Source organism: Polyodon spathula, chromosome 4 (genome assembly GCF_017654505.1).
Source record: "Polyodon spathula isolate WHYD16114869_AA chromosome 4, ASM1765450v1, whole genome shotgun sequence".
Lineage (NCBI taxonomy): Eukaryota > Metazoa > Chordata > Actinopteri > Acipenseriformes > Polyodontidae > Polyodon > Polyodon spathula.
Window position 1 is genome coordinate 47295622 of NC_054537.1, and position 235530 is coordinate 47531151.

The following is a 235530-nucleotide window of genomic DNA, read 5'->3' on the forward strand; positions in this document are numbered from 1 at the left end:
TCTCGAGGAGAATTAAGCAACAGAGAGCAGCCCTATCCCCAGCAGAGTCTCCTCCAACCAGGGGAGAATGAGATCAATGGTCCAAGAACCTCCGCAGAGGTCATCCAGGACTCCCCTGCTATAGTGACCAGGGAGCTCTCACACTCATCTGGGTCACCCTCTCCTACAAGCAGGCAGAAACAGGACCAGCGGCAGGGGACCACCGCAGGCCAGGCGTAACCGGTTCTCCGGCTGGAGACCGAGGCCAGGGCCTAAGAAAGACCCTCCCCCTCACAACCGTACTGACCAATGGCAATGACCCATGGCAAGGCTGCATCCAGGACTCCTGGGTGCTATCGACAATGAGACACGGATACGCTTTACAATTCCGCATAGGTCCGCCACCCTTCAAGGGTGTGTTCCCCACCATCATCAAACCAGCGAGGGCGATACTCCTTCAATAGGAGATTGCCAATCTTCAAAGGAAAACACTGTACTCTTGTTAAGCCCAAGCTATGCCCTCTGCAGCTTTTACTCCAGGTACTTCCTGGTGTCCTGAAGGGACAGCAATTTCAGACCAATTATGGACCTCAGGGTCCTCAACTTGTTTCTCAAACAGAGGAAGTTCAACATGTTGACCGCACAGCGTATCCTTCAGTCCATCCAACCGGGCGACTGGTTCACATCGATCAACCTGCAAGTTACCCACAATATCTGCGCTTCACCTTTCAAGGTGACGCGTACGAATTCTGCGTGCTGCCTTTTGTCGTCTTGCTGGCGACCCGCACTTTTTCAAAGTGCATGGATGCAGCACTGGCTCCACTCAGGCTGCGGGGTATTTGGATCCTGAACTATCTGGACGATTGGCTAGTTTGCACGCATTCAAAAGCACACACAGAGGTGCACACAAAACAGGTCATAGATCATGTGACAAAGTTAAGGCTCTGAATACATCAACACAAGAGCAACTTCGTACCGTCTCAGTCCACAGTGTTCCTGGGGATCAAACTGAACTCTGTGAGCATGCTTGCCTCACTGTCGGAAGACAGGATTCGGTCGTTGGAAGCCACACTTCAAGCCTGGGTAAATACACTCAAGGTGCACCTGGTCCAAGATCGGTACCGGCTGGTGCGAGTGTCCAGACAATGCCGGAAGACACTGGAGTGGTGGCTCTGTCCCGGCAATCTACACCTTGGGTCTCCCCTCGGATCCCCTCACAGAAGGGAAGTGATCACTACAGACGCCTCGAGCCTGGGCTTGGGAGTGGTCTGGAATGGAAAAGGAATAAGAGGTCAATGGAAGTGACATTGGCAGCAAGCGGACATAAATGCGCAAGAGCTGCAAGCAGCGAACCTGGCGTTATCTCATTTTCACCAGCAGTTAGTGCACAAACATGTGCTGGTCCTGACGGACAATACCACAGTGGTAGCCTACATAAACCACCAAGGCAGCCAGCGCTCGCCAGGTCTTCACCATGCAGCGCACAGACTCCTGTCCTGGATGCACAGAAACTTGCATTCCATCAGGGCAGTTCACCTCCCCAGTGTGGACAACAAGGCAGCAGACCTCGTGTCCAAAAGAGCTCCAGACAGCTCGAAGTGGAGGCTGCATTCTCAAATGGTGAAGCAGATTTGGGAGAGGTTTCGACCGGCACGAGTCGACCTCTTTGCCACAGCCAAGTCCACTCATTGCCCCCTATGGTTCTCCATGGAGAGAGACGGGGGCCCCCTGGGAGTAGACGCGCTAGCTCATGCGTTCCCTCCGCTACCATTATTACCCCTGACACTAGAGAGGATCAGGGTGGAGACAGCACAGGTTTTGCTGGTTGCACCCAGATGGCCGAGATGCTCCTGGTTTGCTCTCCTCTCCGGACATGTTGTCGGATCAGCTGTGGCAGCTCCTGCTGCGCAAGGACCTCCTGAGCCAAGCGGAGGGGCTATTATGGCACCCGAACCCAGCCCAGCTCCAACTCTGGGTCTGGCCGTTGAGCGGTGCCATCTATTTAGACGAGGTTTGCCAGATGCAGTAGTAGAGACACTACAGTCTGCTAGGGTGCTAAGCTGTAGAGCCCAGTACTCATATAAATGAAAAGTTTTCTAAGACTGGTGCCTTGCCGAAAGTCACAGTCCTGTTACTTTCCCTATTGAAATGATATTAACCTTCTTACGACATTTGTTTGACGCAGGAAAATCAGCGTCCACTTTGAAGGTATACCTGGCAGCAATATCAGTGTGCCATGAGAAAATTGACTCTGTGTCCCTTGGGGCACATTTCCTGGCAGTGCAATTTCTTAAAGGGGCTTGGAGGCTTCGTCCTCCCATGAAAAGTATGGTCCCCAAGTGGGATCTAGAACTGGTACTGCGGGCCCTTATGGGTCCCCCATTTGAGCCCATGGCATCAGCAGAACTGTGCCGTTTCATTAAAAGTGGTATTTTAAATAGCCTTTACGTCTGCCAGACGAGTAAGTGAGCTTCATGCGGTGTCCATCGATGACACATGTATGGCTTTCACTGGAAAAGATTCGCTCTTAACATTAAGAACAAATCCAGCCTTTTTGCCAAAGGTTGTATCTCCATTCCATATTAACCAACCAGTGGTTTTGGAAACTTTCAGACCTCCCCCTCACAAGTCAGAGGAGGACCGTAGACAGCACACTGTATGCCTAGTTTGAACTCTGCGCTGTTACCTGGATAGGACGGCGTACTGGAGACAGTCCAACCAGTTCTTTGTCTGCTATGGGTCCCGCTCTAGAGGTCAGGCCCTATCGAAGCAACTTCTAGCACACTGGGTGGCAGATGCGATACGCCTGGCGTATGAACAGATGGACTTCCCATTGTCGGGGGACATTACAGCCCATTCTAACAGGGGCCAGACAACTTCATGGGCTTTCCTTCATGGTGCCTCCTTAGATGAGTGTCACAAAGACGGCCGGAGTGGGAGGCGTCAGACCAGAAACAGGACAATAAACAAAGACAGAGGAGTGGAGTTTGGTAGAGCTGAGCGAATGGTCTCGCTCAACATTTAATGAATGAACAGACACAGAAAATAAATGGCTGTAACAATACAAAAACAGGACACGGCACATTCACCAAAATAAATAGACAAACAAAACAGACTAAACAAAATAAACAATGGACTAACAAACAAACACGGTGAGCTTCTATTTAACGGTTACTTTTGTTCTTATTATTTCTACCTCCGTCTTCTATCCCGTTCTCCACTCACCGAAAACCCAACCCCGAGTGGGTTATGCAGCTGTACCAAGACTCGATTGCTAATCAATCATTCAATTGGAGTCTCAGTACAACTGCACATGAATTAATAAAGTGCAATTCCCTGTGCTCACATATTATTACTTTTTACTTGCACGTGAAGTGCTGTGCAATCCTCATGCCTAAATACAAATATACATTTTAAACACTTGTGTTACACAGACCCGTTTATATCCCGTGTACCAATGACTATACACCAACATTTAACACACCACACGCAACATATAACAGATAATATACACAGGGGCGGGCACTTTGTCACAATGAGTTATGCAATGCTGCTACATGGAAAGGTAGTCAGACATTTGCGTGTTTTTAGGTGTCGTGGGTTCTGTTGCTATCGCCATGGGGCTGTACTGTCAGTAATCTGGAGCCACAACAGCTTTGGTGCAGCTTCCCATTCAGTAGTGGTTGTCATTCCATTGAAAGGGAACGTTAGGTTATTACCATAACCCTGGTTCCCTGAAAAGAGAATGACAACCATTACCCTTTGAGGTCGTGTCCCCAGCTGACCTCTGTTTTCAAAAGAAAATGGCAATGTGCTACTGTGAGGACGTCCCTCAATATCTTTTCCGGGAACCAGGGTTATGATAATAACCTAACGTTCTGAATAAAAGTACACAGACAGAAAGTCGACGGCTTAACCTTGCTTTTAAGCTCTAAGATTCGCGCAGGCGTAGAAAGGCTCAAAAAGACTAAATGCTAATTTATTTCACGGCTAACTTATTCCCCATGACGGAATCACCAGAACCCTTCACTGTTGGAACCAAACACTCAGGGCTGTAGAGTTCTTTAGGTTGGCGCGACACGTGCACTCGTCCATTTGTCGAGAACATGGTGAACGATGATTCATCTGACCATATCACATTTCTCCATTGCTCGGTAGTCCACTGCCTGTGCTCTTTGCACCACTGGACTCGCAAACGTGCATTGCCAGGTGTGATGAGCGGTTTGTGCACTGCCATCCAACTATGGTATCCCGCTGTGTGGAGTTCTCGGCGGACCATTTTTGTTGAAACTGGCTGCTCACTCCCCGGGTTGAAATTTGCAGTCAATTGATCTGCAGTTGCTCATCTGTTTTGCCTTGCACTTCAAATTAATGCACGGATATCACAATCTTGGAGTACATGCTTCCGCCCACTGTTGCCCTTTGCTGATGATGTCTTTCCCTCGGAGTTCCATGCTGACATCACCTTAGACACCGTTGCTCGTGAAACATCAGCAAGTTGAGGTGTCTTGGTCACTGAAGCCCCTGCCAAGTGCACCCCAACAATCACCCCTCATTCAAAGTCACTGAGGTCTCCTCTTGCAGCCATGCTAGCCATAATTATAGGCAACCAGGCCTGTCCAGCATTTTTTTACATGATCCTAAGCATGCTGGGATGTTATTTGCTTAATTAACGCATGAGCCACAACTGTGTGGAAGCCCTTGCTTTCAATATACTTGGTGTCCCTTATAGGGTCGCAAAATAAAGTGCAGAGATGTCAGAGACAATTAATCGCCACCGATTGTTGCATCAAAGGTTTATTGCAGTGGTCATCAAACAACAGAGCGCTCCGGAGAATAACGGTCACTTTATCAGTAACCAGTGTATTCTGCCGGGGTAAAGCACGTACATGGGTTATATATGTTTCACACAAAATTCCTTGCTCCTATCAGGATTTGGCACGCAGCACACAATTCCTTTGTCCTGGATAGCAACTGTAGGGCTTGATTGCCCTCTCCATTGCGTTTGTTATGTTCATCTCAGACTAGCTTTTATGATCTAGCAAGCATTTCATGGTTGAGCACACATTCCAATTCTCCTTCGACCCTCTTTATGGCCCCAGACATCTGACCCAACCTAATGGTATACTGGAACATTCTGTCCTTCCCCTCTCCTTTCAAAAATTCCTCACTAAACATTGCAAAACCGCACGCAATGATTGTTGGTTGATCCTGTTATCCTGTTTGGTTCCTTCACCCTCATTTACCCAGGTGTTTAATTTTTTTTTGTCCACTCCCTGTAAGTGTGCTTCGTTATAAAGCAGCAGTAAAAACAATTTTTAATGCAGATATCTTTATGTTACAAGTATTTGTGCCAATATCCTCACATGATATAGAAATGCTTAGGACACATTAAAGCTCATTTGGGCATACATCTACATACTTTCCATTGACATGCAGTAACGTTGTGGGGTTAGCATTTGCCCAAGTTTGGAGGAACTGTGTTTAGCATCAACTGAATTACATGGGATTGCCAAAATAACTCAAGCAGTCTGACTAAATTTTGGCAAATGCTTGTCCATGCTGTTCCAAAAACTGCAGAGAGACATTTCATTGTTACTGGGGCGTTTATTTACAGTGTTGAAGTAAACTGCCCACTCACCCTCTTGTACAGAACTCAGAAGCGGGATACTCCGTTCAGTCGCTGAAGTACTGGGAGAGTACAGGAACTTGCTTGGGATCCAAGACTCGCACATCGTGGAAAAATCTGCAGTTTCTCTGTGCAATTGTGGAAAACTTGACGTTTGAGACTGTCTGGTGCATTCCGTTCTTTGTACTGAAGTTTTACCAATAGATTAGAAGCAATGTTGTACATTTCTGTTGGTAATGTCAACCGTGACTTAAACTTAAGTAATGTCTGAAGAAGTTGCTTCTGCTTGGATAAAATTTAAATCTGCCTCAAGTGATTCTCTCTGCAGTAAAACATTTAACTGCTCTAAGATGGCAGTCACATCCTCCACTTCGATTTCCTCAGCGTCTTTGAACCAAGTATTCCATCTTGTTACAACGGTTTCCGGCAGTAATGTTGGGCTTTCAATGTCGTGGTTGATAAGGTAGTCTCTGAAATGATTACGTCTGAGTGAGGCTTTGCAGAACAGCTTTTTTTATTAGAGCACACAGACGGTCCATGTTTATATACAATCGGCGCCAGCACTCGCCTAGTAAAGCCGTAATGTGTGCCCAGCAGTTCATGTGAATGCAGTTAGTTGAAATGCCACTTAAACTGTCTTTGAATGACTTTCACATGTACTTTGCATTATCCGTCACATAAGCCACTATATTTGAAAAGTCAATTTCATGTTGTACAAGAATATCACAGCTTGTGAAACCGTAGAGTAATTAACACACTCTAACTCCACTGTTTCTGCGAGCTTGGTAGCAGCTGGGCAATCATCTGAAACCTGCATCAGCTGTAATAGAATATTCGCCACATACTGGTTCAGTCTGTCTGTATTCATCCACAATTACAGCTACGTGCTACGGACTGATGATGCATCTCAAGAAATACTTGTAAATAGAGATGACTCTGCATTGACATCATCAATAGAGGTAAATAAATATTCATTTTTTCATAAATATATTGTGAGATTTGTTTACAAAAATTATCTACTTTTTTATTATTTTTATACATTTAGGAATTGCAACCTCATTTAAATCAATCAAATGGCTGTAATTACATTGTTTGTTTTCTGCAATTTCCATTTCAAATTATATAACAATATTTCTATATTTGTTCACAGGAAATACAAATTCCAGATGGTGACAGCACTCTCTACCCAGGAGCAAAAATAATTAAAGGAGAAAGCGTGATTGCACTGCTAGCATTTATGCTTCGCCACCATGTTACAAAAGTTGCGTTGCAAGATTTATTGTCTTTGCTTCAGATGCTACGAAAGAGATGCCATTTGCCTTCCACAAATGATTTGTTCAACACATTTATTTTCTTCAAATGAAGACTGGGAGATGCAACACAGCTTGTGGTGCCTACATAGATGTAGTCTAGTTTGCTGTTCCATTTGTAGTGCAAAATAAATGTAAAATACCTGTAAAATAAATGCATTTCAATGTTTTATAGGTATTGTTATAAGTCTGTGCTTACTGTAATTGTACCTAAATATTGTGTTTTGTAATACTGTATCCTTTAAGGCACAAAATGTTACCAGAGTATTTTTTTTCTTTCCTCTTTCATTCCTTGTCTGCCGCTTTAATAAGGGTACGGTCTTTTGATGAGGACTTCAAATGTCAAATTATCATAAGGACAAGCTTTGACTGAATAATTTCATATAATTAAGACAATTGAATGAAAACAATCTTATAAAAGTTGTACTAGATATACTCAACACTCAATAACTAACATTCTAGCACTACTGTACTAGTACAGCACAGATAATAGAATTATATTTAAATGTTACAGTATGTACCTCACAATCACAAATCACAAAATAGCAATACTGCTAAAAAAAAGTCAAACTGCAGATGTACTTCATGTATACTACACTTATACTGCAGTACACATAAATAACTGCAGTACTACTGTGTACTCTAGTTAACTGCAGTAGAACTGCATTAGTTCTGAAGCTTATTTTTGTAAGGGGGGGGGGGGGTCGACAAATAAAACTAAACTATCAATATTCTGATTAAATGAATTCTAAACAATTGTATTTACAGGCGTTTGCATTCATTTTACATGTAATAGCTTACTATTCTCACTGTCAGTAATTATGTGTTTCTCATGGAGTGTTTGGAGAAGAGCACGTACATATGTGAAAATGTCTCATAAAACAAACACCATCTGTCTCGAGATAGAGATAGAGATAGTACGTGCTATCCTTCACGGTTAGCAGGAACTAGTCAGTTTCTCCACCAGAGGGCACAGCTTCTATGGCGAATGGTGCTTGTGTCCGTCTTTGCAGCGTGTACTTTACGGGACAGAGACGGGTCTTTTCACGACAGGACGTTACGACACGGCCCACGGTTATGTTTATAAACATTTACACGAAGCTACAGAGGTGGGTCTTAAAAATTTGTGTCGAATATATTGAGCTAAATTTTCTTAAGTTTCTTTTGATTTAATCTCGATGCAACGTGTGAGTAATGTTGTACTGTGTTTATTTATAGGCAGTGTGGGGAAGCATGTTGTGTAAATATCAGTTACTTTTTAAGCTGGAGAAAACGTAAAGTATTTTGTGTTTCTATGTTTGTTTTAAGTCGAAAGTACTGTATGTGATTGGAAACTGTTTGCCAGAATTTGGTTAAACTGTCCCTAGGCATTTATTTTGATATATTCTACATGCTGTGAATAGATGTAATGGTGATACCTGGTTATTATTTCTTAATTGAACTTTTCGTTGTGTTGCTAAAATTTAAAAAAAAAAAAAAAAAAAAAAGATTTTCATTGCTCCCTGTATCGTTGTTTAGTGAAACTTTTCCTTATTAAGAGGTGGTGTTGCTAATGTTTTAAAATACGCTTTCTTACATCTGTTATTTTACTGCTACCCATATAATTGACTGCTACCCTGCCCATCACATCTTAGAATCTACAGTATGTTAAACCTACCCTGGATGCAGCCGAGTGTTTGATGGTGTGGCTTAAACTATAAACAGAGCAATTTTATAAGCACAAGAACCCACGACAGGGTGTAAAGTAAGACGTGTCTTATCGCATGCCTAGGTGGGTTGTGAGGCACAAGACTACAAAGTGACTTGAACTTATTACTGCTGAATTAATTGCTCATTTATTTTTGAAGATATGCAAATATATTTAGTTTATTTTTATTCCGCTTGAATATGTTGTTTTTTTCTGTAAAGTAAAACAATTGTAGAATAAAGCTGCATGCTTACCTGCATGTTTTTATACACACTGGTATGTAAATGCGATGTTTACAATAATGACGCTCTACACCTTGGCTTTACATTTTAAACACCAAGTCTTAAGACACAAACAAAACTGTTTACTGCGTTTTAATACACACTGATGTCTGCCATCACTGTACTTTTGTTTACTTTATTATTTCTTGCACCGACTTTACCCAATTTTTTTGTTTAGGTTTTTGTTTGAAAGCAACCACGCTCTGCCCGGCTATAGAAACTGCTGATACTCTGTATTTCACATGGGCATGCACAGCCCAGGGTCGCGACCAGGTCATTTGACACTTAGATTTCACACTGGTTTTTGAAGAAGCAAGGTCGACCTGAGTGACAAGCAAGTACACAACGCGCGTATGTAATGCCCCGGAAGCAACGTTCACTTGACCAGCCTTTAATCTGTTTTAATCCTGGATTGAATCGTCAGAAAAATTGTATTGTATAAAATTGTGAAACTTAAATTCAACTTTTTATAAACTACACTATTTAAAAAGTCACATTAAGCTATTTATTAGTTCAATGAAGTTGTGCACAAGCTTACTAAACAGAAGTTATATTAAAATACTCACATCTCGGGGGAGGGGAAGCGAAGATTTCAGTAGGCGACATGGAGTACAATTATTGATATTTTTTTCGAATGATTATATTTTGTATTTGGAGGCTTAATTGACAGTCCTGGTATGGGCACATGTATGTCTTAGTGGACCAGATGGAAAACCGCCACCTCTCAAACACTCAACAAAAACGACAGTAAAAATAAAGTAAGTTTTAAGACCACTACCACCATGTACTATAGGCCTAGTATGTAGGTTGTACAGTTTTCTCTCCAGGTCTACTGAATAATTGCTTTATAATTCATACAATGGGGAAATTTTACATTTTACCCCACTTTCTGTTTTTTAACTTATTAATCCTATTGAAAAATGTTTACACATTTAGAGTTCCAAGGAGATATTAATGGTTTAAATTATAACTAAAGTGGCACTATTATGCCTCAGTTACGTTAATGTTCTCTTTATCTGCTTACAGAATAGGCTTAAATAAATAGGGTTACTCAATATATAGGTTATACATTCATGTTTCATAAGGTTGCATTGGTCTGAAATTGGGTACTAGTACCTGTCATAACATCACACATAACTTAGGCCTACACCCACCGCTCATCGATACTGTAAAACATACAGATCAACACAACCAGATTTTTTGCAAGTCATGAATGGCAGGAGCAGCACCCATACTGTTTGCCTTTCTAATTTGTGTACCATCTCATTGTATAGTGATTTCCATGCTCCACATATCACCACAAAGCTGTATGTTTGAATAGTAGAAGTACCGTTTACTCATTAGTCACTGCCCCTGTTTGACAGTCACTTGTCTTTGTTCACTAGTGGTATACAAAAATAAATACATAAAATCAAAACATGTGGTGCATGGTACAGTATTTTTCCCCTTCTGCCTTTCCTTCTCATTATGTAAAACTTGGAAACCAGTACAATTCCTATTGTAAGCTTGCCAACACAGAGCTGCAAGAGCCCAGTGTAATCACTGGCTCATCCCCTGTGAATTCCACTTTCGTTTCAGATCTCTGCCCCATGTTCCTCCCATGTCACCTCATGCTCACAGATTAGGGGGCGGAGAAGGAAAAGGTTTATAAAAATAATTGCTTAGTGTAAACTAGGCACCTGCTACAGTAAGTATGTGATCTTAAGAAATTTGCTGTATTTCTCTTTCCAGAACTGCAAAATAATTTCTGATGATTCTTCTTCAATTTACCTCAAGGAGGCTGGTATCGCATGTGTGCAGATTAACAAGCTCTGCATCCAGACAAAGAAGTTTAGTTGAGATGGCTCGCCCTAGCTCAGGTAAATATCAATTAAAGATTTGTAATAAACATTATGTAGAGGTTGCTAAAAAATACAACATTTGTTGCCTGAAGACTAAAAAAATGATGGTACATTTAGTAAAACAAAAACAGAATTAAACTGATTCAACTGTTGAACGTCTAGGTAAGTTGATATGTAGCCAAAACATCAGGTTGCAAAGTTCTTTGAACTTAGTTAAAATAGCTCTTACAGTAACTCAATATAAAGATTGGGTGCCCCTTTACAAAGAATACAATTTAATTTAATAACCTAGAGTATGTTGTCAAGGCAAGACCACAAATAATTATCACAGGCTTCAAATCAATGTAATTTGACTAGCAGTGTATAATATCGCTGTGTGTTAATCGTGCTACCAAGGCTTAATTTAAAGTAATTTTTCTGTTGGTACCAGGCCGTATATTTAAAACCAGAAGTAATAGTTAATACAAAATTTACCCAACAGTTGTTTTTACAAAGCAGTGTTACAGGGGTTATGTAATGCATAACAGGATACAACAGGAAAAATATGCCTCAATACTCAAAAACAAATGGTGGGGGCGAGGTCAGTCAGCATGACTTTGCTTTAAAGTTACATTTGTCTCGCTGTAATTGTTTGCTTTTAGATAAAGCACCTCACATTGTATTGTTTTAGCTGCACATAGCCTATCAGTAAAAGACTGGCAACTCTGGCATACCAGCCTTCAAAATAAAATAGAATAAAAAAAATGAATATATTTGTTTGTATCTGATTATTGAAACTTAATTTGAACAAAGTAATTTGGCGACTAAACATCAATGATGGAGAATTCTTTGCTTGTTAATAAAATTTGTATTTATTAGGGGCACACTGTTCCCCCCTATGGGTAACAGAGGGCGTCATTAACCTAAAAAATATCTACTATTTGAATTACCTGCACAAAAGCAATTTAGATGGGTAATATTAACAGTTTTATATTTGAGGCACCTTAATATGTGCAACATTTTAAATAATGTATTGCTTTTCAATTTACATTTTACTTACAGATATGGCTGAATTCCGACAGATCTTTGCCAAAGCCAAACACATAGCAATCATTACTGGAGCTGGTGTCAGTGCAGAAAGTGGAGTTCCTACCTTCAGAGGAGCAGGAGGCTACTGGAGGAAGTGGCAATCCCAGGTGCATGATTTTAGCACACAGTAGGGAATCATTCTCTGGGTTTGTGCTCCAATTAATCCTCTTGTCTGTGACTCCCATGTAGTAATATTTGTCAAATGTTTTTATAATTTAATATATGACTACAACTTTGTTATAGCTATTTCTTATTAAATATTCTTATGCCAACAAGCCCCACCTACGTAAGCAGAGTTTGTCATTTTTCGATCACATCTAGTGAATTTTATCCAAATGTATTAAGTTAAAGCCGATACATCATTTATTTACACATATGCGTTCTCTGAATTAATATTTTTAGAATCATGTTATACGTATTCACAGGGATGTAAGGGCTAAATAAATGTCAGTCGCCATCTGTAGCGTTCCGTTTATTATGGGTGTTTGCTTTTTACTGCCATCAGTAGCTCCATCCACAGTAATTTTTGAATGTTTTCATTTCAAATGGTGAAGCGTTGAACGTGTTTTTGTGGTACGGCAAATTTGTTTGGCATAATTATTTACATACCACAGTTTTCTCGTCCGTTTCCTCAAAATACTTCCAAACGTGGCTTCACTTTCTTTAGAGATGACGTTTTATAAAAATATATAACAAACTTCAGAAAAAAACACTTGTCATTAACTTTATTACACCGAGGAGTTGATACCATCCTTTTTATAATATCCTTCCTAACTCTGGCTCCACAGCAGTCGGATATGCGACGGACTGACTGTATATGATAATAAATTACTAAAATGAGTACATTAAAAAATATTTGTTTGGTGAAATTTGTCACGTGATCGATTTATACGTTTAGCATGTTGTTCAATGTTTAATCACTTCTTTGGAGTTTTATATGTTTAAACGTTTAAAATTCCCATATCTCTATAACTTACCTAATTACACGACAAGCTCAGAGATATCAAACGACTACGATTTGGACATAGCAGCTGCTATTTTGGAGGTTCTGCTACGGCGCTACGTCGAAGGGGTGTAATACTACAATTTGTATTAAATAAGTGAGGGATACTCCTTGAGCATTTATCAAATATTATTTCAATACATTGTCTGTGTTTTTCTGTTTTAATTTTTTTAAATGAATGAATTGTTCTTAATACTAAATTTCACTGACAGTTTATTGTGGCATTTTAACTGACTGACTTAACCCCTGTCCACACTATGCCTTTCAATCATATTAGTTGCCTTTAAACCAGCTTAGAAGTGCTAAATGCGGTTTGCATTAACACTAATGTACTGTAATGTAGTGTTTAATACCGTACTCGAGAACCGGATTCTAAGTTAGGTACGGTTCTAAATTAGATTACATCAGGTAGTGCAGTTTGTCAGCGTGAGCACTGTAATGCCAAACTACTTTTTATGTGTATCCTCCAATATCCCCAAATGCTTTGTGATATGTTTGGCAAAACACTCAGAACAGGCAACTGAAGGACTTTCTATCAGTGTACACTCCACACTGGGTATTAATCTTTATGCTTAAAAAAAATATGTCCGGACATCTCTGTTAAACTAGTGGGGGAAAATAACAGAAATGATAATATAAAATAAAATTAGGCGACTGCAAAAATGAAATGCAAGTTAAAAGTAGGATTGGGGATGAACAATTCACGTAATTTGTCAGCTCTGTTTAAAATAAAATTAAGGGGACCAGAATTAGGCTCAGACAAGAGATGAAGGTAAAAACAAAGATTGTTGTGTAATTAGTAGCTTTTTTAATTATGAAACAGAATCAGCTCAGTTTGTTTAAAGGGACTTTACCTGATTAAAAATAAAACCCGAAAACTTCAAGCCTTTCTTGTGTGTGTTCGTATTTACTTTTTCCAAAATACTTGGTTTTATTTATTTTTAGCAATATGGATCTGTACTAATATGGAGCGCAACACATTATTTTAAAATAAAATAGTGTGTGGTTGGATACTATTGTATTAATTTCCACTGTTCATTGCACTGCTAGGAACTGCAACTGAACTATTTGATTAAAATGTTTTTGAGTATGGTTCGCGAGATCAGTAATATTGTGGACTAGGGTTGCTGCAGTTATCATTTACTGTATTATTTTTAATATTTTTGTTATTGTATTGCTACGATACTATTTTAAAATACCGTAGAATACTGTAAAAAATCGCACCATTTGATAATCGTGATAATGGGAAATTAGCTAGTTACATTGCCATCGATAGCACCCCTGTTTAATTTAAAGTCTTGTGTGATTTCAATTGAAATGCGGTTAAATGTTATTTAATTCGCCATTGTGTGGTTTTATTGTTATGCAACCAAACAAAAGAGTTTTAGGCAGCAGTCCCCTTTGAAATACTTCCACTGACATAGTTTACACAGGATAAAGCAACTGGTCTTGCACCTATCTTAAAAAGACTTTTCAGCAATATAAAGTATATTTAATTCATATTTATCAAGTTTAGTTGTTGCATGTATACTACTGATACCGTCACTAGTTGTGTTTGTGTGCTATGTAGGCCTACTTAAATTTGTTTTTGAATACCCCATCTTTCATAAATTAATGTTGGACCTTTTGAAAACCAAAAAAAAATCTAATGTGTTAGAATTATTGTTAATTTAATGTTAATGTTACTTTAAATGTTAAATTATGTATATGGTTTTAGGGTATTGATAGTCACTTCATTTTACTGAAAGGTAAAAATAACAGTAACCTAATTACTGAAACGTTTAATTTTAAAGATTTAAAAATAATATAATTAATATGAAATGTTTTCCGTGATGGGGTTATGTAGAAACCTCTACGTATTCTAAATAATTTTAGCACACTGCTTTCGGTAATATTCTTGATTTAGACAGTGGTAATTTTTAGTGTGTATTTTTTATACAACTATTTTAGTATTCTTTAGGCTCTTGATAAAAAACAAAAACAACAAATAAAAAAAATACTTTAGGCCTATATCACTAACTGTTTAGTGGTTTGGTATTACAGTATATACTCCATTTATGAGTGAAAACTTAAATAGGATGAGAAATTGGTACGTTGGCAGGTTATAAATGTGACTGGTACTGTTAAAAAGTTAAGTGTACAATAAAGGTAAATGTTTTTCAATCAGATTTTGTCAGTCATTCACTTGCCCATCAGAACGTTTCTATCTAAATACACAAGATAATTTAAAACACTTTAAAACTAAGGCGAGTTGTACTTATAACTTGATTTTGTAGTAAATCATTTTAAACCAGTTACAAATAGTAAAAGAAAACATACTGCCATTTATAATGCTAAAAAATATGTAAACTAATTTAAATATTGTGTCGTAGATTTCGTAATCGTAGAATAGAAATTGTTCAATAATTGATAACTAATTTTGATATCGTGGCAACCCTAGTGTAAACAAAGAGAACACAGAGTCGGGCTGCATAGTAGCTGGGCTAGGGGTCCTTCAGCAACTGCTGCTTAAATGTCGCCTTGCTATCATTATCAAGCGCACGTTTACTTGGTTGCTTATCAGTTGTTAAATTGGGAATCACAAATCAAACAAAACATGTCATACTCCTCCAACTAAAAGATCGAGGTTGGCTTGTCAGAAATATCGAGAGGAATTTACCACAAAATGGTCATTCATTAAAAATCAGTTTACTGTTTTACACGTTTACTGCGAATACTGCCGGACAGACTTCTGTGTGAAACATGGTGGGTGTCATGACTGTATCACTCACATAAGTACAAAGAAACACCAGTAATACAGAAAATCTGACACTCCCCATTACTGTGTGTTTGTGCAAATGGGTTTTGAGATTTAACTCAATTTAAATAATTAATTAATGGATACTACACAACATTTTGATAGTTGCAGAGTAGTTCACATTTAAATAATAAAAATTAAAAAAAAAACATTGTTAAATCTTTTTTCAGGTGTTGTTATTTTGATTGTTGTTTTTTATAAAGTTAAGGTTGAATATTTCAGTACTCTTCATTACTAATATTTAAATCCAGAATAAATATAATTCCAATAAAAACAATCAGTGTTGAAGCATTGTTGTTGTTTTTTTTTTTTTTTTATTTTAATTTCTAAATACCGTCTGTTTACAATTACCAAAGTTCTCGCTTGGCAGATGCTGTTATTTTCTCCTTTCATACATTGGCATATCTGCACGCTGATAATATCTCTTGACTTCAGCCAAAGAAACAGTTACAGTAATTTAGAGTTTCCCATAATGATAAACAGTAAATGTAAAATGGGTTTTGTAGGGAGTTTATTTCACAAACTGACAATTTTAAGAATGGCGACAGCAGAACGCATAGAAATACTTGGGACAGTAATTAGGAAGTTTACTCTTTAAAAAAAAAAAAAAAAAAAAAAAAAAATATATATATATATATATATATATATATATATATATATATTATATATATATATATATATATATAAAATGTATTTTAATTAAAGGAATTAAAAATGAAATGTACTGCAGCTTGCTTGATTGCGGTAGAAAAACTGCCATTGAATAAACTTAGCTTTCAGATTGTGGTAATGAATAAGAATAGTTTGGAAATATATTAAATATATTGTGTTTACTTTGATGTATTTAATATTGTAAATAACAGAACAAACTCACTAAAACTTAAACTAGCTTTTTACTGAAACAATACATGGTTCAGAGGTCGGCACCACCAGGTTGCGCGACGGACACTTAACAAAATTACCGGACTCGGTGACGGACATGGGGGGTGTATAGCAAACAGCAGAGCACAGTCCGATTTAAAGCACATTCTCCCATATATATAGAGGAGCTAAGCACATGAATATCAGTGAAGAGCAGAACAACTGTATATACCGACAGCAGTTATCTAGGCATCATAGTAATAATAATAATTTCAACTCACTTAGTGTTTTTGAATGTACTTTGCCGCCGCAGCTACATCGAAGTCATTTGTGCTTGTTGTTGCAGTTGCAATACGTAGACATGCATCAACACGACAGTTCTCAAGGCGATTCCTGTTTTAACTGAGTTCATGTGGCTGAAGCCTTGTTCGCAGCAACAGGTGTCAGGGCTCAGTGTCAGTAAAACAAGTGACAGCCTTGCTAGTTCACTGTATTCATCCTCATTACTTGACTTAAACAAAATATACCATAATTTGGTAACGTCACTGCCACAGCAGTCTGAGTTGAAAAGTGTCTTTTGAATTTCTGAGACTGGTGGCTTTTGGTTGCAGGGGTCCAAATAAAGCATGCATTTCACCAGCTGTTTCTCAGGAAACCTGGAATTGAATGCCTGTTCAAGTTTTTTTTGCTTATTCAATGAACATTGCTTTTACCTTAGCAATCTCTGTTTCTGGCAAGTAGTGCTGCTCCTCACACTCCCTCAATATCTCTGTGACCTTGGAACTAGGGATAGACAGGAGTTATGAAAGATTCCCTTGTAGGATCCTCATTTGAAGGCTGTTTAAACAGCTTCAAAATTACCTTGTAGTATTTCTCCAGAGAACAGTATGCGTTGTATAGATTTGAGTTCTCTTTCTGCAGTGCTAGATTCATCGATGCGAGAAGTGGCAAAACCCAATTCAAGAAACTTAAATATAAAATGAATTTAAGAGATTGTAGCATGTCATGGATATTCTGACAACTTGTTCTATAACTCAGTGACCCATTCCCAAATGCCTCTCTCTCAAAGTATTGCACTAGAGAATCCCGCAGTAACTCAAACCTCTCGGCGCAGGCAGCCAGACTTAACCAGCAAATTTTTTGTAGTTAACCAGGTTTGAGTATTCCTCTTCATTCAGCTCACAGATCTGTCTAAATTCCTTTTATCTTGCGGCCCCACTGAAATGTCTCAGTGTCACTTTGATCGTGACTTTAACTTTACCTGGCTTCCTCTGTTGGCTTTGGCCTCCTTGCCTTGATGAATCTGTCTTTCTCTACACTAGATTTGTTGAAGTGTCAGATATTTTTTGAACCATTTTTCAGCATGGTCGCAAGCTACTGTTGACTTGAGTTATTTCATTACTTGGCCACATGTTGCGCACTCCATAAAATAATCTGTGGGTCTTTCAAAAATGAAATATTCTCTTTCCCAAACTGGGTTGAACGATCTTTTTTTTAATTTCGACGCCATGTTTTTTTCAATGTTAAAAAAAAAAAACAGTGCACAACGTGAACGTAACTAACGCTTAATTTAATTGTTTAACAAGGCTTCAGTAGGCGGTTCAGTGTCATCGTCATCGTCAGTTTACGGGGAGAAGCAGAGGCTAAATCTAGCCTGTTCGCATCACAATTGCAATATGTACATAGATAAATCACGTCTTTTTTCAACAGAGATTGTAAATGGTACTTTTTTTAAATAAATTACCACAGACCTCAAACTTTTTACGGACACCTTGCCGATCCATGACATGGTTACATGTACAGCAAAACAGTACATGCGAGCTGCAGCATGCTATTCCCCATATAACTATACACAGTTAGAGGTGCCATCACCATATCCATACACAACACTTGCAAAATATCAGAAATATAAAACGCTGAGTTTATTGAAGTCATCAGCTGCATTGTTTACCTATTCAACAGAATAAGGCAACAAACAAGTTAGTACTAACATAAGTTAATGTTTTAGTATCATTTCAGTGTCTTAAGCTGTTGTATTTTAAATAGCTGAATATGGTAGCAACCAACTTGCTCCTAAAGTGGCACCCAACAATTAGATTTGGCCACTACTTTTTTTTCAGCCCAGGAGCCATGGGTGCCTAAGTCAAAAATGTAGTCTGGAGCCCTGTCCAGGCTGCTGGTTGACAAAAACTTTCTTAGTTATATAAGGTAGCTTTTCATTTGACTTTAAGGAGTGGGCAGAGGTCACATGCAGTGACATTTTTATAGAGCATATATGGGTTACTATGTCTGTTCTTCAGTAACCATGACACTGTCTGCATTCTCTAGGGAGTTATTATTCAGTTTTACATTTGACCTTTAGGAGAGGTCAGAGTTCATGGACAATTACATTTTTATACAGAGCGTACATGGGTTATTATATGTGTACCATAGTAACCATGGTGAGGGGCATTATTACAAAAATACACAATTTTCATAAAATTACAAATTAAATACAATGTTCAGGACACTTCTCTCCCATCTGTAGTTTTACCTGCAACAACGCAGACTGCTTTATGCTGTACTTGCATGTGTACTTGCATGTGTTTCTCATATACCCTAGACAGGTAGTTGCATTAAGCAGAGCAGGGCTCTTCAACTAGTTTTTTTTTTTAATTTTTTAATTTAAGGGGGCCAGATTTACCTTATGACTGGTACTTTAATAATAGAACAGTGTGAGAATTTAACAGAGTATCATTACAAACATTTTAAAATGTATGTTGCATATTAATAGTATAACTGTTAGAAGAGATCAGCGCTTCTACTGTTGAGCTTCTAACTACTGTGCCCTCTGGATATGTATTTCCAAAAGCTCCTTATTTGTTTCAAAATGCCTTTTCATATTGTATTCCTTAACTACTGACACACGTTCTTTGCACAATAAACACATTGGTTTTGCTTTTGGTACAGTTGGAAAAATAAGTATTTATTGGTCCAATCTGTTGACTACAGTTTTCACCATGTTCTGTTCTTACTACAGTAGAGAGCCATGTTATAGCAACACGAGTAAAAAAAATAAAAAAATCAGTCTAAATACGTAGTATTATTAAGGCGTTAATGATAAATTAGAAATAATAAGTTCTAAAACTAAAGGGTTCACCTCAACCACTGTGCCGTTTCCTTGCGTTGAGCGGGTGACGGAGTAACAGATTTGCGATAACTAAATAAATGAATACATAAATTCAGTGAATTCTTTTTTCTATCTGGGTGGGATTGATGATTTTTTTTTAAGGTACTTTTCATGTTTTATTTGGGTTTTTTTTCATGTAGCGACTTGCTTTTAACAGACTTAATAGACAACCTTGCCAAGGCTATGTGTGCAAAGTTTTGCTTCAATCAGCATAAATGTTTCAGAGAAGAAGACATTTGAATATTTTTGACAAATACAATATGGCCGCCAGACCATGTGACCAATCAACTTCTCTTGAACAACTGTAGATCTAGGCCATGAGGGTAGTCTGTTGCACCAATTTTCACATCTCTGCGATAAGCATGTCACCTATGAGCTTCATTTTCGCTCTGACACAACTTGCCTTAGGTGCCCACCACCCTACCAAGTTTTGTGAGTTTTCGTGCAACAGTGTTGATTTTTCAGACATACGAAAATTTAGCTTGGAAAATCCAATATGGCTGCCAAGTCATGTGACCATTCAACGTTATTTCGGTTACATTAATTTCCCATAGTCCTCTAATACTGTATGAAGTTTCATCGCTCTCCCACATTGTACCATAGAGACAATTGTACAAAATGCTCTAAAAATCCAATATGCTTCCCTTAGGTGCCTACCACCCTACCAAGTTTTGTGAGTTTCCGTGCATTGATGTTCATTTTAGAGATATTTTGAAAAAAGAGTGGAATAAAAATAACTAGAAGTTGCAGGCAACTTTAAGGCTTCCAGGCATTTACAGCACAACATGGTATGATTTAAGACTTGGAAATCATACAAACATTGTTAATTGGAAAGCATCATTTTAAATTACGTAAGAAAATAATAATTATAGCTAGGGGTCTACTTAAATTGCAGTAAATTTACATATTTTTCACGAATAGATTGCGAAATAAAATTAAAATTTTGCGGACCTGTTTAAACATTAGATAAACCTAAGTAGATAGTATTTCAGAACACTATAAAGCCTAAAAATAGTGGTACTGGCTTCCTTACTAAAAACAGAGTGCTGTCATTTGTTAAAGGCAAGCATGCAGCATCCCCCTGCAGTTGACTGCAGTTCTGTTCAGCAGCCTCTGTAGTAGCCGTTTAATGTGTTATTCTGACAATAATAGCAATCGATCATATTTTCTCCAAAGACACATTGATATGCAAAACAATTACCTCAGTCTGCATGTACAGTTTATTTGGGAAATATCTTGAAACAATCATCAGCCAAAATATACTTTGCTTTTTTTTGTCGTCCATTTTTATTATTTTACCTCCAATGCTGAAAACTACATTTTTTAGCAATCTAAATCAAAACAATGCAGCACCAACTTTTGTCCCACCCCCTACTGCACATTACAGGTCACAGAAAAGCAGTAAAGACGCACTGATAGGCTGAATAAAAGTTCGTTGTCATTTGAATAGTAAACAACAACGTTTACCACTTTGGAGAATTTTTTTATGCAAATGTTATTTGTGGATGTTTTTTGTTTGTTTGTTTTTTGCTTAAGTGCAATGCACACAGGACGACGAAGGAATAAAAAAGGGCTTCTACAGAAGGAACATGCATAGTTTGCGTTGCTTGCGTTGTGCAGTAGTTCATTTAAACAAGGTTTCTTTTTTTCCCCTCTCCGTACTGGTTTGTATGCATTGGCTCCTAAAAGAGGTGAATTTCACAGTGACCCCTCAATTTCATGATTTCCGCAAAATCGTGATTTAGGTCGACCCCTAGTTAGAGCTATCTCTGTAGTTATGAAACAAAAAAATAATAGACGCGATATCAGTACTATTCTTGTCAGTACAGTATACACGTTCACTTCAGTTCCGTATGTAGATAGCACAGTGTTAAATCAGACCTGATTTCTTAACTTTAGCCTTTCACAATAAAATTAATTTTGTGCTTACTAAGCCGTTATAAAACTTTTGCCTCAAAAGTTAGAATTTTCCCATTGACTTGTATCAACACATTTTCACAGTAGGTTTATACTAGAAACACTTTAATACATACAAATAACCAAACGAACATCATATTAAACATATCTGTCAGCCTAAATATAAAGACATGGTGTCTGGGCTTCAGCTCACAATACAAACTCTTATATATAAGTATTGTTCTATGCACTTCTGTTTTTTTTTTTCTTTTAAAAAGCTGAGTTGCAGTTTTTATGTACTATACTATTACTATAAAGCATAACACTGTCAATCGACCAGAGTAGATTGAACTAGTGCGTGCTCTTCATAAAGCCCCCCCCCCCCCAAAAAAAAAAAAAAAAAAAAAAAAAAAACTGATGTTACTTTAAAGTAGGCTAGTTGTCTTCGTATACTTTGTGTTATTGTAAAATAATATCACCGTTTCCTTGATTGGAAGCCTAATAGTAATACTTTCTGACTTCAAAGTTTTTGTAATACTTCATGTTCTAAATGTTCCTGCATTTGCATTTATGCAATTCAAATATAAGTAGATACCATTTATACATGTTTTTTTCTGGGTTAGACCAAGTACATTTCTGCTTAAGATATATAAAATGATTAGTTGGTAGTAAGAGGTCCATGTATAAGATGATTAGTTGGTAGTAAGAGACCTGTGTGTAAGATAATTAGGTGGTAGTAAGAGGCCCATGTATAAGATGATTAGGTGGTAGTAAGAGGCCTGTGTATAGGATGATTAGGTGGTAGTAAGAGGCCTGTGTATAAGATGATTAGGTGGTAGTAAGAGGCCCATGTATAAGAATAGTTGGTAAGAGGTCTGTGTATACGATTAGTTGATAGTAAGAGGTCTGTGTATAAGATTAGTTGGTGGTAATAAGAGGCCTGTGTATAAGATGATTAGTTGGTAGTAAGAGGCCTGTGTATAAGATGATTAGTTGGTTGTAAGAGGCCTGTGTATAAGATGATTAGGTGGTAGTAAGATGCCTGTGTGTATGATTAGGTGGTAATAAGAGGCCTGTGCATAATAAGGTTGTTGATAAAACTGATAACCTCAATTTAAAACAAATTCTACCACCAGTATGTCAAAATAAATCACGGTTAATACAAAATAAAACAATAGCCTGCATATCAGTATTAGCCTCAGTTTTTATCAGTGGAAGAGCAAAATAAAGCAATAAACTCCATAAATTACACCAGCCGCATGCCCTCCGTTGGATGTTAGGGAGCCCTCAGAAAGGACTGGCTCTTCAGTGAAAAGGAAATCATCCAACTCCAACCTCCAAGAAAAATATTGTTTACAATACTTGTTTTTACAATTTAGTTCTGTTTTCCAATGTTATTCTCACTTCCTTAGTTGTTAAAAGTAATTTCTGTCTTATGTTGCAGTGTAATATAACAAGTAATATACACCAAAATCGTACACATAAGGCTCTAATTGTGTCTCGTGTTTCTGGAGCAAGGCCTCTCGTGATTTATGTCACCAGAAACCCTTGATAGAATTACAGCCTTATGCACAATTGGGTGAACATTTAGTGTTTTTAATATATGGGTAGATGGACATACCAAATAGAGACAAATAAATACTGTAAGTAATTCACTCTGTGACAGATACACTGGTTGATATAAAGACAATGGTATACAAAGTTTAAACATTAAACATTGCTTTGTACTCTTTTGGAAGGATTTAGCCACACCAGAAGCATTTTCAAGGAACCCTTCCAGAGTATGGGAATTCTACCACTACCGCCGGGAGGTGATGCTGACCAAGAACCCAAATCCTGCTCACTTGGCCATTGCAGAATGTGAGGCGAGACTCAGCAAGCAGGGCAGGACAGTCATAGTCATCACACAGAATATAGATGAGCTACACAAGAGAGCTGGCTCCAAACACATGTGGGAGATTCATGGTAAGAATGGCCATTTTTTAAAAAGGGGTGTGTTCTAATAAATAACATTCATTTCAATGATTTTTTTTTTTTTTTTTTTTTTAAGTCCCTGAGATACTGTAGTTTTCAGGAAAAGTATTTCTTAAAGCAGCCCACTATTAACAATGTACTATAGGTCAGTCAGCAAATAACAGCTGAAAAAAACAACTTATTGCTGGCATTACAGTATACAGACTGGTCAAAAACAAGGGGCATTATTACAAAAATAAACAATTTTCATAAAATTACAAATAACTACAATTTTCAGGACACTTATCTCTCCCATCTATATTTTAATCTGCAACAGCGCAGACTGGTTTATGCTGTACTTGCTGTAGAACTGCTTGCATGTGTTTCTCATATAACCTGGACAGATAGAGTTGCCTTAGTTAGAGCAGGGCTCTTCAACTAGTTTTATAAATTTAAGGGGGTCAGATTGGAGAAAAAGTTAGGAGTAGGCAGGCCAGTGTATTTTACTCTGCACATTTTTAAGCAATAATAAATATTATTTACCTTAATGTTCATATATTGAACAAGACTTACACATTTTACCATAGGAATAGTACTTTAATAATAGAACAGTGTGAGAATTTAACGGAGTATCAATACAAACATTTTAAAATGTATGTGCCATATTAATAGTATAACTGTTAGAAGAGATCAGCGCTTCTACTGTTGAGCTTCTAACTACTGTGCCCTTTGGATATGTATTTCCAAAAACTCCTTATTTGTTTCAAAATGCCTTTTCATATTGTATTCCTTAACTACGACACACATTCTTTGCACAATAAACACATTGGCTTTGCTTTTGGTACAGTTGGTAAAATAAGTATTTATTGGTCCACTCGTTGTTGACTCTACAATTTTCACCATGTTCTGTTCTTACTACAGTAGCTGGAGTAGAGAGCCATGTTATAGCAACACGAGTAAAAAAAACAAAAAAATCAGTCTGAGTACGTAGTATTATTAAGGAGTTAATAATAAATTAGAAATAATAAGTTATAAAACTAAAGGGTTCACCTCAACCACTGTGCTGTTTCCTTGTGTTGAGCGGGTGACGGAGTAATGGATTTGCGATAATAACTAAATAAACGAATACATAAAGGGGGGATTGACGATCGTTATTTTCAGGTACATTTCCCTTTTCTGTATATACAACTCCAAAATTATTCCACAGAATAGAACTCTCACAAAACAGCAAGTTGCTTTTTTAAAGGAAAAAGAGCAACTCTCAGTTTACACAGCACACTAGCAGTCAATCAGCGTAACACCCACAAAACCACCTGTTTTCTCGTTATCCAATGATCCAAATAAACATATAAAAATATTTTATGTAAGCATCATCGCTGGGCTTCTGGGTAGTGTAGTTTTCACAGCAATCCATTAATTTTTATAGGAGAATAACAGTGGTAAAAGACTGCACTTTTTAAATTATTATTATTATTTTTTTTTTTTAAAGGTGCAGTTGCAAAGCAGAATTCCATTCCCAATGCCTAATTCCGCGATTCCGTCCGTGATTCCGCGGCCGTGGAAAATCAGTAGCCCTAATATGCTATACATTTTATTTGTGAAATGTCTATTTACCATAAATTGAAAGTTTATGTTGTCCACCAGTTTTGACAACAGTACAGAACTGGCTATGATGTTTACAGCAACAACAAACACTCACTAGGATTTTCAATTAAAATGTTCAGATTTCTCAAGTTAAGTAACTTTTAAAGCATTAAGTGTATATAAAAAAGAAACTGCCATTACACTGCTTATCCCAATGCTTTCCCACTGTTAACAGGAAGTTTATTCAAAACCAGATGCCTCACCTGTGGAAATGTTACAGAGAATCACAATAGTCCAATATGTCCTGCATTAGAGGGAAAGGGGTAAGAAAACCTTTAGTATACTACATTAAAATGCCCCAGAACACACCCTGATTATTTACTTGTCAGTTTTTCTGCTTTTCTTTAGTGCTCCAGATCCAGATACAGATGATGCCAGGATACCAGTTGAAAACCTGCCAAGGTGAGTCTACTGTAATTGCAGTAAGTAATACTGCTCATGGATGACTTGTGATGGAATAGCGCAGTGCATTTAATCATTAGAATCAACCATGAGCTAATCTAGGAAATAATTAAGGAAAAACAGTGGCTGTGCTTTTTGTAGATTAAGTCATGTTCTCCAGTTAAATATTGTCTATATATCTTAAGGGTGAAACCCGGTGGTCTGGCGAGTCTAGTTTTGCCAGAGCCAATCTAGTTTCACCAAGGGCTTCTGGGCGAATCCTGAAGTTACCACCTTTTTCTGGCAACGGCCCACGTCCAATCGGGCAAATCTAGATTGTCCCAGAACTTGAAATAGATGACTGGACAAAACCCGTTTTTTCAACAGTTTTCACTGAATTTTGGGACTAGCCCAGACAAGTCTATTTTTGTCCAACACTTCAAAATCAATGCTAGGCTAATCTTGTTCACCCATGCCATTAATTTGGGCGAGTCTAGTTTCGTCCAAAGCTTCAACATCGATGCTGGGCCAATCTAGTTTTGCCTATGCCAATTATTTGGGTGGGTCTAGTTTTGCATTTCTACACTCCCCTGCCAGCATCCAAGTGTGTGCCGGGGTACCAGTCTCGCCTCCACTTCTGGCAACAATGTAGCGGCGGTGCTGAAAAACTTGATCAAAACAATCAGTATTGTTTATAGGGTGTGCAGTATTTGTGGATTTAAAATAATACTGTACAGGCCCACCACTTAATGATGCAGATTAAGTTAAAAGTATTTGACTTACCCATCTCTAGAAATCCTCACTGTAATGCAGAGTGAAACGCATGTACTTGCAGGTGTCAGGAAAATGGCTGCAATGGCCTGCTACGCCCCCATGTTGTGTGGTTTGGGGAGACATTGGATTCAAATGTTATGACTCAGGTGGAAGAGCAACTTGAAATGTGCGACCTCTGCCTTATTGTAAGTATTTTAAAATGTATTTGTAGAGCGTACAGTATGTACAGTGGGATAGCATGTTTCTGTCGCGATGATGGCAATTGTGAATTTTCTGAAAACTTTGAATCAGCAGCACTTCATTATGTCTGCCACTGAAGATTACAATAACAGCAGAGGCCACTGGGGTCTTCCATTGAACCCTAAGCAGTGGTGCAGCTACAAACAGACAAAGTCTATTTTATATATATATATATATATATATATATATATATATATAATATATATATATATATATATATATATATAATATAAACCAGCAAAAGTTTAATTGTCGTTTTTCATTTTTGTGGTTTCAATAAGTAAAAACACCAAAGACAGGAGGCACGTCACAACATAACATTACAAACTCTCCGTCGCCATGTAATAGTGAATGGAAAGCAATTATATTAATATATTTTATATATAAATCTTATTTACAAATCATGAATGTTAAATTAAGAGGTGACAGAGTATGTCTTTGTTGACTGAGCGCAATGGGATAGATAATACAAAACCTTATTTTTACATCTCTGTAACCTTAAATGAAGCATGGAAGTGTCAATAAAATAAATTACTTGCAAACGTAAAAACATTCTTATCTCATTGTATTAAATTATTTGTGCATACAACCTAACTTTTAGCGAAATGTATAAAAGCTGGGACAGCGGTCAGCTTGCTAGTGATCAACAAACTTTCAAAAACAGATGCACGCATTAGCCAATACAATTCTATATATTTTCCCTTAGCCTACATGTAATTATCAAACGTAGACATACCTAGTGTGGTTTCAGTAAAATGTATTCTTGATCCGTTTGTATATGTTTTGTTCTCGATTTATAGTAAATCTTGTTTAGACTGTCCTTCAAAAGGTTCCACATTTAGTTTTACAGCATATGCATTCTCTAATTTGGTGAATTCCATTTAATTTAAAGAAGTTAATACTAGTTTGAGTCAAGTCACTGACAAAAGAGATTATAAAACAGCAGGCATAAATGATGCTTTCTGATTGGTTAATCACATGTTCCACCCATTCTAGCCTCATCACAAAATATTAAGAATTAAATATTAGGGGTGCACCGATAAAGATTTCCTAGGTCGATACCGATAGCCAGTGATTATCTGCCCATATCGGCCAATACCGATTGGATACCGATAATAATAGATAGTGCAGTTAAGCTATTGTAAACTACTAGAACAAGACATAGGGACTATTTTTAAACTGTTTTATAATTATGAATGTTAAAAAATGAACAGGTATTACTTACTTGTTGCATTTACTTCAGAAAATGAATACAAAGAATAACGTAGTATTATATTGTGTGCTTGACAGAAATTTGTACATTTGTTTTACAACAGTCACACACATAGCACTTTGCATTTGTACTATTAAAAACACTATATATAAAGAAAGAAAAAATATACTATATATAAAGAAAGAATGAATATAGCCACTTTCTGTCAAACATTAGCATATTAGAACTTCTACCTATACGGTACAATAGAAAAGAAAAATGTGGCCTGTGCAATGACAACTACAACAACTTGTTAGAGGACTTGGGCAAAAGAGCTTTTTAAAAAAAAAAAACATCAGATTAATATTCTACTCGCAGTTCATTGTTGGATTTAATGTAGCACCAAGTCTGTTCTGCTCTACGCAACTCGGCTATACTGTTGTTGTCTTCAGATATAAAAAAAAAAAATCCCAAACGCCACTCTTTTGAAACATTTACTGCAGGTTGATTGCATGTTGCACAGCATTGGGAAAGTGACTGACTCCGTGTTCTTGCGTCAGTATAGTAAGCGTGCATGACCAAACATTAAATTCTGTGCTGAAAGAAATTCAGTCATGAATATCAGTGTACATTATCAGCTAAAATAACAAAAATTTGCTGATTGTAGTTTTTTTTCCTTATATCGATGCCATGCCAATAGTCTACCGATTATTGGTGCACCCATATTAAATATGAATCTGCTAACAGGTAAACAAAAACGATATCAGGAAATTGAAGAAAGCAGGGACTCCATTAACCCCTCCTGTTATAATAAAGCATGGTTTCCAGCTGTTTTCAATAAGAACAGAGGAGTCAGGATATGCAACACTAATGGCACTTTCACATCTAGTTCATTTCTCTTTGATTGCGGATTGAAGTGCGGTTCGTTTCGCTTGGAGTGATATCTGAAACCTCTGAGAACCACATAATCGCACCAGGCTATGCATCAAACCCAGACCACTTAAAACGGTCGACTCGGTTCACTTGGCAGAGGACTCACTCATTTGCCACTTTGCTCCGTTTCAACTTTTTGCAATGTAAAACTCAAATTATTCCAGTTCACTTTCCAGTTCCGTTTCAAGCTGGCTTAGGAAGCCTATTGTCATTGTAAAGATTTTTTTTTTATTATTATTATTGTCTTTTTTTCCTCCCAAAATTTCAAACTGCTCCTGTTCGCACACGGTGTAACCAACCATCATGAAACTTGGCAGGTATCATCCTGTGTAGATTACAGTTCAGATGCAAAAAAAAAATAGCGCTTCTGCGTCAACCAGGATGGTGGCCTGATGCATTTTTTGGAAAAACCTTTCAAAATCTTCTTCTTGGGAACGGGTGAACCGATTTGATGCAAACAGTTTAACCACCTTACTCCTAAATTGGTAGGCGTGATCCGTGGACAGTGGAATTCAAATATGGGAAAATGGTGTTCTTTCGTAAAACAATATGGCGGCCAGACAAACGTTTCATTCTTAAATTTAAAATCATTTCAGTTGAACATGGTTTAGTTGATTAACTCCAAAGTTGACAAGCATCATCCCTGTTTCAATGGAATTGACTTTTTCAAAAAAGGTGTTTGTGCGTAAACCAAGATGGCCCCTGACGCATTTCTTTAAAAAGTTTTCAAAATCTTCGGTCAAATGTAAAACTAGCTTATAACTCCTAACAAAGTGCAGATAGGTTAATGGTTACTATGGAACACATATGGGAAACCATGACTGGTGACTTCCATATTCCAAAAGTCCACTCATTATTGACCTGACAGAGTGCAAATATCCCTTTTGTAAAATTGGACAAACAAAAGTTACGGAAATTCTTCAGACAGAGAGTAGCAAATGGTGGAGTAAAATCCTGGCTATGCCACTGTATATACCGTAACTATTCAGTACCTCTCACACACAGCACCACTCACCTGAATATTCTTTTTTTTAAACAGCAGTACAACCCATAAAAATCATTATCAAGAGTGCAAGTGCCTAATTAGTATGTTTGTAGCAATGATAAATACTGTTTTGTAATTGAATTATGATACTGTGGCGTCATGCCTCATAACACCCACAGCCGTTGTGATGTTTCAGCAAATTAACACCCTGTCATACTATAATGCTTAAATATAATGAACATTATACATATAGTCGCAGACAAAAGTTAGTTAGGGCAGTTTAAAAAAAAAAAAAAAAAACACAGAAAGAAAGTGATTTTTATAATTTTTTATTGTTCTATTATTGTTCAATCTCTCTTTCCTACTTTCACCTGAAGAAGAGACCTTTGAGGTCTTGAAAGCTTGTGAATAACTATTATTTAGTTAGTCCAATAAAAGGTATCACTTCTCCTTCTCTTTGTCTATCATCTCTGGACTAATACGGCTACCATTTCATCTATCTGCAATAATTGTTCTATTGAAAGAAATTAAAAATAGAGATTCTGCATTATAATTAAAGAACAAATTATTACATAGCATGCATAAAATGAAAAACATGCAAAAACAAATTATGTACTTTGACAAAAGTATTTGGGCACCCTTGCATTAGTATTTTGTGTGCCCACCCTTTGCTTCCTTTACAGCTTGCAGTCTTTTTTTTTGTATTTTGAAACCAGTTCCTGGCATCTTTTCTGAGCTATTTTTGCCCATTCTTCAGCACATACAGCTTTGAGTTCTGCAGTCGACTTCGGTTTCCTTTTTGCAACCGCAGCCTTCAAGTCAAACCACAACATCTTGATGGGATTCAAGTCGGTGTACTGAGATGACCAGTCCATAACTGTAATCTTCATTTTTTTCAGAAATTCTGTTGGAAACTTTGCAGAATGCTCAGGGTCATTATCCTGCTGGAATACAAACTTCCATCCAATAAGGATTCTAGCACTGGGTAACAAATGAGAGTGCAAAGTGTCTTGATATTTTGCAGCATTGATTGATCCCTCTACAATACAAAAGGTCGCCAGTGCCTGAGGAAGAAAAACAAGCCCATACCATCACTCAACCACCACCATGTTTAACCCTTTGCAGTCCATTTATTCAGCGCCTGTCAGGCACGTCAGGTCATTCACGTCAGTCATTTTTTTTTATTACTATAACAGCTCTAAAAGCTCTGCAAATGTATGTGATATTCTTTGAGCGCTGGATACGGAAGCAGCCACCTAATTTGTTTGTGTGCTTGTCTCTGTATGGCGCAGCTGCTAGGGCTGTTGCTCACACGCCCCCTTTTTTTCGGTTTCATTCGGCTGCTATCGGTCTCACTCGGCCATTGAATTGTTCTCTCAGCTTTTTCCGGAGAAAAAACAACTAGAGACCTGTGCTTTATGTCTTTTCGATGATGTTGGACATGTCAAACCTGGTCGACATAGGACCGCAAAGGTTTAACACTGGGTATGATGAACTTTTCTTTAAATTCTTCTCCACTCTTCCAACAAACATATTGTTGCTTTCTTGGTGAAAAGTTATATTTTGGATTCATCTGATTATAAAATTTGGTTGAAGAAATCATCAGGCTTCTTCAAGTATTAAATGGAACAATCTAATCACTTTCTTTTGTGTATTGTTTTTAACAAAGGCTTGTATCTTAGTTTTCGCCCATGGACGTTCATCTTGTTAAGGTATCGTTGAATTGTTCGCCCATGAATTTCTTCACCATCTTTTCTCAATTCTTGTGTGAAGTCTTTTGCACTAATCCAAGGATTTTGCTGGGCTACTCGAATGATTCTTCCACATTTTGCAGAAATCATTCTGGTCTTCCACACTTAGAGCTAGTTGCAGTAGTTCCTGTTCTCCTGTGTTTGTCAATAATAGCCCACACAGTGCTTTTCGGTAAACAGCCTTTCTGCTATTTTTCTGGTAGTTTTCCTTTTTTTTTTTTTTTTTTTTTTTTTTTTTTTTAGTTGTATCACTGCCATTTTGAGATTGTTGCTGTACTCTTTAGTTTTAACCATTGTTGTTGCTTTTTTGAATCACAAATTTCCAATTTATATTTCAGCTCTTGATGATTATGTATTTAATTATTGTAGAATTATCAGGTGTTGGTTTTCAATCATGATAACTGTCAATAATTAGTAAACAAATGGGGTTCATAGAAACATGTTGATTGCCCAGATACGTTTGTAAAAGTATGAAATTAGATTGTGCATGTTATTTTTAATTTTATTTATGTTATGTAATAAGTTGTTTTATTATAAAGCTGAATATCTACTTTAATTTATGTCTTTCTATAGAATAATTTGAAATTACAAAAATCACTCTTTGTGGTTTTTCTTTTTCTTTTTTAACTGTCCAGATACTTTTGTCTGCGGCTGTAGCTGCAGTCTGCATAACACTGACTTCAATAAAATAGCATGTTGGTATTGGGACTAACTAAATGTATATTCAACTTTAATTTGTTAAAGGGTACATCAGCACTACATGAAAAATAAAAGATAAACTATCCCACCTTGCTGTTCCGAATGTATTTGGTCACTGTCTAGTAATCCGTATGCGCCCAAACATCTGTATAATGCCACACTGCTATAACAAAAATCACTGTTTTCGAGCATCTCTTCTGAGCCAAAAGACATGACTTCCACATTTACCCTCACATGTGCTCTGAAACGTACCAGCGCATGCCCAGTGAAGCGTTGTATAAGCTATATTACCCCCGTGTGGAAACACACTAGTCTGTGTGACAAACATGATCTGTCTAATTTTCCATAAGGAAGGAACTTGTACCTGCTTTAGTTTGTGTAGTAGACATCTTACACACTGTACACGTTCCCTTCGCCTGTTGTACTTTGATGTATTATGATAATTAATGTTGCATTCAATAAAAAAAAAAAAAAAAAGTCTGTGCTGTGTAAGTGGTTGCGGGCAAAAAGAAAACCCAGAACTAATGAAGGGACCTACCCAGAATTATAACAGCACTGTGCTATTTCAATATACGTCCCCAAAGTCTTAGATATAGCTCCAGCTGATTTGGAATGTTTGCAGAATAGACACATATCAAATAAGCTAGCAAGTGTGTTTCCTGACAAAACACAGGAACAATCATCTACACATGGTTGAGTGGGAAAGTCGAATTTGGCCACAAATTCCATCTCTCTATCAGTTTCTGAATAATCTGATGTTGAAATGTTGTCTGCCATTATTTTGGACATTCCCTGTGTACAGTCACACTGTGTTGCTGAGGACAATATGAATTTAAATTGTTAATGACACAACTTCGATATGGCAGTGGAACGGTATGTTTTTCTTTCCAACTGTAGATTTTTGCTTGCCATTGTAACTGTGTCTGTTTGGGTGTTTTTGTTATCAGACACCTTGGGGTATACAGAAATAACAAAAACAGACACAGTTACAATGGCAAGCAAAAATCTACAATCGGAAAGGAAAACATACCGTTCCACTGCCACAAGTTGCAGGGATTTACAGGCTGAATTGTTAACACAAACGTTATTGTAATGAAACCTTAAACCGTATAGTAAATTATGCATCATGTGCGCTTTCGTTGTTAAATATCAAAGTTGTGTCTTTAATAGTTTTACATTCAAATTTTCCTCAGCAACAGTGTGACTGTACACGGGAAACATCCGAAATACAGAAATAAATACAGTATTCTGTGTTTGGAGAGAGTTGGGATGCTTTACATTACTATAGGAAGGCAATCAATAACGAATACAATATTATCGTTTCTTTATAAATATATAGTATGTGCATGCAGGCCTTTTGTTAAGTATATTCCATCTGCCATGTTGGAATATAAAAATGTTGTTTGTTGTTTTTATTGTAAGACTAAGTTTTTGTACATTTGTTCAAAGTAACAATACAGTTAAAATGTAAGGCTATAGTTAATGTATATCCCATAAGTTAACATTAAAGTATGTACAGTATTTTATTAAAACTACTCATGACTTTAAGATGATGTTGCATTTTACTCACATTGTGTCTAAATTGGGAATTAAATTATTCAATAACCCAAAACCTTATCTGGAGCGCTGGTTGTAACTATAAGCTTTATTAAACACTCGTCTCCATTTCTGCCTGAATGCCTTCTTTTTTCATTTGCAAACTTAGCTTATTTTTCTAGCAAAGCTATCACCTAAATATTAAACTGAAACATTTTTTGTTATTCTAACTACTGCATGCTGTTGTCTAAACTTGTAGTCTGTATTTCGTTTTTATAGTGAACCCCCTGCTAGATATAATTCCAGCAACAATATCTTGTTCACCATTGCTGTAATGTAACTTCACTAGTTTTGGTTTAATGTCGTGTTTATTAAATAAGAATATGTAACGATTTGATTTACAACAAATACCGGTCGCTAAAAATGCGGCTGTGTAAAGAATGGTGTTAACCTGCCGTTCTGCACCTGCTATCAAATTAGTATTTTGCTAATCCATTACAATTATATTGAAATGCATTCAATGAAGAAAAGAACATGGAATTGGACGGGAACTGGATACTTAGTGGGCACAAACATTATAATGTGATGGAAAGATTTTGCCTTGCACTTAGGCATTTGCTGACCCTCCAAAAAACTATACAGTAACTGTATAAAAGCACACACCTACAGAGACCTGTCACTTTCTTCAGGGTGGCTGCTGTGGTGCACTTCCTGATGCAGCGACATTTGGCTCTTGTTGAGGAGAGGCAGGAACACGTTTGGAGGAGAAGGCCAAGATGAAGAAGACCCTGCATATTCAATCCCAGGATCACTTTGTTTGAGATGCTGGAGGATGCGGTGCTAAAGCATTATCATCTCACTCTGCAGGTCATCCTAGACTTAGCAGCTGAATTGAGGGATGAGCTAGACCCTCCCATCAGTTGGGACTGCTATTCCCATCACACTTGAAAGTGCTGTGTTCTCTGCACTACTTAGCCTCTGGTTCCTTTCAGACCACGGTTGGAATGTCTGGATGGATAGCCCAGTCCACCTTTTGCAGAGTGCTAGGCACATTTCTGGATGTCATGCTGAAAAGGGCAAGCAAATATCATTTTCTAAGGATACTTGCAGAACTGATGTTGGCTGAGGCTTTTCCAAACAGCTCCGTTTCATGCTGAACGACCTCAGCCATAAGGACTCTTAGCTCCTTCACAGAAAGCTTTTTTTTTTTTTTTTGTGCGCCAAGAGGACTTTGCTGCCCTTCGTCTGATGTATTTTTTTGGTTTGTATTTTATACAGCAACTACTGCTCTCTGTACTCCTAACTCTGCAAGTGCAGCCACTACATAGACCGATGCACTCATTGAGACCCTCGTTATCATATTTGTGGGTCATTATTTGTGCTTGTTTAGTAATTTGCTTTGCTCTTAAGTAGGACCGGCGTAACCATATAGGCAGAACAGATGGACGCCTTGGGCAGCAAATTGAAGGGGGCGGCAAAAACGATTAATTTCTTTCATCGTAAAATGTTCAACATCTTAGATCACTGTTTCTTGTTCTGCAAAACTTTATTGCCGAGGTTACAGAGCCATATCTTGAGTAGGGCTAGGAGTTTGTCACAGAAAATTTGGACATAAATTACGGAGCAGTCACAGTCAATGCATTCAAAATCACGGAGAAAATTATAGAGGGAGAATAAAGTCATGGGGATAAAAAAAAAAAACTAAAATAACTGTCTTAGTAAAAGCATACTGTGGCGCCTGGTTTGCATGGGTTCAGCAAAGAAGGAAGAGACAAGCAAATGAACTTTCAATGTGTTGCTTTTTTACTTGCTCTGCAATGGTGACTATCTACTCTAGCATTTATAAGTGCTGAACTAAGCAGAGAATAAACATGCAAACGGGAAAGGGTAAGCAGACAAGAAGCGCAACACTTTGAGGGCGAGAAATACACACATGAGGATACACAAAGAGGGCGTGGGGCAGGCAAGAGGCATGTACATTAAATTAAGTACTACCGTACACCAATTCATGAGAAATACTTTCCAATAAAATGACGTAAATATTGAACATAATTTACTAGCATCCCCGCAAGTCACGCACATCAGAAAAACACTAACAGACACTTGCAAAAGTCATGGAATCTGTGACACCTGCAACCACCATGACTAAATCCCAGCTCTAATCATGTGCAGTGGTGTAGTCCTAAATCTGGAAGTATGGGAACGCTGGGGGGGTGGGGTGATCACGCCGGTGCGAAATCGCTACATTTGTGTTTACTTGCTTTTCACAACAAATCTTGCCAAATCAGCCCTTAAAGTTACTGGATTTGACGAGAAATGTGCTAAATTGGCAAGGCTGCGTGATCACTAACCTACACATTAGATACCAGTTTTATAGTACTTAAGGAACACAATAAGGTACAATGAAAATATGATGTACTTGAAGTAACCTGTGTATCCTGTATCAATTGTTATTCATAAGTCTAAGGTCATGGGTGGTGGTAGAATCCATTGATCATAAATATTGTTATTGTAGAGCTAACAGTAGATGTTACTACCGTTTGTAACCAGAGTGATGATTGTATGTAGTTGTATATAGTTTTGTGACGATGTAAAAAAAAAAAAAAAAAAAAAAAAAAAAAACATCTGTTGTACAATAATTTGTTTATACATTTATTTATCCCTCGTGTTAGGTTTCGGGTCTGTTTGAGCCGACTTTAGTTTCCAATTAGTTTAAATGCTATTTTTCTTTTCATTTTCCGTATAATATTTTGTGATTTTTCATAAGTTGGGGTCATGAAATTATACACAGAAAACAGAACCCTTGAGATGTTTATTATTTTTAGAACAGGTCATATATACAAATAAGATGTTTTGGGTCACTGTGACCCATTGCATTTATCTATGTAAATTTGTGTGCAGGAGTAAAACAAACTTCTTTAATTTGTTATTTTATTGTTATTATTATTATATTTGTATTATTATCTCTGGAAATGGCTGCACCTGTCGAGATTTTTATAAACAAAAAATAACACTATGTAACACAATTTTTGTTCCTGGGTAGTAAGTGTTATTTCCTAATTGCTTATGCCTCAAAAGTATATAAAATGGCTATTATTCCCCACAAACTTTGCTTTTGTGACCAGGACAGTGATATTTTGAAATGTACTTATTTCCAATGAGAAAATGGTCTTTTCCTTCACATAAAGTCAGAAAAAAACAACATATGAATCCAAATTAACATGTATTTATACTAAAGTAATACAAAAATGACTACAAAAGATTTAGAAGTGAGTAGTTTTTCGGGATTTACGATTATACTGTAAATCACTTTCACGAATCAGCCCTCAAATGTAGTCTCCCATCATGTTCTCGTTATACTGTCCTTGGTAGCGGCATTCAAAGTCCAGTATATCCTGGTGGAAGCACTCGCCTTGCTCTTCTGAGTACACTCCCATGTTCTCTTTGAATTTATCAAGATGAGCATCAAGGATATGGACTTTGAGGGACATCCTACAGCCCATTGTGCCATAGTTCTTCACCAGAGTCTCAACCAGCTCCACATAGTTTTCGGCCTTGTGATTGCCCAGGAAGCCCCGAACTACTGCGACAAAGCTGTTCCAAGCCGCTTTCTCCTTACTAGTGAGCTTCTTGGGGAATTCATTGCACTCCAGGATCTTCTTTATCTGTGGTCCGACGAAGACACCGGCTTTGACCTTTGCCTCAGACAGCTTAGGGAAGAAGTCTTGAAGGTACTTGAAGGCTGCCGACTCCTTTTCTAGAGCTCTGACAAATTGTTTCATAAGGCCCAATTTGATGTGCAGTGGTGGCATCAGCACCTTCCGGGGGTCCACCAGTGGCTCCCACTTGATGTTGTTCCACCCCACAGAGAACTAAGTCCGCTGTGGCCAGTCCCGCCTGTGGTAGTGCGCCTTGGTGTCCCTGCTGTCCCAAAGGCAAAGATAGCAGGGAAATTTGGTAAAACAGCCTTGGAGACCCATCAGGAATGCCACTGTTGCAGCCTCTTGATGCCATCTCAGAAAAATGCAGATATGTATCCACTTAGGCAGCTGGAACTAAACTGAACTGGTGGGCTTAAGGCCCCTGTATTTATACTACTATTTATATTACTGGAAAGTTCTAGAAAGTTCTAGAAGTTACTCCAAGTTTACTCAGCACTGAATCTATCTGGAATGTTCTGGAAAATAGGTAAATTTCAAAATATCACTGTCCTGGTCACAAAAGCAAAGTTTGTGTGGAATTATAGCCATTTTCTATACTTTTGAGGCATAAACAATTATGAAATAACACTTACTACCCTCCTTTATATATGAAATATGATATTATATATATATATATATATATATATATATATATATATATATATATATATACACACACACAAATGTTCCGTCTCGGATTAAAAAGAGACAGTCATAACGTTTGTCGTAGAGTGACCATATCTGTAAGGTTTTACTCCTCGAGAGTCCAACCGTCGGTTTTTGTTAAAAACAGTTTTGAGGACCCTCATTTTCTCGTATGTTCTCATTATCGAAACGTTTATTTTTGTAAATTAGTAGCTTTCCGATAACTTTAATCAAACTTGAACGTAACCCAGTTATTTAAGACATGGATTTAAGTCATGTATTATACATCCAATTTTTTTTTTATCGTTAAATATATATATATATATATATATATATATATATATATATATATATATATATATATATATATATATATATATATATATATATATATATATATATAAACATTTTTTTTTAAAGTGAAAAGGGAGGGTGGCAAAATTTAGTTCCGCCGGTTCTGATCTTACGCTTACATAGGGTGCAGTTTAAAATAATTGCCTGTCTGCAATGCAATTAGAATTTTGCATCTGCAGTTATTTGCACTCTGCCTATACTTACATTGCTCCCATAGTGCCTCCTAGTGTGCAAAACACGTAATGGCTGGTTAAATTAATAGAACATTGCACAAACCAGTTGTGCTGAAAATTCTGCTGGAAGATTTTGCATCACTGTGGTCGGAACATTCGGATCTCTCTGTAATTAATCAATGATGTAACCTCAAGCATGTTGTGAAAGGCTTTACAGTTTACCTATACCCGTTATTCTTAAGCACCTTTGTTCTGATTTTTTTTTTTTTTTTTTTGGTTGTTGTAATAAATGGTTATTTTACATTTATACTGTGTATTACATTAGGGGAGTTTTAGAATTCAGATTTTTTTGGAAGGGGGTAGCTTTATTTCCATAAAGTGTACTGGATTTTCTGTAGATGGTATGTTGGTTATTCTTGAAACTCTGTAAAATGTTGAGGTCTAAACATTTGGCAGATTAATATATAACATGTACTGTATTACTCACTGAAATGAACTTATGGTAGTAATCTAAGGGGCATATTTCTTCATAGTTACTTAGTAGTGTTAAAAGTGATAGAACATGTAATAATCAGGGGTAAAATGAAAGTGAAACATCAAATAGCTGAACATAAATACAACCGTTGTCAAAACAGCAATTACTTTCATATTGGCAAAGATGAGGGAAGATTATAATCCTTCCAATACTCTGGAGGATACCCTGACCTGAGGCACTTTGGTGTCTGTAACAGAGCTTTCGCTTCCTTGTCCTTGTAGGTCGGTACCTCTTCTGTAGTCTATCCTGCTGCCATGTTCGCCCCTCAGGTAGCAGCTAGAGGTGTACCAGTGGCAGAGTTCAACATGGAAACCACACCAGCCACTACAAGGTTCAGGTAAGCGAGTACATAGCATTTAAAATAGAAAATGTACACATCAAACAGGTCACTATACTGGTATGTTTTGTATCTGGTGTGATGGGCCACCAATGGCTGGAGTCTTGTATATGCAGTACAGAACCAATCATTACTTTATTTTCAAAAATCGTACCTTGGTTGTTTGAGTTCATAATACAATAAACAAAGAAAATACTAAATCCCTTTTTGGAGCACTGACTACACAGTGGTACTTTTACTTGACTATCGTGAGGACGGATAAGGTGTTTCCCTGACAATACACAAAATAAAAGGATTGTATTTTACAGTGACACACACAGTATACATGAGTTAGATGTTAGTAGTCACTGAGATACACACCGTATACACGGGACAGATGTTTAACTGGAAGAAGCTGATCTTCCGTTGGTTACAAAGAAACACAGAAATGGCTGCATGAGAGCGAGAGCATCTGTCAAGGCATAGGCTAATCTTAAACTTAAGGTATTATTTACATTTTTATTAAATTAACAAATAAGAGATACTGTTTTCTTAATACATGAACCTTACATTTAAATGTAGCAATTTAGCAAAGTTACAAAAAAAAAAAATCACAGTTGGTAAGGTTAGGTAAGGGTTACAAAAAATCATGTGTAAATTTATAACAGTTCATGGTTAAGCATGTACTTGTCAGGATGTTTACTGTTTTTTAGAACTTTTTGTTCAATTTTAGTGTTGCTAACCTAGTTTGCTATTTACAATATTTACATATTTTTTTAGATTTAAATGCTATATATATATATATATATATATATATATATATATATATATATATATATATATATTATATATATATAAAATTATATATATGTGTACTGTAACTTTATAGTTATATATAGTTAGATTTTTTTAAAAAATGTTTTACTAGATTTGAACAGGAAGCGATATTAGTTATTTATTGGACATGCACAATCCATTATTTTTTGATTGTATTTTTTTTAAATCTCATGGCAATGTGTTTATGTATTAATTAATATATGTATTTCCTTTTCAGTGCAAGTAGTGCAGGGAAATAAGGTTGCCCTCCAAAAGAAATATACACTGCTGTGCAAAAGTCTTAGACATGTTGCATTTTTCTACTCTGATGCATTATAAGCATCAACAATTTACTCAAAACCTCCACGAGGGTTTTCTGCTATTATAACAACCTTGACTTGCATAAAGAAGGAAAAACATTGAGTGAAAAAGACAAGAAGACAAGCATTGAATTGACAACAGAACTGGCAGAAGGCATAGGTGTTGTTGTCCATCAGATCAATAGTACGAAGGTCACTCTTGAAATCATGACTTAAAGGATGTGTTGCAGTAAGAATACATCTCTTAAGAAAGGGGAACAAGACTAAAAGGATAAAATATGCACAAGAACACAGAAATTGGACTATGGAACTATGGTCAGAGGTGCTTTGGACTGTTGATGGATGGACAACGACACCTGTGCCTTCTGTCGGTTCTGTTGTCAATTCAATGCTTGTCTTCTTTCTTTTCCTTAAGGATATTAACTTCAAGTGTTGCTTGTCCTTGTCCGATAGCTTTCTGGGTTTGTCAATTACAGACAATGTTTCTGTGTACTTGTTCATATGCTTCGGATACCACACCTTGAAAATCAAGTGATGGGAGCTTTCACTCAATGTTTTTCCTTCTTTATGCAAGTCAAGGTTGTTATAATAGTAGAAAATACTAGTTGAGGCTTTGAGTAAAATGTTGATGCTCATAATGCATCAGAGTAGAAAAATGCAACATGTCTAGACTTTTGCACAGCATTCTATATATATATATATATATATATATATATATATATAATATATATATATATATATATGATATATATATAGATATAATTATAAAGCCATCAGGGTATGAAACGAGGATCACCCTAGCATCCCCCCCCCCCCCCCCCCCCCCCCCCTCCTTTTTGGTAGGGACGACATTCTGATTAATTGTTGGTGCCACTGTGTGATTTTGCCCTTTTTGCAGTTACGTTTTGGTATGACCTCTCCTTTACTCTAAACAGCAAGACATTGTCTCTCAGATTACGAGTTTAAGATTAGATAGCACCAGATTAAAAGGGGTACGGGGGTGGTGGGGATCCTCTTCATTGTCCTCGTAATATAGGCATCTGATCAACATAATTAATACATGTTATCTAGGTAATGCAGGTCTGTTACATGAGCAACAATAACTAATATGAATTTGGTCTCTGTTGCAGATTTCATTTTCAGGGTCCCTGTGGATTGACTTTGCCACCTGCGCTGGCTCGCCATGATAGCGAAATAATCTTGTGAATGTAGAACTGGCAGAAGGCAAACTCAAAAAGGCACCTAAACCAACAAGTAATCACATAAATATGACATTTGTTTAAAAGTGATCAAATTACTGCTGCACTTTTAAAACAGGTGCTTCTTGTGAAGTTTCGTGTGCAATTTCTTGTAAGGGGTTCAGTGGGGTCCAAAGCCCCACATTAGTTATGATAGGGTCTGTATGCTTCATTGATTAGTCATTGTGATTTAACATGCAATCATTTCACTCTCTTTTCAAATGATATTCAATTATCATAATAAATAATCTATGCCTCTTTATCTTGTGTCGATACAATGTTTATTTTATTTCTGGTTGACTGGTAAATAGAGTGGAACATCTAGATAAAAATAAAAAAAAACAGAAGGAAAACTAAAGACAAAAAAATAGAACTAAAACCCTACTGATCTTGTATTTCCTTGGTAGTTGACTGCATTAGGAAGGTAGAGTCTAAGCCTTGGACTCTGCTGCCCGCTATTCAGTGTTTTATTGTTTTAATTAGAAAACGATTCAGTATCAACAGCCAGTCAGCTTCCAGCTCTAGTGGGCTTCTAATGTACAGTGGATGCCAGCTGGAATGTCACCGCATCAACTGTGAATGAAACTTCAAATCAATCAGTGCAGGTGCCAGCTTTTTCATTTTGACTTGCTGTATTGAAAAAATATATTAGACAGTAAATACTAAACAAATGTTATTATCCACCAAAACCATCCAATCCTGTACCTGCAACTGCTGAGTCAGCCAATCACAGCTTGTCAGCTCGTCTGGAGCTCAGACAGCATCTTTCAGTAATCTGTGTGATCTATTATGAAAATTGAAGTCTATTTTCCTAAAATTACTCCGTGGAGCGATACCTGGCGAATCATTACAAATTCTTAAATTTTTCTCTCGATAAAGGATTTGACTTTTATTAGCGCCTTCAGCTCGGGACACATAACTTGAGTAGCGGTCAACTACCACATGTTAGAGCCTTCATGGACGGGCACTATTGCTTAATTAGTGCATTAGTATTTTAGTGAAAAATGTAAATACAAACTTACAACTTGCTAGACTTACAATATTCATTCTTAAATAACATAGACAAACTTCTGCACTAAGCAACTTTGTAGCATGCAAGAGCTTCAAACCCAATGTCAATCTGCATCCTGCACACAAGTGACTAGAGATTTAAAGGGTACATAAGAACTGTTTTGTTGTGGTACATGTTACCATGTGTTCCCACAACAGTTTATGTAAGGTGTGTATTGTTGTTTATTTATTTATTTATTTATGTTTACATTTTGACCACTTTTTTAAACTTAAATTGCATTCCCTGGCTCAAGATGGCTTCACGTACCTGCAGGGGTCTCTCAGAACTACATTTCCCATCATCCTCCTGCTCACATATGTTTCTGAAGTGGATTTACCAGTGAGGAGGATGCGAAATGTAGTTCTGAGAGGTCCATGCAGGCACCTTAATAAGAAAACAATTGATTAGCAGTGTGTTTGTTTATTTCCCCCCCCAACATGTTTAGATTTGGATTACTCATATCTGTCTGTCTGTCTGTGTGTGTGTATGCGTGCGCACATGCCGATAACCAAATATCACTTCATAAAGCCAAGTTTAAATATCTTTGACCTTTTTCTTAAGGTTGCAGGGATGTCCACACCCAGAGACAGACAACTAACCAACATTAAGACCTGCTTAAATAGGCATGTGTCCCTGAGACTTAGACCCAGGTGTTTCTCATTCTTACTAATTGCAGCCAGCAATAGTATCATTGGGAACATGGCAGGTTACAGTCCTGATATAAACAAAAGATACACTCCTAAATCACAGTCCTGTGCACAAAAGATACACTCCTAAATCACAGTCCTGTGCACAAAAGATACACTCCTAAACCACAGTCCTGTGCACAAAAGTGTGCTCTTTTCCACCGGGGATAGTGGCGAGTGTCTGGTGCTGGGCTGTGCTCTGAGGGACGTCCTCCAGGTTTGGTGCTGGCTCCGTGGCTGCAGCTCCGCGCTTTTACTCCTCTACAAGACACAACGTAAAACAATAACAAAGAAAACAAGCTCCGGCTGTATTGTGCTTTCAGCGCAAGGGGGAGTACTGACGTAGCTGCTTCCCCTTTGTACCCAAAAAACTCCTCCCTACAATCAACCCGTTGCCATGGTTTCTCCAATAGAGGGCCGTCCCGCAACTGATTGCAATGGTCCTTCCGGGTACTCCCCCTAATATGGTCATCTTCTGGTTTCCGCCTACCGCCAGGGTGGCCCATCTAGGAGGAAGCATACCTCACACAGCACCCTTTCTGATCGGGAGCTAGATTTACAGTTTGAATTCTTCCTCTCTCTGTCACAACTTTTACACTTTTGTTATTTTCATCATTGGACATTGGATAGCTGATTGCTTTAGCCTAGATTGCTCTGCCCCCCTTAGTAAGAAGATGCAATTCATTGTACACTAGCTTAAGTACCATCTATCATGGGTACCTAAAAAGTCATGTTTCTCCAAACTATGTTAGCGTCACTGTATTATTCCTGCTACACTAGGCTTGCGCAAGTTCATTGAGCAAGATTTGTTTTGAAGTACAAAAACATGAAAAAGCTAAAAAAAAAATCTTGGTTCTACGAATTTGTTAAAGACAAATACAATTCTTAAAAGCAGCCTGCTGCAAGACTAATATACTACATAATGAAGTTCCAGAAGTCCTGGTGGACAGCACTGAGAAATATACTGGTTCATCAATAGCAACAGGAATATAACCACATTCTACTGGCAAGAGCCTTGCACTGTCAGGATTCGGATTCAGGTATTTATTATTATTATTATTATTATTATAACAACGATAACATGTAGTGGGAAACAGTGAGTAGGGTAACCTGATTTACTACCAATATTTTAAAAAATGTACTGTACTAAACATTATAACTGAATCATTTTTTTTTATCATTAACCTAAATTGCTGATATTTTAACTCTGTTAGACTATATGGATCAGATTCGCTGAAGCTACAGTTTTTTAAGAAAACTTGTACATGTATATATGTACGGGTGCATGTATACTTCAGATGGGACGTGTGACTCTGCAGGACCAGTTACATAGCTCACACCTAGTCTCTGTCACTTTGGATAAAAGTGTCTGTTCATCATACATCATCATAATATAATAATAATAATAATAATAATAATCAATAATAATAACATGTATAATAGGTTTATAATAAATATATATGCAGTCAAAAATGTTTAGCAAGTAATACATTCTATAATAAAGCGCTGTGTGGAAGAAACAATATGATCACTGAAAACGTAATGAGAACCAATGAATTTAAATAAAATAGTATGTGTAATATATTATCCAATTAAAAGGTGCCTTACATCTGCCATGTGAAAGACCGGGACCTTCCGAGACAAGCATCAACCGGCAGTTTCACAGCCTTAGAAATCACTTTACTTCAGTGGTATCCCACTGTAGCTAAAAAGTAATTTTAAACAAGTGTTAACAGAGCTGACATTGAATCTAGTATTAGCTATGATAACTCAATAGTTTAGTTTAAAACTGAAATAAATATTATTAGTAAAAAAAAAAAAAACTGATTGTGAGCATTATTAATACAAACTGAACCGTGTCACAGTCAACACTGTCAAGCCAGCAGCACTCAGCAAATCAATATTTGTACTGTAGAAAAAAATCTCTTGCCACCATGATTTGAAATTTTCCTTATTCTTGATTTTTTAAAGTATGTGTGTATGTATGCACAGTGCCTATAGAAAGTCTACACCCCCTTGAACTTTTTTCACACTTTGTTGTGCCAGTGCCTCAGAATTTCATGCATTTCCACTTATCTACACACCATACTCCACATTGTTAAGGGGAAAAAAGTTTTTAATGAAGCAAAAATTGTATATTAAAAATACAAAACTGAAATGTCATAATTGGATAAGTCTCCACCCCCTGAGTTAATACTTGGTGGAAGCACCTTTGGCAGCAATTATAGCTATGAGTCTGTTGGGATAGGTCTCTACCAACTTTGCGCACCTAGGTTTAACAATATTTGACCATTCTTCTTTACAAAACTGTTCAAGCTCTGTCAAGTTCCTTGGGGAGCGTTGATGGATAGCAATCTTCAAGTCATGCCACAAATTTTCGATTGGATTTAGGTCGGGGCTCTGACTGGGCCACTCAAGGACATTTACCTTTTTGTTCCTTAGCCACTCCAGTGTAGCTTTGGCTGTGTGCTTTTGGTCATTGTAATGCTGAAAGGTGAACTTCCGTCCCAGTTTCAGCTTTCTGCAGAGGGCAGCAGGTTTTTCTCAAGGGCTTCTCTGTACTTTGCTCCATTCATTTTCCCTATCCTGTCAAGTGCCCCAGTCCCTGCCGATGAGAAATATCCCCATCCCTACTGTGAACCATGTTGGTGTTCTTTGGGTGATGCGCTATGTTGGATTTGCGCCAAACATAACGCTTTGCATTTAGGCCAAAAAGTTCCATTTTAATTTTGTCAGACCACAACTTTTTGCCACATGGCTGCAGAATCTCCTTAGTGTTTTTTGCATACTTCAAATGGGATTCAAGGTAGGCTTTCTTGTAGTGGTTTCCTTCTTGCCACCCTACCATACAGGCCAGATTTGTGGAGTGCTTGTGATATTATTGTCACATGCACACTTTGACCAGTCTTGGCCATAAAACCAGTGCTCCAAGGGATATTCAAGACTTTTGATATTTTTTTGTACCCATCCCCTGATCTGTGCCTTTCAACAACTTTGTCCTGGAGTTTTTTTGAAAGCGCCTTGGTGCTCATGGTTGAGTCTTTGCTTTGAAATGCACTACCCAGCAGAGGGATCATACAGGAACTGCTGAATTTATCCTGAAATCATGTGAATCACTACAATTTAACACAGGTGGAGGCCACTTGGTGTGTGATTTTGAAGGCACTGGGTACACCTGAGCTAATTTAGGAGTACTATTACAAGGGGAGTAGACACTTATCCAACCAAGCTATTTCAGTTTTTATTTTTCATTTTCTACAAATTAATTTTTTTCACATGCAAGTTGTGGGGTAGGATGTGTAAATAAATAAAAAAAAAAATGTAATGCATTTTAATTCCAGGCTATAAGGCAAAAAAAGGTGAACATTTTGAAAGGGGGGGTGTAGACTTTCTGTAGGCACTATATATAAAACGTGGATTGTCAGACTGTGGGTGAGGAAGGAAAAAAGGGGTCAGAGAATGTAAATTCTGTAAATAGTTATTGTTAGAATAGGAGCGTGCTTGTGTATGTGAGAATATGTTTTCTATCTTTCTCTTTACTCTTCCCCCTACCGATAACCATCTTGTCAGTGAGTGAGTGATGACGTGTGTGCTGTCTGTGTACTTTATGGGATTGGTTACGAAAATGTGCAAATGAGGGGTGCATGAGTGTCCAATGAGAGTCTGAGGTAGCAGTATTTAAGAGGGGGAGTGCCACTGGCTCGAGTTGAGTTTGTTTTAAGTGTGGTTCGGTTCTTGAGATTTCCTTGACTGTCATCAACACTGTGTCACCTTCCGCTAGAACCCACAGCACATTCAACGTTACACTGTTGTCAGAGTAAACATGCACCCGTGGGGGAGAGATGGTAGCAGAGTGCAGTTACCAGCAGATGCTGCGTTAAAATCAGGAGCTTGCTTCCCCTACCAACCTACAGTGAACCACCAAGGGGAACTACGGCACAATGTACAAGAGACACAGCTGGGGGGACAAGCAACATCTGCTGCCGAAGCTGAACCTAACAGCTACCACTGCTGCAGAACAGCAACAACAGTATGAGGTGAGTGAATAAGACAGTCAGGCAGTGAGGGAATTGAGAGAAAGTAATGAGAGTGCGAGAAGACCGTAATAAACTAAACGTAAGTGATAGACAACCGTTCAGTGAGTGAGATGAAAATGAATGCAAGTCTGCCATTAGATGAGGGGAGAAAGGGCCAGCTAGAAACTGTGCAGACATACCAGAGTCAACTGCCCAGCGTGGTGAGGGCATGGGAGACGTGCCCAATGAGTGAGATGTCTGCAGCCCCCAGAGCTTCACCAATTATGCTTCAGTAAACCTGCTACCTTGAAGAAGGCACTTGTGCTCAACCTATTGATGCGGTGATGCTGGATGAAAAGCCCACACCGTGCAGCACCGACCCCAGGTCTTTGAGAGACTGTGTGTGTTGGCAGTGTGGGCAATCTGCCCATATAATAGCAGCCCCAACCCCCAAGAGCATGTGGGCCATCGGGAAACACTTCTCTGCTGTGCAGCCAATCAAGCGTAGTGGGGAGAACCGGAGAGGGAGACTTCCTGCACGTTCCAGTGTATATAGAAGGGGTTTCATGCACAGCACTAATTGGCGCTGGCTCAACCCATCACAGTAGTTCGCCCTAATGTTCTGTTGTAAGCCGAGGGAGATTGGAGAGAGAGAGCGTACAACTGGAAACCGTGACCGGAGAGTAGGCCCCGATGGAAGGGCAAGGCTGATTGAACCCACTGTCGCAAGACCCTGCGTCATGAACTGTGGCTTGCCAGGGTGTAAGACTACTGTAAACTCGGCCTCGATTTCCTCAGGAGAGTGGGCACCTCCCTCATCTTGCAACGTGGGTAAATATTTTCAGCTGCCGAGCCCCATTCAACTCTATGGGGTTGTCACAAAGACGGCTGTAGTGGGTGACGTCAGACCAGAAACAACCAACACAGAACAGACAGAGATGTGGAGTTTGGTGAAGCTGAGCACTTGGTTGCGCACAGCATTTAATAATTAAACAGAACAGAAAATAAAAGGTTTGAAGACAAACAAAACACAGGACACGGCACTGGTAGCCAAAACAAACAGACAAACACTAAACGAGACACTGACACACAGGAACGAATACTAAACTTACTATTTTACTATTTTATTTCTCCTTCTCCACACCCATTCCTTCGCCGTGAACACACAACCCCAAACGAGTGAAACATGCTGCTTTTATGCAGCTGTACCGAGACTCGATTACTAATCAATCTTTCAATTGGAATCTCGGTACAACTGCACATGAATTAAATTAGTGCTCTCCCATGTCCACACACTATATACTTTTTAATCTGCACGTGGAGTGATGTGCAATCCTTGTGCCTAAATACAAATAAACATTTTAAATCCCTTGTGTTACACAAACCCGTTTAGATCCTGTGTACCAATGACTATACACCAACATTAACACACCACACGCAACATATAACACACAAATACGCATAGGGGTGGGGAACATTGCCACATATCCCCCCCCCCCCCCCCCCCCCCCCCCCCCCCCCCCCCCCCCCCCCCCCCCCCCCCCCCCCCACCTCCCACCCCCCCCCCCCCCCCCCCCCCCCCCCCCCCCCCCTTGTGTGCAGCACACATGGCCTCGATGGCTACTTCCCCCCTCAGTCCCAAAGTCCCGGTCACAGTTCCGGCCCAGGAACAGAGGGTTAGGGTGGGAGGTCCTTCACCCACCCCTTTTTCGTGGCTGGCAGCTCCCTGTTCCGGGGCTCCCACCACACTTATCCAGCAGCAAAATTGCTGTGTGGGAAAGTGGTCTCCTGACCTCTCCCCCTTCTTCATAGCTAGCAGCTCCCTCTGGTGGGGCTCCGGCCACACTGACTCCAGCAGCGAAGTTGCTGCAGGGGAAGGTGGTCTGACCTCTCCCCACTTCACAGCCGGCAGCTCCCTCTGGTGGGGCTCCGGCCACACTGACCCCTGCGGTCAAGCAGAGCTGAGGGCGACCACAGGCGTAGGCAGCAGCGGTCCCTTGGGAGGCGAACTCGGGAGGGGAGTCCCTGGCCACTTCTCCCTCATACCCTGTAACCGGTAGCTCCACTGGCAATGCGGAGCAGCAGGCAACCCCAGGCGACGCGATGCGAAGCGAGGCAGGCATCCCAGAGCGATGACGGAGTCAGGACCAGTCGTGGTGCGGTGGTTGGCCACTGTGGCAGTGGCTGCAGTGGTGCTAGCCCTCTTCGTGGCCACTGAGGCCGGGCTGTTTTCCGCCATGCTCCCCTCAGCAGACTATGCAGTGGCTGCTGAGGAATGCCAGCATCACGGCCTGGTCCTTCTTCTGGTGAAAGGAGCGGCAGCTCCAGCTCCTCTCATGATGGTGGGGAAAGTGGACCCAGCAGGCATTCTGCCTCTGCTGGTGGAAAGGGACCCAGCAGGCATTCCCCCTCTGCTGGTGGAAGTGGGACCAACTGCAGAAACTGTTGGTGCTGTTCTTGTCTAGGTTCACCACCAAGCCTGAAGAGAATAGCCGTATGCATGTCATTCAGCACACCTTTGACACCAGCCATGCAGCTCTTATTTATCAACATCCCCACCATCTGTCCCTCACCAAAAAAAACCCTTTAATGCAGAAATTCACAATACATTGAAATGTGCAATTTATTTTTAAGTAAAACTTAAAACTAAATATTGACTACAAATGAAATGTTTTTCCTTTGGGACTATGGACACATAATAAAAGTGCATTTTTTTATTTAAAAATTATTTTAATTATTTTTTCGTCCCCCAAATAACAATTCATTTTGAAATAGCCATTTTATAAATGGCATGAACCACCTCAGTGGAGGCTCAGAGAAGGAAAGGGATGCAGTGCCTCCTCAAAATTTCAAAGAGAAAACCTCGATCAATTCCAACACACTCAAGGTTCCTCGTCCCAGGAAAAAAAATTGAAAGAAAAAATACTTCATATGATGTTTATACCACTGAAGAATGAAGACGGCAACTCTCGCTTAATAAAAAACTTACATCCCAAAGTGTCTCTCAATTATTCATATTTAATTAGAACAAGGTAAAAATGAAAACTATATATATTGTTGTGTAACATTATAATTAGGGCTCGAACTTTTCAGTTTTTATTTTCCAAAGCACTCATCCATTACCCAGATATACATCAGTCATGTTTTACCATCCATATGTTAAGAATACTTTCTTATATACAATATATATATATATATATATATTATATATATATATATATATATATATATATATATATATATATAATTATATATATATACATGCGTGTAATGCACTTACCCGTCGCATGCAATTTCCGTCTCCCACCAGTTTTCTGATACAAAGCACATCTCTTCAATGTTACAAGCCCGCTTTTTTTTCATTCACATTACATTGAGCTTCCTCCAATTTCCCATGATGAAAATGCTGCAAAAACGAAGTGAACGAGACAAACTACGGTAATGTAACAAAGTGAATCATTAAATAGTTTTATATAGTGTGATACATTTTCTGCGATCTTTTGTTGTTTTTGTGCATTTTCATTTGCAAGTGAACTGTGACATTAGGGCCTTATATTCTGCAATTTTGAATACTGATTTTGGATACTGTTTTAATTCTGGAAACTGCTGGTTTTTTTTTTTTTTTTTTTTTTTATCTTTTGCTAAATTGCATTGCATTTTATGTTTAACGCAGTTCTGTGCATGGGTAACATTTAGATTTCATTTTGCTGTTGGGCCGTTGTGACAGAGAAGGAATGAATCTTGGTTATAAATCTCCCTCCTGATCTGTGAGGGCGCTGTGTAAAGGGAACAGTGTTTCCAGGGAAAGGTGGAAGTCGGCCGTCTAGAAAGGAGCGGAGCACCGGTATACCAAGTCATCGCCCCAGAAGGGAAGCAATGTGGAAACCGCGGATTGGAGGAGAAACAGTTGCACTCGCTAACCAAGGGGGCGTAACTGATGGTACAAAAGGGTACTTGGCTAAGCGATCTGTTGCTTTGTTATGGTTGTGAACGAACCGCTAAAGGAGAACTGTAGTTGTATCGTGAGCAGCGTTCCCTGTAAAGGCTAAAATGCGCACATTTTTCGCAGTAACTGGCAACAACCTTCGCACTCAGTTTATTAACTGTCACAAGTTATTATCATAAATATCAACCTCAATCGAGACTCCAGCATCTCTAGGTAAATGTATTATTTTGAGACCATTCTTACAAAGCATATTTGTGGCTGTCTTGCAGATGATTCTCTGATTTCGCTCTGTAAAAATGCACGTCACATTGATGCAGACAGCTTGCTCGGGCACATGCGAATCTAATACAGGGTGGGCAAAGCAGGCATCTGGCGATTCTGCCTCTATAGAAAGTCCTGCTCATGAACTTTGCAGTTTTTAACTCATTGTAAAATTGAATACTAAAATCAGTGACACACAATCTTCCTGCATTATTTAGAAGTATAAATACTCTGGTAAACATAAATACAAATCACAATACTCACACCTTGATGGTGTTTGTTTTATTTCCCTTTTAAAAAACGACCATTTCAGAACTCCTCTCAAGCTCTTTGATACCGGTAAAACTGTAATTGGCACATTAGTCGAAAATACACACTTAAGACATATCGTGTCCTTTTTTTTTTGCGAGTTTATTCATCATGTGACTTCATTCCATGTCTCTGCTGAAACTCAACATGGGGGCTGCACCAACGAAGAAAAAAAAGCAATGTTTCGGTAAGATAGAGTTAAAAGAAATCTGATTATCTAGTATATGAGGATGGTGCAATAGTATTCTTAAAGTTTTGCTGTAATTTGCGTGCTCATGTACAAGTCAATACCATTAAATATCATAATGCCAATCGATAGAAACACAGAGAATAAGAAAGCAAATATGACGTCAACAATGACAAAGCACTGCATTCTATGCTGAAAAACTAAGACCTAACGTACTCAAGACGGAGCTTTCCTGAAGTAAGTAAGCTAACTTAATTGCGTATTTCATTATTGTTTAGTTAATTTTTTTCCACTATACCTGCCTTTCATGAAACTTTAATTAGCATTTTTAAACCATAGCCGTTTCTTATTTGAATTATATTTTCTAACAACAAAGAAATGAGCGAAAAACTATTTTTCTAGCTACACAATCCTTAAAGGAAATTGATCACTTTACTGTGTAAAGGATGTATCCACTACACTACACACCGTTGGTTTCATAAAGACATTCTGTCTAGAGACACGCCTCTTTTTAAAACTTGCAAATAAAACTGCAGAATTAAGAAAAACTATTGAGAGGATTAATTATGTGTTTACATTCAAAATTACTATCAGGCAATACATAGCAGTGAACCTGTTTTAGAGCAACAAGTCAGTCAACACTTTTATCCTGGTTATTATAATGCCAGTAAAATGCTAAACTTAATTTGTGTTGTACTGTACATAGGATTACGCTCACATGACATTGCTGGACTGTTACTAAACTGTTTAATTTTTTTTATTGTTATTGTAAATGCCAGCAAAAAGCTAAACAGGTATTTTCAAAACACCTTTATTTGTAGACTGAAGTACTGTGCTAGTGGAAAACTGTAAATATGATTCTCACAATTGTGCTGGACATTTGGTCGTCTGAACTGTTGTTATATAATTCTTAGGTTTTCCTGCTTATTTTAATGCCAGCAGTGAGTGAAGTAATGTGTATAAACATTATGACAGGTTTGAAGTGTCTTTGGGTACTTTACTTACTATTTCAGCAACAAGAGTCTGATTGAAAAAACAAAATGAATTGTGGTAATATTTATTACATCTGCTTATTTTAACTAACAACATTATATTTATGTTCAAATGCCATATTTAATTATTAATATGTTGATAAAAAGTAGGAACAAATGGAATTGGCCATTTTTGAAAAACGGAATTTGGTATTTCCAAGGATAGAACAATTAGTAGCCCTAAAGATGGTTACAATTGAATGCATTGCAGACGACAGTGTTTTATACAGTAGTATAAAGCAATTTTATGCAGGCCAACAGTTAAGCATGCAGGGCTGCGTAGGATCAGAGGATGATTCAAAATCAGAGGCAGCGCCACAATAAATGTCTTATTTAAATTTAAAGTAAATTGTAAAACTGTTAAGATACTTTTGTTGGAATATTGTCAAAATTGTATAATGCAACAAAAGCATATTAAAAGGGTTAATGTGTGGCTGAAGGTTTCTCACTGGTAATTTACCTTCTCAGTCAAAATGGCAAGTTTCTCTGTCTCTAAAAAGCTCTTAAAGAGTCAATCACACAACTGGAAAAGATTAGTTTTTATACTCGCCCTACCTACCTGTCCGTGAAAGGCAAAAGAGACTTAAGTCTCCGTACAGTGACTAGTATCTTGGGAAGCGAGACCAAGGACGTCACTCCACGGAGGGGACTATTGGCAGCTTTGATATAAAATGCTCATTGAATACCTAACAAGCAGGCATATCCCAAAAGTATTGTTCTGACAGTCATCTTCGAATTCAAAGGGAACCGCCTTGCTGGTCCTGTTTACTTTTCAGTAAATGTGGTAGTTCACTCGTATAGACAAAAGGTGGATTTAATGAGTTTAAAAATCTGGATACAAATCTATAAAACATCACAGCATATCTAGTTCAGCAGGAACTAGCACTCTGTGGTCACGGTGACATGTTACATTAACTTAACAGAGGAAATTACATGGAAATAATTGCTCACTATGACAAATTACTTGCTAGTCATATTGCACAAGCAATCGTATTTACCATTTTAAACAGAATGTCTTGATTGTGGAAAAACGTTAAGATTCTACTGCAGCTGGAGGCTTAAGTGGCCCACCATATACATGTGTGGAACATGCAGGTGTTTGTGTCTTTGACATATTTACTTTCCAATTAAGTATTGACACAACACAAAAACAATATTGTTGGTGAATAAACTATGAAGCAGACTACAGTAAAAAGAAAATTTTGCACAACAGCCCTCATTTCATAAACTCTTCATGTGGAATTATTAACAGTGGCAATATAACACCAGGCCTGCAGAGGGCAGTGTGACTTCCCCGTATGGGTGTACAGTAGTCGCTTGGGTGTTAGTTCAGAGGAGCTGGTAGTATGAACTGGAAAGATGGTGACGAAACGGTGTGTGGGACATGGTGCAAGAAGGAAAAGGAATATGGAAGTGAAGACAATTGTGGACTTGGGAGCTGATTCCAGCGACAGTGATATTCCCGAAGAAGTTAGTTTTGAAAAAGCTTAAGCGGATGCTGTATGGAGCATGAGGAACGCCCTGGAGACGGTTAAGAGGTACTGAATCAGTCAAATCTGAGTAAAATGCTCTCTGATACAAATAATTATACAGTACTTTATTAATGTAAATGTTGTGTTAATTTATCAGTATCACACTAAAGTAGACTGGGAAATAATTGAATGTCAAATCAAAGTTGTTTTTTTTTGTTTTTTTTTACATTGTTATGAGAGGAAAAGGAAAATAAATAAAGTAATAATTTTAACTACTTAAAATATTTGGACTTAACAATTTACACAGAAATAATATATTCCAACTACACTTTAGTGTTATAAATATTCGTTTATGGTGTATTGTTTTTATTCATCGCGGGAGGATATCCCAGTTAATATACTTTACCTATTTTATAAAATAAATAACAGTAAAATGTGTAACTTTTTTATATTAAATACATAAATTCAGAGATTATTTTACTGGCTGACCTTTTGCTTTTATTTTCAGCAGACTATGTATGTTTCAACACAGATTAATTTCGAACCCTGTTTGCAGCATCTCTCTTTCCTACCCGGTGTACATGAAGGGGTTACGTGTGTCTTATCCGAACAGCATGTATGCAGGTCGGTAACTGCATACGCTTCAACATTTGAGAGATGAAAATAGATACACATGTGTTGTGTGGCATTAATGGAGCACGTGGCTCATAGTGGGGTCTGGCGACGTGCACCTTTCGAATTTATTTTAATGTTAACTTTAAAATATGCAATTTCCTGCAACCTAGAATGCACATTTTTACATTTCGGTACAACAAAAATATGTGTGTTTCATTGTGCATCACAAAATCACACTAACAAATCATGCTGAAGAGCCTTCCCTGTCTTCCTAACTCTGCTCAGTTGCCCTGTCCTGGCCCACACTTGATTTGTTTTTAAAGGAGGTGGTAAACTAACTTGCGCCAAAGGTATCCTTTATTAATTAAAAACTTCTGTTACCCAAGTGCACAAACACTACAGAAGGAATATACATTGCTGTGCCTGCATGATATCCTGTATACACTTCTATATTCATATAAATAGAGAGAAGAGATAGGGTTGCCATCTGGCCCCATAATTCCGGAACACTTTGGGACGAGACATGGTTTTTAAGTTGCCCTTAAACTGAAAGCAGTAAACATGTGAATTGAGCACTAAGCTTAAGTTATACTGCTTCTTAATTATCCGAATCATTGTGATAATACAAATCTCACAAAATAAAAAAAGCATCTTGAATAAACGTGTGTAGGTTTATTCAAGATATTTATTTTTATTTTGTACAAAGTAATATTTCAGTTCTCAATATTTAAAATATGCTATTTATATCCTATTAATTAGTAATATATAGTATTAGTAATATATAGCCCTAATTTACATTGACATCTCCCAATTAAATAACACTGATCCAGTGTTCACGCTGTCTGGTGTCAGGAATAGTGAAAAGCTGCTGAGTATTAATGATTTCAGTGGGAGAAGGTGATATACTATTAGAAACTATAAAGAAACTTTAAAATATATATTTTTAAAACTATTAATAAAATAAATAAATATTGATGATGTACTTATTTCATTTGTTAAATGCTGTTATTGTATTGTCATGCTGCCTCAAGATAATTAATCACCAGATAATTAATCACCATCAATTTAGCAAAGGTTTAGGGCTCAATTCACATGTTGATTTCCTTCAGTTTAAAGGCAACTTCAAAATCCTCTTCTGTCTCATTGTTCTGGAATTATGGGGCCAGTTGACAACCCTAAGAAGAAATGACAGTTTGTTTTAATGTTGGTTCATTGCATTCATCTTTATTACCAATAGTGATTTGCCAGCTGCCATTACATTTTCCAAACATATTTGTTGTTGTATAACACTAATAGACTGCCATTTGGCTATAGTTAAATAACTGAACTTCATTTTAGTATGTAAATGTATGTATTGGTATACAGACATTTTTTTAAATGTCATTAAGCATTGCATGAATTGAAAATCTGTGAGCTTAAAAATCATTAATTAATGGGGATTTTTCCTGGCTGTCCAGTCATAGGGTGCACAAATTAAATGTCATTACTTTAAAACTAACTTTAGGATAATTATGGATCTAAATGAGTGAGGATGACAATGACTGGCTGAACTGCCTTAATATAAATACAGGTACAAATAAATTAGTATTGTTACAATTATGTCTTCCCTTAGGGGTAAGGGATAAACGAGATGGGTTAAGATTAAGAAATCTAGAAGTTTCAATCCCTGGTGCCAGCAAGAGTTTCAGCCTCACTGTTCAGTTTTTAATCTCCAGCACCCAAACCTGTGTGTAATAATGTTAAAAAATTCTTAGCTTGCATATTCTTCAGAGCAGTAATGGAACAAGGTATGAACGTGCTTCTGAGTCAGAAATGAACCAAACACATTATAACAGACTGTCTTTTAATGGACTCTACCAATATCTTTGCTGTCTAGTAACTATCTGTCTAGCAGGCAGCACGTGGGGATGTGATGCTAGCCCTGCATGCCTCTACTGGCCTGCTGAGGCTGTGCAGGAAAAAAGCGCTTCAGGTTAAGCTCATTCTCAAGGAAATCGTGGTCCCAAATCAAAACAAAAATCATGTATTTCAGACATTTGATCGGTATGAAAGCAAAGATGCATTCAAAAGCTTGTTGTTATCCTACGAATGTTATTCTACTTGTTATCCCACTTAAGTGGAATAACAAAAACACATTTGATGTAGAAACCCATTTTAACAGAATATTAATACAAATCAACAGTAATATTGAACATATTAAAATCTTCTCATGCTTTGTCTGCATAGTTTTCTCATATGCAACTGTTGAGTAATTTTAATATGTTTTTATGAACGAAGAATTATGATTCATGTGATTTACCAAATAAACATTTTATTAGGTTTTCATTATTTGTCTTTTACATTTGGGGTACAGAGACAAGGAGCTGTTGAAGAAAAAGAGAAGAAAAAGACAGGAGCTATTTCAACAGCAAAAGGTACAGTAAGGGTTTTGGTCTCTGACCAGAACATCCAAATGTTTTCTCTTGATGATTTACGGCTAGTTTTACTGCATTTGGTTATCCAACTGTAGTAGGAAAATGTTGTTAAATAATCATTTATATTTATAAGTGGGGTTCCTTTTCATTTATTTAGTTAATCCCAAGACTTATAGAACTCATTAACAATTGGTGAGATGCATAGTCAAAAACCGATACATTAACAAAATAAAGGTTGACCGCACTTTACAAATCCCAGAAACGTTTAATCATTTCAGCTTTTACCACAATAAAATGTGCTGCAACCGGATACTGAATGTCTTTGTGTTTATTGTGCTTTTATGCTCGCTAATTCTCTGTTTTAGCTGTCATAATGTTTTTCTTAAGCAAGTCTACATGGGCATTTGATCATGTAGATTAAGTTGAATGTTGTACAAGTAATAAAACCTTTTACTTTAAACTTTGTTCCTGTGGAAGGATGAGTAAAGACTTTAGTTCCTTGTATTGCACTGCATTGAGCACATGAATAACAATTGCTATTTATGTTAGGTAAGGGTCTTGGAACATGTGAATGTCTTCGATTTGAAAATGTGAGTGAACTAGCATCTCTTAAAACGAGGCTGTTTAGAGAAGGGTGAATAATGCTCTGGTCACTGGCACTCCTGACTTGTGTCCTGGGAAGACCTGGGTTGCAGAGACCCACCTCAGGATGTGACCCAGATTGAGCGAGACAAAATGCAGGACGACCATTTGTAAGCCGACAAAATAACGGCCACGTCTGCATGAAGGTTTTGTTCCATTTAGCCATATTTCTGTTGATTTGAGACACACCATGCGCCAGATTGCAGCAGGGATGAAGAAACATTTGGTCTAATCAACATCTGGGCCGACGGTTCAATCCAGAGACACTTGGATGGAAGCGTCAGTAACAAGCTGCTCCCAGGGCATTGTTTACTTGCGTCTGTCACCCAGGTCAACCCTGCTTTATTAAAAAATGTGTGAAATCGCGTAGCCTGATCCTCATGACACAGGGCCCCGACCCAGGTAGGGCATGCCAGTGTGAAAGGGGTTTAAGTAACACATAGTAATTGTTTGTAAAAGGTCAACCTTTCTTAACCCTTTAAGGACTGGGATCGTGTTAACACGGTCATACTGAAGTGGGCTTCTAGGACCGCGATCGTATAAACACGATAAAAAAAAAAGCACTTCGTTTTGATGACTTACGGGGCCACGGTACTTTACAGTACAGGCTTGAAAGATCAGTGGATAGGGGAGGGACTGACGTTCACTTCCTTACAGTTTTTGTGACGTCACTGAGAGGTGTCTAAAGGGCGGAGACGGTTTACAATGGCCATCGGACAAAAGCAGAAACAAAACACAGTAACTTGTTTAGAGCTAATATAAAAAAAGGGAAACGCAGTAAATATGATGTATTGGACTTAATTATATTAGAACATGTATTTTATCGTGTTTTTATGTTAAATAAATAAATGTTTGCTTCAGGACCTACAGACTGAAAGTCAATGTGGCCCCCTCTCAATTTTAGGGGGATGTTTTCTTCAGTGAGGGGGGAAATATGTTTGATTCAGAACCAACCACCATTTCTTATTTTTGTTTGTTTTTTTTAAATATGCCAACAGAGTTTACTGACTTTGTTTCTGAAAAACAAAAAATAAAGCTGTAGATACAACCAAGGTGTCTCTACAATATTCACTTTTGGGGAAAATATTGGGAAATGTCACATTCTCTACTCAGTGATACAAATGTTGGTGTATCACTGAGTAGAGAATATTCATTGTACCAAATCACTTTAGAACAGGGGTTTTCAGCCTTTTTAAGCTGCATACCCATTTCCAAAAAATGGAGTCCAACGCGTACCCCCAACTGAGAGAGTCATAATAAAATGAAAACAGAAAAAAAGGTCTGTACACTAACATGATACAACAAAACGCACACGCCTTGGAGTGTGTGATGGATACAATTATAAAAGTGACAGTATTATAACGGAAACATATTTACTTTTGGATAAAACTAGTCCCTCAAACAGGTCTCTAGTTGGAAACATCAAAATCATTTTATAGTAATTACAAATTAAAATCAGCGAAGCCTCTGTGCTAGCCTCAATCACTCAGAAATGACCTAGGACTATTCCGTGACGGCAAATGGCAGTCATGTATTTTTACTAATAATAGAATTACAGAAATTGCTGCAAAGAAAAGTTCACTAGCCACACATCTCTACAGACCTCATTACAAACACATGTTATTGGCATTTTTAAATTTTTGGTGACTAAAATGTACAATACTGATGCTAATTAAAAAATAATAAAAAAACACTTACCTAGTATCAGTGTGATTGATGTACCCTGCTTGTTGCCACACAAATTGCTGATGATGGCAGGGAAACTGGAGAGAGCTTCAGTCGCAAGACATTATTGGCATTTTTAATCTCTGATGGTATTTCTTTGTGATCGTACTTTGCTAGTCATGTACTAGCATTGAGCCAACAGTCCATATTTTTTCACTGGATTGAAAGCTAAACACTCGTTCCCTTTCAATTTGAATGACAACCATTACCAAATGGGAAGAGCCTCTCTGAATGTCAATCTCTGAGCAAATATACAAAAGCTGCCCTATCAGGGCCCTGCTGTGAGGGGGAAGTCCTGCACACCTCCTGCTGAAGAGGGATGTTCTCACAGTAGCACATTGACATTATCTCTCTCATCTCTCTGAGATAGGTCATACGAGAGAGCTGGTGCTGTAAGGAGACCCTGCGGGCTTGTGGCGTCGTCCTCTACGCCGATTTAATCAGCCACAGCGGCCAAAAAAAAAACCAGATTGGGCGTAGTGCCCCTCAATCCTGGAATCGGCTGCATACCCCAGCATCGACCACGTTTTTTTAACAACAGTACATATAATTTCGCTGTTTCACCACTTTTTTCCGTGTAACAAATTCTTGCAAAACCGAACAGTTTGCTTAAATATGTGAACTTTACTTACTTTGAAATTTACTGTGTGCTAAGACTAATTTGTGATTTTAAAATTCTAACACAAATAAAATATTTTGTAATTACTTTTTATAGACACACAAGTAACATTTACTTTTAAATCTCTTTAAATCTGGATGCCTAAAATCATAAAGAATGAACAGTTACACACTTTGAATTGTGTCCCTGTTAAGGCACATATTTAGGCCCCGAATATGCATTTTAGACCCCTGCAAACCCTGAAATGAATTTTGGGGGGGGGGGGGGGGGGGGGGGATTGCCTCCTGCAACTGCCCCCTGCCTTCTACTTGTAATAAATTAAAAGACTGATACTGTATTTAAACTGCTGAGGCACTTTTATTAAATGTTAAGTGGCCGAGGGCAGTGTAAATGATCAGGTTGGAGTATTGATTTACAGTTTAAAACTGGTGTTGGTTTTATTTTACTTAGTGCGGTGGGGGAAACAACCACTAGTAAAACAAACAAAATAAACCTAGTTTTCAGTTGGCACTAACTAAACAATACTTTGTGTGGTCCGTGTGCATGCACATGTGAACACATGACATCTACTGGTCACCCCATTACACTGTGGAGCACAATCATTCTCAGACTACCTTACTAATTCTAAAGCATTTCACCACAGTAATCCTATCGGTCCGTTTTTAAGAATCAACCGTTTATAAGAATCAAATTATCTCTGTGTGTGTGTGTGTGTATATATATGTGAGTCTCATGCTATGGCCATAGTGTCAGTTTTTCATGTCCATGGGGGTAGCAAAGCATGAACTTGCATCACTAGAATGGTGAAAAGTACAATATTTATTGTGCCACTCAAATTACATTTTGCATTGGATTGGTCGACATTCATAATTTTGTGTCAATTGTGTAAATCTGTTTACAGAAAAGAAAGTTACTCTCTGAAGATAATCTGGAAGAGATTGAATCAGCATATATCAAGTAAGTGATTTAACATTTGCAATATGTATAATATAAACACAGCTTGGAAAAATAACCACCTCTGATTGGTTAAACAGCATCACATGACCATGCGTATATTAGCGTATAGTATGACTTGCATACTAATGAGCTGCTTCACACTGAAAAAATCACTACTCACTACTACATTATAAATTCCAGGACAAACTGCCATTTTATTTGTTGTTCGTTACAAAATCACATCCAAAAATGAGTGCCATTTAACCTATTTCCTTTTAATGTATTTGGGGATGAAACTGGACATAACTGGAACAACTCCAACTTTGAGTGAGGACAGCAGTCCATCTGGAAAAAAAAGAAAGTGCACCAGGAAGAATAGACAGATAACAGTAGATGAGGAGCAGCTAAATGAAATAGAAGAAAAAAGATTTTAAAAAAACACACACAAAACTATTGGCTGGTTAAATGTACTTAAAGAAAAAAATATGGACATCCATTTTATGAAAATAAGTACAAAAAATCTCAACGACATAACCAGAATTTTATGCACATGCAAGAAATTCAGCTGGGACCAGTATTCAGTCTCCAGTTTTAACACTGAGCTGGACTAAATACATATTTTAACAGTAGAAGTTTTAACATCACTGCTGACAACGAGTTTAAAACCTGCAATAACTCCTGTCAGTCAGGAAAACTCTTAGAAAAGCAGGTAAAGACGAGGCCAAACGCAACCTCCCGAATTACCTGCCTGGGTTTGATGTGTCTGCGGGAAACTGAGGCACTGTCCCCTGACAGTGCGGTCGGATTGGTGGGTAAAATCTGGCACGACTTGGACGCAAGGGTGTCCGACAAACAAAAAAAAGAAAAATACTAAATTGAGATCCAAAAGGATGAAAACTAGAATATTTGTGCCTCGCATATAACTAGTTAACAAATTCACTTCACTTCAAGATCTGGCTTCAGCCTCCATTGCAGCTGCTCTTCAATGCAGAAATTCACAATAAACAAACATGTGCAATTTATTTTTAATAAGCGAACAACCAATTAAATTAAATTTGGTACTATATTACACTGAAGATGTATACGCAATAAGTTTCTGGTTTTGCCATTTAATTGTGTTTTAATTATTTTTCTTTCCACAAAGCAGTATAAACCACTTTGGGCCGTGCAGTTCCGATTGATAGATATACCACGTCTGGGGTGTTTAAAGGCCCTCGGCTGACGGCTTTGGCCTTATCAACACCGCAGGCGTGGTATATATCATGGGAACCGCACGACCCAGTGCGTATTATAAAAAAGGCACAGCAAAGATAACAAATAAAACAGTCGGCTGGAAACATATTGCCAGCAAGAAGCGATGAGCTCCTTATAGAATATATATTACTACCTGGACATAAGTGGCAAATAGCACAAGAAGTTGAAGCAGTGCCAGAACTTGTGTGGCACTGAAGCAAGGAAGATCCTGAAACATGTGAACACATGGTGTGTGCTTAAGAATAACTTGATATATGAAAAATGTTTGAATTGAATTATTATAAGCACTATTAATAATGCATTTTTAAAGCTAGTTGTACAACGACGGTGATGTCATAAGACAAAAAAGGCTAGATATTTGTTCTGCATTTCATCAGGTCCCAGCACGGTAGTTCATAAAGCCAAGTCTAGTGAGATGCCAACCAAGACTAAAAAGCTACTAGGCAAGCCATCCTTCACAGTGGCAGAAACTAGGAATAGTATGTGTAACTGTTTTGTGCATTTTAATTGGCTTTATTGTGTATTTATGCATATGTAAATTAGGAAAACAGGTTATGAATTAATTTAATTGGAAAATACATTTTGTGATGGTAGTTTATTAACTGGAAAATTGATTTAATTGGCATTAATGAGTAGATTTATTATTTAGAAATTATTTTCAGAAATTAAGGGTACAAATATTAATTTAAAAAATCCATGAAGTACAAATACTAAAATTAATATGATATAGCTACCATTTTCCTTAAATTAAGCAACAGTAACTAACTAAATAGTGTATTAAGTGCATTAAATTATTGAAATTTAGGCACAGTTGTGACCAAGGATGAAGTTGGGGGCTGGTAAGTTGTCTTCTGCAACTAATAAAGGTATCTTTGATCTGTTCTGATGAAAAGCATACCCCTTATTGCAAGACACTGCAATGTATAATACTATAGCCTATTATAATGGAATGTGTTTATGGAGTACAGTTATCAGCACTAAAAAATATTTATATTTTATTAATAATATATATATATATATATATATATATATATATATATATGCTATATATATACGCTATACCTTTTATGTTGATATATATGCGCGTACTACCTTTTTTTGTGGAATTACTATTTAAGTTGTGATAACTTCTTTTTTTAAATACACACAGTGTAGTCTATATATTTATTTGTATTAGTAGATACAAGTACTGTATTAGTAGAAAACCCACTAGTGAAGGTGACCTGTATTTCTCCAAGCCACCTTACCATGTTTTGAGGGTTTGCATGCACTTCTACAGGGAGAAGAGACATTCATTCCTGTTCTAAAGTGAGAACTGGATTCCTTGCATTTGGTTAGTCTCTGCAAGTTTATCAAGCTATCAGTAATCACTAGTGTGAGGCCCACATTTATTGCAGATGTAAGGGACAGACAAAAAAAACAGGACAGAGAACATTTAGTGATTGGTGTCAAAACAAGGGGATATTTGGAGGAATGCAGGGAGGGTGGGAAGCTCACAAAAGGTGAGAAGAATGTCTTTTTTTATTATTTTTAATATATATTTTTTTTATTCTGCCAGGGAATATTATGCAAGTTCCTGCATTGCCAGCAAATTGCTAGTGCATGATGAGGTCTTAAAACATGCGTTAAGTGGCTGACATCAGTCAGACGGCAAGTGCTTTTGTCAGGTTTGACTTGGTATCAGGTGACAGGCTGGATCATTTGGAAAATGAGTTTGCGGCATACCAAGTAGAGAACATTCCAGAAGATATACTTTGGTCAGACGGGGCATATAATGTATGCTACAAGATAGGGAGGATCTCATATCTAGCAACAGGCCAACCAGAGTTGCATCATGGCCGTGGTGATGGTAACCATGCTGATAATACCCCACAGTAATGCAGAGCGAATATTCAGCAGTGTACGTGAAGTTCACACAGAGTTCCGTCCAGATCTGTCTAGGAAAACCCTAGAAGTCTTTTGTGTACAGAAGCTGAGACAGGAAAATAAATGCCGTGTACAGTGTCTGTACTGATGAAGTGCAAGAGTGCCACTTACACCAAGTTACGTATGTGAATAAGCCATTGCATTGATCTGGTATCACTGAATGTGTACTTTACTTTATCTTGTTCTAAACATTTTTGTATCCTACCTGTTTGCATAATAAGCTTTAATGGTAGAAAGCTATTGTAATGTTTCTTGGCTCAAATTGAATACTTTTTTTGCATTTCAAGATTGAGAATGGACAGGACTTCAACTTACAGGCCTATATTTTAGTTCAACTTTAAGTTATAGTATCAGAGGTATGGTTGTGTATATATAGTAATAAGACGTGTATTTATGGGTACAGTGATGCTAATTGCATATACTTGCATGTATAAACAATAAATAATCTGTACATAATAAAAATGTTATGCTGAATCTTGTTCAAATATTTTTGTTTTTAATTTGAAAGTCATTTGAGCCACAGGATCAACACAGCAGCTCTAGAGCCTATTTAAAAGTTTTAAACAACAAAAAGTAAACAAACCAGATTATGCGCGTGCAAACATAGTGCTCTCTATGGAAAGCTATTTGGGTCAAAATCGTGCTGCTTTAGCGCAAATGAGAATCTCATGACAGAAAAAAGGCAAGCAAGTCATTCTGAAATGTCTCGCTTACAGTGCCCAACTTTAAATGTTGCTGTGATTTTTATATCGATTGTATATATTATATTTTTTGTTGCGACTATGTGGAATGTAAAAAGAGAACTAAAATGGTGAGTCGTTTTCCCTTTCATTTTACAATGCCATTTCCATGTTAGTTTTATTTGAAGTGTTTTAAAGTTACATTTCAGTTTGTTTGGTTTCTTTCAGCTACATTAAGGCACAAGTAAACCTCATGTTATTACTTTATGAAAACGTGTCTATGGCCACTGTATACTGTGAAGAAAAGGCAATGGCAAGGAATGAAATAATAAATAATAAAAAAAAAAAAAATTCGGGCAGAGGTCGCACTAGCCTTTGAAATGTGCATTTGTAAAATGCTTACCATCTCAAAATCTGCATTTTCAACCATAACATCTACATATTGCATCAACATAGTGATATTTATTTTCCAATGTAACTATTTCAGATTAATGAAGTTAACCTGCAAAACAGTACACAGTATATACAATGGTAGTAGAAATAGACAAACAAGCTTACCATGAAACGTTCTCTTAAATCCCGTTCACGATGTAAAAGGCAGTGTTGTAGAACATATACCAATGTCTCTGTGGGTAGCTGTCAGCGTCAGAACTATATAGTTTTACTTTTTTAAAAGTTCTTTAAATTTTCCTTTTAGCACCCAAGTCAAAGTCTTAATTCTCAGGAGCTTCCATTGAAATTGTCATGTTTTTTGTAATATATTTAACAGCAAGAATTCCACCATGCTGTAATAGACGTAAGATCCTGTGCATATTATCGTATCGAGGCTTCCTAAATGAGGTATCAGTGGGTGCTTTTGTCTTGTTTTTGTGTTAAGACGCATCACTGTAAAATCACTATGTTTCCGTTATTATGGCCTTTTTAAGCAGTTCAGTGGTTGATAGTTCCAATAATATCACTCTGTCATGAGAAGATCATATAATCTTTAATCCTTCACAGTCGACAATGAAAGCTTGTATCTTAATGTTCTCAGTGGCTAGTTATAAACAGGTGATGCTTCCACTTGTGCTGAATTCACATGGAATGACCCACTTGGAACCAGAATGCTCATTTAGTAGCCCCACTTTGGCATAATGTTGGATGCAAAATCCTTTGAAGGAGGCGGCATGAGTGTCGCGTCCGGTTTGAACGTCCCGTAACGCATACCTTTTGTTAACAAATGTGTGGTTGTGTTAAATAACTAGTTAAGATAGTTTAATTCTTGCTGCCAGCACAAGTTACAGTATATCCTTTTTTTTTTTTTTTTTTTTTTTTTTTAAATCACTGTGCTGCCACCGCACTCTGCATCCCCACCCTTCAAATTTCCGGAAGTTTTAGTCTGTGCCCTGAAGATTTTGGACGTTCTGCTACTCTGTCTGGAACCATCTGGACACCTAGATATAGACAAACTTGCATGGTGTGGATGACCAGTTTGGTAACTGCTATTATGTAGTTTTAGTAGCCTTGGTTATTACTGAACTGTACCACTGTTTTCTTATTTGCAATGCTAACTTTTTGTTTTTGCCCTTAGAAAAGGCAAACCTTTAGATTCAGAAGAGCAACGTATGAATAGTGTTCAAGATTTTGTATTGCGTTGGATGCCAGCTACCTTTGTGGGAGGGTGATGGTTCATGAGCAGCTTTTCTACACACAATCCATAGTGAACAAAGTTCTAATCATTTAACAAGATGGTGTGAAATATTAATAGGACAGTGTGTTAAAAGAACCTTAGCAGCAGTTTCACATGACAGATTTGCCTCTGTGGAAAGAAATTGTCTTGTTCTGCAGATCTGTCAAAGAATTTTAGACATTACTCAAATTCTACAATTAATGAGAAATAAAAGAATAAACCAGAGATTTCCAAAGTCATTCTTGAAAGAAATTGCTTTTAATGTTTGGGACAGCAGTGCGGTTGAGGTAACTTCTTGTGGTGTGTCACATACAGAAAAAGAAGAATGTGAAGAGGAGGTGCTTAATGCCAGGTAATGAAGTAAGTGTGTGTGTGAGAGAGAGATACCAGGTTAGGGATGAAATTCACTGGGTATGATATTTCTTCTTTTAGCACAATGCTTGTTTGTTTTTTTGTTAATGAGACTTCCGAGACCTTCAACATGATCATATTTATACACATGCACACGTTTTAATCTCTGTATCGTCCTTATATTGCAGACTAAAGGAAAGCTTTAAGGCTGTTAGACTCAAGGACCAAACTGATGCAAGTACCAGACAAGAAAGCGCAAGTGATTTTATAAGATCTCGTCTCTATGGACCAGGAACCAACAGAACCACAAGTAAATAAATAAATAATGATAATGAAGTTGAAGTTTCATTTTGAAAACTGATTTTAAATTACCCTTTTTTTTTTCTTTCAGCAAACAAAATGCTTTCACTTAAAAACAAAACCGGGAACAACAAAACAGCAGCTGTACAGTTTGTCAACAAGAATTGGGGTAAGCTTTGTATTTAAGATAATTTTAATGTATTAAGTTCATTTTAACTTGCATTTAAGGCCAGATCTTATCTCAGAAGTCAAGCAAGGTTGGGTCTGGTACATACCTGATGGGTGATTTGCTTAGAAAATCAAAAGAAAGTGATGGCATTTTAAAATAGTTTTTATATATAATTTAGTAATGTTGTCATCTTAATTTCTGTAAACTTATCAGCACAACTAAATCTTATACGCTTACAGCTGAAATGACCTTGTTCAGTGTAAACAATCTGGACATAAAATCAGACAATGCATCTTAAAATATAATTTGCATACTCAATCAAAAGTATCTTCCAATACTGTACTGTTCCATACTCAATTTATATTACATCATTTGTTTCCTCAGCATTGTTCACACAAAATGCCAACCAATCAAAGTGTTTTTTACTTTATGAAAACGTGTCTATGGCCACTGTTTACTGTGAAGAAACAGCAACGGCAAGGAATGAAAAAAGTAGTTAAATCACTGGGGTAAAGTAAGGGTAAAGTAAGGCCTACACAATGTATTCTTTAGTCCTGGAATATTCTTTTACTTTAACATGTTACATACTGTGTAACATTTTGTTGTAAAATAAAGGCGCCACACACACAGGGGCCATGCCCCCCTTTCCCCTATGCTGCCTGCCTGCACTCTAAGCAATATAATAGCTGATTACTTTTTGAAAATGAACAGATATTTAATTTGAGTGAATATCTGATTTTTAAATCCAGTTTTCATCCAAGCACTTTAAAAACTTTAGGCCCCAACCCATTATAACAAAATGCAGAGTAAGGGACAAGTGACTTGCATGTCATGAAGCAGTTTTAATTGGGATTTGAAATTTTTACAAAAGCAATAAATACACGAGAAAATTGTAAATATATAGGCCTAAAAACTACTGTTCAAGGTCGCAAAACTAAAACAAATGAGCATAGTTGCAATAGTCGTACAGGTGCCATTATGGGACATTTACACAAATATTCGATTTAGGGTCTCTTGTGTTCATAAACAAGACCATGTTGATGGGAGCCGGCTCTTTTGTACAACGGTATCGGCGCTGTGCTTTAGTGTGAGAGGTCCCAGGTTCACACCCGCTCTCCGCCTGTGTGTGGATTGCCTCGCCCTGTGTGGCATGCCTGCCTGTATTAACCGAGATTGCTATAACATATATTCAATCACGAGACATTAATTATATTTGAACATTTATTCTATGTGAAATGCATCAGATTTACAGTGTTTCCCCCTTTTTATTAGCTCTAAACAAGTTTCTGTGATGTTTTTACTCTTGCTGGCTGCTGTCTCTGGCCTTTAGACACCAAATGCCCCTCTCGGTGACGTCATACGAAAAAAACAACTATCAGGAAGTGAACGTCAGTCCCGCCCCTATGTTTCAAGCCTGTACTACAAAGTATGGTGGCCCTGTAAATCTAAAAAACGAAGTGCTTTTTTGTTGTGTTTACATGATCACAGTTCCTAGAAGCCCATTTCAGTGTGATCATGTTAACATGATCCCGGTCCTTACAGGGTTAAGCAAAATGAAAAAAGAAAGAAGCAGGCTTATTAAACATTTATAATACTCATAAATCAAACTACCCCTTTTTAGAAAACAGCTTTTGCAGACCCGATCCGCACCAGACAGTGGCGCGCCTGTGCAATAGACATAAAAAAATAAATAAATAAACCTTAAATGTTTAACATACAAATCACTGGATTTGTTTTTGCAAGGCTTGCTGCTGTGGCATTTCGAATTGCACTGAACTCCCTTACGCACACAGAAGCACTTCTTTGCTTGAGAAAAATTGAGCCTTGCATAGCCCCAGAAGCAGCTGCTGCTGCGTGCGAAGAGAGGTTTTTTCTTTGAGTACTTTGTCCAAATTAGTAATTAACTATCAAATAATTATAATTCATCATATCCTCCAGCAGACTGAATAAGCAATCTCTTTTGTGTTTCGCTTATTTGACATCTTCCATTTCACAATTTGATAAAAATAATCAAAATATGCAGGTTTTAAATTACCCAGTGCTACCCAGGTGTCTCTCTTACTATCGGGTTTCAGTTTTTTTATTTGAATTAAGAATTTAGAAAATATGACAATACAGTTGTAAGCGCAGGTGTCTGGCCAGCGTAATAAAGAATGTTAAAACAAGCTTTTGCATTAAGCCTTTTTTTAACTGACAGGATATCAGTGTTTTATAGAAAACAATAACACAGCGAGCGGCAAGTACACCTGAATACTAATAACTGTGGCGACTATTCTTAGGAACTAAATCGGAAACATAACAGGCTCTACAGTGTGACTAATTTGGTTGCATATGTTTCTTAATGTGCTTGTGAGAACGTACATTTTAATTTAGACACACGTGTGCCACTAGAAATTCCTAAAGGTTGACTATAAATAATAAACGTTAATAGCTCCAGTATAAAACATAAAAAACCCCAACAATAAACAGATCTAAATTCTCAGCTCAATTGTATGTAGTTTGTAGTTTATTGGAGTCCACTGTTTAATCACACATTAAAAACTACAAATCCCATATCCCGCCAATTTACTGATTTACCAGACAGTTAGAAAACTTGTCAAACCACGATGAGGAAAATAAATGATTTTCATGTGATTTGGAGAAGTTTAAATAAAAAAAAAAAAAAAAAAAAAAACAAACACCACAACATTGTGAACAAAATTCAGATATGTCGGCGTCTTTACTAGAAATGAGCAATGAAGATATTTTTATTATTATTATTTCGATGTTTCCAGTACTTGAAAAGGCTACAAAAGTCTACAGCTGTGAAGGGACTAAATGTATGTGTACTATATAGTATGTAAATATGTATTGTGCACTTAAAACATTAATTTTTTTTTTTTTTTTTAAAACCCTTTAAGTAATGAGTTCTAAAATGCACTGCCGGTCCTATGGGAGTGTGTGTGTGTTGTTTTTTTTTTCCTGTCTACTGCATGAACATAAGAACATAAGAAAGTTTACAAACGAGAGGAGGCCATTCGGCCCATCTTGCTCGTTTGGTTGTTAGTAGCTTATTGATCCCAAAATCTCATCAAGCAGCTTCTTGAAGGATCCCAGGGTGTCAGCTTCAACAACATTACTGGGGAGTTGATTCCAGACCCTCACAATTCTCTGTGTAAAAAAGTGTCTCCTATTTTCTGTTCTGAATGCCCCTTTTTCTGCGCTTGATTATTATTAGTACAGCATACAAACAAGCTGAAAGCTATATGTTTGTATTTATGTAATGAATACTGGCAAAATACAATTTGTTTTACCGTAAATAAATAAAACCAATAAATATATTTTATTATTTAGTCATAAGGAAAGGTTTTCACTAAAAAGTAACATGTTGACAATAAACAAAAAACAACAGGGTGGAACAACCACAACAACATGTCCTAACAAAAAAAAGGCTGAACTAGAGAGAGAGAGAGAGAGAGAGAGACATGAATAAATCATATCCAGGTAAACAGGTTGTGGGGTCGGAGGGAGTGAGAGTGTCTAATGCTTCACAGAGCATGGTTCTGCCTCTTCGCTGTCACTTGATGTCGATGGTAAATGTTATTTGCTGATGTCTTCACTGACAGACTCACTCGGATCCGATTCAGTGGAAGAATTGCATATATCTGAATTTAAATCAGAATCTGAATTCAGTATTATTACTAATACTTCTTTCTCACTGAACGATTTTCACTGGTTTACAAACACTGTTGACATTTCTGTGACTGGGATAATTATATGTAATTCAGTCAATATCTGACAGAGGGCACAAAGGACCAATAAAAGGTGTTCCAGAAACCTAGTGTTAAAAATTATTTCTGGCGTATATAAAACACAGATGTTACCTGCTTGGAAATCCTGCATGCTTAAAATGCATTCCTTCCTCCTGGTGCTACATTTATGTATTGTTTTTAACATGAGATGTTTTTAACATGAGATGTTTTTAACATGGCAGCTATCAGATTAACTTTCAATCTGTCTTCTTTTTGGTTTGAAAGATTGGGTCTTGAGATTGCTGTCTACAATCGTGTATAGGAGGGGTCGGCAATTAAATTTCATGGTGAGCCAAATGACCTGCGGGCAGCCGCAGAGCAGGCAGGCTATTAGGGAAGAGAGATTAGCCAGCAAAACAGACTCACATCAGTGGACAACACAGGAAACATTGTGTACAGTATACAGTTCAGTTTGCCCCGCCGCTACTATATAGGAAGATCCCATGAAACCCCCCCCCCCCCCCCCCCCCCCTTGCGGCAATATTACAGTGAAGTTCCGCTCTCGCTCCTCCCTTGACACTGCCCTGCCAAGGAGGCTTCTGCAGGCCAGGCGACGCATATCCGCAGTGGTGTATAGCAAGAAAATAAAAAATAGAAGATTTTTTCAGTTGCAGCATCCATGGCTCGGGCAGGGTTGTTGGTTTTTTGTTTTTTTTCCCTGAGCTTCTATTACTATTTTTTTTTTTTTAAACACAGCAAAAGACATTCCAACCCCTAGTGATCTGATGATGCAGGACAAGAACTTCCAAATTTGGCCATATTAGGAAAAAACAAACGCTTGTGGGGCAATATACAATAAGTAACATTTTTAAAGCAAGTTTGGCTGAAATGGTGCCACATGTCTCATCAAGTCTCCCTTGCTGTGTTTTTTATTTGAACTGCTTAAACATTTTTTGGGGGCCAGTTAGGAGAAAATAGTCAGATTGGTTTCATGCGAGTACGTCCGACGTTAACATTTTTTAAAATCCAGTATTGCGCTATATAGCCTTGCAGCCAAATAGTATTTCTCAAGAACAGGCAGTTTAGACTGTGGGAGTCTCATTTTCTTTATTCTGGGCTGGGAACCTTCCATAGAAAATCTACCCAATAGAGAGATTGGCAGCATTTTCCAGTGCAGCATCTTCTACTATTAATTATTATACTGATTATTGGTAACCTAAAACTTAGTTCCAATCTGAATGATTTACATCCAAATAAACATTATTCCATCCAATGGTATGATTTTTCAAGCTGCAAGTTTTTTGCAAGTTCCCTAACACTCCAATTATCACGATTTTAATGTCCATGTAACTGCTGTCTGCTGCTTTTGTACACATCCAGCTACTGAAACTTACAGAAATATCATTACAATAGCACTTTCACCCTTTGCAGGAAATGAAATTTGCTCACAGTGATTTTCAGAAACTCGCTCATATCACTAACCTGCCCATATGTAGACATTATTCTTCAAAATGTGTTTTTGTAATGGCTTATCCCACAAGGTTGAGATTAAGTGGGGCTATTTACAAAGATACATATTAATATGTAGAACACAGTAAAACATCACAATCCAAATGCCAAGGGGAGCAATGTCTTCAAAAACAGGAACAGTTTAGTAAATACCAGCAACAAAGTTAGTTCTGCCAGCAACAGATGTTTTTGACAGAATGCTTTAATTCAGCTTGGCAGGAAGTGTTCTGCAGCGCCCAGCACTGTGCAGGGAAACAACAGGGGGCATCAACTTATTGACGTTCAGATTTGCGTTGTTTTACTGTTTTTGAATACTAGTTCTTTTTGACCTGGTTAGTCCAACATTTTTCATTTGTCAAAATTGAAATAGATTTGAGAAATTTGTTACTTACTACAAATACAGCATTGCAAAACATGTTTGTATAAGGTAAACAAGGGTGCACGCTTTAAACAAAAGTTGTTTTAGTCTAAACACAAGTACTGTAATAATATTAATCTGGTTAATAACAGAAAACTCATACAGATGTTAAGCCTGACATGCAGTTTAATATGTTAATTTGAAAATACAGAAAAAATGCTACTTTTATGTAGGAGTTTTAAAGCTGAATTGCTGACTTGTGGCAATGAAATAACAAAATGAAACATCTGTTAAAATATTTACTGCAATCCATCAATAAAATTATTGCAGATGAGTTATTTTTAATAGACTCTTCTCTATTTTTTCCCCTACTACAACAATTTACAGAAGATGTTTTATGGCAAACCACATGCAGAAAACTATTTGACAGTCATTAAGTGCCACAGTAATGCTGCTGCTATATTTTAGTCCCAGTGGTTTCACTCGTTAGAGCTACCTGCCTACAGCATAAAACAGGGCAGGCAATGTTTATTAATGACGATCCACCCTCAGAATGAGACTGCGCCAGCTGTGAGGTGGAGAAAGGGGAGATGGCTTGTTTCAGGGTCAGAGACAAAGGAAAAGCTGAGAAGTTTAAAAAGAGGTGGATTCACAGCCAGACTGTGGTTGCTAACTGAGCGAACATGGAAGAGTGGGAACTGACCTGGGGAGACTTACTTTAACACTGTGCATATACTGCTGCAGTGAACTTTTTTTATATATTTTTTTTTTTGGTTACTTTGGGACTGAACTTAATTTACTTATTGATTCACAACAAGCTTTTTCAACATGTGATAAAATATTTATATATCACACACACACACACACAGCTCTGGAAAAAATTAAGAGACCACTGCAAAATTATCAGTTTCTCTGGTTTTACTATTTATAGGTATGTGTTTGGGTAAAATGAACATTTTTGTTTTATTCTATAAACTACTGACAACATTTCTCCCAAATTCCAAATAAAAATATTGTCATTTAGAGCATTTATTTGCAGAAAATGACAACTGGTCAAAATAACAAAAAAGATGCAGTGTTGTGAGACCTCAAATAATGCAAAGAAAATAAGTTCATATTCATTTTTAAACACAATACTAATGTTTTAACTTAGGAAGAGTTCAGAAATCAATATTTGGTGGAATAACCCTGATTTTCAATCACAGCTTTCATGCGTCTTGGCATGCTCTCCACCAGTCTTTCAAACTGATGTTGGGTGACTATGCCACTCCTGGTGTGAAAATTCAAGCAGCTCGGCTTTGTTTGATGGCTTGTGAGCATCCGTCTTCCTCTTGATCACATTCCAGAGGTTTTCAATGGGGTTCAGGTCTGGAGATTGGGCTGGCCATGACAGGGTCTTGATCTGGTGGTCCTCCATCCACACATTGATTGACCTGGCTGTGTGGCATGGAGCATTGTCCTGCTGGAAAAACCAATCCTCAGAGTTGGGGAACATTGTCAGAGCAGAAGGAAGCAAGTTTTCTTCCAGGACAACCTTGTACTTGGCTTGATTCATGCGTCCTTCACAAAGACAAATCTGCCCGATTCCAGCCTTGCTGAAGCACACCCAGATCATCACCGATCCTCCACCACTTTTCACAGTGGGTGTAAGACACTGTGGCTTTTAGGCCTCTCCAGGTCTCTGTCTAACCATTAGACGACCAGGTGTTGGGCAAAGCTGAAAATTTGACTCATCAGAGAAGATGACCTTGCTCCAGTCCTCTACGGTCCAGTCCTTATGGTCTTTTGCAAACCTCAGCCTGGCTCTTCTTTGCTTCTCATTGATGAAGGGCTTTTTTCTAGCTTTGCACGACTTCAGCCCTGCCCCTAGGAGCCTATTTCGAACCGTCCTCGCTGTGCACTTCACCCCAGCTGCCGTTTGCCATTCTTTTTGTAGGTCACTTGATGTCATCCTACGGTTGCTGAGTGACATTCGAATGAGTTGGTGGTCATCCCGGTCAGTGGAGAGTCGTTTTCGCCGTCTGCCGGTCTGTAGCTTTGTTGTCCCCAATGTGTGCTGCTTGACCTTGTTCTTGTGAACCGCCGTCTTTGAAATTTTAAGGATGGAAGCAACCTGACGCTCACTGTATCCCTCTGCCAGTAAAGCCAGAATTGAACCCTTCTTTTCCTCACTCAAAACTTTCCTTTTCAACTCTTTGTGCATGGTCAATAGTTATTTTTTTATTCCAATTACTTTTGAGGTACTACTAGCACTGTTTTGCCATCCAGCTGGTCGTATTGCAAGAGGATAGTGATGACCACAGGAGTGGTTTTTATACTTTTCCTCGTTAAATAAGATTTGGTTCAGGTGATCCCCTAATCGGTACCTCATTCAGTAGAATGAGTTGTGCCTGTGTTGGAATTCAACAGACACTGGAATGGAATGGCTGCCATACATGTAGAGATGCTGATTTAAGAAAAAATTGGAGTGGTCTCTTAATTTTTTCCAGAGGTGTGTGTGTGTGTGTGTGTGATGTATGTATGTATGTATGTATCTATATCTCTGTATAGACTTTGAATTATATAAAAACCAATCCCATCTAATCTCATTTTGCTTAATGTTAACACCAAAAACCATGGGAAAAACAGCACACAAGTACATTTTCATTAAAAAAAAGCAAGATTTGTGTGTACCGTAAGGTACAAATAGACCTGATGTGTACTTAACCGTGGTACTCTTATCCAGAGGGCTGTTTACTGATAACAGTAATACATGTTACTTTATTCTTTATTAAGGTGCAGATGATTCCCAGAACTTAGATTTGAGTTTAAGTACCCCTTAAGAGTTTGATTGGGGAAATAAAAATGTAGTCAGCGTACTCCAGGGTAGTTCAAATCAGGTTGCTAAATGCTATCTTTCATTTTGATATGACCACTAGATTTTACCATAAAGTTGCCATGTTGGCAACTAAGCTTTTACAGTATATACAACAACATTTTGGTTGTGTAATAAAGGCTTTCACATAACTGTCAGAATCTTCACTGCCCTATTGATCTCGCGCAGCCAATCCTTTTTGTGGAAGCAGACCCTTTCTCTTGTTTCCATAGTAATGCACACCAGCTAGTCAATTTAGGGCAGAACAGTGGAAATTATCATTCCGAATTCATTCTTGTTTGGAAGAGACAGCTACTGCTAACTTACAAGAAAATTAAAAAACGAAAAAAAACTTTAAAAGCAGGTAGATTCCTCTTGCCATAACAAGGTACGAAAGGAGTGTTGACGTGTCTATGCTGCACAGACAGGGTTTAAAATAACTACACAGCTTTTTAAAAAATGCTCCATGTTGCAGGTTATTGAATTTCCCTGACTCGCTTGGTCGATCATCTTCGATGGCACGGGAAAGAAAAAAAAAAATAAACACTCAAAATCTCTTAAATACCCTAAATAAAACGTCAAAGAAACTGAAGTAACAGTCAAATCTATTGCATTTGGAAAGTATACCTCTGGCCAACTCCATAAAAATGACAATATAACCAAAGGAGGAGGAGCTAACAGAGTGTTGGTATTTTAGCCAGTAACTGAAAAATAAAGAAATGCATTCACTTCCCTGGATTTTTGTGTATAGTTGTCTTCCCTGACTGATTAATATAATTCTATTTCTTATTTTGTACATATAATTCACTCATTGGCATTTTATGCACATAGAAAGCTGTTCCCTGGAATCAATTGTATATAGTTCTTCTCCCACAATTTAAAGACACTAAACACCCACTACATGAAAACAAAGCATGCAAAAGCAATGTGTGTGCAACATGTACATGTCTCCTCATATTGTACCAGTTTAAAAATGTTGGCCACCAGGTTTTGAAAGCTAGTGGTCAAATTGCCACCAGCCTACACTGTGATTAGTCGTACCCTGACTCTAAACCTCTATGAACTCGGCTAGTTCAAGAACGTTTGGAAAGACTGCAGTTTGTAAATGTTATTCTTACTATGCACTCACAATGGTGGTTAGATTAAAGTAGCTTAGAACAATTAGTCTCCACTAAGAGAACACCCCTCGGCAAGCAAGCAAAGTGTTCTTATAGACGAAGTGGTCTTTAAGACAGTTAACCGCAGAAACAATATGAATCAATAAATGATTGACATGTGCATCAACATATGAAATAAACAGAATAAGAGACAAGCAAATTGGCAAGTATGTTAATAAAGTAACAGAAAAACTAACGTTAATAAACAAACTGTCAAGCTAAATTAACACAACACCCCAACATGTTACAAAGTGCAGCAGCAGCTCTACATTAATTATGAATACCTGTACAGGAGCAATATTCAAGACATGCACAACATTGTTTAACAGAATGGTGAAGCAACTCATCAGAACGATAAACACCAAATTGCTCAGCGACTTGTGTCCAATTCAGGTTTTTTTTTTCAGGCGCTCGAACAATTTCCACATTTGTTACAAGAGAACCAGCAGCACTTTGACATTTGTTCAGATGGCATTTTGTAGCGATGAGGTGCACTTGTGGAAAACAATACAAAACGAGGCAATGATGGCAGTTCTGGAAAGACTGAATAAATCAATTAGTGTGCCTCTAGACACACGATGACAAGTCACATTTGAAAAGATTGGATAAACCATTTGAATTTAAGTTTGATGATGATGAGTTATCAGGTTACAAAACAGTACTGTATCAATTGTGAACAAATTGCTAGCTGTGCCAAAAAGGTGTTCTTTTAAGCGAAGCTCCTGTTCCTTTTTAGGTGGAGCATTTACAATAGGAAAAATCTGTTTCACCACAAGGGTGTTCTCTTAGGAAGTGTTATCTGGGGAAGTGTTCCTACACACAGGGACTACTGTACCAGTGTGGATGCTTTTCAACAGATGAAGTGATTTAGCAGGTTGTTTCTGGGTGTAGACAGCAATCTTCATTTTGAACCAACCATTTCATTCAGTCACAGCACACCTTCTGTCTGCTATGTTACACGCATAAGACACCTAAAAGCACAGACCTGGGGATTTCCAGTGATGTGTTCAGTGTGTGCACGTGGTACTCCTAGCAGGAAATACGATCGCCTGAAGTTAAGCCCCTCATCATGTGACAGAGTTCACAGCTTAGGTTTCATTTTGAGTCCATTGCTCTTGTCAGACATAGTTGAGGGCAAATAAATTCTTTAAAAAAATAAATAAATAAATAAATAAAAGGTACATGCATAAAACAAAATCAGGGCGACCAGGGCAGGTACTGTAGTTCAGACACCGAGCATGCGCACGATGCATGGCTCAGGTCTCGCCGTGTCGTAAATGCCGTATTGATGTCGTAAAGTCGAAGCAGGGTAATAATGCAAGAGACGTAAGTGCGGTGCATCGTAAATCAAAGTGTCTTAAGTCTTGGATCGCCCGTGCAGATTTTCAGTTTGTATATTTCAGTGTGGTAATGTCACCATAATAAGTTGAGATATGTTTAACTTATGCATTTCCCCATAGGAATCACCTGAAGCCCCAGTTGAACACCAAACCATTTGAATTGCCTAAAGCTTTATCTAGCTCTGACCCAGTTGAATCGCAAGCATTTTATGATGCAGCGTACCTTCAGATGCTCGCCATTCTTTAACCCTGTGCTAAAACACTGAAGCTATTTATGCCTTTTTCAGCTCCGATTCTAATTTTACATTCATTATACTTCACCTGCCACCAAAACCTGGAAGGCTGTTTTTCACTGGTTTAAGAGTCTCTCAATCTCTCTCAGCCTGTGAGCAAAGAGCAAGGAGCAGTGAACTGTGCAAGTGCTGAACTGTATTAGTAACTTTAAATTAGTTTAAATATATAAATAAATTTGTTTTCTATGTAAGTTTGTTTTAATAACTTTTAGTCAGCATGTACACCCGGGGATGGGCTCCCACTAGGGTGGTACAGGGGGGCTGACTCGGAGACGTGGGTTCAGGTGTATACCAGACCCCGATGTCTCCGTAGAGGATGTGTTGTTGGCGGTGGGAAAGTCAGTCGGGTTTGGTAATATTAAATTTGCCTCACGAATGAACAAAGGAATAGTTGTTTTCCTGAGTCAAGAAATTCTGGTCAGTAAAATTGTGGAAGGAGGGTTTGTTATAAATGGTTAATTTATTTCAGTCATGTCCCTATCTACACCTTTGACTAAAGTTATTCTTTCAAATATACCCCCGTTTATTGATAACGCCGTAGTTGCGAAAACGCTGTCTCGATATAGCAAAATAATGTCGCCTTTTAAACAAATACTACTTGGATGCAAGGCACCAGAAATTAAACATGTAACGTCTTTCAGAAGGCAGGTTTTTGTGCTTCTGAACGACCCTGATTTTGTTTTAAATGTTGCATGGCGTTTTAATATTGAAGGTAGGGACTATGTAATGTTTGCAAGCACAAACAAAATGTTTTCGTTGTGGGGTAAAAGGGGCATCTCAAACACTCATGCCCACGGTCAAACGCAGATGCAGGTCCGAGTGGTAATAGTGATGCTAACGGGGAGGGGGCCGAAGTGGTTCAGAGAGTGCAGGTGGAAGAGACAGAGCGACCAGAACCAGGAGACTCAGCCCAGCAACAGCCTGCCAGCAGCGAATCTACAGCCGAGCCAGAGGCTGCTACAACATTGGCTAATGCTAACCAGGAGAGCGAGTTCAACGTGGTGGAGAAGAAACGGCGGCCCGCTGGTCCCGCTTCTCAGGTTCAGGTATTTTTCTGCTCTGCAAATGTTGTACTCAGGAAAGCAACTTTAGTTGAATTTGATAAAAAAAAAAAAAAAAAAAAAAGATTGACAGAAAATGCATACGAGTTCAGTGAGGAAAATGTTGACATCTTCTAATCAATTTTAATGGCTAATTTTACCTGGAATATTTATACGTTTATGTTTTTATTCATTCTATTGTTGAGCAATCTATTTTTACCAATGAAGAAAATTATTTCAGGATCTTTTAACACAAATGGGGGTTGAGATTTTAATTTGCACTAGCCAGTCTCACTGGCAGTCTGAGTGGGGGGGTGACTGTGTTTTAAGTCATGGCTCAAATGTCAGTGCAGGGGTGGCTGTTTTATTTTCTCCAGGTTTTTAGGTAGAAATTTTAGCAATAAATGAAATTGTTCAAGGAAGATCTTTAGTTTTAATTAGTTTTATTAATATTTATGCTCCTAATGTTGGGAGGGAGCGGATTTTATTTTTTAAAAAGTTGAGTCAGGTGTTGGGACAATGTGACACTGGTCATGTCCTCATACTGGGAGGAGATTTTAACTGCACTATGGATTTTAACAATGCTAGAAACCACAAGGAGCCAAATCCCCAATCTGTTAGAGAGCTGGCCACTGTATTAAACACTTTTGACCTGGTTGACAGCTGGAGGAATTTTCATCCCACTAGCAAACAATACACATGGATTAAAGTCAATCAGAATCAGCTGTCAGGGGCATGTTTGGACCGGTTTTACACACTAAAGCATCACACAAATAAATTCATTAGATGCAGTATCTCACCCAACTCTATTTCCGATCATCACTTTGTATCTGCTACTATCTCTTTACCCACCAAAACACATTCAAAGTCATACTGGCACTTTAACACAAAACTACTGTTAGACAAACAATTCACCAATTATTTTAAATTATTTTGGCAGAATTGGAGAAAAGAAAAAAATAAGTATGCCAGTTTGAGGCATTGGTGGGATATCGGAAAGGTCCAAATTAAAGTGTTTTGTCAGCAATACACCCAGAGTGTCACCAGGTTGGTAGATGCAGTGGTCAGCGAGTTAGTGAGATTGTGGAGTTTGAGAGGCAGTCAGATGTTCAGCACAGTGAGGAGGCGTACCAGGGCCTGTAGGAGAGACGGCAGCGCCTGGGCAGCTTGCTGGAGGAGAAGGTGAAGGGCTCCCTGCTCAGAGCCCGTTTCACTGAGCTTACAGACATGGACGCTCCTATAGCCGCCTTCTTCAGCTTGGAGAGGAAGACAGTGGAACGCAAGCAGATGAGCTGTCTGAGGCTGCCCTGTGGGAGAGAGGTCTCCAGCCCTGCGGAGCTCAGGCATGCGGCAATGGATTTCTACAGTGGTCTCTTTAAGGCTGAGAACTGTGACCTGGGAGAGATGGAGCGACTGCATCGGGCTCCCCAGTCTGAGTGACGAGGAGTGGCGCAGGCTGGACACCCCGCTGATCTTCCAGAAGAAGCTTCCAAAGAAGCGTTCATGCAACAGAACTGGGAGGGATTGCTGAATAAAGTGAAAGGGAGGCTGCAGAGCTGGCAGTGGCTCCTTTCACGACTCTCTTTTAGGGGGAGGGTCCTCGTTATTAACAATCTGGTGGCATCTATGCTCTGGCATAGGCTGGTGTGTCTGGATCCTCCCCTGGGTCTGTTAAATGAGATTCAGAAGTGTCTGGTCCAGTTTTTTTGGAGTGGGCATCACTGGGTGTCCTGTACCTACCCCGTGAGGAAGGGGGACAGGGCCTGATTGATATCCCCAGCAGGGTGGCAGTGTTTAGGCTACAGGCTGCCCAGAAGCTGCTCTATGCCCCAGAGCTGAGCTGGAGAGACCTGGCTCACTCACTACTGCACAGGACGGGAGGGTTGAGGCTTGTCAAGCACCTGTTTTTAATACCCCCTGAACAGCTCAATGATAGTGGGCTAGTTAGTTTTTATAAAAACCTGCTGAACGCATGGAGGATTTTAAAAAACACTAGATCAGAAGAGTCGCTGTGCACTAAATAGGTTTTGGAAGAGGCTCTGTTTTTTAATCCAAATTTTTAAATGTGAAAGTTTTAATTCTGCACATATGTCTTCAGTGTTTTATAAAGCAGGTTTTACTAAGCTTGGCCAGCTAATTGATTTTAGTCTGTTTAAATGGAAAGCCAGTAGGCAGTTACATCACTACAGATCAAATCAGTGCGGTTTGTAGAAAAGATCCTGAGTGATTTACAGGCCTCTCTTATTCCAGCTATGTCCCAATTTTTGACTAGTCTTATCAGAGTGCTTGGTTCCAGAGCGGGAGCCCCTGTTCCCCACAGTGCTAGTCTCCCCCTCAGTGCCAGAGGAGGAGGAATCACCTGGCAAAATACTGCTGTTGAAGAAAGTAGCAGAGGTGGCTTTCCATATGGCAGAGAAAAAGCAGCTGTATGAAATGTGTATTAAAAAACGTTATTATAAAATCAGCTGAAGGACCTGGGGGACACTAAGTGTTGAGCTCACCTCAGTGTTCCTGTGACAGAAATACAATGAGTTCTGGTGTTAAATCTCCCTCCCTACCTGTGAGGGCGCTAAAGAACGAGAGGAGAAGTATCTGGAAGGGCTGGCTTTGTTTCCGGGACCGGGAAGTCGGTCAGCCTGGAAGGAAGCGAGACTCTGTTGTAAGACTGTATTGACCTGAAAGGTAAACGAGGGGCAGCTGCAAGTAATAAGGCAGCTGCAACCGTTTACCTAGATGTCATGTGGGAGTATATATAGGGGCTAGGGTAACACTGATCTTTTCCTTCATTTGGATAAAACTTTTGGAGAGAGAAGGAGCGAGAGAGGAACTTGCAGTGTTTTGTGATATACGTGTTGTGTTTGTTATTAACTGTCTGTGTTTGTTTCACTGTAGACAGTTAAAGCACTACCCCGGAGCTGTCACAAAGGGTCAGCACTGTCTGGAGCACCCCTGCACACCACCATATCCGTGTTTTCACCACCCACCCAGGACTGGTGACCGTCTGTTTGTCTTTGTTCGGGACTGTGCCCTATTTCTGTTATCCCCGAGCTTTACACATCGTTGTGTACTGCCGGGGATTTATTTATTTTTCGGTCAACAGACCTGGAAAAGCAATAAAGCACTTTTCACTGGATTATCGTTGTCTGCCTGTCACTCCTGCATTGCATCACCGCTACACCCGTTTCCCCTACCAACCACTTTGCCACAGTTCCTGACGATGAATCCTGTCTGGAGAGTTTTATATAAACTACCCCTGCCCAAGCACTGTGGAGACCTGCAGTGGAGAATGCTGCACGGAATTATAGCCACAAACTGGTACCTGAGCCGTGTGGAGCCAGGGGTCAGTGATCAGTGCCCCTTCTGTTCTGCAGTGGAGACAGTTTCCCACCTGTTTTCAGATTGCCCCCGGCTGCAGCCTTTGTTTAGTTATTTAGAAAACCTGCTGGCTTCCTTGGGAGTTTTTACAAAACAACTCTTTGTTTTTAACATTGAATATTTTAAAACAAAGAAACAAGTGCTCACTGCTCAACTTTGTACTGGGTCAAGCGAAATTGGCCATTTTAAAATCCCGAAAGAGCAAGATTTTAGCCACTGGTTTTAATAATGCTGTAAGCATTTTTAGAATCCTGATGGTCTCCAGGATTAAGAGTGATTTTTATTATTATCAAATGGTGCAGGACTTGGACAGTAAAGAGCGTTGGTGCATTGGAGATTGGTTGTGCGACGTGAGCGAGGAGGGGGAGCTCATTGTGTTCCTATAAAGGTTAAAAAAAGTGATCTGAATGGACCGTGATAGTGTTGCTATTGTTTTGAAATTGTTCCTTTGTGGCTAGATGTGTTTTTTGTTATTTTTTTGGATACAATAAAGGGATTTTAAAACTCTCTCTCTCATGGTTTGTTTAAATTGTATATTTTAATAGCTGATTAGTGTTTCATACACCTTTTTTACTACAGTATAGAACTCATTCAAGCAAAATGCAGGGTATATTAAGTTTAAATTAAGACACTATAGATGTTGATTTCCTGACTAAATATTTGGTTTTTAATATAAATAAGTTCATTACCACACAATGTTAACAAATACTTAATACTGTTATTTTACAACAGTGAGTGTACAATGTAACGGTCTGCAGGTTTGAATCAGGTGGAAAAAATAAAGCTACTGGGATAACAGGCATGGAAAAAGACCAGTGGTGATGGATGTTTGCAATCAGCTCCTGAGTAATTCAAGTTTACAGGACAAGCTTTGGGGGAAGAAAGAAAGAAAAAAAAACATTCTGTCAATCAAAGCCATATTTCAAACTTGTATCAGGTGCTTGAGCTTATTGTATGAAATAATGCAAGATGGAAATTGTCCAATTTTATAAAACTGATGTCACCCACATGCTAGCAAAACATAGAAGACATATACAGATTGTTTTTTCACAAAATAAACATGTTTTTATAATAAAAAGGAGGTTCTCTTTCTATTATTTTTTTGGTTTCCTTCATTTTTGTAGCTAAATATGACTTGTTAATTTTTGTAATAATTATATATATAATATATATATATATATATATATATATTTTTATATCAAAATCAGACTTTTACTCCTAACAGGGATGTCAATGATGGGTTTAAACATTTTTTGAGTATATATTAAACTGCTATATTTCCAAATGGGAACAAATCAAGTTTGCATATAGGAAGTTAGGAGGGGGAAATATATGATTTGCACCATGCCTTGTAAAACTAGGAAGTAGAACCTGTCCCCAGTAGGTTACTAATTAGAAAAAATACATTTCTTCTCATATAGAGATTTTTCTTTCTCTCTTTAAATGTTCTTAATGTTGGATCACCCATGATAATGGAGAGTGCCAGTGAGGTGGTCCAGGATACACAGCTAGTGCAAATAGTCTTCTACTGCAGCAAAAGCACATGAGCCACTCCCTGATCTAGCCATCAGCCCCAAACACTGTGTGGCCTGACCCATTGCCTGAGCCAGAGGAGGCTGCTTTGGTAGGTTGTGTGTCTCTGAAAGTACAACAAAATAACACTTATTAGTATGAGTATGCCTCTATGCAGTATCTGTTAGGAAAAAACATTGCCAGTCAGTGACTGGTCACTAAATATTTTACCAGTCAATACAAAATGTCATTGTCGTTTGCCTGACACTTGTCCACTCAAAGTGATACACATACAATTAATTAAGGAGAAATAATAGGCCTGTGTGAAAAATGAAAAAACTAATTCTAATAATAATCTGCTTTCAAAAGATGTTGAAATACTTATTTTTTAACATTCATAATTCACTTCAGAATTTAAAATTCAAATATTTTACAAAACAGTTATTGGTGTAACTTAAAACTACAGGTATAATATCAGCATGAATGAAAACATTTTGTATTGAAAAGATAGGAGGTAAGCAAATTTTCATAAGACATGACTGTAGAAGTAAAGTTTCATGCATCACTGTATGAAACCCCTCAAAGCAGAACCTGTTGACTTTCTTACTAATCACACCCACTGAAAGCCTGGACACTTTTGACCGGATAGAAGTGCTTCACTCAGCTTTATGGCTGTAAATCCCATGGTACATAAAAACAAGCAATACAATCACAGTAATACAAATCCCATAGAGGCCTACCTAATATTGCACTATTGAGTGCTGAGCAGACTGGTTCTCTCTGTATTGAGTCAAGCTGATATCCAACTGGGCTGTTCCAAGGGTCTGAGTAGGCGAGTAAACTAAAAGCGTCCTGCAAAAAGAGCCAAAGTAACAATTATGAAAGTATTTCATACTTGCGTCGATCCAAGTCCTACTAGGAGAGCTTAAAAGTTGGAATAAATACTTTTTTTTCACAGTTACATGGGGTTAGATGGGAGACTTCCTTAGAAAAGAGGTCTGGATCTTAACCATTTTGTAAAGCAGACAGAACCTTTGTTCTACATCACAGCAGAAGTACATGGCTAGCATAAAGTTGCTTGGGGCATAACACATGCGGTGGCTTATCTTGAAGACAGAGTGCTGAATAGGGTGCTGGTGCTGACAGTATAAGCCCTCGGAAACACAATGACTAAAAAAATGCACGAAAGGATGCTTTTGAAGCCCATATAACACAGTTAATTAACCTAGTGATATGTACAAAACAAGCACCACACGTGCATTTTTATTGCATCATTATGTTCCCCACAGCTTCTTCTGTGCCAGTACTAAAATTCAGCATTCTGCACTGGCTAGATAAGATGTTTGGCTATACCCCAAGCCAAGTTACAAACTTGAAGATTAAAGCTAATCTGAGTCTGTAAATTTGGTGTTGCACTGTAGAAGGAAGTTATGTATGGTTTCACAAAGATCCATCTGGTCACCCCGTTCGCTTCCCCTATACAACCAGAGTGTGACAAATTGTGGTATTATGTGCATTGGATGTCTAGCCACAGAAGGCCAAGGTAAGACAGCCTAGTGCAATTTTCAGTGCAACACTTCTATATAAAAAAATAGATAAATACAAATATCACAAATACAACATTAGTGCACCAACACACAATTTCCAGGATTAGAACCAGAAACTGAATGTCAGTCTCCCTTTCTTTTTCCCCCCCAAGAGAGAGAGAAAGGGGGGATAACAAATACTTAAAGAACCACATTAGAAGGTAATAGTGTTTCCTGAACAGCTGTGCCAGCATGCATCAAATATATTCCATGTTGGTGCAATCACCAAGTGCCAACCTTCAACATCTTTTTATTGGTGGAGTTTTTGCCGCATTCTCTCCTCAGCTGCTCGCTCATGGCCTGCAGCTCCCGTCCAAAGTGGATCATTCGCTCGATGGCAGCCTGGCTTCCTCCGCACAGCTGGCGACGCAACTGAGTGGAATCTATGTCTGTGGGCAACAAAACAGCAAGCAATTAGCTTCACTTGTGTAAACTAATGTTTCAAAATACCATGTAATTGCAATGACATGAATTGTAGCGTGCAAACCCCTGGCCCACAACAATTTATATTTGAAATCTCTGAGTGAAGGTTCTCCAATGTACAGTAATTTAAAGAAAAAAATAAATTAAGTCCACATTTGTTATGTTCTGAACACCATTAAGAATAGCAGTAAATTGGAAGGGCGGTTATGGTCTTTATTTATTTCAGACTTTGGTTTATAGTGGCCACACGCACAGATGGTTACTTATTTTTTATGTCAATAACATCTTCTACCACAGCTGTGAATTCAGAATACTATGGAAACAGATGGTCGAATATATGGGAAGATACCGCCATATTCAATAAGTTAGATGAAATAAAGTTAATACCAATTCCCATGACAATTAGATAAGCAGTTCTTGAGATACATGGAAAAATGTAAGTGACATACAGATGGATCCCCATATAACCCTAGGCTCTAATACTCTCAATAACTTATGCTAAATTATGTTAATACCAAGTTTCATGACAATTGGGAAGCAGCTCCAGATGCATGGACATAAAATTGGCATGACCGCCTCCACTGTATTCCAGTGTGGGATACAAATGCCAGTGTGCTGACTAAAATATCAGTTCTTGTTTTAGGTCTTTGTGTATTTCTTCCAAGCATACAGATTAAAAAACAAACAAACAACTCTGGTTTCAAGAGACACCGCCAATCACGCTTTCCGTCAAGAGAGTAAAAAAAGCATCCAGTATGTCCTGAACTCTTTCATAATGTCAAAACAATAAGGAGTCAGGATCAACTCTCACTCATTGTCAATGTTTGTATATTTCTTTTTTGTTTTTCTTTTTGCAATATAACAAATCTCTTTGTACCCATTTCCGCTTCACATTCCTCCATTTCATGATCATGCTTGGAGCTGCCATTCAGGAAGCCATTGGATGATAATTCTGACACTCCGTTGCTACAGCGATCTGTCTCCATGTCAACATCATTGCTAGAACTAATAAAAAGAACAGACTTGAGAAACAGACTTATGTTTAGGGCAAACGTTTAATGCAGTAACCATATCCACTCTTCGCCGACTTCCAAGTTGGGGATGCCACCTCTGCATAATCAAAGTGAACAGACAGCTAGCCAGAGACAAGGCTAGGTATAAGATTCATATTCTGGAATGTGAGATTCTCCTCCTGTTACTTAAAATCAAGCTCTATTAAAAGTCAGAGACAACACCCAGTCTCCTCCCATTTGTAATTCTATTCTGCTTTGGAGGGAGATCTCTTTAGGTTTGATGGAATTCAGCTCATACTATCCTCCTGCATAGCTTACCTGGTGTAGCTGTTGGGTTGCTGGGATCTTGTATTGTTTATGCTGTTTAGGTCTGGTGTTGTTAAGCAGGAGGGCTGGTGTTTGTGGCAGTGAGACTGATTTGGTGCATTGTTGGAAATCACTCCGTTACTGCAGTTGCTGTCAAAACCTGTCAAAGGCAAGAGAAGGAATGCATCACTAAACAGCACAGCCGATGGTGTGTTTAAAAGTAGTACAGCTCAAAGTTAAGGATAGACTATTAGAAGGGGTTTTCACACAAGTTTCCTTGAAGCTGGTTACTTTTTTCATTAGAAATGTTGATTTCCCTGGGGGAAATGATATATCAGATAAACAGTAGCAAAATAAAAGTATTATATGGCCACAAGTCAATTTTTTTTTTGCTTTTTTTTTTAATGGAACTGAGAATATTGTAGAATACAGCTGTGTACCAAATATCAAGGCCGGGCTAGAAACTAACAAACTAACAAATGGTGGTATTAGTCCTAAATACTAGCACCTTTTGAAACTGAAAGTCCTTATGTGACGTTCCTGAGTCTAAATCAACAACAGCTGTTTGGGGGGTCCCTAAAATCGTAAGCTTCAATTTTATTTTCCTAAAAAATTAACACTGACAACTATTGTATTAAAAAAACAAACAGACACACTAATGCTCATTCCCAGATACATGGATTGGGTCACACTTCCATTCAAAATCAGAACACGGTCGCGCATGCTTTGCAAGGGTGTGAGCTGTCCTAAAAAGCACTTTTAGCTTTAAAATCACAGAGGTGTTTACAGTGTGTAGTAATTGTTACGCTTTTGATGTGCCTTATTTGACAGTCTTTGCCTTCATCAGTATCACAGTTATAATGATTACTTGATTTGTCATGCGCTTTAAAATGACTCTACCTTGAAAGGTAGATAACAGAGTCACAAATGTGCCACTCTGGCTTTTGTCATAATGGACACACACCTTGCAGTACATCTTATTTCCTGAAGGCGTAACCTTACTGCAGCCAGTCAAATTGTGAAAGCCAGGTTACTTGAAAGGTGCGCTTTTCTCTGTCATATCTTTTTTTCTTTGATGGTGGTGGTGGTGGGGGGTCACAACCCGCTATAAAACTCCACATTTCCATTTTCTTAAATCTTTGAATTAAATATCATGATACCGTTTGATAGCTAGAATGGCAAAAATGATTAAGTTATAAACAGTTATAAACCGCCACGTCAAATCGTCACGCCACCGCACAGCATTACAAGTATTTTTTTAATATAACGTAAGATATTCTATCCTCCTCCTAGCACACTTTTTTTTTTTTTTTAATTTCAAACCTTTCTTTGGTTTGAAGACTGACTATGAGACAGAGATTGCTATGATTGTGGATTTGTACAATTGCACCAAGATGCCAGCTCAGTGAAAGCCTACTTGCTTTATTTCTCAATGCACCTGGGAGACATAAATCCTTCGTTTTGTTCCAAAAATGGATCTGGGAATATATCAGAAGGAAATATTTAATCTTGAAAGTAGTCATTTTGATTGGAATACAGCAAGCTGGACTCAGATGCACACAGCAAACTGAAATGACAGGTAGGACAACAACTTATGTGCCTAATATGAAACTCATATGTTATATATTTTTTTTTATATTATATTACTTTTAGAAAAAAATATTTTTGGTTTTACAGGTTTGTATTACCAGTTTACACAATAGTATTCATAAGAACATAAGAAAGTTTACAAACGAGAGGAGGCCATTCGGCCCATCTTGCTCGTTTGGTTGTTAGTAGCTTATTGATCCCAAAATCTCATCAAGCAGCTTCTTGAAGGATCCCAGGGTGTCAGCTTCAACAACATTACTGGGGAGTTGATTCCAGACCCTCACAATTCTCTGTGTAAAAAAGTGTCTCCTATTTTCTGTTCTGAATGCCCCTTTTTCTAAACTCCATTTGTGACCCCTGGTCCTTGTTTCTTTTTTCAGGCTGAAAAAGTCCCTTGGGTCGACACTGTCAATACCTTTTAGAATTTTGAATGCTTGAATTAGGTCGCCACGTAGTCTTCTTTGTTCAAGACTGAACAGATTCAATTCTTTTAGCCTGTCTGCATATGACATGCCTTTTAAGCCCGGAATAATTCTGGTCGCTCTTCTTTGCACTCTTTCTAGAGCAGCAATATCTTTTTTATAGCGAGGTGACCAGAACTGCACACAATATTCAAGATGAGGTCTTACAAGTGCATTGTACAGTTTTAACATTACTTCCCTTGATTTAAATTCAACACTTTTCACAATGTATCCGAGTATCTTGTTAGCCTTTTTTATAGCTTCCCCACATTGCCTAGATGAAGACATTTCTGAGTCAACAAAAACTCCTAGGTCTTTTTCATAGATTCCTTCTCCAATTTCAATATCTCCCATATGATATTTATAATGTACATTTTTATTTCCTGCGTGCAGTACCTTACACTTTTCTCTATTAAATGTCATTTGCCATGTATCTGCCCAGTTCTGAATCTTGTCTAGATCATTTTGAATGACCTTTGCTGCTGCAACAGTGTTTGCCACTCCTCCTACTTTTGTGTCGTCTGCAAATTTAACAAGTTTGCTTACTATACCAGAATCTAAATCATTAATGTAGATTAGGAATAGCAGAGGACCTAATACTGATCCCTGTGGTACACCGCTGGTTACCACACTCCATTCTGAGGTTTTTCCTCTAATCAGTACTTTCTGTTTTCTACATGTTAACCACTCCCTAATCCATGTACATGTGTTTCCTTGAATCCCAACTGCGTTCAGTTTGCGTTCAATGGAACTGCGTCTGTGTTTACAACACAGCTGCTGGATGCAGGCACAGTCAGCTGGCAGACGCGTACGCTCCTCCATAGAGTACAATGCAGCCATCATACCGGAAGTAGTGTTATATTTTATTTTTATGTAGTATTAGAAACAATGATTTCAGTTTTACAGTTTTGTATGTACATACCCGTTTCTTTTGAAATGTATATTTTATTTTTTCACTGTAGTCATGCTGTATATGCGTTCATTTTCAAAAAATAAAGCCATCTATGTTTAATTTTTCAATTAAATACGGTGTTTCTGCGATGCAAATGTTAGATATGTTCGTGAATAAAACTTTTGAGTTGTATCCGAAAGTATGTCTTTCATTTTCATAATGAAGCAGTTTAAAAATGTATGGATCAAAGTGACCTGCATGGCGCTTCTAGGTAGGTCGAAAATCTGGCCGTTCTAGTATTAACACATGGGATATAAATGTTTTAGCTTAAATAGGAAATGCCATGACCTCTGAAGTCATCAATTTGCCATGCATTTCGCGGGAACAAATGCACAGTACTAGTATGTTTCAGGTTATCTTCAGGGCATAAGAGCCACATCAAATTCAGACAAGACGTTTTACCGATGTGTACTACCAAAATTACTGGGACAACCATTAAAATCACATTAATCTCAAAAAATAAGAACACTTCAGTGTGCATATAATATCACAACACTTTACAGCTGACTTGATATTTAGAATTGGCATTACTACAGTTCCTACTATATTGTATGCTGCAGCACTGCCATTTCAATGGTCAAGTTTTCTTTTTTTACTCACTTTTTTTAATGCCAATAGAAGTTAGTTTTTTATATTTTAGCAAATTTTAAGCCTTAGTGAATTCCGCCTTAAGTACTGCAAGAATGAATTCTGTACACCCCCATTTTACATTTATGTATTAATCTGTATTTATCCAAGAAGTTGAATTGAAATTAAAAGCACTATTTATCAGGGACAAACAGGTGTGGAAGAGATAAGCAGGGAACACAGAGACCAGGGTAGAAGGCAGGGATTCACTCAAATGAACTCATCCTGTGCAGCAATCCACTTGAAAACAAGTATTGGGTTAACACTGCAACTAATGTATTTATTTTACAATGACATGCCCTAAAGGTTGGTTTCTAGCTCCTCAACATCTCCACTGTACCAGAGAAGTCAGAAATCAACTTCACATGACAATAAAAAAAAAACACTTACAAAACTAAATGGAATGTTCCCTAAAAGCAACATTTGGTAATACAGTGAACACCAAGTACAAATGCAAAATGAACACGAAGCACTGTTTCTGAATTCAAAGAATTTTACCAATGAAAGGCCATAAGATTTGAAACAAGAAACCTCTAGTATCAGGGAACAAACAACCTTTAACAGCCAGACCATGATACAGTATATGGTGATAACATGTTTTTGCATGACAGGCTTCACAACCTAGAAAACTACCCTCTGCTTGCATGTGCAATATTTGAAATGTGAATGTTCACAATTGAGGTAAAACCAATTAGTTTGTCAACTTGATATACACTTCATTGACTGATATACTTATCTATAGTTTTAGTTGAGTTTAATCAATCCACTTAGGTAACCTGTTTTTAATTAACTGAAATGTCAAGAAGAAAAACCATGCTGTAACAAGCACTCTGATGTCAGACCCCATACCACTCACTAATGGAGGGAGCTGTTGAAACTCTGTTAATTAAAAGACAGTGGACCATTTAGGCATAACAACGCAGCTAGTCTCTTCTCTGATTAATGGTGTAATCTTTTTATACGTTTTATCCAATAATAACAGTCAAAATGATATAACCCATTATGAAGTACCAGCTTTTGGTTACCTGCTAGGTGACCATGTGAGCCACTGGACTTGACCAAAGTCAGGCTGTGGATGTTTGCACTGTGACTGGGGCTCATACTGGGGCTGCTGAATGTCCGTGGGCTGCCTGGGTAGCTGTCTTGGGATTTAGGACTACGGCCCCCTAGGCACCGCACTTCACTATCAGTCCCATTCACCATTTCTATAAACTGACGCACCCTGTTTGAAAAAGAAAAAAAAGATGCATAAAGCAGCAGCTTCCGGTAACATCTGATGCCTGAGTATGTTATATTAAAACTGCTCATTCAAGCAGAATACTAGTTAGAAATGAAAGTAAAGGGGCTCCCAAGTGGCGCATCCAGTAAAGGCGCTCTGCGTGAGTGCTGGATGCGCCCTATAGCCTGGACATCGCTGGTTCGAGTCTGGGCTATTCCACAGCCGACCGTGGATGTGAGTTTCCAGGAGGCGGCGCTCAATTGGCTGAGCGTCGCCGGAGGGGGGGAGGGGTGTAGGTCGGCCAGGGTGTCCTCGGCTCACCGCGCACCAGCGACCCCTGTAGTCTGGCCGGGCGCCTGTGGGCTTGCCTGTTAGCTACCCAGGAGCTGCATTGTCCTCCGACGCTGTAGCTCCTGGGTGGCTTCATGGTGAATTCGCAGTGTGTACAGAAGCGGCATACGCTTCAGAGGACAGCGTGTGTTCATCTTTGCTGCTCCCGAGTCAGCACAGGGATGGTAGCGGTGAGCTGAGCCAAAATAATAAAAATTGGGCATTTCAAACTGGGAGAAAAAAATAATTGGCAACAACTAAATTTAAAAAAAAAAAAAAAAAAAAAAAAAGAAAGTAAATCATTAATCAAGAAAGGCTAAACATCTAGCTCTTGATGCAAGTGTGTGTGTCCAACTGCTCAAAAGAAGAACACTGGATTACATTCTGGCACACAGTAATTAACAAGTCACTAAAACTAATGACCTCAGTTGCTGAGATAAAACTGTCTAAGAAGCTAAGGTGAAGCAGACAACTGTTTCAGCCAATGCCAACACTGACTTTAAGGTTACAAAGCAGTGGATATCTCCAATCAACATTTTGTTTAAAATTTAACTGCCAAAAAATAGAACTCAACTTAATCTAACAGAACAAAAGACCACGTTCTAGCAGAATCCCACAAAGAAATGGCGTTCAAAGAATTCACTTACTTTAGCATGAATAAAAGGTTTGGATTTCTTTCTACTAAACTTGGATACAGTTGCTGTGTTGTTTCAATTGCTTCACCCATCCTTCCTGCCAACACCAACTTCTGTATTTCTGTTAAACAATAAAAAAGGAGAATAAATCAGTGGCAAAACCCTATTAGGCACTGCATAACTGTTTATTGTCTTAATGAACACATTTGTACATTTTTTGATGTGCCCTTATATTCTAAACTGCTTACTTTGTCTGTTTTTGATGGAGGCTAGTTCCTCATGTACTGCCTGGTCTGTTGATTTGGCAAATGCTTCTGCTGTAGCACAGTAACCATGATGAACTAGGTAGGATGAAACCATTCTAGAAAACACAGAAGAAAATAAGTGGTGTTAATTATAATTCCACATGCTGGCTATTCAGTGTAGGTGTTAAGTTTTGTTCATATGAACATTTTAAAACGTAAGGTTATCATCATAACCCTGGTTCCCTGTAACAGAATGTAACCATTACCGAATGGGTATTTACCTCATAAAGACCCAAATCCTGAATACCAAGGATACCAAAGCTGCTCTTTCGAGATCTCAGCGTCATTTTTTCTTCGAGCCGGGTCGGATTGTAGGTCTTATTAAAGCGGGTCGGGTCGCATGTAAGAAGACGGTGTTGCAGCATGTTGTGGGTTCGGTCCAGTAGTACTGGGTCCGGGTAAGAAGTGGGTCGTAAAAATCGGACCTGTGCAGGACTCTGTGCATAGGTTCTTGACAGATGCACCCTGGAATAAAGCCCACAAAGTTGCAAATTCCCTGGTGGAATAGGCAGAGAGCTTTTCTGGCCGGTGAAAGTTGGCCAGCTGATAGGTAGTCTGTGTCTGTTATCCACTTGGACAGCCACTGCTTAGACATGGCTTGACCATGGGACTTTGCCCCATAGCAGACAAACAATTGTTCAGACTGCCTCCAACTTTTTGTATTATTAACATAATACGACAGGGCCTGAACTGGGCAGAGCTTATGGAGCTGTCGTTCTCTGTCAGACTGGAAAGGAGGTGGACAGAAAGCCTCCAATTCCACAGACCTGTTGCCATGGAAAGCCAAGATAGTCTTCGGCAAGAGGGCAGGATTGGTACAAAGCGTGACCTTTGTCTAGTAAAAAAAAAAAATAAATAAAGAAGGAGGCTTTCGCAATAAAGAATGCCTGCATCACACTCACTCGCTTTGTGGAGGTGATAGCAAGCAAGAAAGTTGCTTAAAACGGCAGCAATTTCAGCTCAGCTGAATGCACGGGTTCAAATGGAGGTTTCATGAGTGTACGAAGCCATGCTGGTTGGGCTTGCCATGGACTTGGTAAAGATCACCAACTCTGCCAACACCGAAGCAACCCCAGACCATGACACTGCCTCCTCCATGCTTGACAGTGGGAACCACACATGCACTCACCCTCTCTGCGTCTTACAAATACTCGGTGGTTGGACCCAAATAATTCAAATTTTGACTCATCGGTCCATAAGACCGACTTCCACTCCTCAAATGTTCAGTTTCTGTGTTTTTTGGCCCAGGCAAGTCTCTTCCTCTTATTCTGCACTCTTAACAATGGTTTCTTTGCAGCAATTCTTCCAGTTAGGCCAGCTTCACGCAATCTCCTCTGAACAGTTGATGTTGAAACATCTGTATTTCTAGTAGCACTTAGCTGAGCTTGTATTTCAGGGGCAGTTAAATCTGCGATTTTGCAGACTTCTGACTCGAATGAACTTGTTCTCCGATTCTGAGGTCACCTTTGACCTGCCTGACCTTGTTCGGTCCTCATGAATGCCAGTTTCTTCAAATCGTTTGATGGTCTTTGCCACAGCAGTTACAGACACTTGCAAAGTTTTTGTGATTTGTCTTAAAGATTGACCTTCATTTCTTAAATTACAGTAATTTCTTTGCTTAACTGAGCATGTTTTGACATTTTCTGCTCCCTTATATTCAGGAATGACAAACTTGTGCCTATGCTACCTATAGTTATAGTAATCATGGACCCTCACCTGTTAACAATAATTAGTGACAAAAGGTTAATTAGGTAACATGCTAGTTAACTCAGAGAACATCTAACAAAGACACTTTTATACTTAGGCCAGTGTTGTAACTCCGTGTTATACAGATTTCAGACTTTTAACTGACTTGGGCTTCAGACTGAAATCCCCTTGCTTTGGGTGACCATTTCATTGAAATTGACAAGATTTACATTTTCATTTAAAAATTAAATTTTTGAATGCAATTCACTACAACTACTACTATATTACAGCACCAGTGAAAAGTTTGAGTACACCTGCTTGAAACCAGGTTTTTCATAATTATCTATGCTTAACTGTATACACTTGTCTATAAACACTTAATATTTCATTATATGTCCTGTGCCATTAGAGGAAAAACAGCCCCATAGAAGGGTATTACCACCACCTCCACAGTAGGTATGGTGTTCTTTTCTTTGTACGCTTCACCAGACTGAAAAAGCCACCCCCCACCCAAGTTTTTAATAATAAAAAAAGATAACCGCCTAGCATCCGGGACTTTTTAAAATCCTTTCAGCAAGGAATCCCGCCCATTAAGGCGTGTGCTTGTTTCAATTGAAGGCAGTGCAGATGCCAGTGTTTTATGCAGTAGTATAAAGCAATTTTATGCAGACCACCAGTTAAGCATGCAGTCTATATCTATGATAACAACCGACAGGGCTGCATAGGATCAAAGGATGATTCAAAATCAGAGACAGAGCTACAATAAATGTCTGCTTTAAATTTAGGAAATTGTAAAGTTGTTGAGATGCTTGTGTTGGAATACCGTTTCAAAATTGTATAATGCAACAAAAACATTAAAAAGGGTTAATGTGTGGCCGAAGGTTTCTCACTAATAATTTACCCTCTCGTCAAAACGGCAAGTTTCTCAGTATCTAAAAAGCTTAGAGGAACGCTGTGTACAACAGAGCAGTTTCCTACTTAAAATAAGAAACATGTTATTTATGAAATATATTTAAATGTTTTCACTACATAAAATGATAACTGAATTTCGTTATTTCCACCTACGCTAGTTCAACCCACCCTCTGGGCTTCAACTACCCAGTAACCGTGTTCCTTCCAAGATAGGACTGACAAATGTTGTTTCTCACTGGCCATCCCATCATGTTTTCATAAAGTAAAAAAGGGTTCAATCTCACAGAGGACACCTGTATAAGACTAGTCTATGTTTTAAATGAAAAATATCTACTATTGGCATTTATTTAACAGGAAAGTTATACTTAGATTTTGGTATTTTTGGAACATATATTTTGATTGAATTCGGTAAGTCATTTATTCAAATGCACAACAATTAACATCAATACTGTCAAGTGAGTAATAAACAATTAAGGAACAATGCACAGTGGAACTGAACGAAAACAAATGAAGCTCAAAAAATTCAGATTTTGCTTTGTTTACTTATATGGATATCAGAATTCAACCACTATAAGACCGGAGTGAATCATTTGACAAACCCAAGTGGCGCTGCATCGATGACTTCACAGTGGCCAAATAGCGCTTCTCTTAAACAAAATAAATAAATACCATTTAAAAAAAAAAAAATATTAAGTTATTTTGCACCATTGTCATTAGTGGTAATGGATTTCACTCCTGTAAAATCCCACTGATTTTCAAGAACGTTACTAAAAAACTAAACAAAAGACAACGCATCCCCACATTCTTAAAATCTCTTCTTAAGAGATTTTACTTCATCTGTACAGGTCAGTGGTTCTCAAACTTTTTTTTTTGCTGGGCCCCCTTTGATTAAGGATTAAGTGTATATGCGCTGTAATGTAATGCTAGATCTTAAGTAGTGCTTCCGTGTTTTTTTTTTGTTTTTTTTTTATTTCTCGGTGCTTATTTTGAACTATTTTCGAGTTTTATGTAAATCCTTTTTTCGGGACTTTCGCTTTGTACATACTGTATAAAATTAATGTTTTTGGTTACGTTTCAAAATACTTGCCCATTTTTTTCTGTCACAATAGTAGTAACTCAACAGTACTTGCACACCTTTTTTCCTTTGCTGTCTTCCACAACAAAAATCCTTATGGTCATGGGCACATTCTTCTCGGATTTTTGTGTCTAGACATTTTGTTACACTTCACCACAATTTGCAATTGTCTTTTAAATTATCACTGTCTAACTAATATATAACTTTAAATCAAGCTAACAAGCCTACTGTAATGTAATCTCGTTTTAAATCTCACAAGCAGTCTCCAATAGAAATGTAGAATTTGTTGCCACTCAGTAGTTGGGGTGGGTTTAAAGTATTCAGAACAAATCACTGCTAGATACGAGTCAGGAAGGAGGGACATTGACCAGCTACACTAGGAAAGAAACCACCCCTACAATAGCCTTGCGACCCCCTTTTGGGTCAGGACCGCCAATTTGAGAAATGCTGGTATAGGCGGTCAATAAAGCCTGGCACCTTTTTTCTGATGCTGCTTACGGCTAGTGTACAATGAATTGCAGATTATTGCTGCGGAACAGACAAGTCGAGGCAATCAGCTATGTGATGACCAAACACAAAAGATAACAAGTTGACAAAACTAATTCTGCGCTTTGCAAAGTGCTTTGTTATTTATTTATTTATGTATATATTCATTGCAAAGGGCTAAACTTTTTAAATGTGTAATAGCTTCAGTATTTTTCTATAACCTTGCTTATAAAACAACTGAACTTATAAAGCACCATTATTTTAACGTCAAATGGCAATAACTTGAAACGTTGAATGTCACAAAAAAAAAAAAAAAAAGCTGAATGACGAGCTCTCTGCACCCCTGTACTGTCTGCTGATTTTTTTTTTTCCTATTTGGTCAAAGAAGCTTGCCAGGGCTGCTTCCAGTAGATCTCAGTTGTTAATAAAGAATTGCTTGGTACAGCCTTCAGTTACAGTAGAAAGTTGAGGTTATGTCACAAACAGGATCTTCACTGCAGTTTTTGCTCAGTTTGTGTGGCTTTTTAGCATGAGAAGGTGATTCACCCAGCCTTTTTAGCTGTTCCATGTTTTGGCAGCGCACTTCCTATTGCGTGGAATATGCGTGCTACATTCTCACAACCATGCAGATTGATTTTGGAGTTTCTAAACTGCATGAAAAGTGCTCCACTGATATGACCATAGAAACAGTCACTGGACTGGTCACAGGTAAAGGAACTTAAATTGAAAAAAAACAGAATACAGCTGTGCACAAAATATGAAGACAATATTACAAAGTGTGTGGACTGCAACATTGATTGGAATCAGGCACGTAAGGGAGTTCATATCCTCTCATACTACCCTTTCATATTTTACATCATATTATAAATATACAATAAAACTGCTTTGACTTACTTCTGAATCATCATCTGCCACTCGCCTTCACGGTCTCCTGTGGGGAATCCATCAATCTGGGTCTGGATTTTTGACTGCCACTCACGCCTGTAGTCTTCGATATCAAACAGAAATGGGTGCTGGCCAAAATTGGCATCCACTACCTCTCCAGGTGTCTGAAGGCCCACTGTTGGGTATAAATTGGGCTATACAAGGACACAATATTAAAACAAGAGGTTTATACAAAACCATTCACTCTTGTAATGATCAAGGGTTATATTACTCCTTCCCTGCTGGGAAACATGTGCTATCATGGGAACTAAAACCTTATTCAAACCTGTTAGTATACAGTGTACCAAGTGAGTATATTCAACATTTATTCAGGGAAGAATAAATGGATCATTATGCAGTCATAGATAGCAAGTATGTGTTTATAATGAAACCAACCTGTCCAGGATGCAGAAAATATTTTCTCTCATAAATAAACAGTAACTAGTCACACCGACTAAAACAAACAACTCCAAATCAGACACTGCTTGATGTGTTTGGCAGACCGCAAGAGGAGACAGAGATTAAAGTCATCAGTAATGTAGGAAATATCAAGGATGCACTCCGCCTCAGTTATCAGAGAGATCCTCAAAGTTCATAAAACTGAAAGAGTTTACAATTCAAAACGCTGAGGGACAGACTTTCTCCAAAATGCAAAAATAAAACAAAAAACAAAACAAAAAACAAAAAAAACAAAACAAAAAAAAAACAATAATGTTGCTTCTTACTCTACACTAACTGGCCCAGAAAGTAGAGAAGGGACTTAATAAAGGGTAGGCTAATGTAATCCATGGAGCAGTGTTTGGATATTGATCATTTCTGCGATTTAGGCCACTGTAGTACAAATACTTTGCCCGGAGTTGTGCTGTCTGGTGGTGGTTTCTAAAAACAATGCCATTCCAGAAACGCCAGTGAGACTGTCTTGAGGGACACATCAGTCAATGCAGCCATTGTGCTGAGGGATGAGCCAGTTGCACAAGCACCCTCTGTGCAACCAATAATACATGACAGGGGCGAAGCATGAGGACACTTATGTAGCTGCTGATTGAGTATTGTACAACTGCTTTCAAGTCAATGAGAACATTTTTTGTGTTGCCCAATTATTAAAAACTGAGGCAGCCCAAACAGTTAACTTTTTGGTATTTAGTTCTTTCTTGTTGGCTTCTACTGTGTCAATATCAGTGGCACTGAGGGAGAAGTGTCTTGTACTCATTATTTCCATTTTTTTTTCTTTTTTTTTTTTTTTTTGTAAGTGGTTCTGGTATTGAACTGTCGCTGTCTTCATCTTCCAAGAAAGAGTCAGCAAATACATTGAAATTGAAACACAGCATATACAGGTCTAGTGGATCATATGACTGTAAACTTGAGGATTTTAAAATTCTACTTGCAATCAATTTTGGGCAAGTCTATGTAGTTCTGTAGTGCTAGCAATGCACATCATCAAATTCATAACAATCTTCTTACGTTAGTAACTCTTATTATGCCCAAAAGGATTCTGCTTATTCGACAATTAATACATAGTCCATTATTCTGTTATATCAGAAACAGCTACAATGTTGGTAAAATAAATCATGCTAGTATGCACATAGGCTAACACTATTATTGTTTAACAAGCACCCTAAAACAAAATGTAATTATGTAGATGCACTTACTGGTAAATCTGTAAAAGCAATACCTGTAAGAAATAAAAATAAATACATAAAAAGGCTTTTTTTTAGTACAAGTATCTATTGTTCCACAGGTAATGACTTGTTTTATCATTCTTTGTCTTAATTATATAATTTGAAAACCCATTTAGATAAATTATATGATATGTTTTAATATAGTACTGAATCATTTAGACAATATGAATTACAAAAAGCATTTACAACACTGTAGCTGAACATACAAGTCTATAAAAATATTAATATTAAAGATTATATACTTAAAAAAAAAAAAAAAAAAAAAAAAGCAACTCAAGTAAAACAGTATTTGGTAGGAGGCAGTTTGAGCTTCTCGTACATACCACAAACAAGTACTTAACTAACTTTTCTTTTAGAAGACATTATCTTTTGAATAAAGACCTTTGAATTTATAAACTATGCTGCAAGGTAATAATTGTTGTGCTAATAAAAAGTGCTTACCTTATTATGAAATTAAGTATACACAAATTAGTAGGCCCTAAGTGTGTGATGATACATTGATTTTCTGAGTAACTCCCTTTAAGATGTTTTAAGTTGCTAGGTATTATTAAATAGAATAAAACATGTTAATAACATAAAACATTTCTTTGGTTGCCCTTATTGTTATAGAGTAAAAATCCATAAGAAATCTGACAGCGTGATTTAATATAGAACTTAAACCCCTAACTTTATCTGCGATTATTGTCTTGCCTTTTTTTTTTATCCTTTTGACTTAAAATCATTTGAATTTCACTTTGTTTGTTATGTGTGTGTGTGTGTGTGTGTGTGTGTGTGTGTGTGTGTGTGTGTGTGTATACTAGGTGATTGATGCATTTAAAAAATGAATTAGGTATGATATATAAATTAAATGTGTAAAGAATATGCATAGCAATTTTGCTGCACAGCTTGAGTTTCATATTCTTGTACCTCGTTGGTTCTCAACATCTTAAATGGTCAATTGTGACTATACTGCATGAGTTAGCTAGAAAATGGATCATAGTGCAATATCGGTTAGAGTTTAAAATAATAATAAAAAAAGACATTTTCTTGTTTCGTTTTTAAATTTTAGGGAGTGTACCTGTTGACTGGAAAGGGAGATTTACAGAAAACAACTATAAAAACTGTAATATCCTATTATTAGTGGGAGAAGACTTGGTGAGCGCAGTGGCAAACTACATCGAGAGTAGCAACTTCCTGGACTACAGTATTATTAATATTAAGGCAGGACTAAATAGCTGTCAAAGAGACATTGTTGATTTTTTTTTTCAGGTGGAAAATAAGGAAAGCCAATATACAGTACTAATTGAAAGTACTCATGACTTCAAGGTAATGTTACATTTTACTCACATAGGGGTAGATGTACTAAGATGGGCTAGTCGCAGTGCAAACATTTTTAAATGTAAACGTCATCTACACAATGCATTCTGTTGAAAGGCAGCTTAATCCCATTAGATTCTTTAGTGTTTGTCCAACATAAGGAGGTGTCAAGTTTAAAAACAATAAAATAAAATCGCACACACATACATTTATAAACATAAATCATTGCACTGAAATACCACTAATGTGTTTTGGGTACGCTACACATTACATTATGTAAAAATGTACATTTGTACAATAGACCTATACAGTACAGTTGTAAAATCAGATAAATACCTAGCACACTTTTTACTTTGTCCTACTGGTAACACAAAATAAATCATGCTGCAAATAACATTATTTTAAATTGAAACTAAATGATTTTAGTTTTTTTTTATTTTAATTACTGTAATTTTATAGTACATATTCATCTAAGGTTAAAACGCAAAGAAAAACTGCTGCCGCAAAGCATTCCCTAAAAAGTCGCTTTAGTAAATTTCACCCTAGACAGACAACTCGTTTGCAACTGTTGCGACAGGTGCAACACTTTAGTACATCTACCCCATAGTGTCTAAATTGGAGAGTAAATTACTCAATTGCCTACAACCTTACTTGGAGTGCTGACTACATGTAATCCTAAAATGTCCTTTCACTACATTACGCTAAATTTTAGGCATGTTAACACAATTAAAAGTCAATACAAAATACAATAAAAAATACAAGAAACATCACAATACTTTTAATCCTCTGATGTTTGTACACCCTCTTTCTTTAAATTCCCCACTCCCGTTTTCACTTTGTTGAAAGACCTACCTAAACTGTGCCCATTTTTTGTATAGAAGCAAGTGTTGTTAATAAGGTTCACACAGCAGCCTATGACATCGCCAGTTGTAAAAGTTGGACCGTACGGCTGGCCAGTGCCTGATGAACAGAAAGAATGGCCATCGTCTCCATGGTAACCATAGGACTGCTTGTCCCAGCCTTAAAAAGGAACAATAATTTATTAGTGCATGTTTCTGACATGACACATTAACCATCAACGATATAAACACCACATTTCTCTGATATACTTATAAAAAAAGTACATACATATGTAAAAAAATATGTACAGTTTTGGTGTATATTATTTGTTATAAACAATACATGGTGACAAGACAATTACAGAAGTAGCAGGGTTTATTTTTTACAATTTAAGAAAGTGTTGAGAGTAACACTGGAAAACAACTTAAAAAACTGTAAAGTATATACGTCTGTATTTTATATAAAAACATGTATTATTACTAAGTAGAACATTCGCGTGACTTTATTGGGGGGTTGTGACAGAAATACAATGATTCTTGATTGTAAATCACCCTCCCGACCTGCGAGGGCGCTAAGCAGCGAGAACAGAGTTCCTAAGATGGGCTGCCCTGACAGTTCTTTCCCAATGTTCAAGGGAAGTCGGCCAGCAAGGAAGGGGGCGAGACTCCGTTGCAATAACGCATTGACCGAGAAGGGAAACGACGTGGCAGCCGCAGACTGGATTGGCGGTTGCACTCGTTTACCAAGGGGTCATGTATAACAGCATAAAAGGGGATGGAGAATCGTAATCTATTCCTTCGCATTGGTCTGTTGTGGATAGAACCGAGAAAGACTGAAAGAAATTAACCAGAAACTATCGTGAGTGCTGTGTTTTGTTTATTTGTAATTGTCTAGTCTTGTCTTGTATGTTACTAGACAACTAGTAGGGGCCAGCACTAAACTGGACAACACTGTACCTCTGTCACAAATATAAACTTGTATCACCCACCACAAGCACTACTGCACGCACCCAGGACTGGTGACCGTGTTTGTATTATTGTGGGACGGATATCGTTTTATTAGGGACTGTCTGTTCTTGTGTTATATACCTGGTGCTGTACACAGTGATGTGTACTGCTGGGGAATTATTGTTTGGTCGCCAGACCTGGAATCTCACAAAAATCTAAACATTTTCAAACCGGATTACAATTATCTCTGTCTGCTTCTTTCATGCACTGCATCACTCCTGCACCTGCTCCAACTCAGCCACCTTGTCACAAGGGTGATGACATTTTCCTAGTCACTCAAAAGCCTCTGCTTTCTGAGAGCCATGTCTATACTGCCTAACATCCCATGGAGCGCAAACTAAACGTATCCTTCTAAAAGGACTAAGGCAGAAAACACAAAACGAGAATAATATGATTTTTTTTTTTTACGTTGTTTAAATTTGAATTCAAATGCATTTCAGACGTGCTGTTGGAGACTGACAAAAGAACAAACACTTTGATAAATGGAACAAACTGTAGCACAATCATGCTAGGAATCAGTGAAGGCAGGAGGAGGAGAGGCAGACCGTGGACAAGATCAAAAACATAACAGGACTATCTCTCTGTGATACCCGAGATGCAGTTATGGATGGAAACAGGCAGAGTGTTTGTCATGTTTCCAGAGGTTGTGTTCGACCAATGCTTACTGTGAGACAGACATATAGAAATGTATGTTTAAAGTGAAATGTGGCATTGTGAGCAAGCATTACAGACCCCAGGATCAGCGATTCAAAATTATATTTAATTTGAATAGAAAATATGGTTAGATTGTTTGATTTCTTCATCATACAATACAGGTTCACTCTCATTTTGTTGATGCTGCTGTTTATACAGTACACACAAAACTGAAGCTGCAGAGAGGCTCTGTAGCGAAGTGAAACTGTAGGCGAGTTAGTCAGAAAGAAAAAAAAAGTCTGTATTGTGCAGAGGAGATTTTGCTTTGCAATGCAAATGTCAATAGCAGGACTTGTAAAAATAAAAACCAAATGTTTGACATTATGGAGGCATCACTGGCATTGCACTGGGGAAAATCTCAATGCATCTAGGAAAATATTTAATAGTTAAACATTGAAAAAAAAAAATTCTAAAACAGGCCCTAATTAATAGGAATGTAGCTATGTAAATTAAGGTGCTTGAGAAAATCTTCAAATAATTATTTGTTAACTTTACCTAATATTTAGATACAATTATGCAGACTGACAGATAACGTTAGGTTACTATCATAACCCTGGTTCCCTGAAATAGAAATGTTAACATTAGTGTATGGGTATTTACCTTTGAAAGACCCGAAATCTGAAGACATTTTAAAGCAGCTCGTAGAGCCTGTACAAACTGTAACAATATCAGTGGTAGCCACAACATTCAGGAAGTATGATCAGAAAGAATATGGCGAGTACTTGTGTCAGAGAGCGAATGAATCCGAAATCAACAAATCTCCCTCTTGACCGGTGAGAGCACTGTACAACAGTAACTGTGCGCCTCGTACTGAATGGTTGGGCAGTTCATTCCAGGTGCAGTCAGAAGCCGGCCATTCAGGGTGAGGGTGGTGTCATGGTACCAGGAGTTATTGTCCAAGCACAGTGAGCGAAGTTTCAGTCATGAATTGTAGGAGAAGTGACAGCTATCAGAGGAGGCAGGGCTGAGGGTATTTTAGGGGGAAGTGATGCCATAATCGGTTCTTGAACTGAGAACTTTGTGTTTGTCGTTTGTCTGGAGCACCTGCATTACCCTTTCACCTACGCTCTGCCACCCACACGTTCACAGTACTGTGTCTGGTTTTCTTTTAAAAACAAATTGTTTGATGGGTGTGTAATGTGAAGATGTTCCCCACCGGATAGATCTGTCAACTCATCAACATGTAAAAAAAATATTTTTTCTTTTGTGTTGGCAAGCATTCTTGGTTATGTAAAGCAATTTAGTATTCTCTCCGGTAATGATGTGCTTTAAAACCATGGTATATACAGTAATCAAGTCATTTCTGTAATTTAAAAAAAACTATTGACAAGTGACTGCTTAAAAAGCTGTCGTAGTCAAAAATCAGAGAAAGTAATTCCACATAAATTACCTCTATTTGATGAATTGGTGCCTTCAGATATTTCTGGTGTACACCTCCATTTTTTCTGAGAAAGTTTTTGAAACTTGATTTATAACCAAATCGACTACAAATATCTCTGTTTTATGATTTTTTTTTTTTAATTTGTAAAAAACAATTTAAAATATTACCTCAAAGTATATATAATTCTCCATAACTGTCCATAGCAATATCGCGTGAAATTTAGTTATGCTTACACCCTATCCTAACATATTTAAGTCTCGCCTCTGCTCACTAATGATTGGATAGCTATTAAACCAGGGCAGGTTTTTTACATTTTCTCATTAGTTAAACTCCCAATTATGTCCCACCTCTGCTCACTCATGATTGGACACAAGGGGCAGATCTTTGACTCTCCCATTGGTTAAACTTACTAAAAACCTTCAACTGTTTATGTCTCGCCTCCACTCACTTATGATTGAACTCCATTGTCTGTGCTGCAGATGTTCTTTTGGTTGATTTTATTTTATATACAAAAATAGAAATGCACAAATAAATAAAAAAAATAATAATAATCTGGGATAAACTGTAGTTGACTAAATCAGTCTGATTACTCTATTAATCGGAGCAGCCCTAATCTGTACATATTGAACATTTTATGCTGAATTACATGCCCACGTTTTGTATTTACAATTACTAAAACAGTAATTAATAACTAATATAGATTGAATAACTAAATTTAAAGTTGCCTTGGCTGTACAGCTTTACAAAACATGTTTCCCACACAACGCTCGGCAGAAGTCTCACCACTGTGTATAATGAGAACGTAAAACACTGAAGTTTATAGGGAAATTATCATTCACAATGTATAATAACAATTTCAACAACTGGATTTGTTAAAGCCATTACATAAGACCAGAAATAGGAAGAGACTGTTCTAAAAATTGTATTTGATGCCTTCTGGTTATGATGAAAAGAATGGGTGCTACATGTGTCATGTCAAAAAATATTGGCTGAAATGTGTACCTGGTAGTCTATTCATGTTGACACCCTGAGCAGAAAGACCTATCCCCATATACCTGTAAAAAAAACAAACAAAAAAAATATATTTAGTCATAATTTACAGTATGTGGTATATTTTCTGCAGACTGCAACCAACAGTAATCACAACATTATTTGATGTTTGTTTTCAGTACACAAGTGTTGAATCTATTAAACAGATGTACAACCTACATTAAAATCATTACCACAAAGACTGTGAATCAAATTACTTCACTCAGTAACATTTTTAACTCAAAGTACCATACCCTGGGGGTGAAAACAAAGCAAGACATTTTGACTTTAGTGTGAACAAAGTAATTTTTATTGACCAATATACTCCAAAAGGTTGGACACAAGCTGTCCAGTGATTTAACGTACATCATTTTGCTTTGTAACACCTAGGATAAAAAATGATACACTTCAGTACATTTATCATTAAAATCTAATTACTGCAGATGTGGGACGCTATTCTGGTATTGAAGGACATGTGGTATACCACATTTGGAATTCTTAGACCATCAGAACCATATTTTTACCATATTTACATTTTTTGTATTATTATTATAGTGGTTATTGATTGGACATGCACAATCCATTGATTTGTGAAACTATTAAAACATTAAGATTGACAAATATGTTTATAATGATATAAATGAAATGCTTATAAGTATAGTAGTATTAAGTAAAATAAGTATATAATAAAAATAAACAAAAGAAAAAACATTTTGTCTTTGCAGAATTTGATGGAGCCTACTGTAAATAGCGCATGCATTTTGGTGTAAAAAAAAAAATAAAAATCTGAGAGAGAGAGATGTTGTACACATCCTTTAGACATCTGGGGTTCAGCAGTTACAAAACTAAAAGAAAGTCAAGAAAAATTCCACAAAGCAGCAGTAATAGCTGGCAATGATTTCATATCTGTGATGCAACAAACTAAAACACCTGTACATCAGGAGTTAGATTCTGCTTCTAGAGTGGAAAAAAATAGGCAGAAGCTATTTTCATATTTGAATAACTCCCAATTATTGCTTACTATAGTTGTTGTACTCATAGAATGTTACTTAAATTTACTAGCAAGTGTTTTACCGAGTGCATTGAAAGAAACAGTTCCCTAAAGCATGTTATACACACATTTGTTGAGGTGAGGTGAGGTCACAGGGAACCTTCTTATCTTGAAGAATTTAGTAAACCCGTCAAGCTACAAGGCTATATCCACCCCTTTTAATCACTAATTCATTGATTGTGTTCACTGCTAAATAAAACCAAAATCCTACAAGTTATATTCTACTTTTTTTGCATGTGTGTGTTGTGAGATGGGGAGGGGGCAAGTATTTTTAAGGACAAGTAGATTTTTCTAGCAATTTGTCTCGGACAAGTTTTTTAAAGAAATTGCACACCACGGTGTGTGTATACACTGCGGTGCAAAAGTCTTAGACATGTTGCATTTTTCTACTCTAATGCATTATGAGCATCAACAATTTACTCAAAGCCTCCACTAATGTTTTCTACTATTATAACAACCTTGACTTGCATAAAGAAGGAAAAACATTGAGCGAAATAGCTTGCATCACTTGATTTTCCAAATGTGGTATCCGAAGCATTGAACAAGTACAAAGAAACATCATCTGTAATTGACAAACTCAGGACTGGAAGACCCAAAAAGCTGTTTAACAAGGATGGGCAATACTTGAAGACAATATCCTTAAGGAATAGGAAGAAGACAACAGGTGAATTGACAACAGAACTGGCAGAGGGCACAGATGTCGTTGTCCATTCATCAACAGTCTAAAGCACCTTTGACCACTGTTCCATAGACCAATTAGACTAACTTTGTTCATATTTAATCTTTTAGTCTTGTTCTCCTTTCTTAACAGAGGTATTCTTACTGCAACACATCCTTTAAGTCCTGATTTCAAGTGACAGTCGTACTGTTGATTTGATGGACAACGACACCTGTGCCCTCTGCCAGTTCTGTTGTCAGTTCAATGCATTTTTCTGGATACCTTACGCTGCAGTTTTATATGACCGACCCTGAGTGAACATATACACAATTACCGATATTAGTTTAAAAACATACATTATTAGTATCGTTCATAAAGCGGAAAACCACTGCTAATAGAACTTCCCGATTTGTAGATAACTGAGGTTTGTACCACCCCAGGTACAGTGGCTCTCCTTGGACTTTTCCACATTTTGTGTTACAACATGGAATCAAAATGGATTTAAAATTAGGAGTTTTTGCCACTGATCAACACCAAAAAAGTCCACAATGTCAAAGTGAAAAACAAAATCTAAAATTGTTCTAAATGAATTACCAAAATAAAACAGAAAATAAGTGATTGAATTAGGTCACCCCCTTTGCTATGACACACCTAAATAAGCTCTGGGGCAACAAATTGTCTTTAGAAGTCACATAATTAGTTGAATGGAGTCCACCTGTGTGCAATTTTAAGGTGTTTTACATGATTTCAGGTTAAATACACTGGTCTCTGGGAGGACCCACAGTTGGTTAGTACACTTAATAACAAAAACTACATCATGAAGATGAAGGAACATTCAAATCCAGAATAAGGTTTTTCAAATGCACCAATCAGGGGTAGGATATGAGAACATTTCCAAGGCACTGAATATCCCCCAGAGCACAGTAAAGTCCATTATTAAGAAATGGAGAGAATATGGCACAACTGTGAATCTGTCTAGAACATGCCGTCCATCCGGACGAGAAGGGCACTAGTCAGGGAGGCCATCAAGAGGCCTATGGCAACTTTAAAGGAGTTACAGTCTTCCACGACTGAGCTAGGAGACACTGTGCATACGGCAACAATAGCCCGGGTGCTTAAAAAAACTGGCCTGTATGGGGCAGTGCCAAAAAGAAAGCCATTGTTGAAAAAAACTCAAATCAAATCTCGGCTAGAGGTTGTCAGAAGGCATGTGGGAGACTCTGAGACCAAGTGAAAGAAGATTCTATGGTCTGATGACACCAAAATAGAGCTTTTTGGCCTCAATGCTAAGTGCTATGTTTGGCGCAAGCCTAACACCACACATCATCCTGAGAACACCATCCCTACCGTGAAGCACGGTGGTGGCAGCATCATGCTATGGGGATGCTTCTCTGCGTCAGGGCCTGGAAAGCTTGTGAAGATAGAGGACAAAATGGATACAGCAAAGTACAGAGAAATCCTAGAGGAAAACCTGCTGAAGTCTGCAAGAGCCCTGGGACTTGGGAGAAGATTCATCTTCCAGCAGGACAATGACCCCAAACATACAGCCAAAGCCACACTGGAGTGGCTTAAAAACAAAAAGGTCAATGTCCTCAAGTGGCCCAGTCAAAGCCTGGACCGCATTCCAATTGAGAATACGTGGAAAGAGTTGAAAATTGCTGTTCACCAAAGGTCCCCATCCAACTTGACGGAGCTTGAGCAATTTTGCAAAGAAGAATGGGCAAAAATTGCAGTGTCCAGATGTGCAAAGCTGGTAGAGACTTATCCAAATAGAATCAAGGGGGTGAATAATTATGCAATCAATTATTTTCTGTTTTGTATTTGTAATTAATTTAGAACAATTTGTAGATTTTATTTTTCACTTTGACTTACTTTTGACAGCCTCTGTAGATACACGCGAGGCCCACAATGCAAATCGTACTGGACAGTGGAGCACAAATACCTAGAGTACCAGAATAACGCGGATACAATTTCAGGGTATGAAGTTTATTTTATAGATCAAAAATAAAATTAAATAACTGTTAAAAAACATTATGATTTTATAAGACAACAGGCAAGAACCTAACAGGACATTAAGTTTATTAAGTGTTTATAAAATACTAATTTAATCTGTCATGAAGATTATTTTGTTATAATGTTAACCCTGGTTTCACCCATGCTAAAAATGAACACATAATAGGCAGATTATTACTTTATCAAAATTCTAACTACAAATAAATAAATAAATAGGAGCAAATAGCTAGCTATAATGTTACCATGATCCATGTAACAGCTTCCTTGTTTTATCAGCACGAACAATGGATAAATGAATACACCTCAAGATTGTATTTTGTCTATTTTCTTTATCAGTCAACAACTGATGACAGAGAAAAGGATCCTTTCGTACCAAATTAACCTGGTTAACTGTGCTGATGGCATATTAAATGCTCACATGACAGATATGGTTTCATTGTTGTAGAACTTGGGCTAAAACAACAATTATTTCCAAATAAATTGCATTAGTTCCTTGAGCACAAGGTGGTTTCTATAAATACTTTCAGATTTAAATATAGGCCTACTATGTGATAGTTTGGGATATTCAGTCTATTTAAAACAGTAGGTAGGTGTTTATTTTTTTTAAATTATTTTTATATATAATTATTAGATCAAATAAACCATTACCGAATAAGACAATTTTGCTACCTACTTTCCAGGCAGGTAGCAAATCCACACTACTGACTTAAAGTTAACTTCTAACCCTGCTTATTTGTCATTGTACATAAACAAAAGTATTTCATTATCTGTCAAAAGCTGGAAGCCCGTTTTATCTATCTTACATTTATACAGCACCCTTCATGTGTTCACATCATACATCATTGTTAGATATCCACGATGTAATTAAGAAATAGAGATTGTTTAATAATGCTAATTACAGATCTAAAGGCAGGTACAAAGGACAGAAATAAATGTTGAAAAGTACAAAGCCTGCTTATATAAGTATACTTAGAACAGGTAGTTAATGACACATAATGAAATAGGCCTATTCTATGTATGTGCCATGACAAATAACACTATAGTATCAATCTTTTGTGTGCTGCCACCTGTTTAGAAAATGCAGTAGTGAATGGAAATCTGGTAACCCTAAATGTAGCCTATAGGCCTAATGATACAATAATGTAAACATAGTAGGATTTAGGTGCTGTATGCATTATAAAGCACTTTGATAAAAGCACTATATAATAAATGCATAAATAAATCTGTGATTTATACATGTGTGAGCTGCACTTTAAAATATATTTCTAATAAGACTTGTTCTGTGTGCTGTGAACAGTTTAAACTTATTTTGGGTAGCGAGTTGCTATTTTAAAATATTGTTTGTGCTATAAATGTATTGATTATGAACTGTACATGTTTGTGTTGTTATTTATATTAGTTGTAATAATGCCCACCCTACAAGTGATTTGTTCTTTTGTTTGAACCTTTACTTTGGCCATCGTAGCATGTTTTATTTTTTTCCCCGTTTGTTGTTGATAATTGAAGTGTGCGTTGCTCGTAAAAGTGCAGTTTTCTGTCTCTGGGTCTCTTTCCTGTCGGTAACCAGCCTGGGCCGTGATGCTACCCTGTCACAACATATAACATACTGACAGCCTCTATATACCCCCAAATTATAACACTGTTTCATTAGAAAGATATATTTCAAAAACACGTAAGTGTGACATGCATACAAACAGATAGACATACAGAAAGACTGCTTACCCCCAGATTTTAACACACTAAATATTTTTTGTTGAAGAAGGTCCTTACAAACTGTTCTGAAAATATAAAAAATTTCTAAGGAGTGTCCTTTCACAAAAAAATATTTTCTATATCGCCAGGGATATGCATCCCTACCAGGGGAATAACACATTTCCTGGAAATAGATCTACACGCACCCCTGTATCCCAAATGTTATTTTTTCTTTTGTATTAAAGTGCCTGTAGCAGGGTAGCGTTGCAGTCAAGGTTGGTCAGCGGCAGGAAAGCAGACCCAGTCAGAAGGTGAGGTTTAAGTGCTGTTTCACACTTTTATTCACAAAACAAACAAACAAACAAACAGTTCAAACAAAAATACATATTACTGCTTAGCCTGAGTGTTGGCCTTCACTACACAGTATAAACAAAGTATAAAAACACTCACCAATACTCATCCTACTCTCTCTCAAACAAAGGACTTTGTTCTCCTTTTGTAGTATGTGGCAGGGCTTAATTGATCTCAATTAATCAATTAAGCCCCAGCCACATTCTACACAAGGTTTTGGCAGAGATGAGATTTTAACCCCAGCCCTTAAATTAAAACACTCCCCACATTATTTACTCCGGCTTCCACCCTGCCACAGTGCCCAATTTGGAATGTCCAATAATTTTTTCCCCTCACCGCTGCGATTCTCAACAGAGCGTCCTCCGATCTCACGACCAAGCCAGTTTTCTCTTTTACACCTTGGAACATGAGAGCGGATCGTCAATGAGCTACTGGCTTCTGGAGGATAAAGGCCAGCCCTGCAAGTGTCCGCCTGAGCTCACTAGGCACCTGGTGAGTGCCAGAGCCAATGTGATGCTCCCTTCAGAATCCCTAGCGAAAACCAGCGACTTGTAAACCAAATGTTTATTCACACTGCTTCCTCAATTCAGAAATAATTTACACAATGGTGCAAGGACCCAGCTCAGACTCATCCATTAGAGTTTCAGTTAAGTTGGCATCTTACCCATCTCTTCCTTTACTGACTATCTTCACTTCAAAGTAGTAGATGCCACAGGCTGCCGGGATGGGGTGGGTGGCTCGAACAGATGCTGCATCTTTAGGGGTTTTCCCATGGCCTGAGGAGTGAGGAATAGACATGTTATTTCAACCTACAATACTTGCTGAGTTAAAATCTTGAGTTTATGATCTATTAAGTTTATAGAAATAAAGTAAATGTATTAAACTGCAGGTACGTGTGGCTGAAAGAGCTAAACTGGGTGGTGTGACAAAAAGGAACATGGCTCCCACTTATCAGTGAATTACCCTGTGGAAGGGGTGTGGGTGATTCACTGACTAGGAGACAGACAGGTATAACTGAAAACACTACACAGGTGCCCAGTCCATCCTTCCATATTTGGGATCTTTGTTTGCTTACATCTAAAGTTCTACATCAACACATAAAGGTAGCTTATTTGAATGTCCTTAAATAGCAAAAATACTCCCCCGACATAAGGAACTACAAAAGAACTGGTTTGGTATGTGGAGTATCCAAGCTGGTCTGTACTCTCTAGTTCCCTCTCAATGGAATGACAACCATTACCGAATGGGAAGAGCCCTCTCTGACCGTCAATTACTGAGCATATATAATCACGTCAGTTTACTAACTACAGCTGGTTTCGACCCCTCTTCTTGAGATTGGTAAGTGGCCATTACTCTCTTTCACTGCAAGAGGCTTCGTGTAGTTTTTAGATACCGTGTGGAGAGCTGTTCTAGTGCTGTAAGGAGACCCCACAGGCTCGCGGAGCAGTCCTCTATGCCGATTTAATATGCCACAGCAACCACAAAAAAAAAAAAAAAATAATTAAAAAGCAGCTTGGGCCTAGCGTGGCTGCACTTGCCCTCAGCGACCACACCGACTGAATCGGCTGCACACCCCGGCATGGAGCGCGGTTTTCCCTCCGACCTTCAGACTTGGAAAAACAGCACCCACCTGGCCCCGACTGACTCGGCACCGGTGTAACCATCTTCTGCGCCACCTACAGCCCGGCGCCGACCATCAGCACAGACCTCGAAGCCGTCTGATTCAGCAGCGACAGCGCTCTCCTTGACGCTAATCACAGCACCGGTGAATAGCTTCGAAGCAGTCGAACCTGGCACCGACCGCGCCACTATCGGCACCGATTGACTCAACACCACACTCGATCTCGGCACCAATCTCAGCAGCCCTGCCTAAGACGCCATGTGAGTACAGTTAACTGGGTCCTCCGCTGGCTTTCACCAGTGCGCAGCGAAGCTGCCTAGACAGGACTAACACTTGTCCTGTGCCAGATGCTTGGGGCCAGACCACGCAGCCAAAGTACTGGCGGGTCTGTTGGACTGTTCTCCATGCAGAAAGTTCTCCAATAGAACTAAGCGCAGGAGAGCAGCCCTATCCCCAATGGAGTCTCCTTCCCCCCGAGCCAGGGAAGAATGAGGTCTGTGATCCAGGGTCCTCCGCAGAGGTCCTCTAGGACCCCCCCTGCCATAGTGACCAGGGAGCTCCCTCGCACACCTGGGTCACTCGAGGGGGTGTTCACCACGCAGGTGCTGCTCTCCTTCCCCGCCCAGACGCAGACGTTCGCCGTCGGAGTCATCTCAGAGACGCCCAAGCTCGGCTGAGAGGCATTTTCGGGAGTTGGCTCAGCAAACAATCGTAAAGGCCCTGCTTAAATCTCAGGATAGATTGCTCCTTACCACCGGGCAGCCCCAACTTCCCCAGTCTCGCACCCCATCCCCAAAGCATAGACCTCCTAGCCCAAGCGAGTTGTCTTTTACAGCGTCAAGGTCAGACATGTCTGACCCAGCCACATCAGGGGGCTCCTTACCGCCCCTGCCGCATGTCGCAAAGGGAAGAGTTCCGAGCACTCATGCAGCATTCAGCTGCAGCCACGGATGTTCCCTGGCAGGCAGATAAGGAGGAAAAGAGGAACCGCTTCGTGCAGAAGAAAAAGGGTACCCACAGCATGCCCTCCCCTTGTGCCAGGATTTCCTCGAGCTAGTTTGCTCGTCCTGGAGTAACCCAGCCTCCGCCCCCTCATCCTCTACAACAGCAGAGGGCCTGCTACACACTGCAGGAGCCAAGAAGCGGGCTTAGGCATGTTCCCCACCATCGGGGACAAGGTCACAGTACTGTTGCAGGGATCTACCTTCACCAGAGGGGACAAAAACCCAACCTCCCCATCCAGGCCGTGCAGAACAACTGACGCCATACTAAAAAAGGCGTATGCGTCAGAGGCACTAACAGCCACAGCAGCCAATGCAATGGCTATACTTGTCCTGTACCAGACACAGCTGGCTGAGAGGCTGCAGGAGCAGGCAACGGAGGCGGACATAGGGGAGTTACTGGCGGTAAGAAGAGCGATGACTGACCTAATGGGGGAGTTACGTCAGGCATCAGGCAGGTCTCTTGCGGTGCCGGTAGCCGTGTGCAGACACCTCTGGCTAACACAGGCCTAAGTTGTTGAGAAGGTAGCACTACTAGATACCCCCATTACACCGGTGCAGACGTTCGGAGTAACCACTGATCTAAGCCTTGAAAGGTCCCACAAGGCCACGGAGGTTGCTTCGAAGTTCTCGCGCCTTCCTGTCTAGCGCCCAATGTGGCATTCACAGCCTGCTGGGGCAACAGGGCCTGAACGCCACCCACCACTCAAAAAAAGACAAGCAGGCAGGAGGCAGAGCCGGCGGCAAGGGAGCACCGCCGGCCAGGGGTAATTGGTTCTCCAGCTGGAGACTGACGCCAGAACATAAGAAAGACTTGCCCCCTCCCAGGCACAAGGGAGACCAGACCGCCCCTGAGGGGCCCCGGCTGTCACCAACCACCCTCACAACCAGATTGACCAAAGGCAATGACTCATGGCAAGGCTGCACCAAGGACTCCTGGGTGCTATCAACAATGAGACACGGATACATTCTACAATTCCGCTTAGGTCCGCCACCCTTCAAGGGTGTGCTCCTCACCACAGTCGAACCAGCGAAAGCGATACTCCTTCAACAGGAGATATCCAATCTTCAATAGAACGCTGTGCGCTTGGTAGATCCAAGCAATGCCCTCAGTGACTTTTACTCCACGTACTTCCTGGTGCCCAAGAGGAACGGCGGTTTCAGACCTATTCTGGACCTCAGGGTCCTCAATTTGTTCCTCAAACAGAGGAAGTTCAACATGTTGACAGCACAGCGTATCCTCCAGTCCATCCAACCGGGCGACTGGTTCACATCGATCAACCTGCAAGACGCCTTCTTCCATGCCCCAATCCGTCCTGTGGAAAGTATCTGTGCTTCGCTTTTCAAAGCAACACGTACGAATTCTGCGAGCTGCCATTTGGCCGCTCGTTGGCGCCCTGCACATTTTCAAAATGCATGAATGCAGCACTGATCCACTCAGGCTGCGGAGGTATTCGGATCCTGAACTATCTGGACGATATCTCATTTTCATCAGCAGTTGGTGCACAAACATGTGCTGGTCTGGACAGACAATACACAGCGCAGACTCCTGTCCTGGACACAGAAACTTGCGTTCCATCAGGGCGGTTCACCTCCCCAGTGTGGACAACAAGGCAGCAGAAGAGCTCCAGACAGCTTGGAATGGAGACAACATCCTCAAGTTGTGAAATTGGGAGAGGTTTCGTACTGCACGAGTTGACCTCTTTGCTACAGCAGAGTCCACTCTTTGCCCCCTATAGTTCTCCATGGAGAAAGATGGGGGGGGCACCCTGGGCGTAGACGCGCTAGCTCACCCCTGGCCACAGGGCTCTTGTATGCGTTCTCCCAGCTACCATTATTACCTGACACTAGAGAGGATCAGGTTGGAGAGAAAACAGGTTTTGCTGGTTGCACCCAGATGGCCGAGACGCCCCTGGTTTGCTCTCCTCTCCGACATGTTGTCGGGTCAGCCATGGCAGCTCCCGCTGCGCAAGGCCCTCCGGAGCCAAGCAAAGGGGTTATTATGGCACCCGAACCCAGCCCAGCCCAGCCCAGCCCAGCTCCAACTCTGGGTCTGGCCATTGAACAGAGCCGTCTATTCAGACGAGGTTTGCCAGATGCAGTAGTAGAAAAACTACAGTCTGCTAGGGCGCCGAGTACTAGAGCCCAGTACTCAGACAAATGGAAAGTTTTCCAAGACTGGTGCCTTGCTGAAGGTCACGATCATGTGACCTGCCCTATTGAGACAATATTAACCTTCTTACAACACCTGTTTGACGCAGGAAAATCAACGTCCACTTTGAAGGTATACCTGGCAACAATATCACTGTGCCACAACAAAACTGACTGTGTCCCTTGGGGCACATTTCCTGGCAGTGCAGTTTCTTAAAGGGGCTCGGAGGCTTCACCCTACCATGAAAAGTATGGTCCCCAAGTGGGATCTAGAACTGGTACTGCGGGTCCTTATGGGTCCCCCATTCAAGCCCATGGCGTCAGCAGAACTGCACCCTGTTTCACTGAAGGTGGCGTTTTTAATAGCCATTACGTCTGTCAGACGAGTAAGGCGTCATGTGGTGTCCATCGATGACACATGTATGGCTTTCACTGGAAATGACTTGCAGGTAACATTAAGAACAAATCCAGCCTTTTTGCCAAAGGTGGTTTCCATATTAACCAACCAGTGGTTTTGGAAACTTTCAGACCTCCCCCGCACGAGTCAGAGGTGGACCGTAGACAGCACACGCTATGCCCAGTTTGGGCTCTGCGCTGTTACCTGGATAGGACAGCGTACTGGAGACAGTCCAACCAGCTGTTTGTCTGCTATGGGTTGTCGTTCTCAGATTGCAACAAATTATGTCTGTGTGATTGTATTGGTTGTTTATGTGCCAATAAACATAACTGTGGTCACAGAAGATGATGGCAGTACAGCTCGCCCCTGGCAAGTGTACCACTGCACATGAACTTGCGACAGGCAGCTTAGTAATACATAACTATGTATTTGGATGCATGACAGACTTAAATGAATATATATATATATATATATATATATATATATATATATATATATATATATATATATATATATATATATATATATGGTCACCACACATTTGCTATGATGTGATCCCAGATGGTGGGTGTTTTAGCAGGCTGCTTATCACACATCATCTACATAGACAGTTTCAGCTGAGACTGCAAAGCATAAACTGGGTACCTGAGCATTTACTAGTGGAGATATGAGCACTAAGAAGATTAACAATATATAGTTAATTACACTGAAATTATAGTTTAGCAAGTGTTTTATTTGTGTTTTTGTATTTTGGCACCTGAGCAATGGTCTTAAATACGACACTGCATTATAGCATTCTAGTTTATGCTGCAAAGAAACAAATACTATGCTGACTTTTGTTAACAGTAATGTACTATAAATGATTGTTTCCCCAACTGACTTTACCCAGAAAACTCTAATTATATGAACACATCTATTGTCCTTTATGGTCATGGGGGAAGCAACAACTATAAGTCCATGCATAACAGAAGGGACAACAAATACAGTGAAACTGATCTATCTTACACAAACAATGAACACTATCATTTTTATAAATGTGCAATATGTTGTTATGTTTTCTCAAAAGATGTATGGAATAAAGTAAATCTAATGCCATAACTTTCTAAAAACAAACAATGGTTTGTACATATGTTAAAATATAAGTGTGTGTTAATAACTGGAGGACTTTCTGTTCAAGTAGAAATTGGGGTTTCAAGTAATCTATTCTTGAAAACACCACTAGATTTTGGAGAGTGATGCAGAAGTAGAATATCCACCTTATCAATGTCTCTTCCAACATATCTGAAGAATTACAGCGGTTCTCCAACTACAGTAAATAGGACATATGTGTTAGCCACAGCAACCAGCACTGGTATCTCTGCAGAGGCTAACAGAGGCCTACTCCTCACTTGTACGTGTTCTCTGTTTTTGATTTTAAAAATCTGATCAATTCAGAGAAGGTTAAACATGAACTTGATTATTGACACCTGGACATAGTAACAAATCTCAACAAGGTACTGTCTAAATACCGTGTGGGACTGGGTGCAGGGGAAGTAAAATGATCTAAACCTGAAAGCAGAGTAACTGTCCTGGTCGAGCCAGAAATGTAACAGAGGGGACACAATTTAAACTCTTAAGGTGTTCACAGAACTCTCTGCAACTACAAGCAATTTCAATTCTAATTAAATATTTGAAATCCTCATAAAATTGTACATCTCCCATATACTCTAACTTTTTTTTCTAAATAGTTTGGAAAAATAGCACATTTGTGAAATATTATTAATATGTCGTATTTCAATATTTTTTTGGAGGTGTTGCTTACAAGATAAAACCTATAAAACACCCTACAACAAAACAGATGATATCATTGGAAAGGCCTACTCAATACCTTTCTGTTGATATATTAGGTTTTAATTTGTGATTTATTGTTATTAAACTACAAGTATTAAAATAGAAAGTTTTTGGATACATGCACAATTTAGTCATTCCCTGTAGGCGGCATAGGGTTCCAATTCACTAGAAAGTCCATCCCTGCTAGCACTATCATTGGCTGTTTCAAGGTTTTATTAAAAAATAATAAAAATAATAATAATAATAATAATAATAATAATAATAATAATAATAATAATAATAATAATAATAATGCAGAGGATAGGTGGAATCACTCTAGTTCATAATTATAACATCAATCATTTTCTTTTAACCCTTGCGGTCCTATGTGGGACCAGGTCTCTGGAAAAAGCATAGAAAACCTTTTAATGGCTGAGTGAGACAGAGAGCCAAACGAAGCCGGGAAAAAAAGGGCGTATCTGATAGCCCCTTGCACCACAGAGATAACACGGACAAACAAAGGAGATAGCTGCTTCCACATCCAGCTTTCAAAGAATATCAAAGACATTTGCAGAGGTTTTCGAGATGTTATAGTAATAAAATAATGACTTGAATCGCATTATTGAGGAGGTGATAAAACGAGTGATTAGGAGAGGATTTATCAGTATGCACGTCTATAAAAGAGGTATATGAAAAATACAGCGAACAAGGGGTGGGACTTGGCTGGAGATACAGTACTGAGTGTCCTTTTGCGATTCAATGCCTTTTAAACCTGTTTTACTCTGAAAAAAATATATATTTTAAACAGCACATGTAAAATAAACAACACGTGTGAAAATAAATTGGACCTGACGTGCCTGACAAGCGCTGAATAAATGGACCGCAACGGGTTAATGGACACTTGAAACATCCAATGATAGCAGGGATCTCGATTTAGCTGTCCATTCAGAGAAGAGGGAGGTAGTTACGATGTGGAAGCTTGCTTCCAAAGCGTGGATGAGAGGAGGTGTCGATGTTTGAGAGCCATGACATTTAAACATGAGTTTTAAAAAATACATTTACTTAAGCATTTTACTTAAAATAATATATATTTTTTCCCTTCTATAAATACTGCTGTGCCATCAAGCTAACGTGTTCAACAAGTGAAGAAGTGTTTTTTTTTTTTTCTTCTTTTGAATCCCCAGGGCTGGAATTTGCTGGTAGGCTACTGAAATAAATAGAGAATGGGTGATGATTTGTTACACATTGTAATAACTAGCAATCCGGACTCCTACTTAAACATTCAGAAACTATTTTGTTTTCTCTGACACTGCCATTAAGAAGTGCTGCTTGTGAGAGTGGGTTTTCACATCAACATTTTAGAAAACAAATATCGATCCCACCTATCAGCCTCATGCCTTTCTACCCTGATGCACATTCAAGTGTAAGATGACCACTGAAACCTTTTATCTTTAACCCAGCAACCTTGACAGGGATGCAAGTTGTTCTGAAAAATGGTGCTAAACTGTTTTAAAAATTTAGCTCCAGAGCCCCCTTACAACTTCTCACATGACACAAACCTTGTCTCCTGTGTATGTGGATGAGTGCGAGTGGGTCATTTCAATAGTCCATACTAAAACGGATAAACTACCATCATCTAGGTTGCTATAGGATAAAAAACATAACACAAATGTTTTATACTTATTTCATTTATTTATTAAAAAGAAGGTTATGCAACACCCAATGCCCCATGTTAAAAAGTAAATCACCCCCTAACTGTTTACGCCACCATTAGCAGCAATAACTACAGCCAAATGCTGCTTGTAGCTATTATTGATCAGTATCTCACAGCGCTGTGGAGGAATTTTGGCCTACTCTTTCATGCAGAACTGCTTCAACTCAGTGACATTTGTGGGTTTTCGAGCATAAACTGCTCGTTTCAGGTCCTGCCACAACATCTCAATGGAGCTTAGGTCTGGACTTTGACAAGGCCATTACAAAACTTTAAATTTCTTGTTCTTCAACCATTCTGATGTAAACTAGCTTCTCTGTTTTGGATCACTGTCTTGCTGCATGACCCAGCTGCGCTTCAGCTTTGGCTCATGGACGGGTGGCTTGACATTCTCCTGTAGAGCTCTCCGATACACAGCAGAATTCACGGTTCCTTCAGGGATAGCATGTCGTCCAAGACCTGATGCAGCAAAGCATCCCCAAATCATGACACTAAGATCACCATGCTTGACCGTTGGTATGAGGTTCTTACTGTGGAATGTAGTGTTTGGTTTTTACCAGACATAACGGGGCCCATGTTGGTTAAAAAGTTCCACTTTTGACTCATCTGTCCATAGAACATTGTTCCAGAACTTTTGAGGATCATCCAGGTGCTTTTTGGCAAACTTGAGACGAGCATTCATGTTCTTCTTAGTGAGCAGTGGTTTCCGCCTTGCTACTCTGCCATGAATCCCATTTTTCCCAGTGTCTTTCTAATGATTGAGTCACGAACACTGGCTTTAGCAGAGGTGAGAGAGGCCTGCAGATCCCTGAATGTTGTTCTATGGTTCTTGGTGACTTCCTGGACGATTTTACACCTTGCTCTTGGAGAGATTTTGGCAGGACGACCTTTCCTGGGAAGATTCACTATCGCCAACTTTCTCCATTTGGACAATATGGCTTTGACTGTGGTTTGGTAGAGACACAGAGGCTTAGAAATGGCTTTGTAACCATTTCCAGACTGACAGGCATCAACAACTTTTTTCCAGAGGTCTTCGGGAATTTCTTTTGATCGTAGCATGATGTGCCTCTAGAACCTGTGTGCTGACAACTTCACTCTGATGGTAAGGGCCAAAGTTAAATCAGATTTATTTTGAGCAGGGCTGGCCAAAATCAGGCCTGATTGTTAACCAAAGTATTCAAACAGCTAACCCTAACTATCCATTTAATTGGGTTGAGTTAACTAGGGGGGCAATAACTTTTTCACACCTGAAGATTGCCAAACTAATGAAAGAAGCACCAAACTTTGGTGTCATTTTTTCTGTCAGACTCCCTCTATATACTACTACAACCCACAAAAAGATCTGACCAAATTCAATGTGAAAAATGTGCAAAAATGCAGAAAATCAGACAGGGGGCACATACTTTCACGGCACTGTACATCTGAGTATCAAAAGAAACTTATCACTTTATATTTGGTAAAATCCACTTGATGTGATCGAAAAATGACAAACTCTGTTTTGGAGCAGGTGCGTGACTTTTTATTATGCGAATTAACAACTGACATCACAAAGATGCTGCAAAATGATCCGTCGATCTTAGGTAGGTGTTGTGACTCTTGGTCTCCCAGTTCGTGGCCTGTCATTGACAGAGTGTGTCTGGTTATACCGTCTCGTCAGGTTTGAAATTGTTGGCTGTGAGCACCCAAGACGGCGAGTCACAGTATGCTGCCCTGTCTAGCCTCCAACATGCCGATTGCATGAAGGCACTGCTCTCTTGACAGATGTGGCATATTGGTTTTTTTCTATGATTTTCTTTATTGCCTTTATTAAACAGCTGAAGTCACTCTATATCTAGAATGATTGCTAGCACAATTGATAACACAACAAATATTATTGTGATAAATAGCAGAGAATTGATAACACAACAAACATTGTGATAAATAGCAGAGAATTGATAACACCACAAACATTATTGGATAAATACATGAAAAGCAGCACGGCCATATGTTTATCTAGCGATGTTAAAGATACAACACAATTTCTAAAAATAATTAGAGTAAAGACTAAACTTTCAGAGAATACGATTTTATTTGTCATGGATGTAAAATCCTAGTGTTTCTAGGAAAACTGTAGCGGCATGTAAAAAGCACTGGATGAGGTCCCCGAGTGGCTCATCCAGTTACAGCACTGCCGCTGGGAGCGCAGGATGAGACATTCAGCTTGGACTGCGCCAGTTCCCGTTCAGACTGTGCAAAGCAGCAGAACTTTGCTGGGGACGTCACGTTGGCTCCGATGCTCCAGGGGTGGGAGATGGGAAAACAGCAGAGATTGCTTCTAGTCATCGCGCAACAGCGAACTCTACTGGCCAGACACAGAGTACATTCAGAAAGGATAAAAAGCAGAGCTGATCTCTGTTCTCTGGGATCGGTAGCCCAGCCACCTCTGCTCTGGATTGTTCGGCATAAAAGTGATTCTGGCTTTAGGCTTGTGAGATCAGAGGATGCTCACATGCGCTCAGTGCTGTGTGAGGAGCATTTCTGCGGTGAGGAGAAAAAACATAACTGGACATTCCAAATTTGGGAGAAAATACATACAAATAAGTGATAGCTACTGGTATGCATCCAGTACCTACATATGTCTTGTGCACACCCTATCCTTATTAAAGAGACATTCCTAAAGGACTAGGTATAAAGATAAAAATATTCTGTTCTGATGAAAATGACGTTAACGAAATAATGTTACTAGACTACTATACAAAGCCATCTATAAGCCAAAAAAAGGCCCTAAAATGTCATTGTGGTAAAAAATGTGTTTTCATTGAAAGTTGTTTTGTTAATTGTTTTATCTAATTAACCAGTAACACTTTCAAACAGCCATTTCAGTGTCTCAAATCACAGGGTGTCAGTACTTATGGCCACCACTGTGTACAGTTTTTGTGGACTGACTGCCAGTATAAATCCCTGGCAGACAAGCCTGTGCTTGGAGGGCAACATTCAAAGGTTAAAAGTTCAACATGATTTAGCCTAAGCCCTGTGTTTATCTATCCTGTACCACCTTATACTTTGGGTCAGGCTTTTTTTTTTATGGTGGTTGTTTTGTTTTGTTTTTTAACTGGAGTTGATTAACTTTCTTTAGAGGAAATAATCACTGTTCATCTCCTGAAGCGATGATTAATTCCGCCTAGTAGCATTTGTAAAGGCTGATATTAGAAGACAATCTCTTCTTCTTTCAAATCTATTAGATCCAAACTAACAAACTGTAATTGACACCCTTCAATCCTAACAAGCCCATCTCTTTATATACATTTTGCTTAAGAATCTTGCTGTAGCAGTTTTTATTATGTTCCTAACATCCGACCTGCTCTTTTATAGTGTGTCAAAGGTTTCCAAGAATCAGTACAGTACATCATCAGATCATAACTTCTCATTGAACAAAAGAAAATAAAGCCACTCCCTCCTCCTTAGCTTTCCCAGTCCAACCTGATTTTGTTTCAGTAGAAATCACGAGACACATCTCTGGAGATTACACACATACACACACACACACACACACACACACAGTACCAGTCAAAAGTTTGCTAGACACTAGGTTTTTTTCACAATCGACAACGTTTTACATCGTATACATTTCTGTAAATGCTTTCCTTCTTCGTCAGATAGTTCTTGTACAACTTTGAGGTGTGTTTCCGGTCACTATCTTGCTGAAGAACGAAGGACTGCCAGACTAGCCGTAATCCTGATGGAATGGCATGCCTCTGAAGTATGCTATGATAGCCATGCTGGTTGAGCTTGCCATGGACTTGGTAAAGATCACCAACTCTGTCACCAGCAAAGCAACCCCAGACCATGACACTGCCTCCTCCATGCTTGCCAGCAGAAACCACACATGCAGAACTCATGCACGCACCCTCTCTGCGTCTTACAAATACTCGGTGGTTGGAGACAAATATTTCAAATTTTGACTATTCGGGATTCCACACCTCAAAAATGTCCAGATTCTGTGTTTTTTGGCCCAGGCAAGTCTCTTCCTCTTATTCTGCACACTTAACAATGGTTTCTTTGCAGTACCTATATTTATAGTAATCATGGACCCTCAACTGTTAACAATAATTGGTGACAAAAGGTTAATTCGGTAACATGCTAGTTAACTCACTCAGAGAACATCTAACAAAGACACTTTTATACTTAGGCCAGTGTTCTAACTCCGTGTTATACACATTTCAGAATTTTAACTGACTTGGGCTTCAGACTGAAGTCCCCTTGCTTTGGGTGACCATTTCATTGAAATTGACAAGATTTACATTTTCATTTAAAAATTAAATTTTTGAATGCAATTCACTTATGATTATCAGCTTATATAAGTACACATATCATATAATGAATATTAAGTGTTTATAGACAAGTTTATACAGTTAAAAGCATAATCATGAAAAACCTGGTTTCAAGCAGGTGTACTCAAACTTTTGACTGGTACTGTATGTGTGTGTATATATATATATATATATATATATATATATATATATATATATACACACACACACACACACACACACACACACACACACACACACACACACACACACACACACACACACACACAGTGCCGTGAAAAAGTATTTGCCCGTCAGAAAAAAAGGTATATAAAATGACTGACATTGATCAAATGTTTTTTGTTTCTTTTTGATCACTCAATCATTCATGATTGACCATGACACACTTGAGTGACTAGGACTGAAGCATATTCACTTAATCACCTAATTAGTGAGACAACTGAATGGACACTGGATATATAGTGACTTCAGCTGTTGAATTGCAGGCTTGAATAAAAGCGATAAAGAAAAAAAACAATATGACACATCTATCAAGACAGCACTGCCTTCGTGCAATCGGCATGTTGGAGGCTGGACTAGGGCAGCGTACTGTGGCTCGCCGTCTTGGGTGCTCACAGCCAACAGTTTCAAACCTGGTGAGAACATATAATCAGACACACTCTGTCAATGACAGGCCACGAACTGGGAGACCAAGACCACAACACCTGCCCAAGACAGACGGATCATTTTGCAGCATCTTCGTGATGTCAATTGTTAATCAGTATAATAAAAAAAAGTCACCGCACCTGCTCCAAAACAGAGTTTGTCATTTTTCGATCACATCAAGTGAATTTTACCAAATATAAAGTGATACGTTTCTTTTGATACTAAGATGTACAGTGCCTTGAAAAAGTATGTGCCCCCTATCTGATTTTCTGCATTTTTGCACATTTTTCACATTGTATTTGGTCAGATCTTTTTGTAGGTTGTAGTAGTATATGGAGGGAGTCTGAGAGAAAAAATGACACCAAAGTTTGGTGCTTCTTTCATTAGTTTGGCAATCTTCAGGTGTGAAAAAGTTATTGCCCTCCTAGTTAACTCAACCCAATTAAATGGATAGTTAGGGTCAGCTGTTTGAATACTTTGGTTAACAATCAGGCCTGATTTTGGCCAACCCTGCTCAAAATAAATCTGATTTAACTTTGGCCCTTACCATCAGAGTGAAGTTGTCAGCACACAGGTTCTAGAGGCACATCATGCTACGATCAAAAGAAATTCCCGAAGACCTCCGGAAATAGTTGTTGATGGCTATCAGTCTGGAAAGGGTTACAAAGCCATTTCTAAGCCTCTGGGACTCCACCAAAGCAGTTAGAGCCATACTGTCCAAATGGAGAAAGTTTGGGATAGTAGTGAATCTTCTCAGGAGTGGGGTTCTGCCAAAATCTCTCCAAGAGCAAGGCTTAAAATCATCCAGGAAGTCACAAAGAACCCTAGAACATAATCCAGGGATCTGCAGGCCTAAGGTCAGTGTTCATGACTCCACCATCAGAAAGACACTGGGCAAAAATGGGATTCATGGAAGAGCAGCAAGGCGAAAACCACTGCTCACTAAGAACACACTGAATGCTCATCTCAAGTTTGCCAAAAAGCACCTGGATGATCCTCAAGAGTTCTGGAACAATATTCTATGGACAGATGAGTCCAAAGTGGAACTTTTTGGCCAACATGGGCCCTGTTATGTCTGGTGAAAACCAAACACTGCATTCCACAGTAAAAACCTCATACCAATGGTCAAGCATAGTGGTGGTAGTGTCATGATTTGGGGATGCTTTGCTGCATCAGGACCTGGAGGACTTGCCATCATTGAAGGAACCATGAATTCTGCTCTGTACCAGAGAATTCTACAGGAGAATGTCAGGCCATAAGTTGTGAGCTGAAGCGCAGCTGGGTCATGCAGCAACACAATGGTCCGAAACACAAAAGCAAGTCTACATCAGAATAGTTGAAGAACAAGAAATTTAAAGTTTTGGAATGACCTAGTCAAAGTCCAGACATAAACCCCATTGAGATGTGGTGGCAGGACCTTAAACCAGCAATTCATGCTAGAAAACCCACAATGAGATGAAGCAGTTCTGCATGTAGGAGTGGGCCAAAATTCCTCCATGGCGCTGTGAGAGACTGATCAATAACTACAGGAAGCGTTTGGTTGCAGTTTTTGCTGCTAAAGGTGGCGTAACCAGTTATTGAGTCTAAGGGGGCGATTACTTTTTCACACAGGGGCATTGGGTGTTGCATAACTTTCTTTAATAAATACATTAAGTATCAAAATTGTGTTATTTGTTCACTCAAGGTCCCGTTTTCAAAACTGCACATTTGAGTTCTAAACAATGAATAGATGTGCATGGCGGAGATATGAACTCTTTGGTTTGCTACAATTATTTCATAATACTTTTAGGAATATTGGTCAATACTGTGCTTGTAACAAAATAATTCCATAAATCTTACCTGTTGTGTAATTCCATTTACTTTTTACTTATAGGTTGGAAATGTCTAATTATGAAAGAAACACATTTTATAGTATACGTTTATTTAAAAACATAATATATGGTGTTGCAATAGTTAGACATTTTTTACAAGCCAAGCATTCAGCCAGTGTTGCGTTTACATGGTCATTGCACCAGACAAGTGACATTGTCCCCACCACTTCAATGACTTCTTTCCTGTAATAAACCAGCCAGCTGCTTCTCCTATCGACCATTTTGAGCCAGTCACATGTCTTGACCAACACTGCAGAGATTCAATCACCCAGGAAGTTCAAGTGTTCCCAAGAAAAAAAGGCACGGAAACTTCAAACTTTGTTTAACCTATTAAACAATATCATGGTTTTAAAACAAAAATACATTTGTGTTAGAACAGGTTTCTTTCAAAACTCTGCATTTCAGACTGCGCATTTATAATTAATGGAAGTGAAAAGCAGTTAAAATGAATGGCTATTTTATTAGCTACAATCACTTCAAGCAGACTACAGGCTCTATTCAATTGATTTGAACAGTCACTTATCTTAATACCACTGCCATTCAAATCTACTCCCTGAAGTTTTAAACAATCTAGCAGAAAAACACACTAAATAATTTCACTTGCACTGTTAGTGTGTAGCTGGTTCTCTTTGGAGAATTATATTTTAACGATTTAGTTCAATTGAATACACCCCATGGTCTTCTATCTAAGGTGTTAAATATAGTCTAGTAAAGATACAGCTCTCCCTTAAAGACAATCAGAATATGTGGTGGTTTAAGAGGCAAGATATACAGTATGGCACTTTCCTGGTAAAATCTGGTTGCCGGGGTGGTGTATTACAGGGGGGCATTTGCAAGGGCACTCAGTTTGCCAAAACACTTTAATTTGGAAAATGACAAATGGAAAGGTGTTTTACTCTTTGTTACTAATGGGGGGGGGGGAAAGGGGGGGGGGGGGGGGGGGGGGGGGGGGGGGGGGGGGGGGGGGGGGGGGGGGGGGGGGGGGGGGGGGGGGGGGGGGAATAGGAAAAAGAAAACACTACTCAAGTTTCAGTTTTTTAAAATAGGAAGTGTCCAAAAAACAAACACTCCAAAAATAGAGTATAATCAGTACAATTATTATTATTATTATTTTTTTTAGATCATTAGGTACTACCATCTAAATGGTGTCAAATGTAGTGAAACAAAAGAGGTGGTCTGGGTCGCTTGCTACCCTCAATGTGAACAACTGCTGGTCTCAGTCCTTTTGCACACAGGAAATGAACTATACAAGGTAACACCACTCGGAAGTCAACATTGCATGTGTAGTCTAGGTCATATTCTGAGGAAACAAGTAGGGCATAAACTGCCTTCAGTTTTTGTCCCAGACTGAAACAGTAAGATTGTTAAATCGTCCTAGTCTTGCATTTGTATCACCTTTTTTTTTTTTTTAGTACAAAACTGCACTGGTGTGCTCCGAAAAATAATAGCAGAGTAATTTATTAAGTGCAATAAATACACCCAATGTTTTTTTTTTTTTTTTTTTTTTTTTTTCCACAGTTATTGTGTTATTATATACTGTTATTTAAACAGCTTCCAAGTTGTTATGGTGCCAGTGAATTGAAGAAAATAGAATTGAAGAGAAGTATTTTCACTCTACAAATGTGGTAACCCTAATCACATGGACAGTGTGAGAAACTAAAGATCTTATATTAAATTGGTCAGGCACCAAAATTCATCCCAAACAACTGGACAAAAATAAAAAAAAACAGTAAGATACATTGGCTCTCAAAAGTATTCACCCCCCCTTGGACTTTTCCACATTTTATTTACAACATGGAATCAAAATGGATTTAATTAGGAGTTTTTGCCACTGATCAACACAAACAAAGTCCATAATGTCAAAGTGAAAAATAAAATCTACAAATTGTTCTAAATTAAATACAAATATAAGACAGAAAATAATTGACTGCATAAGTATTCACCCCCTTTACTATGACACACCTAAATAAGCTCTGGTGCAACCAATGGTCTTTAGAAGTCACATAATTAGTTGAATTGAGCCCACCTGTGTGGAATTAAGGTGTTTTACATGATTTCAGGTTAAATACACCTGTTTCTGGGAGGTCCCACAGTAGGTTAGTACATTTCCTAACAAAAACTACATCATGAAGACGAAGGAACATTCAAAGCAAATCCGGAATTAGGTTTCTCAAAAGCACCAATCGGGTAGGATATAAGAACATTTCCAAGGCAGGCCGTCCTCAAAAACTGAGTATCTGTATCTATGGATACTATAGCAACTCTAAAGGAGTTACAGTCTTCCACGGCTGAGCTGGGAGACACTGTGCATACAGCAATAATAGCCTGGGTGCTTCACAAAACTGGCTTTATGGGACAGTGGCAAAAAGAAAGCCATTATTGAAAAAAAAACTCACATCAAATCTCTGCTTGAGTTTGCCAGAAGGCATGTGGTAGACTCTGAGACCAAGTGGAAGAAGATTCTATGGTTTGATGACACCAAAATAGAGCTTTTGGGCCTCAACGCTAAGTGCTATGTTTGGCGCAAGCCTAACAACACACATCATCCTGAGAACACCATCCCTACCGTGAAGCATGGTGGTGGCAGCATCATGCTATGGGGATGCTTCTCTGCGTCAGGGCCTGGAAAGCTTGTGAAGATAGAGGACAAAATGGATGCAGCAAAGTACAGAGAAATCCTAGAGGAAAACCTGCTGAAGTCTGCAAGAGACCTGGAACTTGGGAGAAGATTCATCTTCCAGCAGGACAATGACCCCAAACATATAGCCAAAGCCACACTGGAGTGGCTTAAAAACAAAAAGGTCAATGTCCTCGAGTGGCCCAGTCAAAGCCCGGACCCCATTCCAATTGAGAATATGTGGAAAGAGTTGAAAATTGCTGTTCACCAAAGTTCTCCATCCAACTTGACGGAGCTTGAGCAATTTTGCAAAGAAGAATGGACAAAAATTGCAGTGTCCAGATGTGCAAAGCTGGTAGAGACTTATCCAGACTCGTGGATGTAACTGCTGCCAAAGGTGCCTCTACCTAATATTGACTCAAGGGGGTGAATACTTATGTAATCAATTATTTTCTGTTTTGTATGTGTAATTAATTTTGAACAATTTGTAGATTTTATTTTTCACTTTGACATTATGGATTTCTTTTGTGTTGATCAGTGGCAAAAACTCCTAATTAAATCCATTTCAATTCCATGTTGTAACACACTAAAATGTGGAAAAGTTCAAGGGGGGTGAATACTTTTGAGAGCCACTGTGTATTCAGTCTTTTCTCAAATGAATGCCTATAGTAGGAGAACAGGGCAGTATTGTGTAACTGAATACTGCTTTATTTTTATAAAGCAGTATAAAAATTCAACACATATTGATATTAAATTAGCATAGTCAGTGGCGGATTAATGCACAGGCCCACGGGGCATGTGCCCAGGGGTCCCAGCCACTTAGGGGGCCCCCAGTAAAACTCACAAGTGGATCAAAATAAATATAGCAAGAACTTATCAATAAATAAATATTCTTTAATATAATAATGGACGAATACAATATCCAGGTATTTAAGTATATCAGTTATATATAAACTACACACACGCGCACCTTGGGGCCTCTAATATGCAAATAAGTAATATGTGATTGGTCAGACACTAAGAGGGAGCGTGTTGTTGTAAATGGCTACCTGTGTGAACTCGCTAAACAATGCAGTTACTTGTTAAGTTCATTAGTTTTGAAAATATATTTGGATTGAGTGCATGGAGTCATGAATGTAATTATTTAGTGTGAATATAAACTGTTGTGATTTATTAAATATCTGAAGCAGTAGCGCTGCTATCCCAGTATTAAAAGAACATTGCATTAACAGTTTACACACAAAACACATCCTAATGATTTTTCAATTAACTACACTTTTTTTTTTTTTTTATCATTTCACAGATCATGTATATCATGTATCTTATTTTCTTTTTCCTTTTGAACAATTTTTGTTGTGCAGCGGGTCGAGTTTTCTGGTAAAATATTCCTTTAAGGAAGGTTGCCTCCTTTAATAATGATATACGTTGTTTGCAGGTATTATGGTCCTGCAAATAATATAAATCATTTTTTAAACACAATAATTGTTATTTTGGTCAGGAAGCCAGTGTAGTGTTTTTTTTTGTACAGGGCAGTGGGCTCACGAATGTGCGTTTGTAAGCGTTCATGTTTTTCCAAATGCAGATTAGGCATTTTATTTAGTTTTTTGTATGTGACAAAACCAGTTGGTTTTATTTAAGCGTATTATCTTGTGATATGATTTACTTTACACTAATGCAGCAGGTAAATGTTCTATGGGCCTATTCATACCAATGGGTGGGGGGGGGGGGGGGGGGGGGGGGGGGGGGGGTCCCAACCTCTGCCTTAATCCAGCCCACAGCAACATATAGGAATCTAACACACGCTATTAAGTACTGCAGCAATACTTCAATAGCTGTCTTCTTTCAAGACACCTTGCAGGATATTGTAAGCATCCGGTTCGCAGACCATATAAACCAGTGGTGCACAACTCAGGTCATGGAGGGCCGGTGTCCATCCTGGGTTTTGTTATAACCATACCCTATATTAGTTAATTTGACCAATTAAGCTTCTAATAAGGTCCAATAAAGTACTTTAGGGTGCAGTTGGAATAAAAACCTGCAGGGACACCAGCCCTCCAGCACAAAGTTGTGCACCATTGATAGAAACAAACAGAGTGCATTTGCAAACTGCATTGCGAAAACAAACAAACTTGGTCCTGAAAAAAAATAGAAAAGGACCCAAAAAAGCTGGAAAAGCTTGCATCCAAATGAACTCGGCCCCTTTGCTCACAGATACGTGAACAGCAAACACATTGTTACACTGTTTCAAATTAAACGAACCAAGCCGAGTCCGTTTGAAACGGACACAGTGTGAATGCAGCCATAATAAACTAGTATAAATTCTCCACTGCAGAGGTTTACAAATTGATCTGTTCCAAAACAGAAAAAAAAGTGTTAGGTCACTAATCATTTCTGAGAATTAACAAAAACGTATAGAAGCCAAGCCCAAACATGGTGCAGCAATGCAGAAGCCCTGCTAAATAGTGTGCACGTGTGGGACTGTAAGGTTGGCAGGGATGGGGTCAAATCTGTCCCTGCCAGCAATCACATGTGGCCATTCCCTATTTAGGTAAGTGGTGCTAATTGGGGAATAACCACATGTATATAAGGAAGCAAGCATTCTTTGGCAGGTGGAGGGACTGTGTGTGTGCTGTGTATTTTGGGAACATAGTCAGTGAAGGTGAATGTCCTAGTATTCTGTGATACTCATTTAGGGAGCCTCGATACGACACCATGCACAGTATCATGATATTCGATACTATTGCGATACTTTGGATCTTATGTCCATTTCATGTTGAATGGCTGTCAAATTCCTTTTTTTTGTAAGTGCAAAGTATATAAGAGGCTAATACACAGTTGATAATGCTACAGCATGGTGGAATGCTTGCTGTATATACAGTACCAGTCAAAAGTTTGAGTACACTTGCTGGAAACTAGGTTTCTTCATAATTGACAATGTTTTACGTCGTATACGTTTCTGTAAATACTTAAAAATGAAAACACATGTTACAATATACAAAACAAAACATAAGGAGTATCAAAGCAATGTTCAGGAAAATTTAAAATTCTCTCGAAATCTTAGATTCCTCAAAATAGCCACCCTTTGGCTTAACAACAGCCTCACAAACACGAGGCATTCTTAACAAGTTTCAGCAGGAAATCACCCGACATGTCTTCCCAGCTCTTCTGCAGCAATTCCCAGAGATGTAGGGCACTTGTGAGTAACTTTGCTTTGACTCTTCTGTCGAGTTTGTCCCATACAAGTTCTATGGGATTGAGGTCTGGAGACTGGGCAAGCCAAGTCATTAGATTGAGTTGTCGTTCACTTTCCTTCTTCGCCAGATAGTTCTTTCACAACTTTGAGGTGTGTTTAGGGTCATTATCTTGCTGAAGAATGAAAGACTGCCCAACTAGCTGTAATCCTGATGGAATGGCATGCCTCTGAAGTATGCTATGATAGCCATGCTGGTTGAGCTTGCCATGGACTTGGTAAAGATCACCAACTCTGTCACCAGCAAAGCAACCCCAGACCATGACGCTGCCTCCTCCATGCTTGACAGTGGGAACCACACATGCAGAACTCATGCGCTCACCCTCTCTGCGTCTTACAAATACTCGATGGTTGGAACCAAATAATTCAAATTTTGATGCATCGGTCCATGACTAACGTCCACTCCTCAAACGTCCAGTTTCTGTGTTTTTTGGCCCAGGCAAGTATCTTCCTCTTATTCTGCACTCTTAACAATGGTTTCTTTGCAGCAATTCTTCCAGTTAGGCCAGCTTCACGCAAACTCCTCTGAACAGTTGATGTTGAAACATCTGTACTTCTAGTAGCATTTAGCTGAGCTTGTATTTCAGGGGCAGTTAAATCGGCGATTTTGCAGACTTCTGACTCGAATGAACTTGTTCTCCAATTCTGAGGTCACCCTTGGCCTGCCTGACCTTGTTCGGTCCTCATGAGTGCCAGTTTCTTCAAATCGTTTGATGGTCTTGGCCACAGCAGTTACAGACACTTGCAAAGTTCTTGCAATTTGTCTTAAAGACTGGCCTTCATTTCTTAAAGTAATTGCAGACTGTCTTTTTTCTTTACTTAACTGAGCGTATTTTGCCATTTTCTGCTCCCTTACATTCAGGAATGACAAACTTGTGCATATGCTACCTATATTTACAGCAATCATGGACCCTCACCTGTTAATAATTGGTGACAAAAGGTTAATTCGGTAACATGCTAGTTAACTCAGAGAACATCTAACAAAGACACTTTTATACTTAGGCCAGTGTTCTAACTCCGTGTTATACACATTTCAGACTTTTAACTGACTTGGGCTTCAGACTGAAATCCTCTTGCTCTGGGTGACCATTTCATTGAAATTGACAAGATTTACATTTTTATTAAAAAATTTAATTTTTGAATGCAATTCACTTATGATTATCAGCTTATATAAGTATATAATGAAATAGTAAGTGTTTATAGACAAGTTTATACAGTTAAAAGCATAGATAATCATGAAAAACCCGGTTTCAAGCAGGTGAACTCAAAACTTTTGATTGGTACTGTATATGTGTGTGTGTGACATGCTCCCTTGAGAAAGATATGTACAACATATCGAAACATTGGGCAGCTGACTCTTTGAGCTACTATGAAATTAAAATAAAACTGATAAGAAAGCACAACACGGTGTGAAAGACACCATTTTCCTTATTTATTGTATAGAAAAAGAGAACTCTGTCATGTCGGCCAGCTTCAAACACTCTAATTACAAGGAATCTCTTAATTCTTATATATAACAAAATAACACAGAAATATTTTCCTTGATGCAGACTTTTTATAACTAGGCCAGATGTTTTACATACTGGGGTATCTTAGAAGTGCCCTCAAAATGTGAGCAAGGAATGAAAAAATGAAACAGTGTTGTGGAAGCTGATTTACAGAGTTACTTCAAGAACTGGCTTGATGAGGTTCTTGCTTCAATCAATAAACAACCAAAATCTTTTCATCTAGTATTTCTCATTGCGTGTCAAACACACTGGAAGGGCGAGACAATCCGGTAAGTGAACCGATGATCTTGTAACTTTGCCTGAGGAGTTGTGTAGAGGTGTTGACTGCAGTTCTGGTTGCAAGTTGCTTGGGTTGTGTATATTTGGTCCAATCATTTTTCCTTTTATAAAAGAAAATTGGTAAACAGGAAAACAACTTGTTTTTTGTTTTAGCTCTGTGAGCAGAGAAATAAAAAACACAGTCGTTTTCCAATTTTACAGAATTAAATGCAAACGTCATTTTTGGCTTGTTTCACCATCAGGTTTGTGTGGGGTGTTAAGCATGTTACATACATGTCATTCTATGTATTTATTTTTTGTAAATACAGTATAATCGTAAATCTCGAAAAACTACTCACTTCTAAATCTTTTGTAGTCATTTTTGTATTACTTTAGTATAAATACATGTTAATTTGGATTCATATGTTGTTTTTTCTGACTTTATGTGAACGAAAAGACACAAATTCGCCTGTTTTCTCATTGGAAATAGGTAAATTTCAAAATATCACTGTCCTGGTCACAAAAGCAAAGTTTGTGGGGAATAATAGCCATTTTCTATACTTTTTGAGGCATAAGCAATTAGGAAATAACACTTACTACCCAGGAACAAAAATTGTGTTACATAGTGTTATTAAACATGCAGAAATGAAAAACCATCATGAAAGAATATGCATGCGAGATAAAGTTTTTTCCCCTTTTGGTTTTTTTCAGGACCAAGTTTGTTTGTGTTCACAATGCAGTTTGCAAGTGCACTCAACAGGTTTACAGAAGGTGTGAACCATTTGTTTACCATGTCCTTAAAGGCATATTGAAAGATGGCAGCTATTGGTGTATTACTCTGGTTTTTAATATAGCATCTTTTAGATTCTTACATATTGCTGTGAAAGAAAGCACTGGGGAGCACATTGCTAATTTAATGGATAAATCTATTGAATTTTTACACAATGTTGCATGGTTCTCATACTGTCAGCATTAAACAAAGTAATTTGAGAAAAGATTGAATATATTTTACTATTTGGTGAGTTTTTTGCCAATTCGACAAGATTTTGGAGTCTGACCAAAATTTCTAGCAGAACTACAGTTTCTCGCACTGTCCATGTAGTTTAGGATTACCAGATTTCCAGTGAAATCTGAGCTTTTTTTTTCTTCTTCTTCTTTAAATTTACCGATGCCATAGCAACACTGAAGCCAAAAATAACAGTAGAAAAAATAACACAATAATAGTTTAAAAATTAAACATCGGGTGAATTTATTCCAGATGATAACTCATTTTATTTTTATATCTAGACAAAACATGTTAAATGTACAAAATGCCAGACATAATAGATCAGCTATTACCATGTAAATCTATGGTATCAGAATGGTTAAACAAATAATCCATAAGGTTGTTTATTTTATTTTTGAATGGTGCTAACACACAACCTAATACATTACTCTGCTATTAACTTGCTGAGCAGGGCGATACAGTTTTGTACTTATTATTGGGCCAGTAAAAATTGTATCTGGGCCAGTAAAAAACAGTACCTCAGTGGCCCAAGGGGCCAGCAGTAAAAAATCTAAATGTAGAGCCCTGCGTAGGTATCATTATACCGCGGAACACTAGAATGCCCAACCTCACAACGGTGTTTGTACTGTATTGTTTTGTTTTAACCTTTTATTTTGGCCACTGTGCCTCAGTTTACGTGTGTCTGTTGTGCAAGCCTTTCACACGTCCACAGGGCCGGAGTGCCTCATGCATCCGCCACCACCAGAGCGCCTGGAGTGCCCCGGGCCACAGCCAGTCTCACCACTGCCAGAGTGCCCTGCGCTGCTACCAGCATCACCACTGGAGGGCCCAACACAGCTGCCAGCAGCGGAACAGCCCTCTATAGAGAAGTCCAGAGTGGGGAAAAGCACTCAGGCTTAGGGTGTGGAAAGGAAGTTAAACGGGCACCCCCCTACATAAACCCAGGGATAGCCACAGGGGTTAAACAGGCACCCGCTTACAGAAACCCAGGGATAGCCACAGGGGTTAAATGGGCACCCTCTTACATAAACCCAGGGATAGCCATGGGAGCTAACCTCTTACGCCACCGTGTCCCGCGGGTGAAACATGGTACTGCAATTAAACATTACATATCATAAATCATCTGTAATATTATTACAAAAGCAAAAGAGCAAAAAAAGCTGACTTAATATCAAAAACGTTGCTTTCCTACCGTCAAACAGTGAAAGAATTTTCCAAATTCACCATTTCACCGCTGAGATATCCCCTTCACAATGTGTCTAGTACCTCACAGAAACAACTCTGATCGACTAGCTCTGCGTTTGGCTGCTCTGGCCTTACAACTATCTGTTGATGGTGAAAGCTTCCTGATTACGTTGTGCAGGGGAGGTCACAAGCTGTCCCATCATACCTTGACTTTGTTTGTAGCCTAATCCATTGAAGAGTAATAGATGTGCGCAAGTAAACACACCACCTGTATTGCAAGGAGAACGCAGCGTTACGCACTGCGGATCAAGGTTTCTTACCATTTTCTGATCATTTTTCAAATCGTAAAATTTGTAAATTGAACAAAATGTCAAGCAGTGCTCCAAAGCATCCCAAAAAAAGTCAATTCAGTCTTTTAGAAATTTTGGGGAGATGGATAGGAGTTAAAGTGACGCTGAAAATGATCAACTTTCTGGGTTGGAGAGCGCTGATTCAATGTCTGAAGCAGCATTTGAAGATGGATTGGATCGTCTTCAGGATTTGTAAGTATAATGGATTCACACTACATTTATTATTATTATTATTATTATTATTATTATTATTATTATTATTATTATTACATTGAGCACTTTAGGGATGTAAATAGTTCATCTGTTCATTTTGTACAGTTCTTGTTGCTATTATGTTTTTGTTCAGTTTTATTCATTGTTTGAAAAGGAAAATATTTGATTTGAAGTAAACAGTTTATTTTGCTTCTTGACATTTACATACTTTCAGCAAGTGAGTAACAAAAATACAGAGTGAGGTACTGAAAATTCAAGTTACAAAAAAGTCTCAGTAGCAACATTCTCCTTCACAAAAACAGTTATGTGAGAGCAATGTGCCTGACAGTTGTGGCATACGAATTCAGAGTATTTGTCATGCATAGTCATCATGGATACATTTCGGGCACCCCAAAGCTCTCCAAAAAGGCCACCTTTTGAATGAAATATTGGACAAAACATTAAAAAGAGGACTACAAAATCTAAATCTTCATGTGGCAAAGTATAGCATGTGAGGTGCAAGAAGGCAACATCCTTTTTAGAACTTGCTCAAGAAACTGGTGTATGACTGGCCATAAAGATTTACACAATATTCACTTCTGGAGAGGTTCTGGGACTCTTGGGCCTAGTTTTGGAAAAACTCATGTAGAATTTGATCCCTTTGTTCAATCAGTTTCAAATTTTTACCCAGTGTAGTAGACATGTTGGCGAAGCACTGGAAATATGGCTCTTTTCATGTGCTACAAGCTGAAAAACTGACTATAGAATATAAACAAATGAAAAACGTTTGTTGTTTTTTTATGTATTTTTTCTGAATATCTCCCTCCAGTGTGGTACAGAGTAAGACTTTTATCAAATCTGTGGTTTTAGTCCTGATGCCCAAGGGGTTACCTTGAATTCAAGCCCTGAACCATGCCTGTGCTGTCTATACTTTGGAAGATAATGTGATTTATTTAAGGCCATAGCCCTCCAGGCAGAAATTGCCTGTGGGGGGCTGGGGGTTTAACAGGTTAAACGGGCACCTCCTTACAGAAACCCAGGGCTAGCCACAGGGGTTAAACGGGCACCCCGACAAAAGGCCCAGGCATGGGGCAAGTCTTGCTGCTCCTGTGTGTGTAGGGTGTAAGGTTGGCAAGGAAGTGGTAAAATCTGTCCCTGCCAGATATCACAGGTGTCGTAATTGATGCCAATTGGGGTGTGGCCAGTATACAAGGAAGGAGAACTTCTTAGTCAGGGTGAGTAGGTGACTGCATGCGAGTGGTGTATTTTGAAAACTTGGTCAGTGAAGGTGAATGCCCAGCCTGCCAACAGTATTTGTACTGTACTGTTTTGTTTAAACCTTTTATTTGGGCCATCGTGCCTCTGTTTATTTGTGTCTGTTTTTTTCTATTAAAAGTGCACAACAGCGCTTAAACTGCAGCTTTTTCTGTCTCCGAATCTCATTATTGAGTTATCAATTCAAATTATGAACCATGCATGTAACATAAATCACCTCCATGGCAAAATTGTATGCACATGCAAATGGACAGAAGGTTTATAATATATCCTCAGATTTTGATTTGCTCATTAACTTGTGGTAAGAATGTCAAAAACAGATCTTATCACAAGAAAATGTATCATGAACCCCAAGTCTTAAGAGTCAAGAAGTTGTTGCATAATTCCAATTCCAAGAAAAAGGCAGTTTTTAATGCCAATATTATTGCACAATTATTGAGACGGGTAGATTATCTTCAAGAGGCCTATGTTTTTAATAGTGAACTATCAGCAAGTTTATTTCTGTCATTGCGAATGTGGCAATTCTTCCTGTGAGAAACCTGCTACAGCAGACCTATACATTCTATACCTTGAACTCCGTAAGGTTTTTTTTTTTTTTTTTTAAAGCCACTAATTCTCTTTAAACTTTGAAAAACAACTGCTAGATCCTTAAAATAGGATCTGGCATTTAGGCCTGAAAGCAATTGGTTCTCAAGACAATTATTTACACCTGTTTTCTCCATTGGTGTTGACAACCGATAAGCCATGTAACTGCTTATGTGCCTGAGCTCAAGGTCTGCATAACAGTGTGTCCATCAGTCATTTCAGAGGGCTGTGTATTAATTCTCTCTTCCTGTTATTTTAAGGCCTAATATGAGTCATAAAAAGATCATCTGGCTTCTGTTCACTTTGGAAGATTAAAACAACAGTACTACATCTTGCTGTGTTTAGAGATGCGGAACCTGTGCTTAATATAAAGACTTCATATTACTTTTGTTAAATTTAGGCTTTTTAATTAGAGTACTAGTAGTACAATTTAGGCCAATACTGCAGAGAAAAAAAAAACATCCTGACAAACACAATTGTGCCTCCCCTCTTACAGTAACTCTGCTTATCAAGATGTACAAGGCTCGTTTGTTTATGGCATTGGCATTATACCTTTATATGCGCCTCAAAATAAACACATTAAGTGCCTTCTTTACAAAGGAAATCATGTTGCGCAAAGAAATGACAAAACTTGGAGCCAAAATAATATTTTACATACCTTAAACGTATTTTCTAGTAACATTTGCATTTTTAAAACGTTTTACTATGCAGCAGTAAGGCTTCGACAATGTATGTTATTTTTTACCATCTTTTATAAGCTGTTTCGCTATCAATGTTGTTTATGTAACTACGCCTGAAAATCTATGTTGTGCAATATTACCCTACGTCTTGCACCAAGAATTGTCTGTGTAATATAAGTCAAAGTAACAGGATTGAGCATTCACATTTTGTGGCACATAATAAAATAACTGAGCACAGTTAATACAGGTACAAAACACCACCACAAAATATGCGATGCCTTACTCTGAACGTATTGCGGATACAAAACCAAAGTTGAGAGAACTATGATTAAACGCGATTATAATTATTTCTGTCTGAAGATTTTTGTTCCAATACTGTAAAATAAGTTCTCGCTGGTTGTTTTTGAGCCAGTATTTCTAGTCCGGCTTGTTGTTTACCACCATTGTATAGTATCGCGATACATCTATTAATCTGGTATTTATTTATTATTTTCTATATAAAACTAATGCTTTAATTTAAAACACAAAAGAGTAATCGGTGTACCTTTATAATGCACTCGAAGGTTGTTCTGGGATAGACCGATGTAGCTAAACTTGTCCTTGGGGCTCCAGGAACGGGGCAGCGGAGTTTCCTGTTCGTTTATCGCCGGGTACAGCAGCCTAAGCCGCTGGTTGAGCTCTTTTTCCTGTTCGTTTAGAGCCGAGTCCCCGTGAACCACAACAGACATCAAGGATCCACAGCCCGAAGCCTGCCCAGACATGGCGAGCGGACCGTTTTTGTTAATTAAAATACTAATGGCTACAATAACAATAAATTAGATGTAATAAAATATGAGACAAATAATAATAATAATTAATAGAATACTAATAATATAAAAGAAAACCAAGCAGAGGTAGAAGGATCTTTTGTTTGTTTTTAGTACATAATCCGCAGATCTGATTGGATCGGAGAGACTGTAGTCAAACTAACAAACACACTTCTCTTCCCTAGGAATGAAGTCACCGTGTACAGACATTTAATGATCTGTCGCTACTAGCTATTCACGTGAAAGTGACTAGTTCGGACAAACCCCATTGTTTAAGCAACAGGGTCCAGATACCCGTTGTCTAATTACTCTTAATTATATTGTTTATATAATAGTCGAATATAATAATGCAATCTGTGTGCAACACACGTAGTCACACCATAACCATAATAATTGAATAACCATAATAATAATATAATAGGAGTTATACCACAAAAAAAGCTAAATAAGACTATATTTAGTAGAATTCTAAGCCATCAGGTAAAATTATTCCATTAACTTACTATTATTATTATTATTATTATTATTATTATTATTATTATTTATTATTGTTGTTGTTGTTGTTGTTGTTGTCTGGGTGGCAAGAATTAACAAACCCCGACGCCCTAATGTCCGGTTTTAAGTGGAACCCATAAGAAACACCAACCTTCCTTTTAATATTATCTTTGAGATACCGTTGAGGTATCTTATTTTGGCTTTATTGGCGGTTTGGTTTGGATCGCCAATATACTTCCACCAATCAGAGTGTGGCATACAGTGTGCGATCCCGCCCTCTTACAGACTGGTATGCTGCAGGGGTTAAAGAAGCGCTGGAAGGTAAGAATGTGTAGGATGTCAAAATGAATATGAGAATGGCAGTGAGTGATGAAGTAAATTTGCTTTAAAAAAAATTTAAAATTAGACCAGACATTTCCATCAATAGATTTAGGAAATCTGGAATTTATGATGCGATCAGAAACTCTGAGGCTGTGTAAACGGTACCTGCTACTGTGGTACCTGTAGGACTGTTCTTTTTTAGGTTAAGCAGTTCTGTGTTATTTTTATTTATTTTTTACAGGTGGTTAAGTAACAGACAACAAATGTTTATGCCAGAAATATTAGAAAGTCTGTAACAATGGTGCAAATGTGCTTTGCATTGTTGTGGTTGGTAAGACACCCAGCGTGCAGGTATCGCAAAGTCCCTAAACAATATGTTAAAATAAATTAGTTCTGCACCGTATACATTTTTTATTTTATTTTTTTGCCAGTGCCTGCTAGTCTGTTAACCAGTTCCAACCTTGAAATATGACGGGAAGGTAAGCTGGAAAGAATTTATATTTGAAGCTTTGACAAACAACCAGGGATTAAATGAATGAGAGAAGGCATCACATCTATTTGACTGCATAACTGATGAGGTGCTTGAAAACATGAACTCTGACATAGCAGGGATAAGCCACAATTATGCATTGCTTGTGCCTGCATTGGCCATAGGGGTCAGAGGAGGCAGTTTAGATAGGCTCCGTGATGAGCGCTGTGTCGTGCACAGCAGGGACAGGAATGGAAGATGGATATGAGAGCCACAATCGCAGTGTATTGCGATTCCAGCCCCAATTAGTGTGCCAAACCAGATTGAGCCACCAACCTAGATTACTGACCTGAGTGGATTTGTCAGAATGAGGGGGGCTAATGCCGCTGAAGTAAGGCCTTACCGCAGCACAGTCAAAGCAACTGGGGAGTCTATTTAATACAATTTAAAATGACTGCTCTGAATAACCAATGGAGTCCCAGCGAGAAGGCGGGGCAACTGGTGGCTGCAATAGAAGGTGAAGCCACGCAGGCGCTGTTGGATCTCAGCATCACAGAGGTTGAGGACTATGAAGCCTTGCTCACAGCCCTGGACCGCAGGTTCGGTAGAAATGAACCTGCTGTAGGGTTTAAACAGCAGCTGGATGTTAGGACGCGAAGACCAGAAAAGAGACTAGGCGTGACACAGACATGCTGTACCTGGCCCGCAGAGAGTACCCAGACCAACCACCGTGCATCAGCACCTTGCCACGGAAGCCTTCATACACGGGTTAACCCCTTAGGCCCTGTGCCAGCAGGTCAAAATGACCACCCCCTCCTCTCTGGAGCAGGCTGTGTCCCAGGAAGAACGGGTCGAAGCTGCTCTCAAGGAAGACGACCGACTGGCCCTGCTGCCACTAGAAGCAAGCCTCAAGCTGGCACAGCTCCCCCTACTGCTAGGCAGACCCAACTTGAGGGTCCAGAGAGCAACAGCAACCCCGTCAATCCACCGTGGATGCCCAATCTGATTGCCATGATCAGATCCACTACCACACAGGCCCCCCCATGCACCTCCTTCTTGCCCAAGACTGTGTTGTTCCTGCGGGCAATCAGGACACGTCCAGAGTCGATGCCCCATTGCTCTGGCTCTGGTACCCTGCCTCTGCGCAGGCAACCCAGCACATCCCGGTTCTAAGCCTGCACTGAATTGCGCTACCCCCACAAGCTCCTAGCTCTGGGCTCGGCCTACAATATGCCAACCCTCCGCGACAGATCTGTTCAGGGCCCGCTATCAGATGCCTGGTGTCCCGCCACTGCTACAAAATACAAACCCTGGCAACACGACACCCTGCTGCCACAACCAGCTAACCCAGGCCAATGCTTGACACCTGTTGCCACACCCCAACTAAATTCATACCATTACCTCAGAACAGCGCCCTCATCTCAACAATACTCGCTGCAGCTGCCGGGAAATGAGATGGGGCCTGTGTAGACAGAACAGCGTGGGCCCCTTGCTCTGTGACTCAGCAATACCACCCAGCACCCCTAGTGAAAATCCAGCCCTGTGTCCAGGAGGACAGAGTCCAGTCTCCAGACCAGCAGCCAGTGACTGGCCAGCAGTTGTGCCAGTCAAGACAGAGGGTCCCCCTCCACGCACTTATCGACACCGAGTCCACTGTGACCCTGGTCTGCCCCGATGTTGTGCTGGAGAGGGTCCGCCTGGAGGCAACCACCGTACAGCTAAGGACAGCGACCGGTGAACTAGCACCAATGCACGGCAAGGCTACAATGGTGATCCAGGTCGCGGGTCACACCATTCATCATCTGGTGTGGGTTGTCGTGGTCCAGGACCCCTACATCCTTGGGATGGATTTTCTGCATTTTACAGGAGGACAGCTCAACCTGAAGACGGGGACACTTAAGCTACAAGAAGGCCCACACATGCTGCTCAATGAGCCAGAGGTCATGAGCTATCCATGAACCACCAAGCCCAGCTCTATCAAGGAGACCACTGTCTGTCGAGTTTATGCGGACCGCTCCCTCGCAGTACCCTCCGCAGCTGAACCTTTCACTGTCGCTACACCACTAACCTCTCTCAGCTCGAAGAAGGATATTGCCGTCACCACAGTCAATGAAATATGGAACAAGAATCGTGGGGGTCTTCAGCCAGCGCAGCAGCAGCAATTATGGACTGTTCTCTTCCACTGTCGTTACAGTTTTGCCAGTCATTTGGAGGATTTGGGCCGCACGCACCTGGGCCAGCACCACATTGATACTAGAACAGCGTGGCCGGTGAAGTTGAGGCCCCTCCGACATCCATTAGGCTGCCAGGAGGTGGCAGAGGAGACGCTAAGGTTGATGCTGGACTGTGGCAAAGTGGTGAATACATGCAGGTGAGTGCAGTGCAGAGTGGATTAATCAGACGAATGATTTACAGGTGCAAGGGTGTTTATTAATGATTATAATTATATTGCCTTATGGCAAAACCTGCAAACAATAGTAATGATGGAAGTGGTACAGTGGCGTGTATCACTCCTGTTTGTAATCCCACAGGTTTGACCCGCAACCTAAAAGTCCTGTATTTTCTCACCCACACAAAACACAAACACAGTACAGACAGTGCGTGGTTTTAGTGCTAGCGGTGCAGAGACAGTTCCTGTAGTGGAAAAGGTGACTTGTAATATCCGGGTTTACACTGGCCTGCAGCTGCAGCTCGGGATCATGTTTAGTACTCTTTAGTGAGAAAACAAACAACACAAGACACACAGTGTTAGTACACAGACTAACAACACTCACGGCTTTCGGTCTTAATAATACAAGCTCCTTCTAGGTCGTTTCATATAACCATATGCAAAGGAACAGATCACTGAAGCTGCACCCCCCTATTTATACCCTCGCCTATGACCCCTAGGTTAACGAGCGCATCCGCTCCTCCAATCCTTGGATGCCACGCCATCTACCGTCTGGGTCAGTGAGCTTGGGTGCTGTAGCTCCGCCCCCTTCCTAAATGGCCGACTTCCACCTACCCTATGGAATAAATTGTCTTGCCATTTGCTTAAGGTTACTCTGTTCCTTCTTTCTAGTGCCCTCACAGGTCTGGAAGGAGATCTAACACCAAGCATCATTCGATCTCTGTCACATGGACGCAGGCATAATAAAGCCGTCAGACAGTCCCTGAGCAGCACTGGTCATCATGGTCCGTAAGAAAGACGGGAGATGGCAGTTCTGTGTCAACTACCGGCGCTTCAATGAAGTTACACTTAAGGATTCATATCCCTTGCCCAACATCGATGAGTCCTTGGACCTGTTTGCAGGGTCCCAGTGGTTTTCATCGCTGGATCTGCGAAGTGGGTACTGGCAAGTTGTCCTCGGCCAAGAAGTCTGCCCCAAGACCACCTTCTCCACTGGCCGTGGAATCTGGTAGTTCACGGTGATGCTCTTCGAACTGCAAAGCCGCTGCAACGTTCGAACGCCTTATGTGCCCACAACAGAATGCCTGGTCTACCTAGAAGACCTTCTGATGCACGGTGGTACATTCAACGCCGTGCTAACATCTTTGGGCCAGGTACTCCACCGCGTTACAGAGGCTGGGCTGAAGCTCCATCCAAACAAGTGTCAGTTTATGTGGCAAGAGGTCAGCTTCCTTGGGCATTGGGTGGGCGCTGACGTATCAAGCAGAGCCAGTCAATATTGATGCTGTGAGGTACTTTCCAGTGCCCACCAACCCCCAACAGCTTCGAGGATTCCTGTGTCTGGTGTCCTATTACAGACGATTCATCCCCGCTCCACATCCTGCTGAACCGTTCATCTGGACGGAGGATCAGCAGCGCACCTTCGATGACCTCAAATCAGACCTGACCCAATCTCCCATCCTGCTACCTCTAGATCCTACAACTCCCTTCCTTCTGAACACAGATGCCAATAACGGCAGTATTGGAGTGGTGCTCTCCCAGGTCGGCCCACATGGGGAGCAGGTCATTGCCTACTACAGCCGGGCACGGAACAAAGCCAAGCGCCAGTACTGTGTCACCCGTAAGGAGCTTTTGGCCATCTTTGAAGCCACCCGCCACTTCCACCACTACATCTGTGGCCTCCACTTCACGATCAGGATGGACCCTGCAGCTCTCCAGTGGCTGTGTCCTTTAAGGAGCTGGAGGAACAAGTAGCTAGGTGGATTGAACTGCAGGCATCTGACTATGTCATCCAGCACTGTGCAGAGGAGAAACAGGCAAATGCCGACATCTTGTCCAGAAGGCTCTGCGAGGCCAATGACTGCGGGCACTGTGCAAGTAAGAGCAGAGAGAACAGGTACTTGGCACTGGGTGGTGGGACTGGACGGGGGATGAAGGGAACCAAGAGCTGGCACACTGCAGTGAGCTGATCCCGGTCGATGATGGGGACTGAAGAAGAGGGCAGGAGGCTGACGAGAGCCTGGAGCTGGAAGACTAGAACGCCGGCCCTACACCCTCAGAGCAATGGCCTTGTGGATAGGTTCAACAGGACCCTGGCAACCCAACACGTGTTGACTACCTCTGCCCACCAATGGGACTTGGACGAACACTTGCCCTTGGTGGTCATGGCTGGCAGATCCAAGGTCCAGGAGTCCACCGCCTGCACCCCGGCCCTACTCATGCTGGGACAAGTGCTCCGGACGCCTGCTGAGTTGATGTACGGAAGGCCGCCAGATGATCCCGATGCACTCCCAGGCCCAGAGTATGGCCGCCGACTGCAAGACCAGATAGAGAAGGCTCATGACTTCGCCGGGCACCACCTCCAGGCTGCTGGTGTATGGCAGAAGAGGTTCTATGACCAGAGGACTCGGGTGCCACTTCACTGCCGGGGAGGCCGTCTGGGTGTTCAGCCCCAAAAGACAGCGCGAGAGGTGCTCGAAGCTGGAGATCAATTGGGTGGGGCCGTGTGAAGTGCTGGAATGGGTTGGGGAGGTAGTCTACAGGGTGCAGTTGCCACGAGGGGACGGAAGGCACCATACTTTTGGGACAGGAACGGGCGGACCACCTGCCACACTGGACCCAGCACCGTTGTCACCTCCGGATCTCAACCTGCTGCAAGAGACCCGTACAGCCCGCAACCCAGATGAAGATGAGGCTGACCTGAGGTGCCCGACCCCCACAACTAGAGACACTGTTGCCCCAAACCAGGAGGGGGCACAATGGAGCCCTCAGTCATGCCCAACAAGAAGCAGAAAGATGCCAAGTCACTTTTGGGACTTTGTGACTCTCTCAGGATGAGGGACTAAGGAGGGGGCTGTGTAGTGACCCGGACAATTTGTGGCTCAGAAGACCTGCTGCTGTGGTTGTTATGTGTTGTACGTGCTGTGTGTATTGTTATCTTAGGCTGGTATATATACGAGAGTGTGTGCAGCCGGGAGTGAATGGGGTTAGTAGATTGCACAGCTGCAGAGGATTGCATGTGTGTGTGTGTGTGTGTGAGTGGTGGAGGAGGAGCCGTAAAAAGCGTTTGACAGTTTGGATGGACCTGCATACAGTGTACGAGAGGAAACTGGCTACAGTTCTATTGGTAGTTTTATTAATAAAAGGATTCAGCTCCGCAAAGGGACAATGCTGCAATACTATGATCATGCCACGGTGTTATGTTAGTGCACCATAGCTAAGTCTTGAAATTGAGTTAGCAAATGCCTATCGTTAAACTGTACTGCAGTTAGTAATCCTTTCCAATAACTGATATCTTAACATTGAAGGGCCATATAAGAACTAGTACTGTAATTATTGTAACTCATTTTTAGTTGGCCTGCCTTGTTCTCCTAGTTGCTGCAGCGACATTTAGATGCTATAACTAGTTACTGTAAATGAGATACTGGTTTAGCAGACACGTTTCATTAAGCATGTATTTGAATGTTTTTTAAATTAAAAGTAGAAATACAGAACTGTGTGTTTCTTTGTTAACATGCTAAGTGATAAATACCAATTCAAAAACCGTCCAAACCTACCAAGGTAGCAAATCTGTGAATTTAATACCAGATAAAATTTCCTGTTATACGGTTGTGAAGGGGTGCCCTCCCGTTGTGGATATTATTTATTTATTAAGTATTCATTTGTGTTGTTGTTGTTGTTGTTATTATTGTATGTGTGTGCAGATGGACAAAAGCCGTATGTAGCAGGGAGAGATCTGTGATGACTCTGCTGGCGTGTTCACAGTATTACAGGAAGAGGGCGGCAGTCTTCCAACAACCACCTGTGAGTCATGGCAGTGACACGGGGAGGTGGGAAGGTAGGTGTGTGGACTTTCCCCCTCTCTGAATGGCTGAGAGGCGAGTCTTTGCAGATTGCTAGCCCTATAAAAAAAAATGCTCTGCTGTTTCCTCAGGTCTGCCCACTTAGACGCGCCGAGAGTGCGGAAGCTCTGATCGAGGACCGGGAATCAGGCGAAACAAAGAGCGAGACAGAGAGAGCAGGGAACCCTTGGGCAGACCCCAGCGTATTATAAAAGAGCAGGCTAGTTAGCCTACAGAGTAGGATGGTGATCCGGGTCGTGCGGGTAGCGGCGACCGGGATAACGCTGCCGAGTGCAGCACCTTTTATTTGTAGTTTTATTACTGTTTTATTTTCTATTGTTCTTTTCGCCTTCTGTTTTCATTATTATTTCTTTGAGCACCTACGAGTGCACTTGCTGTTCGGGTACCAGCTGTGGTATTTCCGTGGTGCTGTCTATCATTGTTGATAGGCAGCCCACGGTCAACAGTGCCCTCTGCCGGAAAAAGCAAGAACTGTTCTCAAATAAAACTGGGCACCTAGGTGGTGTTTTCAATTACACCTGTCTGTCTCCTAGTCAGTGAATTACCCACACCCCTTCCACACGTGGTGTAAGCAGTGGGATTCACTTGCACTGCCCCAAGCAGTGCATATTCAGAAGGAGCAGACTAGTATGGATGCTACCCAGTTTGCCGCAATGATGGACCTCCTGCGCCAGACGCTCACCGCGGCAGTGCAGGGGGCGGCTAGACCCGCAGCTCCAGACCACTCCATCCAGAGACCCACCAAAATGATGGCCGAGGATCGACCAGACGCCTACTTGGAGGTGTTGGCAATCTATGGCAATGGCAATCTCAGCCGGGTGGCCCCAAGCCCAGTGGGCTAGCTATGTGTTGCCCCAACTCACCGGGGAGGCTCAAGCAGCTGCGAGGACGCTGTCCCCGGAGCACATGCTGGATTACCCCCGGCTGAAGGCAGCCATCCTAAATTGTGTGGGGGCCACACCAGAGGGCTACCGGAAGAAATTCCGAGAGGAGCAGTTTGCGACAGGGGAGCACCCACAAGCCATCGCCCAACGTCTGAAGGATTACGCCATGGGTTGGTTGAATCCAGATCTGAACACCAAAGCCAGGGTGGTGGAGATGATCGTGGTGGAGCGCTTCCTGGAGTGTCTAGCCTCGGGACCTCGGCTGTGGGTCCAGTGGCAGGCGCCTGACACGCTGGACCGGGCGGTCGAACTTGCCGAGCAGTACCAGGCAGCGGAGCCAACGCCTGTGAAACTGCCCGGGAGGAGTGCGGCTACTGGATCATCCCCTCAACTGGCCCCGGAAAGGGCGAAGGGACTGGGGGGAAGGGGTAGTCCAGGATTTGGTCGGGGGGTGTCGGCGGGAGCTCCCGGCCCGGGAACAGGGGCAGGGTGGGGATACCCACGGGCTGCTGCAGTGTCGGACCGGGGTCTCGCGCGGACGCCTTATCGGCGAGCCCCTTTTATGGCTCCAGTGTTTCCCCCTTTTGCCAAAACTTCGGGGAGAGAAACCAGCCCACCGAGGTGTTGGACGTGCAGGGAGGTGGGCCACCTCACCCGGGACTGCCCCGTGATGGAGACCTCAGCCGACCAGTTAGGCGCATTCAATTACCTCAGTCACTTCTGCACAAGGGTTTTGTTATTCCTGTGACAGTGGATGGTACAAAAACCCAGGCTCTCCTGGACTCAGGGTGTGGTCAGTCTCTAGTACAGGAGAGCCTAATCTCACCGGGGCATAAACGAATATTGGGATGGGTGCATATTAAATGTATTCATGGGGATGTCCGCTCCTATCCCAAGATCAATGTATGTATGACTATTGGCCAGCAGGTGACGCAGGTGCAGGTAGAATTATGTCCTCAATTGCCGGTACCAGTAGTTCTGGGACGGGACTGTGAGCAGTTTAAAGATTGGTTGGCTGCTCTGACAGCCCCGTCTTCTTTATTGGCTAAGAAAGAGGAAGTAATTGGAGAGATTTTTCCCTTTCGCGATCCAGAATGGTTTTGCCATAAATTTAAACCCCGTAAAACTAAACGGGAGCGCCGGATCGCTAAGAATGAGGGCTGGCAATGGAGAGAGTCGGAGAAGTTTCAGGTGGGGGCGGTTGGTGAAGAGTCCGGGGGGAGGTCGCGGAGCCAGCGCAGGGGTCTGGCTCGGCTGCCTCTGCTCGGGACCGACCTGACCCCGAGTTGGAAGCCATGGGAGCTGATTTCTTAGCTTGCTCCCGTGACTTCCGACTCGAGCAAGGGCGTGACGACGTGCTGGGCAGGCTCTTTGACCAAGCAGTGGTGGTTAATGGTCGGGTGGTCGAGCCCAGATGCGCCGCCACGTACCCCCACTTTGAAATTGATCGAGACCTGCTGTACCGTGTTGATAAATTACCCCAGACCGGTGAAGTGCGTCATCAGTTGCTCATTCCTCAGCCATTTAAGGAGGATTTGTTGCAGCTGGCTCACGCTATTCCCCTGTCTGGTCATTTGGGAAGGGATAAAACTAAAGCCAGACATGTGTCACGGTTCTTCTGGTTGGGGCTGGATGGCGATGTCAAACGGTTTTGTGAGCGCTGTGGGGAATGTCAAAAGGCCAGCCCTAGAGCCGTTCCACGAGCCCCACTGGTGCCTTTGCCCCTAGTGGAAGCTCAGTTTGAACGTATTGGGATGGACATAGTTGGGCCACTAGAAAGGAGTGCGGCAGGATACACCCACCTACTTGTCATTCTGGATTACGCTACGCGTTATCCAGAGGCAATTCTCCTCCAATCTATGTCCGCTTAGTCTGTTGCCAACGAGCTGGTTAAGGTTTTCTCCCGGGTGGGGATTCCCAAGGAGATACTAACCGATCAAGGCACCAATTTTATGTCCCGGCTAATCCGCGGAACATGTAAGCTTTTGGGAATTAAGACCATTAGGACCTCGGTGTTTCATCCTCTGACCGACGGTCTGGTGGAACGCTTTAATAAGACCCTTAAGAACATGTTGCACAGGTTTATTCTTAGTGATGTGCGTTACTGGGACCAGCTGATTCCCCCCCTTCTCTTTGCGTTCAGAGAGGTTCCCCAGGCTTCCACAGGGTTTTCACCATTCGAGCTGCTGTATGGGCGGAGACCCCGGGGCATGTTCGACCTGGTCAGAGAGATGTGGGAGGAGCAGCAGGACAATTCGACCAATACCGTCCGGTATGTGTTGGACCTGCGCAAACGTCTCGAGTCTGTGGGGAAATGGGCGCATGACAATTTGCAGCAGGCACAGCACAGACAGGAGACACAATATAACCGAGGAGCCCGGTTGCGCACATTTCAGCCGGGGGATAAGGTACTTCTCTTATTACCCAGTTCTGAGTCAAAACTCTTGGCTAAGTGGCAAGGACCCTTTGAGGTTACACGCCAGGTTGGGAAGGTGAACTATGAGATCTGCCATCCAGAGAGACGGACAGAGAAACACATTTACCATATCAATCTCTTAAAGCCTTGGCTCCAACCAAAGGTGTTGTTAGTGGCGCATGCAGATGACGTCACGGATCTGGGACCTGATCTTTCTGTGTTGGCAAGAAAAAGATCGGTACAGATTGCTGAGAATCTGACAACAACGCAGAAATGTCAGGCTCGCGGTCTGGTGGCGGAGTTTCCTGACGTGTTCTCTTCCGTCCTGGGACAGACTCGAATAGCCCATCATCACATTGATATTGAGCTGGGGGCTCTAGTTCACCAGAGGCCGTATCGTATACCTGAGCGTAAAAGACAGGTAATAAAAGCGGAAATTGACGAAATGCTGAGACTGGGGGTAATAGAAGAGTCCCAGAGTGATTGGAACAATCCGATTGTTTTAGTCGATAAGCCAGATGGGTCAACTCGATTTTGCATTGATTTCAGACGAATCAATGAGAAATCGAAATTTGACGCTTATCCGATGCCCCGGGTAGATGAGTTGCTGGAGCTTCTAGGCACAGCTCATTTTATGACGACACTGGATTTAACGAAGGGGTACTGGCAGATACCCCTGACTCCGGAATCTAGAGAGAGGACGGCGTTTTCGACTCCCTTTGGGTTGTACCAATTTAGGACCATGCCCTTTGGGTTGCACGGAGCACCCGCCACTTTCCAGCGGATGATGGATCGCATCTTGCGGCCCCATCAGCAGTACGCCGCTGCTTACATAGATGACGTGGTTATCCACAGTGAGGATTGGCCGAGTCATCTGTGTAAGGTGGCGGCGGTGCTGCAATCCTTGCGGGAGGCGGGGCTCACTGCTAACCCAAAGAAGTGTGCCATTGGGAAGAGTAAGTCGGAGTATTTGGGGTATCGGGTAGGGGGCGGCCAGATCAGACCGCTAGTTGCTAAGGTGAAAGCCTTGGCTGACTGGTCGGTTCCTACAACCAAAACCCAGGTGCGCTCTTTCTTGGGACTAGCGGGCTATTATAGAAAATTCATCCCGAGCTTCGCTACGCTCGCTGCTCCCTTGACAGACCTCACCCGGAAGGCTGCCCCAAATACGGTTCAGTGGACGGAGTCGTGCCAGAGGGCCTTTCTCGCCTTGAAGCGGAGGCTGTGTAGTAAGCCAGTGCTATGTAGCCCGGATTTTGGTAAGAGGTTCACCCTGCAGACGGATGCGTCAGAGATAGGTCTCGGGGCAGTGTTGTCGCAGGAGGTTCGGGGAAGCGAGCACCCAGTCCTGTATATCAGCAGGAAGCTCCTTCCCCGTGAGAAAAATTATAGCACCATCGAGAAGGAGTGTCTCGCAGTAAAATGGGCAGTCGAGGCACTCTGGTACTACCTCCTGGGGCGACACTTCACCCTGGTTACAGATCATGCCCCTTTAGCATGGCTTCACCGGATGAAAGATAGCAACGCCAGAATCACACGGTGGTACTTGGCCTTACAGCCCTATGCCTTCAGGGTAGTCCACCGAGCAGGAAAGCTGCATCAAAACGCAGACTTTTTCTCTCGGCAAGGCATAGGGGTGTAGGAGTTTCGAATGAACCGGTGGTGTCATTCTGAGGGGAAGGATATGTAGCAGGGAGAGATCTGTGCTGACTCTGCTGGCGTGTTCACAGTACTGCAGGAAGAGGGCGGCAGTCTTCCAACAACCGCCTGTGAGTCATGGCAGTGACACGGGGAGGTGGGAAGGTAGGTGTGTGGACTTTCCCCCTCTCTGAATGGCTGAGAGGCGAGTCTTGGCAGATTGCTAGCCCTATAAAAAAATGCTCTGCTGTTTCCTCAGGTCTGCCCACTTAGACGCGCCGAGAGTGCGGAAGCTCTGATCCAGGACTGGGAATCAGGCGAAACAAAAAGAGTTTCACAGCGAGACAGAGAGAGCGGGGAACCCTTGGGCAGACCCCGGCGTATTGTAAAAGAGCAGGCTAGTTAGCCTACAGAGTAGGATGGTGATCCGGTTCGTGCGGGTAGCGGCGACTGGGATAACGCTGCCGAGTGCAGCACCTTTTATTTGTAGTTTTATTACTGTTTTATTTTCACCTTTTGTTTTCATTATTATTTCTTTGAGCATGCGAGTGCACTTGCTGTTCGCGTACCAGCTGTGGTATTTCCTTGATGCTGTCTATCATCGTTGATAGGCAGCCCACGGTCAACAGTGCCCTCTGCCGGAAAAAGCAAGAACTGTTCTCAAATAAAACTGGGCACCTAGGTGGTGTTTTCAATTACACCTGTCTGTCTCCTAGTCAGTGAATTACCCACACCCCTTCCACACCGTAACTAAGGCTCTAGCCACAGTATAAAAGACCCACTGCGGTATCAAATTGTGGAAGAGTTGTGAGGAGAGTGAATGATTGTAAGAGTGAAGGTACTCGTTTTTGCAAAACGTATCGTTATTGTTTTTGTTTTGGGCCTTGTGTCCTTTTATTTCATTAAAGTCTTCAGTTTTGTTTAAATATTTATTTTGTTTATTAAAGACGAGTGCAGCAGCACCATTTTAACCCCGTAGCATCCTGTGTTTATGTTTCATTTCCTGGTCTGACGTCACCACCCACACGCACTACTCAAGCCATCCAATACAATGGTACATTAGTTGCTTTCCATGATATTATTAGAAATGTACTGTTTAGTACTGAGCTGTACATTCTACTGTGCCCCCAGCATTTGAATAATGCTACATTACATTGATCTGCATGTGATTAAATATATAACCTTTACAGTAAAATATGGTTTACTTACAATATACAATTCAAAAGTTTACATACCCCAATGGAAAGTTATAATTTCTAGAAATTTTCAAAAACAAATAATTTAGCAATAATAACCTCTTTTAAATGATTAGGATATTTGTCAATGACCTTTTGGCAGGATTATTTAGTGATTTTTGACCATTCTTCAAGGCAAAATTGTTCCAGTTTATTCAAATTCCGAGGACTTTTCTTGTGCACAGCCGTCTTCAACTCATGCCAAAGATTCTCAGTCAGATTTAGACTTTGACTAGCCCTTTCCAGAACCTTTTATTTAACCATTCTGATGTCGATTTTGGTCTTTGCTTTGGATCGTTGTTGTGTTGGAACGTCCAGTTGCGCTTTAAACCAAGTTTTGTAGTGGAGGGTTTCAGATGATTGGTCAGTATCTTTTGGTATGCTATGGAATCCATTTTACCATGTATTGGAACTAAATGGTCCCTATGCCATTAGAGGAAAAACAGCCCCATAGAAGGATATTACCACCACCATGCTTGATAATAGGTATGGTGTTCTTTTCTTTGTACGCCTCATCAGACTTTTTCCAAATGTAACAATTATCAATGTGACCAAATAGCTCAATTTTTGTTTCATCACTCCACAAAACCTTTGACCAGAACTCGTATCCATCATTCAAATACAATTTTTTGTTTTACACAGCGATTGCCCTTGTGTAGTTTTCCTAAGTGGCTTTTTCCTTGGCCTTGACCATTGAGACCTTCACCATGCAATACCCGACCTGTGGTTGAAACGGAAACCCCAGTGCCACTTGCAGCTAATTCACTCTGAATATCTTTGGCAGTCAATCTCGGATTGTTATTAACCTTCCTCACAATTCTTCTACTTGTTCTTGGTGAAAGAACCTTCTTTCTTCCAGATCAAGAATCCATGATCCAGATCCATGCAAAACAGTGGGTTCAGTCTCAAAATAATAGGACACGATATAAATCACACACACAAACACAACACGGTCACAAGTCCACAGTGAGTGCCTTTGGTGCAGGTGGTAAAATACAAATAATGTGCACAGAAGGGATGTCTGGGTTTGGAAACCATAACACAAGGAACAGATTGGTCACATCCCCTGATATACCTTCAGTCCACCCCTCCTTTGGTATCAAGTGCAATCACGTATCCTCCAATCCATAACGAACACATTGCTTACCGCATTAAGGGGATGACTTCAGTAAAACTTTAACACCTAGTTAATGTAATGAAATACAGTAATTAAATGTACCATATACCACACTTTGAAAATCATCAAAGAATACAATTCAGTACAACTTTGAAACATTATAGAACTTAAAGAATTGTTTAATTTCAAAAATTCAGTAAAATGTTTTTATACTTTGATAGGCATTGTAATAATGTGCAATTGAAATTAATACAATAAAAGTTCTAGCTGCTTAATAACATAGACAGGATCTCCAGCCCTTACTGACGAAATAGAAGAAAACAAGATGACTGTTTTAATTGGCTTAACCGCAACAATTTAAAGCACCCAATGCTCTATCTAAGTGTGGCAGAGCAAAGCTCTGCCCTTTTTAAATTGGCAGGGATGGGGTTAATTTCCCCTACCTGCTTGGGTTTATTATGTTCAGGTGGCTGGGGTTGATTAGTTGATTAGGTTAATTAACGATCAATCAGCGCCCAGCCATCTGACATAAAAGGAGGCCTCTGCTTCTCATTTGGGAGGAGGGAGCTGAGGAAGCAGGTTGGTGTTTGTGGGGTTTTTGTGATTTGTGAATCCAGTGAAGGCATTGCCCAGCCTGGAAACCTTGATTTTGTAAGTTTTGTTGTCTTTCTTTTTGTGTTTAAAGATTTTTATTTTGCCCTTGTGCACTTTATTTTTGTGTTTATTTATAATAAAATTAGGACTTTTTTGAACTGCAGTCTGTCTCTGGGCCTCTATCCACTCACCAGCCTGCCACATTTGGTGTTAGAGTGGGATAGTGCCACCTAGAGGCTCAGAGCAGTATTTATTTTTTTGGAATTTTTGGGATTTATTTATTTATTTATTTTTTTTGAAAAAAAATGGGAAAGAGCAAACAGCGGCAAAGGCAGGACAAGCAGCAGCTGAAGAAATGTAAGCTGCTGCAGCCACCGCTGGAGGACCCGGCCAGCCTCTTCCCTTGGTGTTCCTGGTGCGGGAAGGAGGACCATCGTTGGCGGTCCTGCCCAGATGTGCCACCGGCAAACTGGTGTGGCCGGTGTGAGGAGGATGGCCACAACTGGGCAGGATGCCCCTACAACCAGGCCCAGGAAGAGGAAGATTTTAAGGGGGGAGATGGCCATTGAGGCCATGTGTGCTTTGCACAAGGGGGGGGGGGGGGGGGGGGGTATATGTGGCAAAGTGCTCGCCCCTGTGTGTATTTTGTGTTGTGTGTTAATGTTGGTGTATAGTCATTGGTACATGGGATATAAACAGGTCTGTGTAACACAAGTGTTTAAAATGTATATCTGTATTTAGGCACGAGGATTGCACAGCACTTCACGTGCAAGTAAAAAGTAATTATATGAGCACGGGAAATTGCACTTCATTAATTCACGTGCTGTTGTACCGCGACTCCGATTGAATGATTGATTAGCAGTCGAGTCTCGGTACAGCTGCATAAAAGTGGCATGTTTTCACATAGTTGAGGTTGTGTGTTCGTTGAGTGGAGAATGGGATTGGAGACGGAGGTAATTGTGATAATTGTAAGAAAAATAAAAGCGTTTGTCTGTGTAGTCCATTTTTTTTTTTTTTTTTTTTGTCTATTTATTTTGGCGAAAGGGCCGTGTCCTGTGTTTTTGTGTGTTGCAACTTTTTTATTTCCTGTCTGTCTGACTTATTAAATCCTGAGTGAGACCATTTGCTCAGCTCCATCAAACTCCACCTCTCTGTTGCTTATTTCCTGGCTCTGGTCTGACTCCACTCACTCTGGCGGTCTTTGTGACACTCAGTTATTAACATTTGGATGTTCTTAAACAGTGTGCCTACAGACTAATTTATATATAAATAAAGTGTATACCAAAGTCACTACACGCTCAAGGTGCACCCGGTCAGAGATTGGTACTGGCTGGTGCGAGTATCCAGACAATGTCGGAAGACATTGGAGTGGTGGCTCTGCCCTGGCAATCTGCATCTCGGATCTCCCCTCCACTCCCCTCACAGAAGGGACTCACTATGGACGCCTCCAGCCTGGCTGGGGAGCGGTCTGGAATGGGAGGGGAATACGAGGTCAGTGGAAGGGACCTTGGCGAAGAACTGCAAGCAGTAGCCCTGGCGCTATTTCATTTTCTCCAGCAGTTAGTGCACAAACACATGCTGCTCTAGACGGACAACACAACAGTGGTAGCCTACATAAACCATCAAGGCGGCCTACACCCACCTGGCCTTCACCATGCGGCGCACAGACTCTTGTCTTGAATGCACAGAAACTTGTCTTCCGTAAGGGCAGTTCACCTCCCAGTGTGGACTACAAAGCAGCAGACCTCCTGTCCAGTAGAACTCCAGACAGCTCGGAGTGGAGACTGCACCCTCAGGTTGTGAAACAAATTTGGAAGAGGTTTCATACAGCACAAGCCGACCTCTTCGCCACAGTCGAGTTCACTCATTGCCCCATATGGTTCTCTATGGAGAGAGAAGGGGGTCCCCAGGGAGTAGACACACTAGGTCACCCCTGGCCACAGGGCTGTTGTATATGTTCCCTCCGTTACCGCTATTACCCCTGACACTAGAGAGGATCAGGGTGGGGAAAGCCCAGGTTTTTCTGGTCACACCCAGGTGGCCGAGGCACCCCTGGTTTGCTCTCCTTTCCATCATGTTGTGGGGCCAACCGTGGCAGCTCCTGCTCCGCAAGGACCTCCTGAGCGAAGTGGAGGGGTTATTATGGCACCCAAACCCAGCCCAGCTCCATCTCTGGGTTTGGCCATTGAACAGAGATGTTTGCCAGATGCAGTGGTAGAGACACTACAGTCTGCTAGGGCACCTAGCACCAGAGCCCAGTATTCGTACAAATGGAAGGTTTTCCAAAACTGGTGCTTTGCTGGGGGTCACAACCCTGTGACTTGCCTTATTGAGACAATTCTAATCTTCTTACAACACCTGTTTGATGCGGGAAAATCTACATCTACTCTGAAGGTCTACCTGGCAGCAATATCGATGTGCCATGATAAAATTGACTGTGTCCGCTGGGGCACACTTCCTGGCAGTGCAATTTCTTAAAGGGGCCGTCGTCCGATGAAAAGCATGGTCCCTAAGTGGGATCTGGAATTGGTGCTGGGGGTCCTTATGGGTCCCCCATTTGAGCCCATGGCCTCAGCAGAGCTGCTCCCTGTGTCCCTCAAAGTGACATTTTTATTAGCCATCTCGTCTGCCAGAATAGTAAATGAGTTTCATGCGCAGTCCATCAATGACACTTGTATGGCTTGCACTGGTAATGACTCACGGGTAACATTAAGAACTAACCCAGCCTTTTTGCCAAAGGTGGTCTCTTCATTCCATAATAACCAACCAGTGTTTTTTCGAAGCTTTCAGACCTCCCCCGCATGAGTCAGAAGAGGACCGCAGACAGCACATGCTTTGCCCAGTCCAGGCTCTGCGTTGTTACCTGATAGGACAGCGTCCTGGAGACAGTCCCCCATCTAAGACATATTCCCTGAATATAATAATACACGAACATGTATTAATGATATAACTGGACTAATTAATGAAACTGCTGTGTCTTAAGAAAAGGGGCCCCTTGGTTCCTAGCAGGAATATTGAACTGAAGATGACCAGGTGTAGGAAGGGGGCATCTGGACTGGATGAGGCTGAAAGGACAGTGAAGAGACCTCAAAACTGCAAACACAAGCAGTTTGGTGCAAGGAAGACATAAAGTATAGATGTCAACCAGTCCCAACCGCAACAACAAGCTGCTGGACGAAAGGAAGCAGATAAAGGATGAATCTCCAAGATTTATGAGTTGAAAAGGCAAGATACACAAATGATCTCATAAAAGTGGCTACCTAGCAGAGTGAAAAGACAAAAAATCGAAGGAAAATTGAACATTTTGCGCTCCACATCGAATACTGAATAAGGTGCTGTCACTCTGCTAAGCAAAGCTGCAACTCTGGGACTCTACCTGGACGGACCCAAGACGAAGAAGCAAGCTGCAAAGCGAGTCAATGACCACAAGCAACGAGACTGATGCCCGATGAGAAGACTGCCCATAAAACTTATAGCGACTGTTACCAGACAAACCAGTCTGGGTCTGCTGTACACCTAAACCCCACAGTATCCAAAGAAACTGTGCCATGCTACCTGCTAGCTAAAGATTCAACAAAGTGGACAGAGCAGATGAGCGCTGTTGTGGATCCTATACTGAGGACTGGAGACTTTGTTGCAGCTCTTTGTTGATTCGATTAAGAATTGAAACCTTGTTGCCAAGTTTTGATCCAAATTGGGATTGAAGACTTTGTTGCTGAGAGGAGAGTTTGTACTGAAAACTTCAACAGATTGAGTTTCCAAACCAGCGGACCAAAAGTCTAAGCTTTAAGGAACCGTTGAGTATAATTCCAGTGGCATTTTCCTCTCATGGAACTAAATTAATTAATTGTAACACATTCACATAGAATTGAACTCTTAATTATTTAGTTTGCCCACCTTGCATGTGAAATAACTTTTAGTGAAACTTGATGAAGTAACTATAAGTAATCTACCTCATATTGTTATATGAAGAATTTCTTTAAAAGTAAACTTGCCATATATTTAATCTATATAACATTAATAAGCTTAATGTGATATATTCTTAAGATTGTCTGCATTATCTCAGATGTACTCTGTGCACTGGATGTGTGTGTGTGTGTATGGGTGGGTGGGTGTGTGTGTGAGTGAGAGACTAGCTATGTCACAGGCTGCTGCTGATGTTCTAGAGGAAAGGCAGTGTCATATTTCAACTGCCTTCTAGTCAAGCACGAATGTAGTGAGAGCTTTGGAATTGTGAGATGTGCTTAGATTTACTTTCTGACTTCTGATTTCTGTTTATTATTTGTATACTTAATAAAATACTACAATTGATTAACCATTACTTGTGACTGCGCGTGAATGTGTGTTCATAGTAAATCCTTGATCTTTTAAACATGTCACTTTAAATATTGTTATTGAGAGAACTAATCAACCCAGATATTAAATTATCAATTATTGAATTGTTCCTACATCCATGATGGGGGACATTATGACCCATTCTACCAGGGGCCAAGTGACTTTGTGGGCTTTAATGGCGCCTCCTTGGATGACCTTTGCAATGCAACTACATGGACAGGTAGTCAGACATTTGCACATTTTTACCACCTTGATGTTGCAAACTGAGTGTTGCAGGCGGCATGCCCTTAGGCGTCACGAGGGCTCTGAGGCTATCACCGTGGGGCTGTTCTATCAGTAATCTAGAGCCACAACAGCCTTGTTACAGCTTCACATTCGGTCTTGGTTGTCATTCCACTTGAAAGGGAACGTTAGGTTATGACAGAAATTGATACAGAGCGAATCTAAACAAAAAGAAGACTCTGATCCTGATTAACTCATTTTGGACTGTGGCCAAGAGTAGTTGTAATCGGGGTCTCTGAAACCAGCTATGCATTATTTAAGACACACATACCATGTTAGTCTTTAAAGAGCATCTTGGTATGTGTGTGGAATATCAGTTATGTTAGGATAACACATAGGTTTTTCATACCCATACCAAATTATACAGCAACATTTAGTTTAAAACCAGTGCAGTGCTGGCCAAGCTGGAACTCCCACCAGAGATTCAATACTAGTACACAAGGATAATAAATGAGTGCTAATTAACTAAGACAGATGATGCCACAATCTGTCTTCAGCAAAGAATATTTTTCATTTGTTCTATTTCCTCTTGGGTACGAGTAATTTCAGACTGGCCAAGAGGTAGGGGTAGTAAAGGATGGGCATATATTTAATTCAAAGTAAAAGCCTTGCAGTGCATTTTTTTCCTTAAGATTTTACTATTTATTTCTGTTTCTCTGAGCTTCAGTTGGCAGGTGCTTCTGTATCCAAGACCACACAAATTGATAGAACCATATTACATTGGCAGTGTTATGGGTTTGTTGTCCAAATTCTGAAAACGTTAAAATGAAATAACAGGAGTGATTTTAAAGGTTTCATTTTCAAACTACACAACATATGGAGAAGGTCTGTCCCTTAGAGAAAGTAATTGTAGTGTAACAAATGTCCTTAATATGTTATAGCATCATAAAGGACTGTGTGATATTATGACAGGGTAAATATTCAACAGCTGTTCCACAGTGTAGAGCTGTACTTAATCAGTGAAAAGTAGTTAAAAAAATAAAGGTAGCTTGCTTTAGAACAATACTTATTCCCTCAACATTACTGTACATGGAAATAGAACTTTGTGGGCATATATGTACATATTTAACTCATACTGCTACTGTTACTTATAAACTATAGGGGGTAGACATTCACTTGTCTTGCAAATAGTGCACCAAAGCCAAATCATTTCTAAAAAACACGTTAGCAGTCAATTAAGTATTAAAAAAACATTTCAAACTTTTTCTTTCCATTTAGGCCCCCCCCCAAAACAAACAAAAAAAAATGGTAAAAATTAAAATAAATGATCTACATAGAGTACCTACATAAAATATTCTTGTTGGAAGCACTAAAATTTTTAACTAATAATAAATAAATGGAGGATTCCTATAAAAGTAATCTCAATATAGCAATGTATCTCCAGTGGGGATAATAAATAGAAAGTTTCTGAGACCATTCCTGAGGTTTATTCTCTGGCCTGTATAACTGTATTTTTTCTGGTGTCCATGTGATTATATTGTTATACTGTGTTCATACAGTTAAAGCAATTTGGCAGGACTTTCCAGGGAAATGTTTATGTTTTGCAACCCTAAGGCTTCCATTAGAGACACTCAGGGAGAATCTGGTGGTGAAGTCACATTTTCAATCGTGTGACTGTTGCTTCTTTTGTAGAGTTTGAAAATCAGACATGGTCAGGCTTTTGCAAGGAATCACTGTAAATTTAGTAGCCAGAATTCTGTATTAATAAAAAACAAATCACCTCTTTGGTAAACAGTGTAAAATAATGTATATTCTGCATACTGAAGATATTTTTAAGCACCTATATTCTGGGTATTGTAGGGACATAAATTACTGTAAAAATCTAGTTAAACAGTCCTGTTAAAAAATCCCTAAAACAGTGGCTGAATCCAAAGAGCTGTAAAATTCCTTATAAGGAAACAATTACCCTTATGTCCTAAAGTGACAGAAATAGAATGAGTCTTGGTGGTAAATCTCCCTCCGAGGGCGCTAAGTACAGGGAACAGAGTATCCTGGACTGGATTGTCTGACAATTCATTCCCAGGGTTAAAAGGAAGCCAGTCATCTAGAAATGGGGTGGAGCTTCGGTGCACTAACTCAGCGACCCGGAAGGGAAACGATGTGGCAACCGCGAATTGGAGGAGCGGCTGCAATCATTTACCGTGGGGTCATGAATGACGGTACAAATGGGGACGAACCACTGGGATGTTCCTTCGTTTATGGTTAAGGAAACGAACCAGAAGGACCTGTGTTAAAAATATCGTACGTGACCGTTTTGTTTGTTTTGTCTCGTCTCTAATTGTTACTTATTATTATTAGTAGACGGCTAACAAGTTCCGGAGCTGTCGCCAGAGGCCAACACAAACCCGAACATCACTACATCTGTGTTAATAATTGTATTAGCACTACGAGCACTGCAGCACGCACCCAGGACTGGTGACCATGTTTGTATATTGTGTGTGTAACTGAACTGTGTTTATTATTTGGGACTGCAAACCCTTTATTTTGAACTGGGATTATTGTTTGAGGTCATCAGACCTGGATTACAACATTAAAGCCTTTCTAATTGGATTATCACCGTCTTGTCTCTTGATTAAGCACCGCATCACTTCTGCACCTAGCCACTGCAAATAATACTGTCTGACAGAAAACAACACTTGGGACCCCATGTCACCCTGCTGTTCAGGGTGATAGAATACCAAATACTGGAGAGTTCATGGGGTAGGAACTGCATAGTGATGCCAGGATTCCTCATTTAATAGAAGATTACATTTCCTTGATGACGGCAGTCTTAAGAACTTAAAACAAGAATGATTAACAATAAACAGTAACTGTTTTCATCATATGTTCATTTGCAAAATAACAGGTTTTGACATTTGTAGTCTGATAACTTGACTTATACCAGGCACTTTAAAAGAGATACGTTCTACATGTCCGTAATATATATTTTTATACCTGATTAATATCCTATTGTGTGTTCTGTATAATTTGCTGTTTATCTTTAATCTAAACTAAAACACATGTATTTATAAACTAAAATAAGCTGTTCCAAGTGCAAAGCTCCAAGTATTCCAGGCAAGTAAAATGTCTCGACAACACAGTAGAACTATGTAATGGAGGTCTGTGACTATTTTATTAAAAAAAATAAAATAAAATAAAAACAATTCCAGGTGAATTCTTAGTAAATCATCAGTCAAAATGTGGCAGGTGTTAACATTCTATATAGTGCAGCATTAAAACACTCAAAATGCCTTCATAGCTCTCCCCTTTCTCACATAACTTTGTACTGGTTGCAGGTCTGACAATGTAGGAGATGGTGTTAATAAGTAACAATTGACAGAGAAGAATGCAGTTAATTTTTTATGAAATGAACAATATAATATACACCACAGAACATTGCATTGTATTGTATGAAAATCAAGATAATGTAATCTTAGTATATACAGTAGTTAGTCAGTTGAATTTAAAAGTGGATTAATAAAAGTGCATTAATATGTATCACAAACACAGTGTGATCTCTGTTAAAGCTATTTCATTATTATTAGCAGGCAGGCAGGTTTCTAATGAGTCGATCCTCACATCCAGAGACGATAAAATCCAAGTGTTATCGTCAAACCAGTAAAAACCGAACCTGAAATTACATAAATAATCTAAATTTATTAAAGTTTACACCAAAGATACAAAAAAACATTTTTTTGTCAATAGTTTCTAAGCTACAGAAAACAATTATCTATTTGTGTTCAATGTACAGTGTAATTTGACAAATTATTTTTCAACCCTATACAGATCTTGTAGAGCATCTTCCCTATATTATATCTCAAGTGGGTGGTATGAACTTTATGCTATTTCTAACAGGACGGTGACACAGAGCTTAATTTCCTTTGTGACTTTGATTCCCATGTTAGCAAAGAGATTTACAAATAGTCTGTGAATGAATCACACTTTTTACACAAATAATTTGGGTGGCATCTGATAACAATACAAACATGTAGTTCAGGTGTTAAGACACAAATACTATTCAGAAAATGTAAACATGTAAAATATTACTTAATATATTACTTATCTCTAAGGAATGTGTGGTACCAAATCAAAAATTTGAATGACACTGACTCCCCTCTATGAAATGCTTGCATAGTTATGGTATCTCTAATCAGCTTAAAGTTGCTGAAGTAAATCTGTCTGCTTTCTTGTACCACACTGTTCTAATGCTTGATGTACTGTTTCATGAATCTTATTAAAATCACTACAGTAAAAAAAACACAGTAATGGCAAAAAGCCTATGATATTGTGGTGAATGTGTTTTAAATAATAGTAACCAGTATGATCCATTTTCTCCAAGAGTTTCCAGACAAAGCTATATAATCCTTCTCTGGTGGCATTATCTTTTTAACCCACCTTTGGCATAGTGAAAATCTATCTTACACTGTGTTAAAGACCTTGTGTAATGTGTAGGTCTATGATTGGCTGGAAAGAACAATGGTCTCTTTATCTAAGCTTTTCACTGGGTGCAATTTGCACAATACAAGTATTTTTTTTATGAAAATAAAAATAAAACTTTACAAAATTAGTAACTCATTAATTTAAGCAAATCATTATTTTCTTAGCAATAGTGGGTCAGTTTGTTTATTAAGATTAGGAAAGCTTTTTAGTACAGATACAGAGCTTGAAACTCACATAGGCCCTGCACCCAGCCCTGGGTTTCGGAACTACCCTCAATTAAGTAAATTATTTAAACTGAACAGGAGCCTAGAGTTTGAAAAACCAAACCCCTAATTTACACATATTTCCTCCCTTAGACATCCTACTTGTAAACCTACAGAATCATTTTGATTCACATTGACACAAAGCAAGTTTGTGTTCATGCAAATGCAATGTGCATTGTACTAATTACGAGTACCTATGTTTCTTTCTGCAAATAGATGGCTTATCCTTATTCTATAGAAATAAATGATGTGGCATGTAGTTGAGCAGACTTCTTACCTGCAAGGTATTTGATGGTGTCAAGTTTATGAGATTCCAACATTGTTTTCAGACCTGCTACTTCTGTGTCTATTTTTCTGTTTGTTTGGGTCACTGCACGGTCCTGGTGGGCATTCTGAAATCACAAAATTAAACCATAAGTCAAACTAACAAATGTATCTTGGATTTTAAAACCTCATTCAAGACCCTACATAGATCATTCGATTTTATCTTTCTGTGCCCCTTACTTCTAAAAGAGCCAAATACCAACTGGTGGAAAATCTCGAAGAAGAAGTTAGTACACTTCCTCTGCACTTAAAAAAACATGCCTGCAAGTGTGTAGTGCAATGATCCATGTGGTGTGAGTTGTCATGTCAATTCTGTGTCCAAAAAAAAAAAAAAACCTGCATCGTGTTCTTCCTTTGAGTTAACACCTTTTCTCAAAGGACAGAGCAGAGATCCTTTATAGGGTCCATCATGTCCTTGTCTGGAATTGAAAAGTTACATTACCATGCACTGTTCCATAGTTTCCAAAGACTTTGCAAACTATGAAATGTCAACAGTACTAAAAAGATATTTACTGGAATGTCTGAAACAAAATTCAAGGCGACTGACTGTGTCTACTGATGCAGCGACCTGACAGCTAGGCCCAAAGACCAGAGGTCAGGAAACACATGCCAGGTGTCTGGGAGCCCATGTTGTGGGCTCTGACCCATAGTCACCAGGTCGGGACACAGAGGTGGTTGTCCCCTAGCTGCCTCCTTTTGCTGTTGACGAGTGGCATGGCTGTTGTACAGCCACCTCAGGAGACACCAGAAGCACCCTTCCTTCTGCTACTGGAGACAGTGGTGCTTCTCCCTCTGGCACTAGCGATGGCAGCGATTTCTCCTCTTTTAGCTCTGGAGACAGCTGTGGCTTTGGCTGGTAGCCCCTCCCTCTCTGGTACTCAGGCAGACAGCCCCTCCTTCACTGGCATTTGGGTAGGCAACTCCTCCTCTTCATTTTGGAAGGGGCAGCGTACCACTGTGTGTCCGAGCTTCCCGCACGCAAGGCACCAAATGCAGTCCTCTAGGCAGCCGAGGAGGGCTTCCAATCTGCCATTCCAGAGAACCTGGGATGCAGAGGGGCCCATCTCTGGCCTTTGGGCAGGCAGCGGCTGTTAGGCCATCAGACGTAGCCATTCATTCCGCTGACACCACCTGGTCCCTATGGTATGCCTCCATGAGGCAGGGCTCTTCATATGGGCATGCTTCTCCTCAGTGCCCAAACGTAACATATTCTGCCTCCAACCGGCGTTGCTGGGTGTGCCATTTTTTTTTTTTTTTTACTGCAGTTCTGCTCTGTCTCCAGGGGTTGCTTCGTTCTTGTAACACCAGTGTGAAAGGGTAGCGTCGCTGGAAAGGCTGGTTACTGACATGGAGACTCCGAAACAGAGAGCTGCAGTTAAAGCGCAGAGGCGCGTGTTCATTAACACATAAAATAAACAAAAACACGGGAACAAAGAAACAGGTAAAAAAAAAGTACCAAAATAAAGCAGTTAAACAAAACAAAACATTACTATCAAATACAAACCACCACCTACATTTTTTGTATTCCTCCAGCAAAGGGATAGTAAGTTAGTCATTGTTGTTCAAATTAGCAATCTTCAAACAGAGGCGTGTTTTCAAATTGTAAAATCCAGTGCATTAAAAAAAAAAAAAAAAGAAAAAAAAAAAAAAGGAGTTGAGGTCGAGGTCTTATTATCACTTATTTCTATCAAAATTAAATATTGTGTAAGTGATGAATACTTATTATTGATGTGGGTCAAACAAGGAAAAAAACAAAACAAAACAAAAGCAAAAAAAAAAAAAACCACCACCACCAAAACAAAATAAATATATTTATTAAGCATATATTCATATTCAATGTTTGCTCCCTGTACAGAATATCCCAGGACTGTCAGACTTCTTTGCTGAAAGCGGATGGGTCATTCAAAGGACATTTTCATAACCCTGATGTGAAATAAAAATTACTGGTCAAAATTGATTTATAACCTAAAAATCTAATCTGGATTATGTTAAATATAATGCAGGAATACACATACAACAAAATAGGCAACAAGTAAGTATTTAGTTTTTTTGTGACCCCCATCTGTTCAGTAATTTAACAAATGATTTACTTACCAGTTCTACTATTTCACTTCTACTCTCTAAAAGCTTCCTTTCATGTTCAGCATACTGCGACAAAAAAAAACCAGGGACAATTAAAATCATCACAGTAGTCTCAGTTAATTCATTGGATACTTTCCGTCACAGCTTTAGGAATTACATAACCACAGTTTTTGTGTTTGCTCACCACAGACTGCAGTACACTTGCTCTGCTAATCTGCACTCATTACTATGACAGGAAGAAAGTGCTTTATATAAAGTGTTGTTGACAGTCCTCTGAAAGGATAAATTCCATAAACTAAAAAGAGAAATGAGAAACACCACTTCACGATAAGATTACACTGTGTAACAAAAAAAAATGTTTTTGTTCCTGGGTAGTAAGTGTTATTTCCTAATTGCTTATGCCTCAAAAGTATAGAAAATGGCTATTATTCCCCACAAACTTTGCTTTTGTGACCAGGACAGTGACATTTCAAAATATCACTACTTCCAATGGGAAAACGGGCAAATGTGTGTCTTTTCGTTCACATAAAGTCAGAAAAAAACAACATATGAATCCACAATACAGTATAATTGTAAATCTCGAAAAACTACTCACTTCTAAATCTTTTGTAATCATCTTTGTATTACTTTAGTATAAATACATGTTCATTTGGATTCATATGTTGTTTTTTTCTGACTTTATGTGAACGAAAAGACACACATTTGCCCGTTTTCCCATTGGAAATAGTGATATTTTGAAATGTCACTGTCCTGGTCACAAAAGCAAAGTTTGTGGGGAATAATAGCCATTTTCTATACTTTTGAGGCATAAGCAATTAGGAAATAACACTTACTACCCAGGAACAAAAATTGTGTTACATAGTGTTATTACATGATGGCACAGTGTTAGGCCATATACAAATGGACTTGAGTAGCGTCCATTTTTTTTTTTCTTTATGATTCTGAGATAAAATGCTTTAAGAATGCCTAAAGACTGATGGCACTGCATTATCCATGACTGAAGAGACCGTTTCACTTCCCTATCTATCTGGTGTTTTTTTTTTTTTTTAAACTACAAAATGTCTGAAAAACACAGTATTGTACTGTGACGGAAAGATGAGTTCTGGTGATGAATCTTCCTCCCGACCTGTGAGGGCGCTAAAGAAGGGAGAAGTATCTGGAAGGGCTGGCCTGACAGTTCGTTTCCGGGTCAGGGAAGTGGGTCAGCCTGGAGGGAAGCGCGACTCTGTTGTAAGACCGTATTGATTTGAAAGGTAAACGAGAGGCAGCTGCAAGTAATAAGGCAGCTGCAACCATTTATCTCGATATCATGCGGGATTACATATAGGGGCCAGGGTAACGCTGATCTTCTCCTTCGTTTGGGTTAAACGAGTGGAGAAAGAGAAGGACTGAGAGAGGAGCTCTCAGAGTGGATTGTGTTCATGTTTTGTATTGTTGTGTCTGTCCGTGTAACTGTCTGTTTTTGTATTCAGCACTAGACAGTTAACACACATCTCCGGAGCTGTCGAAAGGAGAGCACTATCCGGAGCACCACTGCACTGAGCACCTGCACGTTTTCGATCACCCAGGACTGGTGACCGTACCGTTGTTTTTGTTCAGGACTGTGCCCTTGTTTTCATTATCCCCGTGCTTTACACATTGTTATGTATTGCCGGGGATTTATTATTTTTGACGGTCGCCAGACCTGGAAAAGAGCAATAAAGCACTTATTCACTGAATCACTGTTGTCTGTTCATCACTCCTGCACCGCATCACCGCGACAGCTGTTCCCCTTACCAACCACTTTGCCACATGTACATAGTTCCATTTAACACTACAGTTCAACCACTGGGCTTCAACAGAGAGAATATGTCTGTGTTCACATAAAGGTGTATTACCTTAATGAGTAAGGGTCATTGCCATTGAGCTTGATTTATTAAGGTCAAAATGTAATGTAAACTTATGTTAGAGAAATATAACTATTAACGTTACCTTGTGTCCTTAATGAACCTTCTGGGTTGATCTTTACTGGTTCTGTAACCTTACAGTTTAATTTTACTTTCACCAAAAAAATGTACAAACTGCATGATCACACAAATACCTTGACAGATTAGGCCCATTATGTTATTGCACTGTACCACAAAACTGGCATTAAGTACTGTAGTATGTTTTGTTTCAGGATTCAAATTGTTCAATGAAAACTTTTAAAAGCCTAAGTAGCACTGAAAATCTACATTTGTGCCACTTACAGTATGGCATCATCAGCTACCTTTATTCCACTTTTATATGATTCTGAGTATGTGTCCAATACTACTCCACCACTGTATACATAGTTTACAATGAACAACTTACCATTTCTTTGATTCTGCTCTTTTCTAAATTCATATCCAGTTTGATGTCTGATCGTATTTTGTTCATCTCATCCTGCAACAAAAACAAACAATGGTAGTATCCATCACTACCCTCTAACATGAATATCACAGTTTAATATTTACCTACAGTGGCTTGCGAAAGTATTGACCCCCCCTGGCATTTTTCCTATTTTGTTGCCTTACAACCTGGAATTAAAATTGATTTTTTGGGGGTTTGTATCATTTGATTTACACAACATGTCTACCACTTTGAAGATGCAAAATATTTTTGATTGTGAAACAAACAAGAAATAAGACAAAAAAACAGAAAACTTGAGCGTGCATAAGTATTCACCCCCCCAAAGTCAATACTTTGTAGAGACACCTTTTGCAGCAATTACAGCTGCAAGTCTCTTGGGGTATGTATCTATAAGCTTGGCACATCTAGCCACTGGGATTTTTGCCCATTCTTCAAGGCAAAACTGCTCCAGCTCCTTCAAGTTGGATGGGTTCCGCTGGTGTACAGCAATCTTTAAGTCATACCACAGATTCTCAATTGGATTGAGGTCTGGGCTTTGACTAGGCCATTCCAAAACATTTAAATGTTTCCCCTTAAACCACTCGAGTGTTGCTTTAGCAGTATGCTTAGGGTCATTGTCCTGCTGGAAGGTGAACCTCCGTCCCAGTCTCAAATCTCTAGAAGACTGAAACAGGTTTCCCTCAAGAATTTCCCTTTATTTAGCGCCATCCATCATTCCTTCAATTCTGACCAGTTTCCCAGTCCCTGCCGATGAAAAACATCCCCACAGCATGATGCTGCCACCACCATGCTTCACTGTGGGGATGGTGTTCTCGGGGTGATGAGGTGTTGGGTTTGCGCCAGACATAGCGTTTTCCTTGATGGCCAAAAAGCTCAATTTTAGTCTCATCTGACCAGAGTACCTTCTTCCATATGTTTGGGGAGTCTCCCACATGCCTTTTGGCGAACACCAAACATGTTTGCTTATTTTTTTCTTTAAGCAATGGCTTTTTTCTGGCCACTCTTCCGTAAAGCCCAGCTCTGTGGAGTGTAAGGCTTAAAGTGGTCCTATGGACAGGTACTCCAATCTCCGCTGTGGAGCTTTGTAGCTCCTTCAGGGTTATCTTTGGTCTCTTTGTTGCCTCTCTGATTAATGCCCTCCTTGCCTGGTCCGTGAGTTTTGGTGGGCGGCCCTCTCTTGCCAGGTTTGTTGTGGTGCCATATTCTTTCCATTTTTTAATAATGGCTTTAATGGTGCTCCGTGGGATGTTCAAAGTTTCGGATATTTTTTTATAACCCAACCCGGATCTGTACTTCTCCACAACTTTGTCCCTGACCTGTTTGGAGAGCTCCTTGGTCTTCATGGTGCTGCTTGCTTGGTGGTGCCCCTTGCTTAGTGGTGTTGCAGACACTGGGGCCTTTCAGAACAGGTGTATACATACTGAGATCATGTGACAGATCATGTGACACTTGGATTGCACACAGGTGGACTTTATTTAACTAATTATGTGACTTCTGAAGGTAATTGGTTGCACCAGATCTTATTTAGAGGCTTAATAGCAAAGGGGGTGAATACATATGCACGCACCACTTTTCCGTTATTTATTTTTTAGAATTTTTTGAAACGTTATTTTTTCATTTCACTTCATAATTTGGACTATTTTGTGTATGTCCATTACATGAAATCCAAATAAAAATCCATTTTAATTCCAGGTTGTAAGGCAATACTTTCGCAAGCCACTGTACAAAGCCTGAAGTAATCGCAGGTGCATTTCTCAGCCAAAAACACTTAAAATGGAAACAGATTTAAAGGGGAAATCTAATTTAGATCATATTTATGTTACATGAATTGTGCTATACCTGGTTAGCTAAGCACGTGTATCCTATCCTGGTACCCTCCTTGCATTAATAGTGTAAACATATGTACAACATCTTTTAGAGTTCGGCTTGTGCTTCACTGCAATGACCAATAGCTGTTTACTGCTTTGCCAAGAGCTGTAATGGTAAAAAAAACTTTGTAAGCTGACCTCTTTATATGAATAATACATTCAGTATGGCAAACAGGAACTGATCAAATTTGATAGAGGGATGCCAAGTTGCTGATCTGGCCTGGGGATCCCACAGGGAGAGCTGTACTGGTCGTGGGAGATTGGTGACGTTTAATAAACATGGACTTCACTTAGTGTCCCTTTAGTGACCTCTACTGGCCAAGCACCTGGTGAGCTTGAGTCGACTTGCCATGTTCTCCAGGGGCAGATAGCTCATTGATACAGCCCTGTGTTTTTCGCAAATACAAAATAGCACAAAACAACCTAAACCGAAAAGGACTGAAAAGATAAAATACTCACAGTTAAATGTATCTTCAGCTGTTGCAACTCAATCTTCACTTTCTAAAAAACAAAAGGTGACAAAAACAATATATGTAACCTCATAAATGACAAAGCGAAATTAAATGTTCTGCAAAAACCCAGCAAACATAGGTGTAGAGATTCTACTGTCCGAAAACCCAGTCCTGGGTTTTATATTTACCATACAGAGATGTTTTACAAAATATATAATTCCAGCAATCTGAGCAGACTCTCAGCTGATTAGTTATTACAAGAGTACGTACGTAGGTATATGAGAGAGAGAGAGAGAAAGAGAGAAAGAAAACAAACAAGTAGACTCACTCCCCAACTTTGGCTGGGTTTTCTTAGAAGAAATCACAAACAACATGTTAATGAAATTCATGCTGTGCCAAGGCTCCAAATGCAAAATAAGTCATGAGTAAAATGAAAAAAACAACACAACGAACTACTCTATACACATTTCAAAATGTTTAACTGTATGGACAGAACCCCACCTTCTGATATACATACAGTACTCCTTCAAAGATGTTTGTAAAAACAGAAGTGTGACATACAAACAGACAGACAGGGCTTATTGTGATGCAGTAGTCGCCGCATCTAAGAACACCTCCTACGAGAACACCCTTGTGGTGAAATGGATTTGTTCCCATTGTAAAGTTACAGGAACTTTACAAAAAACACCTTTTTGGCATCTTTAGCAATTCGTTCATACCTGATACAGTACTGTTTTGTAACTTGATAACTCATCATCATCAAACTTAAATTCAAATTGTTGATTCAATCTTTTCAAAAGTGACTTGTCATCGTAAGAATGTCTTGAGGCACACTGATTGGTTTATTCAATCTTTCCAGAACCATCATCATATCATTGCCTCGTTTAACACTTATTAACGTTAGTTTGTCTGTTCCTTTATTATTATTATAGTTTATTAACATACATTTGCCTATTGCTTTTCTCTTATTCTGTTTATTTCATATGCTGACGTACATTCGTCATGACAAGTAATAAATATTTATTTATTCATTCATTCATATTGTGTCTGGTGGTGAACTCCATCAGTAAGAACACTTCGGCTAAGAGAACTCTTCGCTTGCTTCCCGATGGGTGTTCTCTTAGCCGGAGACTACTATTAATAACCTGGGCTCCAGGTGTCATGTAATGGGTGTGATTAGTGACCTTTCTCTGTAGCCATTGCCAAGCTTACCTCATTTTCAGTCCGCAATGCCGTGAACTCACTTTTTTCCAGGATAATCATCTCCTTTTTAACAGATGCTATTTGGGACATTACCTGCTGAAGCATGATCTCCTGCCAAGCCAAAAAATAAACAAAACACGATTTATTTAAATAATATTAGTAATAGCTATAAATGGTGGTCTTGGTGAAGAAAAACAAAGCATAACTTAAATAGAATGTCATCGGACAAAATTGTTTAGAAACAGGAAGTAAAAATGATCTGTGGAAAATGATCTGTACTGTACCACTGATATGTACATACCGGTAGGTTAATTTAACAAATGTGACAATGAAATGGTTAATCTGCTTGGAAAAATATAGCTCTATAGTGGGCATGGATTGAAAGTCAACATCCCATGTGACTGTATACCAGATGTGTTGGGTATTTGTGTCCTTGGTGTTACACGCTTTCATTTTTTTCGACGTAGTAATTGGAGTCTGGAATAAGTTAAGGAATTGTTAACTTTATGGGATGACAAGTAGGTGAATTTACAAATAGAAGGGATGGTGTGTGATGCTGTAATTTATGGGCAAATCGCACTTGCCATGAAAACGATCTGTTGACTGACAGGTTTGAAAGTTGTACTCACATGATTCCTTTGGCTGTGTGAAAGAGTTATGATGGGATTATAGTGGCATAGACTGTGCCATTTCATGCTGTGTGAATTGGTATTTTAAATAATTTTTTTAACGTCTCAGAAGGCTCAGTAGCGACATTTGTGTGTGAAAGGGGCTTAGGATAACTCTGTACCAACTATAAATACCCTATGTCAAAGAATGTGGTCTGTGTCATTGTTACCCTTTCAAGTTTCCCACAGTAAAAGTATAGCAAAGTGTAATAAAGCACGGTTAAAGCCTGGTAAACCACAGGTAAGCATTGTAAATGAAAGCACAAAGAGATATGGTTAAAATAAATAAATAAATAAATCAAACCATGGTAAACTATGGTAAATGCATAGCATAACAGGGAAAAAGCATGTGAAAACATGCAAAATTACTAGGGATGCCTATCGACATGGCACCAATATAATGGAAAAAAAACAATCGGTTATCTGCAGTTTTCGTTATTTTAGGCAATAACACACCAATATTCATGCTTGCATTTCTTCCAGCACAGAATTTAATGTTTGGTCAGGTGCACTTACTAATGACACAAGAACACTGACACTCATTTCCCCAGCGCTGTGTAAACAACATCTACTAACTGTTTAACATTTATAATTATAAAACAGTTTAAATATATGTGCTATGCCTTGTTCTAGTAATTTATAATAGCTTACCTACACTATCTATTATTATCAGTATAGTCCAATATTGGTGCACTCCTAAAAATTACCAATGTGGCAACGAAAATCAAATTTTTTTACTGGAAAACACCACAATGGAACTTAAGTAAGAAAATCAAAGAACACAGCTGTGAACCAAACATTAAGACAGTAAGTCAAAGTGTAATATCTTTATGAAGCAGAAACTTGAGGCTTTGACACCTCAGTATTTTTTCTTGTACAATAACCATGACCAACCTTAACAGGGAGAATCACAGAATATCGCTGTGTACAGAGAATATAAACCAGCATCAAAGCAGAGCCATCTTAGGTCAAATTATACTTTGCACCAGGAACTTCCATAAATATGAACTTGAAAGTTGCAAATGCATATTAAAATCATCTAGCCTTTTGTCTGTCTTCAAATATGATTCAAGTTGAATAGTTTATTGCAGTTTACCTGTTGGACTTTGGTGACCATGTCTTTGTAGACCAGTTCAATATTGGAGTTCATGATTTTTACTAAAGCAGCCACAATGACTTCTGCCTGTGGAGTGGTGAACCCTGCAGAGACACGTTGTTGGTAAGTTAACATTGTGTGAAATCAAAGGCAGACCGTACTAAACATAGCTACTGCAGGCGAAATGCAATGCTATACAATAGCTTAGCATGACAATGTTAACCCTTTAGCAAATGAATGCCATGTTGAATTGCACTGCACGAGACATCACTGTTCTCACAAACCTAGCTAAAAAGTACATTTTCTTTAAATGAAGATTGCAATTTGGCATAGTTAATTAGGTACAGTATAAAGCAACTTACCATTCTCTTCCAGAAGGCAAACGACTGCATGAGTATCAAAATAAAACTTCCTGCTCCCTGATGGGGATCTTTCCACTTTTCTCAAGTCATACTGCAAGGATACTGCTGATGTGCTGAGTTCTGCATAGATTGGAAAAAACAAAATGGAAATTGCTTTTATGTATTTGGCTACTAGATTACAAAAAACAGCTTACTTTATTTGAACATTGCCGAGGATATTGATATTATAGCCAACAAAGAGACAGTTTTGACTTCTGCGTGACTAGACACATCATATATAGGCTAAATAAGACATCGAACATGCCATACTGAGTTTCAACACTGGTAGGATACTTGACATCAGCTGCTTGGAAACTCAGGCACCTCTCAAGAATCCACTTCAGCAAAGTCAATTCAAAGCAGTGTCATCACAATCTGCCATGAATGATATGCTCTTCCTCAGACTCTTATACTGGTTAAGCAGTTCTTCAGAGAGGACATACTTACTACCAGCGCTAAAGATAAGGTTTTGGGTCATTGAGCAATTTATTCCAAATTAAACAGTATAAGCATAAATTGTATTTTGCGTAAAATGCAACATTACCTTAAAAGTCACAAGTACTGTATTTCCAAAAAAATACAGTGCATACTTTAGAGCCCCGTGTTTTTTGCAAATACTAAGTAACACAAAATGTAATATACAAAACGTATTAAACGGAAATGCAAATACAAGAAATAACACGAAAAATCATTTTTCTAACAGAGTGTCATTTTTAAATTGTGAGGTTGCTACAAAAAATACTTTAAATACATGGACTGAGCCGTTACCATACATACGGTCTGACGAGAAACGGAAGCTCTGAAGAGCACTTGCGCACATGTATAATCTGGAGCGAGTAGTTTTTGAATTAAAATTGTGGCGACATTCTATAAAGCTTAACGTCGCTTAATGTACTAAAGAATACAGCTACAAAGTACAAATTTAGCACAATATTAGCCCACAAAGAGTACCATATACACTATGATATAAATTATGTGCCTGTATATGCATACGACATATGTAAAACCCACGTTAAACCTCGTTTTCCCCATTATAAAAGCACGCTTAACGTGGCTAATGTACTAAAAAATGCTGCTACAAAGTCCAAATTTAGCATGATACTAGTCCATAAAGAGTATAACATATGATATAAATTATGTGCCTGTATATGAAGAGGAAATATATAAAGCCCACGTTAAGCCTCGTTTTCCCATTATAAAAACGCGCTTAACATGGCTTAATGTAACCAAATCTGCTGCAAAAAAACTGCAAACTCAAAACTTGACACAATGTTACTTGTGCAACAGAGGGAACTATCCATATAGTTAAAAGCAGCAATTACAAAAGGAAGCATGCAAAAGACACGTTAAGACTCTATTACGCATTACATGGATAGCACTTAACATGGCCCAATGTATCTAAATCTATTGCTCAGAGGGAACTACCCATATATTTAGTGAAAACAGTTGGTAAAACACTGTATGTCAACAGGTATGCATATATTTGACCGCCTAAAACCTTTATTAAGTTCAAGGGAGCTCTGCTGAAAAGGTAACATTGTGTCAAGTTTGGAGTTAATAGGAATAGATTTGGATACACTAAGTGCGTTTTTAAAATGGGAAAACGACGCTTAATGTAGGTTTTATATATTTCCTCTACATATACAGTCACATAACTTATATCATATGTGGTACTCTTTATGGGCTAATATTGTGCCAAATTTGAAGTTTGTAGCTGCATTTTTTTCGTACATTAAGAATTTTTCACGTTAAGCACGTTTTTAAAATGGGGAAAATGAAGCGTAACGTAGGTTTCATATATTTCCTCTTCATATTCAGTCACATAATTTATATAATATATGGTATTTTTTGTGGGCTAATATTGTGCCAAATTTGGAATTTGTAGCTGCATTCTTTATTACATAAAGCGACGCTAAGCGTTTTTTCACGTTAAGCGTTTTATAATGTCCCAAATTGTGATGGAAGAGAAGAGACGTTTGTTTCTAAAAAGCCTAAACCGCGCATAACAATTAAACAACACAGCAAAGTGTCGGCTGTCGGCTGGAATGGGAGTCGAAAGATACCGTCGTTAAGCACCATTAGCTGTTTATTGTTTTTTGGGGAAAATATGGCTTTTTGTTTGTACAGTATTTTGCATTAGTATGCAAATTCTTTGTTTTATGTCAAGCGGTGCAAACTTTGCACTGGTTTTGGTTTTGAATGGATTTGAATGAATGAATCTGCTTTGCCTAGTGTTTAAATATTGAGAAACCCCAAGCTTGTTGTATACTGGAGCTTTGGTGTTACAGTTTTTTTGTTTTCTGTAAATGTTCCTGTGTCTCCTGTGCTCTCCCTTTCCAAGTCGACGCATGCACCCTAAAAATTGTAAAACAAACAAAATTGTTCACAAATATTTTTTTTAAACTGTAAAGACACTGCACTAATGCAAATAAACAAACAATAATAATTTATTCCTTACTGATCACCAGCTACAGCATTATAAAGGCTCCTGACTCTCCAAACACAGACTATTGTATTTTTTATATAGATTTACCTTCCAAAAATGAGATTGACAGACAGGTAAATTGGTAGGCTAGGTTGAGAAGGACTAAGATGGCGCAGAGAAATCAAGAAGATCAAGAATCCAGTCACAAACACGCATTGCAAGTTAGTGGTCACGTGTTTCTGGCAATTCCCAAGCAGGTTACAATTACTGGTAGCTGTCCTGGCATTCTATGGTTACCGCATGCAGTAAATTTACAATTCACCATAGAGAATCCAGGAACCAACAATGTAGAAGAAGCTTGATAACATGCAAACTCAAGCTGTGCAGCAAAATTGCTGTGTGTATTCTTATGCAAAAACATTAAATATCATGCGTAATTCATATTTTTTCTAAATGTGTAAATTGCCTTGTGGCCAGGCAATTATTTTGCACTGTGGCCTACATAAGCTTAAGAGCAAATTACTCAACACACTCATATAATGAGCCGCAATCATGATAATGAGGGTTGCAACAATGGCCGCACTTACAGTCCAGAAGTGAGGTGAGGTAGGAGCAGGAGGTCACCCCCACTATGGTCCAGGCAGCAAAACCGACTCTTTAGGATGCCAAAAATTCTCTCCATGACATGTCACATTGCTATATGGGCATGGCCGTAGCGAACTTGAGCTTCGGTTTCTGTATTGGTCAACAGTGCCATCACCCAGGGTCGCAGGCCATAGCCACTATCCCCCAACATAGGAAATTGTGACCTATTATTTTATAATTGGGGACAGTGGGAAAATTACATTTTTGGGGAGCCCACTGCTAAAAACTTGTATTAAATAATGCATTAACATTTTGCTGGATAAATAATTTTGTCTTATAAAAACTATTTTTTATGTTTTAGTGCATTTTTAAACTGTTTACTTGAGATACTCTTTGATTAAATGCAAATTAAATATTGAAATAAAAAATATTATTTTAGTAAACAAACAAAATTTCACAAGCTTTCCGTCAAGGACATTAAAAAGTACTTTGCACCAGCTATGACACCATCCGACACTACTGACTTTACCCTCGAAGTTTTGCCAGCCTGTTGCAGGGATTTTTAAAGCTGTCAGGTTGTTGAGCCAGAACATTGTCCTCTATAGAGAAACGACTCATTTAGTTTTGGGTTGCTTACATGTATACACCTGGGGTTCAACGTTAGAGTGTTACGCTGTGGCTTTTTATTTAGTTATGCTTTTTTAGCTAAGACTATCTGAAGCTGACAAATCTTGCAGAACTATCAAAAGTGTAAATTAGCAAGTACACAGAACAGTATGTACAAAGAACACTGCATGTTGTTCAAGATCAAACAGTGTGATTTGTTGAACATATTCTCTTTTTAAACTAAGCAAGTCTGCAGCAGCATATGAAGCATTCAAAACACAAAGCACTGTTTTAATACTTTTATTTTAATACTCTGCATTTTGATATGCACTTTTAATTCTGCATGCAGTTGTTATTGTATTGCATGTATAGCCACACTGTGTTCATGAAGAATCATTCTGGTGCGAAATGCTGAAGATTTTCCCTGTCCCACCCTAATTTAATAAATATGTTCTTTACAGTGAATGATTTGCATTAATTTTACAGGTGCTTAGACAATACACAATTGGTATGCTCTTAATTACCCGCTTCTATAGTCGTTTGTACCTTGTAAGAGGAGGTGCAGTTTTTGGAGGGTCAGCAATTGCCCAGGTGCATCTCATTATAATGTTTTCACCAGCTTAGTATTCCAGAGCCCCATCCAGTTCCATGCTCTTCTCTTCATTTGAATACATTTCAACACATTTAAAATTGAGTAATGATGGCAGTGCTAATCTGATAACGAGTGCAGAACACCAGGTGAAAGCCATTCTTTATATAGGCTGTATTTTTAAAGACCGCTAAAGTCCTACTTTACGCCAGCTAAACACGTTCTTTGACAGCAATTAGTATTTTGCAGCCGCAAATCACTTTGCACGTATTCTTACATCGGTCCCATAGAATGGAACAAATTGCTAAAAAGAATGCATGTCCTTGGAGTTTGAGGACATTTCTGACAAGGACACTCATCCTTCACAAAGATAAATGAGATTTTACAACTAAGTGGCAGCACAATCAGTGCTTGCAGATTATACTGCATAACTGTGTTCAGGATCAGACAATTTAAACTAATATGTGCTGGAGAATGCCAGAAGGTACACAAAAATATTTGTCCTTGGGCTCCTGACATGAATCCTAGTCTTTGGCAGACATTTACATCCAATTTATCTGTATGTCTTGAAAGGCAACATTATATATATATATATATATATATATATATATATATATATATATATATATATATATATTAGCTCAAAGAGCCAGCTGCCCAACGTTTCAATATGTTGTACATATCTTTCTCAAGGGAGCCTGTGTTTGAATCAAAACATTGGAGGTATTTATAGGTGTTTGATGGCATGACAACTACTTGTTATTGTTTATATTCAAATCCATGATTTATTCCTACATGATGTAATGGTGTTCTATATGTGACATCATTTTTACTTATATCTTTAAATCTATATTAATTCTAATTAACATTATTTTATATAAACTTATATTTATATTATCATGCAATGCTGGCTCTGAGGATCAGCCTTGATATGGTTTCCCCAGCGCATCAGCATGCACAACTTTTGAATTAATTTTGTTTATTTAATTATTTTTAACTTTTATATATATTTATTGGAATTAATTAGTTCATTCTTTTCTGTTGAGTCCCGCTGGCATAAGTGTGTTCAGTCTATTTATCCATTTACTTTCTTTTATTCTTCTATATGTCGCACTATCTAATTTTACTTCTATTCTAATACTACAAACTTTATATCATTTATGTCATGTCCTTACCTGGTGAAGTGCTGTACTATTGGTTCATTCATTTTTTTATTTCTAATTAATGAAAGGTGGTTCTGAATTATTTTATATAAAGTTGTTCCAGTCTCTCCAACATATTTTATTTCATCACATTTTTCACAGGCTATGCCATAAACAACATTGCTGTTTTTACAGTAGGTATTAGTTTTTAGTGGATATGTGTTGTTCTTATGTTTAATTATATTTCTACTTTTGTCTATGTATTTACAAACTTTACATGTACTAGTGCAATCATTTGTAGAACCTATTGTCAGTTATTCTTTTATGTTTACTGTGAACTAGAATATCACATAAATTAGCTTCTCTTTTGAATGCTACAACTGGGGCCTTAAGAAACACTTTTTTTCAATTTTTCTGAATTATGTAGAATATGGAAGTGTTTCCAAACTATCTTAGAAATATTGGGCAAAAGTTTAGAGTACGTCATTACTAATGGGACTCTTGACCTTTTTATCTCTATTTTTATAATCTAGTAGCTCATCTCTTTTTAGTTTATCCACTTTTCTTAACTCTGTCTCTATAATTCTTTCTTTGTATCCTCTTTTTTTAAGATTTGTTTTTAATACATGTCTTTGTTTTACATAGTCACTTTCTTTAGAGCATATTCTTCATATTCTTATTCCTAGCCCCTTTGGGATTGCCCTTTTAGTGTGTATTGGATGTGCAGAGGACATGTGTAAATACTGGTGCATGTCAGTAGGTTTATAGAAGAGGTCAGTCTCAATTGAACCTTCTTCAAGTTTTACTACGGTATCTAAAAATTATATTTCTTTTCTTGTCCATCGAAGGTCCACCTTAATATTATTGTGTATTTTGTTTGCCATTTTATGAAACTGGAAAAGAGATTCTTCTCCATGTGTCCAAACCCCAAAAATATCATCTACAAACCGAATGTATTCTAAAGGTTCTCTTTCTGATTTTCTAAGTAATTGTTCTTCCCATTTCCCCATGTATGTACTGGCAAAATGCATTCCTAGTTTAGATCCTATTGCGGTACCATCGTTTTGTTTGTAATTTTTATCAACAAATGTAAAATAACTGTTTTCTAAAACTACACTGATGATGTTTAGCACCTCTGCTGTGGGTATTGATTTATCTAGTCTATTATCTAGTGCTTTTTGACAAGCTTCTAAAGTTTCTTTACGAGGGACACTTGGATACAAGGATTTTACATCCATGCAAAATAAAATTACATTCTCTGGAAGGTTGTGCTTTAGTGATTCAAGTCTTTTTAAAAATTGTGTTGTATCCTTAACATAGTAATTTCTCAACGCGTGACCTAAGTTGTTTTTCTGCTATTTCAGCTATTATGTGTGTTGGATTATCAATTGTGCTGACTATCATTCTCACAGGGTGATTTTCTTTGTGCATTTTAGGATTTCCTCTTGCTAGGCCTATTCTTGCATTATGTGGCTGCATGTATTTTTTTAAATTCTTTCGATATAATGCCTTTATTGTATAGTCTCTCAGCAATGTCCTTAACCTCTTTTACCAATTTATTGATCTTATTGCTTAACTTCTTCATATGTATCTGTATTCTTTAATTCACATTCTACACATTTCATATAGTCCTCTGTGTTCATTATCACTAGTCCCGATCCTTTATCTGCTGGTCTTATACTTATATCATCATCATTTAACAACTCAGTCAAAGCTTGTTCTTCAATATTGGTTAAATTAAGTTTACATTTTTTCTTTAGTCCTACTATAATTTCTTGTTTAACTACTTTAATATACATCTAACCACTTGTCTCTTCCATCTGGAGGAGTCCACCTGCTTGTACTATTAACCTTAATCCCATGCTCATAATTACTCTCTGAATCGGAGATCTCTTCAGTAAAAAATATTCTGCTAATCTCATGCGCCTCTCCCATTCCTTTAATTCGGTGGCCAGTTTATCTTTATCAATGTATTTTTTAATCGGTATAAACTTAAGTCCTTTACTCAATACCGCTTTTTGGGGTGTGGTTAAAGTTTTCCTTGATAAATTAAATACTATGTCTTCTGTTTTATCTTTAGTGTATTTGTTACCTTTTCCATTTCTGGGTCTTCTATCTTTCTGTTTTGAATTCTCTGTCCTAGTCCTGTTTAATTCTCTATTTTGCATTTTATTGTTTACTTTAAACTTGTTTATTTTTACTGTTTTAGATGTATTTTTATTGTCTTTCTTAATGATAGCACAGTTTTCAGACATTTCTCTGGTTTCAGTGTCTTTAAATACAATAACTCACCAATAAATGTACTGTAGTCAAAGCAGGTTAGCCACGCACGCTGCTACATACAGGTAGGCTACCGTATTACAGAAAATAAGCAAACGCGATACTTCTAAAATGTCATAAATCATTTAATAAAATATTGCAACGTTTGAATATCATAGTATTATTAACAAAGGCCGCCCTCTTTTAAGCGCCGCAGTCATTTTGATCAACGCTGCGGCGTCAAATTGTTGCGACATAAATTATAAATTAAATAAAACGGGAAACAAAAGAAATGTGTAAATCAGATTATTCTGCCTTTATATTGCAACTGTGGTATCATTCAATCGAATGAAAACCCCTGCCTTACCCATGATTTGCACTAGTAAAACAAAAACAAAAATATCAGATTTCAAATGAGCAGAAATCTATTTACATAAATGTGTTAAAAGGATTTAATTGGATCAATATCTGAATGACAGGCTGTTCTGTCTTTTTCTGTACCTTAATCCTGCTTTGATACTTAAGCATAATACTGTCCACATGATCACTACAATGACTAAACTGCTGATCAGCATTAAAATACAGCAGCAGCTGTGTACTCCCTGTACAGAATTGACATCGGTTGGCTACAGTATCCATTCCACACATCAATATTTTTCATCAGAAACTTTCAGGAAGTATTGTGTGGTCCCCAGTGCTTGAAATGGAAAAAAGTGATGTTATTTTTTTTAAGCAATTTTGACGTTATTTATTTTACATACAGTTACTCATTTATACAGTGTTTTTTTTTTGTGATGGACTAATCTAGGTAAAGCAGCAGTGCGTCCCCCACCTGGTATGGAACTCACAACCTTCCAGTCAAGAACATGGTGCTCTAACCACTACTCCACATATGCTACAAGCGAAGAAGCACTAATGTCTCGTTGTATAACTTTTTTTTATATATATATATATATATATATATATATATATATATATATATATATATATATATATATATATATATATATATATAGGTATACAAATGTCAATTGCTCTGGATAAAAGCATCAGCCAAATCAATTAATATGACATTTTTCTGGCTTGCTATTTATTAATTTATTTATAGATTTGTAACATAAACATTAATTTCTACATTTATATTTAAAACAAATTCTAAATATATTTATTCCTCTATGTATTTCTTAAATCATTTATTTATTTCTACCTAATAAATTATTCCTTTATTTATTTTTAATTAAATGAAGAACTACTTGTGTACAATTCCATTCTATGGTATCTACCAAACAGGAAATTAGATATTTTCAAACAGGAAATAGAGCATTTCTAGAATCGAGTAGAACCTCCTGGTTTTCAGCGAAAGCTGGTCAGACTTGGATATAAGCTTAAAAAATTAATGCCTTTCAACAACTGCGCAATGGCGCAGCGGGCTAAGGCCGTGTGCGTGATATGTGCTGTTTTAAAACATAAATAAATAGTTTAATGTAAATAGTGTAAATATCAAACTGCTTGTGTTCCCTGGTTTATTTTGACGTTGACCAGCGTGGAATCACGTGATTGGTAGATGTCCAGTTATTTAGCTTTTCTGTTTGAATAGTCACTACACCCTCTTAAAAAAGTAAACAGAAGAGGAAGAAGAAGAATAATTTTACCTTAGTTTGACGACTTCTATCATTGTGTATAAGAGGTATTTACGTTTTTTTCACATTTGATGTAGAAAGTTTCAGACTTTTGGTACTGGTACACATGGTCATTCTAAGTGATTTGGTTTTGCTGCTGTAACATGGTGAAAACAGCAAAACTCTTGGAGCTGTATAGTGACTCTAGATTCAAACTTGTACAAGGAACTACTGTTCCTCTCAATATGTACATAATTCATCTACCTAAATGACAGTTTCTCACTAGGTCTACATGTTTTTTATTCAATACACTTTAAAATTAACAACTACACAAACAAATATCTACTATTTGTATGTGACACAAACAGACTCAATACAGCATTAGAAATGACTACCTTTAATTAGCCTTGGGTGTAAGCCATATTTTACTATGACCTTAACTTCACCCAACTATTAAGATTCTTACCTTGTGTGGTTCTACTCAATTGACTTTAATAATACCTTCAGACTTAAAGAAAAAAAGAAAAAGAAAAAAAGTTACAAATGGGTTTTACATGTGGGTCTAACAGTACACAATATGTGGACCAAGTAAGTTGTGCTATTAAAAGTACTGGAGTATGCCTCAGAGAGCCTTTTGTTTAATTGGTGGTGGTATTTAGATACAAATCTGTTTTGGTCAATTGAACAGACCCAAATTCAGCTCACAATAAAAAAAAAAACAGACTGGATCAAATTGCAATGCAATGGGAATCTTTTTTTTTTTTTCTATCTCTGCAAAACATGCATGTGCTGACTCAATAAAAGTCTGCATATTACAGGACTGATCCAATCAGACACAGAGTAGTAAAGGGAAGGAGATAAAATTCCCATTGAATAGCAGTTTGATCCATTCCTGATTTTACTATGTGTAAGGATTGTTGCCTATGTATTTCCCTGACCTTGTAGCTCTTTAGCTTGGCATGTGGCCTGAAATACACCCATGTTGGAGTGACTGGCTTTTCATAACTCAGAATGCAGCTGTGTCCTCGGGACAGATAACACTTCTTGTCGCATAAATTGTTTCTGCTTAATAAGCTGTTTTGAGCCTATGTACAAACAACTTTAGGTAAGTGTCACGGAACCCATAATAACACACTATTGGAACACGTAGGCTTTTTTTCTGATAAACACGCACCTTGTGGGAGGCAGTGTACACATTGTTCCAGTTAAATGGCACAAGCTTATTGCTTCATCAGCCTTTGTTTCTTTCAATTATACAACCCGTTCCAATTTAAATGATGAAGGAAGTGAAAAATCGCTAGGGAAATAAGACCAAAATTTGGTCAAGGCAATGACGTATGTCGGTGCTGTACGAAATACTTTCTTTCGGGTCAGCTCAACTCAGAAACTAACATACACTGATGGCGGCTCAGAAAAAACAAACAAATCAAAAAAAAAAAAAAAAACAACATCTCTGATGAAACCTCAGACGTAAATAACATCTACACTAATGCCAGCTCAGAACACCGTTGTATGTGGCCTTTGATCTTTGTTTCTGCGTGCATTTTGATTCCTGAATAAAGTATTTTTGATCAACGTATGTTCAAGAATACACACTTGAGCTTCTTATCTATGTACTGTGGCTAATCAAGGTCGTAGTAAAACCTGGAATGGGTGGAACAGCTATGCAATTCTTATTTTCATTCCTGCAGTAACACGATTTTAAAATATCTTAACTTCAACACTGCTAAGTTAATTAGCATTACTTAATTCATTACTTACACTCCATATGTATTGCCCCAGTCATTATTAACATAATTTACAATACTGAGACTAAGGACATACAAACCCAACAGACTTTGAGACCCAGTGGATACCTTCCTGGTTGTATACCAATGTCCGGGAAGTGGCTCAAATACACTTGGAATTTAAGACACCGCTTGTACTCAGCTCATCGGCTGTCCAGAAATTTCATGTGACATCAAGATCAATAGTTTTCAAAAGCTATACGTACCTCTAACTAAACAGCCGTGATTAAATACTGAAAATGCAGTAAACCCAGGAATGCTTGTTTTGCACAACAATCTGCTGTTGCTGTGGTCACCGCTACACTTGTTGAATGTGAATCCCCGTTTGGTTCTCAACCTGAACATGGCAGAACAGTCTCCCGGTCCCTCGGCTGTGCCGTTCCAGTAATTGCAAGCAACATGGTCATTTCTTTTGCGAGGTCCAACGTGTCCAGACTGCTCACAACATTTACAGTTTCGAAAGACCGGCGGGAGGTCACGAAAAACAGTAACAACTTCCAGGCCTTGTCCACTAACAACTCTGCAGCATGATCTCCTATTAATCCTCAGCGACGCTGGGCACCCAAAGTTGCTGTTGTAACAAGGGTATAACGTCTTACAAGGAATCACTCTTCCCGCACATATTAATATTCCACTGACCGCTGGTTTCATTGACATTTTTGAATTGGTTTTTTAACTAAAAAAAATCCCTCATCTTCCACTCCAGCCTGTCGAGACCATTGAACTACTTCCGAGCTTGTCCGCGTTCACAAGAAGAACGTCATCACGCAAGGGCTCGGGAACGCGCAGCACCAGGACCGGTCTCATTCATACATGATGTATACTTTGAAGTTTTCTCCCTTGGTGTAGTTTCATGGCAACCAAACGTATCTATCAGTAACACACACAAAAAAGTGAATTTGCTTTTATTTTAGAATGGTTGTTTCTCACATTTTAAATGAAAGCATATAGCATTTGTATTCCATAATTTCGTTTGACTTATTTACCTTTTAACTGACGAGAAGAACTTTCCCACTTATTCTAAGAAAAAAAAAAAAATCATCGTCACTTGTTCCAAGGACTTTTCCAGAGAGCACATGTACGTTTTAATAAATAAAAAAAAAAAAAACATATTTAGCAATGACTTCACTTCTTAGACTACATAATAATATATTACATATTGTATTACCTTTTGCTAACGATTTTTTTTTTTTTTTTCGGGCCCTAAATCATACTTATGAAACATGTGGACACGGGTGCCCAGTATTGTAACACTTCCGTAGTGAAGAGTTTCAAATAACATTACTATACAATGTTTATATATATATATATATATATATTTATATAATATATATATATATATATATAATATATATATATATATATATTATAATATAACTACTATAATACTGCATCTTACATTATCTCATAAAAAAAGCAAAGTCATAGTATTTGTGCATTGTGACTTTTCATCAGTTTGTCTAGTCCAGAACAATTCTAGAAAACATTGCTTCTTATACATGCGTTACTAAAGTGGACAGGGGTGTTTGTTGAGGTTACTTGACTGATGGGTTCTTTGTATTCTATTAAATAAAAACATTATGCCTGGGCAAATTCTGTAAGGGTGTGGGTTGTTTAGATAGGGGTAATTGCTGATGATAGGTATCAGTGGTTTGACATGCTAACAGAACTCATTGCCAACCAAACTTGGGTGTAGCTCACCTTTATATAATGGACGTATATACATAAATTTAGAATATTTCTATTTGTACTGATAAAGGAAACATTTCCATTTTACTGCGAAAGCAGGGCGCTCTCCCCTGGATCACCTCAGCTACTTGAAGGTTCAAGACACTTGCCTTTTGAATTAACCTTAGATTGGTCTATACTGTTGAAAGGCAGTAGGCCTATTCCAAATGTGCCCCCTCCCCCCTTTATTTGCATTTATTAATTAATAGGTATGTACAGGGTTAATATAATATAGCAATCACTTGGGGAAATTGTCTATTTAACTGCTGCTAATATGTATGCTCATTTTATGGGCATTGTGTAAGTCAGTTTTAGGTGTTTGAATCAATGGTATTTGTGTAAATGAGGTTACCAAGAGATTTTATACTAAATATATATATATATATATATATATATATATATATATATATATATATATATATATATATATATTAAGGGAGTTACACAAAGGCACTGCAGCTTGCCTGGGGGGCAGAAGTAACATCTAATATAAAGAGTAACCGTCAACAAAGACAGAGACCCAGCAAGAAGCTACGCCAGTACCAGAGCTCATGAGACAGCCAGAATGGTGATGGTGAGCATTTCATTCAAGCTGATAATAGTGCCGGACAGCATCACAATTGCTACTTTTTTTTTTTTTTTTGAATACAATGATTTTTTGTAAAATAAAATGAAATAATAATCATTCTGTACTTCCACATGTAATTTAGATCAAGAGGAGGAGCCGAATGTTTTATTTGTTCAATGCTCCTTAGTTCTAACCCTGCCAATACCTCCAGCTTTCAGTGGAATGTCCTCACAGCGAAGTGGTATGTGATTCATTTTTTATGTGTGCAAGGTCAAATAAGACACTGGATAATTATTAAATAAATATGTCCATTTAGTTGCATGAGAACATGCTCTTCCTTGCCATTATCATTGAATGCATACAAGCAGAGGGGAGAAAAGACAGAATCAAGACTTCATCTCAAGCCAATCTAACAATGCAAAGCAAGCAAAATAGTCTTGTCAGGATGTGATAATGTTATTATTCCTTTAAATTGTTTCATGGGTTTTTACACAGTCTCATTGTCCAAAAAAGACTAATTAATAACCCTTCATCATTAAGAAAGAACAGCAAGAGGAAGTTTAAGACCAGGCAACTACTTAGTAGCAGGTGAAAACCACATAGAACTTTTTTTTTGGTCTACAAAATCATTGATTCAATATACTGCTGTAGGACTTAAAGCAGAAATAATAATAATAAAAAAATCTTAAGTTGGCTTCAATCATGCATTATGAATGTGGATTTGCTGTGGACTTATTTTGTTACTTTCTTTAAACACAGCTCAAACTTCAACAGAGCCAGCTCATACCCACAGAGGCCTGACTCCAGTAAGTTTGTTATTTGTCTTTTATATCTGTGTTCCTTTAAAAAAAAAAAAAAGAAAAAAATCTGACATGCATTATAATTCTAAGAGTTAATATTAGGAAGCAGTTTTTAAATGATTATGTATGCATTTAAATGCAGATACATATGTATACTATATCTTTAAATGCAGAAATCATGATTAACAGTTTAGAGAGTAATTAATGAAATTCCTGTGTAACAGATGACCAGAGACGATTCCTCCTTAAGCTGGACAGAGTCATCGAAAATCAAAGAGAGCTGTTGTGCCTTTTGCGCACACTAGTTAACAGAAATGCAGTAGATGAGGAATTTATGGATGTTCTTCCTACCCCACTCACATTGACAGAGGACTTAGACCCACCCACTAATCACAAATTACAACTCAGTACTTGATAGTGTTTTTTTATGAGTAAAAGAAAGAACTACCTGATAAAAAAAAGCCACCACTGGGTACAGTGTTGCAATTTTTATCCCTCCTCTCCCCCTCCCCCCTCAAACCCATTAATAAATTAACAGATTCAGTGATTTATCTTAATTGGTCATAATTCTTATATTGTTCCAGCAGCAGGTATATAGCAATTGATGATTAAGAGATACCTTGAAAACGTGCAGGATTGAGGCTCTCTAGGACCAGGGTTGTCGACCCCTTGCCTATACCTATATGATGTAATTAAAGAATGACTGGGAATCATTGCAAATATTTAATGTTATTTTCATAATTGCATTTCTGCTTCCCTAAAAGTTAAATGAATGTTTCACAATAATGCAAGCGTTCATCTAGCTAAATTGCGTTCAGTACCTTGAGCATAAATCACTGATTGAGTAATCATTAACAACCACCCCATTGCGTTACTCTAATCATCTCAGTAATTAGTCATCCTATTACTACAAAGCATGTGCATCAGCACAGTGTTTAACAGAGCGGTGTACTGACATTTAGCTTATTGAAGCATGCGTCCCTGTTTTATTTAATAATATTTCAGTGAATGTGTTAGTAAGTTAATTAGATGCTTTCATTACTAGGACGACATATTTGTCATCAGATATTTCTCCTTTCCAGCACTGATCCCTCTGTACAATGTATGTAATACTAAAATCAGAAATTGAATGCTGTAATTTATTTACGCTCTACAATAGCTACCTCATATGCCTACATAATGTAAAGAGCTTCCAGATCCAAACGACACACTTGTCGTGGGTCAGAAATGTGGGCTTATTCAACCAGTACAGTAAGGTCAGTGCTGCAAAGCAGAAATATCTTAAAAAAACAAAACAAAACAAAACAAAACAAAAAAAAACGGTTCTGATGACAAATTGTATACGTCTTCCTAATAATAATTTATTGATTTGATATAGCGTCTTTCGGAAATCACAAAAGCGCTTCACAAAAAAATATAATCGGCAGTAAAAGAATAAAAACAAGCAATAAAACAGCACTACAAAAATAAAAAGATAACAAATTGCACACAAAACAAAAACCATGCTTTAAAAATCCATAGTAAAAATATGTTTTTTAAGAGTTTTAGTACATCAAACCATTTAATTAGTCTAATTTAGTTATACATTCTTTGAAATATTATTAAATAAAACTGGGATGCATGCTTAGATAGGCTAAATATCAGAGATGATTAAAGTAATGCAATGGGATGATTGTTAATGCTTTTTACTTTTTGTAGTCTAATAATTATTTTTACTGTTTGTTAACCTTGTTAACTTCGCCACGAGGCGTTCTGCTGCATATATAGGCAATTAATAATAAGAATAATAACAGCAACAACAATAGTAGTAGTAGAGGGGGGACAAAGCATTGGGTGGAATTACTTTACTAAGCAGTAAGAGAAAATGGAATTGCAAACTCTGCCAAGATTTTTTTTTTTTTTTTTTTTTTTTTTAGATTTTTAGGCTCAGCTCACTATTACCACCCCCGCGCTGACTCGGAAGCAGCGAAGACGAACACACTCTGTCCTCCGAAGCGTGTGCCGTCAGCCACCACTTTTTTTACACTTCAGACTCACTGTGCAGCCACCTCAAAGCTATAGCGTCACAGGACAACGCGGCTCTCGGCAGCAGGGTTGCCAGATCTCTGTATGAAAAAAAGCCAATTGGACTTGAAAAATAAGCCTAAAAGACACCCAACCACCACTGTGTGTCATTTCCGGTCACATGAACATGAAATTATCTGTATATCGTTTTCGATGACTTCATAAATCACCTAGCAACCGTTCTTAACAGAGATGGCTGCCATGTGGGTGGGCTTACGTGTGAATTTTACCGATACACGTCATTGAACAATGTCGGAAACGGCAGCATTTTCTGAGTATTTTAGGAAATTAGATCTAAAAAAAGATACAGTGAAAAGATACCGTGACGAAGTGCCCGCCCCGTGTATATTTTCTGTTATATGTTAAATGTTGGTGTATAGTCATTGATACACGGGATATAAACGGGTCTGTGTAACACGAGTGTTTATAATGTGTATTTGTATTTAGGCACGAGGATTGCTCAGCACTTCACGTGCAAGTAAAATGTAATATGTGAGCACGGGGAATTGCACTTTATTAATTCACGTGCAGTTGTACCGCGACTCCAACTGAATGATTGATTAGCAGACGAGTCTCGGTACAGCTGCATAAAAGCAGCATGTTTTCACCCATTCGGCGTTGTGTGTTCGGTGAGTGGAGAATGGGATTGGAGATGGTGGTAATACGAATAATAATAATAATACTAATAATAATACTAATAATAGTAGTAGCAGCAGCAGCAGCAGTAGTAGTAGTAAAGTATCTGCTCAACGTGTTTTGTTTAGTCCGTTTTATTTGTCTATTTATTTTGGCGAATGTGCCGTGTCCTGTTTTTGTATTGTTACAACCGTTTATTTTCTGTCTGTCTGTTCGTTCATTAAATAAGCGAAGCCATTAGCTCAGCTCCACCAAAATCCATCTCTTTGTTTATTTTCCTGTTTCTGGTCTGACGTCCCCCACTCCGGCCTTCTTTGTGACAGGTGGTGTCAGAACCGGGATTACCAGCGCCCCCTAGATGCAGACCAGAGCAGGAACCACAGTTTTAAGAAAAAAAAATTGGATTACGAGCCCAGGAGGGAGGAAACGGAGCCTTTCCCGTCATCTGAGGAGATGCTGGACTGGGTGTCGGACCCGAAGTGGAGCGGGGAGGACCTCCCACTGGTTGTTGACCTGCTGTGGGCCAGAGATGGGGAACGTTGGGAACGCTGGGAACAACATTTCTACCCAGTGCCCTCCCTGAACACGGCAGCCGTGGTGATTAACTACTTGGCTGCCGATATGGGACTGTCCCAGCAGGTTGCATTGCAAGTGGGAGGAGCCACGCCTATCTGCATCCTCAATGGAAGAATGCCTGCTGGTTTTGCTCCAGAGCCAGAGGGAGAGGAGCCATTGCTGCTGTCTCCAGCGCCAGAGGGAGAGGTCCCACCGCTGTCTCCAGAGCAGGAGGGAGAGCCGCACCAGTCCCTTGTAATAAGGGGAGACTACAGGCCTCTCCCACCTCAGTCGCCAGGAGACTACACGCCTCCGCCACTTTCACATGCAGGAGCAGAGGAGCAGAGCAGCAGGGGCTGCCTTTGCCACCGGCAGGAGCAGAGCAGCAGGGGCTGCCTCTGCCACCTCCACCAGCAGAGGGTGAATGCCTGCTGGGTCCCTGTCCACCAGCAGAGGATGAATACCTGCTGGTATTACTTCCCCCACCATCACGAGGAGAAGAGATGGAGCTGCCTCTGTCTCGATCACCATCAGGGGGAGAGAAGCAGGAGCTGCCTCTCCCTTCACCAGAAGGACCAGGACTAAATGCTTGCATAGGCTGCTGAGGGAAACACGGGGAAGAACCGCCAAGCCGCAGTGGCCGAGAAGAGGGCCAACACCCACACCCCAGCTTGTCCTTACTCCCTGCCTCACTTTGCCTGGGGCTGCCAGCCGCTCCGCATCGCCTGGGGTCGCTGGAACTGCTTCGCCAGGGGTTGCAGTCAGCTCTGCTTGGCCGCAGGGGTCAGTGTGGCCGGAGCCCCACCAGAGGGAGCTGTCGGCTATGAAAAAGGGGGGAGAGGTCAGGAGACCACCCTTCCCCCACAGCAGTTTCGCAGCTGGAGATCTTGGGAGGTCTGGAGACCACCAACCCCAGCTGCTGGACTTGCCCCGGCTGAAGGAGTCAGTCTGGGACTTGTCAGCACGTCTGCTGACAGCCGAACCATTGGCAGCATTTCCGCTGCCAGTGGTACAGCGGGAGGAGAGATTCGCCCCACTGTCGGCACTGACAGCATGGCCAGTAGCAGCCTGGCTACTGGCAACATTGCCGCCCATCAACCCCTTAAAGTACCTGTTCTTGGCCCAGGACTTTGAGCGAGACTTTTGGGATTTTAAGGGAGGAGGTAGCCATTGAGGCCATGTGTGCTTTGCACGGGAGGGGGGGTATATGTGACGAAGTGCTCGCCCCTGTGTCTATTTTCTGTTATGTTGCGTGTGGTGTGTTAAATGTTGGTGTATAGTCATTGGTACACGGGATATAAATGGGTCTGTGTAACACAAGTGTTTATAATGTGTATTTGTATTTAGGCACGAGGATTGCACAGCACTTTACATGCAAGTAAAATGTAATATGTGAGCACGGGGAATTGCACTTTATTAATTCACGTGCAGTTGTACCGCGACTCCAATTGAATGATTGATTAGCAATCGAGTCTCGGTACAGCTGCATAAAAGCAGCATGTTTTCACCCATTCGGCGGCGTGTGTTCGGTGAGTGGAGAACAGGATTGTAGACGGAGGTAATACGAATAATAATAGTAGTAGTAGTAGTAAAGTATCTGCTCAACGTGTTTTAGTTTAGTCCGTTTTGTTTGTCTATTTAATTTGGCGAATGTCCCGTTTCCTGTTTTTATATTGTTAACAGTTTATTTTCTGTCTGTCTGTTCATTCATTAAATGCTGAGCAAAGCCATTCGCTCAGCTCCAGCAAAATCAATTTCTTTGTTTATTTTCCTGTTTCTGGTCGGACGTCCCCCACTCCGGCCGTCTTTGTGACAGATATATATATAATTGGCAATCAAGATCCGTGTGCTATTTCTGAGCAAAGATGGAGCCAGGATGTGCAATTATTGCCAAGTGTTTGTTTTAAGGACATAACGAATGATATGATTAGTGCACCGTCCATACGCCCTTAAAGATTTGATGCTACAAAGGACTGGAATTATGCAACCAGTTTATCTGTGGATGGGTTAGAGAGGTGAAGACATTCATCCTTAATACGTTGGCAAATAAACACTAACCAATCTTCACTTCCTGTTAAGTATGGGATTTTGTTGAAATGCGTTTTACTTCGTTTATTATTATTATTATCTTATTTGTGATACCATGTTACATTTACACACAAATAAAAAAGACCCAAACACTATAATAAAACAAATAGCAAGTTTACAAATGTTTGTTGTCCTTTTGCTATGGCATGGAACCAATAATATATTGCAGCGATGTCAAGAAGGAGACAAAACAGAGCTTCTTGAAGTACAACACTTGGCTTTATTTCGCACACAAAACACTGATCAAAATAACAAGTTTAAACAATTTCCAGGTCTCAGTCCCTTTTCTCCAGGCTAACCCAGATATCCAGCTCCCAGCCCCTTTTATAGGGGAGCCAGAGGGAGGCAGTGCCCGTTTCAGCCAATCCAGAGCGGACACTTCACCAGCCGAGAAAGTCCCTGCCTGGCACCTGTTGCACCCGCCGTTACTCTCTCTCATATATATAAAATGCAGGAATTATCTCTTTTCTAATCATCTTTGCGATAACACTGCATTCTGCATGTTACAAAATAAAAAACTATTAACATATTGAGGTATTTCTATATAAAAAAATACTACTATATTGAGGTATTTAATCGGTAAAGAATATATGTTGCTCAATTTATATACTTATTACTGTAACTTATTTATATTATATTTCTGGAACAGAACATTTCAAATAACTACTATTCAGTAATGTGATAAGAGTAACACACCTAATGAAATGTTGTAGACATACCCTTGCGGATAAGTAGCTACACTCCTTCAGGTCTGCCCTTGATATATCAGCTAGTCACTTGCCTAATCTTTGTTGAATTTGTCTTTTATTTTTTCTCCATGCAATTGTATGACCCTCGGCAACCTACACAAGTGTTCACCATTTTTTCATAAAATCAAACCAAACTATTTTTAAGGTCTGAAACTGCTTTAAGTGAATCAGCGATACGGCTTCCCTGCCCACCAGCTCGAGACATAAGATAAGGATCACGTGATTTGAAACGTCATTTGAAAACTCTCTATAACACATTATTCAACTTGTCTATGGCTTTAAAAAAATACTGGGAGATAAAAGAGGAAATAAGAAAAAGGTGCTGCATATTTAAATTATAGGCTACATTCTAGTCTACCTAGAAAATCCATAATTGCTTAATATTGTGTATCAGCGACACAAGGTAATGATACAACGTACAAAGTGTAATTGACAATTTTATATAATAATTTAAAATATTATATATAGTTCTGTATTCTATTACATTTTAGTGATGCCTTTCACTTGAGACACTGGGTTATGCGGATCTACAGTACCTTGCACTGAGCATGAAGCTCTTCATGCGACTTGGCATCGGCGCACAAACCTTATTGAACAATACTTTAATTTCAATAATTTTCAGATGTAATTTCAGAGAATAATGGAGCTGTCTTTGTTTTAAAATGTGCTGTATAAACGTGGGATGAGCAAGTGTACTAAGTTAGTCTTATACTTCATAATACTAAATTAGTCCACCTGAACAGGATCATCTCATGTCTGATTTGGTACACTGCTGCAATCATGATCTTGTTTAGTCCGATTTAGCAGATGATCCACCTGTAGTGATTATCGTCTGGTACACTGCAATCGGGATTTGCAAGTGTACTAAACCTACTTAATCCACTAGTTAGACACATCAAATGGACTAACTTTGGTACGCTGCAATTGACCCTCTATAGCTTACAAAGAAAACAAACACCTGGTAGATAATGTGTTTTCCTTTGTATACAAGAATGATATTTTTTGAACAGACTTTTGTAGAGTTAACTATTTTCAACATAAGCGACCAAGCCGGAAAAGAAGCCCAAAATTTAGCGTCAAGGTAAAATTGTGTCTCTGTGGAAATAGAAGCCCAATTCCGCGGCTTTAAAGCAGAACTAGCAACCCTGCTGGGCAGTTTTCAGACAAGCCCGCAGGGGTCGCTGGTGCGTGGTGAGCAGAGGACACCCCGGCCGGCCTAGGCCATCCCCCACTGGGCGGCACTTGACCATTTGTGCGTCGCCTCCTGGGAGCTCCTCAAGGAAATATTTTATTCAAAGGAGGAAGCAAACTTACTTAATGTGTTCCACATTATTTTATTTATTTGCTTATTTATTTTTAAATAAATGCTACTTATTTGATCTTTTTGGTAAGAAACTATATCTGCTCAATAACTAGATAAAGTATTCCATATTGGAAGCCACACAGTTTTTATTACTGGATCACACAGTTACCACTGATGTAAACCAACAGGATGTTGTTATGTTGTTTTGTTTCCTGAGAAGAATAGTCACTGCAGTTATTATTATTCAGGTGTACGTGCCGCTCGCTGTGTCATTGTTTTCTGTAAAACATTGATATCCTGTTAGTTAAGAAAAAGCTTAATGCAAAAGCTTGTTTTAATGTTGTCTTTATTACGCCAGCCAGAAACCCACGCTTACAACTGCATTGTCACATTTTCTACATTTTCTTTACATTCTGAAATTAATAAATCGATACCCGGGTAGTAAAAAGAGACCCGGGTTCCCGTGTTGACCTCTACCTATATATAGAGTAAATACTAAATAGTATAGCGGATTGAAACAAACCCAACTGCTACTGGATTCAAAGATGGCAGATTACAAGTGTAGGTGCCTCATGGTTTTTAAGAAATGACATGTTGTAGAGATAAGTCACTGTTTTCTATAGCATACAATATAAGCTTTTAGAGAATTATTCACTTTTAATTTTAAAAGTTTTAGAGGCCTTTTTGTACAAATACAAATCAACCTAGCACAACATCTGCAATTAAACTCTCTTGAGGTGAGTTTCTTAAATTTATACTTGAGCTCAATAGTTTAGGAAGTTTAAAACACACTCCAACATCATAGGGAGAAAACACAAACCATGAAATGAATAACAAACCAATATTGTGAGAATCTTTGACAAGCTGAATCATCATAATAGTTTTGGGAAACACACCAGTAGGTGCACACTACTTGAAAGAACAGATGCTGCAGTTACCTGAAAACTATTATTCTGCTGTGTTATTTTTTACCCCTTCATAAGAATATTGACAGGAATTGTTTAAAGTGCATGTGATAAATATAAAAAATGAATAGGGAACATTTCAGTACAAAGAACGGCATAACAGAAAATAGTAAATAGTGCATATAAATGTTGAGTCTGTTCCAAGAGCTCTTAGATCAAAATGCTAACTATCAATCTTTCTACTTATTTTCTTTCAATAAATAGGCTTTCTTTTTAATTATCATACGGTTCAAAATAATACAAAAGTTGCCTAATCCCCCTACTAAGTAACACCTGCACCAAAAAGACCACCAACTTTCCCATTTCATCTAACAGTTAGTTTAGTTAAGAGTTCAACTGTAGTCTAAATTTGCCAGAATCCTTCTTTTAAGCCTTGCTTTCTTAAGTAGACCAAGAAAGTTCACACATTGTTGACCCTGGGTTGCCATCTAATTGGTGGAAAGTTTCCTGGGATTAAGGAGGCTCATGCAAGGTACACCATGCAAACAGACAGCACTACTGCGACCATGGCAATGCCACAGAGAATCACTGACACAATAACTTGGCCTTGGTCACAGCACCGGTCATTGTCGTCATCCTCCAAGGAAAGCACAGCCAAAGAGGAGCTGTCATTGCTCACAGGGTCAGAGTACTTCGGTTCTTTGGCCTCCACGGTCCAGCGGAGGACATTCACTTTCATCTCTATGTCATTGATCATTTTATCCACTTTGTCAATCTGTTCCTCCAGGTCTTTCTGCTCCAGCCTGTCCACGCTTGACACCGTTTCATCATAGTTGATCTTCTGTACATTCAGTGCCCTGGCTGCAATGTTTGATGTGGCGCCTGTACACAGAAAAAACATACACTATTTACTACCTGTACTTTTGATCTGACAAACAATCTACAATAGATATAGGAAACCAAGTAATGTTGTTACAGGATAAATTGGATATTCATTGGTCAAAGGGAAGATACATTTCGAAAAACAAATAGTTCAACAGCAAAACAGTAATGCACACATGAGAATGCTGTCTGAAGTGAGGGAAACATTTATTGGTTATTACATGCTTGCTAGGGGAACTGTAAAGTCACTATTGTGCATCAAGACAACATTTTAAACTACAAAGTGACTGACACATATACTGGGGAGTTATCTACCAGGCCCAATCAGTTGATGATCTTAGTAGTTACTGTACATGATTGTCAATTTGTTGTAACTGGAAGACAGATTAGTCTTGATTGTGTTATCCCAGTTGACATAGTTAACCTTCTTCTTTGCTTCTGAATTGATTTTAAAACTGAAATAAATACTGCAAGATGTTCAGTGCCGTGAAAAAGTATTTGCCCCTGTCTGATTTTCTGCATTTTTGCACATTTTTCACATTGAATTTGGTCAGATCTTTTTATGGGTTGCAGTAGTATATAGATGGAGTCTGAGAGAAAAAAAATGACACCAAAGTTTGGTACTTCTTTCATTTGTTTGGTGTGCAAGATAATCCAACATGCAATCTTCAGGTATGAAAAAGTTATTCCCCCCTAGTTAACTCAACCCTATAAAAGGGATAGTTAGGGTCAGCTGTTTGAATACTTTGGTTAAAAATCAAGCCTGATTCGAGCCATCCCTGCCCAATATAACTTTGGCCCTTACCATCAGAGTTGGTTCTAAAGGTTCTAAAGGCACATCATGCCACGATCAAAATAAATTCCTGAAGACCTCCTGAAAAAACTTGTTGATGCCTGTCTGTCTGGAAAGGGTTACAAAACCATTTCTAAGGTTCTGGGGCTCCATCAAACCACAATCAGAGCCATATTGTCCAAATGGAGAAAGTTTGGGACAGTAGTGAATCTTCTCAGGAGTGGACATCCTGCCAAAATCTCTCCAAGAGAAAGGTGTAAAATCGTCCAGGAAGTCACAAAGAACTCTAGAACAACATCCAGGGATCTGCAGGCCTCTCCCGCCTTGGTTAAAGTCAGTATTCATGACTTCACCATCAGAAAGACATTGAGCAAAAATGGGATTCATGGCAGAGTAGCAAGGAGGAAACCACTGCTCACTAAGAAGAACATGAATGCTTGTCTCAAGTTTGCCAAAAAGCACCTGGATGATCCTCAAGAGTTCTGAAACAATGTTCTATGGACAGATGAGTCAAAAGTGGGACTTTTTGGCCAACATGGGCCCTGTTATGTGTGGTGAAAACCAAACACTACATTCCACTGTAAGAACCTCAGAGAAACAATCAAGCATGGTGGTCTTAGTGTCATGATTTGGGGATGCTTTGCTGCATCAGGACCTGGGCGACTTGCCGTCATTGAAGGAACCATGAATTCTGCTCTGTATCAGAGAATTCTACAGGAGAATGTCAGGCCATCCGTCCGTGAGCTGAAGCCGAAGCATAGCTGGGTCATGGAGCAAGACAATGATCCGAAACACACAAGCAAGTCTACATCAGAATGGTTGAAGAACAGGAAATTTAAAGTTTTGGAATGGTCTAGTCAAAGTCCAGACCTAAACCCCATTGAGATGTTGTGGCAGGACCTGAAACGAGCAGTTTATGCTCGAAAACCCAAAAATGTCACTGAGTTGAAGCAGTTCTGCATGAAGAAGTGGGCCAAAATTGCTCCACTGCGCTGTGAGAGACTGATCAATAACTACAGGAAGCGTTTGCTTGCAGTTATTGCTGCTAAAGGTGGCGTAACCAGTTATTGAGTCTAAGGGAGCAATTACTTTTTCATACGGGGGCATTGGGTGATGCATAACTTTCTTTAATAAATTAATTAAGTATCAAAATGTTGTGTTATTTATTCACTCAGGGTCCCTTGTATCTAATATTTGATTTTGGTTGAAGATCTGATAACATTCAGTGTCAAAAAACTGCAAAAATGCAGAAAATCAGACAGGGGGCAAATACTTTTTCACGGCACTGTATTTGTCAAATTAAAGCTGTTTTAAATTGTCACCTAGTTGCATGGTTTGTATTAAAACTTTCTTTGTAGGTGTGACAGGGTAAGGTAATCCCTACTGGTGAAGCCCGGCTTCCCGACCAGTTGTGGCACTGTGTTACCAAGACGGAACAGACTGTAAGTCTATGGTGAACTTGTTGTGGCCATTTTGGTGTAGTCAAGCTGCACATGTGTGGAGCTTTGTACATATAAGGGGAATGTGCAGGTAGTTAATACAGCCTGGGGAAGAAAGGAGAGAGGAGCCAGCTGGAGTATACAGCACCCTGTTTTTGAATCGTGTTGTCACGATCTATAACTTGTCTTGTTATTGTTGCAGAAGAAGGATTAAAACCTGTCTCAATAAACCCTTGGATGCTGTGCTCAACTGGACTCCTTGTTAGCAGGTTGGAAGACCACCCTTTTCTATCTTTTGTGTTATAACATGTTTTCCCTTGCCAACTACTTTTGTGTGTTTCACAGTTCACAAATTGAACACATTGTAAATCTATGCTGGGGCTAAGATCATACAAATAAACTACTTTTCAAACTCATAATTGGACTGTGAGTCTGTGTGTACTTCCATACCACTCCTTCAGAGCCTCCCACAGTAGGAAAGAGGATTTTTTTGTTTGTAGTTTTAACCTAATCTTTTATTATTTGCCATTAATGGTTGTGTGTTTATTATTACAACCAAATATTTTTTATAGGATAACAAGGGATACTACAATAATTTTACTATAAGATAGCTTTTTCTTTTACTCGTGTTTGAGAAGGACTATGGCTAATGAAACTCATATTTCAGGACCAATAGGACTTGAAGATTTATCAAAAATACTTATAAAGCAAGATTTTTTAAATCCCATTTCGGAAGGACCTTTGTAAACCCAGTTTAACTTTTTAGCATGCATACCTGACATTCCAGTCTGGACCAAAAGATTGTTCTGGGAAGAGAGACTAAAACTTTGTCCCATTTCAAAGACCTTGCACATGTCAACATGGAAGAGCTCCAAACTGGAGGAGAAAGCCACCCAAAGGCGCTCCATCTCGGCCTGGTCATCTCTGGGCAAGTTCTTGTCCCGGAGGCAAAGTGTGAGCCTATTCCTGTTGGCCACTGCCAAATCCTGGGCTTTTTCACGTGTCCTCTTGAGCTCATCTCTCAGGTTGGAGCAATCTGAGGATCCCCCAACACTGGTCGCCAGGTGCCTATAGCAGGCTACAACCTAGCCCCGTAAAGAAAACAAAAATAACGAAAAACAGCATCAAAATGTGATTGCACTTGTCAGAGTTATAAATGCATTCATTTAGATTTAAATCAACTTTCTTGGATACATGATGGTTTTGGTGTACCTCTGAACCTTTACAATAAGGTCACAAAGTTATTTTTTTTAATGAATGTGGAAGAGTTCTGTTTGGCGTTTGCTGACTACAGTACATTGCAGCTCTCCTGTATTCATTGGTGTTAATATTGTAAACTTAAACTTTACTGTATGTATTCAGTGATTTTAATATTCAGACAGACACTGCTTGAAATGTGTATTCAGAAGCAAATATCTGCAAAAAGGAAACCAATGCATATGAAATAAATAACTCAGTTTATAAAGTAATTTGATGGGGTCAGGTTTATTTTATAGATTTAATATGGTGAGTTATACATTTGTGTGTGTATGTGTATATATATATATATATATATATATATATATATATATATATATATATATATATATATATATATATACACACATACACACACACACACACACACACACACACACACAGTGGTTTGCAAAAGTTGAACATTTTTCTGAAAATCTTTCACATTTTGTTGACACCTGAGCGTACTCCACAACACTTTCAAATTTGACTTTACAAATTTGAATCTACACAAACTACTCCACATTGATAAATTTAAAAAATGCATATAGAATATAAATAAGCAAGATGTACAGAGAAAAACAGATTAATCTAAGTTGCATAAGTATTCAACCCCTTTGCTACTGCAGCTCTAAATCAGCTCAGGTGCAAATGATTTGTTTGAAAGGTCACAAAATTTGTGAAATGGTTTCAGTCTGTGTGTACTCAAAGTATTTTAACTTGTAGATAATTTCCCTCAGGTATATAAAGACCTTCAAGCTCACATAGTTATCCAACAAAGCAACAGTGAAGACCAAGAAGCTTTCGAAACAAGCCAGGGATAAAGTGATAGAGAGGCACAGAGCAGGAGAAGGGTACAAGAACATTTCAAAGGTGCTGATTATCACTCTCAGCACAGAGAAGTCCATTGTTAAGAATTGGAACATGCATCATACCACCCAGGCCAGGCACTACCCAGATCAGGTCACCCTCCCAAACTGAGCAGCCAGGCAAGCATGAAACTGGTTCGGGATGTCACTTTGAATCCAACAATGACCTTGAGACATCTTCAAAGTTCTGTGTCTGAGATGGGAGCCAGTGTTCACACATTAACAATAAGCTGGTCCGTACACAAAGCTGGACTGTATGGACGGGTAGCAAGAAAGAACTAATTACTCAAAAAGCCTCACCCTAAACCATGTACAGAGTTTGCGAAAAGCATGTAGGAAAGCATTGCAGACATGTGGAAAAAGATTTTGTGGACGGACGAGACAAAAATGTAACTTTTTGGTCTCAATCCCAAGTGTTACGTCTGGTGCAAGCCCAACACTGCACATCACCCAGTCAACACCATCCCAACTGTCAAGCATGGTGGTGGCAGCATCGTGTTATGGGGATTCTTCTCTTCAGTAGAGACTGGGAAGCTTGACAGGATAGAGGGGAGAATGGATGGTGCACAGTACAGGCAAATCCTTGAGGAAAACCTGTTTGAGTCAGCCAAGACACTGAAACTGGGGAGGAAATTTACATTTCAGCAGGGCAATGACCCGAAGCACAAAGCCAAAGCCACACTTGAGTGGTGGAACAAGAAGAGAATTAATGTTCTTGAGTGGCCCAATTGCAAATTTATGGCGAGACCTGAAGATTGCAGTCCATCAATGATCCCCAACAAACTTATCAGAACTGGAGCAATTTTCCTGTGAACAATGGACAAATATTTCACCATCCTACTGTGCAAAGCTAGTAGAGACCTATCCAAAATAACTCATAGCCATAATTGCTGCAAAAGGTGCTTCTACCAAGTACTGACTTAAGGGGCTGACTACTTATGCAACCAGTAAATTTAATTTTGTACATTTGTGTTCTTTGCACGCTTTGCTAAACATTTAACCTCCTCCTCATATAACAGTGTTCAGTTTAACCACTACAGCTTTGAATAAAAAAAGTTTGTTTGAAAAACTGTCCATAAATTATTTGTAATTCAACAAAATGTGATATTATTGGTAGGGGGTGAATACTTCTGCAAATCACTGTGTGTGTGTGTGTGTGTGTGTGTATATTTACTGTATATTTTATATTTAATTTTATTGTAAATTGTTAAATCATCACCTGCACCTGGCAGTTATTGTAAATTAAAGCCAGGTGCAGAGTTTAGATGAGATACAGCCAGTCTGTTCTGCACTGCTGAGTAGAAGGAAGCAGGAAGGTGTACCCTCCTGGCGAGCAGTCAAATGAGAGTTACTGTGTGTTGCCGCGTATAAAATAATGTGTTTGTTTGTTGACAGGTAAAAGGTTTGTTGACAGGTTGACAGCTTAGCTGTCCTGTTTCTAGTTAGTGTGTTTGCATAAGTGTTAAAGTCTCAAGTTTGTGTCAGGTCTGCGTTTTTATAGGGGCAAACACGCAGAGTGCGAGCAGACATGTTACAATATAATTTTTCTTGTGCTTGAAAATATTGAGTGCCTAATCCATATTTTTATCAACTGCAGGTGGTTGTGGCAAAGTGGTGAATACGTGCAGGTGAGTGAAGTGCAGAGAGGATTAATGACACAGACAAATGATTCACAGGTGCAAGAGTGTTTATTAAATGATTGTAATGTCCAGAGCCTTACAACAATAATAGTGTTGGAAGTGGTAGAGCGGCGTGTATCACTTCTGATTATAATCCCACGGGTTTGACCCGTAACCCAAAGTCCGATTCTTTCACCCACACAAAACACAAAACACAGACACAATTCCAACAGTGCGTGATTTTAGTGCTAGTGGTGCAAAAAGACAGTTCCTATAGTGGAAAGGTGAGTGGTGATGTCAGGGTTTTACGCTGGCCTGCGGTTGCAACTCCGGATCGTGCTTAGTATTTTTGGTGAGAAACGACACACAAGACAAACAGTGTTATTACACAGACGAAACAGAACACTCATGGTTTTTGGTACAAACAATACAGGCTCCTTCTAGGTTATTTGGCTTAACCATATGCAAAGGAACAGATCACTGAAGCTACGCCCCCCCCTATTAATACCCTCGCCCATGACCCCTAGGTTAACAAGGGCATCTGCTCCTCCAATCCTCTGATGCCACGTCGTCTACTGTCAGGGTCAGTGAGCTTGGGTGCTGTAGTTACGCCCCCTTCCTAAATGGCCGACTTCCACCTACCCTAAGGAATAAATTGTCTTGCCATTTACTTAAGGTTACTCTGTTCCTTTCTTTCTCACAGGTCGGGAAGGAGATCTAACACCAAGCGTCATTCGATCTCTGACACATATCCCACCGCTCAGGGTGGAACCAAAAGGAACAATGGGCTAAATCTACCTTTCCCATTGCTTCCCCCTCCCGTGAAAAATAATCTGCATTTTGGTGGTCTTTCCCTGCATGGTGTACCATGTGGTACATGAAGGGCTGCAATGCCAGATACCACCGAGTTATTCGAGCATTGCTGACCTTCATTGTGCTTAACCACGTGAGTGGGGTGTGGTCAGGTAGTATCTTAAAGAGTGAGCAGCCCATTTAATGGCTAAACACTCCTTTTTGACGACGGAGTAGTTGCTTTCCCGAGGGAGCATTTTTTTTACTGATGTACAGTATGGGATGTCCTACTCCATTTACCCTTTGGGACAGGACTGCACCCAAACCCACATCTGATGCATTAGTGTGGAGGAAGAATCTCTTGGTAAAGTCTGGAGTAATGAGAGCGGGGGCCTGGCACAGTTTCTGCTTGACAGTATCAAACGCCCCCTGACATTCTGCTGACCACTTAATTAAATTTGGTGCACTCTTTCTGGTGAGGTCAATTAAGGGATTGACCACTGTGGTATAAAGTGGCTGTAATAACCAGCCAACCCCAATAGAGACCTCACCTGAGCCTTGGTTTTGGTGATTGTCGCATTCATCAAGGCCTGGACCTTGCTGACAATGGGTTTCACCCTTCCATTCCCCATTATAAAGCCCAAATATTGTCTCCTTTTTTGCAAACAAACATTTTCGCAGATTGGCTGTTAGCTGGGCTGCCCTTAGAAACTGAAGGACGGCTGTGATCCTAGGCAAATGCTCTCGCCAGGTGGAGCTGTAAATGACCACATCGTCAATATACGCTGCCGCATTTTCACAATGTGGATGTAAAACCTGGTCCATGAGTCTCACAACGGCATGGTTGTGAAATGGAACAGCCCCTCTGGCGTTGAAAATGCAGTTTTCTCTCTGGATCTACAAGTTAACGAGATCTGCTAGCATCTTTTTGTCAGGTCTAGGGTGGAAATAAACCCTGTCTTCCCCAGTCTATCGAGAAGTTTGTCGACCCGAGGCATGGGATACGCATCAAACTTAGCAATGGCGTTTACCTTACAGAAGTCCACACAAAAATGGTTGGTGCCGTCCTTTTTGATCACTATAACAATCAGACTGCACCACTCTCTCCTGGAAAGTTCAATCACCCCAAGTTTGAGCACGTCCCATATCTCTTTGTGAACGCCATCTCATCGACTTTCTGGGATCCGGTATGGTCTCTCTCTCACCGTGACACCTGGTGGAGTGATAATGTCATATTCAGCAAGGTTAGTTCTACCGGGCACGTTAAAAAAAAAACATCACTAAATTCCTCAATTAACATGCGTAGCTCACGTTGCTGATCAGGAAGTAAGTGTTCCCCCATTGAAATATTCTTTTTGCTAGAGGTTACTAGCTTGGGGCCCAAATCATCCTCTATATTGCCAGGGGCTATAAATAAGACCTCTCTTGCCTGCCAGGGCTTTAATAAATTTACATGATAAATTTATTTTTCGTTACGGCGATCGGACTGTCTAATTTCATAATTCACTTTTCCTATAGCCCGAATCACTTCACATGGCCCCTGCCATTTAGCACATAGTTTGGATTCTGTTGAGGGAAGCAGCAGCATTACCTTGTCTCCAGGTCGAAAGGTTCGAATCAATGTATTTTGATAGTAATGCTGCTGTTGTCGGTGCTGAGCCGCTTTGAGATAGTCCTGGGCCAAACGACTGACCAAATCTAGGCGGTCTCTGAGTAGGAGCAGATGCTGCACTACATTTTTAGACAAGCCTTTGTGCTCCTCCCATCCCTCTCTCAACAGATTGAAAATGTCACGAGGCTGTTGGCCGTACAAGCGTTTGAAGGGGGAGAACCCTGTCGAACTCTGTGGCACCTCTCTCACTGCGAAAAGGAGGTAGGGAAGCAGCGATGCCTAATGTTTTTGCTCTTGATTTACAAACCATCTCAGCATCACCTTCAAGGTCTGATTAAAGCGTTCCACCAAACCGTCCGTCTGTGGATGATAAACAGACGTTCTGATGGGATGTATTTTTAGTATTTTATATACCTGCTGTAACGTGTTTGACAAGAAATTAGTTCCATGATCAGTCAATATCTCCTTGGGGATCCCTACTCTTGCCATAATCTGCACTAGTTCTTTGGCTATCGCCGCGGCACTAGTTGACCTCAATGGAACTGCCTCTGGGTATCGTGTCGCGTAATCCACCACCACTAATATATGCGTATACCCAGAGTCAGAAGGTAGCAAAGGGCCAACTATGTCCATTGCAATGCGTTCAAAGGGGGTGAAAATAATTGCCAGTGGAACCAAAGGGGCGTGGCGCACTCGCTCCGACGATACTCGCTGGCAGTCTGGGCATGTGGCTACATATTTCGACAAATCTCTATAAAGTCCTAGCCAAAAAAATAGAGCAAATATTTGTTCTCTTGTCTTGTCTGCTCCGAAAAATAACTGGCAGTGGAACCAAAGGGGGGTGGCACACTCGACTCGACGCTACTCGCTGGCAGTCTGGGCATGTGCCTACATATTTCGACACATCTCTATAAAGACCTAGCCAAAAAAATAGAGCGAATATTCTTTCTCTTGTCTTGTCTGCTACGAGGTGCCCCGCAAAAGGGATATCATGCGCCAGCCTCATGATCTCCGGCCAACAGGACGGGGGAACCAATAATTGTGTTACAGGCTGTCTTGTGCCCGCGGCCAGGTTTACATTATACAGTAATTGCCCCTTGATAATGAAGTGTGGAAATACTAGTGCCCCAGCGCCTTCAACATCCTTACCTTCAATAGACTGGGCCTGTCCCCAAATGTGCACCAGTGACGGGTCATTTTTCTGGCCCCACACTATGTCCACATTTGAGTGCCACATGTCCGGTATATTGAGAGGGGCGGGAGCAGCATCTGCCCTTGATGGCCCAGTAACCTCGCCCTCTCGGTCGCACTACATTCCGACCCCCTTTGACTGGCGTTTTTCACCGTTATAACAGGCTCCCACCAGCCCCCAGCCTGGTCTCATTAATGCTCCCTCCCATTTCCGCAACCTTCTCTCTTTATTTGTTTTTCTCAGCGGGAATAGGGGAGAGAACATTTCTGTTTGAAAGGGAAAAATGTTAACAATCATTTCCCTTTCTGCCTTTTCTGCCACATTTACGTGTATGGTCGGGACTGCCATTAATTTTACCAAATCTTTGTAGTTTGGCCATTCTCGACCCAGAATAACTGGATGTGGTAGCCTTTCCGCCACCCCCACTACCAGGTGATGTTTTATCGGACCAACTGAAAAATATGCTTTGACTGTGGGGTATGTTGCCGTGTCTCCATGGATACAGGAGATCGCCACCTGACCTTGTGGCTGCCACAACACACCGCTTAAGAGAGATGCTCTAATTAAGGTCTGACCACACCCTGTGTCCACTAATGCATGGGTTTTCACATTACCCAGAACCACATTAACAATACAAATATCTCTCTTACTCGCTTCAGATGCCAGATTGCATACGGCCAACGTCACTCCATTGCAAATGGGCACGACCTGGCCTGATGACCCGGCTGGTGGCACCTAAAACAGGTAGGGGGAAAGGAGCGTACAGGGGTTAATGATCTGTCCCGCTGCTGGTATGGCAATGGTGCGGGACTAGAACCTCTACCCCAGCTGGGGGCCAACCTTGGTCTCCATAAAGGGGAGGCAAGGTTGCCCATTGGGGCCGGCGCTCTAGGAGGTCTTTGTCCCAGTCCCAGTGGTACAGTTGGTGGAGCAAAGGGAGGAGGTGGGGCTCGGATGGTCCGCTGGACTGGCGCCATGAGTAGTCCAGTCTGGGCTGATACCAGGGAGTCCTCTAAGTCCTCAGCGAGTTTCACTGCCTGGTCCAGGGTGTCGGGGTTGTGGCGTTGTATCCATGCTTGGGTCTTCACGCCGACCACATGGCAAAACTGCTTGATGACTATGGCCTCACCCATCTGTGCGCTTGATTTTAGTGCCGGGGTGAGACAGTGTACCATGTGGTCACAGAGTTTCTGCGCGACAACCCTGGGGTGTATATTCGGGGACCTCTTATACTCCCTGAACCTCACACGGTGAATTTCCTCCATGATGTTCAGACAGCAGAGAATGACCAGCTTTACTAGGTCGTACTGGGCGGAGTTGTCATTGCCCATTGCCTGGTATGCTGCCTGAGCTTCACCAATCAGGCAGGGTCCTAGTTGACCTGCCAAGTACTGTCGGGGCCATGACACAGTGGTAGCCAACCGCTCAAATGCCACAAAGTATGTTTCTGGGTCATCCTCCACAATCATTTTGTGCGCCCTTGCCTTTGGCTCCGTCATCCTCAGTTCTGCTGATGCGGGAGGAGGTATCGCCAGCCCTACCCTCTCAATCAGCACGGTGTACCTCTCCTCTCTCCTTCTCTCCTCAGCCTCCCGTCTGCTATCCAGCTGATCCAGCAGTGCCGACAGTGCTGCGTAGTCCATCTCACTCCTGACAACCACGTGTGGCAGAGTGGTGAATACATGCAGGTGAGTGCAGTGCAGAGCGGATTAATGACACAGACGAATGATTTACAGGTGCAAGGGTGTTTATTAAATGATTGTATTATAGCAAACCTTCAAACAATAATAGTGTTGGAAGTGGTACAGCGGTGTGTATCACTTCTGATTATAATCCCACGGGTTTGACCCGTAACCCAAAGTCCGATTCTTTCACCCACACAAAACACAAAACACAGACACAATTCCAACAGTGCGTGATTTTAGTGCTAGTGGTGCAACAAGACAGTTCCTGTAGTGGAAAGGTGAGTGGTGATGTCTGGGTTTTACGCTGGCCTGCGGTTGCAACTCCGGATCGTGCTTAGTATTTTTGGTGAGAAACGACACACAAGACAAACAGTGTTATTACACAGACAAAACAGAACACTCACGGTTTTTGGTACAAACAATACAGGCTCCTTCTAGGTTATTTGGCTTAACCATATGCAAAGGAACAGATCACTGAAGCTACGCCCCCTATTTATACCCTCACCCATGACCCCTAGGTTAACGAGGGCATCTGCTCCCCCAATCCTTAGATGCCACACCGTCTACTGTCCGGGTCAGTGAGCTTGGGTGCCGTAGCTCCGCCCCCTTCCTAAATGTCTGATTTCCACCTACCCTACGAAATAAATTGTCTTGTCATTTACTTAAGGTTACTCTGTTCCTTCTTTCTAGTGCCCTCACAGGTCGGGAAGGAGATCTAACACCAAGCGTGCGCTGTCACAGTGGTCCACAATATAACTATCACACCTGTGAACTTGTTTCTGTGCATATATATATAAAAATAATTTATTTCAGGACATTTCAGACAAAAGCTCTTTGTAATACAGGTGTGGGTGTCCGCTGACAGATATAGGAGAGACACAGAGGTTGTGGTTGACACGCCATGCAGGCACGCAGGATTTATTTACAGTATTTACAGTAGAAACACAACTAACAAAACAAAAGGTGGCATACAGTAGTTCGACTGTGTGCTAATCCCCCAGTGCAGGGATGTCCTGCACCAGGAATCCAGCCTATCTAACTTTAAATATACTAGGGTGGGATAGAATCTCCTAAATGAATCTTTATCATTATAGTTGTGGTTATCCCGGTCTACATACATTGATAACTTATCGGTTACATGCTGGGAATTCCAGCACTGACCATCTTGGAACTCAAGATGGTTGTTGCTGGTCAAGCTGGTTTGGAGATGCTCAAGCTAGTTAATGAGCTGATCTACTGCTGGTGAATCTGCGTTTTAGATGGTCATGTTGGTGAAACAAGTTGACGGCTGCTGGTGTAAAGCTGGTGAAGCTGATCTGGAGATGGTCAGGCTTTTGAATGATTAGCCTGCTGGTCGTATTTGAGAATGTTTTGTTGTGTGTATAGTAAATGTTAATTACATTTCTTTATTTATTTTAATCTTTAAACTATTATCTTAAATAAATAATTTCAACCATGTTCATCAGGGTGGGCATTACATTTTCATTTATCACACACTACCTGATGTAGTATTTTATAATCTCTGGTGAGCATTTTTTTCCCTGGCTGAGAAGTGAGAGAGAGAGAAGCCAGCAACGATGTGAGGCATGGTTGTAATTCCTTTCAGTTTCGATTTGACAGCTCGCGTTGTGGTTGTGCTGGATTGCTGGTGTTAATGAGCATGTGTTTCCCATAGGCCGGTCATTGCCTCAGGAGTGAACAACAGTGATTTTGTTTATATATTTGACCAAATTTTTAATTTGTGCCCTGATATTTGCCTATTTTGCTGAATGAAAAACATGTTTTTTTTTTTTTTATTATTTTGTTAACAACAAAAGGAAATTTGATATGACTATATTTCTTTCTACTAAACTTATAGACGTATATCGTAGTGTGAATACGGTTGTCCATCGTAATTAGACTTGTATACTCATGGTTAGTGTAAAGCGAGTTGATAAAAAAGAATTTGAAACTTCCTATATGAGAGAGAGGTTATATAAATCGCAACTCTCTTATATTTTTATTCAGAATAAAACTAAGTGGTTTTAATTTTTCTAAATAGAGACGTATCCTCCCTCAAGAAATTGTATAAAAAATTCCCTTTTTTCCATTTTAGTTTGTTACCCATGGTAAAAAGTGGACCAGGGTTCCAAGTCTCCTGTCCAAACGGACATCTGGTCAGATTAGTGTTGCTACTGTACTGTATTTGTATAATGTAGGGCAAACTATTGGTATTAACATGTTTAATATAATACATAATTGTACAGCTCTAATAATGTCCAAGAAATGTCCAATTATATTAATATTTACGTTTACAAATGGTAATGAAGAACTACGAATCCAAGATTGATTTTCATACCTGTTTTTTCAGTTGGATGTCTATTATACTCCCTTGGGTTTTTTTCTTTTGCACAACAAAAAAAGCTGCTGTCTTTACACTCAGTATTCATTATATTCATTTCTCTTCGAACCTGATGTTTTATTAAGTCTTGCTGAAGAATTGCAAGATTGTCTTTGTCTTTAATGCTGTACCACAACTACAGGATAAGTACATACTGCTTTTAAGTTTATGAAAAAAAGAGATCTGACTGTGCTGAACCAGTTGGTTAAGTATTTCAATCTAAGAGGAGAGACAATTTTAATGTATCTCCACAGATGCAATACCATTCTGCTCATACAATTTGACAACTGCATGTACCAAGGGGAAGAATTTATTTATTTTCTGTTATCAAGGGGAACGCCTTTCCCTTCCACTCCTCATGCGATGCGATCATATCGCGCAGAAATCACATAGTGTATCGTGGTCTTAAAACACCAGAATATGCTTTATGGAATTAAAAAAGAAAATTCACAAACCTGTGATTAGGATCATTCGCATGCTTTTTAAGTAACTTTTTGCCATTTGAACAGTAGTTCAATGGCTTGTTGTGGAGCACAAATCAAGCCAGGCCACATTTGTGTGTTTTCTTCAACCATTTCTTAAATGGCCTGTCAAAATCAATTTTTTCTTTTAACCATTCTCAGCTGTTCTTTATTCCTTCGGCAATCTTTTTGATTTCCCGGAAAGACAAACATTTTCATGATGACCAGATGAAGTTAAACCACATGCATGCGGAACATCTGATTGTTTCATTCTAGCTTCACAGCAAAAAAATAAAATAATAATAAATAAAAATACCCTCCCCTCATTCACATGATTACACTGCCCGAGACCAGTGTAGATAGCGATGGAAAAATGATTGCTGATATTTTTCCCCACAGAAATCTCACCAAGATGGAAATCTGTATTTCTGTCCATGATTTGACACCCATTTGGAGATAGTGGCAGCCACATACTCACCTGGCGTGAAAGTTGCCACCAGCTGCCTTCTGTTGCAGCTCCCGTGGAGACTTTGATGTGAAGGGAATCTGGAAGGGATAGTTTTCATGTATAATCTTGTGTCCCTTACGAGGGAAACTGTTGGAAGAGCAGTGCTGTTGACCTGTCTCCTATTTTGAGGTAATTTGACAATTGATGAATTGTGGTCAACCTCTCCTCGTGGAGGTACACTCTTTCTGTTAGTGTATTGAACTGGTCTCCCAGGAAAACAAGAGATTGCACTGGGGCGAGTGATGATTTTTCTTGATTGATCAGTAAGCCCAGGTTTTGAAAAATCGGAAGAGTCTTGTCCCTGTCCCCTAAGGCTTTTTCCTTGGAGGGAGCTCGCAGCAACCAATCATCTAGATTGGGATAGGTGTGGATGCCTGTACCTCTGAGATGTGTTGCTACCTCAGCCATCACCTTGGTGAACACCCTGGGGGCTGTGGAAATCCCGAAAGGGGTTGTGTTTAGGGAGATGGAAGTCGGCATCCTTTAAATCTATGGAAATCAACTAGTCCCCTGGTTGGACCGTCTCTCTAATGATGTAATGTCATTTTTAACTTTTCTGATAGTATGTACCTGTTCAGACCTCTGTGGTCTAGAATCGGTCTGAATTTCCCATTCTTTTTCTGAATTAAAAAGGATTTTGAGTAATGGTCCTGATCTTTAGAAAATGAGGCAGCCTGGTCTATGGCATGGGAAAGTAGCATGGACTTGACTTCTTGTTGTAAGAAGTTTTCTTGTGGCCATGACCAGTTCATTAGTGTTCTGATGATCCCTGTTACTGGAGGATGAGGTGGTCATGGTATTTTGTAACCGTCTTGTATGATCCCGAGGACCCAAAGATCAGATGTTATGTTCTACTTGGTTGGTTAAAAAAATGAGTGACTCCTCGGAGCCTCCCCCCACCTCGCCCCATTGCCTGGCAGAGTTGATGACAATTTTTATCCCTGGGGGGGAAAGAAAAAGAAACAAAAAAAGGAGAGAAAAAAAAAAAAGAATGGGGTAATGACCGGCAAAGTAAGTAAGGAGGAGGGGGATTACTGGGTGGTAATAAGTGTCAGGAAGAAGTAGAGGGTTTACCATCTTCTCTGAAATGACCCGTGAAGGTCTGTATGGCCTGTCTCCCAAAATAGGATTGTTGTGGTTGTTCAGAACCTCTTCTGAATGGTATGCCTCTCACCTGGCATTTGTGTCAATAGTGTCAGAGCCAGCTTGCAGTTGTATCTTAGATAAAGCTAACTGCCATAGCCACCAGACAACTGGCCCCATAGCTTGTGTTGATGACGCGCATACCATATTTGAAGGCCGTGTAACTTCTTTTTAGGAAAGTGTCAAACTTCTTGTCTGCATGATCTGATACCAATGGTCTGGAGGATGCAGCTGCACCTGGTGTAGCTAGGATGGTATCTAGCTTAGGCAGTTCGAACAGATGGTCTTTCTGTCTGGTTGGCACTCTGTAAAATGTATCCACTTTTGGGAGGCATGCTGTAGCAGAGGCACATCTCTCCCATATAGCCTCAATGGTCTTCCAGACAGCCTTGTGAAAGGGGGGAACATCAAAGGCTTTTTTGTCCTTTGAATTAAGGAGATCATCCTCCTTTATAGTGGTCTGAATATTTATATTGAGAGAGGATAAAATCCTCCTCAAAATAGCATCAGCATTTGTATAGATTGCTGAATGCCAGCCAAAAGAGCAAAAAAATGTTTATCTACTGTATATTTAAACCTTTTTTTTCAAAACAAAAAAGTCACATAAATGCGTATGCCAATACTGAATCCATATCCAAGCAATTGTTGAATAATACTACTTGAAGATGTCAGAAGACAAAGTTTTGTAGCTGAACAAACAGATTTCCTCTTCTAATTGATTCTGTACAAGACTATGCATTTTCAGGGGTAAAATTTTGCTGGTATTCACGGAACTTAATAAAGTAAAGGGCCTACAATAATGTCACGTACACAACAGCACATCACAAAAAATACTATGGGGCTGATTTACCAACTGCCGCAACCCGTGTTGTGAAATATCCTGCGTAATAAATTGGTAGCTAATCCATGATTAGTGCTAATTTCATGTCGTATAAGGTATTATTTCTAGGGTATAGCTGAGATTTGTATATTGTATGTATCTCGCATCTCCCTTATAGAGGTTTGTAAACTGGATTGCCTATGCACTCTCCAGTACTAACAAATACAAAGTAAGTTGAATTAGTGTCTCATTTAATGACCTCCCAGATCACCGACCCCAATGGGCACCCCAACCTCCTTACCATGGAGGCGATGGCTGACCCCCAGCTGGGGTAGATTTAATGCCCCCACCCGCTGCCTTATCAGCAGCAAGACAGATATGTAACCCCAGTGCCTTCTGCCCCTCCTATCTATTCTAGGTGCCATCCCACAGGTTGGGATCGTTGGTTGTCGGTAAAATGAGTACCTATGCATTGGTGGACTCAGAGTATGGGCAGACCTTAATTTGGACAGCTCTCTTGGGTGGTGTGTCGTGGCAGCCACAAGGCTAGGTGGCAATCTCCTGTATCCATGGAGATACGGCGGCATACCCCACACTAAAACTACATATATTGGCAAGACCAATGTAATGCCACCTCATAGTGGGGGTGGTGGAAAAGCTACCACACCCAGTAATTCTGGGCCGGGACTGTCCAGAATATAAACAATTGCTTGAAAAGGCAGTCCTGACCGCACAAATAAATGTGGCAGAATAACAAGGGGAAATGATTGGTGAGATTTTTCCCTTACAAGCTGACTTGTTTTCTTCCCTTTTTCATCCTAGAAAAACAAAGAAAAGGAGATGGATCAAAAAATGGGAAGGTGCATCAATGAGACAAGGAGAAAGCTCAGCTGGTATCAAACTCCAATCAAAGGGAGTCTGTATGCAGTGTGACCGAGAGGGCGAGGTTACTGGATCATCCAGGGCTGATGTTACTCCGGCCCCTCTCAATATACCGGACATGTGAGACCAAAGTGTGGACCTGGTGAGGGACCAACACAATGACCCCATACTGGTGCATGCTTGGGGATAGATCTGGTCTATTGAAGGTAAGGGTGTTGAAGGCACTAGGGCGCTAGTATATCCACACTTCATTATCAAGGGACAATTATTATATAGGATGAACCCTGCCATGGACACTGGACATCCTGTAACACAATTGATGGTTCCCCAGTCTTATCAACACAAGGTCATGGGGCTGGCACATGATGTCTCTTTGAGGTCTACTAGTGCAGCTGCAATTGCCAAAGAATTTGTGCAGATTATATCTAGAGTAGGGATCCTGAAGAGATGCTGACTGATGATGGAACTAACTTTGTCTCATATGTTACAGCAAGTATATAAAATATAAAAAATATGTCCCACCCGGACATCTGTTTATCATCCACAGATGGGGGTTTGGTGGAACGTGAGCAAAAACATTGGGCAATGCTTCTTCCCTACTGCCTTTTTACAGTGAGAGAGGTGTGCAGAGTTCAACAGGGTTCTCTCCCCTTCAAGCTCTTGTACGGCCAACAGCCTTGCAGCATCCTCGATCTGTTCGAAGGGAGTGGGAAGAGCACAAAGGCTCATCCAAAAATATAGTGAAGCATGTGCTCCTACTCCGTGATTGCCTGGATTTGGTCGTTTGGCCCAGGAAAGTATAAAATCGACTCAATTAAAATGCACATATTCTGACCTTTCGACCAGGAGACAAGGTATTGTTGCTTCTTCCCACATCAGAATCCAAACTGTGTGCTAAATGGCAGGGGCTGTATGAGGTGATTTGGGCTATAAGGAAAGTGAGTTATGAAATTCGGCAACCCGATCGCTGCAATGAGAGTGAAATTTACCATGTAAATTTGATGAAGCCCTGACAGGCAAGAGAGGCCTTATTTATAGCCCCCGGCAAGGTAGAGGTGACTTTGGACCGTGTATAGAGGCCCGCTACCATTCAGAACATTCCGAGGGGGGAACAGTTACTTCCAGATCAGAAACTGTGTCTGCGTGAGTTAATTGTAGAGTTCAAGGATATTTTTTCTGATGTGCCTGACAGAACTAACCATGTTGAACATGCTATTATCAGTCCCCCAGGTATCATGGTTCAAGAGAGACCTTACTGGATCCCGGAAAGTCAACAAAGTGGTGTTCACGAAGAGGTGTGGGTGATGTTCAAAGTTGATGTGATTGAGCCTTCCAGGAGTGAGTGGTGCAGTCCAATTGTGATAGTTGCCAAAAAGGAAGGCACCAACCGCTTCTGCTTTGATTTCTGTAAGGTAAACACTATTGCCAAGTTTGATGCTTACCCCATGCCTCGGGTTGACGAGCTTCTTGACAGACTGGGAACGGCAAGGGTCATCTCAACTTTGGACCTGAAGAAGGGATACTGGCAGATCCCCTTAACCCAAGTTCACAGGGGAAAACTGCATTTTCTACACCTGATGGTCTGTTTAATTTCATAACCATGCTGTCTTGACGACATGGTGCGCCCGCTGTCATTTAGAGACTAATGGACCAGGTCTTATGCTCACATTGTGAGTATGGAGCAATGTATATTGATGATGTGATGAGTTACAGCTCCACCTGGCGAGAGCATATGGCTAGGTTAATGGCCGTCGTGCAGTCTCTGAGGGTAGCCCAGCTGACAGCCAACTTGGGTAAATGTGCATTTGCCAAACTAGAAACACAATATTTGGGATTTATTATGGGACATGGGCAGGTGAAACCCATCACCACCAGTCCAGGCTTTGATGGATGCTGCAATACCTAGAACCAATTCCAGGTGAGGTCTCTCTTGGGGTTGGCTTGTTATTACAAATGCTTTATCCCCGAATATGCCACAGTGGTCAACCGTTTAGTGAACCGCACTAAAAAGTGGGCACCAAATTTAATTAAATGGAGCGTAACTACTCTGTCATAGAGAAGGAATGTCTGGCCATTATATGGGCCACTCAGACCTTATGCTATTACCTATTGGCACATTATCACAAAGACGGCCAAGTGGGCGGCGTCAGAACCAGGAAGGAATGAAATATACAAAGACGATGATGTGAAATGAAATGATGAAGACGCCTGTTGGCGCCGGTTTATTACAAAATAAAAGGTTTAAACAAACACGAAAACACGGGACACGGCACTCTACGCCAAAATAAATAGACAAACAAAAACAGACTAAACTTAACAAAACGGTGCACGGACAGACACACTGACAAACACGGTGAGTTTTAAATAAACAAGTATCGTGCTGGTCCCACCAGCACGCAATAGCAATTGATATATTAAGTTACTCCTTCTCTCGCTCCCGTTCTCCACTCCCGAACACCCAACCCCGAGTATGTGACGACGTGCATCTATATATACTGTTGTGCTGGGATTCAATTACCAATTAATTATTCACTTGAATCCCAGCACGTGAATTAAAAAGTGCAATTCCCCGTGCTCACATATTACTACATTTTACTTGCACGTGAAGTGCTGTGCAATCCTCGTGCCTAAATACACATATACATTTTTAAACATTCGTGTTACACAGACCCGTTTATATCCCGTGTACCAATGTCTATACACCAACATTTAAACACACCACACGCAACACATAACAGATAATATACACAGGGGCGGGCACTTTGTCACACACATTCATTCAATTTCATCAGTGACCACACCCCACTCAAGTGGTTAAGCACGATGAGGGTTAGCAACACCTGGAACCTGGTATCTGCCACTGCAACCCTTCATGTATTTTATGACACACCGTGCAGGGAAAGATCACCAAAATGCAGATTACTTTTCCCTGGAGGGGGGTGTAATGGGGAAAATAGATTCAGTCGAGTGTTCCTTCAGCTCCACTCTGAGCGGTGGGATATGTGACAGAGATCGAATGAATCCGAGTCAACAATCTTCCTCCTGACCAAAGAGGCCTCTGTATAACAGGAACAGTGAGCCCCAGACTGGATGGTTTGGCAGTTCATTCCAGGGTCAGTAGGAAGTCAGCCATCCAGAAACGAGGTGGAGTCACAATACCAGAAGTCATCGTCTTATCGTAGTAGGCAATGTGTCAGTCATGGATTGGAGGATACGTGATTGCACTCGCTACCGAAGGGGGCGTGACTGAAGGTATATCAGGGGATGTGGCGAAGCAATCTGTTCCTTGGGTATGGTTACAGAAAGATCTATAAGGACGAACTGTGATATGAAGAAAACATGAGTTTTGCGTGTTGTTTTTGCCTGTCTATTTAAACTGTTATTTGTCATTATAGAAGGCTGAACTCCGGGAGCTGTGGTTAAACCGCCAGGAAATACACCCAGACTGCACTTCACACTGTACACGAATAAAGCTGTAAATCACCACTCTCACTAAGAGCACTCACTTTGGACTTGTGACCGTGTTGCGTTTGTGTTTGTCTTGTTTAGTGTCTTATTATTTCTGAACTGAACCCTGTGGTTTACCTGAGCAATACACATTGTTGTGTAGAGCCATGTATTATTATTTGTCAGCAAATAAAGAGCTGCTTTTTCACTGTGAACTGTCTTGTGGCTATCATTCCTGAGCACCACATCACCACTGCTCCTGTGCACTACAATCCACTTTGCCACAGCCTCCTTCTGTATCTTTTCATTATCAACAAAAAGACCAGCACGGAGGATTACGGAGCTTCATTCATTTTAATGAATTACAATAGATGGAAACGTTGAAAACCTGCAGTTTAATGTTTACAACAAATAGAATCTTGTTTTAAGGACTATTATCTCCAAATACATTATTTATTTATTTATTTATTTATTTATTTATTAAATAAAATCACTTTTTTATTATATCTGTTTTATGAGTGGGATAACTCCAGGGCTTCTATGTTGTGTTGCATTAACATACGGCTTTGTTGGTTGAAACCAGCCCAACTACAGCTGCATGTTAATGGAACACAACCATGCCCGGCCATTAAGTTTTTTTTGTACTACTTTAAACATGTTATGTTGTTGCATGTGAATATTTAACAAACATTCTTCTTTCAGTATTTCCTTGCTTGCCATGCACTTAATCTCTGTTTTCATAATGGCATTTGGGGCAGATTTGTATACAGTGCAGTGAACTGACAATCCTTTCTACAGTACATGAGAGGCTGAGTGGCACAACTGATTCAAAGAGTCAATATTGCATTAAAACCTAAAGTTGACATTGCAGCAAATGTTATGTTAATCACAAAGCTCTCATAAAAATATAAAACAGTTGCTAATCAATCATACTCTCCTGGATCTAGTGGAATTAAGCTGAATTAACCATTCTGAACCACATTTCCCCCTTAAAAATTCAAATAAAAATAAAAATGTTTGGCTGTTTTTCAAACTCAAATCATTAAGCTGTGTGCAGCAGTGCAGTCAACACACTTCGAATAATTATATTAACTACCAGCTTAGTGTTATTTATTATAAAATCTGCTGCCAACGGCTTTCCTACACTGATACAAACTGGTGTTTTCTAAAAACCCCAGAAGAAAGACTAGTATAAATTTATTGTTTAACAAAGAGACTGCAAACCCACCGAATGTCTAAGTCAAGTCCAAAATAGAAACATAAAAGCTAATTATATTCTGTCATGCATTTAATACTTATTAAAGCACAATACTACCACGACTACTAAAAATAATAATACCACAAATAATAATGCTGACATTGACTTTCAGAATATCCACTTCTAGCACAGCCAACTTGCCATAGAACATAAATAAGTTATGTTTCTAATCTTGAAATTATATAATATCACTCACCTTAATCAAAGCATCAACATAAGCCTTGCACTCTTCTCTCGTCTTCATAGAATGCACAGTCCCTTCATTGGCAACCTTGACATTTTGGATGTGCATTGGTAGATCCTTTTGGAGGAGATCCTCACCTCAACCTCTCAGAATATTAAAAACTGTATAGAAACCACAAGAATGTGTACAAGGACAAACCAACTCCCCCAAAATTCCAAGCTTATTCCAGTCGTTTGACCTTGAATGGATGAAATACCATGACTGGGTATAAGTGTCCAGATAAGTATCAGATTGAGTGCAAATATAGTTTTCAATAAGATGTTAAATTATCGAAATCGTTGTGCCACATTCAGTTGCTAAAATATCCTTTTTCCATTAATAAAATATACCAAGAGCTACAGCTCCCAATGTCTTCCAACAGTGTAATCCCTCTGATCACAATACCACAACTGACACAGGGCAAACAGAGAGGCTAATCTTATTATCTGCTGCTCAGAACCATGTGCTCTGTTGTGTTTGATAGACACTCCCCTCCAAGGCATTGTTACCATACAAGTACAGTACAGGGTCACTAGTATGGGTGCTTGGGGTTGTGTGTTAAATTTTCACTGGTAAGTTTGAACAATTCCACATTGTACAATGTACACTTTCAGCCTAATATATCCATAGATTGAACATTTTTCCTTGACTGCACTGGTTGCTTTCAGTGGAGTTATTTTTCTCAGAACATCTGTTTAAATAGTTACATAGCTTATGTTTTGTTTTTTGTTTTTTTAAATATTGAGTTTTATCACTTTTTCTTTATTTGCTTACTAACTGTACATAGACTTTACTATTGTCAGTGAAGCCATTAATTTCACTTCCTCATTCCATCATTCCAAAATGTCAGCTGATGCTTTAACCTTTCACCTTTATACTATACTGTAGGTGCCTGTAACAGGGAGAGATCTGTGCTGACTCTGCTGGCGTGTTCACGGGCTGCAGGAAGAGGGCGGCAGTCGTCTAACAACCGCCTGTGAGTCATGGCAGTGACACGGGGAGGTGGGAAAGTGCGTGTGTGGACTTTCCCCCTCTCTGAATGGCTGAGAGGTGCATCTTGGGAGATTGTTAGTCCTATAAATTAACGCTCTGTTGTTTCCTCAGATCTGCCCTTTTAAACGCGTAGAGTGCGCGAAATGCTGGTCCACGACCGAACGGAACGGAACGGAGGGTCAGAGCTAGACAGTGAGGGAGGGGAACCCTTGGGCAGATCCCTGAATAAGGATAGCTGAGAAGGCTAGGTAGCTGGCAGCGTAGGATGGTGATCCGGGTCGCACAGGCAGCGGCGACCGGGATATTGCTGCAGAGTGCAGCACCTTTTCTTTGTAGTTTTGTTACTGTTTTATTTTTCCTGTTTCTTTGTGCCTTCGATTTTTGTAGTATTGTTTTGAAGCACCTACGAGTGCACCTGAACTGTTTACCCTTGCTTGGTATTCCCGCGGTTCTGTTTACCATAGTTGGTAAGCAGACCACGGACCAACAGCGCCCTCTGCGGGCTAAAGAAACCCAACGCGCCCCTGAAATAAAACTGGGCACCTGTGTGATGTTTTCAATTACACCTGTCTGTCTCCTGGTCAGTGAATTACCCACACCCCTTCCACAGTGCCCTTGATTGGTTCTCCGCTAGAGATTTTGGAAGCTTTTTGGAATGATGAAATAAAAGAATGTCAGTAACTTAGCAATGAACAACCAACAATGAATTTAACTCAGAAATCTGTTGTTAACATTACAATAATTTCATCTTCAGAGACCAGGGTTTGAATCTGGCTCAGGTCACAAGTAAAATAAGTTTAGAGGTCTCAACATAACCTCCAATGGACATGTCCACATCACACAATTGGCAATGTCTTAAGAGAGGCCCAGGACTGTCTGAGAGGAGGCCTGCAAGGATTGTGCCACTGCCCCGCACCTTCACTTTTTTTTTAAATGTAGGTGGAAAGAATGAAACGCAGGCTACAATCCAGAAGTATTTTCAACAGATGAATGCAATAAAGGTGGCAAAAATGGTTGTTGGGTATTTGTAACATATTTTACCTCACTCAGATCACAAGCTAATATATATTGGTATCCCTCAAAAGATTGCTGCTTGCTCTTCATATATATTACATGCTGATAATTTAAATAAGTAAGCCATCTCTCCAGATCAGTTGTACTCACAAATGGTATCAATTCACTAGGAAGGATTAATGACTGGGGGAAGGACAATGGTTTACAAAACTAGCTGGCTGACAAAATATCTTGGTAGAGTGTTTCTGCAATGATGACTGGTATGAGATCCAGTGTCATACCTGGATTGTCAGTCACCATTGTAGTAAGCTATTTTGTGGGGTAAAATGAAGAAGATTTTTAAAACAGTCAATCTGTGCTCATCTGTCCCAACATGCATGGGTAGTGTATTATAAACTTTGCAAAGCAATTAAAAAGCACTAAGCTGCTAAATGTATTCTGTGAACAGAAGGCATGAACTCTGCTTATATAACCGGCTTTATCAGACAAATAAAATAACCACCAGTCAGCAGCACTAACAGCTAAAATGGTATGCTGCAGGCTTCAATGTCTTCCAAGTAGCGGCTTTTTTAACCACTTATGAACCCAGCACAAACCCCACAGCATAGAGTATATCATCAATTTAAAGCCAAAGCTTTTCTTATTGTGCTTTATGCCTACAGTTATAATAAGAACAACATATGTTGCTATACAGAGCCTTAAGGTATATCTACCAGGATAAAGGCTTAAAGTATAAAGCAACCAAGACACTCACTCAACTTTATATTAACTGCATAACCCAACATGAACCGATGCAAAATGATGAATGTATTTTTCTCCAGGATGTATTAGTAAACATACAACGCTAAAAAAAAACATCCACAGCTCCAGAAGGGGAAGGCAGAGCGTCCACAGCCCAAGTCTCCACCAGCATAGGAAGAATGCCTGCTGTTTCCACCTCCACCAGGAGAGGGAGAATGCCTGCTGTTTCCACCTCCACCAGTAGAGGAAGAATGGCTGCTGTTTTCACCTCCACCAGCAGAGGAAGAATGCCTGTTGGTTTTGCCCCCTGCAAGATGAGGGAGAGCCGCACCAGTCCCCTGCAACAAGTGGAGCCTACACGCTGCTTCCACCTTCGTCGCCAGGAGACTACATGCATCCCCCACCTCCACCAGCAGAGGATGAATTCCTGCTGTTTCCGCCTCCAGTGCCGTGGGAGAACTGCTTGCAGCTCCCACCTCCACCAGCAGAGGGTGAATTCCTGCTGGTTCCGCCTCCCTCGCAATGGGAGAACTGCTTGCAGCTCCCACCTCCACCAGCAGAGGGTGAATTCCTGCTGGTTCCGCCCAAGGGTGCCTGCCTTGTTCTGCCCAAGGATGCCTGCCTCGCACCGCCTAAGGATGCCATGTCTGCATCGCCTGGGGTTGCCAGCCGCTCTGCATCGCCTGGGGCTGCCAGCCATTCCGCATTGCTTGGGGCTGCCTGTTCCTCCGCATTGCCTGAGGTCACTGGAACTGCTTCACCAGGGGTCGCCATCAGCTCTGTTTGGCTGCAGAGGTGAGTGTGGCCGGAGCCCCAGCAGAGTGAGCTGCCGGCTATGAAAAAAGGAGGAGAGGTCAGGAGACCACCTTTCCCCGCAGCAATTTCGCTGCAGGAGTTCTGGGGGCTGGAGTCCCCACAGAGGGAGCTGCCAGCTATAAAGGGGGGAGAGGTCAGGAGACCACCTTCTCCCGTAGCAATTTCGCTGTCGTAGAAGACCACCCCCACAGACAGCCAGATGGAGGCCAGGATTGCTTTCGCTGGAGGAGCCGGCCTTGGTACAGTCAGCCTGGCCATTACAACTGTTGGGGTGAGAGGAGGACATCCCACCGTGGCCGCCACCTTTGGCCCATTGCTGCCCCTATCCCTGGTCTGAGACTATAAACTTAGACTTTGGGACTGAGGGGGTAGGTGGCCACTGAGGCCAGTTGTGCTGAACACAAAGGGGGGTATATGTGATGGAGTGCCCCGCCCCTTTATGTTTATAAGTGTTTTATGTTATATGTAGTGTGTTTTAATGTTGGTGTTTATGTATAAAATACACAGGATGTAAATATGGATTACGAGCACAAGTGTTTAAAATGTATATTTGTATTTAGGCAGGAGGATTGCACAGCACTTCATGTGCAAGTAAAATAATATGTGAGTACAGGGAATTGCACCTTTTATTAATTCACTTGCAGTTGTACCGAGACTCCAATTGAATGATTGATTAGCAATCGAGTCTCGGTACAGCTGCATAAAAGCTGCATGTTTTCACTCACTCGGGGTTGTGTGTTCGTGAGTGGAGAACAGGAGGGAGAAGGAGTTTTTTTGGGTTTTGAGATAACAATTGCTACAGCGTGCTGGAAGTGCCAGCTCGGTACTTGTTCGTCTGTTCGTCCACTGTCTTGTTTAGTGTTGTCCGTTTTTTTACCTTTTTATTTGGGCCTCAAGTGCCGTGTCCTGTTTTGTGTGTTTTGTTTAAACCTTTTTGTTTATTATTATTTGCAATAAAACTCACCGCCATTCATCAGTGTTTGGAGTCTATTTCTGGTCTGATGTCACCCCTGCAAAGCCATCCTGTTCACAGCTTTACATAGTCCTACTGTAAAACTTGTAGTGAGGTAGGGAGTTCACCTCTTAATATAAGGAGAACATTTGGTACCTCAAAATGTGGATCGCTCCACGAGCTTTTTTTCTAGAAAATTATTATTTTGAGAAAATGATGCACAAAAAAAGGTTGTGAAGACAACTCTGTTGATGCCCTTGAAGTTCTGTAACTGCTAACGATACAATTAAAAGCTCCAGGTATATTATATGGTAGTGGTCGGCAATTAAATTTGATGGTGAGCCAAATGCCCCAAAAACATTTGCCCTAAAAATGTGTTGCAGCATGGCATACCAGCCAGTCAATAAAAAAAAAAAAACAAGCCAAAAAGGAAAAAAGAAGTAGCAATTGTGATAGTATGTCTTTGTAGCCTCCAAATAAATATTAGTAAAAAATAGTATAGGATCTGTGTTGTAACTGTTAAGATACTCCCAACCATGTAGTAACTGGCCTCATGACAGACTTTATTTCAGTGCTCGCTTTAACAGCCAGCATTCACAATGACGTAATCGGTTTTGTCCGTGATCCTTTTTTAATCATCACCGATGGTGATTTCTCATACCAATGAGAAGCAAGTGCTTCCCGCAATCGATGAAGCAGCTCAGCAACTAGAACTAGTAGTTCCCTTTCAATTCTAAGACGACCACCAACCGATACCTTTGGGATATGTCTGCATAGGTCAGGTATTCACTGAGCATTTTATATCAAAGCTGCCGATAGGCCCCTCCATGGAGTGACGTTATCTGTTCCGCCTCACTGTTGTAATTAATAGCCACTAAACGGAGAACTTGTTCTCTTTTGCCTCTCACAACCAGGTAAGTGGGTTTAACTAATCTATTTTCAGTTGTTTGATTGTCTCTTTTAAAGAGCCCTTCTCTCTGGGTTTTTCTGTAAGTTCCTTGGCAATTTATTGCTGGAAGTTGCCACTTCCCCACAGTCAAGACTAGGCCTCTGAAACCTGAGCTAAACATTGCGCAACTGCGCTTAGGTTTAAAATTAAAAAATATATTTTCAACAGCATACATAGCCTAGCGAGATAGTAAAGCAAACTGTATTATTATTATTGATTATTTTCTCCCTCTGTCTAGTTTTTCCATGTCTGTAGGCTGTGTCACCCCACTGCATGCTACGCGCTGCACCAGCTGTGTCCTACACGTGATCCAGACGACATCTGAGGGCTGCTCCACTCTGCTGTAAGCTTCGCGCTGCACCGGTTGTGTGACTGCACACAGACCAGATTGCAACTGTCTGAAAGCTATGCTCCACACTTTTGCAAGCTGCACTCTGTTCCTGGATGTGCAGACAGCCCAGACTAAGACACACAGCTCAGTGCTCTTGGTGATTGAAGCCCTCGGTACTTGGTGTCTCTGTGCTTTGGTGCCCTTGGTGCCTTAATGTCTCAATATTTCGGTGCCTCGTCGCTCTCGGTGCTCAAGCGCTCGACTGCATCACTGGCCTCAGTGCCCTGGTGCTCCATAGCCTTGGTGCCTCGGTGCTTTGGCATCCTCGGTGCCTTGAGGCCTTGAGGTCATGGTGCTTCGATAGCTTCGTGACTTTTAAGCTCTGTGCATTGGTGCTGTTGGTGCTTTGGCACCCTTGGTTCCATGAGGACTCGACGTCTGCTGCGCTTTAAAGCTCTGTGCAGTGGCGTCCTTGGTGCCTTCTGTGCCTTCAACCCCCAGAGCCCCTGAGCTTTGGTGCTTCAACACCCTCAGTGTCCCAGGGCCTTGATGCCTCAGTGCATCGACGTCCTTGGTGCTTAAATGCTTCTTGTACCAGAGCACTCGACACCTTCAGTGCTTTTGGTACCCCGGTGCCATATAGCCTCGACACCTCTGTGGTTCGGCCCTGTCGATGCTCTAGAGCTTCGACGCCTTGGTGCTTTGTGTCCTTCAGTGCTCACACGTTCTACATATACTGTGGCTTCAGTGCTGCGGTGCATTAGTGCCCCCCAGTGCTCCAGAGCCTTCAGTGTCTGAAAGCTCCTGCACCTACATGCATGGCAAGTGGTTTCTGAAAAATCGTGCTAATTAACAAGTATGATATTAAGCGAGGTGATATAAAATTAGTTAATCTGTACTTTGGAATTGATATTGCAAAACACTTAATTTTCTGCTGACTCGCAAGAAATGAAGGTCATACAGGGAATCATGACAGTCCACTTGCGGTAATATTAAAATTAAGTTCCACTCTTGCTCAGCCATTGATACAGCCCTGCCAAGGAGACTTCCGCAGGCCAGACGACACATGTAATTTGTCGACCACTGTGATATACTGTCCCGTCTGAATTATTAACTGTTACCTGTACTTCTCTGTGTCACCAACCCAGACCAACACTGATGCATCTGTGGGAATCTGTATATGTATGACATGTTCCTCCAGGGACATGTCATCTATGATAAGATGTGATCAGTTCCACCATTTTGCTTTCTTTTCAGACTGGGGTGATGCACTGCAGTGAGACAGGAAAGACTAGAAGACATTTGCCAGAACCAGAACCTCTGGTTTGAATTAAGTCACAGTTTGCTTTTGTCTGAGGACCAATCCAGACTTGTCCCTATAATGTCTGTGTCAAGGGGGCTGTAATACAAAGAATTTGATATGTGTGTTGGTCCAATCCCTGTCATGAGGTGACAAGGTGGGGAAGACTAGAAGACTGATTTGTATTCTTCCCCTCTGGCCAGGCCAGCTGAGGACCTTTAGAAGCAGGAAGCCCATGCTGGTTATAATGTTGCCCTTGGGAACAACCCACAGAGGTAGGCATCTTCTCTCCCCCTTTGAGACAATGGATCCCCTCTGGCAGAAGCAAAACTTCAATATCAAATAGTGGGTTCCCTCAATAAGACGGCTCTGAATATACCCAGACAAAACTCGTTCTGTGATCCCTTGGAATGTAGAGCATGTTAAACACCCTTTCTTATTTGAGAAAGGGGGAATCTCAAAACACCAGGGTGGTCTCCAGTGCACTAAAGAACCACTAGACTAGCAGAACCATTTGCAAATTACAGCATTACCAGAAATAGATTTACAGTAGATCAATGAATGCAGTGAGAATGCAGTGTCGTGAGTATTTGAACTTATTATCACAGTACTACCAAACTACCAATGGGGTCATATCATTGTAGCCATTGTTTTACCAGAATCATTGAATTACCAATACAATGCCACTGCTAGCATTGCCACTAAACATGGTTTTATAAGTGTGCTTAAAACCAACGATCAAATACTGCATGTAAGAACTGGTCAGAGCACTGCTTGTAAAACTCCCCTGGTCACTGCATCAGGTAAAGCAGATCTGTAAATGCCATGCTATGTCACATGATAATACAGATTATAAAAATAGAAAATAGATTAATGATAACAAAGGCAGGATGGTGGTCTTTATTATTCCACAGGTACCAACAATGGACACCTATGTGCCAGTAAAGACCAAGAAAATTGTTACTTATTATTTTATTAATTTTTTCTGTATACCTATACAGTTCTACCTCTACAACTTGATGACATGACACAAGGAAGAATCAGGGCAAACTGAAACAAACAGAGGTTCATTAATAACACACTCCTTTTCTTTCAGGTTTTTACTTACTGTTGTAACACAGAAGCAAATACGTAATTGTTCTCTGTGTTCAAAATCATTTTTTATTTTTTACTTTTTCTGGTACTGTATTAATATAAAGGTGGGCAATACATACCACACCTATGGCATTTTGTCTTCCTTGAGATACAAAAATTAAAGTCTGAGTGGAGTAAATAAACAACATATTCAATTCTCCCAGTTGTTCTGCAGTAATCCCTGTTGCAAGGTTATGTATGCATGTGAATGGTGTATTTATAACAGGACAAGCAATACAAGTAAATCCAATGCAGTTATGCCCTTTAAGGCCAAATCTGATTAGGGCCAATGCGTTATTATAATCCTCCTCTGCTATCTGAAATATAGAGGGATGATTGGATTATATTTTACTGCTGGAGCCATTGGCTGTAGCCAATCGTCTTGTATTTTTACAGTTAAAATATACAGTGGCTCTCAAAAGTATTGCTATGACATACCTAAATAAGCTCTGGTGCAACCAATTATCTTTAGAAGTCACATAATTAGTTGAATGGAGTCCACCTGTGTGCAATTAAGGTGTTTCACATGATTTCAGGTTAAATATACCTGTCTCTGGGAGGTCCCACATTGGTTAGTACATTTCCTAACAAAAACTGCATCATGAAGACAAAGGAACATTCAAAGCACATCCAGAATAAGGTTCTTCAAAAGCACCGATCAGGGGTAGGATATAAGAACATTTCCAAGGCATTGAATATCCCCCCCGAGCACAGTAAAGTCCATTATTAAGAAATGGAGAGAATATGGCACAACTGTGAATCTGTCTAGAACAGGCCGTCCTATCCTGACGAGAAGGGCACTAGTCAGGGAGGCCACAAAGAAGCCTATGGCAACTCTAAAGGAGTTACAGTGTTCCACGGCTGAGCTGGGAGACACTGTGCATACAGCAACAATAGCCTGGGTGCTTCACAAAACTGGTCTTTATGGGAGAGTGGCAAAAAGAAAGCCATTGTTGAAAAAAAACTCAAATCTCAGCTAGAGTTTGCCAGAAGGCATATGGGAGACTCTGAGACCAAGTGGAAGAAGATTCCATGATCTGATGAGACCAAAATAGAGCTTTTTGGCCTCAACGCTAAGCGTTATGTTTGACAGCAGGCCTAACACTGCACATCATCCTGAGAACACCATCCCTACCGTGAAGCATGGTGGTGGCAGCATCATGCTATGGGGATGCTTCTCTGTATCAGGGCCTGGAAAGCTCATGAAGATAGATGGCAAAATGGCTGCAGCAAAGTACAGAGAAATCCTGGAGGAAAACCTGTTGAAGTCTGCAAGAAACCTGGGACTTTGGAGAAGATTCATCTTCCAGCAGGACAATGACCCCAAACATACAGCCAAAGCCACACTGGTGTGACTTAAAAACAAAAAGGTAAATGTCCCGGAGTGGCCCAGTCAAAGCTCAGACCTCAATCCAATTGGAAAGAGTTGAAAATTGCTGTTCACCAAAAGTCCCCATCCAACTTGACGGAGCTTGAGCAATTTTGCAAAGAAGAATGGACAAAAATTGCAGTGTCCAGATGTGCAAAGCTGGTAGAGACTTATCCACTCATGGCTATAGTTGCTGCCAAAGGTGCCTTTACCAAATATTGACTCAAGGGAGTGAATACTTATGCAATAAATTATTTTCTGTTTTGTATTTGTAATTAATTTAGAACAATTTGCATATTTTATTTTTCACTTTGATATTATGGACTTTTTTGTGTTGATCAGTGGCAAAAACTCCTAAATATATCCATTCTGATTCCATGTTGTAACACAATAAAATGTGGAGAAGTCCAAGGAGGGTGAATACTTTTGAGGGCCACTGTAGGCTTATTGCTCTATAATAATATAGCATCCCTTCTGAAAGAGAAGTCTGTGGATCCTTCTGTCAGTTTTCCTGCTTGTACGTCTGCCCCAGAGATTAGGTTCATGTGTTATTGGATGGTTATGCAATAACATGTTGTGACACACAGGGAATTAATCCAAATCAACAATCTCCCTTCTGACCTGTGAGGGTGATGTGTAACAGGAATAGTGTGCCCTGGACTGGCTGGTTTGACCTGTGCACTACAAACCACTTTGCCACATGTGATGTCAGAACATGGGATCATGGATGTCACTGCACTATCTCCGCTGCTGGAAGCACTGGACCAGTGACAGGAGGCTGTGGAGAGAAAGAGAGAGGAGAGGTACAAGGCGCTGATTGAGAGGATCGGCATCAGAAACACACCCCAAATACCAGCAGGACCTGTGATGGCGCCCTCTAAAGCGCAGGCACAGAAAATTACAACAGAGGATGATCTGGAGGAATACCTGGTCATCTTTAATGGTTGGCTACCGCCGCGTCATGGCCTCGGGAACACTGGGCTAGCCAACTGGGCACCTGCTTAATCAAGGAAGCCCAAGCAGCCTACCAGGCTATGACTGAGGAAGATGCCAGCCAGTACGACCTGGTCAGGCAGGCTATCCTTTGGCATCTGAACATCATGGGGAAACACATCGGGTGCACTTCAGGGAGTACCTGCAGATACCGGAGACTTGCCCCAGGGTGGTTGCCCAGTGGTTGTATGACCACATGGTGCACTGGCTTTGCCACCGCAAGAAAACGGGGGTAGAAATGGGCGAAGCTATCACTCTGGAACAATTCTGCCATGTGGTCAGCGCCGAGGCCCAAGCGTGGATAGGGCGCCATAATTCGGCCACCCTGGAAGCCGCAATCCGATTGCCGCAGGACTTAGAGGATAACTTGATCTCCTCTTCGACCAGCCTACTGACATCTCTCGCCCCACCGAGCAGCATCTGCCTGGCTCCACCTCCACCATCTTCCTTCATCGTGCTGAGATCCAGACCTCCCAAAATCCCTACCACGGAGGCAACGGCTCACCCCATACTGGGGTAGATTCAATGCCCATGACCCGCTACCATAATATCAGCAGCGGGAGAGATATGTAACCCCAGAGCCTTCTGCCCCTCCTATCTATTCCAGGTGCCAATCCAGAGGACATATCGCCCGGCTGTGTTCCCCAGCAATAAAATGCAATGTGGGCGGCGTGTTATCTGGCATTGGAAGCGGGTAAGAGAAGGGGAAATGGTCGGGAGGAGCCTTGATGTGGTTGTCAGTAAAGTGAGTACCCATGCATTAGTGGACTCAGGGTGTGGGCAGACCTTAAGTCAGACAGCTCTCTTGGGCGGTGTGTCATGGCAGCCACAAGGCCAGGTCAGGTGATGATCTCCTATACCCATGGAGATACGGCGGCATACTCCACACTAAAGGCTACCACACCCAATAATTCTATAAACAATTGCTTATAGAGGCAGCCCCAACCGCACACGTAAACAATGAAGACAAACAAGGGGCAACGATTGGTGAAATTTTTCCCTTACAGCTGACTTGTTTTCTTCCCTTTTTTGTTCTAGAAAAACAAAGAAAGAGAGACGGATCAAAAAATGGGAAGGTGCATCAATAAGACAAGGCTGGGGTCTGTTGGGAGAAAGCTCAGCTGGCTCAGCTCAGCAAAGGGAGTCGGTACGCAGTGTGACTAAGAGGGCAAGGTTACTGGGCCAACCAGGGCAGATGTTACTAAAGTCCCTCTCAATATACCGGACATGTGGGACCAAAGCGTGGAATGGTGTGTGACCAACCACACTGGTGCACGCTTGGGGACAGGTCCAGTCTATTGAAGGTAAGGCTGTTGAAAGCACTTGGGTGCTAATATATCCAAGTTTTATGAGGGACATCTGGGAGCTGATAAAACTAGGGAATGCATACTGGCTCGATTTTATTGGGCAAGACTTCATAAGGAAGTGTCGAAATATGTAGCCACATGCCCAGACTGCCAGAGAGATGCACCGGGTCGAGGGTGCCCCGCCCTTTTGGTCCCAATGCCAATATTTTCCACTC

The 235530-nt window shown here is 39.8% G+C and overlaps 4 protein-coding genes across 6 annotated transcripts; 2 read left to right on the plus strand and 2 right to left on the minus strand.

Moving 5' to 3' along the window:
• Positions 1-7925: 7925 nt before the first annotated feature.
• LOC121314595 (NAD-dependent protein deacylase sirtuin-5, mitochondrial-like) lies at positions 7926-41967 on the plus strand. 2 transcript variants are annotated; one of them, XM_041248025.1, is made up of 9 exons: positions 7926-8027; positions 10618-10745; positions 11769-11902; positions 23261-23486; positions 25294-25381; positions 25467-25520; positions 26335-26458; positions 39239-39354; positions 41600-41967. In XM_041248025.1, exons 2-9 carry the CDS (start codon positions 10637-10639, stop codon positions 41673-41675), a joined length of 927 nt encoding a protein of 308 aa, XP_041103959.1. In that variant the 5' UTR covers positions 7926-8027; positions 10618-10636; the 3' UTR covers positions 41676-41967. The 2 variants fall into 2 exon arrangements, with proteins under 2 accessions (XP_041103959.1, XP_041103960.1); XM_041248026.1 differs by lacking the exon at positions 7926-8027 and adding an exon at positions 8825-9644.
• Positions 41968-54601: 12634 nt separating this feature from the next.
• On the plus strand, positions 54602-83290 carry LOC121313947 (nucleolar protein 7-like). The gene is made up of 7 exons (XM_041246722.1): positions 54602-54664; positions 55175-55290; positions 57635-57695; positions 61583-61638; positions 67686-67807; positions 67889-67966; positions 83141-83290. The coding sequence occupies exons 1-7, from the start codon at positions 54602-54604 to the stop codon at positions 83146-83148; spliced, it is 504 nt and encodes a 167-aa protein (XP_041102656.1). The 3' UTR covers positions 83149-83290.
• A 1545-nt stretch (positions 83291-84835) lies between these two features.
• LOC121314596 (ran-binding protein 9-like) lies at positions 84836-142753 on the minus strand. Of its 2 annotated transcripts, none has more exons than XM_041248028.1 (14): positions 142322-142753; positions 114020-114131; positions 107564-107616; positions 103493-103660; positions 101315-101337; positions 99636-99820; positions 94526-94638; positions 94290-94398; positions 93119-93315; positions 88476-88623; positions 88022-88143; positions 86959-87110; positions 85876-85987; positions 84836-85262 (listed from the first exon to the last, which is right to left on the minus strand). In XM_041248028.1, the coding sequence occupies exons 1-14, from the start codon at positions 142536-142538 to the stop codon at positions 85132-85134; spliced, it is 1842 nt and encodes a 613-aa protein (XP_041103962.1). In that variant the 5' UTR covers positions 142539-142753; the 3' UTR covers positions 84836-85131. The 2 variants fall into 2 exon arrangements, with proteins under 2 accessions (XP_041103962.1, XP_041103961.1); XM_041248027.1 differs by having other exon boundaries at positions 88022-88149; positions 142322-142752.
• A 22995-nt stretch (positions 142754-165748) lies between these two features.
• LOC121314597 (mitochondrial calcium uniporter regulator 1-like) lies at positions 165749-189648 on the minus strand. Its single transcript, XM_041248029.1, has 9 exons — positions 188986-189648; positions 177729-177848; positions 177367-177470; positions 175612-175713; positions 174407-174448; positions 172041-172112; positions 169722-169775; positions 167581-167695; positions 165749-166231 (listed from the first exon to the last, which is right to left on the minus strand). The coding sequence occupies exons 1-9, from the start codon at positions 189434-189436 to the stop codon at positions 166176-166178; spliced, it is 1116 nt and encodes a 371-aa protein (XP_041103963.1). The 5' UTR covers positions 189437-189648; the 3' UTR covers positions 165749-166175.
• Positions 189649-235530: the final 45882 nt, after the last annotated feature.

Coding starts and splice junctions, on each gene's coding strand:
- LOC121314595 (XM_041248025.1), top strand. CDS start 10,637: ATGATTCTTCTTCAATTTACCTCAAGGAGGCTGGTATCGCATGTGTGC. Junction 26,459..39,238: donor TGTGCGACCTCTGCCTTATT/GTAAGTATTTTA, acceptor TTGTCCTTGTAG/GTCGGTACCTCTTCTGTAGT. Junction 39,355..41,599: donor CCAGCCACTACAAGGTTCAG/GTAAGCGAGTAC, acceptor TCTCTGTTGCAG/ATTTCATTTTCAGGGTCCCT.
- LOC121313947 (XM_041246722.1), top strand. CDS start 54,602: ATGGAAGTGAAGACAATTGTGGACTTGGGAGCTGATTCCAGCGACAGT. Junction 54,665..55,174: donor ACAGTGATATTCCCGAAGAA/GTTAGTTTTGAA, acceptor TTTTATTTTCAG/CAGACTATGTATGTTTCAAC. Junction 55,291..57,634: donor TCCGAACAGCATGTATGCAG/GTCGGTAACTGC, acceptor TTTGGGGTACAG/AGACAAGGAGCTGTTGAAGA.
- LOC121314596 (XM_041248027.1), bottom strand. CDS start 142,538: ATGTCTGGGCAGGCTTCGGGCTGTGGATCCTTGATGTCTGTTGTGGTT. Junction 107,617..114,019: donor GTCAGTAAAGGAAGAGATGG/GTAAGATGCCAA, acceptor TTTTTTTTACAG/GTATATGGGGATAGGTCTTT. Junction 99,821..101,314: donor TTGCTTTTACAGATTTACCA/GTAAGTGCATCT, acceptor GTCCTTGTATAG/CCCAATTTATACCCAACAGT.
- LOC121314597 (XM_041248029.1), bottom strand. CDS start 189,436: ATGTCAATGAAACCAGCGGTCAGTGGAATATTAATATGTGCGGGAAGA. Junction 169,776..172,040: donor AGAGCAGAATCAAAGAAATG/GTAAGTTGTTCA, acceptor TTTTTGTCGCAG/TATGCTGAACATGAAAGGAA. Junction 167,696..169,721: donor GAAGTGAAATAGTAGAACTG/GTAAGTAAATCA, acceptor TTGTGATTTCAG/AATGCCCACCAGGACCGTGC.